At 37.3% G+C, this 272,493-nt stretch overlaps 2 protein-coding genes and 2 pseudogenes across 2 annotated transcripts; 2 read left to right on the forward strand and 2 right to left on the reverse strand.

Moving 5' to 3' along the window:
- Window positions 1-15,405: 15,405 nt before the first annotated feature.
- Pygo1 (pygopus family PHD finger 1) lies at window positions 15,406-52,765 on the reverse strand. The gene is made up of 3 exons (XM_046461732.2): window positions 52,204-52,765; window positions 23,645-23,730; window positions 15,406-22,539 (listed from the first exon to the last, which is right to left on the reverse strand). Exons 1-3 carry the CDS (start codon window positions 52,250-52,252, stop codon window positions 21,415-21,417), a joined length of 1,260 nt encoding a protein of 419 aa, XP_046317688.1. The 5' UTR covers window positions 52,253-52,765; the 3' UTR covers window positions 15,406-21,414.
- Window positions 40,773-41,080, forward strand: LOC124104669 (small nuclear ribonucleoprotein E-like; annotated as a pseudogene).
- Window positions 52,766-58,387: 5,622 nt separating the features above from the next.
- Window positions 58,388-58,970, forward strand: LOC124104806 (protein tyrosine phosphatase type IVA 1-like; annotated as a pseudogene).
- Window positions 58,971-88,474: 29,504 nt separating this feature from the next.
- Prtg (protogenin) lies at window positions 88,475-209,601 on the reverse strand. The gene is made up of 20 exons (XM_046461813.2): window positions 209,472-209,601; window positions 207,006-207,308; window positions 149,307-149,451; window positions 147,774-147,907; window positions 145,544-145,681; window positions 145,124-145,282; window positions 144,331-144,490; window positions 143,312-143,559; window positions 140,810-140,974; window positions 137,465-137,770; window positions 136,027-136,215; window positions 107,753-107,848; window positions 106,983-107,169; window positions 105,993-106,120; window positions 104,609-104,779; window positions 97,321-97,503; window positions 95,917-96,037; window positions 94,076-94,241; window positions 91,962-92,066; window positions 88,475-91,379 (listed from the first exon to the last, which is right to left on the reverse strand). The coding sequence occupies exons 1-20, from the start codon at window positions 209,563-209,565 to the stop codon at window positions 90,975-90,977; spliced, it is 3,603 nt and encodes a 1,200-aa protein (XP_046317769.1). The 5' UTR covers window positions 209,566-209,601; the 3' UTR covers window positions 88,475-90,974.
- Window positions 209,602-272,493: the final 62,892 nt, after the last annotated feature.

Genomic DNA, 272,493 nt, shown 5'->3' on the forward strand with positions numbered 1-272,493 from the left:
AGGATATACAAAAAACTCAAAAAGCTCAACAGAAAAAAAAAAAAAACCCACCCAAATAACCTAATCAATAAATGGGCAAAGGAACTAAACAGAGACTTCTCAAAAGAAGAAATACAAATAGTCAACAAATATATGGAAAAATGTTCAACATCTCTAGCAATTAGAGAAATGCAAATCAAAACTACACTGAGGGGCTGGGGCTGTGGCTCAGTGGTAGAGTGCTTGCCTAGCATGTGTGAGGCACTGAGTTCGATTCTCAACACCACATACAAATAATAAAATAAAGATTCATCAACAACTCATAAAAATTAATTTTAAAAAAACCCACTATACTGAGATTCCACCTCACTCCTGTCAGCATGGCAATTATCAAGAAAACAAGTAGCAATAAATGTTGGTGAGGATGCAGAGAAAAAAGGTACACTCATACATTTCTGGTGGGAATGCAAATTGGTACAACCACTCTGGAAAGTAATATGGAGATTCCTCAGAAAACTTTGAATGGAACCACTATGTAACCCAGTTATCCCATACTTTGGTATATGCCCAAAAGGACTTAAAATCAGCAGATTACAGTGGTGCAGCCACATCAATGTTTATAGCAGTACAATTACTATACTAAGCTATGGAACCAATGTAGATGCCCCCTGACAGATGAATCAATAAAGAAATTGTGGTGTATATATACACAATAGAATATTACTCAGCCAAAAAGAAGAATGACTTTATGACATTCACCAGTAAATGAAAGGGTCTGGAGATTATCACAATAAGTGAAATAAACAAATCCCAAAAAAACAAATGCCAAATGTTCCTTCTGGTGTCTGGATGCCAACCCACAACAAGCGTGGTAGGGGGTGAGGGGAATAGAAATTCACTAGATTAGACAAGTGGGGTAAAGGAAAGGGAGGAGGGATTGGAATAGGAAAGCCAGTAGAATGAATCTGACATAACTTTCCTATATACATATATGAATACACCACTGTGAATCTCAACATCATTTACAATCACAGCACTTGGATCCTAATTAGAATATGATATTCCATGCTTGTATAAATATATCAAAATAGATTCTATTGTCATATATAATGAAAACGAACAAATCAAAAAAGTAACACAATTATAAGGAACTTTTAAGGCGCAAGTACTTTAAGTTTTTTGTTTGTTTGTTTTGCAATAAGCATATGACATAATTGGTGTAAAGAAAAACTTTCTGGTGAGCTATAAAATTTCAGTTGTAGCCAATCCCAAATAACCAAATGCCAAATGTTTTCTTTGATATAAGGAGGCTGATTCATAGTGGGATAGGGAGAGGGAGCATGGGAGGACTAGACGAACTCTAGATAGGGTAGAGGGGTTTGAGGGGAAGAGAGGGTGCCGCAGTCCGGCTGGGCAAATAACCGGGAGGTGACAAGCAACTTGAAGGTTGAAGCGGGAACTACTTTATTGCAAGTGAACTCAGTGGGAACTGAGCGAGAACTCAAAGTAGTGGGAACCCGAGGTAGCAGGAGCCGCTTCTCTGCTGGACAGCAGAGATATATATACTTAACTAATTACACACAGCTTAACTTAATTAACATCATCTAGATACAGCAGTCAGCCAATAAGGAATCCTCATCATCTTAATGGCTCTCTGGCGTTGCTTCACAAACCACTCCTCCTGGCAAAGTGCCAAGTGCCATCTTGACTTGATTTGCATCCCCAACAAGAGGGGGCATGGGGTTAGAAATGATGGTGGAACGTTATGATCATTATTATCCAAAGTACATGTATGAAAACATGAATTGGTGTGAATATACTTTGTATACAACCAGAGATAATAATTTTTTTGCAACTTTGCATCTAGAATAGTGTTTTAGGGGGCTGGGGATGTGGCTCAAGCGGTAGCGCGCTTGCCTGGCATGCGTGTGGCCCAGGTTCGATCCTCAGCACCACATACAAACAAAGATGTTGTGCCTGCCGAAAACTAAAATAAATAAATAAATATTAAAAAAAAAAAAGAATAGTGTTTTAGTCTGCTTTCCATTGTTGTAACAAAATACCTGAGGCCAGATTAGTGTTAAGAGAAGTATGTATTTAGCAGATTCCAGGGTCAGGCTCATTCTTTTATATTCCCATTCTCTTGGTAACTAACTTCTTGGAGAGACAAGCCTTATTCTCTCTTGAGGGCACCACTCCCAATGACCTAATTATTTTTTACTTGGCTCCACTTCTTAAAAGTCTACTACCTTTCAATCCTGCTACACCAATGATCAAGCTTCTGGTACATGAAACTTTGAAGGAAAAACCACATCCAAACCATAGAAGATAGTCTATATCACCTCTATTGAAACTTTAATCAAAGAAACTACTTCTACTTTCCAGAAACTATTGAGAAGAGGCAATTGAAAGCTGTCTTATACAATAAGCATTTTGTAGCCCAGCAAAGCTTATGAGTACACATAACACAAACTTCATAGCCACACACATATCCTTCCACACATTACAGCAGCAGAAATGACTATATCCATTAACAAGATCCTAATATAAAACCACTCTATCACCTATAAAGATAAAACCTAAGGACTGAAGATGGAGCTCAGTGGTAGAGCACTTGTACCTGCCTACCAAGCACAAGGTCCAAGGTTCTATCCCTACCACTGCAAGAAAATAAAATAAAATAAAACCCAAATGTGTATATAAGTCAATTATGCATGGTGACTAACATTAGTTTTGGTATTTTATGTTACTAAGAAATTATCAAAGTAGCCAAAGATTATTTATTTATTAAATCAATATAGTACAAGGTCTTAAAGTTAATATTAAATTGACATATTACAGAGCATAATATATTCTTTTTTTATTTTTAATTTTTTATTGTGGGTTGTTCAAAACATTACAAATTTCTTGACATATCATATTCCACACTTTGATTCAAGTGGGTTATGAACTCCCACCTTCACCCCATACACAGATTGCAGAACATAATATATTCTTGATATTAAGAAGATGGTCAGATTATAAATCATTTTGTTGAAGTGGAATTCTTCATTGTTCCTTATCCAAGATGTTATGTAAGAGTATCAGTTTATCATATTAAATCTATATAAAAAACAGAAGATCTAGATCAAAAATTCTCTTCATGAGAAAAATAATCTAAAATTTTAAGAGTAAAAATGTACATTTGCAGTTTACTCCAAACTAATATAACTAATATAAACTAATATAACTAATATAACGATATTGTGTTTATGAATGTGTGTGTGCATGCTCGCATGCACATAAGTTTTACTGGGGATTGAACCTACACATACCATTGAGCTACATCCCTAGCCTTTTCTATTTTTATTTGGCAACATGGTTTCCCTAAGTTGCTGACACTGGCCTCATACTTATGATCCTCCTGCCTCAGCCTCCTGAGTAGCTGGGATTACAGGTGTACACTACCTTGCCCTACCAGATATATTTTTTAGAAAATGTTTGTATTAGTGCATTATAGCCATACATGTCATACATGCATGGAATATAATTTGTTCCATTTTAGTTCTCGGTGCTTTCTCCTCCTCTCTCCTCCTCCCTCTTCCATACCTTATTCCCCTTTCTCTGCTCAACTGTCCTTTCTTCTATTTTTTTATGATTTTTTTAAATTGGTGCTTTATGAATATATATTTATAATATATATAAATGTATATTTATATATAATTATATATATGTAAATATATATTTAAGTATAAATATATATATAAATGTGGAATTTACTGTGGAATATTCATATATGTACATCACATAACTTCATAAATTCATTTGGCAGTTCCTCACTTATCCCATTCTTCCTCTCTTCCCCTCAATTTCCTTCTTCCACTCTACTCATCTCCCCTCTATTTTTGTGGGATATGCCCGCCATTTTTCTTACTTTGCTCTAGCTTCTGCATGAGAGAAAACAATTGACCCTTGATTTTCTTTATTTCACTTAGCATGATGTTCTCCATTTCCACCCATTTCCTAGCAAATGCCATAATTTTATTCTTCTCTAAGGCTAAGTAAAAATCCATTGGGTCTATATACACATTTTCTATATCCATTCATCTGTTGACAGGCTCCAGGGTTGGTTCCATAACTTGGCTATTGTAAATGGCCCTGCTGTAAACATTGATGTGCCTGTACTGCTATAGCATGCTGATTTGAATTATTTGGATAAATACCAAGGAGTGGTATGGATGGGTCAAATAGTGGTTCTATTCCTAGTCTTCTGGGGAATCTCCATACTGCTTTCCAGAGTGGTTATACAAATTAGCAGTCCCACTAGCAATGTATGACTGTGCTTTCCCACCCCCCACATCCTTGCCAGCATTTTGTTTATTCTTGCCATTCTAACTGGAGTGAGATGAAATCTCAATCTGTCTGATTGCCAGGGATGTTGAACATTTTATTTATTTGTTGACTATTCATATTTCTTATTTTGAGGAATGTCTGTTAATTTCTTTTGCCTATTTACTGGTTCTGTTTTTTATTTTGTTTTGTTTTTTTGAGTTCTTTATATATTCTGGATATTAATTACCTGTTGAAGAGGTAGCTGGCTGAGATTTCTCTCATTCTATAGGCTCTGTCTTTACTTTCTTATTCATTTCCTTTGCTGTGCAAAAGCTTTTTTGTTTGATGTAATTCCACTTATTGATTATTTTAAAAAAATTTTTTAGTTTTCAATGGACATTTATTTTATTTATTTATGTGTGGTGCTGAGAATCAAACCAGTGTTCACATTCTGCCTATCCCAAAACACGGGAGGTCTTTCTATCTTTTAAGGTCTTCTTTAATTTCTGTCTTCAGTGTTCCATAGGTTTCTTTGTGCAGGTCTTTTATCTCCTTGGTTAGATTTATTCCCATGTAATTTTTTTGAGATTATTGTGAGAGGGATTGTTTATTTGATTTCTTTCTCAGCAGATTTACTATTGAAGTATAAAAAAACTGTTGAATGTTGGTTTTGTATCCTGCTACTTTGATAAATTTGTTTATCAGCTCTAGAATTTTTCTAGTGGAGTTTTTTAGGTCTTCCAGACTTAAGATCATGGCATTAGTAATCAGATGACATATTACAGAGCATAATATATTCTTGATATTAAGAAGATGGTCAGACTTCTTATTTGACTTCTTATTTTTATCCCTTTAATTTTCTTCTCTTGCAAGTTTGCTCTGGCTAGAGTTTCAAGAACTATATTGAATGGGAGTGGTGAGAGTGAGCATCCTTGTCTTGTTCTTGATTTTAGAGAAAATGCTTTCAGTTTTTCTCTGTTGAGTTGGTTTGTGGTTTGTCATATAAATTTTATAATGTTAAGGCAATCTCTAGCCCTAGTGTCTCCAGTTGTTAACATGAATGGGCACTGAATTTTGTCAAAGCCCTTTCTGTATCTATCAAAATGATCATATGATTTTTGTTCTTAATTCTATTTATGTGGTGAATTACACTTATTGATTTGCATATATTTATTTGCATCTCTGTAGTAAAACCCCCTTGATTTTGTTGTACTACCTTTTTGAAATGGTTTTGCAGTTTAATAATATTTGATTAAGGAGTTTTGCATCTCTGTTCATAAGGGATATCTGTAGTTTTCTTTCCTTCATGTCTTTGTCTGATTTTGGCATCAGTTATACTGGCCTCATATAATGCATTTGGGGATGTTCCCTCCCTTTATATTTCATAGAAATAATTTGGGGAGGCCTAGCATTAGTTCTTCATTAATGATCTTGTGAACTCAACTGAGAATCCATTTAGTCCTGGACTTTTCTTTTTTAGAAAACTTTTAATTGCAGCTTCAATCTCATGGCTTGATATTGGATGTTAATGTTTTCTTTGTCTTCCAGGCTCAATTTGGGCATGATTCTAGAAATTTGTCAATGTTTTCCAATTTATCAGAGTATAAATTTTCAAAGTAGTTTCTAATGATCCTATGGATTTCAAAAGTGGTTGAGGTAATATCTACTTTTTCATCTCTAATTTTGTTAATTTGGGTCTTTTCTTGGTAAGTTTGGCTAAGAGTTTATTAATCGAATTTATATTTTCAAAGGACCAACTCTTTGTTGCATTGATCCTTTGTATTATTATTTGGTACTGGGGATTGAACTCAGGGGCACTCAACCACGGAGCCACATCCCCCCGCCCTATTTTGTATTTGATTTTGAGACAGGGTCTCACTGAGTTGCTTAGCGCCTTGTTTTTGGTGAAGTTGATTTGAACTCATGATCCTCCTGCCTCAGCCTCCAGAGTCGCAGGGATTACAAGCATGTGCCACCTCGCCCAGTGATCTTTTGTATTTTTATAATTTTCAATTTCATTAACTTCAGCTCTGATCTTAATTATGTTGTTTTCTACTAATATTGGAATTAGTTTCTTCTTCCTTTTATAGGGACTTCAGATGCATTGCTAGATGATTTATTTGGAATCTTCCTGTTTTTTAATATAGCCAGTCAATACTATAAACTTTCCTCTTATAATTGCCTTCATACTGTCCCAGAGATTTTGATATATTATATTTCTATTCTCATTTGTTTCTAAAAATTTCTTGATTTTTTCTCCCATTTTTTTCTATGATCCACACCTCATTTTTTAAAAATATTTATTTATTTATTTTTTAGTTTTTGGCGTACACAACATCTTTTTGTATGTGGTGCTGAGGATTCGAACCAGGGCCGCAGGAATGCCAGGCGATCGCGCTACCGCTTGAGCCACACCCCCAGCCCCTCCACACCTCATTTAAAAGAGTATTTTTTGCACTTGAATCAAATGTATGAAATATGATATGTCAAGAGCTTTGTAAAGTTTTGAACAGCTAATAATAAAATAAATAAATAAATTGAAAAGCAAAAAAAAAAAAGAGTATTTTTCAAAATCTGTGTGTTTTGTGGTTTCTATAATTTTTCTTGCTGTTGCTTTCTAATTTAACTTCATTATGGTCTGATAAGATGCATGAGATTATAACAGGGCTTTTAAAAATTTTTTTCTACAACTTACATTGTGAACTAGACTATGGATTATTTTGGGAAAAGTTCCATAAATTGCCGAGAAAAAAGTAAATTCAGATGCTTGGGGTAAAATATTCTGTAGATGTCTGTTAGGTTCATTTGATTTATAGAATTATTTGGTGGAAGTATTTTTGTTGATTTTATGTCTGGATCTGTTGGTGAAAGGGGTCTTTTGAAATCACCCAGTATTATTGTATTGGGGCCTATTGGGGATTTAATGTCAAGAACTATTTTTTAAATGTATAAAGTGCACCAACATTTGGAGTATAAGCACTTACTACCATTATACATTTTCTTGTTCATATGTTCCTTTTACCAGTGTGCAGTGACATTTTTTTGTCTCTTCTAATTAATTTTTTCTTGAAATCTCTTTTGACAGATATTAGAGTAGAGATCCCTTCTTGTTTTTGGACACTATTTATTTGGAATATTTTTTCCAGCCTTTTACTTTTACCCTGTGGATGTCTTTGCCTATGAGATAAGTCTGTTGCAAACAGAATGTAGTTGAATCTTGCTTTTATTTATTATTATTATTATTTGAATCTTGCTTTTAAATCCTTTCTGCCAATCCATGTCTTTTAATTGGGGAGCTTAAACCATTTACATTCAATATTATTATGGATAGATTCTTGTTATTTCTTGCCATTATGGTCTGTTTGATATATTTAATTTCATCTTAATTTTCATTTAGTTAATTGCTCTTCTAGAGATCTTCATCCATTTGGGAGCTTTGGAGAAAAATTTCAGATTTTTCTGTGTAGTAAATCTTTTGAGTATTTTTTGTAGTGCTGGCTTAGTAGTCATGAACTCTTTTAGTTTATCTTTAGTTTAACTTTCCTTATCATGAAAAGTTTTTATTTTCCCCCTTGATTATAGCTATTTTGGCTAACAATTGTTTTAATTTTTTCCCCCAGAGCTTGGAATTTCTCATTCCTCCATCTTAGGGTCTGATTTGAGAAGTCAGACTTGAAACTTATTGATTTACCTCTAAATGTGACCTGATGTTTTCCTCTTGCAGTTTTTAATATTATTTCCTTTTTTTCTATGTTAGACATTTTGATTATGATGTGTCTTGGAGAGTTTTTTTTTTTTTTTTTTTTTTTTTACCCAGGGATTGAACCCAGGGGTGCTTAACCACTGAGTACATTCCCAGCCCATTTTTAAAATATTTTATTTTGAGACAGGGTCTCCCTATGTTACTTAGGGCCTTGCTAAATTGCTGAGGCTGGCCTTTATCCCTCTGTTTCATGTGATCCTGAGCTGCTGGGATTACAGGCATGTACTACAGAACCTGGTGAGAGCATTACAGCACCTGGTGACAGGTTCTTTTTTAATCTTGTCTATTTGTGTTTCTATATGCCTCCTATACATGGATATCTCATTGCTAAGGTTAGAAACTTTTTTCTATTATTTCACTAAAAAGGGTCTTAATGCCATTAGCCTGTATCTACATAGTCTCTGTTCCCCAATGACTCTAACAAATGGTCTCTTGATGTTATCCCAGAGTTTTTGTATATTTTGGATCAGGGTCTTTTTATTTTTCCCTTTATTTCATACTGTTTTAGTCAGCTCTTTCATTGCTGTGACCAAAGGCCTGACAAGAATAATTAGAGGAGGAAAAGTTTTTTTTTGAGGCTTACTATTTCAGATGTCTCAGTTCATAGAAGCCTGGTTCCATTCCTCAGTTCATAGCCTTCTATGAACTAAGACATCTGAAATAGTTCCATTCCTCAGGGCTCAAGGTGAAGGAACAAATCACAGTTGAACAGTGTGGTAGAGGAAAGCAGCTCAGGACAACACCAGGAAGCAAAGGGAGAGAGACTCTACTCACCAAACACAAAATATTTATCCCAAAGGCATGCCCCCAATGACCACCTCCTTCAGCCACACCCTACTTACTTAGAGTCACCACCAAATTGATACCTATCAGGGGATTAATGCACTGATTAAGTTAAGGCTCTCATAACCTGATCATTTCCCTTCTAAGTATTCTTGCATTGTTTCACACATGAACTTCCAGGGGATATCTCATGTCCAAACCATGACACATACTGAGTAGTGAAATTCATATACCCGTCTTCAAGGCCTGAAGTTCATCTTTGATATCTGAAGTTCTATTTTCTATGTAATCTAATCTGTTGGTGATAGCTGTCAATTGAATTTTTTATTTGATTCATTATATCTTTCATTTCTATCTGGTTCTAACTTTCAGTTCTAACTGGTTTATGTTAATTACCCATTTCTTTATTGAAATGGTCTTTCATCTCCTGTAGTTGTACTTTTCATTCACTCCATAGGTCTTCTTTTTACTTTACTGAATATTTTAACAATCAGTTTTTAAAGTCTTTCTCCAGGATTTCATCCAATTTCATATCTGTGTGTTCCTTTGTTGAGGAATTATATATTTTGGGGGGGCTTGCCTGTTTCTGCATGTTTTTAGAGGGTTGGGCTTGCACATCTGTTTATATGAACTCCTTTTCCTCTTTTATGCATAGTGTCTTTGGTGTGTAGTTACCTTTTCCCCCACCTTGGAACTTCTGTTTTTGTTGTGACTAAAATTTCCAGGTGTGGGACCTGAGGTTCCTCTCTTGCGTTTCCTAACTGGGCCTGGTTTAGGGGTTTTGTCTCTTCTATGTGTTGAAGCTCAAGCAGGACTCTTTCATGCATGGAGTCTTCACTGTCACTTGGCTGAGTTGCTGGTGTAGGTAGGTCAGCAGCAAGATCTCTACCCCATGAACTTGTAGTGTCCAAATCATTTCCCAGATCCTCTTATAAAATATAAAGGAGGATACATAAAAAAACTGAGAGTAATTAAAAAAGAGAGCCAGGAAGTGGGAACAGGAGAATTTGGCTATTAGAGGAGGAAGAAAATGAAGGAGGAGTAATAAGAGCAACAAAAATAAAGGTAAGAAAAAAACAAATAAAATACAAACCAAAACAAACCCACATAAAATTTTGCCTCTCCAAAATTGAACCTATTAGCACCATGAGAAAACACACACACAGAGACACACACACACAAAAAAAAAAGTTTAAAAAAAGGGGTGGGGAATGAAGGATTTGTTTCCGCTGAGTTATTCAAAATTGTTGGCAAGGATAGATGTTTGTTGCTTATACTGATGCACCCTTCTTTGCATTTCTTTTTTGGTTATGTACCTCTTTGATCAAGGAGTGGGGCTTGTTAAATCTGACCTGTTTTCTCATCAAGCAGCTGGCTTTGAATTTACAATCCTCCTCCCTCAGCCTCTTGAGCTTTTGGGACATATTATCCATTATTTTATGTACAAATCTTCTTAATTTGTTTCTTTGGCTATTTTACCATCCAATGTTAAATTTCAGTAAATCCCCTCAGTCACCCACCTCACTGAGAAGCAAAACTTCAGCTGCATGGAGTTTTGGAGTTGAAGAACAACTGGAGAGTGCACCTTTCCTCTAAGCCATCATTTTCCTTCACTCACACACTCCTACTCATACCCACCAGTCTTGTTCTGAACATGAGAGCAAGCTGCAGGATGATGCCCCTAAATATATCACTCCTAATATGTATGTAATTTCCCCAAACTCTTATATAGGTTGACAGTACAATCCTCCAAGTAAGGACATATTAGTACATTATTCTCCAATCCACAGACACCATTTATATTTTACCCATAATGACTCTTTTTCTACTTCAGAACCCATCTGGGAACATTCAGTGTGTTTAGTTATCATGTGTCTTCAGTTTTCTCCAATCTGGAGACTACAGGCCTTACCTTTTGTAAGACAACCCCCGAAGTGGATCTATCTGGTGTTTCCCTACCATGAGAGGCAGATCATGCATTCTTGGCAGGGATATCACAGAAATGAGTTTGTGCCTTCCTAAGTGAATCACTCATTTCAGGGGCGTAAGATGTTGATTGGTCCCATGCATGGTGATGTTAATACTGATCACCACCTAGTCACATTAGTGTCTAGGGTTATACCAATATCCTATTCCTCAAATCTTCCTCCTAGCCTTAGTCTCCACTGACATAAGACTGTTCATAGCATTTTCTACTCTAAGACTATGTTCACATTTTTATTTCTAATATTTTAAATTTGTATAATCTCTTTCCCTATCACCCTTATTGCATGCTTGTTTTTGAGTCTTTTGAAAGACTAATAAAATTATCTTTAGTTTGGCTGATCTTCAATTTTTCTTTTGCTTTTTATTTCACTAATTTCTGCTTTTATATTTGTCTCTATTTTGCTTTCTTTAGAACTCCTCATGTATCTTTCAATTCCTTGAGTTAAATATATATTTAAAAATATGTCCTTATTTTTCATAGGTCCATTTAAGACTATAAATTTACATCTTAAATACTGATGTAGCTGCATTTCAATGAAAAAAATCATTCCTTATTCAGAATAAATAAGCCCTCTTACTTATAGGGAATATGTGAAAGTAAGCTCTGTTTCCTGGCCTCTAATCAATTTTTTTAAAGGTAGATTACTAATGTATAATTTACATGCAGTAAAAATCCACCCTTTTGGGCTCAGTTGTGGAGTACTTGCCTAGCATGCATGAGAACATATTTTAAATAACCAACACTTAAAAAAATCACCCTTTTGAGATATATAATTCTGAGTTTTGAGTCATATAACCTCAACCACAACCACGATGAAGTGAACAGGAGGACATTCCCATTTCACCAAAGAGTCCCCTCCTTCCACTCTTAGTTCCTATTCCTAGCAACCATTGAACTGAACTCTATGCCCATTCTTTTGCCTTCAGAATGTGTATCAGTTCTTTTTCTTATATTACATGAATGTAAAAAGATTTGTCCATTCTACAATTGGTGGATAAAGCCTCACATTATCTGGCCTCCTCTAAAATTTCTGATTCCTTCTCCAGTCAATCCTCCGCCTGTTCACTTCATTCCAACCACATGAACTGAAAAATCTGTAATACGCCAAGCATGATCCCGCCACAGGACCATATTACCTGCTGCAATTATGTTAATTGCAGTTCACTATGATGGTCTTCCTTACTCCTTCCACTCTTCACCTAAATGTTTTTTAAGTTATTAAAAACTATGAATTACTTTGTACTTCCTGCCCTGTGCCAACACGCCCTATTCCATTACCTTTATTTCTTCATAGTACTTATCCTTTCTTTATAGTTTGTTGTCTGCATCACTAAATTAAAAACCTCATGAAATTTTTTTTATTATTTAATTTTTTGTCTCATATACTGCTGTAGTTTTAGCACTAGAACAGAGCTTGACAATAAATGTTGAATAATGTCCAGTTATTTGGATTTCATAATTTCATTTTTATTTTTTTAGTTTACCTTTCACAATTCTAAGTATACTTACCTTAAGTTCTTTCTCAGGCTATTATTTTTATCTTGAGTGGATTGAAATTTCAAAAGGTATTGGTTAGTTGTTTTTTACTATCAGATTTCTTCATGTCAAATTTCTTTGATATTTTTTCTGATAATTTTTTTCCTGTTTACTATTTAAAATTGTATTTCCTGCTTCCCAAAGGAATACATGTTTATTATTAAAATTTATCCAAGTCATGGCACCAATGAGAGAAAAGTTAAATTGACACTTTTTTTTTTCTTGTAGTCTGAGGCCTCTTATCAAGCCTGTTGAGTCTGCTGTTTGTATTTTAATGTTAGCTTCAGTGTGGCTTTGGCCAGGGAGATTGCTGCCTAGGGCTTTACAATGAACTATGCCAATAGAAGAAGGGAGGAGTATTCTAGGTCCCTTGTTTGTCTAGAAGTAGAGTCTCTGGAGGAATCCAGAGTTTTAGTGGCAAGTAGAAACTGGGCAGGGGAGCAAGAGGAACAAAGGGAAGGCTTAGAGTGCAGAAAGGAGAAAGCCTGCACATAAGGGATTTCCTTCCATTTTCCTGAGCACTTGCAAAAGTTATGAAGATCCCATAAAATAATGGAAACAAAGGTGCTGTTGGTGGCCTTCTAGATCCATTGGCCAAGTCATAGAAGGGCATGACTGAGTGGAAAGTTGAATTAGTTGATGGGCCTTCAGATCTGGAGCCACACGGAGAGGGGCTAAGTGGGCAAGGAGGCAGATGAGTCAGGTGAGTCAAATGGGATTTTAGATTGGGAGTTCCCCATGGCAAGTTGAAATAGTGGAGTGGCTAGAGGCAGGCATCCCTGGCTCTAGTCTAAACCAGAGTAGGAGAGAGGACAACAGTGAAGGGGGGTCATCACCACACAATTCACTGGTCCAGGGCTGAAGCCTTTCTGGGACTGAGAAGCGGGTAGTCTCCCGATAATTCCCTAGTCCTGGGTTTTGCCATTCATTAGGTCTTTGTACCTGGCCAGGGCTTTTGTGAGCTCTGCTGAGGAGCCGAGAACCAAGACCCAAGAGTGAACTCGCCAAGGGGAAGGGATGGGAAGGTCAAGAATCTTGGTGTTGGGCCAACATCTAAGTCTCCTCTAAAGAGGAGACTTGTCACTGCCGTAGACTTGTGAGGAGGGGAGGGGAAGGGTGAAGTCACTTACCCAAATGAAGCTGGTGTGGGGATGCAAAAGAAGAGCACTCAGTGAATGGAAGAAGGCGTGTGGTGACTGTCCTGGGCCCTAAGGCAGCTTAAATCCCCCCCCCCGGGGGTGGGGGGCAAAGCTGATGGGAGAACCTGATAGAGTCACTGGCATCAATGAAAGAAAAGTGGCACACACACAGCTGGGATAAGAAGCGAGTTTATTGTTAGGAGCCTGAAAAGGCTGCTGTGCACAAAAAGAGGGACAGTAGCAGCAAGGAGGGAGAGCAGCAACAACTCACTTAGGGATCATGCTAGGGGCAGGTATAGTCTTGACTGACATAATAGTAAGCATCCCCAGATCTTGTGGAAGGCAAGATTGTTTCTTGGGAACAGAGACAGGCAGCTTTCCTATCTCTCAGAGGGGAACAGGAAAACTGGCATGTCCCTTTCTCTTCTCACAGAGAGAACAGGAAAACCAGTGCATCCCCATCTCAGGGTCCAATAAGTTGTCTCCTATCTATCTCTCAATGAGAGAACAGGGAGAGACCAGCACATCTCCAGGCCGGTAGGTTTTATCTATGGCTAGTTTCTATTTCTTGGGAACACTATTCTTAAAGTGGGGGTGGGGAAAAGGAAGATGGCTGCAATTATGCTAACAGATCCCATTCTTATGGGTGTACCTGACGGTAGGATTCACTATGGTGTATTCATATAAGTACATATGAAAATTATTTTGGATTTATCCCACTGTCTTTCCTTTTCCTATCCCACATCCCTTTCCTAATACAATTAGAAAAATCATCTGTTCTTCTGTTACTCAAAGATAACCACAGCATTTTGTCATATGATCATTCCCAACTTTTTAGAAATGAATTATGATCATTCTGTACATAATCCACAGCAAGAAAAATAATGTATATAAGTCCTGGACAAAAATATTGGGTCTCAGTATGAAATTAATTTCCTGGTATGTTGATAACCTTAATCCTACTTGATGTTTTATTGGACATATCCCTCCCAAAGCCGAGATGCTCATACCTATTTGTCCTGATGAAAGATGAAAGTCAAATACTTAAAACAGGTCTTTTTCTCTTTAAAAACTAGCTTTATTTAAAAGAATCTTCAGCATAATAACACTATAGGAAACAAACTTACCATACACATTATTCAAGAAAGCCTGCTATACATCATTTCTACCAATAATAGGTCTATATACTGACATTCTCTGTACAATGCACAAATGACATTAGCATTATCCCTGAAAAGAATGGCCAACAATAACATGGACTGTCTTGACAGTGGAACCTTTATTTGTTTTATTACTTTAGACTAAAAAACTGAAAAGTGGAAGGCAAAGTAAAATCCAGTTTTAAATTCTAGCATGGTGTTTAGGGAAGAAGGGAAAAGGATCAGAAGGGAGAAACTGTAAGAGTTAAACATCTCAAAAATATAAAGTAGAACTGGCTTACTACTATTTAGAGTAATTGTTTAAAAGTATTTAGAACCGAAAATGTAATTAACACTTGGAAGCCTTTAAACTAACTACCCCATGATTTACTATAATCTATCAGTTACCAAGACAATTTTATTTCTTTGAAAATTGTAATATATATAAACCACATAAGGATAATAAGGAATTTGGAGTGATCTAGTAATCTCATACTTAAACTTTGCCACAAAACAGTTCATGATCATTTAATACTAATACTTCTTTAAATCTCTATAATTAAAACAGAAACACCCAGTTCTAAAAGATTGTATGTAAAAGTATTAGACACACACACACACAGAGTACACACACACAATCCCTAACATGTAATATTAAAATTTTTAACACAAAAAATAGACCTATGAAAATATGGGCACTCAAGTAAAATATAATGAGATTATGACACAGTATGTTACCTGGCATTTAAAAAAAATATTAAGACTAAGTCAGATTTATTGCTATATTAATCCTATCAAAAGTTGACAATCAAAAGTACAAAACATACCACAACCACCATGCCAAATATGATGCTGTACAGAAATGTTATTAACATAATATAGGTATACATTTATTTTCTAACATACTCACTGGTGTAGTAAAACATTCATTCAGGACAGTTTAATTGATAAAAGTCTAATATCTTTAACACTTTTAAAAGATATGCAGTTTAAGCACTCAGGAGCAGGGTTTTTTTCTTTCAAGCATGTGATTTCAAATATACAAACGTGCACTGGCCAAGTATCATCTATTACAATTCTTTTGGTTGTTTTTATGACAAAATAAGAATGATTTAAAACTAATTTTCTTAAATAAATGCCTCTAAAATTTAAAAACGTTTTTAATTTGCCTTCAAAATTAAACATTTTTCTTTAAATCTTGATTATGACTTTTATTAACAAGTCTTCCCATCAGATAATACAAAGTAAACTGCATTCAAGTCTTTGTATCAACAGTACAAATTCCAAGTAAAGTAGAGGAGTTTTATGGTATCTTAATCACTTCTTAATAAGTGAAGATTAGTATTACTACTTATTTTGGTCATGGTGGAGAGAATGATACTACTTTTGGTTGGGAGATATCTGCTTAAGTTCAATGTCTATGGTATAATTTTAGTAGTATGGGCTAAAAGAATACTAATAAGCACTGTCAGTTAATTTCTTGGTAAATCATACCTACAGAAGATCAAATTTAAAATTTTATACAAATTTTAGTGTTTTATGAGTATCATAAATTGCTAACACCAATTTTACTCCTCTCTCACATTTCAAAGACATCAGACCATCTACTAATCCATAAATATTGATGTTTCACATACTTCATAGAGTAGCTTAAAACATACCAGCATAAGAAGTAATTAGTATTACATAGTAATTTCCTTTGCCATAGGAATAAATGTTGGACAAAGTCTGGAAACATTTTGTTTTCCAATTTGAATTACAGTAATTTTGTCACAGACCACAGCACTAGTGCATGTATTACTTTAGACATGCTCTAAGAACAAAACAAAAATTACTGCAAAAATACATGTCACCAATGTGGAACACATTCAGATTTGTATAAAAGTACTGAACTAATATCCCAAAAAGAGGTATATGTAAACAGTACATAAGGAAGAAATAGTTTTAATATGAAACAATCATTTAAGTCACATACATCATGATAAGAAGCAGGACTTTCTTTTATAAAAGATAACATTTTAACTAACAAGCAACATCATCTATATTATCTACAGAATAAGAAAGGTACCAATATTTAGAGTAAGTTTTAATATAATTGCAAGTAAATGTATTATTGATAAAATATGACAAAGATGAATCTTATCCATTGGATTTCATTTAAAGTTTTTAATAAGCACAGGCAGTTTGTGATGTGTTAATGCCTGGCACACACATGGCCATTTTCTTCCCTTCATTTCCCTTTAACCACTTGTCTTGGAAGATGTTATTGTTATCCCTAGCCTGCTCACTCCAGAGATGCCTGCAAACCTCTCTCTACCAAGAGCTCGAAAACGCAGTTGTGACTTTTATACTGCTCTACTGGATAAATGAAAAAGAAAGGGAAAGTTTCTCAAATTTGAAAATGAGGAAATCTTTTGAGTTCAGAATTAGAGGACAGCAAGTTGTGAAAAGGCAAAACAACCTAAAGAAATTAGAAATAGTCTTAAGACAAAACCAGTTAATTTGCTAAAAATACTGTTTTCCCTGATGCCTGAAATGTGGTCATACAGTGTAAAATGGTAATATTAAAGATTCATTTTGAAGATTTTTTTAAAAAAATTAAGTCACTTTCTCCATTATCTTCACTCATATGAGCAGAAAAATGCTTTTCTCTTAAATCTAGCCAACAGATAACCACACAAACATAATTTCTGATTAGAGGAAAGATGGGAAAATTTGAGAGACAGAGCATCCAGGAGGGGGAAAGACAAGCTTGTTTGTGCAGCATTACACCAGAGAGTTTAAAACTGTAAAAGAGCCACTGGGAAACAACTCACGGGACAGAACTTAACCTTCCTCAACACAGAAAAAAGTAAAGATCTCTGTTTTTTTTCTCTTACATTGACTGGTTTCCTTAAGAAAACTGAAATCTCAGTATAACAGCAGTTAACTACATTATGGTTTAAATACACCTTTATGAGCTTCCCTAGGAATCTAATCATTTTATATAGAGTTCCAAGCCACTATTTACAAATGAACTTTGGGAGCCTGGATGCTTTTCAACTTTTTTAATTAAAAAAAAAAAAAAGTCTAAAATAGCACAAATGCTCATGCATATGAAAACTCTGTACATTGCAAAAGAAATCCAAATACTGTCTAACTCCCTTTTAAAAAATCATTGCTTATGTTTTCTTACTATTAAATACAATTAGTATGCTGGATAATAAATACTAGCATTCTAATTTGTTCAAGACACAAAAGTTTGAAAGCATGTTAGATGAAAACTCTTGGTACTGATTTTATGTGGATGATTAAAGTCAGCAGATTTCATGGTGACCCATACTCTTAAAGAGTTTTTTTCTGCCACTAAGCAGAACTGGGAGTCTGGGCAGGGGGGGGGGGGGAACCTACCAAAAAACCTGATTTACATTGTGCTTATCTATGAAGACTAAGAACTAGTACAAGAAAATCTTCAGTTTCATGTATATAACCTTCTAATTTGGGTAACAAGAATCATAATAGCAGTACTCTAAAGCATTTTACTCAAAAGGAAATCACTGATCACAAATCTAATTCTAAGCACTCTATCTGAAGAACAATTAATTTTCTATTATAAACTAAGCTGTTTCAGTATTAGCGTGTCCAGTAACATCTAGAAGAAGTTGACCAGGAATCATGAATGAGCAAAGCAAGTCCTAAGAAAGAAACTGATGCTTGAAAACTTTTCATTAGTAACTTGGCATTGGTGAGTGAGCCTAGATGCTAATATTTAGCCATTTTGAACTTTAGTGAAACTTGAGAATGTAGGAGAAATTCTAATCCTACTTGGTTGTGTGTCCTTGTATATGTGTGCACGAGATGAGGCTTTTCAGGGAAGGAAAGGGATAATATCTTGAAAGATACAATTCCACCACCTATATCCATCACTGCATATTTCTGTAGTTGAGAGAAGCTCAACACTTTTCCTAAGAAAATAGTATCAATTTGTTTAATGGACTTTTTGTGACAAATTGGACAAATTTTCTGGCCATTCTCATAATTCATCATTTTTCCTACCCCAAAGCACCTACCATCTATATAATTTTAGAGTGTTGTAGAGACAAATGTAGAATTAGTAAAAAATTAATTCAAACACATGAAAATATTCATCAGGAATGATTATAGTTTGGTTGATTTATGTCAGAATCAATCATAGGTTTTCCTTTAGAACCATTAGATTCTTAGAGTAAGGTGTTTTGAAAACCTAAACACTTGAATAAAAATTTATTTGTTTATATGGTTTTTTAAAAACCACTTAATGAAAGAAATACCTTATAAATATTTTAGATTAGCCTGGGAGAGGTTATTTCATTTTTACAAAAACAGGTAACTACTTAAAGTGTAAGCAACGAAGGTTTTAAGAAACTGCATACTCAATTTTAGCAATGAGGGGCTCAGTGGTAGAGCACTAGCCTAGCACCTAAATAAAGTAAAGGTATTGTGTCCATCTACAACTAAAAAAAATATTTTAAAAAAAATTTAGTAATGAGCACAACTCAAGTACACACTGCCACATCAAGTGTTAAATCCTGAGGGCATTGGAAGGTTCCATTAAAAATATCTATCTAGTTCAACTCAGTCAAAAAAAGTCATGATCTGATGCTAGAAGTGGTGATATAGCATGTACTCTATCATTTCTTAAAAATCATTACTCAAGAAAATTTCAGGAAAAACAAAACTAGGTCCTTCAATGTTTAGAAAATTATCTCTCTTTAACAAAACTACAAAGTAAGCAAAATGGAATCTTCAGGTATGTACTGAACATCATCAAAATGCCAAAGTCAGCCCAAAACAATGCATTTTGACCTGCTTCAATTGGTAAAGTTTTCACACAAAAGAACACCTAGTATTAGAGTTTATCTCATTTCATCTCCTAAAATTGTGAAGATATACAACTCTGAAAATATTTTGAACTCACCTCTAACTAGTTGAGGGTAGAAGGAGAAAACTATTACCTGTACCATATGAAATTGCTGTTTTGTGGGTCAAAATTAAAACACTATTTTTAAAAGTAAGTTTTATTCCATTAAGATATGTATCAGAAGCATTAGCATTAGTTTTCTCCATTTTTATAGAATTCATCATTTTCTTAGGATGTATATATTGTTCAAATACTCTAGTTACTGATTCTCAGTTGGGGAACATGTTGTTTCTTAGAAAAAGCTCCAAATGATGAAAAAGATGGTAATCCATTGAAGGTCCAGGAACTATGATAGATAATGACAAAATTTCACCACCCAAGTCAATTAACTTTGCTTTAGTGACTTGCGACATGTAAAGTCCTGTCATGTAGAAATGAGGGTTTGTTAACCAAAGGATGTTGTTAAATCGAAATTTTCATACATAATTCAGATTTCTTGGCAACATGCTGCTGCTGTCATTGCTTCCCCAGGTTCAAATTGTAGTAATTATCTCCTTCAAGGATCACCATTGTCTTCCAAACTTTTTTGGTTGCAATGATAAAGGTGGTGAATTATTAGAGTTTCATCAACATTCAATCATTGTATAAATTACTATCAATTGTCATACTGTATCTTTTTATTTATTTGGTCACCAGTTATGATCTGCTCTCAACATGTTTTGTTTTGTTTTGTTTTCTATTTGAGTCTGAGTGAGCATACCTTCAACTGTAACTGTTCTTTCTCTCTCTAGAGTGTAATCTCGGTTCCATTTTTACATATCACCCAGTCACAGCAAAAACTCCTTAGCCTTCAGCAAGGCCTCAAATTACTGATTGTTTGTAAGTTAGCTTTCATCTAAGCTCTTAATTGGTCTTTATTTACATGGATTTTGATCTTCCCTGAGGTACATATTGGAAATTCAGATCCCCAGAACAAGAATTTTCAAACTAAGTAGTTAGTTCTTTTGCCAGCAGAGTCCTCTAAAGCCAAACCGGTGTTTCTACCTTCTTCATTTGCAATATGTCCAAGTTTAAAATCATAAAAAAGAAAGTGTTCACAATTCTTCGGAGGACACCATATTATTTATTTCTCTGGACAACAATAACAAAACAACTCAATAACCAAAGAAAATTAAAACCAAAATACTATCATAATTCTAAATAGTAATACTGGAAACATACTTTATGACAACTTTACTAAATGCAGTCAATTTTCAACTGATCTAATATTAGCAATTTCATGTGATACAATCCACAAGTTAATAAACAAATGCTGAGAATCTATATGCTAAAATCTGTCTCTGTCTCATATCTGTATACATATCCTGGAAAGACTAATTTTAAAGTATGAAATTCACTTATTTCAAAGACCCTAGTAGAGGAGGAATCTGGTGTCATACTCTTCTTATTTAAAATAAATCCATTAAAATGTGTGCTTTCCCCCATGTTATACCTCCACATATTATGTTTGGAAATATTTAAATGGATCCTTCAGAAACTTTTTAATTAAATGTTTAATGTGATACAGCCAAAATTCACCACTGAAATACACATTTTAAAAGTTAAAACTTGCCTAGATTTGTTATATTATTTTGAAGCTTCAAGAGGCTTTTATGTTTATGATAAATAACTACTAACATTTATTTGTTTCTAAAGTACCCCACATACATTATCCTCATTTAAGAGAGCAAACAAAGACAATACAAAGTTGCACTAGTAATGAAGTGAAATATTAATAAAAACTAAAAGGTAAATGTTTTCTGTGTGTATTTAAAAAAATAACATAAAACATTAAAATCCTGTGTCACCAAACCTCTGTAATACAGAGGGGAAAACCCCACTTTAGTTAATGCTTGTGATTAAGCATCACTGCCCACTGCAGGTGGACCAAAAGTTTCTCTAGTGCGCATTAGTTGGACATCTTTATCAGCCATACAGGTATCACAGCCCCATACTGCTGATGCTTCTGCTGTTAGTAGGCCATAAGCTGTTTCAGTCATTCCAGTACAGATCCGGTGAAACCATTTCTGACAAGAGGCCTCACATAAGATGGCATCCTGATCATCATTCACTTCATTTGTACAAATTCCACAAGGATACACTGGGTCAGAAGACGAATGGCCATGACGGCTTGGGTGGAGAGATGATTTATTGCTTTTTTCAGTGGTGCAGGCATCTGTTGCACCTCTAGGTTGTCGTGGCTTGTTCTGTGTCCCATTTGCATGGCTGTTGTTTGTAGCTTCAGTGCTACTTGAACGACTGTTCTCTTGATTTACTGCATTGTTTCGATTAACATTTTTTAATTCAATATTGCTCTGATTCACTGTATCCTCCATATTTAAGTGAGGTGGATGAGCAGATGAATTTTGATTAGTGTTTTTAGTTGCTCCTTGACTAAAGTCTTGTTTCGGAGGTGGTGCTTTTGCTTGACCAAAAGTGTTTGGAGGTGGAATAAAAGAATGATTAGATTCTAATGGAGAAGTAAAACTTGAATTATTTCCAGGGACAAAATTAGATGCCAAATCAGGGTTAGATACTTGGCTAGTATTCTGTGGAGGAATCTGATTAAAGTTTTCAGCAGGATTTTGTCTAAAATGTTGATTAGGCATGTTAATGTTCTGATTTAGTACATTATTATAAGATGGATTTCCAAAACTTGAATTATCATGTGGCCCAAAGTTAAAAGCGTGAGGTCGATTAAAACCCATGCCCAAAGGATTCTGAGGAAATGGGTGTGGCTGATTCCTGAGCGAATAAGGTCCACAATATGGGGAAGACATTCTTGGGGGAACGTGAGGTGGCATTCTGAATGTGCTATAGCCTCCAAAGCCAGGATAACCAGGGCCAAGATATGGATTTGATGAAGGTAGTGGTTTATAGGAAATAGTATTATAGTTGTCATCAAATGGATTAGCAGCCACTAGATGGTCAGAGTTTGGATTCGGTGGTGGAGCATACTCAGATAATGGAGGAAAAGAAGGTCCCTGAAAAGAAAATGTAAAGTTCATGTTCTTAACTAAAGAAGTCATTACAATTTTCCTGTTATCTTAATACCTATGAATTTGGTTTTAGTCAAGTTTCTCTTATGGTGTTATAAAAATTTAATTTCTTCACTTGACCTTTCAATTACAAATAATTTTAACATATAATTATGCTTAATGATAAAAATAGTCATGTCTCATTTAGGAAAGGAAATAAGTATGCTTTTCTGAGCTCAAATCCATTGTTATTTCAAATCTCTCAAGTATTTAACCTTCAAAAGAAGTTTCATTATCATAATTTTCATTTAGTATGTTTTCCTGTAACTAAACACTTTAACTTAAAACACTAAAGCCAAACTACCTTTTAGATCCCTCCAACCCAAAATACCTTTTAGATCCTTCAAAAATCATAAAATTAAATAACAATAAATAGGATCTAATTTTTTTCCTCTTAGCTTAACTTCAGGGAGATACAATTAAAGCATTACCAAAACACTAAGCTCTAGACTTCACACTGGAAAAATAAATTGCCAGATTTAAATCACATTGCAAGTTTATCAGATAGTGGCCAAAATGGAAAGGCAAAGTTATTTGTACAAATGTCATACTTATTTATAGCCTTTATTATCAAAAGAGTGCTTCAAACTTAAAGAATAAAGCCATAAAAGCCTGTGTATATAATCATTTATTACAACCACAAGTTTCAATAATGGATGCCTCCATCATAATTGCTTTGTGAAAAATGCACATAACACTGAATTACTATAACAACTTAATATTACTTCAGGTTAAATTTGTTTGTACATATTTTTTAAATATTGTAATAGAACGCAGGCACTTTTGCCATTAAAAAATCTTTAAGTAAGATTTAAGAACAAGTATTTTAATTTGTCTGCCTATACTTACCTTGAACTATTTACTCTAGGCCTACAATCCAAAGTTAGTCATTGATTGAGGAATAAAAAACAAACAAAAAATCACTGAGGAATTCACTATTAGGTTCTGGATAAAGACAGAAAACAATGTCCATTATCAAATTTAAAATTTGCTTTATTAGCCTGATCATACCAACAAGGGAAAACTATTACTAAAGAAAATGTCAATTTACCTGTGTATTCGCCTTTCGTTTTTTCTTATCTGGGCTTCCTAGTTGCACACCTGGTCCTCCTAACCCATCCAGTCCACTATCACCACCTAAAAAAAAAAAAAAAAAAAAAAAAAATTCCCAATAATATTTCCACTTGTAAATGAAATAATTTTATCTCTTATAGCAATACCTATTATATTTAATCTATTAATATGCTTTCTATTTTCATTAGATGAAAGCAATATTCAGCTTTTAGTATCTTTGGTCTTTAGAAAGTCTTTTCCATAGTTTCATACAGAAACAGTCATTCTTCTCTGCTTCCATATTTGTTATTGGGGTTTATATTTTGTTCCTAGCACTTCATTCTGTTTCCTGGCTGTCATGAACTGAGCAGTTTTCCTCTGCCATCTTTTAGCCATGATGTTCTGCCTCACCTCAGGTCCAAAGCAATGGAACTGGCTGACCATGGGATGAACCTGTTAAATAGTAAGCCTTTACAATTTAACATTTCCTCCTCTAAGTTATTCTTGTCTCATACTAGTTACAGTAATGCAAAGCTGACTAAAACATTAGTTTGTTTCCAAAGATAATTGGTATTTAGATCTAGACCAGAAGATGGTTTCTTCTTCCATCAAGGGACACAATATTTCTTGTTGCTTTTCTTTAGCACTTGTTTTAATTTTCTATTGTATAAATTATCACACATTTGGGTACTTAAAACAATGTCCATTTGTGGGTAGATGTGTAGTTCAGTGGTATAATGTATCCTTAGCATGTGAGGCCCTGGGTTCAATACCCAGAATAAAAAAACAAACAAAAAAGCCCATTTAAACAGAAGTGGAGAAAATACTTTCTAACTCATTCATTCATTCATTCTATTAGGCCAGTATTACCTTAATACCAAAGAAAGATAAGAAGAGAGTTTTCAAGATGGTGGATTAGAAACAACCAACACTCAACTGCTTATCTACAACTTGGAATCAAAACAACTAGAAAGCTGCTACTCTTCCAGGTTAGTGACTGTGGGGAAAAGCTTGAGTTCAATAGTGAACAGAGGCTTGGAGAAGCTCAGATACTCTGGATAGTGGAAGAGAGAATGAGAAAGAGTGCCCCAACACTGAGTATATGGCAGCAGGTAGGGAGAGTGGAGAAATAAGGGAGACCCACTACACAGAAGCAAAGAAATTGGCACAATCAGAAGGGCATTGTGAACCCTGAACATAACTGACCTAAGATCTGCCTAACAGGCTGGGGCTGGAGAAGTTCTCTGCACCTGACAACCAAAATGTTGGTTTTCATCTTGGAAGGCTAGCTTGCTATTCTGGGAAACAAAAAAAAAACAAAAATTTTCCTATTTCTTAGAACCTGTGGCAAACATTACTACACTGTCTCAGTAAGCAAGTTTATTTATTTATTTTTTTTGTAGGACGTCTTATTTTTATTAGCATAAGATCTCTGACATCATGTTCAGAGGTGTTAGGGTAGGAAAGAACAAGAGGAACCCTAAAGTCAGGGGGAAAATGAAAAAGAAACAGAGAAATAGGGACAAAGAATAATTCAGTGGTTTTATCTTGGAAGTCAAAGTCAGAGGGAAATCTAAAGTTTTTTTTTCCCCCAGTATTAAAATTCTTTTTTCTTTTTTAAAGAGAGAGAGAGAGAGAGAGAATTTTTAAATATTTATTGTTTAGTTTTTCGGCAGACACAACATCTTTATTTGTATGCGGTGCTGAGGATCGAACCCAGCGCCGCGTGCATGCCAGGCAAGCACACTACCACTTGAGCCACATCCCCAGCCCAAAATTCTTTTTTTTTTAAAGCAAAAGTTTGCTTGCTGGGGCTGGGGATGTGGCTCAAGCGGTAGCGCGATCGCCTGGCATGTGTGCGGCCTGGGTTCGATCCTCAGCACCACATACAGAAACAAAGATGTTGTGTCTGCAGAAAAACTAAAAAATAAATATTAAAAAATTCTCTCTCTCTCTAAAAAAAAAAAAAAAAAAAAGTTATTTGCAAAAAAAAAAGTTTGCTTGCTTGCTTATTTATTTATTTATTCTTTTTAGTTATACATGACAATAGAATATATTTTGACATATTCTTGAGGTTGTACATGATGTGGAGTTACATTGATCATATATTCATGTGAACATAGGAAAGTTATGTCCAATGCAGTCTACTGTCTTTCCCAATCCCATCTCCTCCTCCTTTTCCCCCATTCCCCCCTATCCAATTCAGTGAACCTCCACTCCTCCCTATCCACCAATTATTGTGAGTCAGCATCCGCATATCAGAGAGAACTTTTGGCCTTTGGTGTTTGGGGTTTGTCTTATTTCACATAGAATGATAGCCTCCAGTACCATCCATTTACTGGCAAATGCTGTAATTTCATTCTTCTTTATGGCTGAGTAATACTCCATTGTATATATGTACCACTCAGTAGGCATTTTTTTTTAAGAGAGAGAGAGAGAGAGAGAATTTTTTTTTAATATTTATTTTTTAGTTTTCGGCGGACACAAGATCTTTATTTGTATGTGGTGCTGAGGATCGAACCCGGGTCACACGCATGCCAGGCAAGCGTGCTACCGCTTGAGCCACATCCCCAGCCCTCAGTGGGCATTTAACTTGAGACCCAGTTTGGCCTCAGGGGAATACCACTGAAATAAACCTCTAAAAACCCTATGCAATAGGAAACAGGTCATAGAAACTAGAGCAGAATACACTTCCCACTTAATACTATTAGCTCAGATGGCCAGCTGAGGAAGTTCAGGGGACCAAGCTGTTACGGATGACTATGTAAGTAAGCTGGATCCTGGAAGACCAGAATCATGGGTAGTGGACTACACAGAACCCACCATGCCCCTATGCCCAATGAAGATAGTTACCTTGTCTTCCAAATGGGCTTCACAACGGGTTCTGGAGACCCAGATGTGCTGCCTGATCCTTGCAGTGTGATAAGCTAATCTCATTGGAGAAAATTTCTGCCAGGGCACTCTTCCTTCCATGCTAGCTTATACTGGTGAGCAGGACAGCTAAGAACTATTTCAAATGCTTCAGGTCACAAATCACTCCTGCTGGTTGCCTGGCAAGCAAAGCAAAAGTAAGAAGGAAGGGGTGAATAACCCTCAACCTTTTCTCTTTCCAGGGGCACATGGCCTAAGAATAATCAGAAAAAAGTGCTGATTGGAAATAGGTAGCAAACATCCACTACTTTTGCCTGCATGATCAACAACCTCAGCAAATAATGTTTTTGTTTTTAATTTTAGTACTGGGGATTGAATCCAGGGCCTCATGAAGTGCTCTACCACTGAACTACATCCCAGTCCCTTTTATTTTCTTTTGAAATAAGATCTCATTAAGTTATCAAGGCTGGCCTCAAACTTGTGATCCTCCTGTCTCACCTTCCCAAGTAGCTGGAATTATTGGGGGACTGGGGGGGGTACCACCTTGTCAGGCTAATATTTTCATTTTTTTACTATTTGATTCATGTGTGCGTGTAAATTTTTTTTTTTTCTTCAATTTCTCTCTCCTTCTTCTTGTTAAGTTGCTGAGGCTGGCCTCAAACTTGTAATCTTCCTGCCTCAGCCTCCAAAGTCTCTGGAATTATAGGCATCTGTAACCATGCCTGGCTCAAATTTTTTTCTTCTCTTTTTGGTTTTCTTTATTTTTTTAACTATTGATTTCATTTTATATTTTATCCTAGTTTTATTCTTTTCTTTTTGAATTTTCTATTTTTTTAAATTTTCCTGTCCCCTTTTATCTGTCTTAATTTTCTATCTTTTTTAAACTTTTCAATTTATTGTGTATTATTTTACCTCCATAATTTCTGTTGTTTGCAATGTGTACGTCATAGTCTTTGCTTGGTTTTTACTTTCTGTACCTGCTCTGCTTCTATTTGTTGTTGTTATTGATTTTTTTTTTTTCTTCTTTCTACATGGTGCCAGGGATCAAGTCTGACACTTTGAGCATAGTGGATAGATGCTCTACTGCTAAGAGACACTTCCAGCCCAGCTAAGAGAAATTGCATTTTACTTTACCCAAAACCCAGCTCTACTCAAACATTGCTGGATACTTCAGCTTAAAGAACAAGAGAGACAAAGTCCCCAGCTGAAGACTTGGCCCCAGGTAGGCATGGCTGGGAGAAACTTTAAAACCCGTTCTTGAAATTCACCACCAAAGCAACAGAGAGAAATAACACAAAGATTGTAGAATACTGCACCTATCAAGGACCTTAGCATAGGTTGCTCCCATACCTTTTCAGAACATGTTAAAAACTGGAGAGCTGGGGATATAATCAGTTGGTAGAGTGTTTGCCTTGCACGCACAAGGCCCTGGTTTCAATCCCCAGCATCACCCATCCCCCCACAAAAAAGTAAAAAACTAAAGGAGTGACCACAGAATGCCTACCTAATATATTCCAGAGGGGTCCCATTTTTCTGAGGCCTAAAGAAGAAGTGGAACCCTAAGGCTCTCACACTGCACATGTGTGTCAAATCCCACTAATCACAGCCATACTATAAAATCTGGTTGGAATTAAACTCAACACTTCACAACACTCTGATATCGCAGGACACGTTATCAAGAGAAGGCTGTACTCTAAGAAAGACAATGCAGCATATGAAAGCAATTCAATAAAGAGAAATTCTGGAAAAGAACCAACATAAACTTTGCATATAAAAAACTCAGAAAGTCAAACACAGGGCTGGGGTTGTGGCTCAGTGGTAGAACACTTGCCTAGCATGTGTGAGACACTGGGTTCGAACCTCAGCACCACATAAAAAAGTAAATAAATAAAGGGATTGTGTCCATATACAACTAAAAATATATATATATTTTTAAATCAAACACAAAACTCAGTTGAAAGCTTTACTAATAGATTAGATCAGGTAGAATAAAGAATAGCACAGCTTGAAGACAAGGCTGATGAATTAATCACATTCAGATAGTAATAAAATAAGAAGGATCAGAACATACAATTTTATGAGAATGATATTATGTAGGGCATAGTTGATACATGCCTATAATCACAGTGATTTAGGAGGCTGAGGCAGAAAGATCACAAATTTGAGGCTAGCCTCAACAACTTAGTAACCCTGTCCCACAAGAAAAAATAAAAAGGGCTGGGGCTGTAACTCAAAGATAGAGCGCCCCGAGTTCAACCCTGAGTACAAAACAAACAAAAACACCAAACTTAATAATAATATGAATAGATGAGGGAGATGAGGTTCAGACTAAAGGCATAGTGAAATAATTCACTAAAGGCACAGTGAAATAATAGCAGAAATTTCAATATAGGGAAAGATGGACATTCAAGTACAGGAAGCATTTATAACTCTAAGTACACAAAATCAGAAAACAACCTCTACATGACATATTATAGTTAATCCAGCCAAAGTACAAAGATTATTAAAAACTTTAAGAAGCTCCAAATCATATATGAAGACAAACCCATCAGAATAACAAATTCTTAGAAGAAACTCTAAAGGTCATAAGGGCACAGAATGATGTAATACTAAATGACATACCTAGCAAAATTATCCTTCCTTATTAAGAAATAAAAACCTTCTAAGGTAAGTACGAACTAAAGGAATTCATGACCAATAAACCAGTATTACAAAAGATACTTAAAGGAATTCTACACCCAGAAGGGGAAAAGATAAATAAAATAACAAGAGTACAGGGAAAATAAATTGCTCTAGAAAACTGGATAAGCAAAGGAGAATAGGAAAGAATCAAACATTAACAGAGTAGGCCATCAAGATGAATAAGGAAGAAACAAATATAGGTTACTCAAAACAACCAGAAGAAAAAAGTAACAAAATGACAGTAGTATGTATCTTCCAAAAGCTCAGGAAATAAAAGCAAGAATTGACAAACTGGATTATATCAAATTTAAAAGCTTCTGCACAGGAAAAGATGAACAAGGTGAAGAAACAACCTACACAGAATGGGAGAAAATCTTTGCGAGATATTCATCTTACAAAGGTAATCAAATTAATAAATGGGCAAATGATTTGAACTTAAACTTCTTATAAGAAGAATTACAAATGGCCTGTAAATATATGAAAAAATTCTCAATATCTTTAGCTATGAAGGAAATGCAAATCAAAACTTGACATTCCATTTTACCCTAGTCAGAATAACCACTATCAAAAAACAAAAAATAACAAATGTTGGTAAGGATGCGGAGAAAAAAGAACCCTTATAAGCTAGGCATAGTGGCACACACCTGTAATCCCAGAAGCCCAGGAGGCTGAGGCAGGAGGATCACAAGTTCAAAGCTAGCATTAGCAATGGCCAGGCACTAAGCAACTCAGTGAGACCCTATGTCTAAATAAAACACAAAAAAGGGCTGGAGATGTGGCTCAGTGATTGAGTGCCCCTGAGTTCAATCCCCAGTACCAAAAAAACAAAAAACAAACAACAAAAAAAAACATCCTGATACAACTACAGGTAGAAATGTCAATTATATATATGGTTATATATGGTTTAGTATACATGGTTTAGTTGTAGATGAACACATACCTATTTTTAATATTTTTTAGTTGTCAATGGACCTTTATTTTACTTATTTATATGTGGTGCTGAGAATCGAACCCAGTGCCTCACACATGCTAGGCAAGAACTTTACCACTGAGCTACAACCCCAGCTCCCTTTATTTTATTTATGTGGTGCTGAGGAGCAAACCCAGTGCCTCAACATGTGCTAGGCAAGTGGTCTACCACTAAGCCACAACCTCAGTCCTAGTAAAGCACTTTGAATAACAGTATGAAGCTTCCTCAAAAAAACCATACAATCTAGTCATAACACTCATGAGTATATACCTTAAGGAAATTAAGTAAGCATACAAAGAGATACTTGCCTGCCCATGTGTATTGCAACACTTTCACAACAGCCAAGTTTTGGAACCAACCTAGATGCTGTCAACAGATGGATTAAAAATATATGTACACACACACACACACAGTTTTATTCAACTATAAAGAAGAATGGAATCCTATCATATGCAGGAAAATGGATAGAAGTGAAGCCTATCATGTTAAGTAAAATTAGCCAGACTCAGAAAGATAAGTATCACATGTTTTCTCTCATTTGTGGAAACTAAAATAATAAAATAAAGAAGATGGCCTATAAGGGAAAGGGAAAGAAAAGGACAAGAAAAAGGAAGAGGGAGGCTGTATATGATCAAAGCACAGTATATGTATATATGGAAATGTCACAATTCGATCCAATAATTTGTACAATTAATATGATTTATTTTTTAAACCCAAAGACAAAGAAAAAAAATAACTACAGTCCAACATCTCTTAGAAATACAGATGTAAAAATTCTCAACAAAATACTAACAAACTGAATTCAGCAGCATATCTACAGAACACTATGACACTGAATTTTTCCCAGAAATGCGAAGTTGATTCAACATGAAAAATCAACCATTTATTATTCTATAGTAATAGAATTACAGGGAGAAACCCCCATACTTGATAATCTCACTAGAATCAGAAAACCATTTCACAAAACTCAATATCTCTGCATGACAAAAAAAGAAAATCAATAAACTATGGAGAAGGGAACTTCCTCATGCTAATAAGGGGTATCCATGAAAAAACACAGCTAACATCACACTTGAGAGTAAAATACTGAAAGCTGTCCCCCTAAGGTCAGGAACAAGACAAGATGCCTGGTAGTAATAGAAGTTCTAGCTGGAACAATTAGTCAAGAAAAAGAACAAAGGGCTTCCAGATTGGAAAGAAAGAAACATATTATTCTGTTTGAGATAACATCCTTACATATTTATTTCTATAAACTAGCAATGAATAATTCAAAAATGAAATTAAGAAAATAATTCCATTTATAATATCATCAAAACTAATAAAATTCTTGGGAATAAATTTAACCAAGGTGGTAAAAGATTTCTATACTGCAATATAAAACATTGTTGAAAGAAATTAAAGACACTCTTAACTTCAGAAAAAAAAATCTTCCATGTTCATGATTGACTATGTTAAAATGGCAATACTCTCCAAACTGTTTTACAAAATTTTATCAAAATTCTACTGCCTTTTTTGTAGAAATGGACAAATTAATCCTAAAATTCAGAAGGAAAAGGCAAGATACCCAGAATAATTAAAACAATCTTGAGAAAAATTTAAAAAGGAACAAATATGAAAGACTAATCTTCCTAATTTTAAAATTAGAAAGCTTCAGTAATCAAAACAGCAAGGTACTGTCATAAAGAACAACATAGAGATCAATGTATAAATCTGAGTCCAGAAGTAAACCCACAAAATTATGGACAATTGATTTGAATAAAGGAATCAAAATAATTCCATAGGGTAGAGTATTGTCTCTAAAAAAATGGTGCTGAGACACCTGGATATCTGTCATATGCAGAAATTATTTTCTGGCTAGCTGCAACGATGTGTGCCTACAGTCCCAATACTAGGTATGGTGACTTGAGCCTGCAAGTTTAAGATCAGTTTGGGCAACATGGCAAAATTCTGTCTCAAACAAACAATAAAACCCCAAAACAATTAATTTCAAATGGATCAAAGACCTAAATATAAGAGCTAAAAGTACAAAACACTTAGAAGAAACCAAGTTATAAATCTTCATGTCCTTAAATTAGGCAACAATTTTTAATCATGATTCCCAAAGTATAGAAAACAAAAGAAAAAACAGAACAAATGAACTTTATCAAAGTTAAAAAAATTTTGGTGCCAAGAGCACTATCAATAAAATGAAAAGACAACCCACACAATGGCAGAAAATATTTGCAAATTATATACCGGTTAGGAGTCCAGTATATACATAAAGAATTCTTACAACTCAATAAAATCTAATAACCCAATTAAAATTGGCTAAAGTATAGGCATAGCCATTTCTATAAAGAATATAAATGAATGGCTAATAAGCACACGAAAAGATTCTCAACATCATGGAAATCGAACACACTGTTTGCACTTTTGAGATGCCACTTCAAACCCAATGGGATGGATGGCTGTAATCAAAAAGATACAAGAGTTAGCAGGGATATGAAGAAGTTTATAAAGTTAAATGTAAAGCTACCATATTACCCAGCAATTCCTCTCCTAAATGTATAACCAAGAGAATTGAAAACCTGTTTGAACAAAAACTTGTATAAAAATGTTCACCTTATAACTCATAATAGCCAAGAAAGTGAAAATACTTCTAATGTCTATCAACCAGTGATAAACAAAATGTGGTGCTTCTATACAACAGTTAATCAGTCATAAAAGGGAATGAAAATATTGATTGACACATGCCACAACATAACAAACCTAGAAAATGTTACCCTAAATGAAAGAAAGCAGACACAAAAGACCACAAACCTATGATTCCATTCATATGAAATGCTCAGAATAGGAAAATCTATAGAGACAGAAATAAATTAATGGTTGCCAGGCCTTTGGGAAAAAGGGGAAATTTGGGCTGGGATTGTGGCTCGGCGGTAGAGCGCTTGCCTAGCACGTGCAGGGTCCTGGGTTTGATCCTCAGCACCACATAAAAATAAATAAACAAATAAAGGTATTGTGTCCAACTACAACTTAAAAAAAGAAAGAAAGAAAGAAACCCAGTTTAAAAGGGGGGGGATTAGGAGGTACAGGGTTTCTTTTTGAAGCAATGAAGTATTCTGGAATTAGAAAGTAATGATGGTTGTACAATATCGCAAATACACTAAGAACTACTGAATTGTATACTCTAAAATAGTGGTGAATTTTACATTATGTGAATTTTATCTCAATTAAAATTTAATCAGTAGAGGGAAGGGGTAGGAAGTGGGGAGGAAGCGGGGGAAATGCTGGGGAGTGATATTGATCAAATTATATTGTTGTACATATGTACAAATATGTAACAACAAATCCCATCAATATGTACACTTATAATTCACCAATAAAAAAATGTGAGAATAGGGCTGGGGTTGTGGCTCAGTGGTAGAGAGCTTGCCTAGCATGTGTGAGGCACTGGGTTAGATCTTCAGCACCACATAAAAATAAATTAATAAAATAAAGTTCCATCAACATCTAAAAAAAGGTTTTAAAAAATGTGGGAAAAAAAGAAAAAGTCAAACAACCATTATTATCTCTCAGTCTATAATTCAGAGATCAGAAATTTAGAATGGGTGCTTTTGGTCAGAATATCAAACCAAATCAGGATGTCAGTATCATTGAGTTTCTATCTGGAGGCTCTGGGGGAAATCTGTTCCCAAGCTCATTCTTTCTTATGATCAAATTCAGTTCCTTTTGGTTGTAGGACTAAGATTCTACTCTCCTTGTCTATCAGCTTTTAGTTCCTAGAGGCTACCTACATTTCTTAGCTTATGGCTCTCTCCACTTTTCAGCCAGAAATGGTGTATCAAAACCTTCATGTGTTTCATGAAGTAGTCTCTGAATTCCTCATCTCCAACCAGCTGTAGGTAATTCTCTACTCTTTTTTTTTTTTTAATTTTATTTATTTATATGCAGTGCTAAGGATTGAACCCAGTGCTTCACACATGCCAGGCAAGTGCGCTCCGGCTGAGCCCCAGCCCCAGGCACTAATTCAATACTCTTATTGAGCTCATGTGATTAGGCCATATCTGCCCAGATAACCAATCTACCTTAAGGTCAACTGTGTCATTTGATATAACCTAATCAAAAGATTAAAATCCATGATATTCACAATCCTGGGGCCTCTATATAGTATGCAAACTAGCAGAATAAGACAGTTTAGCAGTCATCTTGACAACCACTGATAATCAAAGTTCAGCTCCACTGATTCATTAGGAATGCAAAATGGTGATATTTGCATTCATTCATTCATTCTTTTGGTACTGGGGATTGAACCCAGGGGCACTCTACCACTGCATTAAACTCAAGTCCTTTTTATTTTGAGACAGGACATCTCTAAGTTGCCTTGGTTGGACTCAAACTTGCAATCCTCCAGCCTCAGTCTTCTAAGCATCTGAGATTATAGCTATGACACCCCTGCACTCAAATGATATTTGCATGTATTTCAAACTTTCATTTCCCTTATGTGTATTTAATTTACTATTTTTCTACTGTTTGATTCTTTCCTTAGTGATTTGTAAAAGTTCTTTATACACTACAAAAGCTCAATCTATGTGAACTATATTTTTATCCAATTATATCTTGATTTGTCATAGTTTTCAATACATTTAAAATTTTTAGAATAATTTTAGATTAACTAGAGTTGTGTAGATACTGTCCATAGACCCCCCCATACCCAGTTTCTCCTGTTACACTATCCAGAATTTTTTAAAAAGAATTTAATATAATAAAATGTATCAATATTTTATTTTTTGAATTCTGTGCTTTGTCTTGTGTTTAGAACTATTATCATTTTGAAAGAAAACATAGTTCCTGTTTTCTCCTATTTTTATTTTTAAAACATACTTTTTTATTTTTAGTTATAGATGGATACAATATCTTTGTTTACTTATTTTTAAAAATTTTTTTTTCAGTTGTAGGTGGACACAATACCTTTATTTTATTTATGTGGTGCTGAGGATTGAATCCAGGGCCTCTCACATGTGAGATGAGTGCTCTACAACTGAGCTCCAGCCCCAGCCCCTTGTTTACTTATTTTTATGTAGTGCTAAGGATCAAACCCAGTGCCTCACAGGTGCAAGGCAAGCACTCTGCCACTGAGCCACAACCCCAGCCCTTCACCTAATGTTTTACAGCTTTGCTTTTTCTTGTTTTAATTAGTTACACATGAATAGAATGCAGTAGAATGTATTTTGACACATCATACATAAATGGAGTATAACTTCTCCATTTATGTATTCTTCTGGTTGTACACAAATAGCTTCACTTTTTAATCTTAATTTTGGGGGTAGGGGTTACTGGGATTGAACTCAGGGGCACTTAATCACTGTGGCACATCCCCAGCCCTATTTTGTATTTTATTTAGAGACAGGGTCTCACAAAGTTGCTTAGTGCCTCACTTTTGCTGAAGCTGGCTTTAAACTCTCAAACCTCCTGCCTTAGCCTCACAAACCATTAATCCATTGGGATTACAGGTGTGTATCACCATGCCCAGCTAATCTTAATTTTTAATTGTGACAAACCACATTACATAAAATTTATTCTCTTAACCGTTTTAAAGTATACAGTTCAATAACATTAGCCATTATTCACATTATTGTGCAGCCAATCTCAAGAAATTTCATCTTGCAAAAGTGAAATTCTATACCCATTAAGCAACAACTCCTGATACATTCTCCTTCACCCACTAGTAACCACAGTTCTACTTCCAATTTTTACAAACTTGACTACTATAGATATCTCAAAACTGAAAAAAACACTGTATTTTTCTTTTGTGACTGGCTTATTTCACCTATTTCATTTAGCAGAAAGTCTTTCATGGACATCTTTGTTGCCTCCACATTTTGGCTATCATGAATAATGCTACTATGAATATGCGTGTACAAACATCTCTTCAAAACTCTCAATTCTTCTGGCTACATACATAGCAGTGGAATTGCTAAGATTATATGGTAATTCTATTTTTAATTTTCCTATTTAATTTTTAATTTTCCACAATATGGCTTCATTTTTGTCATATCTTTGCTCCATGTGGAATTTATTTGGGGGAAATTAGTAAAAACAATATTATTTTGTTCTGGATGGCAAGCTGGACAGAGACTACCTTTCATTTGTTAGAAGTCTTCCTCTGTGTTCCTCAATAAGGTGTTTTAAAGACTTTATACATATATATATATAAATTCAATGACATTTCTCATAGGAAAAAAAAATCCCCAAATTTATATGGAACTACAAAAGACCATGAGTAGTCAAAGCAATCTCGAGAAAGAATAACAAAATGGAGGCATCACATTTGTTGATTTCAAACTATATTACAAAACTAAAGTGATAAAAACAGTATGGTACTAGCACAAAACAGACGTATGGACCAATAAGCAGAATTGAGAGGCCAAAAATAACCCCACACATATACATTCAACTAATATCTCACAAGAGCATCAAGAACACATCATGGGGAAAGAACAGTCTGTTCAACAAATAGTGCTGGAAAAACTGGATATCAACATGCAAAAGAATAAAATCTTATACCACTCATAAAAAATTAATTCAAAATGAATTAAGAAGCCAGGCAGGGTGGCACACACCTGTAATCCCAGCAACTTGGGAAGTTGATGCAAGAGGATTAAGAGTTCAAAGCCAGCCTCAGCAATTTAGTGAGGCCCTTAGCAACCCAGCAAGACCCTATCTCTAAATAAAATACAAAAAAGCTCTGGGGATGTGGCTCAGTGGTTGAGCAACCCTTGGTTCAATCACCCATACCGCCCCCGCCCCCCACCCAAAAACAAAAAACTTAAGGACTTAAACATAAAATCAGAAACTTTAAAACTCCTAGAAGAAAACACAAGGAAAAAATTCCCTGACACTGGTCTTGGAAATAATTTTTTATATATGACACTCAAAGCATAAAGCAACAAAAGCAAAAATAAACAAGTGGGAGTACATCAAACTAAAAAGATTCTGGACAGCAAAGAAAACAAAATGAAAAAGCAACCTATGAAATGGAAGAAAATATTTGCAAATCATATGCCTGATAAGGAGTCATTATCCAAAATATATAAGGTATTCATACAACTCAATAGCAAAAATAATCTGATTTTAAAATGGTACTTAAATAAACATTTTCCTAAAAAATGGGAAATTAAAAATAGAACTATCATAAGATGAAGAAGCCAATTTCTGCATAAATATCTGAAAGAAATGAAATCAGTATCTTGAAGAGGTATTTGCATCCCCATATTTGCTGCAGCATTATTTTTAAAACCCCAGACATGGAAAAAAATCTAAGTGTCGACTGATGGATGAATGGATAAAAAAGTTTATATATATATGAAACAATCATATGTGTGTATATATAATAAAGGTGTGTGTGTAGCAAATATGTCTCATTTATTTTATAGCTGCCCATAGTATATAACCTTATCCATAGCCTTCAATAAATGATGGTTGAATTGAGTCCAAGCTATAAAATTGTTACAAAATTGAAAGAGAGAAAAATTACCATTTAATATTTCTTTAAAATACTTTCTAGTTGTAGATGGATACAATATCTCTATCTATTTTTATGTATTGCTGAGGATCGAACCCAGTGCCTTGCAGTGCAAGGCAAGCGCTCTACCGATGAGCTACAGCCCCAGCCTCACCATTTGATAATATCAACAGTGAATGTTTACTGTGTCAGATATTGTGATAAGCATTTTATATATGCTAGCATTTGATTCCCAAAGAATCTTCGGTTCCATCCATTTTATAGATGAGGAAACAGAGGCTCAAATTTTATTAACTAACTAGATCAAGGTCACATAGTTGCATCTTTCTGACCAAAAAAAAAAAAAACCCTACCCCTGAAATTTTAAACTATGCATCAGTGATTCTCAAATGTTAATGTGCATAAAATCACCAGGATGTTTGTTTAAATATATTCCTGAACTTCATTCCCCACGATTCTGATTCAACAGTTCTGGGATAAAGCCCAGATATCTCTAATTATATATTATATTATAATTATATTATAATCTATATTACCTCAGGTAATATAGATGTTAATTCATCAACCACATATTGAATAACAATGCACAATTCTATCTCTTTTAGATTCCACTACCTTCCTTTTTTTAAACTTTTTTTTTTTTTAGTTGTAGTTGAACACAATATCTTTATTTATTTTTATGTGGTGTGAGGATGGAACTCAGGACCTCACATGTGCTGGGTGAGTGCTCTACCCCTGAGTCACAACCCCAACCCCGCCCCCCACTACCTTCCTCTTTTGAGCTATATGATAAACACTGTGGTAGGTACTCCTTTAAAAATCACTTTTGTTGGAAATCAACATTGCTCATTGTAAAGAAGTATAAGCAATGCATATAAAGAAAAAAAAATCACCCTGTGTCAATTCAAACATACTATTCTATACAATGCTGGATACTTGTTAGGTTGTACCAACAAAGGTTGCTACAAGGAAACAGGAAGGCTGGAGGAGAAAAATGGAATATGCTCTTTCTGTTCTTCTCAATGGCCTGGCTTCATTTCTACTCACCTGCGGTGGTAGTTTGTTCCCAGCACACCAATTTCAATAGTTAAATACTATTTGCAGTATTTCCAACACTTACAGAAACAGCTTTATGTGCTTTTTAAAAGATACCAGCACTAGGTATCTGAGTCCTAAGCCGGCAGGGCCTCTCCTACAAGCCCAAGAATTAAACTCAGAAATCTTAGTTTAAACTCCATGAGCCCACCCACCTTAGTTTTATGTATTTAAATAATTTCAACATCTTTTCCTTTGTCTCATAACCTTAGGGATGGTAACTGTTTCCCACAGTTGCTACGTCCATGAAAACTTTAATATCCTATTTTTGGCACTTCAATATGTGTTAACAATAATTTATATTAAATTCTTTGTTAAAGAAAATGGTGTGGGGTTTGTCTCCTGACCAGATTCTGATTGACATACATCCCACCAGACTTGATTATTACTACTAACACCATTCCAGGCATCTAGCTTGTTATCTACCTATTTTCCCTTTTGTATAGATAGATGGGTATACTATTTTACAAAAATATGATACTACTTTTCTAAATAAAAGCATTAAAACTTTAACTTTATTAGAATTTAATAAAACTAAAAGAAATTAATTAAACTGAAGAATATGCTAAATGTTTCTTCACCCAGAGAAATTTTCTAAAATAATCCTCTAAGGTGAAGAAAAGACATCATGTAAAACATTATGTTGGGCTGGGGTTGTAGCTCAATGGCAGAGCACTTGCCTAGCATGAGTGAGGCACTGGGTTTGATCTTTAACACCACATAAACAAATAAAATAAAGGCATTCTGTACATCTACAACTACAAAAAAAATTCACTCACTGCTTTGAAAGCTAAGGATAATGTAATCTCACATATGATCCTATACGTTGTCCCTATTTAGGAGGGTATTTTTCATTCTAGATTCAATTATTTATTTCAGGTATTCTTTGATTACTATTTTGTTGAGAGCTCTACTTCAGGGGCACCACTTCTCATTATGCTACAAATTTTTAGTTCCATGTCTATTAGCTAGCTATTCTGACTTTACTGTCTTTTTCATCTGCACTTAATATGATTATCTGAATTTTTTCTACCCTGTAACCCTCTCTATTCTGTCTCTTATTTCTAATTTATTTATTTACATATTTTCTTTGGAGAAATGTCTATTAAAATCCTTTGGCCATTTTCTAACTGAAAGATTGTTTATTTGATTTTGTTACTTTCTAAGAATTCTTTATGCATTCTAAATATTAGATTCTGAACAGAGAAATGATTTGCAAAGATGCCTACCATGCATGGGGCCCTGAGTTCAATTCCCAGAAATGCAATAATAATAATAATAATAATAAAGTTTGTGAATATTTTCTCCCATTTTGTGGGTTGCCTTTTTACTTTGATAGTGTTCTTTGACACGTACAATTTTTAAATTTTGATGAAATCCAATTTATCTATTTTTTTCTTTGGCTACTTGAGTAAAACAAGGTTTATCTATTTCTAAGATACTAGCCTGCCTCAAAATCTTAAAGTCTTCCTTTACAAAACACAGAAGACAAAAATGGACACTCATGGTTTAAACTAAAAGAACTTTTATGATTTAATTCTATTTCAATATGGCAATACCATCTAGGTAGATAGTAAATAAAGAACTGACAGTGAAATCCAGTTCATTCCTTCAGGTCATTCATTTATTCAAATCAGATTTAACCAAATGTAATTCAAACATATATATTCAGTAGCCATATAAAATAAATTGATAATTAGAGGCTAATAATTTGTATGCAGTTTTCCATATATGACACACTGAACAGACATATGTGTTGCTCTTTAATGTGAATGCCTATATATTCTGATAGGCATCGTATGGAAAGAGTATTAGCAAGTCTTCAGAGGTCAAAGAATAAAGCAGTTATATAAACAAACGTGCCAAACTTCAAAAAACTATTTTTCTTAACATCTGTCAGGGATATTCCATTTTAATGAGTAGAAAAAGGTAATTCCTAAAGATAAAAACAACTATTAATAAATTAGTCTCAGCTGGTTGGTGTGGTCTTTGTGAGATTCCACCATGGCATACCGTGGCCAAGGCTAGAAGGTCCAGAAGGTGATGGTGCAGCCCATTAACCTCATCTTCAGATACTTACAAAACAGATCCCGGATTCAGGTGTGGCTCTATGAGCTAGAGAATATGCAGATAGAGGGCTGTATTATTGGTTTCGATGAATACATGAACCTTGTATTAGATGATGCAGAAGAGATTCATTCTAAGACAAAGTCAAGAAAACAGCTGGGTTGGATCATGCTAAAAGGAGATAATATTACTCTGCTACAAAGTGTCTCCAATTAGAAATGATCAATGAAGTGAGAAATTACAGAGAAAGCTACAATATTTTTTTAATTTAGGTGTCCTTTGCTGGGAATATAGTTCTAAAACATTTGTTCATATTGTTTTGATGACCCTTATATTATTACCAGATGAAAATAAATGCTGTGGGACTCTTTTTATTAAAAAAATTTGCATTGTTTCTTCCTAATTCAGTGGTAAAGACCTTTTACACAGTGCCATTATTAGCTGTTGGTATTTATTTTAAAGTTTCTAAAGGATTAGCAGTTGCTCAGGGCATTCGCTTTTCTCAGAGCATGAACCTATATATTCTTGAGTAATCGATCTGACAGGCAATGTTCCAATATTCCGTGGCAGAGAAAATGAGGGTTTACAAAAATAAATGAGTAGTGCACTAAAAAAAATTTATAAATAAATAAATAGATAAATAAATTAGTCTCCAGGATATCTGAATTATCATTCACAGTATAACTATAATTTTATAATTAAAATTATAAAGACTAGTGAATAACTATAATTTTATAATTAAAATGCTGTAATTTAATAATGGACAAAAGGTACTTTTGCATGTGTGTGTGGTATGGGATTGAATCCAGGGCCTCATGCATGCGGAGCAAACACTATACCACTGCTACATCCCCAGCCCCCAAAATGCACTCTTAATGGAATTTACCATCTATGCTTACTTTCCAAAAAATCAAAGAAATGCTTGTAAATACTACATGCAAAATTCTGACATTTAAAATCATTTCAGGGGCTAGGGCTGTGGCTCAGCGGTAGCATACTTGCCTAGCATGTGTAAGGCACTGGGTTTGATTCTCAGCTCACATACAAATAAAAATAAATAAAGGTCTATCAACAACTAAAAAATAAAAATTTTAAAAAATAGTTTAAAATCATTTCAATAAACTCATTACTTTCAAGTAACTCATGAATAAAAACACCTAAAATTCTCTTTTGAAACTGGAGTTTTGTCTGGGCACCATGGCGCAGCCTGTAATCCCAGCGACTTGGGAGGCTAAGGCAGGAGGATTGAGAGTTCAAAGCCAGCCTCAGCAAAAGAGAGGCACTAAGCAACTCAGTGAGACCCTATCTTTAAATAAAATACAAAAAATAATGCTGGGGATGTGGCTCAGTGGTCAAGTGCTCCTGAGTTCAATATGTACTTTAGGTCTTTTAGTTCAATATTTACTTTAGGTCTTTTATTTATTTTAAGTATTCATCTTTTAATCTCACTTTTTATACTAATGGTCTGGTTTATCATATTGACTACACAAGCAGAATTTTTTTTCCTCAAAATTCATATGTTGAAGGCTTAACCCCAATGTCATGCTATTTAGAGGTAGGACCTTTTGAGAGGTAATTAGGTTTAGATTTTGCCATGAGGATGGCACAGTAGCCATGAGTATGCCTGATGGAATTAGTAGCCCTATAAGATGAGAGCACTCTCTCTCCATACACACACAGCCTCCCCCCCGACCTCCACACACATACAGAGGAAAGGCTATATGAGAAAGCAGCAGTCTATAATCCAAAAAGAGGTCCTCAGGAACTCAGTCTAATGTCACCTTAATTTCAGACTTCCCAGGTACCAGAACTGTGAAAAATAAATATCTATGGTTTAAGTCACTAGCCTATGGTATTTGCTATAGTAGTCTAAGTTAAGACACTTATAAGTAACAACATTATTTTAGAAATACTTTATAAATATTATTTTCTTTTAAGTAGAATTTCTTCATTATTCCAAATCAGCTTAGCTTAATTATTCATTTTATGTCGATTAAATACACTAACCATGCAAAGTGCCTGGCACACAGTACACTCAAACATTGGTCCTCATTTTGCTTTCCTTGAGACTCAACAATACCAAAACCTCACTCACTGTAGTTGCATAGCATTTAAATCCTACTAAAATATCTAATATCCAGAAATATCAACATACGTGTTGGATACTCAAATATCAGTTTTTCATTATTGCACACAAGTCTGAAATCTGATGTCAGTTTATTCTATCGTTTACTATGGGCACGGACATCTTATCTAACAGCTTTATCTTCATCTGAAACATGTAATTTTCTAATGTTAATCTCAATAATGGAATGTAGGAGCTGGGATTGTGGCTCAGCGGCAGAGCGCTCGCCTAGCACGGGCGGTACCAGGGTTCGATCCTCAGCACCACATAAAAATAAAGGCATTGTGTTGTGTCCATCTACACCTAAAAAATAAATATTTAAAAAAAAATATATATATATATATATAATGGAATGTAAACATTATGAATCAACCTGTGAAAACGATATTATACAAATTTCAGCAAGCATTTGGCAAAATGGCCATATGTAACTAAAATCAAAGTGCCACTAATTTCTTTTAAAATGCATGGTAGTAAAAACAAAACAATAAAACAAAATGCTTGGTAATATCTACTATGTGATACCCAGAATCTAGATCAATCTGGGCATGTAATATTAAATTCAGAAACCCCTAAACATCAGTGAGTAAAGGTTTCAAATACTTATGGTTCCTGTGCTGTTCTCCCCAAAGTAATATTGCTGAGTAAAATGGGGTTTAAGGTTGCTTACACAGGTAAAGTTTAGGAGGATGGGTACTCATGTGTGTTAGTATTCACATGTGAAGCTGACAATGCAATAATACCTTTGATAATAAATTTCTATTAAATAAAACCTCATTTTATTACAAGATTAGCCTACTTCTTAGACAAAAAAAATCTTCATAAATCATGGGAAACAAAGCTGCAGTACTCACACGTATTCAACATTTGTCTTTTTCTGCAAAATTGTGAAATCTTGAGGTTTCTGTTAAATTTTTTTTCACTGTTTTCTTCCTAAAGGGAGGGAAAAACTAATTTCTAGTCTCTTCATGTCCACCCTAATCAAAATAAAAATCTGCTATAGGTCACTTATACTTATTGACTGATTGATTAAATATATCTAAAAAATGAATGTTGGTCACATTACTGAAAGTGTCTTTTAGACCATTATGTGTAATTTTAATGAAACACTGAAAACTTACAATGTACCAGACAATATTCTAATTCTCATTTAATCCTTCAGACAGCTCCACAAAATAAGAACCGTTATTCTCATTTTGTAGCTGAGGAAACTGACACAGAGAAGTTAAGGACCATGGACCACATATCTAAAAAAAAAAAAAAAAAATGCAATAACTTTGGCAGTCAGGCTCAGAGTCAAGATACTGTACTATTCCTCATTACTGCAACTAGACCTGAAATCATTCTTGATCATGCTTTAAGACTAACCTTGATGGTAAAGGTGGTTTAGACCCATGGTTGTCTGGAATAAAAGTGAGTGAATTTTATCATCATCCCAAGAGGTAAGTTATCTCTACCATTGGAAAAAAGCAAACCTTTTTGTTAATGTTCATCAAATTAGATTTCAGAAACATTTGTTGATCTTCTAAATGTATAAAAGAAATCCTCCCTGTAAGGATCTCATAGGATATAATAATTTTCCTTTCTTTTTTTTTTATTATTTTTTTATTGGTTGTTCAAAACATTACAAAGCTCTTGACATATCATATTTCATACATTAGATTCAAGTTGGTTATGAACTCCCAATTTTACCCCAAATACAGATTGCAGAATCACATCGGTTACACATCCACATTTTTACATAATGCCCTATTAGTAACTGTTGTATTCTGCTACCTTTCCTATCCTCTACTATCCCCCCTGCCCTCCCCTCCCATCTTCTCTCTACCCCATCTACTGTAATTCATTTCTCTCCTTGTTTATTTTCCCATTCCCCTCACAACCTCTTATATGTAATTTTGTATAACAATGAGGGTCTCCCTCCATTACCATGCAATTTCCCTTTTCTCTCCTTTTCCCTCCCACCTCATGACTCTGTTTAATGTTAATCTTTTCTTCCTGCTCTTCCTCCCTGAAAACTCTTAACTTTAATATGATAAATATTGTAAGATAAGCATAGGATATTGAGGGAACACAAGGCCTGCCTGCCTGCCTGTCCTCATCTTGAGGAAGAGTTTAGAGAAGACATTCTGGGAGGATTCATCTGAGCTAAAGTTTGAAAATGAATACCTTATCAAAAGTGGGGTAAAAAAAAAGAGGGCACACCTAACAGAAGGAGTGCAAAGATAGTTTTAAAGGCAAGACAGACCATGACAACATCTAGAAAGGAAGTATGAATATTCCGGGAATAAAGCACAGGAGCCAAGGGACAGCATTTCATGGAATGTGAAGAATGAAGAACTAAATAGTAGGCCTGGGCCAAATAAAAAGTGGCCAATATGAGAAAGCTGGAGTTTTATCCTCAAAGTAATGAGGAACCACTGAATAATTTTACAAAAGAGTAAGATGATTGAATTGTGGTTTTAGAGTACTATGGCAATGAAACATAGTAGTTAAGATCTCAGGCCCTGGGATTTGAGTTCTTCACCACTTACTAGCTGGGCAAACTTGAATATGTTACCAAAGCACATGTTATTTAACCTCTCTGATGATCAATTCATTTAATGTAAAGCTAGAATGTTAATAACATCTAATTCATATGATTACTAAGAAAATTAAGGCAGGTGATCCATTTAAACCACTTAGAAAAGTACTTGGTAAGTACTTAGCAGATGATAGTTATTTATCATTAGAAGTGACAATGTGGATGGATTAAGAGGGAAAAAAGAAGAGGCCAGGAAACTAGGAAGAGGGTTACTATAAGAATCAAAAAGAGGGGCTGGGATTGTGGCTCATCTTGCACGTTCAAGGTCCTGGGTTCCATCCTCAGCACCACATAAAAATAAATAAAATAAAGGTATTGTGTTCAACTACCATGAAAAAAAAAAACCAAGATATAAGGAAAAAAAAAACCTAAACTAAAGATTCACTATGGAAAGGTCAAGAAAGCAGTGGGCTTAAAACATTAAGGAGACAGATATTCTAGGACTTTGAGACAGTGTTGAGGAATGAGTTTAGACCACTCGACAAATGATAGTCATGTTCATTGGCAGGGGATACTGGAGAGAGTATACTGGTCATCTCGGAGTTAGATACCTTTTGTTCAACATGTTAAAAGCAAAATTCATTTATGTATCCTTCATAAATCCACTCCTATCTATTCTTCCCTTGTATCTGTGACACTATTTTCTTGTGATTTTGCTCCTACCTCTCAGACAACTCCTTTTACATTGTGCTTTTCAGGGTCTTCATTTCCCTTTTGTTGGATAGATGTTAGTATTTCCAAAGTTCATGGTTTTAATTGTTTTCTCACTTTTCACTGTCTCCTGGGTGAGCTCATGTGCTCCCAAGACATTAATTAGTATTTACCTGTTTACTGACGACTTCCAGATCTCTATTTCTGGCCTCAGTTCCAAACCTCAGTATATCCATTGCGTACACTAGAATATTCCAGAGGGATATCAATTCTAAGTGTTTAAAACAAACTCACTTTCCTGATAATCTGCTTACCCTGTCCATGAACCAACTTTAAAAACAAAAATAAAAACTAAACCTTTCCTTCGACTTTCTCTCACTAGCTCTTCCTCCCTGATTCTGTGACTACATAAATTATGTTCCATCTAAGCTTAATCCAAATCCTCCATAGACTCATCCCATTAAGACAGTCTGTATTTTATAGTAAAGTCTAATTTTAGTACTTTCAGGACATTTCTGTTAAAATCCCATTCTAAACTACATCCTTATCTCTCCTATGTTATTTCTAACTCCAGTTAAAAGCATTCCATATGAGATGAAATGCTCTCAAACTCCTTCTGCATCTCTAAATTTCTGTTTCTCTCTATTCTTTTTCTTTAAGACCAATCCTCCATAAGTATCCTTGATGCTAACCTTACCCTTCTCTAAGCTTCAGAGACCCAGTTTATGAAAATAGGATCCTTGTCAGTCTCATCCCAAACTACTGGAACAGTGAGTGCCTAGCACATGATAGGTATTAGAAAATATGTACTGAATGCTTCACTAATTAATGAGCAATCCTTTCTGCTACCTTTTCAGTTTTTCCCTCTCCTTCCACATTATCTACAAATAGTTTTAAATTTTTTCCCCCAATGGAGAAAAAAAGAAGAAGCCAGGAAACTAGGGAAAAAAAAACACTCCTAGAAACTTTCTTTTGACTCTTTTCAAACTATTTGTTACATCTTCCTACCACACATCTTTTTAGCCACATCTATATCATTTAATTTTTGGCACATTAATCATCAATGCTTTATACTGTGGTTTTCTACCAAAAGTGCCTTCTCGAAATCCCCAGAGACCATTTCTCATTCCTTTTCATCCTTTTTAAAAAACATTTATTTTTTAGTTGTAATTGGACACAATACCTTTATTTATTTATTTTTATGTGGTGCTGAGGATCAAACTCAGTGCCTCACACATGCTAGCAAGTGCTCTACCACTGAGCCACAACCCCAGCCCCATCTTTTTTTTTTTTAATATTTTTAGTTGTTGATGGACATAATACCTTTATTTATTTTTATGTGGTGCTAGAATCCAACCCAGTGTCTCAAACATACTAGGCAAGCACTCTACCTCTGAGCAACCCCTTCCTTCTACATCACTTAATACAAAAGAACACAAACCATATCTAAAACTTTTCTCTAGGAGGTTTTTCTTGACTGCCTTATAGATAGTAATTATATTTTAAGGAAATAAAGGAACATATAACCTAACACTCAAAGTTTCTATTTGTGTCTTTTAACTTTTCTCCATTGGGAAAACAAAAAACAAAACTTAAAACAGTTTGTAAGGGGGCTGGGGCTGTAGCTCAGTGGTAGAGTGCTTGCCTAGCACGTGTGAGGCACTGGCTTCGATCCTCAGCACAACATATAAATAAATAAATAAAGGTATTGTGTTCATGTATGATTAAATAAAATATTTTTAAAAGGACAAAAAAAAAATCACTTGTAGGGCTGGGGCTGGGGCTCAGTAGTAGAGTGCTCACCTAGCACGAGTGAGGCCCTGGGTTCGATCCTTAGCACCACATAAAATAAATAAATAAAATAAAGATGATATTGTGTCCAACTAAAAAAATAAATATTAAAAAAAAAAACTTGTAGATTTACAGAAAAAATCCAATGTAGAAGGAGTAAGGGAAACTGAAAAGGTAACAGAAAGGATAATTCATTCAGTAATGAAGAATTCAGTATGTTTTCTAATGCCTACCATGTGTTAGGCATTTATTCCACAGTGTCAAGTGTCCTGTACTAAGTTGATCATTTCTTGAGGATAGGTGTCAAGTCTTTTTTTTAATTTTGGTACTGGGGATTGAACCCTGGGATGCTTTGCTACTAAGCTATATCCCCAGCCATTTTTAGTTTTTATTTGAAGCAGGGTCTTGATAAGTTGCTAATGCTGGCCTTGAGCATGTGATCCTCCTGCCTCAGCCTCCCGAGTCACTAGGATTACAGGCATATACCACCATACCTGGCTGTGTCATAGTCTTCTTAATGTATTCCCACAATCTGGCACTGTGACTACTTAATAAATACATGCTGAATAAAGAAATGAATAATGCCTACACATCAATATCGAAAAGAGTTCTAAGAATACTACAGAATGGGAATGTTTATTTAAAAATAAGGATTACAGGTGACATTCTAAGGGAAAAGGGCAAGCTTTTGCAGTTTGAGGGGCTGTGGACAATTAGAATGCAACATAAAGATATTACTGAATTAATTAATGTATTTACTCCTCCATTAATTAATCTGACATTTACTACTGCCAAGGCAACTAAAAAGATAATTAAGATATAGTATGTCTTTATGGATTTATCTTGTAATTAAGAGCTCAGAGTTAAAGGGTGGTAAGCACTGGGGGGGAAATATGAATAAGACATTGTGTCACTAAATAGTGATTCAGACTCTAATGTTATAACATCAGGAAAAGTTTGGAAAACCACAAATCAACTTTTTCTGGTCCACTCTCCTTCGAAATTAGGTCCACAAACCACAGTTTTCAAACTTTTGCATATATAAGGATCACCTGGGAATCTCATTAAAGATGCAAGGAAACTTTCCTTGATATCTTGATTCTGTGGATCTAGGATTTTACAGTTACTAAGTACAACAGGTGAATATGATGCTTTTAGTTTAGGGAGCATATTATGATAAAGTCCTCAATCATTAATGTTGTCATAATTGGGTCAAATCTGAGTTCCACCTAAAATATTACTCTTTAAATAATTAATTTAAATTGAAATATGTATATGCATAAGCAAGGAGTTTCAAGGGTTTTTTTGTTTGTTTGTTTTTGGTAATACACATGAAATAAAGAACCATTTAAAAAGATCTGTCTGGGCTGGGGATGTGGCTCAAGCGGTAGCACGCTTGGCTGGCATGCTCGAGGCGCTGGGTTCGATCCTCAGCACCACATAAAAATAAAATAAAGATGTTGTGTCCACTGAAAACTAAAAAATAAATATTAAAAAAAATTCTCTCTCTCTCTCTCTTAAAAAAAAAAAAGATCTGTCTATATACATCAGTGGGTGAGAAGAAGTTTGAGAAGTACTGCTCAAGAGTTTATAATCTAACACAACTTGCATATGCAGTTAATGATGCAAATAACAAAAAGTTCCAGGGCAGTGAAGTTCAACAGAACTATGTTTCAGAATATTCTGGTACATTTTGTGGATTATGAAATAACCTACAAAATATCTCTTAAACTGTTGATTATTAGAAAATGACTTATAAAAACCCTCTTCATGAAACAAAAATTGACTTAAAAAAAAGTGTTTTGTCTTTTATTCTGGTACTTAACTCTCAGAATATTCTTGATCTGACATCTGAGTCAAATCCCAATAGGTAAGGTATGAGACTTAAAAGCAGCAGTTGGTACAAAATGATGATATATCTGTGCTCTTGACCCACAATAAAATACTCATCCATTTTATTTAGAATTAAATTTGATTTAAGACTGATAATTGAATTCAAAGGTATAAACTTCATAGCTCTTTTCCTTAAACTTCAAAGCAATTTATAATAATAGGCAAAATAATACAGCAAAAATCTCAGGAGAAATATTGTAGCTCAGAAATGCCTACTTTTTAAGAGCTTTGGCAACTTATTTATTTATTTATTTTGGTACTGGGGATTGAACTCAGGGCGCTTAACCACCAAGATCCATTCCAGCTGTTTATTTTGAGACAGAGTTCACTAAGTTGCTGAGGCTGGCTTTGAACTTGTGATCCTACTGCCTCGGCCTCCTGTTCTGCTGGAATTATAGGCTTGCAACACTGCATCTGGCTTTGGCAACTCTTAACTACAAACAGAAGGATGAAATATTTCACCAAATGAAAGGCTGTGATATTAAGCCTTTAAAAACAATACTCTAAATTATGGGGTTTTTTTAATATTTATTTTTTAGTTTTCGATGGACACAACATCTTTATTTTATTTTTATTTGGTGCTGAGGATCGAACCCAGCGCCCCAAGCATGCCAGGTGAGCATGCTATGGCTTGAGCCATATCCCCAGCCCCTTGTTTTTGTTTTTTTTTAATGGCTGAGAAAATCAGTTCTACCTCAAGACCCATGACTGGATGTCTTGGAGATCACATTGTCAGTGAGTCCACACCAGTTCTATGTATGTTTAATCTGCAGTTGCATTCTATAAAAAGATCAATGAATGACTGTAGTTCTTGATCTCTGTATTACCTAAGTCAAATTAAATTTACCTTATTACTTACTGATTTATAAAGCAATTTACCCTTTTTTTGGATGAAAGGATTATTTCAATAGCCTCCTAACTAATCTCCCCGATTTAGCACTTGTTCTCTACAGTCTATTTTCTGTAAAACCACTAGAGAAGCCCCATTAAAAATGTCAGATTGCTCTTCTGCACAAAACTGTCCAGTCCCTATCAGAGTAAAAGCCTGTTTTAAATGGTTCACAAGGCCTTCCAATACACAATAATCCCATCCCTTTGCCCATCTCATACAACTCTTCACTTGCTAACTTCACTACAGTTACAACAGCTTCTTTGCTGTTGCTTGAATACTGCCTAGGTATATTTCAGACCCAGAGTCTTTGCATTTGCTGTTCCTTTTGCTGAGAGTGCTTTTTTCACAGTCATCACAAGGATCTACTATACAGTTTCCTTTAGGTCTTGGATCAAACAAATATCACCTTCCCATATAAAGCCTTCTTCCTCACCCATACTATCCTTTTTCTCTGTTTTTTTTTTTTTTTTTTTTTTTTGGTATGTTTGTTGGTTTTGGTTTTGTTTTTACCATTTGACATTCTATCCTTTTTGTTTATCAAGTGTTTAACCCACAAGAGTGTGAACACCTTCTGGGTGAAGATCATCTATTTTTTTTTTATTCAGCACCAAGAACAATGTCTAGTACATAGTAAATGTTCAATAAATATTTGCTTAACGAACAAACATTACTCAGATTTGGAGACTTTCAGTCTGAACCCTATTGAGAGCTGGGCATAAGAGCTGGAAAGTATTCACAAATTTCCAAATGGTATTTGGCGTTTGTGAACTTGCAGCAGCATCTTTTGTCTAATACCTGGTTCTGATTTTTCTTAGTAAGACGGCAGTACAACTCTTAACTAGTTTGCAAGAAAGAGGAAACCCTATCATGCCTGATTAGATGATTGTTCATAAAGAAATAAAGAAAACGCCTTGTGAATTTATATAGTTTCTTCTCTTAATCTTAAGGAAAACAAAAATGAGTGTCTGTTGCATTGGGAGGGGGTCGGGAGGGGTGAAGGGCTGGGAGGGACGCGAAAGCCTGAAGACCTTCAAGAGTCAACTCTCCTGCAATCCAACTTACTTTTATGGGGGGGGGGGGGCATCCTTCGAGGTCTCTGCCAGGGGTGCCTCTTTCTCACCCTCTGAGGTGCCTATTGTGCTGAGTGTTAAGGATGAGGTGAGGCGGGAGAGGGTATGAAGGGATGCTGAGTGCGGCTCCAACTGCCTCCCAACACGAAGTCGCTAGGGGAGGGCTCGGCGCGAGTGTCTATGGGCCAGCGGGCGCCGGGGCCGCGCGTCTCGGACCGCAGCTCGGCCCTGGGGCGCGGGCGGGACGCGGGCTGCGCGGAGTTAGGCCCGGACCGAGCCCCGTGGCCTCCCGGCTGCCGGGCACGCGGCCCCGCGCACCGCACTCACCCCGGCCCCCCCAGTCCTGCGCCCTTCTCGGTTACCTCGAACTCTCTTCAGCGAAATAGGATCCTTCTCCTGTTCTGCTGACATTACAGACCGCCAAGCATGACTCCCCCCCAGGCCGCGGGAATTCGGTCTCTTTGATGCGGCGAAGGCGGCTCCTCCTCCTCGCGGGGCCGCTGCGGCTGTGAGGCGAGCCTCGGCGCCCAGGCGCAGCCGAGGGCGGCGGGGACGCGGGCCGACTTTGCAAAGTTTGGGAGGAGGACGAGGCCTCGGGGCGGCGGGGCAGCGTGCGGGGACTCCCCCGGCTCAGTGGCAGCGGCCGGGAGCGCGGCCTGGGGGCGGCCCCCAGCCCAGGGCCGGCATGTGCGAGGACGAAGCCGCCGCCACCGCCGATGCCACCTCCCACTCCTTCTTCTTCGCCGCCGCTGACAGGGGAGGCAGGAGGCGGGCGGCGCGGCCCTGGCGGCGCACTCACAGCGCCCTCTGAGGAGGAGGTCTGCGCTCTCGCCGCTCCCGAGTCGCAGACACAAAAGCCCCCAGCCTGGAGCCGCCTGCAAAACCCGCTCCGGGGCGGGCGAGGGACGTGGCGCGGCCCCGCGGCTTCCCCGCCCTGCGCTCCCAGCCCCGCGCGGGGACGGGCTTCGGGGGGGGCGGGGGCCGCTGCCTCGTCCCGCGGCGCCTCCCGCCGCCGCCGCCGCCTCGCGCTCCGCCTCGGCCCAGCCCCCACGGCCCGCGCGCGCCTCTCACTCCGCGCCGGGGCTCGCGGGCCCGCGGCCCTGGCAGCCCGGGCGGGCAGCGCGCGCCGAGGGGCCGCCCCGCCCCGCGCCCCGCTCTCCCTCGCCGGCCGCCGGGCCCAAGGACGCCCGGCGCAGTGGCCAGCGCGCCCGACCGAGCTTCGGGGAGGAAGTGGCATCTCCCAACTTCTTCGGAAGCCACAGCAGGCATCTTGGCCTCGCAGCCAGGGATATGAAAGAGGAACGTACGAAGCGAGAAAACTTTGTAAGCGGGAGCTGTAGAGTTCTCGGCGGGCATGTGGAACCCCAGATTCCCCGACTCGGTGTCCGTGGTCTGGACACCTGTTTCTGCAGTGTCCCAACCTGATGTTTTAACGGCTTACCTGCTCCAGAAAGAGCGACGTGGGGTAGAAGCCATGCGCCGGCTGGACCTCACGTAGACGTTAAATATTAGGAGGACTCTCGGTGACATTGTAGGTTAGATTTGACCACAGGTCCACATTAGTCGTTTGGGCTCTGTGACCTGAGACGATTCAGGGAACATCTCTGAATCTCAGTTTTCTGATCTGTAAAAGGCAGTGAGGCTTCATCTCCAAGGTCCCTTTTAGCTGTGACATTCTTGATATACTTTCATGAAACAGGTCCCTGTTTCCTTTGTTTTCTAGTTATCCTACTAAAGAGAATTTGTAGGTGCAGATTCTAATCTCCAATCAGGTAAAACACGGCTTATTTTGATGTCAAAGTAACTGAAAAGGACTCATTAAGCATGTGAGAACCTAAAACTAACAGGACAAGACTCAGAACTTATTCAGTTACCCAGACCATAATGTCAAAGAGAATGGATGTAAACATAGAGCCAGTGTATAGTCCTATAGACTTACCAGCTAGACAACAGACCCGCAGCACAGCATAGGAACCTGCTTTTTAAAGGCAAACACGACTCTGATATCTAATGGAGCCGGTGGGGTTGGAATTCCTAATTAGAAGATTCACTAGGATAGGATGGGGAAAATGTTGATACAGGAGACACAACAGAGGAGAAGGGGTTTCCCCAACTAGAATATAAGCTCTACGAAGGCAGAAATTTTGTCCCGTCTGCTGCTGTGTTGTCTGGTACCTAACCGGCACATAGTAGGTGTTCAAAACATACTTGTTGAATGACTATATGAATAAATAGACTAGAACTGGCCCTGTTACAAATGGGATTCTCATGGTGTGATAAAGTCAAAGCAAATGGCAAATATGATAAAGCAAATTGGATCTAACATCCTACTTCAAAGGATTGTTGAGGGCAGATGTAAAAGCTCTTTGGAAAAGTCAATATAAAAACATACATTTATATCAGTCAATATGAAAACATAAATAAACCTTAGTGCAAAGAGAACAGTTGAGAAAAAAATCATTGCTAAGAGATTTTAAGTTCTTTATTATAACTTCCTAAGGCTAGAGACTAAAAAGTAAGTCAAAAGAAACTGGCCTCTTTTCAATGGTTGATCAAGAATTAAAAGACCATCCTACTTGGACATCATTTTTTAAGATCAATTTAATTTAAAAATCCTGGCTTCTGGCTTGCACATATCAAAATTATCTGGAAAACATTCCTAAACTTAAGATTCCCAAACTCCCCTCCAGATTTACTGAATCAGGATCTCTGGGAATGAGGTCTGGAAATGTCTTTAAATGCTCTCTAAGGTGATTCAAAAGCAATAAACAGATTCGGTGACCTGTTTTTATGAATGGTATGAAATGAAGCATTGTTACTCAAAGATGTAGAAAAGTTATTGAGACAATAATTCTTCTTCTTAAAGAGTTCACAGTGCAAAGGATAAAGTAGAGGTTTAAACTAACATTGACGATGCACACGGCCAAGCACTGCACTCGACTACCATGTCAGCACAGGAGAGAAACCCTCTACCCAGTTATAGAGGCAGAGGGCTGGTGACCTTTAAAAAATGTATATGGACTGGGGTTGTGACTCAGTGGTAGAGTGCTTGCCTCACACGTGTGAGGCCCTGGGTTCAATCCTCAGCACTACATAAAAATAAACAAAATAAAGGTATTGTGTCCACCCACAACTAATAAATAAATATATGTGTGTGTGTGTGTGTGCATATATATATATATATATATATATATATATATATATATATATATATATAAAGAATGTTTATGAATAATTACTAGGAGCTGGGGCAAGGATAGATAATGGGGAATTATTGTTAAATAGGTAAGAAGTTTCAGTTTGGAATGATAAATATTTTCTGGAGATGGATAGTGGTGATGGTTGCACAATAGTGTAATTAATACCACTGAACTGTACTTTTCAAATTGTATGTTCATGTATTTTAACCACAAAAAAGAGGAGGGGGAGAACTTAAAATTAGCTAAACAGATTGGAAGAGCAAATGGAGTCTTATGATTAGTGGGAACCAAATTTCCAAAGGAAAAGAGGGGGTGAAAAAGTATGAATCTTTTAGAGACCTTAAGTTGTTAACAGTGGCTAGAACATAAGGTACCTTTTGAGAAGTGGCAGGAGCTGATTTCCAGAAAGTATACAGGGACCAGATCTCTGAAAGTCATTGCAAGTCATACTAAGAATTTTTTTTTTCACGAAAGCAATAGGGAAACACTGAAAAGTTTAACTAGGTGAGTGACATATTTAGTTCTGTAATTGAGATCATTCTCCCTACAAGGTAAAGGACAGATTGGATCAGCACAAAACATTTCTGTCTACCAGGCATGGTGGTGCACACCACTAGTCCCAGCTATTCAGGACACTAAGGCAGGAGAATCACTTTTTTTTTTTTTTTTTTCAGGAGAATCACTTTAACCCATAAGTTCAAGACCAACCTGGGCAACATAGCAAAATCCCTGTCTCCAAAAACGTGTATATGTGTGCTGCTACAGCATATAACAAAATACCACAAGCTGGTTTATTTATTAAGAAAATTAATTTGGTTTTCTCACAGTTCTGAGAAATAAATTTTCCTGGGTAGGAAGCTCAGCATCTGGTGCCAGCATCTGGCGAGGGCTGCTCGGCTGCTCTCCACTTTGAAGATAGCGTCTTGAATGCTGCATCCAGAGTGCAACAGTGCATTCTCACATGGCAAAAGGTGAAAAGGCAAAAAATGTCTGAACTCCCTCCATCAAGCCCTTTTATAACGACACCTTATCCTGTTAGTGAGGGAGGAGACCTTATGGTTTAATGACCTCTTAAAGGTCCCACTTCCTAATCCGATCACATTAATAGCACCTAAGTTGTGAAGAAGGTACATTCAAACCATAGCAATTAGGAAATAATATATAAAATGAGGCAAGAGATCAGCGAGGGTCTTATACACTAAAGTAGAGTAGTGGAGAGGGATTACAGAGAATGGTGGCAAAAACTGACATCATGGTCAGTTTGGATGTGGAGTATGAGGGACAAATCAAGAATTTGCTCCCAGACTTAATTCAGCTGACAGAGAATACAGGAAGAGAAGATTTGTTAGCAATGGGTGGTGAGGTCAAGATGAGGTCAGTTTTGAACACCTTGAGTCTGAAGTGGGGAAGTCTTGCAGACAGATATACTAATGAATAATTCCCAAAGCCATACATATACCAACACATGAAATTACATTAACAGTTATGAGTTAACTTATATCAGTTTCACTTAAACAGTTATAATAACCTTATGCTGCATAACAAACAACCCCCAAACTTGATGGCTTAAAGAAAAATTTATTTGCTCATGATCCTATGGATAAGCAATTTGTGCTGAGCTAGAGTGGTTTTTCTCAACACCACATAGTGATGGCTGGGTGGACTCAAGAATTGGTGGTCAGCTAGTGGCCTTACTTTCATGTCTGGTGGTTGGCTGGTCGTCAGCAGGAACAATAAAGGAAACCGAACTGTTAGGATCCAGCCAGCTAGTCTGGGCTCTTTCATATGGTAGTGGTTATGGGATTTCCAAATGCACCAAGAGGGCAAATCCTAACTTGTGAGTACTTTTCAAGGCTTTGCTTATGTCTCATTGGCTAAAGCAATTAATTTGGCCAAACCTAAAGTCACTGAGGGACTGGATTACCCAAGGATTTGGATACAAGAGAAGCAGAACAAATTGGGATCATTACTGCATCAATCTATCACATATGTCCTTATTCTTGTGGCTCCTGAGGATAAGGGGGGTGGAAGAGGGAGACAGGAACACATGCTGCTCTTAAACAAATACTTTTACTCCCTCACAACATCTGTCATGTTCTTATACTCTTGTTCAATTTTGGAAATGTCAGTTTCCCATGAAGACCTATCAATATGCCTCACCACTGGTATTGATACCTAATATCCTGGATATAACATGACGTGGCCAGATACCAATCCTTAAGTATCAAAATAAAGCTGAAGTCTCACTGTGTTGAAGTGTGGCTCCAATCCATGCAGAAGTGAGGCAAATTAAGCTCTCTGCCCAGCCTAAATACTCTCCTTATGTCCCCAATATGACAGAATTCCTACTAAAAATATCCTTTCACCTTGCTGTCGTCATATCCATGGGACTTGGTTATGAGTTCCAGACTTGATCTTTATATCTCTTACTAAAAAGATGCAGCTAAGTGTTCTTGTGGGCCCACTCAACGGTTTAGAAACCATACTTGAACACGCGTAAAGCTCAATAGAATATAAAAATGAGGTTAGAGCAAGGATAGGCAAACTTTTGTGAAGGGCCAGATAATGAAGCTCACAGGCTTTTCGGGTGATATGTCCTCTACCACAGCTACTCAGCAATATAAAAGCAACCATAGATAATCTGTAAACAAGTAGGTATAGTTGTGTTCCAATAATTTATTTATCAATGAGATTGTCTCCTATTTGGCCATTCTCCTGTGTGCGCCACTCACTGCATGATAGTCTGGTGCCCTGTTTGCAGCCTTTATCAGCCTCCTCTGCCACACAACAAACCTGACCTGCAGCCACAGTTCCCACTGCCACTGCCTTGGGACCTGCTCTATGATTAGGCCGCAATCATCAATGAGCAAACATATTTCTCAGTTCTGTGGTTATAGATTTATGGAGTTTCTGAAGGACAATGGAGGTTGCTGCCAGACACAATGTGACTTCTATGCAGACAAGTGAACTGTAGAAATTCATTACTATGCCACCAAGAAGCCCCCATAAGGGTAGTTAACTTGGACACAGAAGTGTTGGATTGAAATTCACAGAGCATTTTATAAAAGTTCTGACTTGGATGGGGTAAACCTCAGGGCATTTCTGTTCTATTGTCTCAGTATTACTGGATGGGAGAATTACTGCTGCTTCTTAGCAGGTTCATTTCATTTCCCATTCCTCCCAACTTCATACTCAAAGCATTGATAATATCAAATGGAGTATGTTGACATTGACATCAGTTACTTTGCATCATTTCTGTACTTAATTTTTTAAATTCTTTCAAAACCCTATTGTGTGTTTTTTTGTTTGTTTGTTTGTTTTGTTGTTGTTTTTTAACTAAATTAACATGGCTCAAATAAACTGTCCTGCTCCTGTTGGAAGTCAAGTAGACGAACTAAAGAGTACTTTTTACACACAATCCAACCAATGCAACCTTAAACAAACTTATACAGGAACTTAAGAAATATGGTATTACCATAATAGTAAGAGTAAGTGAAGCAACCTGTGACACTACTCATGTTTTGTTTTTTGGTAGTGTCGAGAATTGAACACAAGGGTGTCATTCTTTCCAGGCAAGCAGTCTACCATTTAGCCACATCTCCAGCCCCATACTCATGTTCTTGATTGGCCTTTTGATGATGGTTCACCACTGTTCAACCAGATTGTTGATAACTGGTTAAGTCTTGTAAAAATTAAGCTTCATGAAGAACCTAGTTGTTGTATCACTGTCCATTGTCTTGCAGACCTTGGAAGAGCTCCAGTGCTTGTTGCCCTAGCATTAATTGAAGGTGGAATGAAATATGAAGGTGCAACATAATTCATAAGACAAAAGCAGCAAGCAACTTTTGTAGCTGGAGAAGTACAGTCAGAAAATGTAGCTGTGCTTTAAAGACTCAAGAGGTAATAGAAACAACTGTTGGGTTCAATAAAACTCAGGCAACTGATGCTTCTGCATTGTAAGTGGAACTTGAGAAGGGACCTTTGACGTGCATATTGGGCCAACATGTTGGTGTGGTGAATAAGTCTAATGGAAGCTTCCATAGCAGTACTGGAAAGCAGTTTCACCAGGCTGCAAGCTGGACAGAATTCAACCTCTATGTTTGGGTTATAATCAACATATTTAAACACTTAGCAAAAGATTCCTTGCTGTTCAGCATTTAAAATGTGGTTATTATTTGTTCAATTGACCTTTCCTGAAATCATGTGGTATTGAGTTAATGAATTTAAATTTCTTTCTATGCCAGAATCTTAATATATAAGACATTTAGAAAAATTAGGTGCCAAAATACCCAGTGCAATAATTTTCAGTATCAAACAAACCAAAAACTCTAGAAACTAAGAACACTCTAGACCTTAGTGATTTATTTTTTCAGTCATTTCAAACATTGCAGGGCCTATGTAGTTATTTGCCTGCTTGCTTTATGTTTACATTACGTTTACATCTCTCACATTTGTACCAGTATGCATGAGGTTTGCTTTTTTTTTTTTTTAACTTTTTATTTGTTCTTCTCAGGTTTGCTTTTAACCACTGTTTTTTTTTTTAAAGCTTTTTATTAAGTCTTATGGTGATTTTTTTAATGTCTTTCTATGAGTCTTATTTTATGCTGTTATGGGAAAACTCCTCTTCGAAAGCCTAAGCTGTTACAGAAGTACATGTCTTTAATATTTCCAGACCAAAATAAAAAAGGCCTTACAGTTAATTTAATGTTTGCACTCAGAGGTGCAACTGAATAGGGAGGGCCTGAAAAACTAATGAGAAGGATTATTAAATATTTTTAGTAAAATGTTGCCTGCATCTCTTGCAGAACCTGTAAAATATGTTCTTTTTCTTTTTTTAAAGAGAGAGATAGAGAGAGAATTTCAATATTTATTTTTCAGTTTTTGGCAGACACAACATCTTTGTATGTGGTGCTAAGGATTGAACCCGGCCGCACGCATGCCAGGTGAGCGCGCTACCGCTTGAGCCACATCCCCAGCCCTAAAATATGTTCTTTAATTTAGTAAATCTTTTTTAAAAGATAGATGCTTTTTTATTGTAGCTAAAACAATTCTTAATAACATTTCTGAAATTCTTGTAAATTTTTTCGTAATTATCAGAAGTTGTTTACCAACTTATTTTTTGTTTGAAGTATGATTTTTTTCCTTTCCTTCTCAGCTTGCAAAAAAAAAAAAGTAGGTTTTTGCTAACGAATCGAGCAGACATCTAATACTTATATTCCTTTTGAACTGTGTAACTTAATATTTGGATTCTTGATAATTTGGTTTTATTATGTAATTGATAAAATGGTGATGTGTATTAATAAACATTAACCATATATTTAAACTTTCTGGGAATATGTGGTTGTACTCTGTGGGAGAAATAATTTGTCCGTGTTCATCAGTTTGTAAATACTTCATGTGAGAACTTAAATATCTAAATAAACAATGAAATGCACTTGTTAAAAACAAACAAGCCTGGGGTTGTGGCTCAGCAGTAGAGCGCTTGCCTCGCACATGTGAGACCCTGGTTTTGATCCTCCAGCACCACATAAAAATAAATGAATAAAATAAAGATACTGTATCCAACTACAACTAAAAATTAAATATTAAAAAAAAAAACAGGTAATGGGCTGGATTTGACCAATAGCCTATATAGTTTGCTTACTCCCAGATTAGAGCTTGGACCACTTAAAAGACCCTGGAGCTCAGGGGACAGACCTAGGCTGTGGATAAATGAAAGACACATTACCTAACAATGGATAAACTCATCCAGGACCAATGAAAAATAAGAGCCAAGAACAGAATATAGGGATTTTAAAGTTTAGACAGAGATAGAAGAGCTTGTAAAAAAAAATTAAGAAAATTTAAAAATCAGAAAACAGAAATAATAAGGCAATCGAGAAAAGGAAGAAATGATCAACAGTATCATATGCAGCAGAATGAAGTACTCATTTCTATCATAAGTCATCCTTGGCCTGGAATCTACTTCTTTATTTTCCTACACCTATTTTGAAGTGTGGATTTTGTAGTATTTGTTTTTAATACTTTAAAGTCAGAAACATTTTAATGTGTGTGTGTGTGGTGCTGAGGATCAAACCTAGGGCTTCACACAGTTAAGTGCTTTATCACTGAGCTACATCCCCAGCCCTGCTTTTAATATTTTACATTTCAGATTTTGTCTGTTTGTACAATGGTAGAGTATTTAAACCTCTAAAGTAAATTGGTTTAGATTAACATGTAGATTTGTTTGGGAGGGGCAGGAAAATATTTCTATCACTTTTATTTTAAAAACACTTGAAATGTGAAAATCATAAATTTATTTAAAATTGAATAGAAAAAAAAAAGTCAAGCCCAATCTAGGCATTCAGAATCGTGAAACTTTAATTTGAAAACTTTCATGATATAATTAAAATTGTGGCCAGTTTAGCAATCTTCATACATGGGTCAATCATACCTAGGATACCTTTTTTTAGCAAATATTATAGGCTATCAGCATCTCAAAGATGAAGGGAATCACAACAGCAAACTTTGGGAGATGATTTGTAAGAGTCAGGATTCAATCAGGGCACAAAGACCATACAGCAATTTAAATAGGGAAAACAATAAAAAAGGATTAACAATAGCAGGAGATCACAGTAAGAGGGAAGATAACTTAAGGAATAAGAACAGGGAAATAGTTACTGTAAAAGGGGAGAGACAGTTGATTAGATAATAAGATGTATAGAGAATGCTAAAGTACATGAGAAAAGCTGATGTAAGGAGCAGCCACTAACCCTGAAAGCTGAGACAGACCATCCAAAGAAGGGGCTCCCTCCTTCCCCAGGCTGAGAGTACAGCAGTGGCTCACTGAATGTGAGAGAGGTTTCTGGGGTGCTAATCTTCAAGGGACATGCCAGAGGAAGATGCCCCTGGTGCTACTGGCATTGCATCATCTGCTACTGGTAAGCTACCAGCACTACAGGAGCTGAATGCTTAAAAAAGTCATGCACCCTGCAGGAGCCCACTCAGAGGAGCAACAGAACAGGAAGGAAAACCCCTTTCTATAGTGTCTCTCCTGACAAAGTTTAGTATCACACCAGCTGGTAAAGGCAAAATATTTAGAGTCCAGCTCCATTTTTACAAAGCAGGCAATGAAAATCAAATTTGGAGTTGAGAGTTAATAAATTGATTATCAACACAATGATAGTGTGTCCTTCAGACTAGCAAAGCTTCCTAAATGACTTCCTATCAATAGCATCTTTGGTTCTAGAATATGCTCTGTCATAAAATGGTGCCTTCCAATTTTTTGCTGTCATATTCCAAAGTGTCTATTTTCTATAATATGAAATATCAGGGAAAATTCGTACTTCAAAATACCCTTAACCTTGTTCTCTTCAAACTCTTAAGTCCCATCCATCACCATATTCCATGAATTTCACCTCCTAAATATTTCTCAGGTGTGTCCATTCTTCTCTGTCCTACTGCCACCACTCAAGTCCAGCTATGATAGTTTATTTCTCTTCTAGGCTTATGCAGTAATCACCCAACAGTTTTCCTCACATTGCCTTAAATATTCATTTTCCACTTGGTAACTAAAGGGCTCTTTTTCAAAACTTTTTTATTTGGGGGGGCTAGGGTTGTGGCTCTGAGGAAGAACACTCACTTAGCATGCACTGAGGCACTGGGTTTGATCCTCAGCACCACATAAAAATAAAATAAAGGTATTATGTCCACGTACAACTTAAAAAAATGTTAAAATTTTTGATATAATTGTAGCTTCACAGAAAGTTTCAAAGAAATGTATAAGGAAGTTCCTTGCATCCTTTCCTTAGGTTTCCCTGATTTTAACATAATATACAACCGTGGAACAATATTAAAATCAAGAAATTGACAAATTGGGCAAGGTGGCACAGACCTGTAATTCCAGCAACTCTTTGTATTTTGAAGATTAAAAACCCCAAAATGTGATTGCTGGGTCATATGGTAAGTCCATTTTTACTTTTGCAAGGAACTGCCAAACTATTATCCAGAATACAGAGTGCTCTTTTTAATAAATCTCATCATTTCATTCCTTTACATAAAATTTCTCAATAGCTTCCCACTGCTTTTATAATAAAGGCTAGGTTATTTAAATACTTGAATTACAAGGCTTATATAACATAAATTTCAATACCACTCCCTTTGCTCTTTATGCTCACAGGCCTTTACATTTTTTCGAAATTCATCATCATTTTCTGCCACAGGGTCTTTGCAAATGCAGTTTTCTCTTTCTGGGATGATTACCTGCTTTTCCTAGTCAAATTAACTCAAATTCTACCTTTTATCCTTATTCTAGTACATCCATCTGGTAGTCTAAGTCAGATTCCATTTTTCATGATTTTTTTCATTACTTCCTTCAGTTTGATACTACACATTAATTTCTCTGAATATCAGATTAAATTCTATCTCTACCTCCAGATTAAAATCAGTATGAGCAAGAATTAAAGCAATTCTTGCTCCTTATTGTCTGGAACATAGTAAGTACTTAATAAATATTTGAATGAACGAATGAATTGTATGTATATTGGCAAAGAATTCAGTGTCAAAGTCTTAACATTCTACAATTTTATTTATCCATTATTCACTTAATATATATTAACTACTAATATGTTAAAAATGGTCTGTAAGCAATACATTATTATGGCCAAATTGCAGATACAGAGTTTACATTAAATACATCCTGAAGTATATATTATTTCAGACAAAAACTTTCTAAATACTTTTAGTATATAAACATTATTGAAAATAAAATATTAGGGCTGGAGATGTAGTTCAGTGGCAGAGCACTTGCCTCACACGTGGGTTCAATTCTCAGCACTACATAAAAAAAAATAAAATAAACAGATAAAAGAAAGGTATGCTGTCCATCTACAATGCCAAAAATTTTTTTTTAAAAAAGAAAATAAATGATTAATAAGGCATTTAAAATTCTTTTAAAAAATTAAAGCAGAGTGCTGTGGCACACACCTGTAATTCCAGCCATTTGGGGGGCTGAGACAGGAGGATTATAAATTCAAGGCCAAACTTAGCAATTTAGCAAGACACTGTCTTTAAAAAAAAAAAAGGCTGGGGGTGTAGCTCAGTGGTTAACACCCCTAAGTTCAATCCCTTGGCCAAAATAAATAAAAAATAAAAATAAAAAATTGAGGAGGTTTACAAGTCAAGGAAGAGATAAATGTCTATGTAGCTTTCTTCTTGATCACTGTTTGTCATAAGACTTGACATAACCTCTTTAATCAATAACCAAAGACTTGAATTTAATATAACCATCACCAGAAGGTCCCTGGTATTTTCCCTGGGCAACATGGTTTAAAACATTCATGAACGTAGCATCATACTTTAAGTGACATAGCTCTAGGCATCTGTCTGATCTTTGATCCCCAAGGCAGAGTGAGTGAGCCACACACTTATGTGACAGCTGATGAAACCAATATAGCGAAGTAGTGTGGGATTTTTGCCTTTTTCTTTTTTTAACAGCAATAGGAAAAGAAGCAATTTTTGTTGTTGTTGTTTGCTTGTTTTCTCGGGATATAAATACTGCCAACATAGGCAGACTGAAACACTGTGGGTGCCTGAGAAATATTTTAAGAACATGTAGGAATGAGGAAGATGTGTACATATTTGTGAATGAAACTACCTGAGAAACATGGCAAATCTTGGTGTTAAAACAACAAACTGAATAAGGAACAATTGACATTTAAAAAATTATCTTTTAAGAGACAGTAAATATGCCAATTTAAGTTTTCTGGGTTTGTATGTGTTTGGAGGGTAAGAGTGGGGACAGGGAGGCAAAATAATGACAACTTTGTACAATAATATCCTTTGAGTACCTCACTGTTTCTACACTCACTTTTTTCATGGAGATGTAATTACATACCATATAAAATTCACCATTCTTGTGGGTACGATTTAGTATTTAGTTCATTCAACTTTTACTTTATTTTAGTACATCTGTGGTATCATTTAACTATCACCACTAACTTAGAACATCTTCACCACACCAAAGAGAAACTCTACAATGGTTAGCAATCACTCCTTCCCTAACCCCTCCCCATTCCACCAACACAAATCTGTTTTCTATTACTATGGATTTGCCTGTTCTGGACATTTTCTTTCACGTAAATTAAATTGTAGGACATATGTCCTTTAATAGTTGGCTTCTTTCACTTAGTGTAATGTTCTCAAGATTCATCCACGTTGTATACATAACATACATCATTCCTTTTATGACTGAACAATATTCCACCATATAAGCTATACCAGTACATTCACTACTCAATTTCTAAAATTTTGAACCATTTTCAAAGTTACAGAAGAGACACAAGAAAAATTAAAATTCTAACATATACTTCACTCAGATAAATAAATGCTTTGCCTCAATTTCTTTTGCGCTTTCCTTCTCTTTCTCTGTCTACACACTCACACATTATTACTATTGCTATTTTCTGTACAATTTTCTGAACCATCTTTCCTCTTTACCCTTAATACTTTAGTGTATATTTATTTTTTTAAAAAAATTTTTAGTTGTCAATGGACCTTTATTTTTTTTTAAAACCTTTTATTGATTATTGTAATTTCCCAATATATAGACTAGTTAATTTATTCTACAACTTAGAAAGAATGATCAATCTCTTTCTAAGAGAGAGAGAATTTTTTTAATATTTATTTTTTAGTTCTGGGTGGACACAACATCTTTGTTTGTATGTGGTGCTGAGGATCGAACCCGGGCCGCACGCATGCCAGGTGAGCGCGCTACCGCTTGAGCCACATCCCCAGCCCATGGACCTTTATTTTATTTATTTATATGCAGTACTGAGAATCAAACCCAGCGCCTCACATGGCAGGCAAGTGCTCTACCAATGAGTCACAATCCCAACCCTTCAATGTATATATCTTAAGAACAACATAGCTTCTTATATAATTACAGAATAGTAATCAAATTAACAATATTTAACACTAGTAAAATAATATTGTCTAACACAGTAATGCATTACTTAACAGTGGGAATATGCTCTGAGAAATACCTCATTAGGAGGTTCCATCATTCTGAGAATCTCATAGAGTTATACTAAGTTGGCTATAATGTCACTAGGTGATATAATCTCATGGGATCACTGTCATATATGTGGTCTGCCATTGAAAAATTATGTGGCACATGACTATATTTAAATTCCACTAATAGTTCCAATAATGTCCTTTATGCCAATTTTGTGAACTTTATGCCTTAATTCCCTGATCAAGGATCCACATTGTATTTAACTTCCATGCTGCTCTTTTTTTTTTTTTTTTTTGAGAGAGAGAGAGAGAAAGAGAGAATCTTTTTTGTAGATGGACACAACACAATGCCTTTATTTTTTTATGTGGTGCTGAGAATCGAATCCGGGTACCACTTGTGCTAAGCGAGCGCTCTACAGCTGAGCCACAATCCTAGGCCTCATGCTGCTCTTTAATCTGGCACAGTCCCCTCAATCTTCCCTTGCCTTTCATGATTCTGATTTATTGATTGATTGATTGATTGTATTTCAACAATATTTATTTAGGAAAACTCACTCTTCATTTTTTCTTTGGGTGAATGTGTATAGACTGTATTATTGAATGACCTCCTAAGAAATTTAACATGCAAAGCTGAAACCTCTCAGCAACTCCCTTAAGTTTCTGCATATGGGCTGGGGATGTGGCTCAAGTGGTAGCGTGCTCGCCCTAGCACCACGTACAAACAAAGATGTTGTGTCTGTGAAAAACTAAAAAATAAATATTAAAAAATTCTCTCTCTCTCTTAAAAAAAAAAAAAAAGAAATAATCTTCCATTCTACTTAAAAAAAAAAAAATTTCTGCATATGACCATGGAGCAGAGTTCTCAAGTCTAGAGAAGGGACTTCAGGCCTTTTCATATCACAGAGAATTTTGTTTTCTTTATTTTTTAAATTTGTTTTTTTTTTTTTTAGATATACATGACAGTAGAATGTATATTGACATATCATACATACATGGAGTATAGCTCATTCTAATTAGGATCCCATTCTGTAGTTGTACATCATGTGGAGTTACATTGGTCATGTATTCATACATGAGCATAGGGAAGTTATGTCCAATTCATTCTGCTGTCTTTTCTATTATCATGCCCTCTCCCTTCTCTTCATTCCCCTTTGTTTAATCCAATGAACTTCTATTCCACCCCTCCCCCAACACACTTATTGTGGTTTAGCGTCCAGATATCAGAAAGAACATTCAGCCTTTAGTTTTTTGGGATTGACTTACTTCATTTAGCGTGATAGTCTCTGGTTCCTTCTGTTTACTGGCAAATGCCAAAATTTCATTCTTTTTTATAACTGAGTAATATTTAATTGTGTATATATACCACATTTTCTTAATCCATCTATTGAAAAGCACCTAGGTTGGTTTCATAGCTTAGCTATTGTGAATTGAATTGCTATAAACATTGATGTGGCTGCATCACTGTAGTATGCTGACTTTAAGTCCTTTGGGTACATACCTAGGAACAGGATAACTGGGTCAAATGGGGGTTTCATTCCATGTTTTCTGAGGAATCTCCATACTACTTTCCAGAGTGATTGCACCAATTTTCAGTCCCACCAGCAATGTATGAGTGCACATTTTTCCCCACGTCCTCACCAACATTTACTGTTACTTGTATTCTTGATAATTGCCATTCTGACTGCAGTGAGGTGGAGTCTCAGTGTAGTTTTAATTTTCAATTCTCTAATTGCTAGAGATATTGAACATTTTTTCATATATTTGGCGACCATTCATATTTCTTCTTTTGTGAAGTGTCTGTTCAGTTCTTTGCCCATTTATTAATTGGATTATTTGTTTTATTGGTGTTAAGTTTTTTTGAGTTTTTTATATATCCTAAGATTAGTGCTCTATCTGAAGTGCAGGTGGCAAAGATTTTCTCCCATTCTGTAGGCTCTCTCTTCATATTCTTGATTGTTTCTTTTTTAAAAAAATATTTATTTTTTAGTTGTAGTTGGACACAATGCTTTATTTTATTTATTTATTTTTAATGTTGTGCTGAGGATCGAACCCAGGGCCTTGCACGTGCTAGGCGAGCACTCTTCCGCTGAGCCACAACCGCAACCCTCTTGATTGTTTCTTTTGCTGTGAAGAAACTTTTTTGTTTGATACCATCCCATTTATTGATTCTTGATTTTACTTTTTGTGCTTTGGGAGTCTTGTTGAGGAAGTCTGTTTCTAAGGTGACATGGAGGAGAGTTGGGCCTACTTTTTCTTCTAGTAAGAGCAGGGTTTCTGGTCTAATTCCTAGGTCCTTGATCCACTTTGAGTTTTGGGCAGGGTGAGAGAGAGGGGTTCAATTTCATTTTGCTACATGTGGATTTCCAGTTTTCCCAGTACCATTTGCTGAAGAGGCCATCTTTTCTCCAGTGTAAGTTTTTGGCACCTTTGTCTAGTATAAGATAACTGTATTTATATGGGTTTGTCTCTATGTCTTCTCTTTTGTACCACTGATCTTCATGTCTGTTTTGGTGCCAATACCATGTCATTTTTGTTACTATAACTCTGTAGTATAATTTAAGGTCTGGTACTATAATGTCTCCTGCTTCAATTTTCTCCCCAAGAATTGCTTTGGCTATCCTGGGCCTCTTATTTTTCCAAATGAATTTCATGACTTTTTTTTCTGTCTCTATTAAAAATGTCATTGGCACATCAAGAAAAGAAAACTTCAGACCGATATCTCTAATGAACATAGATGCAAAAATTCTCAATAAAATTCTGGTAAATTGAATACAAAAACATATTTAAAAGATCATGTACCACGATCAAATGGGATTTATCTCAGGGATGCAAGGTTGGTTCAACATATGGAAATCAATAAATGTAATTCACCACATCAATAGACTAAAAGATAAGAATCATATGATGGGGCTAGGGAAATAGCTCATTTGGTAGAGTGCTTGCCTCGCATGCCCAAGGCCCTGGGTTTGATCCCCAGAACCACCAAAAAAACCCAAAAAAGAATCATATGATCATCTCAATAGATGCAGAAAAAGCATTTGACAAATACAGCACCCCTTTATGTTCAAAACACTAGAAAAATTAGGGATAACAAAAACATATCTCCACATTATAAAAGCTGTCTATGCTAAGCCCCAGGCCAACATCATTCTAAATGGAGAAAAATTTGAAAGCAAATGCTAAAGAAAGAAATTAAAGAAGAACTTAGAAGATGAAAAGCTCTACCTTGTTCTTGGATAGGCAGAATTAAAATAGTCAAAATGACCTTAAACTATACTACAGAACAATAGTAACAAAAGCAGCATGGTATTGGCACCAAAATAGACTGGTAGACCAATGGTACAGAATAGAGGGCACAGAGACTAACCCACATAATTACAGTTATATTATATTAGACAAAGGTGCCAAAAACATATATTGGAGAAAAGATAGCCTCTTCAATAAATGGTGCTGGGAAAACTGGAAATTCATATGCAACAAAATGAAATTAAACCTCTATCTCTTACTATGCACAAAACTCAACTCAAAGTGGATCAAGGACCTAAGAATTAAACCAGAGACCCTTTGTCTAATAGAAGAAAAAGTAGGTCCTAATCATCATCATGTTGGATTAAATCCCAACTTCCTTAATACGACACCTATAGCGCAAGACTTAAAATCAAGAATTAATAAGTGTATTGGATTCAAACTGAAAAAGCTTCTTCTCTGCAAAAGAAACAATCAGTGAGGTGAACAGAGAGCCTACAGAATGGGTACAAATTTTTACTAAACGCACATCAGATAGAGTACTAATCTCTAGAATATATAAAGAACTCAAAAAGTTAAACACCAACAAAACAAATAAGCCAATCAATAAATGGGCCAAGGAACTGAACAGACACTTCTCAGAAGATGATATACAATCAATCAACAAATATATGAAAAAATGTTCAACATCTCTAGCAATTAGAGAAATGCAATTCAAAACTACCCTAATTTTCCACTCTAGTCAGAATGGCAGCTATTATGAAGACAAACAACAAAAAGTGTTGGTGAGGATGTGGGGAAAAAGGCACACTCATACACTGCTGGTGGGACTGCAAATTGGTGCAGCCAATATGGAGAGCAGTATGGAGATTTCTTGGAAAATTGGGAATGGAACTGCCTTTTGACCCAGCTATCCCTCTCCTTGGTCTATACGCAAAGGACTTAAAAAACAGCATACAACTGGGACACAGCCACATCAATGTTTCATAGCAGCTCAATTCACAATAGCTAAATTGTGGAACCAACCTAGATGCCCTTCAATAGATGAATGCACAAAAAAAATGACATATAGACACAATGGAATATTACTCAGTAATAAAAGAGAATAAAATCATGGCATTTGCAGGTAAATGGATGGAGTTAGAGAAGATAATGCTAAGTGAAGTTAGCCAATGCCAAAAAACCAAATGCCAAATGTTTTCTCTGATATAAGGAAGCTGATTCATAGTGAGGTAGGTAGAGGGAGCATGGGAGGAATAGACAAACACTAGATAGGGCAGAGGGGTGGGAATGGAAGGGAGGGGGCATGGGGTTAGAAATGATGGTGGTATGTGATGGACATCATTATCCAAAGTGCATGTATGAAGACACGAATTGGTGTGAATATACTTTGTATAAAACCAGAGATATGAAAAATTGTGCTCTATATGTGTAATAAGAATTGTAATGCATTCTGCTGTCACATATAAATAAAAAAATTTAACTGAAAAAAAGAAAAATGTCATTGGAATTCTATTAGGAATTGCATTAAATCTGTACAGCATTTTTTGTAGTATGGCCATTTTGACAATATTAATTCTGCCTATCCAAGAACATGGGAGATCTTTCCATCTTCTCAGTCTTCTTCGGTTTCTTTCTTTAGTATGTGGTAATTTTCATTGTAGAGGTATTTCACCTCTTTTGTTAGACTGATTCACAAGTTTTTTTTTTTTTAATTGTTTTTGTTTTGAGGCTATTGTGAACTAGAAAATTTTCCTAATTTCTCTTTCACTTGATTCATTATTGGTATGTAGAAACTCAATTGATTCATGGGTATTAGTTAATTTTATATCCTGCTACTTTGCTGAATTTTTTAATGAGTTCTGGAAGTTTTTTTTGTCTTCTAAATATAGAAATCATGTCTTTGGAAAATGGGGACAGTTTGAGCTCTTCTTTTCCAGTTCAGATCCCTTTAATTTCTTTCTTTTGCCTAATTGTTCTGGTTACAGTTTCAAGGACTATATTGAATAGAAGTGGTGAAAGAGGGCATTCTTGTCTTCTAGTTTTTAGAAAGAATGCTTTCAAAAAAAATTTTTTTTTCATTTAGAATGATGTTGTTACCGCTATTTACCGGTGACAAGTCCTTGCTTCCCCGAAAGCTGAAGTATAACACCAGAGAAGCACACAGAGGCAAGTTTAGAGTGGAAATTAGAAGCTTTATTAAAGGACAGCAGAAAAGACTTCTCCCCGAGGAAGAAGGGGACCCAAAAGGCTGAATCCGTGGAAGGGGGAGGTCTTCCCTTTTTTTTTTATAGCTAAGGTCTTCTTTCAGCTTTCCCACATTCTTGTCCTTTGTTTTCTGTTATCTTGCAGTGATAGAATGCAGGTGGGAAGGCACAAAAGGTGGAGCATAGGTGGGCTGAAGCAGTAATCTGGGCAGGAGTGGCTTTTGGATTATTTGCCCAGAGCTGCTTCATTAACATGTCCTTAGGATGGGCTCAGGGCCTTGGGGACATTAACATTTCAATTTCCCCAAGTGCTGCTCTGGTTTCCTGGATTCCATTCTCCACAATGGCCTCCATTTTATTTATCTTACTCTATATTAGACCCGATTTACCTAACTATACTAACTACCTCTCTTTAAATCTGGCTTCAATGTTGGCCTTGCGTTTAACATATATAGCTTTTACAAGGTAAATGTATGTTGAAGTTGTTCGTACTATCCCTAGTTTTTCTAGCATTTTGAACATGAATGGATGCTGAGTGTCAAATCTTTTTCTGCATCTTTTGAGATGATCTGTGATTCATGTCTTTACTTCTATTGATGTGATGAATTACATTTATTGATTTCCAGTTTTTAGAAAGAATGAACCAACCTTGCATCTCTGGGATGAACCCCACTTGATCATGGCACACTATCTTTTTAATATGTTTTTGTATGCAATTTACCAGTATTTTATTAAGAATTTTTGCATCTATGTTCATCAGGGATATTCGTCTGAAGTTTTCTTTCTTTGATGTGTCTTTGTCCCGTTTTTGGTATCAGGGTGATACTAGCTTCAAAGAATGAGTTTGGAAGGATTCTCCCCTTTTCTATTTCATGGAATAATTTGAGGAGGATTGGTGTTAGTTCTTCTCTGATATTTTAAAAAATGCAAGTCTGTACTTATTGCAGAGTGACACTCAGTTTGGATTTGTCTGATGTTTTCTGAGGATTAGATCATAGGTTTTTGGTGAGAATAGTGTGTGAATGAGGCCATGTTCTACATAGCACAGCACATCACGAGGCACGTGATTTCAGTTTATTTTTGGTTCTCTTAACTTTGATCACTTGGCCAATATGGTATTCTCTAACTTTCTCCAATATAAAGTTATCTTTCCTGAGAAAATACTTCATGACTATGTAAATATTCTATTCTTCACTAAACTTTCATCTACTAGTTGTTGCATTTATTTATGATTCTTACCTGTATCAGTAATAACTATAATAACAATGGACCAATCATTTGAACTCTATCCTTCCTTCTACAGTTTTCATTTGGCATTCTACTATATGTTACACTTGTCCTTTGCTTATAATTTCTTCTTTAGTGATATGAATGAATTTAGGTATTCTTGTTATTGCTGTTGACCAGTGACGAGTCCTTGCTTCCCCAATGTTGAAGAATAACACCAGAGAAGCACGCCAAGAGGCAAGGTCAGAGTGGAAAATTAGAAGTTTATTAAAGGACAGCAGAAAAGACTTCTCCTGGAGGAAGAAGGGGACCCAAGAGATGGAATCCGTGGAAGTGCGGTTGTCTCTCCATTTTATAGTTTTCAGTGATGGAATGTAGGTGGGAAGGCCAGAGGGGTGGGACACAGGTGGGCCAAAGAAGTAAGGAGTCAGCTGTTCATTAACATTTCTTTGGGATGGGCTATCTTCAAATCTGTTGGGGGCTGTTTCCTGGACTTCATTAACATTCCGAGAGTTGCTCAACTTTTCCCGGGAATTCATTCTCAACATGGCCTCCATTTTAGATTTCACTAGATATTAGACCCGATTTACCTAACTACACTGAATACCTAATTTTAAATCTGGCTTCATTCTCTTCAATGGGTTGTTCATTATTAATTCTGATACTCAATTTGTTCCAGATTTGGCTAGTAAGTGCCCTTTAGCTCACTCCTGTGATTTTTTGAACATATCCCATAATTCCCTGAGCACTTTCCCTACTTTCTGACACAACAAAATGTACCAGGTTCCAATACTAACTTTTTATGTTCTCAGCCCTGGAACTAGAAAATTAGAAAATTTCCCCAGCATCCCTGGTTCCTTTTATTGGAGAATGATATTTAGAAAATGAATTCTGAATGCCTGGTCAGGGGTGTCATTGATCATAGGTGCTTTCTGGAGAAAATGGCAATTTCATATGGTTCAATCATACACTATTTTTTAATTTGTTCTAATTAGTTATATAAGACAGTGGAATGTATTCATTGTACACAAATGGAGCATAGCCTTTAATCATATATTTTTCACAAATCTATATCAGTACATATAGATACTTCTAATTCCAAACCAATTCCACACAGTTCTTCCTTATTACCCTGCCATGTTTGTATCTTTCTTTTCCCATACTGGCTCTGATTCCCAGAACTCACATTTTTGTTATGACTTCTGTTATAAACAAACTGTGAAAGCACAGTTTTCATTTCCACTTTCAAAATTACATTAACATTACATACAAACCATAAGCACAAATGCTTCTGTATGCATGCACAGATAACTTGAAAGTATGTGGTCATTCAATTGAATAAATTTTAGTCAGACCCTCTTACATAAAAATGTCAACCTCCACTGTTGTGACTTCATGTTTTGGATTATAAAACTGCTTTGGTTTTTTAGAGTTATGTATTAAAATGTAATCACCTTGCTCTGACAGCTTAATAATCAATATCTTGATGGATATAATAGCTCTCGTGAGTGAGGCTCAGCTGGAGGAAACTGAAACTGAAGAAGATTGAGAGAGAAAGAGATGAAGATTGAAGGGAGTTAAGGAGAGCTGAATAACATCAAAGTTTGAATTTTCCTAATTATCAACTTTAAAAAATGTATATATTGAGGGCTGGGGATATAGTTCAACTGGTAGAGTGCTTGCTTTGCATGCATAAGGCCCTGGGTTCAATCCGCAGCACTGTCAAAAAAAAAAGAAATGTATATGTTGAATTGACTATGAATATATGTATAAACATGTGCTATTTTCCTTTTAAATATTTCTTCAAATGTATCTTTTGATAGTTTTTTAAATTTGTTCTGTTAAATTTTGCACATTTTTGAGATATATTAATTGTTGTTTACATGGTAAATTATACCTTATTTTAAAAAACTACATGTTCTAAGTTTTTGTTGCTGGTATACAGAAACTCTGTTGTACTTTGTATACCTGATCTTCTCACAATCTTATTTAATTCTTCTATTTGGAATCATAGTTTGTCCATTGACTTTCTTGGATTTCCAATTATATGCATGTTACTACAGTTTCGTTTTTTTCCTTTGCAGTTTACCTGCATACCACATGATGCTTGTTGAATAGAGGTGGTAAAAGCAAGCATTTTGGACCTGTCCCTTTTTGTGTGTGATGTCTGCTATAGGGTTGTTTTTCACTTACAGTTCACTCAAAACTTTTTCTTTTTTAAAAAATGATGGAAGTAGAATTTTACCAAATTCTCTTCCTCCTTTTAAACACTCAAATTGTTTTTCTTTAATTTATTAATTTTCTAGATTCCATGAATGAACTGACATCAAAACACCCTTTTATTCCTGGGATAAAACCAATACTGGGTAATACTTTATTTCTTTCTGCAAATATTTAAGATTGTTGCATCTGTACTCGTAAGTTTAAACAGTCTATAATTCATCTTTACAGCTCTTTGTCCTGTGTTGGTATTAACTTTGTTCCACCTTAAAATATTTTTTTTTCTTTTTCTATTTATGAAACAGTTAATATAAAGTAGGTTGTTTCAATCAGTTTTTTCATCACAATGACCGAAACAACTGACAAAAACAACTTAAAGGAGTAAAAGTTTATTTGTGGCTCAGTTTCAGAGGTCTCAGTCCATAGACCACAGATTCCATCATTGCTCTGGGCCCAAGTTGAGGCAGCACATCATGGAGGCAGGACTCTGCGGAGGAAAGCAGCTCCCCGGCTGGCAACAAGCAAGCACAGAAAAAGGATGAGAATGGGCTGTGGGGAAGATGCATCCTTCCAGAACATGCCCCCAAGTGACCCATCTCCTCCAGCAATACCCTACCTGCCTACTCTTGAAGCCAGATTTAAAGTTAGGTAGTCAGTGTAGTTAGATAAATCGGGTCTAAGATCGAGTAAGATCTAAAATGGAGGCCATGCTGACAATGATTCCGAGAAACTCAGGACAACTCATGGAATGTTAATGAAGTCCCAGAAAAGCCCCTAGGCCCAAAGTCCATCCCAAAGAAATGTTAATGAAGTCCTTCCTGCCCAGATTACTTGTTTGGCCCACCTGTGTCCCACCCTTCGGGTCTTCCAACCTACATTCCATCACGAAAGAACTATAAAAAGGGGAGACAACCGCACTTCCACGGATTCCACCTCTTGGGTCCCCTTCTTCCTCCGGGAGAAGTCTTTTCTGCTGTCCTTTAATAAACTTCTAATTTCTACTCTGACCTTGCCTCGGTGTGCTTCTCTGGTGTTATTCTTCTTCTTTTTTTTTTTTTAGAGAGAGTGAGAGAGAGGGAGTGAGAGACAGTGAGAGAGAGAAAGAATTTTTAATATTTATTTTTTTTAGTATTTGGCGGACACAACATCTTTGTATGTGGTGCTGAGGATCGAACCCGGGCTGCACGCATGCCAGACGAGCGCGCTACCGCTTGAGCCACATCCCCAGCCCTGGTGTTATTCTTCAACATTGGGGAAGCAAGGACCCGTCACCGGACTCATCACCGGTCAACAGCGGTAACACTCTTACCACCAATCATTCAAACTGGGATGAACTGACTAGGTTACAGCTCTCACAATGAGTCACTTTACCTCTGATCTCATTTAAATTATAACATAGGTATAATCTCTATTTTGGAAAGTTTTATTAGAAGTTGCTTATAAAACCATAAAACCATCATTAAGGATTTTGTGTATACAAATAGGATATGTAAATAGGGGTAATTTTTTTTTTTTGCGCTAATGGGGATTTAACCTAGGTGTGCTCCACCTTTGAGCTACCTCCCTAGCCAATCTGTGTTTGTTTTCACCCTTGAGACAGGGTCTCACTAAATTGCCCAGAATGACCTTAGAACTTCTGATCCTCCTGCTTCAGCCCCCCAAGTAGCTAGAAACAGTTATGAGCCATCATGAATGGCTGTAGGGGTGAACAAACAAAACCAAAAACCAAACAAAAACCCCACAATTTATTTCAAGTTCATAAGCTTAGAGCAGTATTTCTCAATTCTGACTGCACTATTAGGACCCACCCTCATCACTTCCCCACCCTCCAAAATCAATGCCTGCTTTCTTATTTCTCATGTGTTAAAATGAAACTGTCTACAAGTGGTTCCTGGGAATTCATTTTTAAATGTGTTCAGTAATGGACAGCCAGGGTTACTTTATTCTCCCTTAGAAAATTGTCCATTGAATGCATTTTATTTCAGATGTGTGGACATTAAATTGGTTATGGTATTTTATTCACATTTAAGAATATCTACTGTATCTGTGCTTTTAAGTGTGCTCATTTTAATACGTAGTATTAGTTACCTGCATCTTCTCTTTTTCATCCTCTTGCTTAATTTGGCTAGATATTTTAAATTTTTATTAGATTGTTATTCCTCTTTACTCAATGTTGTTAATTTCAGCTGTTTTTCTTTTTATTTGGAGGGTGCATAGTCATCAAAGTGGGATTAAAAATACAAAGAATATTTAGGGTGAATACCTGTGAGAGAAAATGAGAACAAACCAGGGAGGGCTGAGAGCTCCATCAGGCAGCAAACGAGAGGGAAGGAAGGAGCAAGAGTCCTGGTCTGATGTGTGGTCCATGCAGTGATTTGTTGGGTCATTGCTGGGAAAACTCCAGACAAAATGAGCAGAGGAGTTCTGTGTCTCCACTAGCAAACTGCCTGAGTGATCCTGCCCCATTCAGGCATTGCTGGGCTGTAGTCCCTGGGAAACATAACCTCAGCATGAAGGTGGGCAAGGGTTTCAGAGCAGAGAAACAGGCATCCTTGTTCAGTTAAGCTCCATGTATTTAAGACTATATTCCTAGATGCTCTTTTTTGTGTACCACAAGTTATGATATCTGTCTTAATTTTCAGTCTACTTTATTTTCATTCTGATTTAGAAGTGTTTTGAAACTTCAGAATATATGACATTTTTGTTTTCTTCTTTCATTTTGTTGCTTTACAGTTAAAGAACATAGCCTCTAGGATATTCTATGGGATCTGTTCAAATTTTCAGTATAGACAACACTCATAATAAAAAATCTTCTGCTCATTCTTTAAATACGTGTATTATCTTTTTCTGGAGTGCAGAGTTTTTTTAATATATTCATTAATTCAAGTTTGTTAAATATACTGTTCAGATATTCAATATTCTTGGGGATGCATTACCTGTAAATTCAGAAAGTTGAGTTAAAATATCCCACTATCATATGATGTATTTTAATTTTGCTTTATGTATTTGGAAGCTAAAGTTGTTAGGTGCCTTCAAGTGCAAAATTACATTTGATCTTAATGAGTAGTTCTTTATATCATTTACAATGATTCAGCTTTGTTTAGTGTATTTTTTTCCTATATTTTCTGTTCTAATTCTTGATGGTCATATTGTTTTTTCTCCATTGAATATACTTTACACCCTTGGCAAAAATCAATTGACTATACATATATGGGTTTATTTCTGGATTCTCAATTCCATTCTAGTAGTCTATATGCCTATCCTTATGCCAGTATCACATTGTTTTAATTACTTTACCTCTGTTGTAAGTTTTAATCAGGAAGCATGTGTATTTTTTTGTCCTTCTTCAATATTGTTTTCATTCATATGGGTCCTCTTAGAGTTTCATTTGAAGGCAGGACTGGTGGTGCATGCCTACAATCCCAGCAACTCAGGAGACTAAGGCAGGAAGATTGTAAATTTGAAGCCATGCTCAGGGACTTAGAAAAGCCCTGTCTCAAAATAAAAAATAAAAAGTTTTGGGGATACAGCTCAGTGGTAAAATACCACTGCATTCAATCCCCTGTACAAAACAAACAATAACAACAACAAGGAATAAAGAAGAAAAAAAAAAAAAAAGAAAATTCATATTTTAGGATTGGCTTTTCCAGTTCTGTAAAAAGGCTGTTAGAATTTTAATAAGGATTACATCGATTGCTTTGTGTGCTATTGACACATACTATAAAGTCTTTCTACTCATAAAAATGGGATATCTTTATCAAATTAGGTCTTTAATTTCTGTTAGCAATGTTTTATAGTCTTCAGTGTACAAATCTTCAGTGCATAATCTAACCAAGTCAGCTCCTTGATTATATTTATACCTAGGTATTTTATTCTCTTAGATGCTATTGTAAAAGAGATTACTTTCTTAATTTCCTTTCTGGACTGTTCATTGTACTGTTCACAGAAGTGCAACTGAGTTTTGTGTGTTTATCTTATACCCTACAACTTGTCTCAATTTGGGGCTCATTATGTTTTAAGTGTGTCTACACTGTAGGATGTAAATAGATTATACCAAGATCATTTTCTAATCTAATCTCCAAAGTGACAGTTTACTTTTTTATAACTACAGAGATAATTGTACTTTCCCAACCATATTACTTTTTCCTTCGATATCTCTTTGCTTTCCCCTCCTCTTTTCCTGTCTTCTATTAAGCTGATGTGTGTTGGGTGCAGAGCAGGCTGAACTGTGTTGTCTGCAGGGCAGGCTGAACAGATGTTGACTGCAAGATAGCCCACGCACTCAAACCCCCCTCTATCTGGTCCTTTATCACCTGTTTGTGTCAAGTCCCGCTTAAGGCTGAGCACTCAACCCCCCTTGGGCCAACAAGGCAGCTTGCAGACCCAGAGGCCCCATTAGATTTGGGCTATAAAAACTCCCTCCTGCCAGGCCCCCCTCTCTCTCTTGCTCTCTCTCTCTTGCTCTTTATCTTTCTTACGTGCGCTCTCTGTCTCTCTCTTGCTCTTGCTCTCTCCCTGTTCATCTCTTCTCTTTTCTCTCTCTTTCCTTCTTTCCTTTCTCTTTGTTGCACTGCTGCAATAAAGATCTTTTGGTTGCTCCGAGTGTTGTGGTCACTTTCCTTTCAATGTGTTTTTCCTTTACTATCTTAATTAAGAATTATACATTCTATATTATTTACTCTGATTTTTTATTTAATAAGAGAATAGTATAGTATTTTGACTGCTTATTTTCTTTTAATCTTTGTTTATTGGCATCTAATATTTTATTTTAATTCTAGTTTACATTTACTCACGTTTCTCTATTATTTTATTCATCATGGCTTTAACAAAACCTTTATTAGGATGTAATTTACATGCCATACAATATGTTCACTTGAAGTTTACATTTCAATAAGTCTTTAGTATATAGTTACACAGTTGTGCAACCATCACAATTGTAGAACATTTTCATTACCCTAAAAGAAACTCCTACCCACTAATGATCACCTCCCCATTCCTGAAAACACTCCGGTCCTATACAACCACTAATCAATCTACTTTCTGTCTCTATAGATTCACATTTTCTGGATGTTTCTTACAAATGGAATCATACATGTGTGGCATTTTCACTAACTTCTTTCACTTAGCACAGTTTTAAGAAAAGTCAGCTTTTCATCACTGTGACCAACACATCTAACAAGAACAATTTAGAGGAGTCTCTGTCTCATGGTTGGCTGACTCCATTGACATGGCTGGAGGTCAGGCAGAACATCATGGTGGAAGAGTGTGGAAGAGGAAAGTTGCTCAGCTCATGGCAGCTGGGAAGCAGATAGCACCTGAGGAGCCAGGGACGATATAGACCTCCAAATTCATGCTCCCTGTGAACTACTTCCTCAGCCATGTACCACCTGCTTATAGCTACCACCCAGTAATCCATTCAAATTTTTAATCCATCAAATGGATTAATCCACCGATGAGATTATAGCTCTCATACTCTAATCATTTCAAATCTGAACATTCTTTCCAAAATTTTTTATTTGTTCTTTTTAGTTGTAAATGACAGTGGAATGTATTTTTTTTAATATTTATTTTTTAGTTTTCGGCGGACACAACATTTTTGTATGTGGTGCTGAGGATCGAACCCGGGCCGCCCGCATGCATGCCAGGCGAACACGCTACCGCTTGAGCCACATCCCCAGCCCTAGTAGAATGTATTTTGACATATCAAAAATATATGGAGAAGCCTATTCAACAAATGGTCCTGGGAAAATTGGAAATCCACATGTAACAAAATTAAATTGAACCCATATCTCTCATTCTGCACAGACCTCAACTTAAAGTGGCTCAAGGACCTAGGAATTAGACCAGAGACCCTGCATTTAACAGAAAAAAAAAGTAGGCCCAAATCCTCATCATGTTGGCTTAGGACTCGACTTCCTTAACAGGACTCCTAAAGCACAAGAAATAAAATCATAATCAATAAATGGGATGAGTTCAAACTAAAAAGCTTCTTCTCAGCAAAGGATATAATCAATAATATGGAGAGAGAGCCTATAGAATAGAAAAAAAAATCTTTATATCACGCACATCAGATATAGCACTAATCTCCAGGATATATAAAGAACTCAAACAACAACAACAAAAAATCCAAATAGCCTAATCAATAAATGGGCAAAGCAACTGACAGACACTTCACAGAAGACACACAATCGATCAACAAATATATGAAAAAATGTTCAATATATTTAGCAATGAGAGAAATGCCAGTCAAAACTGCTCCAAGACTTCACCTCACTCCAGTCAGAATGGCAATTATCAAGAATACAAGTAACAGTAAGCTATGCACACCTGGCTGTTTTGAAAATATTATTCACAATCTTCTTGCTGCTTTTATTGCCAATGAGAAATTTTCTTTGCACAATCTTTTTGTTTTTCTCTAGCTGTCTTTCAGTTTCTCTTTGTTGTTCTACAATTGCACTAGAATGTGTCTTGGTGTGGATTTAATTTTGTATTTCCAGATTGATGCTTGTATTTCCTGAATCTGAGGGTTTTTTTTGTTTTCTCTTTGACTATTGTTTATCCTTCAACCTCCTTAGCCTTTCATTTTTATAGTAGTTGCCAGATGTATATTAAATGTCTTCATTTACCTGCTTTATATTCTCTAAGTTTATCTCTCTGAGCTACACTGCCTAGTATCCTCATGTATCTCCTTATTTTAGCATATTCTTTCACTGTGTTTGATATATTTAACAAAGTTTCAAAAATCCAATGATTATATCTAGAAATTATATTCATTTTTATTTCTAATTTACTTGTATTTTTTAAACATAGTTTATTGTTCTTATGTTTAATTCCTTCTTTCATGTTCTCCAGTCAGCACAATACCATTTCAAGAAGTTACTGCTGTTTTTTAGTTCCCATTTCATTTCCAAACCTAGAGTTTATTTTATCCCCACATTTTTTGGGGATAAAATAATCATACATACTGATAGGATTTGTTACATATCTGTATGTGCACACAATACACAATATAATTTGGCCAATACCACTCCCCAGCACTTCCCCCTCCTCCCTCCCCATCTCTCACCCTTGGTCCCTTTCCTTTACTTATTCTCCCTTTGGTTTTTGTGAGATCCACCCTCACCCGTTTTTTTCCTTCTTTAGCTTCTACATGAGAGAAAACATGACCTTTAACCTTTGACACTTTGCTTCACATAATGGTCACTGGTTGCATCCATTTTCTTTCAAATGACATAATTTCATTTTTCTTTATGGCTGAGTAAAACTCCACTGTGTGTGTATATATATATATCACATTTTCTTTATCCATTCATGGACACCTACACTGGTTCCTAATTTGGCTGTTGTGAACTGTCTTGCTGTAAACATGGGTATGCATGCATCACTGTAGTAAGATGACTTTAAATCCTCAGGATAAATACCCAGGAGTGGTATAGGTGGGTCATATGGTGGTAACATGCCTAGTCTTTTGAGGAGCTTCCATAGTGATTATCATAGTAGTGGAGTTCGTTTTTTCAAATAAGAATTTATGTCTTTAAAGCTTGTTTTAGTCATTATTTCATATTTTATATTATATCAGTCATTTCTATATATTTTTAGTGGAAGCATTTTAGGATTCTTTTTACTATTTTTATTTTCATTTTGATACTAAAAACAAACAAACAAAAAAAACCCTTTATCCTAAATTAGAACTGTGTCTATCTGTACAAATTCATAGCCTTCCTGAGTGAGCAACCATCTACTGGAATAGGAAAATTCTTCTTCCTTGCTCCTATTTAGGAAATGCCATATGAAAACAATTCTTAAATGCCTCAAGTAGGCTTATTCCTAGTGCTTGGAGTACACTCTACAATCATCCTATCCCAGGATATGAGAGCCACCATTCTTCAAAATGAAGAGTTTCCATTCTCCATTCTCCAAAAGAAAACTGAAGAGTAAAAGAAAACACAGGCTTTTCTTTTTTAACTAAAGGAAAACTTTTATTTAAACTGTGCAATCAATCAGTATTTAGACAGCAGTTTCATAAACATTTTGGCATTTAAACTTTTATTAATTTTTGGCATGACCTGTAAGGGTAGAATATAAACTACCCTGGGGGAGGGAAAAAAATACTAAAAAATATTTACTATGATGCTAGAAAAAAGAAAACAAACCCACATTATTAAACAAAATGTTTTAAGAAGACATTTTAAAAGTACATTCAAAATCAAGGCAAACATTCACTTTCTTCGTGCAATGGAGTTTACAGAGCTGATCCCCTGAGTCAAGTATAAAATTAATATAGCTCAGCTCCACAGTCCATTAGCAAGTCTGCAAATGCTGCCCTTACAAGAAAATGATATATGGAGTGGTAGGATCCAGAACACCCATACTATAAAATAATTTAACTGGCTCCCACACTTTCATTAAATTCACATCTTTGAAGAAAATAGAAAAAAAAAATCCTACACATACAGACATAAAATTCTGTCAACAACAGCAACAAACAGACAAATTTCTTAACACAGTCCTTTACTCTGATAGGCTAAAGCAATGTGTGTGTGTGTGTGTTCAGGTTTTGTAATTTCCTAGAACAGGCTCAAGTTGTTAATCTTAATAATAATTTTCATTTGCAAACAAAATAGATATCCAGAATATAGTAATGATTAGCAGTATAATTTAAGGAAATTTTTCTCAATATGTATGATTTTTAAAGACAGTTCTGTAGAAAATAAATTTCTGTAATAAATTCCAAAATAAAAAGTTTATAAGCCAAGACTTGTTTGTACCTATATACCATAAATTACTTTCGAGATATAAACTTGCATAAATCTGTAAAACTTTTTAGAATATTATGTATTACACTAAGAGTGATACTGGATGGTACAATAAAAAGTTAGGCAAAATATTTCCTTTCTCTGAAAAAAGAATGACAATCATAATTTTTTCCAATGGGCCTTCAATATAGATTTTAATACATCAGATTTAGGTGACAGTACGTATTGCCCTATACAAAATTCATTCATTCTGAATAGTTTGCAAAAATGTCAAAAAGGCTCCTCTTGAAAAAGTAGATGTTAGAGAAGAATTCTAAATTTGCACTTTTCTCCTCAAATTTCCTCTTTAACCCTTTAAAAGCCAAGGTATCAAAATTTGTCTAAATTGGGATGATTTCAAAATTAGTACTCAGAAAAGTACAGCTAATTCCCATCTCCTCTTGTGAATTTACCCACATTACAGATGAATGTTTAAATCCCAGGTTATATGTTTTACTAACTACTTTTTCCCTATCATGTGTGTGTGTGTGCACGCACGCACGCGCGTGTGTATGTGTGCCCACGTACAAGAAATACAAATACATAACTGGAAAGGTTGATCTGTAAAGAAAAAATCCAAAAGATATGTTTCATGGCCTCACAGATACTTTCAGATTATAATTATTTATACTTGAATTTTATTTTAAGTATCATTTCCTTCATTCTGCGTAACAAATTATTCTCATTATATGATAAAGAAGGAAGAGAAATAGATGAAGAGCTTTCCTACCAAACAATTCCTAAAATGGTTGAGATTAGAACTGAAGGGCTAGGGTGTAGCTCAGCAGAACACTAGTCTAGCATGTACCAGGCCCTAGGTTTGATCCCCAATATAGTACAATGACAAAAACAAACAAAAAAACTATAACTAAGGTGCTAAAAACCTTATGCTTAGTCTATGATGCAACTCTCCCTCAATTTTGTTCTCTCCTAAATGAATGTGAATAATTCATTAGCCTGTATTCACATAAAAACTACTTTTGCCTTTAGATCTAACAAAAAAAAATGTCAGCTATGGGGCTATCGAAAATTTCAAAAGGTAAAATCCAATTCTGAAAACCTACTCTAACAAGGAAATGTTTGATTAGAGGACTTCAGAAACTGAGTCTACCTGGTTTCTAAAGAAACTTTAGGGACAAGCATGGGCATAAAGGGAAGGTTTTGAAGAAGAGGGTGGGGGATGACAAGGGGTGCAGTTCCAGCTCAGTACATCCTCAATAACTCCTGTGAATAAATGGACACAACTAAGACTCCTCTTGGTAAGTTGGTTATTACTTTGTGGACAGCTTGTGTTGACATAATCTGGTATTCACAGACACAAAGATCAAAAGTTGTATCTGGTCCCACTGGGGAGGGCACTTTTGAGTGTAGGTAATTAAGTGTTATTTTCTTAGGGGAGACAGTCTATCGCTGTGGAAATCCTATAAACTTTGGAGTTGGCCAACTTGGGTTTATAACTTGGCTAATCCACTTACTGGCTGTGACCTCTGGCAAGGTATCAGGAACCTTAGCTTTATGATCCCTAAAATGGGGATAATACTGTCTTTGCAGTGTTCGGCAGTTCTCAGGGATGAAGCCCGTGCTTGACACACTGCAGATTGCTCAGTGAAAGGCAGAATTCCATCCTAGACAATAGAAGAGGAAGGAGAGGCCATAAAATGACCAGCTTGTTTATCTTTACTCAGAATATGATCCTAGTCTTTACCCCATGATGGAGACAGTTTTATCTCTTTATTTGAAATGCTGAAAATGAGGGTAGAATTAGAAATTGTCCTTCAAAAATAAAAGAGGTGGTAGACTTGAAATGATTCAGAATAAAATAAACTACAGCTTTGGGATCTAAAGCTTTCTAGGGAAAGGACAACTGAAGTCAATAATGACAAACAAGAGGAAATGTTCTAGGAGACAGAGATGCTGTGAGGCAAGCCTCTGTGAGGACTGGGAATGTGGGAGTTGCCAGAACTGAAAACCAAACATTCAGTGGCTGTCCAAGCTGGAGAGAGAAACTGGGCTTCAAGTTAGAAAGGCTGCATGTTGTGAATGCATTTTCAAAAGAAAACAAATAATGAACTTGAGCCTGGTCTTGTTCATCTACTCTTGAGTCCGTATTTTTTTTGAGGCCTTTCCCCAACACTCCTCCATCAACATTATCACTGAAGCGAAAAGTAGAAAAGCTTTCCAAAAATTTTTGATGAAATTCCATAAAGTTAGAGGCAAATATTTAGGAAACGTTCTCTTAAACCACAGACCTCAGGTGTTATTTTGGGAAAAACATATTCAAAAAGTTTAAAGCTGAATTGTTTTTCCAAGTATCTTAGAAAGTTTAAAGCATACTTTTGATAAGCTACAGGGTCACAGTTTTTATGTCTTTGGAATTTTAAACATCTCCAAGGGGCACAAGACCTCAGATCTACAATCTCTTGGATACCACAGACATGTTAAGGGGCCAGAATTCCACAGACATAATTTATCTGTGGGAGGCAATATAATGACCACCTGTGGAAGTTCATGCTCAAATCCCTGGAACCTGTGAATATGATACCATGCATGTCAAAAGTAATTCTGCAAATGTGAATAAACTGAGGGACTTCAGTGGGATAGATGGTCAAGGTGGGCCCAATCTAATCACATGAATCCTTAAAATTGGAGAATCTTTCTCTGTTGGAGTCAGAAAAAGAGATGATAATTAATGGAAGCAGCATCAGAAGAGGTGCTGCATTGCTAGCTTTCAAGACAGACGAAGGAGTTTACAGCCTTTAAAACCTAGAAAAATAATAAATTCTCTGGTAAAAATCAAAGGCTGTCATGTTAATCTTAAACACCTTTCAAGGGCTTAAAAAGGAAAACTGAGAAGCTTGAAGCCTGAAAACACACACATTGTATTAGCCTGTGTGATCTTATGTCCAGAGCACAGTTCAACTTAACAGGTAATTCTATGATTATGTTCTTCTAAACATTAATAAAACAACAATTAGACAACTGGTTGTGGATGGTCGTCTCCAGAACCCACTACTCCGTGCTCACAGATTGCAAAAGTTATTTTGACTATTAAACCAAAACAATTTTATCAGAGATCCATGTGGCAAATTCTCAGAAATGAAGTCTGCAAAACACACATTTAGTCTTAGAAACATTATGACTTTTGGTATAGTTGAAAACTTTTTTTTTTAGCATTCATTATTCAAAACTTACATTCAATGAAAAAAAAAGTATACTAGTGAATCACTATAGCCATTGTTGAAGCAGGATCATATCTAGGTATTCTTACATTTAAAATAAAAATGACACTTTTAATTCTACCTTGTTGTGACACACTGAATTATTTCCAAAGTATCACTGTATGAATGTGAACAATGATCCTGAGTTGTCAACTATGCCCAAGTGTGCAAGTTTCTGGCAGGTGTCCTTAACAAAGCCAAAACAAACATGCAAACCACTGTCATTGTTCCCATTGCTGGAATTGCTCTGTTTGAAGCAAAGGCAAATAAAAGTATAGCATTTCACCAAGGATCTAATTTCCTTGGTATGGCAAATCTGATTTTTTAAAGTCACTTACTGGAAAATTTGTGCCTCTGCTTTGAGGCTAATCATATGAAAGTCCAGATTTCACGTGTGTTATTTTCCTTTGCCTAAGGTTCCCCTGAAGTTTGAAAATCAGGCTCCTTTGATGCAATAAAAACATCTCAATCTAATAAACGAAATTTCAATTCAACAACTTTAAAGCACAGATATATCAACACAACCCACTTAAACAGTGACATGACTTGTTTGCCAATGAGAATATTCCTATTGCTAAGAGGCTGCCTCAAACCATCTGAGTTAATCAGGTGATGGTTTAAGTAGGAAGAGGTTAATTCAGGAGTTACCATAATATTCTGCAATAGAAAGGCTTGCTGATATTTCTTTTGACATCTTATACTCCAGGTGCTTAAGAAAGTATCACACCATTTGGCAAAAACTTCCTGTGGCTGAATCAGCAGAGTCAATGGAAAGACCTTATGTATGCTATTTGTACACAGACTGGGTTCTGGAGACACATGTTTCTTTAACATAAAAACTAGAAACAAGGGTTTAATGTACAACTAAATTTGCCTATATGCAGAGGTAACCTTAAATATCTTTGGTTTTTTCCTTTTAAATTTGCTGGTATAAAATACTTGACTAAAAACACTGATAAATACCAATATAACTGTGTATTGCTTTTAATTATGTAAACTTAGCCCTTTGATATCTTTTGCTACTAAAGCTAAATTCCCTATCCACTTCTAAATAAATTTTCAAATCTGCTCATCTTTATTTACTTACAGGCTAAACTATATATTTTAATGGTCTTTGGTATGAAAATACTGATGAGCAGTATCTTGTAACATTTGGCATAAAAATGGCATGCATGTATCAGTACTTATAGCAAATAAATCTTTGGAAAGAAAATAGTTACCATTTGCATATTAGCCCCTTTGGAGTTGATACACCATGAAGTAATACTATGCAACATTTTAGTTATAATTTCATACTTCAGACTTCAAAAAAGCTTGCTTTGGCCACTTAAGAAGAAGTCTTTGCTGCACACTATATATTTTATTCAATGAGACCAAAATATTTATTTTTGGTAAAAAGATTTTTTTTTCTCTCCAACAAGTAATTTCAACAATTTAAAAATACTTTAATACTGTAGAGTTGAATCACTTGCTGAAGAAAAAAATTATACTTAAAATTCTTTGGAACTATTTGCTGGTAAAGAAAGTATTATAACTTATTTTAAATGCTCTGGTAACAATAAGGTAGTTAACATCACTAATCTATTTTACTACAACAATCCATATAAACCCTATTGTTCTGGGTTAGTAACTACTTGTATATGCTTCATATTTATAGATGTTTCTAGCTAATTCAATTTGGGGGGAATTTAAATCAAAATTTCACTTTCTACTGAAAATTCTTTGGTAATAGGATTATTATGAAAAAGTCTGCATAAGAACAAAATGAAAAGGTAAAAAATGCACTGGTAAATAATTAGCAAATAGTTATACCCTAAAGTTCTATGGTAACTAAGGACCTATTTATCAGTAACCAAACAAACAGAATACTTTCCTCAAAGGCAGCAGTTCCTCCAATTCCTTCAGATCATCTTTTTAAGCAGTTAACAGTCAAATTCATATAGTCTTAGATACACCTTCATAATTATGATGTACATTTCATCTTTAGATTCTGTTTGCCTTTTTAGTTTAAAAGCAACACAATCTCATTGTATTCCTTGATTTTAGATACTGATAAAGTTGGTCCCACATACTTCTACTTATGAACTTAAAAAACACCAACCATACCCTGTCAATTTGCCCATGCTTCCATGAGGCAGCTCAAAAGTAACGAAATGTTCCCTGAGTACAGGAAAAAAAAATAATAATAACACTAGAATAACTTTAAAAGGAGGTAGTATAAAACAGGAGCTATAAAGGCAGGAGCAGCATCTTTCCTTGCCTCAGATTGTTCACCTAAAGCTCTGCATTTCTCGTCTTGCCATGAAGCCCATATTAGATAACTAAAGGGGACTTTGACTTTAGTTCAGAAATGGCTGCTGGCACTTCATGTTGGTCTGCTTCTGAACACATCCACCTTGGCCACAACCATGGATTAAAAAAAAAAAAACAAAAACCCGAAGATGTTTATCATCAGTCATTAGGATGACAACACTGGGACTATTATTCAGCAAAATTCTTTGCTTTTAGACCACAATTTAACATGACCCTGCCCCATTTATAAACAAAAGGTTTCAAGGGGAAACCCATTAAGATTCCTTTTAAAATGAGACTCAGAAGTCATTTCCAGAAAATTTGAAAAAAGTATTTTTAAAAGGCTATGGGCCCCCTCTCTCTATATCATGTTTATTTTTATCCCTTCCCACTGCTCCACATCTAGATAACTGTCTCCTGGCTGAGAGAAGGCCTATTCTATGTGGCTAAGTAAACAATTTGCTGATTTCAAACCAGCAAGAGGATTAACTCACTCCACGAGTTAGCATTCTTGCATTCTTCGTTCACAGAACTGACAATGAAGGAAGATTAAGAGAGTACCAAATTCTCCTAAGAACTAAAGAAAACAACAAATTGGGTGGGTCAAGCTCTGAATATTTATCCCTAAACAAAAACTACATTAAAAAAAAAAAAAAACCTTTGGTAAGATACTGTATGTCAAAATAGTTAACTGATAAAATACAAGAAACTCTTAAGGCAACTTTTTGTACTTCTGTTCTAAACAACTTCATGAATATTAAAAAGGTATAAGGCAAAAAATTTCACAATATATACTGGAAGGCACAGTTACCATGATAACTTAAGTTCATATTGTCCACTGTTAACTTATCTTCATTCTTAATATTTTATGAAATTTCTTCATCCCTTTAAGATAAACTGAGATTTTTGAGGGCAGGGAAAAAAAGACCCATTCTCTTCTGCATGGGATTTTATAGCTAATACTGGAAAAGTTGAGTATGCTTTGCAAACTAGAAAGTGCAGCCTTTGGCCAACTGTCAGGCAAATGGGAAGGTAGAAAAGGCACAGCTAGAGGAGGCTGAGGTGTGGAAGGTAGCTGATAAAGTACTCAGACTCTAATGCCCCAAACGTAACAACAGCCTTTTAAACAATATTAACCCATATATGCTACTGAAACAGTTCTATTCTCAAAAGAGATGCATTTGCTTTGGTTGTTCATTAAATTAAATAGTCCCACATCTTTCTTATTAGTCCTCACAGACAGAGGTGTTAAATTACTCAAAACATGAAGGTGTCATAATTATTAAAAAAATCAGAGCTTCAGATAAACATTCGTACTCATCTACCTGTATGACTCCTTTGATCACATACATTACACATACAGCAATGAAAACAAAATGCTACTAGGAAGTATCATTGGCTATGTAGCTGAGACAAACTATAACAAGGGGGTGACAAAGTTGTCTTCAGAGTTTGCCACTGGGCAAACTGAGGTAGATATTCAGCAAAGGGGCTTTTAAAAGTCTTCCCTTTGCTCCAGTGATATATATTTTATAATCTAGTCAAATATCTTGACTGTCCTCTTTCACATTGCTGACGATAAAACATTCAAAATACATGAGTTAAAAAAAAAAAAGACATTCAAAACAGGCTGAGATACCCAATAAGACATCAAGATTTTCATAAAAGGCTTTGGCTCCCTGTTCATTGTCCTTCGAACAGACTTCTTTTAGATGAGAATACCTGAGCATGGCTGTCTAGATTGGAAACTCATTTTTATCAAAGCATAGTACAGCAGATGGTGGCTGTGGAGCTGAAGAGGAAGTCTGCTCAGCAACCTGTGGCACTGCGGGGTCTTCACACTTCCTCATCGGGGGCCCCCCACCTGAATCACTGCCAGCAAGGCAATCAGAGGTTGGGGGTGTGGTACTTATAACGGAGGACAGGTGTATCTCATCATTGGACTCATGGGAGAACCTTCCGGAATCCCCAGTCTCATGGCTGCCTTCACTATTCGCTGAATGCTCAGTGTCAGCTGCAACACCAAAGGGTCTCGGGAAGTTGGCTGTCTGGCCTGGGGAGCTGGGGGAATCTTCATCACTGATTAACACGGTAGTGCCTGGCTGGTAAAAGCAGACAGCTTGAGTGAATCTTCTTTGAGGCTGGGTAAAAACAGACAAGGTAGCAATGAGATAGCAAACTGTTGATATAAAAGCAAAGGTGAGCATCATGTTTAGATCAGTAGTTTCTGACAGAGGGGTGAGAACATATCAGGATTGCCTGCAGCAAGTGAAATGTTAAAAACTTCAGGGACTTTTTTTTTTGTTGTTGTTATACAGTTGAACCCAGGGTTGCTCAATCACTAAGTTCTTTTATTTTTTATTTTGAGACACAGTGTTGCTAAAATAAATAAGGCTGGCCTTGGAACTAGTGATCCTCCTGCCTCAGCTCTCCGGTCACTGCCACCGCATCAGGCATCTTCTGTGATTTTTTTGATGCCCTTTCCTCCTGACATATCCCTTTTCCCATTGTTCCCACTCCCCAATGGAAACCACAGCTCTGATTACTACTCCAACTGTCCTCTTAGTTATCACTCACCACGGCTCTCCAAAGACATGCCCCGGATGAATATAATCATATCCATAAAAAACCACAGAAATTAAAATATTCATTAATTTCCCTCCCTTTTTAATTATTCTACAGACCATGGGTTGCTCAAGATGTTTTTCACATAGAGAGGTTACCTGCTCAACTTTTATCTTCTTAGAGTTTTGGAAAAAAAGCCATTTTCTCTTAGAGTTGTTTTTAATTATTGGACCATAGCTATTAATTATCAGGTCAGTTCCTCCCTGAAGAAGAAAAAAAAAAAAAAAGGAAATGTAAATATCTTGGCCTTAGAGATTTCAGCTTATCACAAATATTACACAAAAATTTTATGTTTTTTAAAAAAATCACAGATATCACTATTTCTTCAGGCAGAACACAACATATTTGGGGCATCTGTTAGTGATCAAAAAGAACTACAATGGGTTATTCTTAAGATGTACGTATGTTTACATAAAATTACTTTCTGCAAACACCTAACAAAAACTAATATAGACACATACAAGCAGAAGTATTTGGGGTAAAGTATAATGATTCTAAAACTTATTTTCAAATGAACCAGCAAACAAAAATTAGTTCATTTTCCAAACTTGTTTCTCTCCTTCACGTCAGGTCTCCACTGCTCTGCTTCTTTCATTTTTTTTTAAAGATTTTAAAAATACCTTTATTTATTTATATGTGGTGCTGAGAATCAAACCCACTGCCTCCTCACAAATACTAGGCAAGTGCTCTTCCACTGAGCCACAACACCAGTCCCTGCTTCTTTTTTTATTCTTCCTTTTTCCCTCCATATCCTTACCCTTTCTCATATGTACTTCCAAACTCACAACAGAAGCACAGTATGTTTTACCATTATTTAAACTTATTTCAAACTTTTCAATTCTAATGTTTTAGATTAATCTGAAATAAGCTGAAAGACCTGATTTGTATCAGAATGTAAAAGCTAGGGTCTGTGGTTATAAAGTTCAACAGTGGAGAGAATTTCCCTAACATTTGTAAGATTCCAGGTTCCATTCCCAAGACTGCAAAAAAAAAAAAAAAAAGCTAATTTATGGTTGCAAACAAGACAATAGAAGTAGCAAAAATCAATTCAGTATTATTTCTTCATAACATTGTATATGCTAGCACTGTGCTAGATATAAGTGAATCTGTTAAGTATAATTATATAAAATTTAATATAAAAATCGACTGAATTTTTAACATATTTTTTGTTAGTCTCAACTTTAGGAAAGGGTTAGGGAAGAACTTTTCTTCAAAGTCAAACAGTAAATATTTTGGGTTTTTCTCAATCCCCTGCCAAAAAAATGACCCTTTAAAAATATAAAAAAATTCTTGGTTCAGGGCACTGCCACACAAAAACATATTGGCCTGTAGTTATAGCACATTGGTTATGGGAGATATTGTAATAATGTACAATATCTAACGTTGCGATGTGGTGTCCATGATGCTGACCACTGTACCATTATTATATATACTGGCAAAGATACTAAGTCATGTCCTCCAAGGACATTTCTTTACTACATCCAACTAACTTGGGCCACAAAGGGTAGGATCTTTAGATTTCTATTTAGATACTCCATATTTTCAAAAATATTCTTTAGACGTGGGATGTTCTGATAATCAATTCAGTTCAACAATCAACCAGACTAAATGTAAAATGGATTAATAAAAAACTGTCCATCCGGTAAATATACGATAGTCCAAATATAGTAAATAGAAAGACTAATGACCAGGATACCTCTACTTAAGACATCACCATATGATCCCATGTAATTGGATCTGTGCTACCTTTTCACTTCTTTCTCTCATATCTATCTATACACACACACACACACACACACACACACACACACACACACACACATATATATATATATATCTTTTATCTATTCCCATCTTCTTCCAGGCATTTTATGTAAGAAAGGATTTGGGTAAAAAAGATTTTTTGGGGGGGTGGGTACTGGGGATTGAACTCAAGGGCACTCAACCACGGAGCCACATTCCCCAGACCTTTTTTGTATTCTGTTTAGAGACAGGGTCTCACTGAATTGCTTAGCACCTCGCTTTTGCTGAAGGTGAACTTTTTCTTCTATTTCATTAAGAGAAATATATATATATATATATATATATATATATATATATATATATATATATATAAAATACATTCAACATAAAATTTTTGTAAGTTAATTTTACATTTAAAGGAAAGAATCAAGGGCAGCATGATGCAACAAATCCTCCCTCAGCTCAATACCTTTGCATCAATGAAGTTGTTTGGCATAATCATTGGCATTAAGGAGTCTTCATTTTCTATAGCTCTTTCCAGGTTCTTTCCTACTTCATTTCCACTAGCTAAGGAGGCACTGGTACGAGACAACTGTTGAGTTCCATTCTGTGCTGTCTTGGAAGCAGATGATTTCCTGAAATATTGTTAAGAAGATGTAGGCAAACGTACCCAATTTGGCCCATATTCACAACTTTACAAACCATGGAGTTCTTCAATGCCCATTTCTCAGATATCTTCAGAAACCAAAGATTCAATTTTATTATTTCTTTATTGGTACTGAGAATTTAACCCAGGGGCACTTAACCACTGAGCTACATCCCCAGCCTTTTAAATTTTGAGACAGAGCCTCACTAAGCTGCTTAGGATCTCTCTAAATTGCTGAGGCTGGCCTTGAACTTGTGATCCTCCTGGGCCACCGGACTCACAGGTGTGTGCCATGGCGCCTGGCCCAAACATTCGATTTTTACTCCAACAATTGCTGCAAACTTTAATTGAAGAAACCTCTTCACTTCTTGACTTAGCATCTGCTTGTATAAAATTATTTTCTACAAGCAATAAAAACCTTTATATTTATGAAATGCCATTATCAATTATTGTGGTTTATCATTTATGCAGAATAAATTTTATTACCTTATATTTTCCCCTTCAAGTCTATAGACTGTCACACTAACCTAGCAATTTTCTTGCCAATTAATGATGGTAAATTTATAGTAGCACTTCTGCAAAATTTGCACATCCCCAAAACAATGTGCATAAATATTTTACATAAAGTTCTTAAAGCAAAAAAATTGGACAATAAAACTGTAAAGCCAGTTCATTATGCACAAAGATGTTTGAACTTTTTCATTAATATGTTTTGCAGACATCTTTCTACGTAAATAAGTACCAAACTGAAAAATCTATGCCAATTGAGGGAGATTATTGAAAAACAGACTGATTTTGTTTGTTTGTTTGTTTAAGAAAGAACCTTAAATAAAACAAAACAAAGAAAGTATCTTGCTGGGAGTTCTCAGCAGCTTGGGAGGCTGAGGCAGGAGGACTGAGAGTTCAAAGCTAGCCTCAGCAATTTAGCAAGGTTCTGTCTCTAAATAAAATATTAAAAGGGGGCTGAGGATCTTGCTCAGTTGTTAAATGTCCTTGGGTTCCATGCTTGGTACCAAACCAGACAAACAAAAAAACTTCAGAAAATTAATGAAAGCAAATGACAAAATTTTTATAAAAAGTTAAAAATAGTCACATTCACTAAAGGCAAGTTACTAGTGAAAATTTAGTCAGTCAAACCACAGATGGAATTGCCTAACAGAGTTTATAGATTAAACCCCTAATTCTTATTCATTATGCATTTGTCTTAATCCTTGTATAGAGATTCCCAATCATATGTCCTATGCTGTTCTTAGTGACTCAGGCAATTCTTGTATTGCTATTTAAACATGAAATATTCCAGATAATAAAGAAACCTCTCAAGAAGCAGATACACCAGATTAAGGTTCCATTAAATCCAAAACCCAAACCAATCTCAAAGGTTTACTTTGTGCTTCTCAAAATACTAAGGAAATGAGGAAACTGGGTCCTCATTTAATATTTTATTGGCATAGTAATTGTTTTCAATTGGCAAGAAAATAATCACCCCACAAAATGAGCATATGCTAAGTTGTGAGAACCCAGTAACCCTGCATTTATTTTAAAGTGGAAAAATTCCAGTTATTCTACAGGGTACTTCATTTCAATTTGTTTCCTATGGTTAGTACAATTTAAATGTTTTTTTTTTTTTTTTAAACTATCCATCATCTCCAGCAATGGACACATACCTGGCTTTACTTCGGTATATCAAGATGAGCACACAGATGAGGATGCAGGTCAAGGCTATGCCAACACCCACGGCAATGCCTGTCATTGACTTCTGGTCCAGATGGTAATAGCCTGAATAAACTAGAGGGGGAGCACATTTACTCAGATCAATCAGGAAAAAATATTTTATTTATCTTAATTCTCAGGGTAGATATTTGCTTTTCTATAAATTCTCTTCCTCTCATAGGAAAGTATTGATGTTATCCATATCTACACAGAAAAGTCATGAATTAATCTTCTAATTAGGATTTTAGAAATCAGTGTTTTCCAATATAAAGATTCTGTTTTAGATATCATATTATTATATGTAACATGAACATTAATTCATAACTTACAATACTAAAAGGCACAAAACAGATGCTCTTTAATGGACAAAGAATAGCTTTCATGTCATGTTGCCTTAAAAGTGGTTTGTAGGTTGAAGAGTAGTGTTCACCTATGCACATGAGAACAGGGTTTCTGAAACTTTACTGCGCACATGGTTCAGAAAGAGATAGGCTAAAATGAAGATTCTGGTTCACTAAGTCTGGGGTGCAGCCTGTGATTCTGCATGTTAATGCTTAACTGATATCCATGATGCTGGTTCCCAGATCACTCTAAACAGGGTATCTGAGAAGCAAACATGAATCCTGTTTTCCCCTTCCTCTGATTAGATGGTAGCTACAGTGGCTACCTTCTTTCTCTTCCTAAAAAAGACTGCCCTGCCCTTCTCTCTCTCACACACACAGCACTGAAGGACTTTTCTGTGGAGCTAAGGATCCTTAATCCTTTCTTAAGTTTATCAGGCATTTTTTCCTTTTAACGTTGTCCCTACTTCTCCAAAGAAGGGGAGGAAAGGGAGGGGTCTTGAACCACACTTCCTTCAGGTGGAAAGCTGCACTGGAGTGAGGGTGGCTCTTTAAAGATAATTTTTCCAATTGCTTTTCTGGAGAGAAACAACTTTCTTTCCACAAAGGCTGTTTTTCTGTGGTGAAAACTCTTAATGAAAACCATGTTCTTCTGAGACTGAACTCCACAACCACCCTTGTGGTTTACTTCTGTGGAATCTCCCAGGAAGCTTGGTCTCTTCTGTTTATAGGTGGAGCAACTCCTCTACCCTGGTGGTTGCTCAACTGGGAAAAGAAATGATTGGGAGCATAGTGGTCTGAAAACTGCAGTTAATTCTGAGGTGATTTTGCCTCGTAGGAGTACAAAGAAGAGCTATGCAGTCTTATAACATCAGAACCTCGCCAGTAATAATTTTAACAAACTGAGTGTAGGTTTAGGGATATGGCAATTGTATGAGCTGAAAGAAGTATAAGGAAACTGAAACTTCTTTTTTTTTCCTTAAGGAAAAAAATCAGGGACGATGGCAGTATACAGACCTTTGGCATCAGCAGAATCCAAACGCTTGGGCCTCTGATTTGATTCAGAAGTTTCCTTGGGAAGTACTGCCAGCTCTACAGAATTTGAAAAGGGTCCTTCTCCCACCTCATTGGATGCTGATATCTTGACAATGTATACATTTCCTGCCACCAGGTTTTCTAGCAATGCCATAGTTATTGCCCCTGTAAATACATGAATTTAAAATTAAGTACACTTTTACAATCATGCAAACATGGTTCTTTATTTTTATAATATTTATCCAATTATAAAAATGGCATATTTTCATTATAGTACATTTAGAAAATATAAATAAAAACAAAGTTACAATTTCCCATTGTTAACATTATAATGTTTTGTATGTATGCAAAAACATGTATGAACACATATTTACTGCATTCATTTTTATATCTTAGAGTTTTCACTTAACATTGTATTTACCTATTTAAAATAACAGGTTTATATTATTTATATTATGTGTGTGTATACATATGTAAAGTTTTACTTTTTTTAGAAGGCATAAAGAACATTTAATTATGTGACATTTCAAACACATATAAAGAGACAAAGGCACACGTAATAAACCTAGATCAACAATTATAATCTAAAAATCCAATGTTAGGAGTTTTTCTCCTTATCAGAAGTGTTTAAACTACTTATGGTAATAGCTACGATAGATGATCTTGTTCTTTCTTCTTAAATGAGAAACAACACAATTATTTTTGAAAGCATGAAAGTATCTTTCATGCATCTATCATTATCTCAGATTTCTTCAAGGTAAAGAGGAAAGAAAATGCAAAGTTCCTTCGGAACCTCAAAGTGCTGAAGACCCAGATGTCAGATTATCAAAATGACCACAAGCAATCTGGCTAAAGTCTACTTCTCTCCAAAAATAATCATCATTTGAATTTGCATATAATATGTAGTTTCTACAGGTATTTTCTCTTTGGCATAATTGCTAACAAGGATTCCTGTCTGGGCCCTGCCATTTCTTGAGGGGTCTTTCTGTTTTGTTCTGTCACTGCACTGAAGGATATTTCTTACAAGAGACTGCCACCCTAGGAACTACTCCTAATGTTAGGAAATTCAACCACAATTCAACCAGCACTGCCTTTATGGGTGGATGTGCACAGGAAATTCTAGCTTTCCTGGGGGTTTCATCTTTCTCCTAAAGCAAGGCATCCTGACAATAGTTTCAAAGGGCTCAAAATAGCTTGTTGCAGTCACCCCTAAGCCAGAGTTGGCTGCTCCTGCAAGTATGCTGAAGTGAAGTGTGGGGTGATCTCAGAGCCAAGGTCATAACACAGAGGCTACCTCTGAGGTCACATGGTAGTGGGAGGCAGCCGAACCACCAGTGGCAATGCCAGGAGTCTGACACCACTTGTTTTCATGTTCTCTGGTTGCATTGGCCTCAAAAAGAGTGTGAATTATTTGAGTACACAACTGTTAAATAAACAAACTAACCCCTATTTAGAATCAGGAAGAGTTATTATGTTCTTAGGCAGATACATTAAAAAACAAAGATGTATTTGTGACATGTTACAATCAGCTAGAAGGAAAACATTTCACTTTCTTCAAAACTGAGATATAAATAAATAGTTTCCTTTTTATAATAGAATAATTAAATTTTTACAAATGCTTGGCAAAAACCAATTGTACCAGAAATTAAAAGTCTTTTCTTTTAATTCAAATTTTATAAATGGATCAGCAGTCACTTCCCCCAAGAAAAAGTATCTTCATTTAGAAAAAAAGGAAACTATAACATTCTAGTTCCCCTATGACAGACTCAAAGCATTTCCCAAAGGTAAAACTGATCTGACTGTCCCCATATTCTCTCAGCAGACTATTTCTGAGTGTGATGATCTATCCACTGACTTATACACAATTGACAATTCAGCTAGACCAGGAGTTTCACAGATCTTCAGTGTGAGAGGCACAGTGCTGGACCAATGTGGACCCATTCTTGGCATGGTGCCAAGTCATCTGTGACTTACAATGGTACCTTCTTTGTGGGGAAATACTTCCCACCTCATTTGATTATTATAAGAATTAAACTAGGGCTGGGGATGTGGCTCAAGCGGCAGCAAGCTCGCCTGGCATGTGTGCGGCCCGGGTTCGATCCTCAGCACCACATACAAACAAAGATGTTGTGTCTGCCGAAAACTAAATAAATAAATAAATAAATATATATTTTTTTATCATCATCTTTTTTTTTGTATATATATTTTTTAATTTTTTATTGTTGGTTGTTCAAAACATTACAAATTTCTTGACATATCATATTCCACACTTTGATTCAAGTGGGTTATGAACTCCCACCTTCCCCCCATACACAGATTGCAGAATCACATCAGTTACACATCCATTGATTTACATATTGCCATACTAGTGTCTGTTGTGCTCCGCTGCCTTTCCCATCCTCCACCCAATAAATAAATATTAAAAAAAAAAAAAAAAAAGAATTAAACTAACCCTGGCAGGTGTCTGACATGAGTGTATATGTACAAAAAAAAAAAAAAAAAAAAAGCTTGCTTTCTCACTCTGATTTCTCCTCTTCTACTTCTGGTGGATAACAAAAAAAAATGTTTTTCATATCTGAACATTTTAAGTTTGATACCAGAATGCTCTGTACAAGGCAATTTTTAGCTGAACTTACATTAAATGGCAGCTGAACAGTATAAGTTTTTTGTGACCAAAGACTATTAATTTAATTTTTAGTGTTTATTTTTTAGTTTTCGGCGGACACATCTTTGTTTGTATGTGGTGCTGAGGATCGAACCCGGGCCGCACGCATGCCAGGTGAGCGCGCTACCGCTTGAGCCACATCCCCAGCCCCTATTAATTTAAAATATGAAGACAGAGGCTATCCAACCTCTCCACTTGGATATCTAAGAGGCACCTCAAATCAAACATGTTTAAAATCAAACCCTTGATTTCCCCTCACTGATTTGGTTCTCTTTTTCTCACTCCCTTCCCCTGCCCCACCGTCTACCAGCAAGCCTGGTAGGTTTTCTTTCAAAATTTGTTCCAAGAGCTTCTTGTTCACTTCACTATCACTATACCCTGTCCATACCCACATCAACTCTCACAGGTAGACCTGCCTATTAAATGGTCTCCTAACTTTTGCTCTCATCTCTTCATACTCAACTTTTCAGGTAGTTTGCCTAGAACAATCCTTCTAAAATGAAGATCGAATCAGTAGTCTCCAATATCTTCCCTCTTAAAATAAAATCCATGATTCACAAAATCTGGTCTGTAAGATCTGCCCTGGTTACCTCCTTCTCTCATTTCTTACTGCTTGCTTTTCCCCTCACTCTAACTTTCCTGGCCTTGTTTTTCCTCAAGCCCTCTGCCTCAGGGTCTTTGCACTTTCCTCATATACCAATATGGCTATGCTACATGTGGTTTCTTTGTCTGTTTCCCCATTTCATCTTTCTTTATATCATTTATGACACTACCTGAAAATGTAGACATTTGTAAAAATGTTTGTTACCTGGGATACAAGCTCCATTGGGGGGCAGGGATTTTTGTTTGTTTTGTTTTGTTTTCACTGTGGTGGTATAGCAAGTTCCTAGAACAGAGCCTGGCACATGGTAATTACTCAATAAAACTTTGTTTAATAAATGAATATGTTCCTACTATGAGTAGTCAAATTCTTTTGGCGAACACTGAATTAAATGGAATCCTTTATTATAGAATTTCAAATTTCCAATGTGAACCTCTAATAGGAGAACATGGTGATTCTCAAACTTATTTACAATCATGGAAAAAATTTTTCTGAAGGAGGAGCATCTTTATAATCTCAGGAAAAACATAAAGAACAAAGTTAAGGAATTGCTGAGACAGGGCATAATTTTCTTCCAATGTCTTTTAGATTTAAAACTAATTGAGTAGTTTGTGCTGATTTATAACATACCAGGAAGGTAAAGGCTATAATTTCTGATCCACTTTAAATTACATGCAAGTATGACATGGTACCACTTTTTTGCTCCACCATGCTTCCTTGTACCATTTTTAGCCACAAATACCATGTACTCACCAGAAATACTTTTGATTCATGAAAAAGTCTTATTCCATTTGGTATTAAATATGCAAATTAAGTATATAAATATATATAAAGCTAATATATATATTATTATATATGTAGTAGAAAAATACATTCTTCTTTTCCTCCAATGTTTTCTATATTTTTGCCTTTCTAAAAGTTCCAATGTTTAGAAAAGACAATTTTACATTTATTTTTTCTTCAAATATCATGTTGTATTTTTTTCATTAAATATGAATCAATTCCTTTATATTTTTCTCTCAAATAAGTACAACTGTTTTTTACTTATGCTGTTTATTTGTTCTTTATGAATCACTGGCATTAGCTATGAAAAGGGTTTTCTGCATTCAACAAACGATAAAAGCTTTTCACTGAGACTGTTTCTTAAGATTGCATCAAGCAGCATGTGAGATTATTCTTTCTTGTGCCTGATTATAGTTAGAAAAGTTTACATAGCTGTAAAAACCTGCTATTACAATCCATTTTGCTATGGAGACATCAATAAAGTAAAAAATGTTATTTTTTGATTTTTCAAACTTAAAAATGAATGAACTTGAAAAGAGAACAAATATTGTTTCTTTTTTGGCAGGTACAAAGAACTAAAAGGTATTTGTTCATGTGATCAAAATTCCTTTTTTTTTTTTTTTGAGAGAGAGAGAATTTTAATATTTAGTTTTTAGTTTTCGGCCGACACAACATCTTTGTTTGTATGTGATGCTGAGGATCGAACCCAGGCCGCACGCATGCCACGCGAGCGAGCTACCACTTGAGCCACATCCCCAGCCCATGATCAAAATTCTTATTAAAGACTCTTCCTCATTAAGTCAGGTTTGTCATTTGGTTAAGTATTGCATCAATAAGCCATTTTGGAACTGAAAAACTGAAACTGAATTAAACATTTTTGGAAAATGATAGGCTGAGGCATTTTAGTGAATTTGCCCAATGAATCATGCCTCCATCTGCTCATTCCTTTTGGATGCCCCATCCACAAAAACTTTGGGCTTGGCCATGTGAGTTGCTCTGTCCAGTGGGATATCCGTGACTGTGATGCAAGTAGAGGTTCATAAAGGTTTGATCCTGGGGCTTTCTCCCTCTCGTTCTGATTTTGAAACCCTCCCTTACTGTTTTGAGATTCTCACACCCTATCCAAACTGAGATGGCTGCATTCTCTTGAGAGGCCAACAGAACTGCCCAGCTGATTCTAGTCGAAACTGCTGACTGAAGGAATTATTAGAAAATAAATAGTTAAGTTTTAGAGTGGTTTGTGAGGCAGCAATAGTGATGAACAAATGTAAAGTTAATAGCTATCAAATACTTACTACTTTCAAGTCTCTTCAGTAATCAGGAAACCAGGACTTAGTGAGCCTTCTGATATTGAAAACTATGGATATACAATTATCGAAACTCCAGCTAAAGTTAACATTCACTTACTTTACAATTACATGCAAACAAATGTTTTTAAAGTTCACCTTCTTATTTAGGAAAATATTCCCCTTCAATGGTAAACTTTGTGTTGAAATGTCCAACATTGTATTATGTTTACAATATGTGGATGGCCAACAAAATTCCTTTTTTAAATAATATTCTTTTTAGTTATAGTTGAGCATGTTTGATTTGTTTATTTTTATGTGGTGCTGAGGATTGAACCCAGCACCTCACTCGTGCTAGGCAAGCGCTCTACCCCTAAGCTACAACCCCAGCCCTTTTTAAATCCTTCTTAAGCTTTTAAGTGCTTGGCAATTCTTTCCTCAGCACGTCTGAATTAAGGAAGTGCCAAAATAATGAAGTTTTATTGTTTATATAATGATCCATCTAAAAACCTGCATATGGAACTTGTCCAAATGAAAGCTTAAAGATTTTAAAAAGGAGCCAGGGGGCTGTGGCTCAGTGGTAGAGCACTTGCCTAGTATGCTTGAGGCACTGGGTTCAATCCTCAGCACCACATAAAAATTGTGCGGTGGCACATGCCTGTATCCCAGCAGCTTGGGAGGCTGAGGCATTAAGCAGCTCAGTGAGACCTCTGCCCAGCTGATTCTAGTCGAAACTGCTGACTGAAGGAATTATAAGAAAATATAATAGTTAAGTTTTAGAGTGGTTTGTGAGGCAGCAATAGTGATGAACAAATGTAAAGTGAGGCTTAGTGAGGCGTTAAGCAGCTCAGTGAGACCTCATCTCTAAATAAAATACAAAATAGGGCTGGGGATGTGGCTCAGTGACCTTGAGTTCAATCCCCCTTTAAAAAAGAATACAGAGTTTGGGAATTTAATTTTTCTCAAATAAAAATAATGTTTAAAAGTACTAAATACACTGTCATTAAGTCCTAATAATATTTTCCCTCTACTTAAGTGGACCCTAACATTCATTTGGGTCAATTTATTTGCATGTGTACCATTTTTGTAGGAGTACAAATGTCTTTCCCTTAAACCAGGTCTTCTTCCAGGACTGCCTACTCCAGAGCAAGATGCAGCACCACCAGAAACATCCTAATTACCGATAGTAATTCTCCCTCCCTTAGTTCTCTCTTCCTCCCATCCAAGCTATTAAGTCCTGTCCATTTTACCTCCTTAGTTTCTTTCAGCCATCCTTTCTTTTCTACCTCTATCCTCTTGTCCTAGTCCAGGTTTAACATCCCTTTCCCAAACTATAAAAAAAAAAAAAAATAGTCACCTCCCCACTAGGAGTATTTTGCATTCCTCTAACCCCACTCCTCCCCAGCCAAATCTCTTCTATTGTAAAAATGATCATTCTGAAACAAGTCAAAGGCTTCCCAATAAATAAAACCAAAATCTTTTTTTTTTTAATTTTAATATTTATTTTTCAGTTTTTCGGCAGACACAACATCTTTGTTTGTATGTGGTGCTGAGGATCAAACCTGGGCCGCACACATGCCAGGCGAACGCACTACCGCTTGAGCCACATCCCCAGCCCAAACCAAAATCTTTAATAATTTGTTACTTCACACATAAAAATATAAATTCAAAACAAAACTCTGGATCCCTCTTTCCCTTTCTTTCCTTATATCACTAATAACCTTACTTTTCATCCTCCTTAATAATTCATGATTATGAGAAGTTTGAAGCCAGCCTTGGCAACTTAGTGAGACCCTGCCTCAAAATAAAAAGGAAAAAAAGGAATGGGGGATACATCTCAGTAGTAGAGCTCTTGTCTGGCATATATGAGGCCCTGGGTTCAACCCTAGAACTGTAAAATAAAAAAGGAAATAAATAATTTATGACTATATTTACCTTCTCGGTGTAGAACCTGCCACTCTCCTGCAATCCAGGCCTTCCTGGAGGCATACAAGATAGTATAGCGTGTCACAACTGTCTCCGGGCCATCAGGGGGTTTCCAGGAAACCAGGGCAGTGTCATCTTCTATTAATGTCACTTTAACTCCAACTGGTGGGCCTGCTGGTGCTGTGTACACATGTAAAACATATAAGTAGGATAAAATGGTTCATAAACACTCAAATGCCTGGCTGATAGACTGGTAAGCTTGGAAAATAGTTGGAAAAACTAGAAACTATTTTTTTTAAAAATCTAAAAATTATAGTTTCTAAAGATCATTAAAGATAATGGTGATAATGGTAAAGAACTTTCCCCCCCTCCTTTTCCTGAAAGCTAATTTAATTTTTATGTTTAAAGGATAAAAAAGCATAAAAGAGATAATAGCATCCTAGATTGGAACTTATTAAGTCAAAGGGATTATATTTTTAAGACACTTGAAATGTTTTTGCTAAATTGCTAACTAGGAAGGTTTACAGTTCTATCACATAGTAAGTGCCACCCCATCAGTTACTGAACATGAATTGTGGTTCCTACTAACAATATATAGAACCATGACTTAACGGGATCTAGAACTCAGAAGAAAATGCTTCTGAGACCAAAACATTTATTTCCCCAACATGTTGTAAATCCGTGAGTTTAACAGGGTAGACTAAAGTCTAATAATTTATAATGGTGAAAAGTAGTAAGACCTTGGAATCTTAGTTGACTCACTCTTCAATATGAGCTAAACATTTGAAGAGCTGTTTTGGGGTCCACATTTCCTATGGAATAATGCCAAAACCATATCAACAAAGCCCAGTGTTCACTGACATGTTTCTTGCTCTCTTTCAACATACTTAAAATAGAGCAGGAACACTCCTCCTAGATCATCTAGTTCTTCACCCTCATTTGAGAAACGGAAACACAGGTTTAGAGACATGAAATATCTCAGCTAGAGCCATAAATGAGCCTCAGAACTCACGCTCAATCAAATATATTCACTGAGCATAGCATCAAGCTCATAGAAACAAGCTCCAGGGGCTGGGGTTGTGGCTTAGTGGTAGAGCACCTGCCTAGCATGAACAAGGCACCGGGTTCGATCCTCAGCATCACATAAAAATAAATAAATAAAGGTATTGTGTCCAACTACAACTAAAAAAAGAAAAAGAAAAAAAGAAACAGGTTCCACTGTGGGTTCCTAGGAGCATTAGCAAACATCATTATTCACTGACTTCCATTTTCAATTATTTGTGTGTAAGTGGCAACTAGGATAGTATCCTTCTCAAAATAATATACATATTTCTAAAAATTCCTTTAAAAATATTTTTGAAGATAAAACCCAGAATGAAAGTGTTTTCTTTACCTTCTGGAAGTGTGGAATGATAGACTACAGGGCTCCAGGGACTGGAAAGCTGATCCACATGCAATCGAACAGCAAATTCATATTTAGTGTTTGGTTCTAGACCTTGAACCAACATGTGAGTTTCTGATCTATAATAAACAGTAATGAAGTTGTTAATTCCAGAAGCCCACTGTTTCTAAAAGATTGTCAGTTTTTCCTAACCAACAGGTAGAACATACCATCACTAGCTCATTTTCTTTAAAAACATTTTTTCAAACTATAAGAGCAATCTAATGTATTAAAAAATACTACATTTAGTATTATTCTATAGAAATAATCCTACAAGTTGCCTCTCTGAGAAGAAACCAGAAAATTAACTACAGAAATGTCCCAATACAAAGAGACTTCCCCAGAAATACTGGAAGCCCAATTATTCTTTCAAAGCATCATGATGACACTGGGCATGGTGCTGCATGCCCGCAATCCCAGCAACTTGGGAGGCAGAAGCAGGAGGATAGCAAGTTACAGGTCAGTCTCAGCAACTTAGTGAGACCCTGTTTTAAAATAAAAAATAAAAAGGACTGGGGATGTGGCTCAGTGGTAAAAGTATCCCTGGGTTCAACCACCAGGACACCCCCCCATCCCCCAATGATGACCATTTTTGTAACTCTAACCTACAAAACAGAATGACAGCCTTATTTTTTTTGATGCCCATATGCAAATGGTATTTTTTTTTCTCTAAACATGCTGAGTTTAGCTACTTGAAAATAATAATAGCTTCTTGCCTAATCATGTTGCTGAGAAGTTTTTTTTTTTAATCACATGCAAATTAACTTTAAAAAGTGCAGTTTTCAGAACTGAATGTGGTAAAAATTGGGAGGCAAAACTCCCAGCATTTTAGAAGTAAGATAAATGCTCACAGCTGAATCCCAAACTGGGATCAAGACAGTAAAAAGTAAGCATGAATGGGGAGAAAGGCAAAGATAACCACCATTAACAGAAGCTACGTACGTTTGCAGATACAGAACCAAAGAAGCATTCTGTAGGCCAACAGGGTTACAGCGGATGGTGTAGTTAATGATTTGCGCGGTAGTGAACGCTGGCCTCCTCCAGTGCAGGAAGATGGAAGAGGAGGTGTTAGCCTTCGCATAGAGATGGTGTGGTGGTGGTGGAGGAGGGACCATGCGATCTCGAACAGCTATTGAAAAGATAACATTAATTCACTGCATGATACAAGGTTTAATGTAGAAAGCGGTAAAATCAGAATATTCAATTGTGTAAGTTGATCGTAGATCATTTTTCCACCAGAAACTCATGGTCTGGAGTTACCTCTCCCAAACCTAAACAACTCTTAACTTTAAGTTAGGTAAGGAGTCAAATACTGTCAATACTGAATAGACAGGACAACAAAGTTGAGCTACTAGCCAAAGACATTAAGCAAAAACAACATCCTCTTTAGTAGCAATTAAACAGAATAACAGTTGGAGAGAAACCATTAGCTTCAAGCTGAAAGCAGACAAAAGAAAATTCAGTGTGTAGGTTTTCAGTGGTTATTTTTCCCAGTTAATTTCTAACATTTTTTTCCTTGCAAAATTAACATAAGTACATATAATTTTAAAATCTTACTTAAATATTTACTGAGCACCTACTTGGCTCAAGATACTGTGCTACGCAGCATGAAGTATATAAAAGTTAACCACCAAAGATTCCAAGTAGTAATGAGACTAAAATTTCAAGGAGAAGAACAGGGTGGGTGATTAATCACCACACCTCTCACGTACACACGCATCCAGGTGTGCTGACGGTCTGGTCAGCCTGGTAGCCATCTTCTATGTTGTTGTAAGCCAGCAGTCTCACATGGTATTTTCTTCTGGGGTCTACAGAGAAATCAAAATGTAACTGTGAGGACCAGCCCTCTGGATATGAGCAAGTGTTCTGGACAGAGCCTTTCTAGATTTTAGTTTTAAAACCCTCTTAATGCATGGACGGTTTAAGGAAAATGAAATTTTTCTTCTTCTCCCTACATGGCATGACTTAGGGATCCACTTGGTATGGCACTGCTACTGTGATCCAAAACTTCGAACTTTACAGTACTTCACCTAATTTCCAATGATCTCTATCACATCCACTCCTCCCCTACATCCTCCTCCTCAAATGACTAGATTCTTAATTTTATTTTTTTAAAGAGAGAGAGAGAGAGAGAGAGAGAGAGAGAGAGAGAGAGAATTTTAATATTTATTTTTTAGTTTTCGGCGGACACAACATCTTTGTTTGTATGTGGTACTGAGGATCAAACCTGGGCTGCACACATGCCAGGCGAGCACGCTACCGCTTGAGCCACATCCCCAGCCCTAGATTCTTAATTTTAAAAGACCTGAGTTGGGCTGGGGTTGTAGCTCAGTGGAAGAGCGTTTGCCTAGCATGTATGAGGCACTGGGTTTGATTCTTCAGCACCACATTTAAATAACTAAAATAAAGGGTCCATCAATAACTAAAAATATTTTTTAAAAAGACCTGAGTTAAAAGTATTACAGGAGGTCATATTATGAAGACTCCATACTATAACTATGAAGAAGTTTTGTATTTAAGACTCCATACTATGTTATAACTATGAAGAAGTTTTGTATTTTTACAGTTATATACCTAAAACCACGGAAATCAAAGTAAGATTGTTTTCTCCCTCAGTGTTAAGGTAAATTACAAATGACATCTTTTAGTACCTTTGAGAACTTATAGTTAGGTGTCCTTCAAGTTTTAAATTTGTCTTAAGTATAACATTTTAATAAATTACATTTTCAAGTATAAATTCAAGAAAGATGGGTTAGCGCTCCCTCTACTGGTGCCTATTAACTACTGCAACACTAACACTAAAATCTGATCCATATATTTTAAAACCATTTTTTTCAGGGCTTTGGGGAAATAAATGGTTATAATTTTGAACTGATACACTTTTTAAAGTTGTCAGAGGTTAACAATATAAATATGCTTAAAGTTAATTGTAATAACATTTAACTATAAAGTACTTAAGGTAAAATTAAATACTACTCAGAAATAATGTATTTTTCTATTATATGTCTCTTAATGACAAACACAAATTGAATATTTTATTAACAACCTTAATAAATATATGTTCAGTGTAACTTAAATAATAAAAATACTAGAGTAAATTCAAACATTTAAAACTTCAAAAGTAAAATGTAAGTTTTATAAAACTTTCAATTTTGTAAACCTTATAAATGTATTATAATATTTACAATAATGTTCTAAAGTATGACATTCTCATTTCCACTTGTTAGCATCACAAGAAGAAAATTTTCTACAACTTAGAAAGTTTCAGTATTTCCTAGATAGAAAGGTAGGAAAACTAATAACATTTGACTATCTCATAGAATAAATCTTTCGAATACAATGTCTTATTTGACATTTACAAAACTTTAAAGTAAAACTTCAAAGTGTGTGTTATTCCTGTTTTATAAACTATGGTACATGGGTGTCGTGAGCCATCTGTGGGCTGTGTGTGAGCCATGCACATTTCAGGGTATGAGGGGACTGGTCTGGCATTACCCGCTTTTTGGGCTATGCGATGCATGTGGGCCTTTTCTCCTTTTCTCTCGCTATACTTGTGATCCTGCACACTCCCTGAGGTGGGTGTGGCTTTCCAAGATGTCAATCAACTTGCTGACCACAAGACATCACCAAGCAAGACTCCACCTTTCGAAACTCGATCCCTTGCCTTATTTGGGTGGAATAGTCTATGAATGGCTTTTCCCCAGTAAACAGGGGGAATTTCAGGTGTGCTCTCTCTTTTGCCTCTTGCCTCCCTTGCTCCCTTACCTTCCAGTGTGGAAGCTGACACCTGGGGTCTCAGAGCCATCCCTAACCCCAAAAAAGGTATTTCTGTGTTTGTGTGGATTTTTAGTTGCCAACCTGGCCAGCTGGTGACACATGGGTGTTAAGGGGAATGTCATCAAAGGTCATGAAAGCTGAGCCAAGAACTTGTGGGTATTTCTATGACAGAGTACAGGGCTTCTAAGTTTACACAAACACATGTCTATCACAAGTGAGTTTGTCTCCTTATAACAAATTTCAAAACAGATGTTTGAACAGCTTATAATTATCAGCAAACATGTTCACATTTGGATTTCATGACTGAAACTGTTTCTAAGTAAGCACTAAAATTTTAAACTTCAAAAGGTTTTGGTTTAGATTGATAGCTGTATAATTTGGATCTAATTTATTTTTTCTATACTCCTTACATTTTGCTGTACCTTCCAGTCAACTGGATTCTGGGTTCAATATTACATATACTCCCTCTGAATTGGCACAAATAGAATTCAATTAGCTTTTTGCATCATAGTTCTTTATTCATAGTGCAACTTTGAAAAACATTTCTCTACCCTCTCTTTAGGGAAGCACTCTCATGTAAAGTACCTTGCCAGGTATGCATCAGGTACAGCCAAGGAAACAAAAGCAGATTCTCCCTCAAAGCAGCTCACGTTCTCTTTAGAGAGCCAAAGATGGATAGCTGATTGTGATAGAGTGTGAGTATGGGTGGAGAAATCAATCATTTTTCAATGCAACCCCCCTATTTACTGGGGAATCTTAGTCAACACTGCATGAATACTTCTCTGGAATGGTCACGTTTTGTTTTCTTTATTAAATTATTTATTTATTCTAATTTGTTATACATGATGGCAGAATGCTGTTCATTTAATATGACAGATATAGAGTACAAATTTTCAAGTCACTGATTGTACACAAAATATTTTCACACCATTCGTATCTTCATACATGTACTTAGGGTAATGATGTCTAACTCATGAAATGGTTAGTTTTTACTAGTCCTTAAAATCGTGTCTTCAGCTTTCCCTTTATCCTCTTTAAGATATAAACTCCATACACTAAATTTTAAAAAGTAATAAACATTTTTTGTTGATCAGACAGATGCAATTTATGTGTCTGAAAGATGAAAGAACAGAGTTGCTCTTTTAATGCCCTGGGACCTGCCTGCTGCCCACTGAGGGCAGACTCATAAAAGCCCCATGCAAGCAGAGCAGCACTTCTGAGGCCAGTGAAAACCATCCAGGTATCCTGGAGTCTCTAGGGCCAGGCTCTTTCCCATGCTGGTTTACCTAAGGTCAGGAACAGACAAACCACAAAATAGGAAAATCAACTACATTAAAGTACAAGATCCTTTTTGCCCAAACAAAAACAGAATAAGTATAGAAAACAGGACATACCACATAGAAAAAATAAAGGAGAAGGAAAACCCATTCACATTTGTTCATGTGTGAGCTACTCATTATGCCATACAAAGAATCTCATTTAAAAAAAATCAAAATGAGAGGTTAAAGGCAAAACTGAGTTTTGGACCACGTGGATCTGCCAAAGTAGCCACATCGTCCTCTTCAGCTTTAAATAACCTGATTCTAACTACTATATTATTTTAGTTTGTCAATCCAGAGACCTTGCAACAACCTGACTCATTCTTGTTTATCAATGTGTTAGAAATTTGACTTCATATACTATTTGTAAATTTAAGAGAAGAACCAGGGACCACGGTGCTCAAGTTATGATGAGCATTATCAAGTAATGAGAGTTGCCAGCTTAGAAAGAAAATAGAGACGAATTAAAGGAATTAAGAATACCGAGTAAAAACCAAAAACTTTTAGAACCCACATATTATGTGTAAGTAAATGCACAAAGAATGAACCTCAGCATAAGTAGCACAAGACCTAAAATCTTACAGTTCTGCAAAGATTCTCTGCACATAAAAGACAAAGCAGAGACCAGGATCAACACCATGAAATACTGCAGAGAACCAGTTCCGAAGGCCTGCGATAGCCCTTCTTGAGTTAAACACTGCTATGTAGGTGGGGCTTGGTTATGTGAGACTCAGCAGACTTAGGCTATGTGGCTTGGAGAAAAACAGCAGAGTAAGGAAAGCAGCCACAAAGAACAGTGCAGGCTTCCTCAAAACCCAGTGAAGGAAGGGGGAGAAAGACGGGTCGGGCAGGGTAGGTCCCAGAGTTGGTCCTTAAAAATTCAACACATAAAAACCAATTCTTACTGCTTAAACTTGCTTAAAGAAAACACACATTTGATCCTAAATGTTTTGATTCATACCAGTCCAGCTCTGAAGTGTTGGCTTACATAAAAGTGATTGTGGATGCTAGTTTAATGGACTTGTCTCTTCTTTATTAGGGAGTTAACTTTTGGCCTGAAGGTGTCTTTCCCAGCAATTGTCTCTGGCTCTATCCTCCATCTTCTCCACTGGCTCCAGCTTGCCCTACTTTCCTTCCTTCTGATTCCTTCTCACCACCAACCAGCTCTTCCAACTTGAAGCATTAGTCATGGAAAGCAACAGCAGATTCAGGAGTCTGACTGATTGAGAAAGAGTTCACAGGTATCAAATCAACATTGATCAAGTGTCTATTGAAAGTCTTGTATTGCATGGAAGACCCATGGATTAGGACACAACTTCTGCTTTGGATTTCCATCTACTGAAGGAGACAGATTGATAAATGAATATTCCACATGTATTATTCATTATGAGCAAATTCCTTACTCCTCTAAATTTCATTTATTTTTATGTAGAAGGCCAAGATATAATAGGACTTCCCTTATAGAGATTTTCAAGAGAATTACATGAAATCATGCCTATTAAATAGTCTGTGCAGTTCCTGCAAATAGTAAACAGACAAAACTATTATTACATGAGTAAAGTTGCCTGGAAGAACAGAAAAAAAAAAAAAACAGCACCAAAAATATGCACTTAACAAATCTGAGAATCATTTTGCTAAGTCTTGTGGATATTAAAGATATTCATTCACACCAAGTAAGTCTAGAGTCCAGAATATCAGCAAATTAGCAATTAGCAAAGACTGAAGCTGAGTTCTATTCTATCCTCACTAATATTCCACGATGCATACGGCAAGTAAAGGTTCCCAATATGTGTCTAACTTACATAAGCAATTGAAAGGGCTACTATGTTTTGTGTTATGGCCACTAAGAATGTTTGATTCATGTTTTGGCAAACATGTTACATGTGGCAAATCCACCTTCACCCACATCTTCCATATTCATCTAATAATCTTCCATCTGCTAACAAAGAAAAAGCCCTGATGATGACGAATGCTTTGGAAAACAACTTAATGAATTTCTTCCCTAATGGAAGAACAGTAAATTGTTTCATAAAAGTGAAATATGGAAGAGTTTGAGGGCTAGTATTAAAAACAGTAAGCAGATGGACACAAAACTAATCCAATCTGTTAATTATATCCCATTTTTACAACCAGGTGTTTATTGCTCTTAGTAACTATAACTCAGAACAAGAAAAATGAAGGCCAATTAAATGAGATTCTCAGTAAATGCCAAGATTTTTAAAAGCTGTATTAATCAAAATCTGCCTAGTTCCATTCTTACTACGTGAAAATTAACAATAACAGTGCACCAGCTGTATATGTACAGCTTTTTAGTTACTTACTAAAACTACTGGTATAATGTAGCCTTTTTAAAAATATTTATTTTTCAGTTTTCGGTGGACACAACATCTTTATTTTATTTTTATGTGGTGCTGAGGATCGAACCCAGCCCCCCACGCATGCCAGGCGAGCGCATTACCGCTTTAATATAGCCTTTTCATTGCAAAGTATTCTTGAAGACCACACAACAAACCCCATACCTTCTTCCAGTTATTTTATTTGAAAAACTTGCATTTCTCTTCTCTACCACGAGATGGCATCTGTATGTCTAAAGAGAGTGATGGCCACACTATGCTATTACGAAGGGAGATATTCAGATACCAGCTGAAATTGATCAATGATCAAAACAAAACAGGTATGCACGGAATAAAGCTGTTGCTTAGTTTCACCTAATGAAAGGCTTGATGAATTGCAAAGCAGTAAGAAGGAAGAAAGGCTGTCTTGGATCTGTGTCATACATATAACTATTTCATATGAACTTCAAAAAACCATAAGGTGGGCATTGTTTCTGCACCTGTCCTTTCCTAATGACTCAACATTACCTAGAAGCTAAGAGACAGCATACATAGAACAGTGGTGAAGGGCTGAGATGTTAAACCCAGACTTGACTGGATTCCAATTCAAGTATGTTCATAACTGTATAATACAGCAAACTTACTTTCTTTCTGTGCCTTGGTTCTAATAACCTATAAAATGGGCATGTTAACACTGGCATCTACCTCATGAAATGTTGGAAGGAGAACACAATTTACTCATATAAAGTGTTTAATAAATGCGTAGGCATGATAGTATCATCGTCAGCGATAATAATATACTGATAAAATATCAACACAGGTCCAGCATCCTTAAACCCAAATTCCAAAATCTGAAACACTCTGGTCCCAAGCATTTTGGATAAGGGCTGCTCAACATGTAATAACAATGTAAAATACCTACTATCAGGTTCCTAAATACCTAGCCCTGGTGCCTTCTCATGTAACACAGCACAGTAGAATAGGACTATCTGAATTTGAATCATGTTTCCTCATTTGAAAAATAAGAATTAAATGTAAAATATTTAGAAAAACACCTGGTTCATGGTAAGTGCTTATTTAGTGCTAAATAAATAAATGTAGGAAAGAGACCTGGCTTGGGGATTTAGATTTTAATCTTGGATTAACTAGCTGTGTGGCTATAAAAAGTCACTCAGTATCCTGGAACTTAAGTCTCCTTGTCTGTTAGATTAGAAAGTTGACATATTAACAGTTGGTCTGAAATTTTGTTTAGATAAACAGCATATCAGGGAGCCAAGACAAGAGTAAAAATAAGCATAATGCTTCAAGATAGGAATAACTGCTGCAAAGAGATTTGTTAAAACTCTAAAAGTATTCACAAAAAGGAATGATTAATACTAATTTGGAGTGGGAAGGGCTTGAAGAAGTGGCATTCAAGATTTTGACCCTGTAGGAAGCCTGGGGAAGAATATATCTAAGACAAGGAAGAAGACAAGCAATGGCTCAGAGACAGGAACATAGAGAAATGACAGGGAAGAGTTCAGATTTGCTGCTGGGTCCATGAGTGAGGGCCACACGGAAAATCCAAGCTGGGAACAAATCACAGGGAGCTTTGGGGGCCAGGTGAGGTGTTGTGGATTTCATTACATACACACAGGAAACTGACTAAATGAAATTGTTGAGAGAACGGATAATAAAGTAAGAGTAAGAAAGTGCCCAAATTTCAAATCACTATTTATTGCTTTAAATTATTTACTTACAATAATGCAACAGAAAAGCTTTGGTTAAATTAATTGGTGAAGTGTCATTATTAAGGCAGCTTCAAACCACCAAAAATAGTCCAAGTGATACAATGTCTCTATACAGGGATACACCTATGAAGGTAAATAGCAATCTGAAAATCTGCTGATAAAAGATCAGCACATACTGAAGCTGTTCAAATAGGAAATAATCAGAATAGGTTAGGTGACATTCTGCAGGATGAACCACAGCTGAATGCCCATTTTTAATTTAGTCTTTTGTCTTGCAAGGTTTTGTGCAAGCCTTTTCAGGCCCATTGTTCCCTTGCAGTCAGACTAGAGAGCTTCTTGGCCTGGCTAGCCAGGGTGACGGCACTGCCCCCACGCCTGTCCCTTCAACACAATACCCCATATAATTATTCAGAGAAGAGGCCAGCAGTACGGACTGCTGTGACACCTGGGTCATGGCCTCTGACACAGAATCTGGGGCCAGCCCAAGTCTGGTCCAGCAGCAGAGGAGCAGGAAAAATGCTAAGGGGGATGGGTGGGAAAGCAGAGTGAAATGCTATGCTCTAAAATGCTATGTTCAAACACAGTAACAAAAACACAAATCACAGTTAGCAGTGTGATTTGCCTTCAAGTTTTCTAAAGACTACAGCATTTCTCCACTCTTCGACCACACCAAGATGAGGGGAACAGGTCTCTTTTCAGAGGAAACTCAATTCTTGTCTTTTATCATCCAGCTTCATGGAAAAAGTTAATTAGTTAATTCATGATGGTTAAAATGATGTCGTAAATGAATATGCAGCATGCTGAATTAAAGACAGATTTTTTAGCTAAAAGAACATAAATTTTATTTTAAGCCTAGGTTAAAAATTCATTCTTTTTTGTTTACAAATTGAATTTCTGTAAAGATTGTTAAAACATTTTTCACTCCATCTGCATTCTAAATTTACAGGAGATTTGTTTAATGATGACTATGCCAAAGTGTTATCAATCGGTTCTGTGATAATGCAGAATATTTACTTGAGTGTAAAACAAACAGAAGGGCAGATGGAGGGGGCAACTCACCATGCTCCAGCCTTCCCTGTGTGCACTGTACAGAGCTCTCCCGGAAGCTGATGGTATTGTCTGAACCTGTAATGACTCAGTCCCTCTCCACCCTCCTGGAGGGCCTCAAGATAAATAATACCTCAGGCACCAGGCAAAAACATCCCCTCTCCTACTGAGTCTATGATAATTTAGAAGAAGGTTTTTTTGTATGTAACTTTTAAGAATCAGTTTTCTATCAAAATAAGTATATCCTATTAATAGTCTCTCTTTTTAAAACCATCATAAAATGACTGGGATTGTTTTGTGAAATCCAGAGGCATAAGGCTTTCACAATTATATTGTATTCACTGGTATTTTGATATTTATTTTTTGATCTTGTAATCTCACTTTTACACATCTATCGGGCTTTCAAGACTTCTTTTTAAAAATATTTGTTGTTTTTGACAAATGTATTACTTCATGCTGTCTGGTTAAGAAAAATTTAGAGGGACTGGGGTTGTGGCTCAGGGTAAGAGTGCTTGCTTGCCTAGCACATGTGAGGCCCTGGGTTCGATCATCAGCACCACATAAAAATAAATAAATAAAGGTATTGTGTCCAACTGCAACTAAAGAATATTTAAAAAAAGAGAAAAATTTAGAGTCAAAGATTTCTACTTGAACATTGCTATTAAATGAATCTGATTTACATCCACACACTGAAAAACTAATCTGAAAGTGATATTGCAGTCTCCTCCCCAGTCCACAGGGTTTTTTATCTTCTGTGTTCTTCTCTAATGAGAGGCCTTTCCCTTTGTGAATCCTGTAGAAGAAAAGTACTTCATTGGTCCAATTTTTTAAGATGAGTCTCTACCACCGTATCATCAATCTATGGAAATGAGCTAAGGGTTGGTATTTCCTTTGTGTGGAAAAGAGAAAAAGAAAAGCAGTGGTTTAACTGTCCCAAAGTTTATGAGGTATATATGAACCATACTAATAAGAAATGGTTACTTGTCCACATAAGACATTCCTGATTAATTTAAAAATGAATAAAAAGAGTGACTGCTGATCACAAGTAAGAATTTCTAATTAAAAAAAAATGCAGTAAGTAGAATATATAGTCTCCTATGACAATTAGGAGGGTTTCAAATTTTCAAACCAAGTTTATTTGAAATTGTTACATAGAAAATGAGATAAATTCCTTTGATTATGTTGATATTTCTGTCAGAGCAATGCTTACCCTAAAAGTACCCACAGTGGAATAGTCAAGTGGCTCACGCACCATACTTGCCTAGCATTTGTTTAAGTAGCTGCTCTGCCAACATGCACACACAGTCTGTCTCACATACATCAATGCCTTACAAACAATATTTTTACAGACTGACAGAGAGAGCCTATTCATGACAGCCAAATTTCCCCTGAAGCTATGAAATAAATTTCCTTCCAGGACTAACATTTCTCCGTTTCACTGTCATGGGCTCGCCGTGCCATTTTGACCCTTTTGTGAGGCAGCATGAAAACACCATCTATCATCTCCCAAACCACAGCAACTTGGTTAGAGGTGCACAGTTTCATTGCAAAAACATCTGCAGCTGGATAACCATCCCTCCATATCTCAGTCCTCGGCAGTTAAAAGCAGGATGGGAAAGGTGCAGGTAGACAGCTTGAAGAGTAAAATCACTCTTAAATCTCTTCTCAAGTGGGAAATGCAAGCTGGAGAAACAGCTTCATCAATCATAGGGATAAAGTCATGATTGTTTATTTGCACCTCCTTTAAACCCACAAGAAGTACTATACTACTGTACAACTTATTTAAACATTGCTGAATGCATCATTCTGAAATCAATTGTAATTGCTAGCAGATAAGGGCAAGTTCTTTGATATAAGCAGGTGCAGTTCATTAACATGTTAATTGGCTATAAAAAGTCTACTCAAATTCTATACAAACCTTAAATCTTTCAAGTTTTAAAAAACACTTAAGACTTCTGGAGTACTGGAATGTATCCAATATATCCTAAAATGGTTTCAATACACGGTAGAAAATTTCAAAAAATTTGGGCAGATAGCATATTAAACCAAAAGGATGTTCTGATGATATTCCACAGATCTAAGTTTCTTATATTCAATCAGAAATATATTATTATAAACATCAGTTTATAAACATTTCATGGATAAGAGATATTTAGTTAATAATTTCAATTCAGAGTGTTTCTGTCTTATCCACCCAGCTGTTTTTTAGTTCCTCAAAGTGGCCTTTAAGTTGGAAGGACCATGGGACAGTGCGAATGAGAAACCGATTTTCTGTGCCATTGTTTCCTAATAGATAAATTTATATGACAGTAGATACCAATTGACAGAACTTAAAAATATCTCCACGTTCCTATATTGTTATATAAATAGTTACTTTAAAAGTGCTTTTTGTTTTAACCATGTGCATGGTCATTATAAATCCATTCTCTAACTTGGAGGTAAAGATTAAAGATTAAAAACACAATAAAAGGAGTTTTTATTCTTTTAAAATTGCTTTGAGTTGCTTTGTGCACATTTTGATGTGTCCGTTTTGTCTGGTACTCTTGTGCACTGTCTCTTTTGTTGAACCATCACATACTTCACATCCTACCTAAATACTTGGACAAATTTCTTAACCACAGAGATTGCTCCTACACATTATTACAACCAATAAATTTAACAATGACACAATTTTATATATTTGTATCTATACTTCCAAAACTGTCCCAGTTATGTTCTTTATAACTGTCTTTTCCTACTGAGAACTGAACTAAGGATCGATACTCTACATTATGTCTCCTTTATCTAGGACTGTCTTGCTCCTTTTCTGTGTTCCTTGAGGATGGCATTTTTGAAGCCTCCAGTCTGGTTATTTTGCAAAATATCTCACAATCTAGACTTTGCTTCCTCATTATCAAATTCCAGATAAACATTTTGGCAAGGATATTATATAGGTTAAATATGACGTTAGGGTATTTTTATGAAAGGAAATAAACCTTAAATACATGTTTTTTTCTGAATGTGGATTTGTTATAATGCTTGTTGAAGAGGAATACTATGGTTTCAGAAGCTCTCCTAATTCCAGAAGTGCCCAATTTTCTTTGTGGCCAGTTTTACCTACCTGTATAATTTTCTTTGTCTATGTACATGAATGTTTGTGTTGATCACTTGCTTAATACTAAGGACAAGAAGAGAACAACATTAACATGCTTTTAGACTTCTTGTAAGACTCCTAGAAATATACAGAACTTTTTATATCAGATACAAATGCAGATTTCTTTTTCATTGTCTTCCAACAAATCACACAGGAATACAAATTTATAAAATGTACCCAGCATGGGAACAGAGAATCAGGGCCATATAAGTGTGCAACTGAATCAACATAAGGCAGAGAATACTGTGATAAAAACAGTAACAGCAATTTCTCAGAATGGAGATGTGCATGAAAAAAATGATTCTTTTTTAAAGGGTGCCTTCTTCCTTCTGGAAGTTCAGAGGCTTTAAAATGTAGTTTCTGTAGTATTGTGGGATTGGAATTAAGGCCCATCTGCCATGATTTTATTTCTGAGTCAAAAGGTCATTTTCTGAAAAGGCTGGGAATGTAACTACTCGAGAGGGGAAAACACTAAACATCATCACACTTGGCCACGCAGATGGAGAAAGGTGGAAGTTCAAAAAATTATTTTAATTGTTTCCTCCACTAATATCTCTAGGTCATCCAAAACCTTAAAACTTGTTAAATGATCTTAGAAACTATAAGAATCTTCCTTCCTTATTATCTTAAGCCATTATCAAACATAAGTTAAAATGATTTTCAGTACATAGATTTACAAGAAATCTCAACAATTTCAACATACAGAGTTTTCTAGAGGTATTGCATCTCAGAAATTCAACAGTATATTACAACCTCCTTCTAGTCATATAATATCTTGTGTCCCACAGCTAACAGTGTTTGCAGTTCGCTTTGGCTTTATGCAAGTTCATAGCTAAATTTCTAGATCAGTTCTAGTAATTGTACAGATCTTATGGCAAGCAATAAAGAAGGCATAATCTTAGGGGGCTGGGGATATAGCTCAGTTGGTAGAGTGCTTGCTTCACATGCACAAGGCCTTGGGTTCAATCCCCAGCATGCCCCCCCCCCCCCAAAAAAAAAAACAGAAGTCATAATCCTAGTTTTATTAATTTTCCAAACTTTATCTTTACACTCATTTCTTCATCTAGGTAGGTTTATGCAATTAAAAATATTTCAAGGGGCTGGAAGTATAGCTCTATGTAGAGTGCTTGCCTAGCATGCATGAGGCCCTATGTTCAATCCTTAGCACCATCCCCCCAAATTACTGTTTTTTTAAAACTATGATAATTACATACATTATGAAATATTTATAAAATTCAGATAAGCAAAAAGAAATAAAAATAAAATGTCCTCAGGACTAGCAACCAGAGTTAAGCACTGTAAATGTTTTGATGTTTTTAAAATTCCCTTTATTTTTTTTATTTTATTTTTTTTTTAATATTTATTTTTTAGTTCTCAGCGGACACAACATCTTTGTATGTGGTGCTGAGGATCGAACCCGGGCCGCACGCATGCCAAGCGAGCGCGCTACCGCTTGAGCCACATCCCCAGCCCCTTAAAATTCCCTTTATTATCCAAATATACAAATATGCTATTTTAAAAATTTTATAATCTGCTTTTTAAATTTATTCAGCTTATTATGTCTTTCTGAAACATTCCTTTAAATGTCCACACTTTTCCAAATTATATGATGTACCACAGTTTATTTTTTAAAATCTATGCCGCTAAATATTTAAGTTTTCATGATTATAAATGATCCTGTATAGTGCAGTAATTATTATTGTGGTTGAATATTTATGTTTGTTATTATTTTCTTATGAGGTATTTCTATTATGGACTTTGGGTAAAAGAGTATGCATATTGTAAGTCCTCTCTTTTTTTGGTATTGCCCAATCTATCCCTAGAAAAGTTGTCCCTAAAGGGAGGATACACATATACATATATATACACACACACACATATTTTTTGAAGTTGTAGATGGATAGAATGCCTTTATTTTATTTGTTAATTTTTATGTGGTGCTGAGGATCCAACCCAGTACCTACCTTATGCAAAGACTTTGCCACTGAGCTACAGCCCCAGCCCAGTGGGAGTATATTTAATGCTAAATTCCTACCAACACTGGGCCTTATTCATCTGTTTACCTTTTAGTTTGTTGACTTTTGTGTTTTTTATTGAATCATTTTTAATTTTTCTTAGAAGGGAGCAGTGAGATATATAAATCTGAAATAATGACTCCACCTAGATACATTTACACAACCTACCAAGGAAGATGTATAATCTGTGATAATCAAACAAAATGTACTGATTTCCACTTCCACAAGTTTTGCAAGTTACTGCCACTCTGGTGGGCTGAGAAAGCTAAGATGCCATTGAAACATTCAGCTGAGGCAACTTCTCTGGTTTCTATGATAAACCATGAATATATCCCTGGAGTCAGCTATCTTGACTGATTCAAGAGGTCTCCACTTAACAGCAGCCCACCTTTTTTCCAATGTCATGCAAAGTCTTTCAAGATTTTAAACATCTTAAAATGGAATAGAAAAACATACACAATTTCAATAAACTATGTCAGGATAATACTAGAAAACTCTTGGATCATACAAACTTATCCAAACCAACTGATAAATCAGGTTGTTTAGACAATAAGATGGTACCAGTGTTAAGCCTATTTTGATGATTATTCTGACTATGACTTACAGGATACCTTCTTTAATTCTTTCATTATTCCATCAGGGTCTTTCATCCTTCAGATCTCAATTCAATATTACCTTTTCAGGGAAACCTCCCCTGACTTCAACTCTCAAACTATAGTGTCCACTATTACAGTCTCGTTAACTCTCTGCATCTTTTCCATTACAACATTTACTGAAGTTTGTTATTATAAACTATGTAATGATTTAATTAATGTCTATTTCCTTTTCTAGATTGTCAAGCTTCGCAACTGGATAATCATAAATACCTGATTCAATATTTTAGAACAATATTCCCTCAATTTTTTAATCTCACTCTCCATTAATAATTTTTTTTTTTTTTGCTTTTGCCGTGTTGGAGATGGAACCCATGGCCCCACACATGTTAACCAAGTGCTCTATTACTAATCTGTATTCCCAGTACCAACATTTTTTTTTTCAGGAATGCACACTCATTATATATTTATTTGTTTCATCTTTTATAACATATACATGTGTGACTGTCCTAACATAGTGTGTATGCAATAAAATAAATAAAACTACTTTTAAAGGTTAAGATAAAAAAATTCGTTTCCATCATTAATGGCCTGTCTTGTAGCTCCCCTCTGTCATATGAAGTGTGTAATTAGGACAAAGCTTAAAATTTTATTTGTATTACTTTTTTTTTTTTTTAAGGAACAAAGTTTAAACGAAAACAAAACCCAAGAGTAATTACTGCTATACAACAAATGTTTTTTTTTTTCCCTATCCACCCAGAAGTTTCTTTCATGTGCTAATGGTGCCATTTTAAAAACCTCCTCTCATTTAACTTACTTAGATCTTTAAGGACCTCACACATCTAAAGATTCTTTACATTCTCCAGAAACTTCAGAGTGGTCTAAGGGTTGACTCTCAGTATGATTAATGGACAGTATTGATTTAATTTCCTACAAGAGTCTTCCTTCTCTAAGGAGATGTTGTTTGTGATTCATGTCAAGCATTTTACCAGGCTTTACAGACTTAAAACCAGGAGAATGCAAAGTTTACCAAAGGCTTCCCTTCATTCTCCAAAACAATTGAAAGTTCTGGCCTATGAAACAACCAAGAGCACATCGATAACTATAAGCATCTCTCTAAGACCGAGAAAACTGTTATTTGGGTTTTATTAGCATATACAGAAAGGAGGCAGAAAATAAAACAGTAAAATCAATTTAATAAACTTCAAGAACTTCAAGTATTTATATCTTCTTTGTAACAAATGCTGGAATATTCTATAAAAGATATACATAAATATATACAAGTTAAAGAATTAGTATAAAGCTATTAGTTAACTAATTATTAAACAGATGTAAGCATCATTAGATAGTAAGTAATGCAAGTTTCTTCAAATGTCTCCATTTGAAGAGTCACTGTGAACCAAGTATAAAAAAATTTTTTTTGGGGGGGGGACAAATAGCATGTCATGTGTTTTTGTATTTTGTATTTGAAGTAAACCTTATTTTCTCAACATATAAAGAGATAAGCAATTGATGATTCCCACTCTCCCTTATCTTTCACTCATGCCCATTCTCTGAAGTTTTTTGTTGCTTTTTTTCCCTTAAAAACAAAACAACAAAAATCCAGGGCTGAGGGTGTAGAGTACTTTAGCATGGGCAAAGCCCTGGATCTGAATCCCAACTGCAAAAAAACAAAAACAAAAAAGCTATCCAGATATTTCAAATGGGAATTTAGTCTGACAAAGCCAGGAAGAAGGGATGTTTGTTGAGAGAAAGAAAAGACCTATGCTCAGGGTTATCTCTGACTTTATCAGACTCCAAGTTTGACTTGAGACTTCAAAACTGGAAACACATCACAATTGGTATTTCACTTTATAGACTGGTAAAAAACAAAACATAGCCACTTAAAATCGTGGAACTTCCTTATCCTGCTTATTTTCCCCGTCTCCACAGGGGCCTTACTTTATTTAGGGTTCTTTTCAGTCAGGCATGTGAAGTGAGGCTCCATAAGCGCTGTAAATCTTTACCTAGCACCAAAGGTCAAAGGGTTATCTGTGCTATGTAGTTTTAGGGTAGGAACTTCTTTACTCTTTTTCTTTTCTTTTCTTTTTCTTAAGAAGACAAAACATATGGGTATGAATCACAGCAAGCTAATTTAGGTACTAAAAAAGTTCCTCTGTTACAGATAAACTGCTTTCTCAAGAAAACCACTGAATATCAACTTTTCAGTCATTCCACAAAGAGAAACCAGATGCAACTGGGCCCCTTCCCCACCACTATTGTCTGCTAGAAAACTTGCCACACAGCTGCTAAAACAGTGAAACTTCAAACCCACAAAAAGTGATGGCCATTTACACAAACCACATCAATTTTGTTGGGGGGGGGGAGGCACTTTGTTTTACTGTTCAAAAAAAATAGTTTTGTGTCATTTTTGTTCACATATTACACCTCATTTAATAATAAGACAGATGTTTTCCACAGCATTCCATGTTTTACAGCATTTCAAAAGGTGATGACTATTCAAGACTATGGATTTAAAAGCCCAGGAAAAAACATCAGAATTCTTTTTTCAATTTCTTTTTTTTTTTTAAGACAAACCTTATTTTTTTTAAAGTTGGCAGAAACAAAAAGTCTAAGAAATACAGGCATATGTTACTGACTTTTTTCTCTCTGAAAAATGTTTAAGTAGGAAACAAAGTTATGTATAACATCCCACTGTCATTAATACAAATCTGACACAGTTCAACACACAGCACAAAGGTGAAAGGCACCGCTTTTCTCAGGAAACGCTTGTCATTTTCATGTTGTTTGCAATCCTCTGAATTTAAGCCATAGAGATACAAATTATGACATTCGTGCTACTTCATTTAACTAGTTTATTTTAAAAATTACAAAAGGAAAGAATGCAAAAACAACTTCTGTGACTTGCTAGGACAGTCCATTGGAATGCCATCTATGCTTCTCCCATACTAAGGCAAAGGCTGATCCCCTTTGCTTCCTTTTTGGGGTACCAGGGATTGAACTCAGGGGCACTCAACTACTGAGTCACATCGAGCCCTATGTATTTTATTTAGAGATGGGTCTCACTGAGCTGCTTAGTGCCCCCCTTTTGCTAAGGCTGGCTTTGAATTCACCATCCTCCCATCTCATCCTTCCAAGCCCCTGGGATCATAGGCATGCACCACTGCACCAGTCCCCTTTCCTTCCTTCTTATTTGTAATTTCTTCTATCTTTTGTAAGGTAAGAAAGACTGATAAATTTTATGAATTATATCAAATAGAGAACAAATATAAATACAACCTCATCAATATGGAAAGAATCAGTTTCCAGAGATCTGAGAATTAAAAAATAAATAAATAAAAAGGACTCCACTGAAAGTTATAGACCCCCAAAATAACAATGTTGAAAGTTAGGACAACCACCATGTAAGAGATTTCAATGAGATTTGTTGGCTTTGCCCCTCTTTTTCCCAAAATGACTTAACTTTGTTGTATAAGCCTGCTGACTGGTTTCTTTTCTTCAAATCTATGTTAGTTTCTTTCAAGTAGCGAAGGCAAACAGATGCCGGGTCCCTTGCAACATGGTGCAGCCTAAACTTCTAACTGCACAAAAGTCTAAATCCATACAGTATTAAGCTGCTCTAGACATCTCCATCATAACCCAACATAACCCAAACTGAAGTCATCATCTCCCACTTCCCCTAAACCTGGTCTTACTCTTGAAAACCCTATTCCAATTATAGTATCATTCACTCAGACCTCTTGAACATCATTTCAGTCTTTTCCTCTCTCAAACCATCTTTATGAACAGCTAACAGTTACTGAGCACTTACAAGGTACCAATGCACTGTGCTGAGGGTTCTACACTTGAAGAATCCTCAACATAGTAGATGCATGGAGGGACCTGAGATTCATGGAAGTGAAGTAAGTAGACCAAATCATTCTTCTAGGAGATTGGAGAGCTAGGGTTCAAACCCTGACCATTTGATCTCAAAATCCTCAGTCTTCTGATTTAATTTTTAAATTTACCTATATTACAACTTTCTTTTAATTGCACTGTGCTCTTTATACACAGATTTATGTAATTACTACCACAATCAGAATACAGAATAATTCCATCATATACAGGAGCTCCTAGGCAGTCCCTCTGTAGTCAAGTCCTGCACCTAACTCTAAATGATGGCAATCACTATCTGTTGTTTTCCATCTGTAGAGACATGACTTTCTGAGAATGTCATATAAATGGAATCATACAGAATATAACCTTTTGAGACCAGCTTCTTTCACTCAGCATAATGCCATTGAGATTCATCCACAATTTTTTGCAAATAGCAATATAGTTCTTTGCTTTTCATTGCTGAGGAGTTTTCCACTTGTATGGATATGCTGTAGTTTATCCATTCATCCGCTGAGTTTAAGTTTATAAAGTGTTCGGTAATTATCACTAGAGGGGTGTGTGTGTGTGTGTGTGTGTGTGTGTGTACACACACTTACTTGTTTTCTAATACACTTAGGATGATATTGCTGCATCATCTGGTATTGGCATGTTTAACTCCATAAGAAAGCAAGCACTAAACTCTTCTCCAGAGTGGCTGTACCACCTTAAAGAACACATAAAAGTCTCAGATGTTCTGTATCCACGCCAGTACTTGTTACTGGCAGTTTTGGTGTTTTAAAAAATTTTAGTATATTTTAATAGGATGTAGTAGTATCATTACTAAGTCTGCATTTCCCCCAATGACTAATGATGTTGAGCATCTTTCAATAAACAACTCAGTGATAATCCCTAGATCCGAAGGCTCCAGATGTGATCAGTTCAGTCCTATTTATTCATTTGCCTTTGTCCCAATGAGCTACTATCCTAGTTCACACTCTCATCATCTTAGATTATTTCAACAACCAGCTTACTGATTCTTGTCTTCAGTATCCTTTTCCCAGGTCTATTTTAGTATCCTTTCTAAATCTACCCACTGAAATATCTTCAGCAGTTATCTTTCTAAAACAAACATGTCACTGCCTCACTTGAAAATTTCAAATGACTTGGCACTGCTTATACTATAGCAATGAGAACAAATCATTATCAGGATAGAAAGGTCCTTAAGACACAGATCCCATTTTACTCTGGGGTTTCAGACTCAGCAACTTCTACCTATACAATTCATCTTTCTTTTTCTTTTTTTTAAACTAAGTTTAATATTTATTATTTGGTACTGGGATGAAACCTAGGGATGCTTTACCACTTGAGTACATCCCCAGTTCTTTTATTTTTATTTTGAGACAGGTTCTCACTAAGTTGCTGAGGGTCTCGCTAAGTTACTGAGACCTCAAACTAGCAATCCTCCTGCCTCAGCCTCCAGAGTCACAGGGATTACAGGAACGTGCCACCATGCCCAGCTTTTTTCTCTTTTTTTAATTTAAAAAATGTTTATTTTTATATACTGGGGCTCAAAGGTAGAGCCTCGTAGATATTAAGCTGAAACACTGTACCACTGAGCCATATCCCCAGTCCTTAATTCACATTTCAGCCATAGAAAATCAATCAGGCTATATCTTGAATATTTTTGTACAATTTAAGTTCCTCTGACTAAAATGATATTTCCTCCATTTCTTTACCAGTCAAACTAGTCTTCATGATGCAGTGAAATTACTCATTTATCCTCTGTGTTTTTCCAGAAAATACTCAGTCTAACCCTCAATTTTGTCTATCAGGACTTTTTTCTATCAACACCAACAATTTCTTCATACTAAATTTAAATACTTTGGAGGAAGGCATGCCATCTTACATTTGTTCTCTTTGTCAATACAGTATACATTCAATAAACATGCACAAATTTTTTAAATCTAAAAATATTGCAAATAAACAAGTTAAAATCCATCATCAGGATGGATAAACTTTAATAACTTTTTATGAAACAAAATGTGACAATTGGTATAGACAGATTGGTATAGACAGCTATCTTATGCATTAACTTTATATGCGTAAGGTTATTTATACAGATCTAAAGTTCTAAGAAGAACATGTTGTATACACTCTAAAACTATAAATTTTGCTTTTCTAATGGTTTCTATAACTTAGCAATGTCTTCATCAGGAGTTAAGCAAACACCCAGAGAAGTAAAAATTGCACATCAATTTTGAGATTAATTTGTAATGGCAACTGCAGTCCATTATTAGAAATTTCTGAATTCAGTTCATCTTATGATCTGTGAGGCCAAGAAGCTTCTATGTCATAAGCCTTTTAGCAGGGGCCAAACAGAACCCTGAGAGGGCATGGAATCCTCTCTATCCCAGTGCTATTGCGTTCCATAAAACACTGCGCTCACTGTATTCACACAGAGCTGCAGAGGGCTTTGAAGACAGTGTTGTAGCACGAAGAGCACATCGTAAAGCTCGATGATGGCAGCTGAGTGGGCTAAAAAAAATTCACTTTTTTAAAGACTACTAAAGGCTCCTCGCTGCATCCTGTGAATTTAAAATACTATTTATGTTATGGTTTATTTTCTTATTCATTCCATAACACAAAATCTAATTGATTTGACAGTGTCCTTGTTGCCTAAAATGAGTTGTACCAAATCAAGAGTAAGTAAGCTTTCTCAGAAGATGGAATATGCTATTAGACTTGTGATTTGGATGCCTCCTAAGAGCCAACTCAAGCAAAGGGAACGATGAATGAAAGTACTGACACAGTTACAGAACTGGCTTATAAAGAAAGGCATAAACCAAAGGTCCTAATCCCTTACCCTTACATGTTAAAAATCAGAGGTAAAGTTGAGCAATAAAATAAATGTCCAGATTATGCTGCTGATCTTGGGTCTATACTTTTAGAAGTGAGAACATACATAGTCAATATCTGAAATTAACAAATCAGAGTATTATGGCTAGGTGCCTTTGATAGAGAACCCGTTCTTATGCATTTAGGTGGTTGGAAAAATTTTTTTTAAAGAATACTATTTTGTGACATTTCAAAATCATATGAAATTCATATTGCAATGTCCAAAAATAAAGCTGAATTGAAACTACCCCTGCATTTGCATATTTCCTTAGGCTGTTTTTGTACTGCAGTAGTGAACCAAACACTTTTGACAAGAGATGGTATGGCCCATGACATCACTCTGCTCTAGCTGTTCTAACTACCATGGACTGGGTGGTTTAAACAACAGAAACTTCTCTCATAGTTCTAGAATCTAGACATCTATAATCAAGATCTGGCAAAATTCAGTTTCTGGTGAGGGTTCTCTTCTGGCCTGCAGATGGTCACCATTTGGGCTAGGCCCTTGCATGCTAGAGACCCCACTCTAGTGTCTCTTCCTCTTCTTCTAGGGCACCAGCCTTATTGGAGTAGGATCCCACCCTTATGACCTCATTTAATCTTTATCACCTCCCCACAGGCCCTATCTCTACATACTGTCACATTGGGGGTTAGGGCTTCAACACATGAATTTTTGAAAGACACAAACATTCAGTTAATAATACAAACAAAGCCTAAAATATTTACCATCTGGCCCATTATAGGAAAGTTCCCTACCCTTCATCTAGATCCTTGCTTCTCAAAGTGAGCAAAAATTTCAGGTCCCATCTGACCCACTGAATTAGAATGTGTTTTAAGAAGATCTATGGTTAATTTGTATATACATTAAAACTTAAGAAGCACTGGTTTCCAAATCCAGTGATCATGATAAAATCACTGGGAAAAAAATTTTTTTTTAAATACAGAAAGATTTAAAAAAAAAAAAAAAAAAAAAAAAGCAGGCTCCACCCTGGGAGAACAGTTTTAAAACAACTACAACCACTGACATTGTTGAAGGCTGTGTTTCTGCACATTATTTCATTTAATCCTCCTGAAACATTCTAAAATAGATATTATTATTATCCATCTCTTAAAAAATTAGGCAAATAGCCAGGATTTTATATGTTAATAAATTGTGAAATTTGAAAGTCAGACCCAGGAAGCAGAGATGAAACACAATTAACTGGTATTTTTCTCTTAATTCTCAATGCCATGTGATTCTTATAATAGAGTATTGTAGATATACCAGGTGAATAACTGATATCATTTGAACTCACAAGATTCCCAGAAATGTTGAGATTTGAAAGCTGGGCAAGATTTTCCAATTTGAAAGAAGAGATAGAGATATACCCCATATTTCATCTACAGAATACCAAAAAATATTTCAGAATGGCAGGTGACTTTTCATTCAAGATAAAGAATTTAAGGAAAAATAACTAGATGATGCTTTGTAAATTCTGTATAGCCCTTATGATTTCATCCATCTGCAAATATTTTGTCTTTAAATAGAAGTAACTGCAGTTGGCAAATGAAAACACCTTTTTTTTTTAACTGATTTAATAGGGTTTTTTGTTTGTTTTGTTTTGTTTTTTAGTAAAAAAGATTTTTTTTTAGAAGGAAATGTTTCATGTCTTTTGAAATACTGGTTTCTAAATTTTTCAAGTATTAAGTTCTAAAATTTGAGTTGAATTATCAATCATGTGTAGCATTTTCAAATACTGCAGAAAACAGAACATTAATTTTTTTTTCCTCTGTTGGCATTAAAAAAAATGGTTGAGTAATCCCTAAGTTTCAATGTGTTCTGGTTTGATGAGAGAGATAAAATGCAACATTGGAAAGCAAAATTTAAAAGATTTGGGCTGGGGTTGTGGCTCAGCGGTAGAGCGCTCGCCTCACACGTTCGAGACCCTGGCTTTGATCCTCAGCACCACATAAAAATAAATAAGTGAAATAAAGGTATTGTGTCCAACTACAACTAAAAAAATAAATAAATATTTGAAAAAAGATTTAATGATAAGGAAAGTGAAATACAATACTTCAAAATATTCCCTTTACTCTGTCATAATTAATATTCAAACCTGTCAACAAGTTTTTTTACCTATATAGCAGGCAGTTTCCAAGATTATTCCTTTTAAGTCTACTGACTTCAGTTACATGAATTTATTTTATGACCTTTTGAAACGAAAAACTGAAAGAGTGTAGTCAGACACTGTTCAGAGTAACTATTTCTACAAAAAGTGAAAGTCAGCACAGGAATAACTGAAGAGACAACAAAATATGAGGTATGTCCCCAAAGGTCTTGCCTGTGGTAAATAATGTTGATGGAATTTTTAAATTTGTCCTAAGAATGGCCTGTATGGAAATAAAAGTTAAATAATCTGATGGGAACAAGTGCTCCTTTACAAAGTCACAAGTTAATCCGGACAAAATGGTCAATGATGTTTATATTGTTACATGTTCTTTAGAAGAATCCAATTACCTATAATGATATTTTAGCTGATAGTTAACACCAACACACCAGATTATTTACAATGAAGTTACCAGCTAAAATCAGTCTGGGAAAAATGTACTATTCATGATTATGAAGACTTTGTTATAAAATATAGTGCATCTTGATCTCCATTTTTAAGAGCTGCAGACAATCATAAAATAACAATGTTATAAGGATTTTTTCCTATAGAATATTTCCAAAGATTTTCTGAGGCTTCTCTGTGGGACAGGGATGAGGGAACACAGACTGTGAAAGACTTCAGCTTGCCTTAAAATGAAGTTTATATTTGATAAACTGAGTAATTCTAATTCTCTCCAAAAGGAAACTGCTATTATCGTAAGGCTCACAATGTACTTACTCCAAGTGATTTCTTTCACATCACAAGCATCTTGTCCTGCCTCAACTAATGAAGGGTTACAGGTTCCTGTGGGAATACCAGTGGTAGCTTTTGATGATCTCTTTCCTTGAGATATGTAACTGCATAATCAAATCTTATTCTATTATGGCAAAAGACAACATCTAGAAACTGACTTAATTTTAGCATGCTCACTTACAAACTGGCTAAAGGAGGGCTGGTGGTATAGCTCAGTGTGGAATGCTTGCCAAGCATCTCCGGGACCTGGGTTTAAGCCCTAACAATGCAACAGAAAACAATAACAGAGTGCACAGAAACTGGCAAGGGACTCTAAAATTACATTAACAACTCAGGACTATTCCCTTTGATTCCTATTCCCAATAGTAACTGGAAGTTCCAAATTGGATTTATAAATGAACAAATCTTAAGTTTTGAAGGTGTGCAAGTGACCCACACATATTACTGATTTTAAATATTTGAATCTTTATGGGTGCTAATCATCATGCTCACCAACCGAGCTTGCTGTGAAGTTAAATAAAATAGCATGGGTTTTTTGGCAATATGAAAGCTAAAAATGACCTAATATTAGTGTCTTAAGCATCAGTGTCCTAAATGTTAAACAAAAGTACCATCTAATTAATTTTCCCCTTTTCACTGTACTACATAAAGACTAAATGATTCAGAATAGTTTCTGACAGCTTACAAAAACAGTCCCTTTGCAATTAGAAACTAAAATTTGAAGTCAATTTCTGAAATGGACAAAAAAGGAGGAACCAAATTTTTCAACTAGTCTATTAACAGGGAACAGAAGTGTGTTTTTAAAGTGAAAATAATCATTACAAAAATGCAAAATCCTGAAGCAAACCTCAAATCACTACTTACAACAAATCACATAAACATCCTGAATCACAAGCTTAATGTTTTTTCCCCACCCGCAAAAGGGAACCAGTTCTTAAAATCAAACTACATTGTAAAGTTACACTTGAACAACTAGCAATATGAAAATTTTCCATTGCTCTGAAAATATTCATATTGTATCATTAAAGACAAAAGAATCTTTTTAACTACTTTAAAAACTAAAACATTCCATACATCTCAGGGAACTGAGCTTTGAAGGTTTAGAGTAATATGTTCTAAAACACTATCATTACTAATCATGAATGAATTTAATTAATCAAATTTTGGGGAAAATTGGACAAGTCAGTTAATTAAATATCTTTTAGTTTAATCTTAGTTATAAGCAGAGGTTACATTTGTCACATCATTTTATGTCATACTATGATGTCTTAGAAATATATTTTTAAATACTTGTTAAATGAATTGAATGACATAAATTCATTTGCCTTTTTCTTTCAGAAACAAAGAATTATATAGATTTCCAAAAAAAAAAAAAAAAAAATGTCAGATTGACTAGATTCCAGTAACACACTTTTTAACTGAAAACATAATTACCAGAAATGGAAACAAAAAGATGTGTCTAAGGTCATCAGAAAAGGTATTAGTATGAAAATGAAATTTTGAGCCATCAGTTTGTTACTCAAATTGACATTGACTCAGCTAACAAAAACATTTAAATTTCATTTCCAAATCCACTTAGTAAATCTAGTTCCAGTTAGAGCATCTTTAATGTGTAAAAGGCTCAGTGAAAGCAACTATTCACCATGCAAGTCACAGCTAGGATTCCCTTAACCTACTGCCCTCCACACACATCACTCTCTGTTAAACAGGCAGCCACTGCCAGATGCTCCTGTTAAAAATGGTCACAGATGGTCAGCTGTCCAGTTAACAGAACACATTGCCTTCCCAATATCCAAAAGTAAGGAGGAGAGCTCTTAGTACTTGCCTGCTTGGTGGGTTAAACACATTCAACTGCTCTAAGCTTGGCCAGGCCCTAACATTGACTTTCTAGAAAAGGAAGGCTAGACCCTAGGGGTCTCAAGATTAAAAGGCACCTTAATGGTGATCCAGTCAACAGCTGTACAATGCTTGAACCCACACAACTGCATCCCTGCCAGCCAGTCGCCATTCAGGCTGTGACCTGGCAGCTCCAGAGGTGCAGAACCTGCTGCCTAAAAGGAAAGCCTTACAGCTGCACAGAGGCCTCCATTACCTTGAACTGCAAGTAGTCCAACATCTAACTAATTCCACAGTCAGGAACACTGAGCTATTTAAACAGATGTGGCATACTAACTATAACAAAATAATTTCCTAGTTTACACATTAAAAAAGTGATTTTAGGGCTGGGGTTGTGGCTCAGTGGTAGAGCGTTCACCCAGCACACACGAGGCCCTGAGTTTGGTCCTCAGCACCCGTAAAAATAAATAAATAAAATAAAGGTATTGTGCCCAACTATCAAAAAAAAAAAAATGATTTTAAACAGAGGTACCTCAATGAACATAAAAACAACATAAAAACAAGGGCTGAGGATATAGCTCAGTTGGTAGAGTGCTTGCGTTGCAGGTACAAGGCCCTGGGTTTGATCCCCAGAAGCACAAAAATGAATAAACAAATAAATGAATAAGAAATAAAAGCAAAGGCAGCAATATATGCAATTTATTTTTAAAACATAGGAGGAAATAAAGGTTTATAGTTTTGAAAGCTATTATTCAGAGATTATAAAAAAGTTCAACAAAAATCAATGGGTCTCCCTCTCCCCACCATAAGTAATATATGCATGTATCTCTAAGTATACATGCATTTATCTATCTAATGTACTATAGAAAATCTAAAAATTTTAAAGAACTTTTAATTGCCAAAGTTTTAATAAAATTTTTCTCTAAGTTTTTTTGGTAAGAACAGCCCTGTTTTTTTTTCTAACAAATTATTCATCTCTTTAGAATAAGCTACCCATAATGTATGCACAAGAAGAGCACTCTTAAGAGTATTTCTGTATATCTTCAACATATTTATATCTTCCCTATAATGAGGAAAGTGTAAGTACTAAGTTTGATCTATGATTTTTCATCAATAGTTGCCCCAAATCTTTTTTGCTTTGAAAAATTCAGACAAGTACTGAGTAAAATATTTCCAAATCAATAATATGCACATGTAAAAGGACAACACACTGAGAAGCCATGGGCAGAAATAAACACTGCTGATTTTAGGAACAGGAGGCTGGGCTGACATCATCTCAGTATCAATGGATTAAGAAAGGTCAACCCAGAACATATGTAACTTCTCCTCATCGTTCATAAAGCTGTGTGACAGAGATCGATAGTGAAACTTATTTAATTTAATGCAGATTAAATTAAAAACCAACATAATAAGATTATAAGCAAAATACCATCTGGAAACCATGGTGAGGAACTGCAGGATGGAGTTCTGTGTCTTTGCATCTGAAAACAGGTTCCTACCAGTGTGTCTACCCTGAAGAGACTCAAGTCCAGTGCTACTTTGATAGCCTGTGCAATAAGGCCATGGAAAGATATGGTAAAGCCCACCATGGGACAACTGTGCTTCATACCCCTCACCTACAAAGGGCATTCTGAAGGAAAAAGCCAGAGTACTTTGCAAAATTCTGAAAAATTCAGAAGACCCTACAACCACTCAGCAGGCATTTGGGTGGCAATCATAATTGAAGTGACCACTTGGAACTTCAGGGTAAAACTCTCTTAAAGAGCAACAAATAGCTAAGTGTGCATTTACACCCTGCTGAGTAGGTGTCTATATTCATGAATTCATTTTGAGACAAAAGTTCTTTACTTTCTATTAAACATTTTTACATCATGAAATTCTTTATTCCCTGCAAGAGTGGGGGAAAAAAACAGTATCAACATTATTAATGAGCCCAAACACAGAGGTGATTTTTCCCTCCAATGTTCTGGGTTAGAACTACATGCAATAAATGTTTACAGTTACATGTTTTTCCCCCCAAGTACTAGAGATCAAGCTCAGGGCCTCGTGCATGCTAGGCAAGTGCTCTTCCACTAAGCTATGTCCTCAACCCCGTTACTTTTAAAAACTTTCTTCTCTGAGACAGGGTCTTACTAAGTTGCCCAGGCTAGCCTTGAACTTGCGATCTTCTTGTGTCAGCCTCCTGACTGAAAAGGCATTATTTTAGACATGATTTATGCAAATTACTTCATACCTACATAGCACTTTGAGACAAATTCTAAATTAAACTTAATTATTAAGTATTATTTATGTGTTTGGTGAAATAACTATTCTACATGCCCAATAACTGTTCAGGATCTCACTCTACCAGAAGCGAACTCTAGAAAGACAAAAAGATTCTCAGAGTTGGAGAAAAGAGAGAAAGGAAGCCTAGCTACCTGACTTCTGCCAGTCTGATCAGTAAGACATACATAGTGACATACTAAAATCAAATATTTTCTTCTTAGTATCAAATTAATTTTCTAGCCTATAGCTTTTTATCCAGCTGGCTAGAGAGGAAGGATAAAAGGAAAAGCAGAGTACAGACTCACTCACCCAAGCCACTGAGAGTGTACAGAAGATCACTGGTATCTAAGAAAATGGGTCCATTCTCCTGCTGCCCTTCCTCTTTGTAGAACAGCTTGTAGCCCTGAATGGCTGCTGGGTCTTCAGAATCTTGCTGCCACTTCACAGAAATGGTGGTACAGTTCAGAGGCTCCAAATGTAACTCTGGAGACTTAGGGGCTAGAAAAATTCACCAGAAAATTTACGTACAGACAACACAGAGTTCTCAAGAAAATTGCAGATCTCACAACTTCAAGCCAATAGTTATAAAAGGTTCAATTCCAACAACTATACTTAAACTTTCCAAAGTTTTCAATGATATTAAACCTTGAGATAGTTTAATTTAAAAATATATATTACCTTAAAAGACTAAAGTGTACAAGTACTATCTATGAAGTATTTATACATTTTTTCCATAATTTTGCCCATCTAATATTCCTCTGTGATAAAGAGAACAGGCATTATTATCAAATAAGAAAATCAGTCATAGTATATTACACCTAAGTAAAAAGAAAGGCCTAGAATCTTTCAGTCTTTAATATTAATTAGGTCTTTATTAATAAATACTTTTGTAATTGTTTGATTTGGAATGTTCTAACCATGAAGATTTTGCTAAGCAAACTAATACCCTAACCAAAAATTTTACATGGTAATGTGCTCTATACAAAAGGAACTATTAAATACAAAGTCTAATTTTGTTCCAATTAATTCTATGAATGAATACACAACACACACACACACACACATTTATTTTATTTTATTGGTACTGGGAATTGAACCCAAGGGCACATAACCACTGAGCACATCCCCAGCCCCCTTTTTTTGTGTGTGTGTTTTAATAGAGACAAGATCTCTTTGAGTTACTTAGGGCCTCACTAAGTTGCTCAGGCTGGTTTTGAACTTGTGATCCTCCTGCCTCAGTCTCCCAAGCCACTGGGATTACAGGTGAGCAGCACTGTACCCAGCTTAGATTTTTTTTTTTTTTTTTTTTGAGAGAGAGAGAGAGAGAGAGAGAGAGAGAGAGAGAAAGAGAGAATTTTATTTATTTTTTAGTTTTTTGGCGGACACAACATCTTTGTTTGTATGTGGTGCTGAGGATCAAACCCGGGCCGCACGCATGCCAGGCGAGCATGCTACCGCTTGAGCCACATCCCCAGCCCTAGAATATATATATTTTTTAATATTCATTTTTTGTTGTAGTTGGACAAAATATACCTTTATTTTACTTGTTTATTTTTATGTGGTGCTGAGGATCAAACCCAGCACCTTGCTAGGTGAGCACTCTACCGCTGAGCCACAACCCCAGCCCTGGAATATTTTTATTAGTAAAATGAAAATTTTAAAAATGAACATAAACTAAGAGAGAAAAAATTTGATTCAAAGGTAAAAATATTGTATTATTACTCCTCAACAGTCCTGACAAGCCTACCTTTCACACTTGTAGCTTTGGGTGTTCTATGTGAAGTCCACACTGATGACTCTCCTAGCCCCACACGGGTGGCAGCAGTAATCCGGACAAGATAGACACTATCAGGTTTCAGGTCTTCCAAAAGATACTCATGCATGGTCCCAGGGAGCTCTAGAACTTGGATGGAATTCTCAGTACTTAGGCGGAAGGACAAGCGATATAGCACCACTTGGCCCCGACGATATTTGGCTGGGATTGGCAGCCAGGAGACGAGAATGTCAGTGGGACTTCGACTTGTCAAACTAATTTCAGGAGGCCTCAGGGGAACTGAAAATTACATAAGAAAACATTGTTTAAAAATATTTAAAATCAAGTTACTACTTACCACACCAGTATCTATTCAATTTTATTAACAGCAATATATAACATCATAAAAGAGGCATTTTCAGTTATAGCACAGGTATTCAGAGAAGCAGAGTACAAACCAGAAAAAAGGAAGAAAAAATAATGAGAGTGGATAAGTATATGGGATGAAAGAAAGTAAGCTTCTTATCACTGTTGTGACTGTTGTCTTGTGTAGGATGAATATGCAAATACTTGATGCTCACATGAAATTGAGATTACTTTTCAAATAATCCTACCTAGTGCCTTTGACACAGGGAAAATACATTGCACAAGGGTGGGGAAGTGTAGGATTTGTAGGATTATAACCTGGAAAATAATTTTTTCAAGTCTAGAAACCAATGTGAATTTTGTATTCTCAATTATAAAATATGCTATCTTATATGAAAATCATTTTCCCCCAATAATTTAAATAAAATTGGCTTTCCAGGAAAATGAGCCCAATATGGTGGTAGGCAACATCATACTAAGAGTAAAGACTAGCCTCTCGGTGTCTGAATCCTTATTCTACCAGTTACTATGTGGTCTTTGTATGATTGTGACCAATCAACTTCTCTGTGTATAGGTTTCTTCTTCATACACAAAATGAAGACAGGATTGGTTTCTTCTGTGGTCTTCCCCATCTCGGTAAATGGCAATTATTTACCTAACTGTTCACGCCATAAACTGAGCTGTCATCCTCTACTCCTCCACACACTCCACTTTGAGTCCTATGGCTGCATGACCTCCACTGCCACCCCTTGGTCCATGCCACTACCACCTTTGGCCTGTATCATTGCAATAGCCTAACGATTGCCCTGATTCTGCCCTTTTCCTACAATCTATTGTCAACGCACTAGCCTGTTAAAACACAAGTCAGATCACTTCTGCTCAAAACAATTTCATTTCATTCAAAGTAAAAGCCAAAGTTCTCTGGCTTCATACAAAACCCTACCCAACTGCTCGACTGGCTTCCTGGTTTGTTGCTTCATTTTCTACTGTTTCACCCTTTTTTCTCCCACTCTAGCCATTTTATGCAGGCCTTTTGCAATTCCACCTCCTCTCCCTGAATACGCCTGTCCCAGTCACCTGACTAGCGCTCCTTTATTTTCATTTCTTTCAAGTCTTCTTCAAATGTCACCCACTCAGTGAGCCCTTCTCTGGAGATAACTGTCTAAAACCTCAAATTCCGCAGCACATCATGCTCCACTGCCCTACATCTTTTCGCCTTTTCTTCCACACCTCACCACTGTCTAACAGAGTATATAATTTATTCTTTGTTTGTTGTTCCTATGCTCCCTTCCCCTCCAGAAATTTAGCTCCATATTGAATAACACATAGCAAGTGCTCAATAAATATTTGTTGAATGAATGAAAGAGTAAGTGGAAATGAAAAAAACAATTTAAGGATTTCTGAGTTCTTTATGTTTATGAACCATTAATACTTAGAGAAACCCAGTCAAGAAAGTATCATGAAACATTTCTATTTCATAGCTGTGAAAAAAAAGTCCAATGGAGTTAATCACTTGCCCAAGGCCCCACAGCTAGTGAGGGAAGGAGCAGACCTAGACAAAGCAGACAGAGCTTGCATCTTTGTCCTCCATATTCTACTGCCTCTTATATAATACTAGCTCCCCTACCATAGAGTTATGTAGGGATAAAATGGGATGACAGAGGCAGGGTTTCTGGAAGAGCGTGAGTGGTAAGTGCTCCTTCAGTATGAGCTGTAACACAATGTCACACCCTGAAATTGAGACCAACACAAATCAGTATGTGAACGGGGTTTAGAAGGTGGGAGAGGCCAGTGCGAAAAATTTGAAAAGCAGTGTCAAAAAGGTCTGTATGCCATCCACAAAACAAAAAATGTTGCAGAGTAAGGAAATGTTTACTATAACTAAAAAGTCAAGCCTTAACAAGTAGCTTGCTATGCTTAGACTCATTTTCTTCAAGGACATGGAGGAGGAATATAACTAATACATGTACGTGCACATATGTCATGCATTAGCTGAAGATGTCATATATAGTATGGCTCACTCTGAAGTGGAACAGACTCTTAGATGAAAACTAAAATTTGAAATTCAGCATCCAGATAAGTGAAAAATTTTTCATTCAGTCAAACCCTGAATTTATAAACATCTAAACAAGTAGCATTAAAAAGATGTAAGAGATCTGGGGCCAAATGAACAAAAAAAGCAGGTTTGGAAATTATTTATATAGAAATGTTTTGAAAACTAAGAGTAAATTATCCTGAGAACAACGACATGCATGTTAAGGGAGAACAGTGAAAGCAAGCATTAATTCCCTTTCACACTACAGGGTACAAACACTGGGCCCACCAGAACCGTGGAGAGAGAACCTGTCTTTTACAACATGATATGAAGAGCCCAAAGAGGACCATTTCTCCTGGAGCATTTTAATGGAAAGAATTCCCCAACACCATCAGAAAATATAGAGGACTGCCCTCCGTGGAGAGAACTACAGCTCAGTGATCAAGTAACAAATTGAACAAGTAATAAAGCATCTAGTAATAAACTATGTGCTATTTGATTACCTAAGAATTTTTAAACTGATGGGTAAAAAAGTTTCATAAACTACCAGTTTCAGAAGTCCAATGCCTTTGACCAATAGTCACTGTAAACACTCAATATGTAACATTCATTACATCTATTCTGACCAGGAAAAACTCAGGTTTTATTCTATTTTGTAAAACAATTGCAATATATTTACAATTTAAACAGGAAATACAATGAATATGTAAGAATATTATTAAGATCTGTTTTTTGAATTATAAATAAAATTGCTTTAACCTTATCATGTTACTGGCAAAAAGCAAGAGTCCGATTTGAAATGACAAATTAGCCTGCTGTTTAACAATCTTTTTTTTTTTTAACCAAATACAGGATTTTCCCATTTAAAACACATTTCTTGAAAATTACTAAATATATGAATGTTCATACATAAAAGACCTAGAATCATGTTTTCTTACCATCCTCTAGGGTATTCTGGGTCACATGGTCAGACATCTGGCTGGCTCCCATTGGCATATATGCCACAATGTAGAAAGTATAATTGCTGGCAGGCTCCAAGTCATCAATAATATAATGAGTTGTATCATTTCCAAGGACTACCTGATACTCTTCATTATTTAAACCTAGATAAAAGAATCTGTGTTTAAAAACTACAAATGTTCAAATAAAGCTTGTAAGACCATTTCCCCTCACTATCAAACACGGGTCCTTGGGTTTAATCTCTGTTAATTTTCTGTTAATTCTGTTAATTTTTTTTTTTACACAAAACCATTTTGGGAGCAGAAAGTTCTTTATTTTCTAAAAAAATCAAGTAATTTGTCTTGCTACAAATTACTAGTTTAAATTTTTCCTGAATAAATCAAACTGAAAAGAACTAATCTCTAAACTTCTTTTTCTATCTAGTCAAATCCTACAGCAGACACAGTCTACAGCAGTAACAAATGTTTAACATAACAGAATAAAATAACTTACAACAGTGTAAATTTGCTTGCTTAAACTCATGATTTTCTTTCTTTTTATTCCTTGCCCCCCTCCCCTTGTAAACATAAATGGAGAGACAGGGAACGCAATGACTCTATTCTTTATGAAAACAAAACAAACCAAAAGTTGCCCAAAAGATCTCATTTTGCCCCTAGAGATTCTATTAAATTTGACTGACACAAGTTGTTCTTTTTATTTATCCTGAGAGCAAAAGAACTGGGAGGCACAGAATGTACTTCGAAAGTTTTATTCCACAGTGAGGTTTTTTTTTTTTTTTTTTTAAGAAAAAAAAATTCTCAGCAATTCTTAATAAAATATGCATGGCAAGGTATAGAAGAGGATTTGTCTTTGTGGAATTTAATTCCTACAGAGCAGACCTACAAAATGGAACAAGAGCACTGGCAGCTACTGTGCTCTGCTCACAATTCACAGTAAATGCACGTCAACTCAATCAAAACTCTCTTAAGGACAAGTCCCTTCTCCCCACACTGGATTTATAAACAAAACAGAAGGCAAATTCCAGTATTAAGTTTTCCCACATTTCTGAATTAACTTGATAGCATTTTAATTAGACAAGATTACAGGCATTTCACAACAGACTGGCTAATGGCTCGTTAATTAGGAACTGCATAGTACGATTTCTGACCTACCAAACAAGGTCCTTGAGTTCGAATTAAAAAGCCTTGTTCATTCCTGAATAGACCACTGAGCCGCATGCAGAGGCTCTAATGAAACAACCATAATAGCGAACAAGAGTGGACTCCACCAAACCAGCCTTCCTTTTACCTTCCTAAATCACTAAAGAGGGAATTAACATACTCCAACATGCTCAGTTATCAGACTTCCATTCTTCTGGCTTCTATGACCTCTGATTTACATTCAAAATATTCCTTTTCAAAACACTACTTCAAAGTGCAAAAAACAAATGGCAGTAGCAGCAACAAACCACCTGTCTCTATAGACAATTTTAATATCCCACCACTCTTCGGGTGTTTGGATTTGTTTTTAATGTATAGTGCATAAAAGCCAGGCTGTTTGTGGAAAGAACTAAAATTTGTACAACTTTGCCATGGTTTCTATAAAAAGTCAATGGAGAAATCTAGGATTTATAAGTAGTTTTTCTCTTTCCTCTACAATTTTTGCCAAAAGATATAGGGATTTTAAAAAAGATATAAAAAATGGAACCAATAATTCTAAATAAGAATTTTAATATCCACTTGATTGTTACTTTTATACAGTGATATATCAGTAGTGTCTTGTTCGATTTTCAAAATATTCCACATGATTTCAGGAAATGTTCAAAATATACAGAATCAAATACATGGAAAATTTTATCATGTTTACCTTCCACCTTAAAGATAATATGCTATAGTCTCTATAGTTCACTATATTATTTTACCAGTTACACCACTGTTCATACTTATCTCTCTATCTAAAATAGGTCTAAGTCTCAGTTAAGGAATTTATACTTTGGCTGGACTCAAATGCATAGGTATGCCACTTTGTAATTTTTAGCAGGCAGCGATGTCCTGCATTAACTGGTGTTTGTTTATAAACAGAAAAACCTTAAATTATACTAATATGCAAAGTGCACATCAAAAGAAAATTTAGAGAAAAATACATTCATAGGCAAGAGATTATTAAAGAGATAAGAGCCATCTGGGCACAGAGGCATACACCTGTAATCCCAGCTACTCGGGAGGTTGAGACAGAAGAGTCTAAGTTTGGAGCAACTTAGAGAAACCCTGTCTCACAAAAAAAACACAGGACTGAGAGTGTGGCTCAGTGTTTGTCTATGATACACAAGACCCTCGGTTCAATTCCCAATGCCACCAAGAAGAAAAAAAGAAAAAGGAGAAAGATAAATGCCATAAAATTTCAAAAATATTTTGGGGTCTTATGTAAGACAACATTCATTCTAAAAACAAATCCTTGATAGTAAACAGCACTTATAAATAAACACTATTCAAATTGCTTACCTTCTGCTTTCATGTAGTGCACGGAATAAGCAATGACCTTGTCTGAGTTATAAAGTGGCCTCTCCCAAGCTAAAAGGATGGCTGAACTTGACATGGTTTCGGCATGCACATTATAGGGAGCACTGGGTCTATCTTCCGACATTACTACAGTCAGTCTGGCTCTAGATAAAATAGATCCTTGGCTATTCTCAGCCATGCACTGATAAATAGCATCATCTTCAGGAATAATCTGATTAATTACCAATTTACTGAGGAAAGAAAAAAATTATTTATGTCCATGAAAAATTCCAAGAATGATGCAAAAATAAAGTTCAGTTATTGCTAAGTATACTCTCATTTTAAATGACAAAAGTTAACTGAGAACAAAAAAAACTGTATAATCAGCCCTAATTAAAAACATTCTACACTAATTACTTAAAATTAATCTTATATATTTTCTGAGTCTCTATAAGGTGACTTTAAAAAAACTGGCTTTTAATAAGAAAGTACACTCTTTAACAAAAGCACTTTAACTCATACAATATTACAGTGAATGCATAACATTGAGGTCAACAAATTTTTTAAAGTTTTGCTCAGCATAAAGTTATGTTACAAGAATTCATATTTATACTATAAAAATCCACTCTTCAAATTGCTAAGTTTGAACTGTGGAGGAATTCTTAGAGAATAAATTATTTCCTTCTAATTTCCTTATTTGATGTAAGAAGGAACTGACACCCAAAGAGTTAATCTGCTTGCTTATGGTAACTTAGGTAGTGGTCTGCCAGGGATAGAACCTAGATTTGGGAAACTGTCCAATATTCATTTCATTATAATCCAACACTTCTATGATCCATGTACAAAATACAAAAGATCTATGGCATGTTAATATTATAAAACTTAAATTAATTTCTTATTTGTTTTAATTTAGTTTTAATTATCAGGATTATTTAGCTATTTGATATTATTATAATCATGTCACATAAAAATTACTGAAGTCATTATTTCTTATAAAATGGTAGCAAAATTATATAACCCACCTGTTGTACATTTTAATTCTACCATTTGAATGTATCTTCCTTCCATTTTTCAACCATGACATTTTGGGTGAGGGGATTCCTTCTGCCTGACAAACAAATCGAGCAGTGCCAGCTCGAGGTCTCGTTAAACTTTCTGGCCATTCAACAAATGAAGGAGGTGCTGTTTTTAAAGAAAAAAGAAAATATTCCTATGATCCCAACCAGAATGACAGAAACAGTCAAGGAAGTGTACATCAAATGAAACAAGTTGCCTTTCTAAAGATGCCTGACATTCTGAGCCTCCTGCCCAGGTACCTTCTCTCTGCACTGCTCATTAGTGTCCACTTCCTCCATGTTTTTGCTACTGAGACCATTTATATAAACACATCAAAAGTATGCATGCCCATAGTCCTTCTTAACTGAGCCCAACATAAGGCCACTTGTGAATACATACAATCAATAAGTTCAAATTTTAGATTATTGAATGGGTATGGATATGTGGGTAGATGAAAAAGAGAAGAAAGGAGGCTAGCAAGTGGGGTTTGATCCCCAGCACCACAAGAAAAGAAAAAAAGAGGAAGAAAAAGGGAAAGATCAATAAGGAACATGCAAACAGGATAGTGACTTCAGAATGGTTCTGTAGCTATACTTAATAAAGGAATTTAATTTTCCCCTAAAATTTATCGTTGTAAACTGTACTTCTTACCCACCTTCTCATCAATGCTACAAAACTCAAGAGTAAGGTATAAATAAGATAAAATGGCAAATGTTAAGATGTAAGATTCTCCTGATTATGGAATGAAAGAATACATACCTAATACAGTTAAAGTTGCCATGGCAACTGTAAAGTTGCGTGTGCCAGGGGTAGTAGCCCGACAAACATACACTCCAGCATGTTGTAATTTGACATCAGATATCATGAGATTACCATTTCCAAGCACCCGAGTATTAAAGACATCAATGGACTTGTGATCTATTCCAAAGAGAATATTTCAGCTAAAACAATGTAACATATAATCCAAAATTGTACCAAAAGACAACTATCCAAGCAATCAATCATGAAAAGCATAAAAATGATCTACAGTGAAAGTTCTTATCTACATGCTGAAATGCCAAAAGAAGCCACTCAATTTCAAGTGCCAAATGTGTTTTATTTATAAAATGAAAATTTTTACTTTTTTTTTTGAATGAACAAAGTTTAAGGAAAAGACTCACATATCGAGAGAAGACTTACCAAGACGGCTCCAAGAAATGATTGGTTTGGGATTTCCTGTGGCCATACACTCTAAAACAACAGTCTGATGAAGAGACATTGTTATGTTCTGTGGACCTGCTATAATGGTTGGAGTGTAGAAGGATTTAGACTCCTTTGCTTTGGGGAGGAAAAGACAGAATTCAAAAATCAAATATAAGTGAAACACCGTTAAAACACCAATTCTTAGTCACTTTTTCTAAACAGGAAACTTCTTTAATCTTTATTGAGATATAACTCCCATGTCATACAATTCACCTATTTGACATATGTAATTCAATGGTTTTTAGAATTTTCAGAGTTATGCAACTATTACAACAGTTAATTTTAAGACATTTTCAACACTCCAAAAGATATCCATATCTATTAGCAGCCACCCTCCAATCTTCTCTCTATATAGCCTGATACCCATTTATCAAGTTTCTGTTTCTCAGAATTTGCCTATTTCTAGACATTTTATGTGAAAGAAACCTTAATATGATATTTTTGTGACTGACTTATTTTCACTTAACCTAATGTTTTAAGATTCACACATATTGCTGAAACGTGTCAGTACTTCATTCCTTTTTTCTGAATAATAATAAAATAATATTCAGCTATGGATAAAACATTTTATTTTTCCATTTTTCAGTTGGTGGATACTTTAGGTTACATCCCTATCATTCACTTTTTAAAAAAATTTTTTTAGACGTTGATGGACTTTATTTTATTTATTTATTTATATGTGGTGCTAAGAATCGAACCCAGTGCCTCACATATATGCTGGGCAAGTGCTCTGCCACTGAGCCACAACCTAGCCCCCATATCATTGCACTTTTAATTGAGATTGAAGCATTATTTAATACTTCAATGGACCTTGGTAAGAATTTATGTGACAGTGGAAAATTAAGGAAGAATTAGCCGGGCGTGGTGATGCAGATTTTCTTCCTTTATATCCAATTAAATTTAAATTTAATTATTTTAAATTAAAAACTAGCATCTCTATACATAATTCATTTTAATAAGTTATATATTTCTTTCTTTATAGTCATCTCTATAAAATTTCCCTCCTACCTATATCATGTATGGCCAAATATAAAAAATTATATTCACTTAATATTAACAATAACAATTTCTTTTTTTTTTTTTTTTTTTTTTTAAAATATTTATTTATTTATTTATTTTAGTTCTCGGCGGACACATCTTTGTATGTGGTGCTGAGGATCGAACCCGGGCCGCACGCATGCCAGGTGAGCGCGCTACCGCTTGAGCCACATCCCCAGCCCAACAATAACAATTTCTGAGCACTGAGATCAAGGATGGTATTTTTAAACTTTTATGTTTATACTTTTTCCATGGTTTAATATAAAAATTTTATAAATATTACTTTTTACAACAAATATGTATTGTTTGTGCACATACTGATTATTATTTCTCTTAAAACAACAAACAAAAGAATAAGAGACTATAAACAAATATATTGACAGTAGACAACTCTGGTGTAAACAGATGATTGTTATGTTCTTTTTATGTACTTTCTATATTTTATGCTTTTAAAACCAAAAGTGAAATATTTATAAAAGAAACATTCACTCTTTCTTAAATTTGACATAATAGAGCTAGAGGTGTAACTCAGGGATAGAGCACTTGCCTAGCATTTGTGAGGTCCTGGGTTTGATCTTCAGTACTTTAAAAAGAAAAGGAAAGCCAGACATGGTGGCACACATCTATAATCCCAGTGATTCAGGAGGCTGAGGCAGGAAGATCCCAAGTTCAAAGCCACCCTCAGCAACTTAACAAGTCCCTAAGCAACTTATCTCAAAATAAAAATATAAAAAGGGCTGGGGATGTGACTCAGTGATTAAGCATCCCTGGGTTAAATCTAAGGAAGGAAGGAAGGAAGGAAGGAAGGAAGGAAGGAAGGAAGGAAGGAAGGAAGGAAGGAAGGAAGGAGGAAGAAAGAGAGACAGAGAAAGAGAAAGAAAGAAAGAGAGAAAGAGGAAGGAAGGAAGGACAGATGAATGAATGGACACACAAAACAAGATGACACACATAACACAACAGAAGACAAGTAGCCTGGGAAAGCAGAGTTCCTTAATAGATAAAAATGACCATTTTCCAAACAGATTACAATAATCAAGTATAATTAAAATACCACTTTATGGAATACAACTAGAGGAGAAAAAGTAATCGAGGGGTCAATAAGACCTGAAAAGCCATTTCAGTGAGATACCTGGAATCACAGTTAGAGAGGCCTCCACACTTTTGCGCCTGTGAGCTACAGCAGCAGCAACACAACGATAATTCCCAGCATCCTTTAGGCCAACATCATAGATCTGCAATACTCCTGTTGGTAGGGCAGTTATCCTGTTATGAGAAGAATTAAATAGTTGAACATTTTGTAGATTTTTTATTTTACTTAACACATCCTATAACAGGAATCAATACACTCACTTTTTTACAGTGCTATAAGCAATACTTTAAAGACCCTTTAATTTTGTTTCTTATAGTACTGGAGATTGTACCCAGGGGTATTCTACCACTGAGCTATACCTCCAATCCTTTTTATTTTTAGACAGGGTCTTGTTTGGTTGCTGAAGCTGACCTGGAACCTGTGATCCTCTTGTGCCTCCAAGGTGGCTGGGATTACAGGCATGTGCCAGCACACCCAGTGACCCTTTAAAATATTAATTTGGGTTGGGGATGTAGCTCAGTGATACAGCCCTTGCCTACCATTCACAAATCCATAGGTTCAATCCCCAGCACCAAAAAAACAAAACCAAAAGTCGAACATAACCTCAATTCTGTTGTTTTCATTTGGGTCACAACAGATCTCTAAAATATAAATAATTCTGTACAATATAGTTTGTGAGATCTATCAGTCTAATGTTATATAGAAACATTCCAGTTTAGATTTAACTAATGGATGGCCCACAGTTTTGTATGATTTATTTTCAAATACTGATTTTTCATAAATATCTATGTATGAAGGTATACTCAGATGTTAGTTTTTTTAAAAAAAAATGATAAAGTCCTATTTGGAATAACTTTTTCCATTTTAGTGCTCTGCCATTTTAACCAACAATTTTTGCCTATTTAGAAGCAGGAAAGAAAGTCAACTTTTAGGAGTTGCTACCAATTTCTTTTTATTTTTTTAATATATTTATATTTTTAGTTGTAAGTGGACACATTACCTCTTAATTTTATTTATTTTTATGTGGCGCTAAGGATCAAACCCAGTGCCTCACATATTCTAGGCAAGCACTCTACTGGTGAGCCACAATCCCAGCACCTGCTACCAAGTTCTTAATCCTTAAACCCCAAATACTCTCAGAGTACAAGGTATGTGCATGTGTGTGTGTACACGTGTGGATATGTATGCATAGTAGATGGGGACTGGAAATTGGAAGGCAGACACAGCAGTGGGCAGCTACCAGGGCCTATAGGGAGACTGCTCTTCCCAGCACTGAAACTGTAATTTGATTTCCTAAACCCCTGGGTTGTGATTCAAATCCTCACTTAGGTCCACAGTTAGACAAAATGATCAAGGAAAACAGCAGGATAATGTCTGAATTATACCTATGCAAGGAAACTAGCCCCTGTTCTAGAAATTAATGGTGTAATTCTCTAAGTTTGAAATGTTTCAGAGATCAGTTATTGACACACTAAATGAAAATGAGCTGCACAACAGTCCTTTTCCCTCTATAGTCTCATGTGAAGTTGTCATTATTCCTGTGTCACCTCCATAGGAAAAAAATACATTTACCTATCCATAGTTATAGGTAGAGTTGTCCGATTAAATTCCCATGTTATAATTGCAGGAGGATTAGATGAAATTTTACATGCAAATCTAGCAACTCCACCTTCAGGGACCTCGGTGGAAATCGGCTGAACTTCAAATGCAGAAATAGCTATAGGATAAAATTCAACAAATTTAGAATGAGCACATGACAACTATACTCAGATATAACATTTTGCTAAATAGTATTTACCAGATGTGAACTCCTGCTCAGGTATAAGATAAACCGAACTTAACTAGTACAAAGATAATTTAGTAAGTAATTTTGGAAAAAAACACTGAGTAGTTGCCCAACATAGGAAGCCTAGTCTTTCCTGGAATTAAATTCTAAACAAAAGTTCTCAAGAAACCACCCATCTGGAGAGGAAAGATCAACACAACTGAAACACAAATGAAGGTGATTATATATCAAATACTACTGTAAATCAGAGGGAAGAGGAATGAAGACAAGCTAGTCAGGTAAAAATCATTTATACGAATTTTCTGAATTGGTTTTTGAAGAATCCATTGGGTTCATTTGAAAGTACAGAAGCATGATATTCCATGTGAGAGGAATATCATGAAGACAAGTCCCTGGGTAAAAACTGCAGCTTGTGTTCACATGACTGTGAGGAGACAGCTAGGACTATCCACAAAGTATTTCCAATGAAGGGCTCAGGAGAAAGCAGAAGGTGAGTAGAAATAAGATTCGTACCATGGTACAAATTAAAGTATCACTGAATATTTTTTGAGCAAAGGAGTATCACCATAATAGTAATGCCTGGAAAAAAAATTAATCAGGAATGGATTAAATAAAGGAGTCCCAAGTCTAAAGTCCAACTAGCTGCTAAGAACATATCTGGGTTGGTGGCAGTGGGGACGAAGAGATTCTAGATACCTTAAAGAAAACAAAAGACTTGTTTCTTTTTGGACACAGATACATAATATGCTCGGATTCATATGAAGCTGGTATTGATGGGACAAAATGAGAAAGAAGAGAGAAAAATGGTGCATCTGATGAACAAAATTTAGAGAAACTCAGGAGACTATTTTTATACTCACGTATTTCCAAAGTGGACATAAATCTAAGTATTGATATTTTCTTACAAATGGTAATTCTGTAACACTCTAGGTAGGCCCTCAATCCAGGCAACAGCACTTCATTGGAAATACTGTGTGGATAGTCCTAGCTGTCTCCTCACAGTCCTGTGAATTCTCTTCCCTCTGATACAAAGAAAGTGCTCCAAGCATAATCTCATAGTCTTACTCCCTTTCCTCATGCTCTAGTTTGTTTTTTTTTTTTAAATCATTCATACTTTATCAATAAAGCAAGAAAATTAAGAAGAGAAATATAACAAGGGCTAAACTTATGCTTCATTAGACTGGAAAAGGGTAAAAGATGACAGAAGACTAACAGATTCTGACTTGAACATGACTTCATTTTTCTGTAGGTAGATTGCAGGCCTTTAGAGGTAGGGACAGGAAAAGAGCAGTGAAAACACACTTTGGTAGGATCTACTTTCAAAAGGGGTGAAGTGGGATAACAAAATACTTTGTGTATATGACCAAAAAAAAAAAAAAAAAACAGCAGCCCTCACACTACTGTCAGCAATCCTCAAAGTCAAAACCATTTGAAAATAGCCATCTTGGGCCTTTTACATTTTCTTTTCTCAAGTGTATAGTGTTTTCCAGAAGCAACAGAACAGGTGATACTGCAAAAGACTAAATACAGAAGCAGAAGTGTGTGGGAATTCAGCTGTCAGAATATTCTATTAATTAGAGATTTGCACAAATGTAAAGCAATACCACTCCTCTTATTAATTTTTCTTTTAGAAAATGATTATCTTAATGTGAAATATTAATATGTAGTAGATCAATATTTTCATTTTTAAATGGATTTTTAAAGTTCCTAGTCATAAATTTTTAATAGTAAGATCACTAGATAATAAGCTACATAAATAAGTTCCTTGTCCAAAATAAGTTTTAAGAGTATATAGAGAGTGAATGTTTTAGAATCACTATTCAAGAACATCAAACTGTAAAGAGAAAAAGGAACGCATATACTGTTGGTGGGATTATAATTAGTAGAGCACTATGGAAATCAGTGTGGAGTTTACTCAATGACTGGAATGGAACTAGGGAATAAAACTGACCAAACTGTGTTATGTGCACATAAAAATGTCACAACAAATCCCACTCTTATGTATAATTATAATACATCAATTAAAAATTGATTTTTAGAAAGAACTTCAAACTTTAAAAATCAATACAGTTTTTCCTTTTAATTGCCTCTGTAATCACCAGGATGTTAGCCTATGAACATTTTAATTCTGGATTGAATCTATGGACCACCACTGCTGTTCATCTACTAAAGAATTAAGAATACTCACCTTCAAAATATCAGGTTTACATTCACAGAGACCTGGTTTCTCAGAAACAATGTAAGATTGTCTTTTTATGATTAATTAAATTTACATTCAATACATTCATTTTCTCAGGAATTAGGACCTATATTTCCCTAAGCTTAATGCCTGCTTTATAAATATTAGTGCCACATTTACCTTTTCCATACATAAGGGGGTGACCTTTGGTGATATTTATTGGTAATTCAGTTTATATTCAATTTACAGAGTTAAAATGGGAATTTAACCATATTCTTTCCCAGCCTTTCCCTTCTCAAATTGAAATATACAGTTTAGCTTTTCTTTATAGAGCAGAAGCTCTTCCAGGACTATCTATTTGAACAATTCCTTCTTCCTTTGCCCACAATTGAGATCAAATACCCAATTCGATATGCTTTATCTCCTATATCGGACTTCTTTCCATCCCTAATAATCTTTATGCTCAATTATCATATCTAGCTTGTAAATCTGAAAGAAGCTGCTTCAGTAGTATCTCCTCTGCCAGCAAAATCATCCTCCAAAGTGATCATCATAAAACAAAAATGCAATCTGTGTTGCTGATGAATTAACTGTTTTTTTTAAAAAGCATTCTTTTTTTTTTTTTTTTAGAGAGAGAGAGAGAGAATTTCAATATTTATTTTTCAGTTTTTGGCGGACACAACATCTTTGTTTGTATGTGGTGCTGAGGATCGAACCCGGGCCGCACGCATGCCAGACGAGCGTGCTACCGCTTGAGCCACATCCCCAGCCCACTTTTTTTCAGAAATCTATAGTCTTGTACTTAACCTCTTATAATTATGTCTCACTAACACTGAACTGTTTACAGTTCTCTGCATACCTCTGAACTTTATATGATATGTCCTCTTCTCTCAAATCCCCCAGGTCCCTTTGCCAATCTGATGAAACCCATCATGGCTTAAAGCCCAATGACTTTCTCCCATGACTTCTGGGAAGTTGTTCCTGACCCTCTTGTCTGCAACCTTGTACTGCAGACCTTCACTGCTGCTTCATCATACAATTATAGGTTTAATATACCTTATCTGAAATGCTTAGATCAGAAATTAACTTTAGATTTTGGAGTTTTTCAGAGTTTTGGAATAATTATATAGGCGTTACCAGTTAAACATCCCTAATCTTAAAATGCAAAATCACCAACTTTTTGAGAAGTTTTGGATTTGGGAGTATTTTGAACTTCAGATTTTCAGATTAGGGATCTCAACCTGTATAATCACCTATCCACAAGTCTGTTTATAGGGATTCTACACTATGAGTTCATTGAAGGATAGAAATGGGTCATAATTTTTACAGAATCCCTTATGACAAAGAATGGCACAACAGACTTGGCTTAAAAAAAAAAAAGTTTGCTGAGGGATTAGGATTTTGGCTCAGTGGTAAAGCACTTTCGTAGCACTGGGTGAGGCACTGGGTTTAATCCTTACCACCGCATAAAAATAAATAAAATAAAGGTGTCATGTGCATCTACAACTCAAAAAAAAAAAGGTTACTGAACTGAACTGAAAATTTTGGGACTTTCTCCAATTCCACCAGGTTTTCAAGCACAGTATCTAGAATTTTAAGGAGTCTAGTACAGGTAGTGAAGGCAATCTGGATGTGACACGGTCACCCCACTAATCACCACGGTTGATTAGGCTGTTGTGGCTGGTAAGGCGGGTGTCCTCTTCCTCCCTTACTACTCCATGTGCATCCCCCCTGAAGCTGTGCGCTTTGTCAAAGATGATGGCCTTTCCTGATAGAGAAGTACCATACTTGGGTCAAGAGTATATGAGTAGCTGCACTCCCCTGCTAGAACCTTCATACAAGCTCTCAAGGAATGTGGTATAAACAGCAAGGCATGGGATGTTAAGAAAATAATGCTTTTTATTATTTTTTTGTTGCTCAAAAGATGCCAAATATTTTAGCTGCATGATTTTTTTTTTTTTTTTTTTTTTGAGACAAGTTCTAAGTTGCTTAGGCCTAAGTTGCTGGTGCTGGCTTTGAACTTGTGATTCTCCTACTTTAGCCTCCTAAGTAACTGGGATTACAAGTGTGAATAGTGGTGCCCAATAGCTGCATAATTTTTTAAAGACAAAGTTTGTTTCAACTATATCAAAGGAGTTTTATAAAGAGTAAATAAGCCAATATAGTGAGGACCCTTCATTAGTATTATAATGCTTTTTTTCTTCTTTTTTTTGCAGTGTTGGGGATTGAATCCAGGGCCTTATACATGATAGGCAACTACTCTTACCAATGAACTACACTCCTAGCCCATAAGCCTTTCATAAATGCTGTGATTATTAAGAATAAAAATCATTATTCTGTTGTCTTGAGTAATATCCTTCCAACCACTTAGGCAACTGAAGGTTGTGGGTTTTTTACTCTGAATCTCATCTAACCAATCAAACAACATGCCTCAGAACCACTACCTTTTCTTTAAGCAGTCTCCCTTTTTTCTCAGATTGATAAACCTATGAAATCCTTCTTGAGATTTTTGACTATACCAAAACTCAACTGGGACTAGGGGTGTGGCTCAGTGTCAGAGCACCTACGTGTTCAGCATGTACAAGGCCACAAGCTCAATCCCCAGAACTAAAAAAAAAAAAAAAAGAACAAACCAACTTTATATTTTAGGCCAAAGGGCTAGAGCCTAAGAGTCACACAATTCTGTGTCATGATTTGGACAGGAAGCATCTCCCAAAGGTTCTTGTGTTGAGGGCTTGAGCCCAATGCAGCAGTGTTCAGAGGTGCATCTCTTGGGAAGTGATTGGGTCATGAAGGCTCTGACCTCATGAACAGATTAATCCGTTCGTGGATTTATAATCTGATGGTGTTTTTGAGAGGTGGCGGAACTACAGGATGTAGGGCCTAGTTGGAGGGAATGGTGTCCTTAGGGGCATGCCTCCGGGGACTGTATCTTGTCCCCCTAGTCCCTTCTGCTTCCTCTGTTTCCTGGCTGCCATAAGGGTGAGTTGCATTGCTCTGCCACAGCCTCCTGCCATGATGCCCTGCCTCATGGCAGGTACAGAATAAATGCAGCCAGCTGACCATGGACTGAAAACCTCTGAAACCATAAGCCAAAATAACTTTCCTCTTCTAAGTTGTTTTTCAGGTATTTTTGTCCCAGCAATGAAAAGCTAATTGAAACAGAAAGATAAATGGAATTATCTTCTAACCTATGAAGGGTATTCCTATTCTGGTTTTCAGCAAGGTATGAAAGCAGTTTTAAGGTATGTTTTTAATCCTCAAGAACACTTTTATATGCCTTTTTGTAACTTTTGAGAAATTAACCTGCTAGAAAAATAATATTGCCCAGAAAACATCAAGGCAGACAGTGCTTAGGATCCTCATCAGTACCTTGGATACAAAGAAAAGAGGCAAATATGAATCAACAATGAAAGAAATCCCTCTTTCTGTTTATTATTCTTCTGGACACCAACCCATCCTCTTCTCTTACCACTCAGTTCTGGATGTTATCTGTCTTTTCTCCCTCATGCATATTCGAACTCGTCCCCTGGCTCCTTCCCCTCAACATATCAAAGTATTCAAGTCTCTCCCAAACTCCAGAAACAAATTGAAGACGACTCCAAACCTTTTTATATTTCTTCACATATTCATCTAGCAGCTACCTACTCTCTGCACCCCATGAATAGAAACTTCTCTAGTTTATACTAGCTGTCTCCCTTTCCTCTTCTCTGAATGCACACCTCAAACATAGAATCTGCTATTTCCCTTCTTTTATTGAAATAGTGTCTATGACACTATGTACTTCTGGTCTTCCATTTATTTCTCTAACCCTTCCTGTCTCACTTTTCAGGGGCTCACCTCCTCTCTGCCCTTCTTCCCAGAGATTCTCTGTTCTTTTCTCTCTCCACATTTGCCTTTGGTGATCCATCCACTTTCTGTTTCAGTCACATCCAGCTGTTGCTGATGATTCCCCCAACAGATTTCCAGCTCAGATACTCTCTCTGAGATTTATACTCATGATTTATACTCAGAGATTTATACTCATTCATCTCGACACCAAGCCATCCTCTTCCCTTACCACTCATTCCAAATGTCTACTGGTCATCTTCACCTAGTATTTATAAGAGGCACCTCAAACTCACACATTCAAAATGAAATAATCTTCCTTCTTCCAAGCATGTGTCTCTTCTGCCTTAGCTGTGTCACACCACTACCCAGAGTTAACTCACTTGAGCTTGATTGACTCCTTCTACATTTCCTTGGATCACCTGTTTCCAGTGATTTAAAGCCCTAAACATATGTCAAATCCATTCCTTTGTATTCCTGTCCCAACATCTCTCACCAGAAACACCAACAGCCTCTTACCTGGTATCTCTTTCTTTCCCACAATCTCCCCTGCAAAAACATACTCTGGACATACCTAAACCAGTGTTTGACTGACTGCATCTGTTTCACAAGTGGCTTTCATCTATATTTATTCGACACCTCCTATAGGTCAGTCCACTACTTCTAAAACCAAAAGAGGAATAATCTCACAAAACTGTGATTCCAATTTAAATGCTGTCAGTTCTGTGTCTTAGCAACCTTCCTTTTAAATCTTTAAGCTGCTTAGCCTCATTACTTGAAAAAAGGAATGCATATATCCTTGCTACAACAAAAGGAACAAATATCATTCTACATGGCACATATATATTTTTTGACTCTGTAGTCTTAGCATATTTGTTGGCTAGCTTGTGGGGGTGGGGAGTAGGTTGTATTAATTATTTCAAAATCATACTGTTTAGATGGCAAGCATACTATAGTATTTAAACAATCAATCTTATATAAGAACAGTGTATCTGCTACTAAATATATCTGATAAAACTGACACAAAGGATTAATTTCCATTAATCACATATTGCTATTAATCCCACATCTTAATTACACCATGCATCTACTTTGTAGTTAATCCATGCTGAAAGGCTCTGAATCATGCAATTCTTCACAAATAATGGGCCAGACTGTCTCCCCAACCCTAGAAGATTTTGATTACATTATTTTAGGGAAATTTTAGACAAAAGCAATCACTCCCTAAGTGTGTTAATCCGTTCAATAAACACTGAATTTGAGGCCTAGGACATCCTAGGTGCTAAGGATCCAATGATAAACAAAAATAAGAGGCTCTATTTTCAGGGATCTTTGCCTGGAGAAAGGCATTTAACTCAATTATTGTGTGAGTACATAATTTTAAACTGTGATAAATGCTATGAAAGGAAAAGTATAGAGCATTAATTATAACAGGTCATAAGAAACTTAATGACAGAAACAACAATAGCTTAACAGATATTTTATTGCTAGGTACTGCATTAAGTATATATTCTAGTTTATTTTATCCTCAAAGTTATTATTATCCCAATTTTCAGCTAAGGAAACTGAGGCACAAGGAAATTATGCAACTTGTTCAAGGTTTTTCAGCCAGTTGAGTGGTGATGCTGGGATCTGAATCTAAGCAATCAATTTTCAGAGACCCTATGTGAATTCTCTTATGAGTAATAAAATCTGGAGATGCACAGTGTTTGTGGAAGATAAAAATAATCACGTTTTAATTCCAAGTAATCCTGTTCAGTGTAAGCTGAAATATATTGGCTTTCTAGCTGCGTAAGAACATGTGTTAAATTCCTAAATTTCCAAAACAGAATATCTTTAAACTCCTGCTTACTAAGATTTAGAACACTAGGTTTTTATATCTTTTTTTAAACGAAAGTATGTAAACTGAATTAAACTACCTCAGTCTAAAATTTTGGAATCAAAATGTTTTCAAGAAACAAATCTATTTTTGTAAAATAATTTACATAATGAGAATATGAGCTCTTCCTTTACTGTTGTTCTTCTAGTTCTAAACCCACATACACTTTTATCATCAAAGAGCCAGGTACCTAGAGGGTGAGTGCTAAAGGCAGGGAGACCACTAAGAGACTATTTAAAATGGAGGAGAGAGATCTGCATTGGGTTTAAATGATGGCAATGATAACAGGAAAAAAAATGGGGCACGTACAAGAGACACTGTACAAGGAGATGTGTTTTGCTTTTAGGTACTGAGGATTGAACCCAGGGTCTCATGCACACTAAACATCTTCTCTACCAGTGAGCTATATCCTCAGCCCTGAGACACTATACAAAAGAAGAATATGGCCAAGAGACACAGGGAAGGACCCATGTGGCTCCCACCCCTAGACCCTCTACTACCCCAGTGCTGCAGATTGAATCCAGGGCTTTGCACATGCTTGGCCAGCACTCTGCCACTGTGTTACACTCCAGCTTTTCCCATATGGTTCAGAAGTCTCTGGTCCATATAACTAGAAGGTTGGGGGAAGATTACGGTGATGAAAGAGAACAGGACAACAGTCCAGATGGCTGCTGACTAAGCATTACAAACTCTCATCTGATCAAAGTGAGAAGAAATGGGACATATTAAGGAAGAAGGCGAAACTGTAAAATTAGGCCAGGGATAAATAATTTAAATAAACAACTTCAAATATCCATTTATCTTGATTTTTTACTAACAGCCCAGCTGTTAGGCTGCTATTAAGATTTACAGAGATACATCCTTGGGTCTTTATCATATCAGCCTATAAAAAGCGCTCTGTACAACATGTAAAATGAGCAGAAACAAGGATTTCTTACTTTGGAGGTTCTGCAAGAATAAGTTTGGAAACAACAGTGCTTATGCTATTTTTCCAATTTTAGGGTGTGTGTGTTGGAAACTGAACCCAGAGTTTAATATTAGTTAATTATTCTCATTTCTTTTTTTTTAATTTTTATTGTTGGTTGTTCAAAACATTACATAGTTCTTGACATATCATATTTCACACTTTGATTCAAGTGGGTTATGAACTCCCATTTTTACCCCGTATACAGACTGCAGAATCACATCAGTTACACATTCACTGATTTACATATTGCCATACTAGTATCTGCTGTATTCTGCTGCCTTTCCTATCCTCTACTATCCCCCCTCCCCTATTCTCATTTCTTGATGACAGAAATAAAGGTAATAGAAAACTGAGGTAAAGGAGGTTTTTTTGTTTGTGTGTTTTGTTTTTTAAAGTTAAGTAAAATCTTGGCCTCAGCTACTTAATAGAAAATCCAGAACAAAATCCAGAACATGGTACAATTTAGGTGTATGCAGGGAAGCAATACGGTAGCATAGTTTTGCAGGTAGCAATGCAGACATTAAAATCCACAAATCTGGATTAGAATCACAGATTTGCATTCATGAGCTGTATGCACTCAAAAAGCTCCTCAACCTCAAAATGGGTATGATATTAATACTTTCTGGCTGGGAACTATGGTGCACATCTGTAATCCCAGTGACTCAGGAGGCTAAGGCATGAGGATCACCAGTGAGAGGCCAGCTTCAGCAATTTAGCAAGGGCCTAAGGAATTCAGTGAGACTGTCTCAAAATAAAAAATAAAAGGGGCCAAGGATATGGCTAAAGTGATAAAGTGTCCCAGTACAAGTAGACCCCAGTACTACTGTTACTAATAATAATACTTTCTAAGCATATTTAAAGAATAAATTACATATTTTTTGACAGTGCTGGGGATTGAACCCAGGGACTCAAACACGCAAGGCAAGTGCTCTCTCCTTGCGCTTCATCCCCAGTCCTATGTATGACATTTGCTATGTGTATACACACACACACAGTATGAGAGCACTGGCATGTATTTGGATCCTGCTTGGCACTTAATAAACTCTTAGTAGCAGTGCAGGAAGTGGTAATAGTAAGAGCATGCCTCTCTATGAATGCACTAGTTTTATGTTCAGCACAATGACTCAAAGAAAGTCAAAGGATGCCAGTGACCCTTATGCAATAAAAATAAACTTTAAAGCCTGAACAAAGGCAGAGGTATTCTAAGATCTAATGTAGCTTTTACATAACGGTACATAAAATGCAGAGAAACAGAAATGATTTTCCCATTTTGAATATGCATAGATAAATTATTTGAAGAGGATAAAATCCACTACTTCAATGATGCAGTACTAAAAGACAGACTACAAAAAGGCAATTAAGTTTGGACATCTAGAAGTAGGACTATATGTAGTTGTTTTAATTTGTTTTGATTTCCTAGGAAAATGCATGAATAAGAGAAAGCAGTGATATTATATATATATATGTCTCTATGGGGCATGGGTTGAAGGAAGAGTTTGCATAAATTATTTAATGCTACTCTACTTCCTGATAAACTTCCTCATCCTTTCTTTTGTTTTTTAAAAAGAGGGGACTTAGGTACCTTTATTTTATTTGCACGTTGTGCTGAGGATCAAACCCAGTGCCTCACAGGTGCTAGGCAAACGCTCTGCCACTGAGCTATAGTCCAAGCCCCTCATCCTTAGTTTTCATCTGCCTTTTCACTCCTTTTAAGTTCTTAACCTTTTGGGTAGATGTCACCTGTGATCTACAGATTCTTGATGTACTCCCTAAGTAGTACCTTAAAGCTGGAAATTATAAGAAAAAAAATTATAAATAAAAGCATTCTCAATTTTAAAGTATTATGTAAGACTTTATAAGAAAACTTAAGAAACTTTAGAAAATCATAGAAACATGAAATATTTACTCCATACCATGCTATCCTTAAACTTTGTTTTCCAGTAAGTACTTTTCTACTTTTTTGTTTGTTTGTTTTGCTCTGGTTTGGTCTCCCTAGAGCTGGAGAATCAAACACAGAGCCTTGAGCAGGCTAGGCAGGTATTCTATCACTGAGCTATATCCTCAGCCCTGTTCTGATTCATTTTTTTAAGTGAAGCATTAAATTGAATAAATGAATATGTCCTTTAGAATGAATGCTTGAGCCTTCTAAAATTCTACTTTGCAAACTATTTTCAGCATTATCATAATGTTTTGTACTTATTTAAACAAACCACAGTGGCAAGCGTCCTTATGCAAATCTCAGCTTACTTCCTATGTGGACTTTGCTTCTGCCAGTTGGGTATGATTTTACAAGTCCACAGCCTCCTTGTGAAACCTGACCTTTTTTTTCCCTCCACAGTCAGTGCTAACATAAACCAAGAGCTCCACAAGAAGTCATTAAAGCTGTGCTGTTAAGAGGCCAGAGCTCTATAAAATAGGCAAGAAACAAGGTCTCAAGAAACATTGGCTATCCTCAAAAACAACCTTGCAAACACAATAAATGTAAGTGCCTATTTTATTTGTGACTTCCTCCTCTTCACCTGTCTACTTAATCATTTGCTTCTATGATTTACAGTCAGGAAGAAGAAAAAAAAATCCCAAATACAGCAAAGCTGCTCAGATGAAAATGTTCTTCAACTTTTATTTGGTCAGAAAGCAATACATATAGGATTCTACACTGAAAATAACATGACTAAATTAATATATCAACACTGGTTTGCATATTACACTAATTCAATAAGTATTAAATATGTCATTCATGCTTCTAAAATTTTGTGATGAGTACTTAATACATGCTGATTTTAAAACCAATGAAAAATTATGGATACACAATCTGTAATAACCTACCATCCAATAATTTAAAACAAGTTCACTAATTATTTCCTTTTTAAAAATATTTTTAGTTGTAGATGTTCAAAATACCTTAATTTTGTTTACTTATTTTTTTAATGTGATGCTGGGGATCGTACGCAGTGCCTCACAAGTGCTAGGCAAGTGCTCTACCACTGAGCCACAACCCAGCCTTTAGATTATTTCTTTTTTTCCCCATGTCTTCATACATGTATTTTGGATAATAATGTCCGTCACATTCCACCATCATTTCTAACCCCATACCATCTCCCTTCCACTCCCACCCCTCTGCCCTATCTAGAGTTTGTCTATTCCTCCCTTGCTCCCCCTCCCTATCCCACTATGAATCAGCCTCCTTCTGTCAGAGAAAACATTCGGCATTTGGTTTTTTTGGAATTGGCTAACTTCACTTAGCATTATCTTCTCTAACTCTATCCATTTACTTACAAATGCCATGATTTTAATGTCTTTTATTGCTGAGGAATATTCCATTGTGTATATATGCTACATTTTTTTTTATCCATTCATCTACTGACGGGCATCTAGGCTGGTTCCACAGTTCAGCTATTGTGAATTGTGCTCATATAAACATTGAGGTGGCTGTGTCCCTGTAGTATGCTGTTTTTAAGTCCTTTGGGTGTAGACTGAGGAGAGGGATAGCTGGGTCAAATGATCCTAGATTATTTCTTAATTTCTTAAAAAAGAAAACACATTATTTCTGGGCTGGGGCTGTAGCTCAGTGGTTAAGCGCTTGCCTCGCATGTGTGAGGCACTGGGTTCGATCCACAGCACCACATAAGATAGACAGATAGATAGATAGATAGATAGATAGATAGATAGATAGATAGATAGATAGAATAAAGATATTATGTCCATCTACAACTAAAAAAAACATTATTTTTAAATTGTATAAAAATATTCTTTTACGAAACCGAAAATACAGAAGTCAGAATTTTGATGCAGGGTTTAAAGCAGTGGTCTTGTCACTCTGTTCAGCTCAAGGCCTCACAGCTAGTAAAGGACTGCCACTGCCACACCCCCTCCCTGGGGAATACTAAATGGCAGGGGAACATGGCCAGCAGTCACGTTCCAGTGCTTCTGTTCTATTTCCCCCACCTCTTAGTCAGCAGTCAATAGCTTTGGGGAAAGGTTTAAGGAGCTCATCAAGAATACAGAGAGCTGGGCAGGGTGGCACACCGGTAATCCCAGAGACTCAGGAAGCTGAGACAGGAGGACAGCTAGTTAGAGATCAACCTCAAAAACATAACAAGACCTTCAGCAATTTACCAAGACCTTGTCTCAAAATAAAAAATAAAAACGACTGGGGATATAGTTCAGTGGTAAAGTGCCATAGGGTTCATTCCCTAGTATACACACACACACACACACACACACACAAAACCCACAGGAAGATTTCTAACGCTGGTTCTCAAATCGTCCCTAATTTCAGAGTTCATTGTTAAGGTTTACACTTACTAAATTTATTTGTATGGCACTGGTCTTTCCATCAAGCCATGCATTTGTCTACTTCAGACTTTACTTGTCAAAACAGCTGCAACTTCTTGCCTCATCAGATTTGATCTCACTGTAAGTCTTTGAGTTTGAAGACTAACTTGCAACTGAACATTAAGTAAAACTGAGAGATCTGGTCCCATCATTTAATCAAACCATGGGGGTATGGGGTATCAGCAAGTGAAAACCAATCAAATACCAAAATGAAACTAAAACTTCTTATATCCTTAAGACTAGGCAAGAAGCTACTCATACTTTCCTCTTGTTATTTAGAAGAAGAAAATCTCATCTGTTTAATAAAATCACGTAACAAGAAGACAGATGTGACCACTACATCCTGGGTGTCAATTCCTTTGTCCAGCTGTACTAAGTATCCAAAAGCTATTCTATAAGCAGTCTATGAACTAAGTTCTAGTAAATATGTCATTCTGCTTCTTCCATCATGGCAATGCTGACAACCAAGAGCTACGAGATACATGTTTACTTTTCAAAGGAAATGCTTAGGTCAAAATATGTGATCAAATAAATATACATAAAATGAAGGTTAGAAACTTTGTGACAAAGCTGGGAAGCAGGGACTTTCAGAAATGTATCTATATGTAAAGATTTCACACACTAGATTATTTTCCAGGGTATTCTTACTGTATTCAACTTAAAAGGCCCCTTTAATGACACTTAGAATTCTTAGCATCTCTGATATTTCATCAACCTCACTCTGCCAAACGTCAGACTTTGCTCAATTTATTTGGTTGGAAAGAAGAGTGACACAAAGCTCTTCAAAATTCCTTTTGACAGCTGGGCCACTGACTACTGTTCAACAATTCTCTTATTAAGCTCTTATTAATAATTGGTTAAAAATTTCCTAACTTTCAAAATTATTTAGTCCTCAGCCTCCTCCATCCTAGATTGTGAATTCCTTGGGTTCAGAGAACATGTCTCACTTGTCCTTGTTCTAGGAGCCAGAAGAGCACCCTGCATGCAACAGGCATTCAATAAACATTTACGGAATGAACGCAAGGACCCATATCACCACCTTCTTGAGACTAATAATAGAAAATCTTGCCTCTTATCTTCCCTGAAAGGGGTAACAAAGTTTGGATATATCACTTTCTATTGTATAATCCTGAGCAAATATACGTTAAATATATTCTATTCTACAAAGTATGGTTTGGAAAAGGTGACGCCTTTAAAGTACTTAACACAGTGCCTATAACAGTGAAAGCACTCAATACATTTAAGCTTTTTATCATTTTATCAGATACAAATAACCATTACTTTGCTGCTTTGGTGCTGGGAATCAAACTCAGGGCCTCACAACTAGGCAAGAATTTAACTCTGAGCTACACCCCCATGACCTCACCATCAACTTTTTTCCTTATCACCACAATCTCTCCCTCTAACTAGCTTTTCTTCCTTCATTCTTGGTTCTCATGAAGAAGTAAACATTCTACCCTCTCCTGGCATTCTGAGTCCCACCCTGCCTTCCTGCTCTAGGCCCCTGTTCCATGTATTATTTCCATTCTCTTGCATCACTTTTTACTAGTTTTCTTCATCAGTGCCTACGAGTATGTCTTCCCTATCCTAAAAAGTGGCATCTACTTCTCAGGCCTAGTGAACATCCAAACAATCTCTCTCTTGTCACTTTAGTTCTTCTTGAATGACTCTACCCACCTCTTCCTTATTTCTGCTCAGTGAGGCAGGATGGAGACAGGAAGACAGAAGAGCCAAAGGTGTATTGACATGCAGGATTCAGAAACCTCCTGAGAGGGGCTGGGGATGTGGCTCAAGCGGTGGCACGCTCGCCTGGCATGCGCGGGGCACTGGGTTCGATCCTCAGCACCACATACAAATAAAATAAAGATGTTGGGTTCACCAAAAACTAAAAAAAATACATACTAAAAATTAAAAAAAAAAAAAAAGAAACCTCCTGAGAATGAGTTTTTCCTTAAGACAAAGTAGTGTTCAAAAACAACATGCCAATTTGGGTAGGGTATTATGTTAGAAATTATGGCTGCCTGACTCTCAAATCAGGCCAGTCATCAGGCCTCACGAATCACTCAATGTCAAAGAGGAAGAGAAGAGAAGGAATAGTGGGGGAGATGCATCTGGGGTACTGATTAAGGGGGGGTATTGATTAAATTAGCTTTGGAAAGCTATAACAAGACCAGTTCCAGTGGGAGAAACTGGAACAGAGAACACAGGTTTGTCCACCATTTGTGGTTACTAAAGTTCCAGAATGAAACACAGGAAATGCAGTTTTACTCCTCCTCTTCCTACCACTGTGCTGGACTAGTTTAAAAATATACACAAAGTGGCAACGCTCTTCTCAGCAATCATTGCTGTTCCTTCCAGTTTTAAGGGCCCTTCCCAGAGGCACAGTTCAGTTTGCCCTGATCCTCTTCCAACTTGATATCATGGGATATATGGAGTAAATAGAGGTTACTGCTCTAGTTACAGCTATTATAGTCATTTCAAAAATGACCCAACAAAAATAATCTCAATCTTCAATGATATATTCCAAACAATGCATAAGACAATCAAGCTTTCTTTTTTGGGGTACTAGGGATTTAACCCACCGGTGCTTAACCCCTGAGCCACATACACAGGCCTTTTCAATCTTGAGACAGGGTCTCACTAAATTGCTTAGGGCCTCGCTAAATTGCTGAGGCTGGCCCTGAATTTGCACTCCACCTGCCTCAGCCTCCTGAACTGCTGCGATTACAGGTGTGTGCCACCATGCTCAGATAACAGTCAAGCTTCCAAAGGCCTGGGCTTAACTGTTAAACAGAGGACTTCGCTCACCTTTCCACCTCTGGCATCCCTTCTAATGCATATTCAACAAAAGAAAAGTGTCATTAACTTGGCATCTGTCTCCTAAAATGTTCAAAGAGCACAAGAACACGAAATCAACAGTGATTCCAATGGGTCTAAAAGTCACAGTACTTTCAACATAAACTTTCATCATTTAAATTGTACTAAAATGAAATTAACTCACAATCATGATGGCAATGAAATTAGAAGGGAACTAGAAGAGAGAATAAGACTACAAAGAGCAGGAAACCAGAAGACTTAAAGCTAAGAATGACTCAAAATCAGTACAAATCTTCTTAGATTCCTTCCCACGTCATTATTATTTTGTATGTTTAGTTCTAGCACATGAAGCGGCCATGAAACAGTTCTATCCATACATTTGACATATCAGAACCACGATGAAACACTGACACTAGATTAGCCAGCAGACACAAGCCAGTGAAAAGGGATGAGGACAGATATATTTTCACTGGTTTAAAGGACACTGGACAAATACAGAGCGAGGAACCCTTTGTTCAGAAACCAGCATGACTACAGTGCGTATTCAGTAGATGTAAAGAAGGTTATACACAAAAAAAAAAAAAAAGGAAAAAAAAATAGAAAACTGAAGATAGGCAATTTTGCTCAAGCTAAGCCCTGTCTGTGAATGTAGAATGAAAAATCACAAACCTGGTGTGGTGAGTGGTGCACACCTGTAATCACTACTAATCAGGAGACTGAGGCAGGAGGATCACAAAGTGTAAGAACAGTTTGAGCAACTTGCTGAGGCACTGTCTTAAACTAAAAATGTAAGAGAGCTGGGGATGTATCTCTGTGACAGAGCAACTGCCTAGCCTGCACAAGGTCCTAGAGGTTGAATTCTTGGTGCTGAAAAAAAAAAAAAAGCTATTCCCCATTTATAACATTTATACAGAAAGACAAAAGAACTGGAGAATTGGAATTGTCAAAATGAAAACCAGAAAACAAAATTTGGAGTACTCATACTATCTGATTTCAAGACATGATAATTTCAAGAATGACGATAAAACTACAGTAATCTAGGAAGTATTGGCAAAGGGACAGAGATCAATGAAGAAAAAATACAGAAGTAAACCAATACAAATATGTCAATTGATTTTTACAAAGTTTCAAAAACAATTCAAAAGAGAATGGATAGTCTCTTCTTGACTCCTACTTGAACAAATAAACATCTATGTACAAAAAAAATTAATCTTAACTTGAACATTATACCTTATACCAAAATTAACTCAAAACAGGTTAAAGACCCAAATGAAATGTAAAACATTTAGAAGAAACAGGAAAAACCTTTGTGTCCTTGGGGTAAGCAGAAGCAGAGAGTTCTTAAATATGACAGCATAATCCAAGAAAGAAAAATATTGATAAATCAGATTTCATCAAAAATAATAAAGCTGTTATGCTTGAGAAAATCACTGATAAGAGATGAAAAGATGAGCCACCAAGTGAGAGAATTTGCAAGTCACATATCTGACAAAAGATTCAGAATATATCAATATTGCTCCAAACTCAATAATTAGAAAACAACCCAATAAAAATTGGGCAAAGACCTGAATACTTTATCAAAGAAAATGTATGGATGGTAATGAAACACATGAAAACACATTCCTCTTAACCAGTCATAAGTTAATGTAATTTGAAACAATAAATATCATACATCTGGCTAGAACGGCTCAAATCAAAAGCAACACCAAGTGCTGGTGAGGATGTGAGTATGTGGAACTCTCATTCATTGCTAGTGAGGATGGAAACTGGTAGTCACCTTGGAAAATAATTTGGCAGTTTCTTAGAGAGTTCAATACATATATAACATATGATCCTGTATTCAGATGTCCAAGTATTTACTCAAGAGAAATGAAAACTTCCAATCACACAAAAACCTGTATAAGTTTAGAGTAACTTTATTCATAATGTCCCCAAACTGGGAACAACCTAAAGTCCTTCAAGTGGTGAGTGGGACAACTAAGGTAAGGCCACACAATGGAGTGTTACTCAGTAACAAAAAGGAATAAATTATTGATACACACCACATAAATCTCAAACACATCATGCTGAGTAAAGGAGCAAGACCCAGGGGCTGGGGTTGTGGCTCAGTGGTAGAGCGCTCACCTAGCACATGCGAGGCCCCGGGTTCGATCCTCAGTACCACATAAAAATAAATAAATAAAATGAAGGAATTGTGTCAACTACAATTAAAAAATATATATTAAAAAAAGAAGCAGGACCCATAATGCGTACTTTCAATTATATGCCATTCTGAAAATGCAAAATATAGTGGCTGCTAGGTATTAAGGAGAGAGAGAAAGCTGATTACAGAGGCATCATAAGAGAATATTTTGGGGTGATGAAATTCTGTATCCTGACTGTGATAATTGGTACCCAACTATGCATATGTCTAAACTCATAGAACTGCAGCTCACAAAAAGTGAGGTTGTGTGTACAAAGTGCCAGTTTTATTGACAAACTAGTTAAATAAACTTTGAAGTCTGATTTGAAGCAGTGAGACTGTCATATTTCAACTGCCTTGTGGCAGTAACTGAATATTTAATCCTACTGGGCCAGGCTTGCTTGAGGGTCCCCTTACTCCAGAGCCTGGATTGCCTCTGCTCAAGCAATGGTGAAGCTGGACAGCCTGCTTGCAAAAGCCAACAAGAACAAGATATTCTACAAGAACCTGGGTAGCCTTTGTTTTAAATGTCCTTTCTTTCTAGGTGACACCACTAGCATTATTAATAAGTAGGATTGGTTTTGAGGTAGCGATACGGTTTTACAGATACCATTATACACATTATACACATATTCATGGCGTAGCTGGTTGATTCACTTTCGCTCACTGGGTGGGAGTGACAAGGGGGGAAAAAATCAGCAAAATAAGAGCACAGTCTCTGTTCATTTAGAAGTCATCATCCAAGGTAAAAGAATTCTGTGCTGAATTTGACATCACTCCCATCCTCTTATACTTACCTCTCTTCTCAAAGAAGTTAGTTCTCCCTTTCAGCAAAATATTCTCCATTAAGTCAAAGGAATTCTCAACTCTGAAAACCTTTCTAAAGCCAAGTGCCCATATAAGCCTGTCTATGAGAAAGTCAATGCACTGCTTCATCAATATACAATTCATCTCAGTGAGATGAATTCACAGGCAAAAATTGAGTTTTACTGTATGTAAATTAAAAATATATTTTAAAGTGTCTCTTACAAAACAGAAAGGCTTTTTTTCTAACCACTCTTAAGAACAAAGAGTTATAAATTAAGTAAGATGAGAGCACATGCAGATTCTAAAAGCTGACTCTGACACCATCTTTCCCTCTTCTATGAAGTTCACCCAGATTTTCCCAAGTAGAATCAGAGACCTCCCTCATGCTCCCAAGACCTTAGAATACCCATTAGCTTTATTAGCTCCACTTTCTATTCCCACCCACAGGACAGAGCCTGTATCTTTTCAACTTTGTATTTCTGCCACAGCACCACAGATACAAAAGGCACTTAATATGTAATAAACATACAAATGGAATTCATCCTAGGGTACATTTACATTCAGTTCAGTCTCCACCTCCTTCATCAGGAAGACAGATACAATAGCTTATATGTATAATAATAATCTGTAGGACTATAAGACACCAAAACTAAGTATACATAAAATATATCCTGATAACTAAAAATGGATCTATACTCCTGAGGGACAGGAGAAGTTAGAATCCTCCAGCTCTGCTAGTTCTCCACTGTGGAAATGGAGGAAGAATAATCACCATGCAGAGAGGCTAGCAGAGTTGGCAGCCTACAGGCATTACATGCAACTTGCACACACACACACAGACATATGTTCTTACCCTAAAAACTTCCTGAGAAGTCCCCACCTGACCTTCCCTTCTCCATGCAGCAGCACACAGCAGAACTGCAATTTTTTACAGGCTGATGACAGAGTATCTGGAAGACTCATTTCAGTTCCCAGCGCCCTGAGCCCATTCTGAGGAGTCTTATATAATATTCAACCTGACTCAGATGCCAACAGATCAGGCTTGACATTACTTAGAATTTCCTAGAACCAACTAGTTTGGTCCCAGAAATTTCAAGTGAGAAGTGGATTTTCTAGAGTTGGCCATAGGCTTTTGGAATTCATGTCTGACTGAGACTACTGACATTAGAGTGCTCCTTTAGTATTAAACTGTACAACTGGGCTGGGGATGTGATAGAGCACCCCTGGGTTCCATCTCCAGTGCTGCCAAACAAACAAAAAATGGTGCACTGTTTTATACATTCATCTGTCCAACTGATATTTTCACCCTCCTAAAACAGAGGAGAAAAGTGTTCTAATGAATGGTTGTTGACAATGCTGAAGTGACAGCTACTCCTAACACCCTCATCTTCAGCTCTCTGTAGCTACTCCTGGCTTATATTTCTACTGAACTGATAATATTCACTTTGAGGGACCAGCAATAACTACAGAATAAGAAGCAGTTAGTGTGGCTTTTCAGAACCAGATCAAGAACACCCCAGGCAGGCATGGAAATGTGACAGTAGAAGAGGAAGAGTTTGTCTTAGTAGGAATTTAAAGATGATTAAACACAGAAAATCACACAAAGAAGAGCAGGTTGTCAATAAGAAAAATTCAGGGACATAAGATTCCTATAACCATTAAATTGTCATAAAGTTACTACCAACATTCCTTGTCTTCCTTTTTAGAGGTGATAAAATGAAAATGAACCACTGTTCATTTTGCCTTACATCTTTCCCAACTGCTTCTTAATCTTGAGATTTATTAATTTTTTTAAATAATCAGTCTCCATATGGTACTCCCAATATCTAGACAGAATCCAGTTAGTTTGGGAACAAAATCTGATCTCCCTTTGAAAGACATCCCAAGAGGGATTTTCCTCTTTTCAAATTATCTGTCTTCCCAGCGACAGTGTGTGGTCACAGAAATGTATGGGACATGCTAATGCGTTTATCAAGTGATTGTTCTCAGCCCCTCTGCTGGCAAAAACAAGCAGGAAACGGTACAAAAAAAAAAACATGCATAGTAAGCCACATTAACCAGCTTCAAAGCTGTTCAACTTGTGTGGCTCCTATGAATTCAAGAGGAAAAGAAAAAGTGCTGTGGCTTTGTCTTACCAAGACCACTTCCCCCTCATCCATTTGCCAAGTGATTGCCTTATATTGCCTGATCCAAGAGATGCCTTTCTTATGCCTTGTTGTCATTCCATAAAGAATTAGTTCTGCTTAATAGCTCAACTGTGCAGGAAGAACATTCCATGCAATTTTACACTTTGCATCAGTCACAGAAACAGAAGGATCAAGAAAGCATTAAGAAGAGTAAGGTTTTTGTAACAAAATTCGTGTCACTTAGCAACTTTGTCCGTGTAGAAATTTATAATGAGAAAAATCACAAAATCCATCAAAAAAATCTCAGCAGAAATATTATTTCTACTTGGACTACTTTAGCTTTTATAAATGGTCATCTCAAGAACATTTAAGACCAATTCAAGAGCTATAATATATTAATTTAATAATAACCTTTGTAACATTATTCTCCATTGCTATAATAAAATCTCAGATTATATAATATTGCTTTCTCAGATTATAAAAGGTCTCATTTTCCTTTCTCTTCCACATGATAGCCATTCAGTGAATATTTAGGAAATGTCTGTTATGCAATATAATTTATTAAAGATTACACAATGATAATTTATTATATCAAATACTCTAAATATGGCATTCAATTAACAAACTGGGAATCAATCACCATGAAATGTTTAAATATCTCTTTTACCTTCTAATAGCTGTTAAAGACCAAACCAATTCAATTGATAACAGAAATATACACACATATATCAAATGACCTGTTATGTGAAATGACACTGACTTCTAAAGTATGTGTTTATAATATAACAAAGTCTCTTAATACAATTAGAGTTCATTTTATACTAGGCTTGACCACAAATCCCTAAAGGAGGGAATAGGGAAATAACCTACTACATGTCTTATACTCCAACTCATTTCATGATCTCAAAAACATGAACATAAAGTAGACATAAAGATGACCTTCACTTATAGTTAGGGAACACACACCAAGGGCTTAAGCCACTTTCTCTGGTCATAGATTTAAGTAAATACTACATCCAGAAGTAAAAATGATGTGTTTTGTTTTTCTTTTCTTTTCTTCTTCTTTGTTTTTTTAACCCCTAAACTGCAGCCCTCAAGACAGACTATCTGGATAGACAAGGAGTCTTCTTGCCCTTCAGAGCAGCAACGCTAATCTAGCTGTGTCAGTGGCAATGCACCCCTGAGTTCAATCCCCAGCACTAAACAAACAAAAAAACAATGGTTCAGACAAAGGGTAGAGCACCAGCAAAGCCTTGAAACAATGACAGTACATGACACATTCAGAGAACCGTAATTCCATGAGGTGGGAATTTAGGATGTGGACAAAAGTTCAAGGATGAAGAAGGGTGAAGGTGTGGAGAGAAAAGGAAGTAAAGGATTCTATCACAGGGTAGAGAAATAGACACCATGCCTATATCTATTCTAATGCTTTGCTACTGTTAAGTGTGGTCCTTGGACCAGTCTTAGAATTTGTCTGGAGTACAGAATTCACCACAAACTTACCAAATGCCAATCAGCATTTTAAAAACCTTCCTAGATGATGTGTAAGCACTTTGAAATTTGAGAAACACTACTCAAAGCATTTGGGCAATATTTTGAGGGCAATGGGGAGTCGATGAATATTTTAAGCAAAGAACATACATAATCAGATTGAAGAGCAACCTACAATATTGATTAAAAGAAGGTAGGTAAAAATACAAATGTGGTCTTTGTTTTGTTGTTGCTTGCTGAATATTAGGGGGCAGTATTGGGGATTTGACACAGGGGCACTCTTATCACCAAGCTACATCCCCAGCTTTTTATTTTTTATTTTGAGACAGGGTTTCACCATGTTGCCCACACTAGCCTTAAACTTGCCATCCTCCTGCCTGAACCTCTTGGGTAGATGGAATTATAGGTATGAGCCACCATACCCAACCAAATGTGGGATTTTTTTTGTTGTTATTGTTTGTTTGTTGTTATAATGGTCCCTTACTCTTGGATTCTTCTATTTGAGACTGTTTCATAAAAGTGCTTTCTGTCTACACAATAGCTACTAATAATATGAGAAATGTTTAAGGTTATCACACAGATCAAAAATGTACCTTCTACAGCAAAAAAGGATTTCTAAACCATATCCAACTAGTGATTTAAATCAATTTCTGCAATCATGTTCCATAAGTTTTATTATCAACCCAAAGTTGTTGCTTAATGTCTTATTCTTATAACTTCTATGTCTGTTAAAGACCTCTCACTTACTTGGAGGGGAGGCTATGTTGGCTTCTCACAAACTATTTGTTAAATGAGGAAAGCACATACCCTTTTAGAATTTTTTTGCTGAGATTATATGCAACCTTTACCTCAGAAAAATAAAAGTGCAGAATTCTGGACCACAGCCATATAGAAATCCCTCATAATGTGTTCAATAAGCCAAATCAAAACAAAGCATGGTTTATAGGAGTAGAGCAAAAGAAACTCGAGCTCATATTTCATCTGCTGTCTAGTGTCACATTCACTCAAGCAAAGGTTAAATGATAGACTCTGCTTTTTAATGGTGTTACTGGCAGTGGAAAGAGTCAAAAAAACTGACTTTTTCTTTGATGGCTTTTAATGAATGTCATACAAAAGACTTTATACTTAAATATGGCCTGCTAAAAAAGACAATAAAACTGAGTCCTTAAGAACAACATCAAAAATGTAGTTATGCTGTGTTTGGACATGCAATGCATCTTTGATAGTGACCCAGAAACTGTGATACTGCTACCGAAGTCCTGTCCTCACAGGTATCTGACCTAAGATTGATATACCTAAAAAGTTATGATTGTGACATGAATAAAACTACACTCAGGACCAACTATAAAGGTGGATTTCCCAACTTTGTGCTGAGTGCTATTTGTAGCCTTCTACAAATTTTCTTAATAGACACTCTCTGAGTTTCTTTTCTGTTTTTGGTACCAGGAACTGACCACAGGGGTGTTTAATTACTGAGCCACATCCCCAGCCCTTTTTATTTTTTGAGACAGGGTCTTGCTAAATTGCTGAAGCTGGCTTTGAACTTGTGATCCTTCTGCCTCGGCCTGGGAATACAGGCATATACACCTGGCTCCTAAGTTTCTTTTTTTCTTCCTCGTCCCCAACATTTCTTTTCTTTTTAAGAAATTTTTTTAAAGTATTTTTTAGTTGTCAATGGATCTTTATTTTATTTATTTATATGCAGTGCTGAGAATCGAACCCAGTAGGTCACACATGCTAGGCAAGTGCTGTACCACTGAGCCAGAACCCCAGTCCCCTTTTTTAAGAAATTTCAAAATGTTATTGTAATTTTTAAGACCTTTAGTTTATTTATTTTTATGTGGTGCTGAGTATTGAACTCAGGGCCTCATGTGTGCTAGGCAAGTACTCTACCACTGAGCCACACCCCAGCCCCTAAGTTTCTTTTAAGGAAACGATCACAGTGGAATTTGGTAATTTGAAGATTTCTAGAAATGCACTAATTCTCAGAGGCCATTATGGAAGTGTTTTTCAACTCTCCATTCTAGACTGGTACTCCATTAGGAGGCTGGGAGACGTCATTTCCCACTAGCACACACTTGCTGATGTACCCAGTGTGCTTGCTCGTGGAAAGGTGGAGTGAGCTGGTGAAGAAAACAGAGGCAGAAGAATTAGTGAGAAAGGGGAAAGAACAGAATGGAAAAAAATAAAGGGAAACATTACATAAGAAGAAGTGAGACAAGCAAAAAGTAAGGAACAGATCAGGAAGGAATGGTGCAAATAAAGGGAAAACAAACTGACAATGGAACGAATCACAGCTCACTAAGTAACAGCTAACTAATCATAACAGCTAGCTTCTAGTACAGTTTAATCTGGTGACAGAGTACTAAACCTAACAATATTAGTGAACAGAATTACTTCAAAGTGTATTCTGAAAGGGCTATGATACCGTGTGTGTGTGTGTGTGTTTCTTTTTAAATCTTTGGTTATTTGAGAAAATGAGTAATTAAGTACAGATTTTTTAAGCCCCAAGGGACCTTACAGATAGTTCAGTTAAATATCTTTATGGCTGTAATTATGGATGAAAGGATATGAAAAACAGTACCAAAGAAGCTAATAACAAAGAGTGTTGGTTTATTAGCAATCAAAAACCACGACCACGTTACAGAACACTACGTATATAAAGAAAGTATGACCCATTTAATGGGGTTACAATTAGTTTGGAAAACAATTTGGCAGTTTCTTAAAAAGTTAAACACAGACATACTCTACAACTTGGACAATTCATTCTTAGGTACTTACCCGAAAGACAGGGGCTCATAGTTCACACAAAGATTTATGAATATTCATTACATTTTTGTTTGTAACAGTCCTAAACTGTTGGGGAATAAGGTCTGTTAAGTGAATTAATTAGCAAATTGATTTATCTACTCATAAGGAATACTACTCAAAAACAAAATATGTACTACTGATATACACACATGAATGAATCTCAAAATACTTATGCTGAATAACAGAATACACAAATAAGAAAATGCATATTATATAATACTATTTTGTCCCCCCCCCCCGTTTTTTTATTAAGGTGGTGAAAACTGAATCCAGGGCCTCACAAATGCTAGGTGGGTATTCTGCCACTGAGTCACAACCCCATCCCTATGAGACGTTGTTTTCCTAATACTGTGACAGAAAGCAGATAAGTGACTACTTGGGGCAGGGAAGAGGGATGGGTTTATAAAAAACACAGAAGAGGGGCTGCGTTGTGGCTCAGTGATAGAACATTTGCCTTGTATTCATGGGGAACTGGGTTCGATCCTCGGCACCACATAAATAAATAAAACAAAGGTTCTTTTAAATAAAAAAAAAACACAGAAGAAACTTGAAAATGATGAGTATGCTCACTATCATCACCATAGTGATGATACTCACACATGTCAAACCCATCAAATTGCATGCTTTAAATATGTGCAGTTGGGCTGGGGATATGGCTCAAGCAGTAGTGTGCTCGCCTGGCATGTCTGCGGCCCGGGTTCAATCCTCAGCACCACATACAAACAAAGATGTTGTGTCTGCCGAAAACTAAAAAATAAATATTAAAAATTCCCTCTCTCTCTCTTAAAAACAAACAAACAAACAAAACATACCTAATGAATGAGTACCTGAAAAGAGGCTTCATTTAAAAAAAAAAAAAATATATATATATATATGCAGTTTCTTGTGCATTAGTTATAATTCAATAAAGGTTTTTTTTTTTTTTCAGTGCTGGGGATTGAACCCAGAGCACTGTAAATGCTGAGCAAATGCTCTACCACTGAACTATATCCCCAGCCCCAATAAAATCTTTAAAAATTGAAAGGCAGAAAAACAAAGTCTTGTTTGTATAGTTATATACATGTCTGTAATTACACAGAAAATAGCCCAAGACAGAATGTGTGCAGCAATTAACACTGACTACTCCTAGAGGAACTGTGTAATATTTTCTCTAATATTTCACTATTTACAGTAAGCATGTATTACATCTGTAATTTCAAACTAAAAGTTAAAATCGGTTATTATCCTCAATAGCCTTTACAACTTCCAGAAAGCCCTACTCACCATCACAAATAATTTCATCCATTTCTTTATCCTCAGATATAAATAAGCTTTATTATTTTTAATATTGATATACTTAATTACACTGATTATGGCAATGTAATTCTATGTTTTTCACTGTAGAACTTATGCTGAATAACAGAATACACAAATATTCTGTGACTTTATTAGCTACTACATGAATTAAATAGGTTTATGTGCAAACTAATTGTCATCTGTACTACTGTTTTCCCCGTGGAAAAGTATTTTTCTTAACCTCAAACTACTACACTACTCACATTAAGTTTGTGGCTTTATTTTATACTCAAATGCCAGAAAAATGTGGATGTAGGGTTCTTTATTTAAAAGACTCACTTCCTGAAATTTTATGCTGTGGTGACACTGTAATATCCCCCAAATTTACAATATCTTTAATTTGTCCTTTAAACCATTCTTATATTTTAATAGATCTAGAGGCCTTCTCTATAAGCTAAAGTATTACACTTCTTTTAATGCATTCACTTGATTTCTTTTTTATGTGGTAGTGAGGATTGAACCCAGTGCCTCACACATAGAGGCAGGTGCTCTATCACTGAGCTCTAGCCCCAACATTCACTTGATTTCTGATCAATTGAAATTACCAATCAAAACTATACTAACTAAACTCTTGAGTTTTACCTCAGGCAGAGACAAAAGGTAAAGTAAAACCTTGTATCTGCCCTCAAGAGGATTTGCCTCTTTCCTTTTAAATGGCCTTATAGCAGATGCGTTAAAAAGTAAATGAAAGAAAGAGAAAAGATAAAACAAATAAAAGGGAAAGGAAATAAAATTCACATTGGGAACTCAAGAAGAAACAGTGAATTTAGAACTACTAATTATTAGCTGTATGACTTTTAAAGTTTCTTAACGTCTCTTAGTTTCTTCATAAAAGGTTTTATATTCCATATAAAGAATTTAATTCTATCACCCCTTCCCATTCCTATGTATTCACTATCATCTCTGTCTTCCAGCTCCTCCTCATCACCAGATGTCACAGCTTATAATGTATTCTTGTCTTCTGCATCCTAAACAGCTGGCTCTTTGAGCTTGCTTTTGACTCAAGTGGCTGTCCTTTGCCTTTTTCCCACTTCACTCCTCCATAGCTACCTTTCCCACTCACTTCTCAACTTATCATGGCTATCACTGGCCTCTTCTCAATCTACTGCTGATCTGTACTCTCTGTAGCATCCCCTGGAGTGGAATTCCCTCTCCTTGGGATATCCTCCTCTTCTACCCGGGTCACTACTTTCTTTCACTACTTGCTCCACCCACTTTGATGACTTCTCTTCTTCCATCTACTCCTTAAACATAAGGCTGATGAGTCTTCAGCCATTGTACGTTTGTAAACTACACTCTTTCCTTAGAAACCCCATCAACTTTTACACCTAATATATTACTGACTGCTAAGTCTGTACATTTCTAGCTTTAACTTTTATCTTGGAAAATCTCCAGTCCTACTAACAATATCGTTAAATGCCTCCATGTAGATATTCGAAAGATACCTCAGGTTTGGGTTTTTACAGACTCATTCTCTTCTCAGTCATATTTAATCTTTGCTATTTTTCCCCTGACAACCTCTCCACACACTCCTAACACTTCCCTTCTGCCAACTTATTCCCATATTTCTTTCCAATCTGACTTAATAGCATTGACATCCAAAAACATAAACCATAAGCCGGGCACAACAGCACACATCTATAATCCCAGCAGAATGGGAGGATGAGGCAGGAGGATTGTGAGTTCAAAGCCAGCCTCAGCATCTTAGTAAAGCCCTAAGCAACTCAGGGAGATGGTCTCTAAATAAAATATGAAAAAGGGTTGGGGATGTGGCTCAGTGGTTAAGCACCCCTGAGTTCAATCCCTAGGGTGGGGGGAAAGTCGTAAAGCTTCAAGTTATCTATGAGGGTAAAGACCCCCAAATATTCACAAATTCTCTCATACCCTTTCCATCTGTAGTATGCTGACTGCAAATGTGTCTACAATTCTTCAATCTCCCACATTCATGCTCTTTCTAGTATAATTTTGCAGCTCCTCTCACCTCTTGAATCTGGGCTGACTTTGAGACTTGGCTTAGCAGGCAGAATGGGATAGAAGAGCATGCTAATTCTATGCTGGTGACTTGAGAGGCCTTGTGGTTCCATTCACTCTCTTGGAACCTGCTTCAGGCATGTGAACAAACTCAGGACAGCCTGCTGGATGATAAAAGACACAACATGTGGTCCAATCTCAAGATCTTATCAACCCAGACAACAGCTATCTTAGATCCGCCAACAGCCTCCCTCCCAGCAAACCTGCCAGCCAACTGCAGACAGCTAAGGGAGCCCTATTGTGATCTGCCAGTCCTACCTCTTATAAGCAGAAACACACATCTGACCCATGGACTTACACACAATTATATATGCTTACGACTTCAAACTGCTATGTACAGTAGTTCCTTATGCAGTGAGAGCTGATACTTTATTTTCTGTTCTGGTAGTTACAGCCTCAGTTCAAAAAAAATTGCAGATAAATGTGCACACAAATAAGAAAGTAAGTTAAACCGGTAGCGACAACTCTCAGGTGACTACTACACACAATAAAGTCTACAGAAAAAAGAGATCATGGTAAACTGAAAACGTTAAGAAAGAGGCCTCTAATTTTGTATAAATGACTTGAATTAGGTCAAATAAAGTGGAGCAATGAAGGCATTCCCAAGCCCTGAAATAAACTTTTAAATCACACAACTACATCCTAGTTTTTAAATAAAATTAATAAGCTCACATAAAATCTTTTTTTTTAATTTTTTTTTTTTTTAAATAAATGACAGCCAGGCACGGTGGCACACGCCTATAATCCCAGCAGCTCAGGTGGCTGAGACAGGAAGATCGCAAGATCAAAGCCAGCCTCAGCTTTGCAGAGGTGCTAAGAAACGCAGTGAGACCCTGTCTCTAAATAAAATACAAAAATAGGGCTGGGGATGTGGCTCAGTGGCTGAGTGCCCCTGAGTTCAATCCCTGGTACCAAAAAGAAAAACAAAATAAAATAAGTGACAGCAGAATGCATTACAATTCTTATTACACATACAGAGCACAATTTTTCATATCTCTGGTTGTATATAAAGTATGTTCACACCAATTCATGTCTTCATACATGGACTTTGAATAATGTCACATAAAATCATCTTATCCACACCAGTATGTCTTTGATATTAGAAATATGAACTCTCAATCATTAGCAATCCACACTATGGTCAATCATTAGCAATCCACACTATGGTCAAGACAGTAAAATGAAATGTTTGGTCAGAGTTCACTAACCACCCATCAAAGACAGACAAAGACCCTGTCTCAAATAATAGCTTTAGTCTGTGGAGAAAAGCGCTTGTTTTCTGTGCCAGCAAAGGTTGTCCAAAATGCTGCTTTGACTGTTTCAATGAAACCCACAAATCTCAGGTGAATTTGCTTGCTTCAGGGGTATAATAGGTCACTGAAAAAGAGTCCATTCAATCCCTAATTGTTCATTCAATTTGATCAAGACAACCAAAATAATGGTGCATGATCTGGTTATTATAATTGTGCTACTTCCCAAAGTGAATTAACCATATGGTGATCTGATTTATAACTAAAAGGCTAGGCTGAATCAACTTGGAATAATTTGGTATCAAGCACAGATACATACAGCTTTTTCAATATATACCAGGGGAAAAGTTATTTCATATTATTAGCATCTGTTTTTATCATAAACCACATGTAAATTTGAATTATTTTCAAGACTTGGAAGAAAATATTAAGAAAACAGTTAAGGGTTGGGGTTGTGGCTCAAGTGGTAGAGTGCTCACCTAGCACCTGTGAGGGACTGGGTTCGATCCTCAGCACCACATAAAAATAAAATAAACATATTATATTCACCTAAAAAACTAAAAAAATAAGTATTAAAAAAAGAAAACAGTTAAGATAGAATTTTAAAATAAACTGACAAATAACTCAAGCAAACATTTACAGTAACATAAGGAACTTTAATTTCAGAATACTTGAATGACAAAAACCACTCATCTCAAATTTATTCACACTATTTTTGATTACAACAAACACTTATTATAGTCCAACCTATCTTTATCAAGCAATAACACATTGTCATATTTGTTTCAGAATTGTTTTTAGAATGAAAACCATTACAGATGGTTTGAAATCCCCTGTACACCTCTCTCTGATTTCTTCTTCTACCCCCAAAAGCTATCATTATCCTGAATTTAGTGCTTATCATGAATATTTTATACTATTACTAAATATCTACTCATCAACATTCAGAATGTTCTACATACTCTCAATCTATATACAGATGGCATGAAGCTTTATTCTGTAATTTATTTTTATGCTTAACATTTTTTGTCATTTGTCCACATATGTAACTGTAATCACTTTAATTAGTTCATTTAACTCCATATAGGACCCCACAACTCATTAACTGCTTTCTTATTGATGGACCTGTGAAGTATGACCAACTTTGCATTACTACAAAAATACTTCAAGAAGCATCCTTACATGTATCTTCTTACTGTACACAGGATAAGTTTGTCTCTGATCTATTCCTAGAAACGAATGCAGAGGGTCAAAGGACAAATGTATTTTCAATTTTTCTAGATACTGCTAAGTTGTCCTCTAAAATAGTTATACCAACTTAGATTTCAATTAGTTTTCTTTGCCGTCATTTAAAAATAACAAAGGTTTGATTTTTGTCAACCCAGTGGATATAAGATAATATTTTTTTAATTAAAAGAACTTCATGGGCTGGGGATGTGGCTCAAGTGGTAGCGTACCTGCCTGGCATGCGTGAGGCACTGGGTTCGATCCTCAACACCACATAAAAATAAAAACATAAAGATATTGTGTCCACCTAAAACTAAAAAATAAATATTAAAAAAAACTTCATATCCCTAATTAAGTAAACATAGGTTCACATATTTATTAGCTTTTCAGATTTTCTCTTCTGTGAACTGTCTACTATTCATATTGTTCCACTAGGATACTTGCCCCTTTTTATTGATAGGAGCTACTTTATATCTCAGTTACTATCCTTTGTCAATTGCATCTGTCTTCTATTTATGTATATTTTTTAGTTGTAGTTGACACAATACCTTTATTTCATTTATTTATTTATTTATTTATTTTTATGTGGTGCTAAGGATCGAACCCAGGGCCTCGCATGTGCTAGGCGAGCACTCTACCACTGAGCCACAACCCCAGCCCCTGCATGTGTCTTATTTGAATTTGTATTTGTTGTTTCATTCTTGGTTTACACTTTCTTTTTCAATATCAGATGTTTAAATTTTTGTTTAATAACATTTATTTTTTCTTCATGATTTAGGCCTTTTGTAAATTATTTTAAAATCCTTTCCCACCCATATATAAAACTTCAGGCCACTTAACCCTTTGATCCTCATACCATTTCTGTTTCTCTTGTTTTCAAAATAGGCTATGTATTATATTTTTATAGTTTATTTTTCATTGCTATATATTTGGAGCAGAGAGAATATACCAAAGCATGAACTCAGTGCTCCTTGTTGAAAAGTCACTTCTTTTTCAAGCGGAGAAAAGGCTTTGAACAAGATTAAATTTCTAAGTGAAGACTATTTACTGTGGTGAAACACCAGATAAACTCTAAGATATTGTTAATTTTTACAGGTATCATAATGTAGTTCAGAGTGCGACTAGTCAAATTTTTTAACCACTTACACTTAAAAACTAAACATATTGGGCTAGGGCCATAGCTCAGGGGTAGAGAACTTGCCTCCCATGTATGAGGCACTGGGTTCGATCCTCAGCACCACATAAAAATAAATACATCAAAAGATATTGTTTCCAAGCACAACTAAAAAGAATCTTTAAAAAACTAAACATATATAAATAACTAAGGAATTATACACATTATTTTTTCTAACTAAAAATGCTATTCCTAAATCAAAATTGAGTAGCTTCTTAAGGAAACAAACAACATCTTCTGAGGTTGCTAAAGCCAAATTTTGAGTACAATCTTTAAAAAATTTCTGTGGTTAATGAAGTCAAATGGTAATTAAATGAAAATGACTTCTGAGGAAAGTCCACTTAGAGAGTTCTATAATTTGTTAAGAGCAAGGCTTTATTATATACAGATAAGATAATCTAATAATAACACTACATACAATCAGTAAATATAATTTACTTAATCAAATGTTTTCATATTTTCTAAAAAAAATCTAATAAAATATGAGCTGTTTCAATATATTCATAGTATCTTAAAAGGCACTGTTAAGGTAACAGTAATAGATGAGGTATGTATTGTTGAAGGCTACAAAGACAGGCTACACACAGAAGCAAAAGGTCATCCACAGACCTCAGCACCAAAACTTTTTGTTTGTTTCCTACCTAATGAATTAGTTTCCACCATGTATATGAAAAACCCTAAGAAATCAATCAGAATTTTCACGTTAATCAGGATCCTTTCCACTTGACTTCACAGATAGAACATTTACTTTAGATAATCCCAACTATATTTTTAATTTGATTAACTTATTCTATAAACAGAATTATCAGACTATTAGGAATTCTCTTAATGGAGAACTACTAAACTTTATCCCTAAAAAAAGAGCACCAGCATCTTGAGCTCACTTGGGACCTTGAGGGTCTTTAAAGTATTTGTAAAAGTGACCTCAGGGCAACACCAAGCCCAAGAGAAACTTAAGTGTTTGCAAAAGCAGCAGGAAGTTCCTAATCCCCTTTTCCTTAAAAGAGGAGATAAATGTCTTTGATTTGGGATCACAATACCCAGAGTCCATCGAAATTATCATGTCCAAAAAAAACCCCTGGTTATTGAAAGTCCAAACTAGAGGTCTATAAAGAAATCAACAGCACTTCTAACATCCAAAAGGGCTAAACTTTAAGCCATAAAAGCAGTGAAAGAAACTCAGAAAGGAATATATCTACTCTTGGCTTGTCTGCTGATTAACACAAATTTCAAGTAAAAGAAATGTAACAGAGAACTTTAAGACAGAACATTTAGATGGTCAATTTGTTTCCTTCTAAATTGGCACCAGTTGGAGAAGGTAGCACTGTTATTCAACAAGCATGGCTATTAAGATTCCCAATTATCTGTTCACATTAACTCATTTTTTCAGATACCATCCAAAAACTATCTTGCAGACAATCAAGAGTACAGCACTCAGTTTGAAAAATTATCTGCCACCAACTTATAAATTTGGATTGACAATCAACTGATTCTCCAAATAAAATTTTATGTCAATCACAATATCCCAGTTTGTCATTAGCCAAAACTGAGTTTTTGTTCACAATATACACAATCTGTAGGCTGAAGAATAGTGGGGGCAGTTCCTTTGCCAACTCTAGAACCCTTTCCCTCCCTCCCTAATCCATGTGACAGAATCTGAAGTTAGCTTTTAGTTGTATGGGAAGCAAGGAGTTACTGGAAAGGTTAGGGACTATGAAGAAGGTTTCAACAGGATACTACAATATCTCCATAATACAAAAACTATCTTAAAGTCAAATGCTGAGAGGATGCAACCTCAGAGAATACAATAGAATCTAGTTTAATTTTTTTTCTCTAAATGACTATGAGTTGGGGAATCACTTTGCCTTTTTATAATCACATTTAAAGATATAAAGAAATCTTAAGATTATAATTGCTAACTTGAAGTAGAAAAGACAACTTTACAAAAATAGATACATAACAAAAATATTTATTACATATACATGTGTAATGTTAACAGAGTCATACCTATCTTCACAAAATTTGATACTACCTGAGACTCAAGATGCCATTAAGAATTAATAGAGTTATTCTATCTACTAACATCATTATGTGCAAAGGTAGCTATGGTAAAAGTTGTAGCTTTAGCTTAATACCAAAACATTTTGAAAAGTGGAAAACCCAGTCACTGATGCAAAAGCTTTAGTTACATGGTACACGTGAGTATTGGAAACATTCAAATCCTTTACCCTTTACTGTTCCATCCTGATGTCACACTAAGACTTTTATAGGAGAAAAAAAAATTCTATATTTAACATGTTGAAATAGTCTAATTTATTTCAAATAGATTGTTTTAGCTAAAAATACAATATTTAATATAAGATAAGACACAGGAAGGCATTTAACAATGAACCACTTCCTATGAAAATTTTTCAAAATCTGGGTAAAGCATTAATTATCCTGTAGTGGAATCCTGCTAATCAACAATTTTAAGAAGCCTTAAGAGGAAAAGACTCTTCTATGTGGTACATATACACAATGGAATATTGCTCAGCCATAAAGAAAAATGAAATTATGACACTTGCCAGTGAAGGGATGGAACTGGAGACTATCATGCTAAGTGAAATAATTCCAAAAAGCCAAAGGCCAAATGTTCTCTTTGATATGCGGATGCTGACTCACAACAGGGGGGATGTGGAGTGTAGGTTCCCTGAATTGGACAGAAAGGAGTGAGGGAAAGGGAGGAGGCATAGGATAGGGAAAGACAGTAAAATGAATTGAACAACATAACTTTCCTATTTTCATATATGAATACACGAAGGGTGTTAACTCCACATCATGTACAACCACAAGAATGGGAAGTTATACTCCACATATGTATGATATGTCAAAATATATTCTACTGTCACGTATAAGAAATTTTTTTAAAAAGGAAGTAAATAAATAAAATTGATATCACCAATGAGAGTCAGTTAAACATCATGTACCTCCAGATGTGATACCTTAGGGAAAGTATATTATCTATTTAATTTTCTGGCAAAGAATGCATAATCCAAATCTAATCAGGAGAAAGCAAGACAAACAAAACTGAAAATGTTCTATAATAATAAGCAAAGCCAGGGGGTTGGTTGAGGGATATTTTCCAAAAAGAGCAATGTGATGAAAGAAAAACTGTGGAAATTCTAGATTAATAAAAACCAAAGCAACTTAAGAACTACAGATGATACCTGACCCTAGACAAGATCCTATCCTGGAGGGAAAACGATTCTATGAGGGACATTATTATTATATCAGTAATGAAGCAGAAATCAATAATTTCATTTAATCTAGTGGACTATTATGTAGTAGGACACAACATGTTTGAGGAGCCAAATGTCTTTCTATTCCTTAGACTTGCTGCTATTATGTTAGGAAGAAAGTTTTGTTTCCCCTGTTTTATATTTTTTAAAATCATCATAATTTCACTATCATAGATGAAGTCTCCAGAAATTTAAAGTTAACATCAACCCCCTGTTCTTCTTTTTTAAAAGAAACACTTTGTAAAATATTAGGCAAGTTTTCAATACAATAATTTCATTTGACCTCAAATACTATGGCTATATCTTGTTTACAACAATAGGCCTCTTAAGACTCAAACTGGTTTTCATAAAGAATTTCACTAACATATATAATTGGTTTTATAAATATACACACTTTTTGTGGCTCAGTGATAGAGCCCATGCCTAGCGTGTGTGAGACACTGAATTTGATCCTCAGCATCATATAAAAAAATAAAGTTGGGCTGGGGATGTGGCTCAAGGGGTAATGCACTCCCCTGACATGCGTGGGGCACTGGGTTTGATCCTTAGCACCACATAAAAATAAAATAAAGATGTTGTGTCCACCAAAAACTGAAAAATAAATATTAAAAAATTCTCTCTCTTTCTCTCTTTAAAAAAAAGGGAAAAAATAAAGTTATTGTGTCCATCCACAACTAAAAAAAATACTTTAAAATAAAAATGAATAAATATACACACCTTTAAACCATCTTTTGTGTGTGTGTGTTTGTTTTTTGTAGTGCTAGGGAATGAAACTAAGGCCTCATGCATGCTAAGCAGGCATTCTACCAAAGAACTACAAACCAGTCCCTTAAACAGCTACGTTGGTTTAGTTACTTATTAACACGGAATAACTGAATTGTTTAGAAAAAAAGGTAGTTGGGATAGATGCTGACAACCAAAAATAAGTTGAGAAATTGTTTGTTTTCACTGTCTTCTTTTATTTTATTAAAATATTTCAAATATTTACAAGTTAATGAGAAATTGTTATATTTGGCATATCACATAAACATACCTGCAAGGCTAGGGCAGGGGTTGTGGCTCAGTGGCAGAGCGCTTGCCTAGCATGCATGAGGCACCGGGTTCAACTCCTGGCACCATATTAAAAAAATAAAAAAGAAATAAAATAAAGGTATTGTGTCCATCTACAACTAAAAAAAGAAAAGAAAAAAAATACCTGCAAGACTAATATTAGCCAAAGTACAAGAAGAATGAATTTGTTTTAACTCAAGCTTTCTTTCTCCAGAAGATGACCTGATAGGCTAAAATTCTAGAATTTTACATATTGTAGAATTTGTATATTTGAACAACAGTTTAATAGATGACACAAGAAACTTTAATGAATAAATGATAAATGCCTATTAATAGATTCATATACTCAATGAATGTTATTTTTAAAGACAATGTTGCCCAAGGCAGAATTATATATGTTAACAGTTATTTCACATAAAATATAACTGCAATTTAACACTTTATACTACATTAACTAAATTTTCTGATAATTATAATGACACTAATAAAAGTTTCATGAGAACACAAAAAGGTATTATTCTACTGAATCACAGCATAGTAGAGTATGATTTCTAAGTTAAAAATAATAACACTGGGATTTATTAAAACCATGAAAAATTATTCCACTGATAAGGACACCAAATTTTGAAATTTGGTGTCTGTTTTCCTCTAAGGAAACTGCTTTAAGACTCCAGTAACCTGGTTCAAAGGGTATTTTTCACATCTTATCTTTCTGGAACTCTGTTATATCTAATGTTTCATTTACTCTTTGAAACTTCCCCCTTGGCTTCAGTGATTTTTGTACTTTCCTGGTTTTTCATTTACTTTCCTGACAATTGGGGCTGTCCCTTGCGGTGGGTGTGGATTCTCAGCCCTCCCCCCACTACTGCACTGCACGTTCCTCCTGCTTGAGAACACCAGCAACTCAGGTGATACTCAGTTCAGGGTCTTTAGGCCACACCTCTCCTGACTCCAGTTCTTTTCTTGAACTACCTGCTACGTGATGTCAGGCTCTACCTGACATTATACAGACACTTAAAACTAACGTTTTCTATGCAAAATTCATTATCTTGTTCTCTGTATTAGCTCTTTCTCCTGAATCTCTATGTCAGCTGGTAGCAACACTATTCACCATGTCTCCCAAACTAGAAGTATAGGCATTATCCTGAGCTTCTCCTCCCCCACTTTCTTACACGCATCCCCATAAGTACTGCCATTTTCAAATCCTAATTCTAACCCCAAATTTATTCTTTATTCATCCCCTTACCAGTGCTCCAGTCCACATTCCTATTAGCTCTTAGGCACACGGCTGCCCCAGCCTCCAGCCCTGTTCATTTGACTTCTCTCCTCACAGGCTCCAGTGGGATCAACCTAAAACACAAATCTGACCAATCCAACTTGAAACTCCTCATCAAACACAAGTTAAATTCCAGGTTCCTTAACATGGCATATGGTATATAATGAATCTCTCCTTAAGTAGACACTACCTCCATGTTCAACTGTATTCTAGCCACCATTTCCTTAAATTTTACTTCCCAGAAACACCAAACATCGTATTACTCCACACGAACACTTGGTTACTTACTACTATTCCTTACTGGACTACCCTTCATCTAATTAAAATCTAATTTTTCTTTAAAATTTACTTAGGCATCATCTCTACCAGGATCTCTCTTTGTCTCCCCAGACTTGGAGATGCATGGGGAAGTATTTAGCAGGGCAGTGTCATGATGTCTACAACTTACTTTTTTGAAGACAAGGAATAGGATGAAGTCATTGTGGCAAAATATTAATTAAGAGCTGGAAATCTAGGCAAAAAGCATTCAGGTACTTACTATTCCATTCCTTCACTGTTCTGCATATGCGAAAACTTCCGAAATAAAAATTTGGAAGAAATCATCTCACACATAAACAGCTCTACCAAAGGTGCACTCTACTTCAGTACAGCTATACTGGTTTAATAATTATTTATCGGGGCTGGGGATGTGGCTCAAGCGGTAGCGCGCTCGCCTGGCATGCGTGCGGCCCGGGTTCGATCCTCAGCACCACATACAAACAAAGATGTTGTGTCCGCCGAGAACTAAAAAATAAATATTTAAAAAAAAATTATTTATCTTTGAACTTCTTTCTTCCACTAACCTATCACTGAGGGACAATTTTGGTTTTGTTGCTGTTGGGGTTTGGGGATTTTTGTTTATTTCCTTTTTAATCAAGTCATTCTCAAGGACTAGCCAAGTAGACTTTCAATAAATGTTTGCTGGAAAAATGAATGACTATGCTAAATGAAAAATAAACCTAAGCACAGAATTCTCAATCAGTTAGTAAGTATATCAGATCCTACAATTCACCAATTGTTTTCTTGGGTGCTCTGACAATAAAGGTAGTTTCAGCCAAAGGCCCTTAAAAATAGCTCTGACTGGACTTGTACTGAGACAAGGCAACATGAAAAGTAGTTGGGATAGATGCTGACAACTAAAATAAAGCCAGGAATATACAGAGAAGTGAAGCTGGGAAAGTCCTCAGAGTTTAGGCATGTAGATTCCAAGGTAGGAAGAGATTCCTGAAGACTGCACCTTTATTCTAATTCCTGTAAAATGATAGACTGAGTAAACACAGATGCTCTTTCCCACGAAAATCACATTGACATGCCATACAGAGCATATTGAAAACACACTACCATCACCACTAACAAAATTTAAGGACCAGGTCAGAGTAGTATACTTCTGGACTAAAGCCATGGTGGTCCATAAATGGATATAAGAACTGACTGCCTCTTAGCTGAAAAAGTGATTTTGTTCCTTCACAACACAGATAACAGACCTACAGCTGGGATCATGGAAACCCTTGGAGACTACATCCGTAGAAAACCTCAGATCGCCAGCAAAATTATTAGGAGGTTTTATTATAGATGAGAAAAAAAAATGTTTCCCATGACAAAAAACCCCAGGCCTATACCACACACTTGTGTGCATGATAGATTATTACAACCAATTTAGTATTGTCAAAAATTAACCAAAAAGCCACACACACCTATAATCCCAGGGGCTCTGGAGGCTGAGGTAGGAGGACTGCAAGTTCAAAGTCAACCTCAGCAACTTGGCAAGACCCTGTCTCAAAATTTAAAAGAGGGGGTGTGTGGGACAAGGGAAACTAGGGATATGGCTCAGTGGTTAAGCACCCCAGGGTATCAAAAGAAAAAAAATTAATTAGCACAAATATTGATCCATGACTAATGAAACCTTGGAGCACACCAAAATAAACCAAAACTTCCATAATATTAGATATAATAATATTTATTGTTAGGGTCTAAAAACAAGTCAAGATGGAGCATGGCATTTTGCCAGAGGGAGTGGTTTGTAAAGTAACGCCAGCGAGCCATTAAGTGTGGAGATTCCTTATTGGTTGACTGCTGTATCTAGTTTATGTTAATTAAGATAAGCTGTGTGTAATGTATATATACTCCTCCTGTCCTACAATAAACGGCTCCCACTCCTGCTATATCAATGTACACAAGTTGTTTGTCACCCCCCGGTTATTTTGCTGCAGCCGGACTGCAGCAATTTATCAAAAAAGAGCTCATAATAAATAAAACCTACAGATCACATAAACAATCTGCAACAGGAAAAATTACCAGATATATAGAAAAGGAAGGGTGGCACCTCAAGAATTTAAGATAATAGTACAGGTAAAGAATATTTTTAAATGAGAATTTAAAATAAAACATGAAAGAAGGGATGAGGATGTAGCTCAGTAATAGAGCTTGCCTGGCATGTGTGAATCCCTGGGTTCAATCCCCAGCCCCCACAAACGAACAAACAAACAAATGAATATATATGAAAAGAAAAGACAAAAATAGAAGTCTTAAGAGAAAAATGATGCCCCTCCCCATCATTTTCATCTTAAGAACTGATTTTAAGGGACATATGAGGTACAATCAAGCAAACCAATATATACTTTGTGGGAGTTCCAGAAAGAGAAAAGGGAAGAAATATTAGTATATTTAATGGCTATAAATTTTTCATATTTGATGAAAGAAATTCAATGAACTCTAAGTAAATAAACTAAAAGAGACTGACACAGAATTAATTTATAATCAAATCGCTCAAAGACAAAGAAAGACTTTCATAAACAGGAAAAGAGAAGAGCCTGGCCTATACTTATTATCCCTTAATTCCTTTTTTTTTTAATATTTACTTTTTTAGTTGTAGTTGGACACAATACCTTTATTTTATTTATTTATTTTTATGTGGTACTGAGGATCAAACCCAGGGCCTCGCACATGGCTACGCGACCAATCCACCACTGAGCTACAACCCCAGCCCTCCTTAACCCCAGCCCTCCTTAATTCCTTAAGAGTTAAGCTGGTTGTTTAAGCACATCTGTTATCCCAGCAACTAGGAAGCCGAGGCAGGAGTATCACAAGTTTAAGACCAACCTCAGCAACTTAGCAAGATCCTGTCTCAAAAATAAATAAATAAATAAACTAAAGAAGGAGAGGGAGCTGGGGATATAACTCAGCATAGAGTACCCGTGGGTTCAATCTCCAGTATTTCCCCCCAATCTCCCCATATACAAAAAGAAAAAGTTGAACAATGTTATAAACAAACTAAATCAGACAGACATATATGGGCTGGGGTTGTGGTTCAGTGGTAGAGCACTCACTTAGCATGTGTGAGGCACTGGGTTCGAACCTCAGCACCACTTAAAAATAAATAAATAGGGGCTGGGGTTGTGGCTCAGTGGTAGAGTGCTCGCCTAGCATTCATGAGGCACTGGATTCGAACTTCAGAACTACATAAATGTAAAATAAAGATATTGTGTCCACCTAAAACTAAAAAATTAATATTAAAAAGTAAATAAATCAATAAAGGTATTGTGTTCAACTACAACTAAAAAAAAAAAAAGAACACTGGAAATAACTTCTATTTAAAAAAAAGAGAGACAGACATATAAAGACACTCCACCCAACAGGAGAATAAACATTCTTCTCAGATGCACATAGAAAGTTAATTAGAAATGATCATACGTTAAGTCACAAACAAGTCTCAATACATTTTAAATGATTAAGATCATAAAAAAATTTCCCCCAATTACAATAAAGCTAAAAATTTTTTAAAAAAACAGGATAATTGACACATATACAGAAATTAAACAGAACACTCAATCAATGGGTCAAGAAATGAAACACAAAGGAAATTAGAAAATATCTTTGAGATAAATGAAAATGCAATCTACTAAAACATATGGGATGCAGTAGAAGTAGTACTCAGACTCTGTGGCTAAAAATGTCTACATTTGGGGGAAAAAAATAAGCATGATCTCAAATCAAAAGCTAAATTTATATTTATACTCAAGGAAATAAAGAAAAAAGTAAAAACTAAATCCAAAGCTAGCAAAGGAAAGGAAACAACAAAGATTAGAGTGAACAAATGAAATAGAGTAGATAAATGAAATAGAGAACAGAAAAACCAAAGAGAAAACCAACGAAACTAAAAGTTCATTCTTTGAAAAATATGAACAAAAATTGTCAGCACTTTAGGTAGAATGACAAATAAAAAGGAGAAAACATAAATAACTTTAAAATAAAAGTGAAAGTGGGGAGATTACTAGCAACCTTAGAGGATTTTTTTTTAAATGATAATAAGTGAAATGGAAAAATTTCAAGAAAGACACAAAACTACCTGAAATGACTCAAGAAGAAATAGAAAATAAAAGCAAACCTAAAAAAAAAAAAAAGAGAGAGAGAGAGATTAAATCAGTAACCCAAAACCTTCCGACAAAGAAAAGAGCAAGAACAGATGATTTCATAGGGACATTCCAGAAGAATTAAATAAAAATACCTATCCTCTCAAACTTCCAAAACAACAGAGTGGGAGGGGCAATTCTTAACATTCTACCCCACCTACTCTAATACCAAAGCCAGACAAACATCACAAAAAGAAAATTACAGACCAGTATCCTCTATGAATATGGATGCAAAATCTCAACAAACTGCTAGTAAACCAAATCCAAAAACTGTCATATCTTCATCTCTGTGATAAAATATCTGAATAAAACAACTTAAAAGAAGGAAAGATCTATTTTAATCTAGGGTTTCAGAGGTTTCAGTTCACGGTCACTTGACCCATCACTGTGGGCCTGTGACAAGGCCAGACATCATGGTAGGGAGCATGTGTTGAGGCAAAGCCCTTATGGTGGCCACAAAGCAAAGAATAAGAAGAGGATACCCTTCATGGGCACACTCCTAATGATCTGCCTCTTCAAATTACACCCCACCTCCTAAAGCTTCCCCAACTTCCAAGAGCCTATTAGTTAGGAATCCATAAGAGGATTACTCCATTCATGAGGTCAGAGCCCTGATGACCCAAGTCACTTCCCAAAGGCCCCACCTCTTAACACTGCCTTCAACACTGAGCCTCTGGGGCACACTTAAGATGCAAATTATAATATTTTGTCCCTGGCCCCAAAAGCTCATGTCCATCCCACTTTGCGAATTTATTTGGTCCATCACCAAGAAAGAGTTCCCATAGTCTTAATAGTTCCAGCATTGTTCAAAAGAGCTTGAGTTCAATTTCCTCTGAGATTCAGGCAACTTTTAGCTGTGAGCCCCTGTAAAAATCAAAAAACAACTTATATATTTACTAGCTGCAATGGCACAAACATTCCCATTACAAAAGGGAGGAACAGGGAAACAGCAGGAAGATGCAAACCAAAGCAAGACCAGAACCCAACAGAGCAAACATTAAATCCTGTAGCTCCATGTTTGCTACGGAGTCACACAATGGTACTGATATAAGCTTCAAAGGGCTTGGGCAGTCCTGCCCCTATGGCCTTGCTGACTGCAGCCCACATAGCTTCTCTCTTCTTCTTCTCTCTAACATCCTGGGGTCCCTTTTATAGTTTCAGCTTCACTCTCACAGTTCTAACCTCTAAACCATAAAACTAACAAAGTAGAATTTATCCCAGGAATGCAACAGTGATTCAGCTTTTAAAAATTAATCACCAGGAATGGTGGCAAACACCTGTAATCTCACCTACTCAGGAGGCTGAGGCAGGAGGATCACAAGTTTAAGGCCAGCCTCAGCAACTTAGGAGATTCTGTCTCAAAATTAAAAAAAAAAAAAAAAGAAGAAGGTGGGGCTGGGGATGTAGCTCTGTAGTACAGCACCCCTGGGTTCAATTCCCAGAACCAAAATAATAATAATAATCAATAAAATAAAATAATTTATGTATAGAACAAAGCACAGGAGCATATCTTGATACAAAAAAGGCATCTGAAAAAATTTAATATACTTTCATGATAAAAATTCTCAGAAAACTAGGAATAGATTGGAACTTCTTCAACATGATAAAGAACATTTACAGAAAAACAGCTAGAATTACACCCAACAGTAAAAAAGTGAGAGTTTTTCTCCTGATCAAGAACAAGACATAGATACCTATTTTTACCACTGCTGTTCAACAGTGGACTAAAAGTTCTAGCCAAAGCAATTAGACAAGAAAAAAAGAATAAAAGGCATCCAAATGGGAGATAAAGAAATAAAACTGTATCATTCAAGGTGATCTGATCCTTAAAAAAAAACAAAATCCACAAGAAAGCTACTAAAATTAATAAATGAACTCAGGGTATAATACCAAAACACAATAGGCAATTGTATTTATATGTATCAGCAATAAACTATTTGAAAAAGACATTTAAACAATAACAATTCTACTTACAATAACATCTAAAAGAATAAAAAAATGCATAGGAGTAAATTTCACCAAAAGTTTATTCTAAAACTATAAAATACTGTTGCAGCAGTCAGCTTTACATTGCTGTGACCAAAACACGTGACAAGACCAACTTAGAGAAAATAAAGTTTATTTTCGACTCCCAGTTCCAAAGGTTCAGTCCATGATCATCCAACTCTATCATTTTGGGCCCAAGGTGAGGCACAGCACCATGGCAGAGGGCAGCAGTGGAGAAAAGCTACTCAGCCCCTGGCAGCCAGGAAGCAGAGAAAAAGAGGAAGGAGCCAGGGAGATAAGCTATAATCCTCAAGGGCTCATCCCTAGTGATTCTACTTCCTCCAGCCATGCCCTACTTGCCTACAGTTACCATCTACTTAATCCACTCAAATTAGAATGGACCAATTAGGTAACAGCTCTCATAATTTAATCATTTCACCTCTGAATATTCCTGCTCTTACACAATAACTTTTACCACCAACTGGTAAAAGACAAAGTCCTAAACAAATGCAAAGGCATGCCATTCATGAATTGGAAAACTGAATATTGTTAAGATGTCAATATTACCCAAAAGTCATATACAGATTCTATTCACTAAGTACAGTCTAAACAACCTTTTATGCAGAAATATAATCTGCAAGGACCCTTGAATAACTAAAATAGACTTTTTCTTTTTTTTTTTTTTTTTTGTTTTCTTTTTTGGGTACTGGGATTGAATCCAGGGATGCTTTATCAGAGCCACATCTTCAGCCCTTTTTATATTTTATTTTGAGTTAGGGTCTCAGTAAGTTGCTGAGGGCCTCACTAAGTTGCTGAGGCTATTCTCAAACTAGCCTCCTGCTTCAGCTTCCCTCGTTGCTGGGATTACAGGTGTGCTCCACTGCACGAGACAGACAAAACATTTTAAGACAGAAGAACAAAGTTTGAAAACTCACGTTTTCTGATTTATAAACTAACTAAAAAGCTACAATAATCAAAATAGTGTGGTACTGGAAAAACCATATAGACCAATGAGACAGAAATAAAAGTCTAAAAATAAACTTTATATATATATATATATATATATATATATATATATATATAGTTAATTTATATCAACAAAGGTGCCAAGTCCAGTCTGTGGGGAAATAGTGTCAGGTTAACTGGATCTCTCTATATAAAAACATGAAGCTACATCCCCCATCACTGGATTTGGCAATAGATTCCTATATATGACACCAAAGCCACAATCAACAAAAGAATAAATAAACTGGACTTCATCAAAATTGATTTTTTTTTTTTTTTTTGCACCAAAGAACATATCAAGAAAGTAAAAAGACAGGGCTGGGGTTGTGGCTCAACGGTAGAGAGCTTGCCTAGCATGTGCAAGGCCCTGGGTCTGATCCTCAGCACCACATGAAAATAAACAAGTAAAATAAAAAGTATTGTGTCCAGCTACAACTAAAAAATAAGTATAAAAAACTCCTATAACTCAACAAGAAGACCAAAACCCAATTTAAAAATGGGCAAAGGATTTGAATTGACATTTCTCCAAAGAAGACATACTACTGGCCAGTAAGTACACAAACGGAAACCAACATCATTAGTCATTAGGGAAATGCAAAGCCAAAATCACGATGAGGTACCACTTCACACCTACTAGGTTAAAACAAACAAACAAATATATACTACACACACACACACACACACACACACACACACACCCCATATAGTGAGTATTTGTTTAATATGTGTATTTTTTTCTTTTGTACTAGGGATTGAATCTCATGGGACTCTACTACTGAATTACACTTCCAGCCCATTTTTATTTTTGAGACAGTATCTTGTTAAGTTGCCCAGTCTGGCCTTGAACTTGCAATCCTCTTGCCTCAGCCTTCCAAGTCACTGGGATTACACACATGTGCCACCATACCCAGGTATGATTTTTTTAATAAGCAAATAACGAGCATTGATGAGGATATATAAATACTGGCAATTCTCTGGCATTACTGGTGGGAACATAAAATACCACAGGCACTGTGGAAAATGGTTTGGTGACTCCTCAAAAAGTTAAATGCAGAACTGCCACATGACCCAATAATTCTACTCTTAGGTGAATACTTAAAAGAAATGAAAATAGAGACCCAAATAGATACCTGTATGCCAATGTTCATTGCAGATGAAACAATCCAAGTGTCCATCAATAGATGAATAAACAAAATCTCATATATCCATACAATGAAACTTATTTCACCATAAAAATGTGTGAAATACTAATACATGTCACAACATGAATAAACCCTGAAACATGCTAAGGGAAAGAAGACAATCACAAAGATCACATTATCATATGATTTCATTTATATAAAATATCCAGAATAGGCAGATCTATTGAGACAGAAGGGGGAAATAAGAAGTGACAAATAATGGATACCAGGTTTCTTCAGGGGTTGATGAAAATATTCTGAAATTACACATTAGTGACAGATGCACAAAATCCACTGAACTACATACTTTCATTAAAACTTGCAAGCTGAGCATAGGCTGTCACTATGACTTCTTTCCATGCAAAAAATGTCATGTGCTCAGCCATTTATTTAAATCTCAGCCTTCTGACTACAGAAACTACAGAGGTTCTTCAGACAGGCTGAAAACCACTGCTTTAGAGCCAAGGATATATAATTCAGCCGTTAGAACACTTGCCTAGTATGCATGAGGCCCTGGGTTTGATTCCCAGCACTACAGCAAAAATAATAATAATAAATATAAACCACTGAAAAAAATAAAATAAACTGCTGCTTTAGATCAAAGTCCCACTGGGACAGCTATGTCAACAAATGCTAAACCTCTAAAAGGACTGAAGCTTAATCTCCCTGCACTGAGAATATATACAAGAAAATAAATTCTATAAAGCATTATAAGAGAGATAAAAATAAGGACACATCAGTGACTTATTTAACAATTACCTATTTACTACATCAACAACAAATAACCTTATACAAACACAGTAATAAAGGAGTTACATAAAAATGGTCATATTTTTTAAAGATAAATTAAGATGTATCTTTAATATCCATATCAATTTTGTACCATTCTCTTTTCTATATTTTGGATCTGATGATAAAATATTTAAATATGGTAAGACACATTTCCACACAACTTACAGAGGGAAAGCTTTATTTAAGCACTGCAAATTCATGACTAGAATCCAAAAACCTAAGCGCTAGTCTCATATCTAGTAGTACCTGAGAAAGGGCCCTTCCCCTTCCTGTTTTACATTTCTAATGTGCGAAATAGAAATTTCAAAGACTATAAAAGTTGAGATCTTTATTCCGTGTTAAAGAAGAAATGATGATGCAAGTCAAATTAGGCCTCAAGGACTCTCTATGGATTTCAGGGTAAGTTTTAGCTTATTTTCAGGTTCTCTCTTCAAAATGTTCATTGCCATTATCTTAACAAATCTAAATGCTTGGAGATCAGTGGAAATTTTAATGTATTTTCTTTGTCTCTCCTCTCTTCCTTCCCACACTCAATGTCCCCTTCTGCAAGTTGACTGGAAAACACGTCAGCTTTTTTCTATCCTGATTAAAAATGGTAGAGTTAATTCTAGTTTATTAAGAAACCAGTCACATCCCTATTTGACCAACTTGATCCACTTATAATTTCTCATTGTAAAGAGTTTGTTAAGCATTGCAATTTTATCTTTAAATATCAGAGTATCCAAGTCCACATCTTAGTGGACTTAAAATAAAGTTTAAGCCAGATGTACACCTGCAATCCCAGCTCTAGAGGCTGAGGCAGCAGGGTAGCAGGTTCAAGGCCATTCTAGACAACTTAGTGAGAACCTGTCCCAACATTTTTAAAAAGGGGGGAGGATTCTAGAAATGTAGTTCAGGAGTACAGCACCTCTGGGTTTAATCCCCAGTAGCAAAAAAAAAGGAAAATTTAATTTCACAAAGCTGCTTCTGTCTATATCCTTCCTTTCATGTTAATCACAAATTTCTAAAAAATGTGCTAAATCATCTGGGTAAAGATATTTTCAGGCTTTGAGGAAATCATATTCCATCCCTGGGATCACTTTTAATAATCCTTTGAAATCTTGCAGCTTTACCAAAGGTGGTCCCTCAATTAAAATTATGTTAAAGTCATTATAACTTAGAGCATGAATGTGGCTTCTCTTGAACATATAAACATTAATTTTTTTTTATTGAGAAAACAATAAGCACATTTAACTGGCAAAATTACTTAAGAAAAGCTGTGATTTCTTGTTTAAAAAAACGGTAATGCCAACATCAAAGCATTTTTCCTATTTTAAATCTTGAGGTCAATATTTTAATCTTAGTTACTTTAAATCCAATCAGAGGGCCTAATTCAGTTTGAAAGCTCGGGAATATTAAACCATATCATTCTTAATAGGAATTGGTGGGAGTGAGAAGCCAGTATAATCTGTTTCTATTAAAACACAAATACTCCAGGTGCAATGGCGCCTGTAATCCCAGTGGCTTGGGAGGCCAAGGCAGGAGAATTGCGAGTTCAATGCCAGTCTCAGCAAAAGTGAGGTACTAAGCAACTCAGTGAGTCCCTGTCTCTAAATAAAATACAAAAATAGAACTAGGGATGTGGCTCAGTGGTCTAGTGCCCCTGAGTTCAATCCCCAGTACCCCCCCCCACTAGCAAAAAAAAAAAAAATACACAAATACACTTGCATGTCATGCACAAAGCCCTAGGTTCAACCTCCAGAGCTACAAAAAACACTAAAAATAATAATTCTAAAACAAAAACATGAGCAAAACTCTCAAGATGAAGTTACAACTGTATTTTTAAAACTATTAAGTGAAAATAAATACTGAGTCAATAAACATCAGAATACACTATTAATAGTAGAACCAGTGTGTAAACATTCAAAGCAGCATAATCATTCTGAACTGTCCCATCTCAGACAAAGTAACCTATTTTTCTAGGTTCTTAAAAATAGTACTAATCCAAATTATCAGTACTGGTTTTAGACTTTCTCTATATAGAAGTCCTTCAAAGGCAAGTTAAACAGTAGCCAAGTTATTTTCATTCTTTTTTTCTTAGTGATTTAAATGGCTCTCTGGTAATATGACTGGACCAAATCATATTTACTGAATTACAATAACAGAATTCTGAAAATAAGAGTAATGTGTTCTTCAATATCCACTCCCCTTTTCCCTCAGTTATCCACTTTTACCAATATGACAACTAAGCAGAAGAATAGTGATTTGTCAAGCCATGTGAGACACTGGCAGTGGAGAAAGCACTAAAGCTTGGCTACTCTTCCTCTTTGTCACTTTTCCCATTTTTCTATCACAGCTTCCAGCAACTTAAAAAATACAGCAGCACTGTATTTGCTAGAAATTGAAACTTGTCATCTCTCATGAAGGTATTATATCCAGAACATTATAAATCTTCCTTGACACAAATACTATTACTGGTTGCAGAATTTTCCTTAAATACATTCATCTTTTCTATTTTGAACTAACTGATGACTTCTTGTACGCCAAGTATTCTGTGGAATAGAATGAAAATGGTGCTAAATGTCGAGCAAGCCTTGCTCAGTTCTAGAGTCCCTCAGTAGAAAACCATTTCCTCTTCCATCATCTCTACTTGTCTCCTGGACCACCAGTGGTCACTGGCCTCTACAGCAACTAGCAACACATAGCAACAGTCATATAACTTTTCCTAGCGTGAATAGCTAACAGTACACACGAAAAGGGATGTCTTTTTAGAAAGATGCAGACTGAAATCCCTGCCCATCACTAATAGGCAATCTAAAACAATACTTCAAAATAACCACTTGAACTTTTACCTGCAACTTCCTGTGTACTGGTTAGTGTGCTATAATTTCTAACTGTTTTTGCTTTATCCATGCTTGATGCTGTCTCAGTAAGCTACCATTTCTATATCTTTATCTGCAGGAAGTTAAATTGCTTCTGCCCACAACAAGAGTTGAGGGTATTGCTGAATTAGCTATAAAGATTTGTTAACCAGGGGCTGGGGCTGTGGCTCAGTGGTAGAGTGCTCCCCTAGCATGCATGGGGTACTGGGTTCAATCCTCAGCACCACATAAAAATAAAATAAAGATATTGTGTCCACCTAAAACTAAAAAATAAATTTTAAAAAAATATTAAAAAAAAGATTTGTTAACCATTCAGCTCCCCACCACTTACTACAAGCAAAATGCTACACTATAGGCTGTTCAAGTCAGTTTCCTTTTCTCCACAATAAATTCTACTTAACATTTCCCACACACAGAGGTTGCCTCTATCTTTTCAACTATTGACAACCATCACTCACATCAAGAAAATAAAAGGTTCAAAACAAAACAAAAACTTTGGGGGTACATTTCAGTGGTAGGGTGCTTGCTGCTTAGCATGTGCAAAGAGGTCCTGGGGTTTGATCCCCAGCACTGCAAAGAAACAAAAGTGTTGAGTCAACAAGGTTAAATAAAATTTTTATTTACTCTCCGACTAGATATCAGATTTTAAAAATCTAAATATTGAAATAAAAGTGAATGTGACTACAGAAAAATGAAACCCGAACAGTACTGTGTGTGAAAAAAGGGAAAGAGAAGCACTATTATTCTAACTTAGACAATGACTCAAATCTATTTTTTTAAATTAAGCCTCCTTTATAATATTTAAAGAATAGTTCTCTAATCAAAAAACTTGGGGGCTGGGATGTGGCTCAGCACCAAAGCACTTGCCTCGAATTCACCAAGCCCTGGGTTTGATCGCCAGTTCAAAAAGAGAAAAGACAAAAAAGAATCCCACCAAAAATAAATAAGAAAAAAAAATTAGCATTGCTATTAAACAACAAAAAGAGAAAAATAAAAAGGAAGCCTATCACAGATCAGATATCAAAAGTTTGACAAAAACAATAAAAGTACTAACAGCTCTAGCTAGCATCATTCAGTTTCCTAGTACCTTCAGAAATATCAGTGGTTCCCGACCAAAGGTGACTTTGCCTCCCAGCATGGATTTTTTGATGTCCCAAATAGGAGGAGCATCAAATGGACAGAAGCCAGGGATGCTGCTACACATCATACAACATATGGGACCCAAAATGCCAAGGCAGAGGAAACCCTTAGAAATGCGGTCCACAGCCCAAACATTCTTCTGTTTTATTGGTGGTGGGGAAGGTACATATTGGTAAAGTACAAGATAAATCATTGAGTGCTAACTGGTTCTAAGCAGTACTAATAGTTAAAAAAAAAAGAGAGAGAGAGAGAGAAAAGAACAATTTATTTAAAGTCATCTGTATAAAGCAGCATAAAACACAACAATGAAATAAAAAAAGAACATTTACACCATTCTAGATAGACAGGGATTTACTATAGTTTCATAAAGTAAGCTTTAAAAAGAAAATTTCCCTTCAATAAGTCCTAAGGGCTAAACCCACTGACGATATGATCAGAAACCAGAACCCTGAACAATGACTGCATTCCTCAACAGTCTCTTGATTAACCTAGCTACTACAATTGCAAAAGCTATTAAAAATATATCTCTAAATACAAGAGAAGGGCAAACCTTTAAGAAACTGAAAAAAGAAACAAACATTTTTAATTTATGCCTTCTGCTCAGTCTTTATGAATTTGGCTTTTAAAGACTCATCAAATGCAGTTTCTAAGAATCAGAAGCTTTAAAAAAAAAACAAAGAATGCAAAAGTCAGGAAAGAATTTGTCAGATTAGTGTCAGAGACTTTTGTAAGGATGATACCTTCATCCTCTGCACACATATCCCTACAGAAGTTCACTTGGCTTCACAATTACAGCTGCTGAAAGGTAATCTGGTACATTTTTACCTATTTTGTACATCACTATTGCCAACTATTTTCTGCAGGCTCACTCTGTGCAGAGTACCATGTAGAGGCAAATGCAAGTACTACTTCAATGATTACAACTTCCTCTTCCTTTCTTTTGTACCAAAATTTCAGTGATGAGTTTAAAAAGTGCCTTAATAAAGAGTCTGCACAGTGTAAACTCTTAAAAATATTAAAATTGACTTGACTAACACTGAAAATTTAGTTTGGGGGCAGTTTTTAGGATTTCTTTTAGAACAAAGTTATTTCTAAAATTCAAGTAGGATCTTCAACAAAACACTTGACTCAACCTTAGTTTTCATATAATTAGTCGTTATCAGCTGGAAGTAATGAACTAACTAAGCAACCTGTTTATGAGAGATAAAGACCACTTCTAAAATGTGAAGTAAAAAAAAAGAATCATGGTTTTCAAAAAAAGTAACCTCAAATGCATTTGATTTATTAACTGAAATACTCTTTTAATCTAAAGCCCTGCTTAAAAGATTTGTTTTTTGCTATTCTTTTAAATTGCTCTGGACTTCATCAATAGGCCCAGCTGTTAAATGTGGGAGCAAATGACAACAAATCCCTGTGCAAACAACTCCTAAGAGTGAGACCCTTTCTTTAGAATTACCAGAGATAGTGGACAGAAGGGGGCATACCAAGTACCTTTCAAAGTTCCATTAAAAATCAGAATAAAAAAAAATTAAATACTCAAAGAAAAATGTGATTCCATCCCTTACTGGATCCTGCTTTGCACATATGTGTACACACACACACACAGGCACCTATATATATTACATTATATAATATATATTTGTTCAATGTATATTTAGATAGTGTAACAGGTTTCTGAAAATGAGAAATAATCCCCACAAATCAAGAAAAAAGTGGGAAAAACTGGTTCCATTACCCAGAGATAATAAGGCAGACTTTAAAAACAGTGTCATAGTAAGTAAGTTTGTAGAACTATAAATACAACTTGAATTTCTTGATTTCACTTATGCAAGATGGTCGTTTTTAAGTCAAAACATACACTTTTTAAAAATGTCACCTCTCTTTTTTTAAGGTGATTTTTCTTTACCAGAAAGCATCAAAAGGACTTTATATATAGTGTTAGCAGAATGGTCTCTCTGAATATCTGAATTCTGTCTTATTTTTCCAAAAATCAAACAACTTTAGCTTATGTATTAGCACTGCTGAATTAGGTCAGGTAACTGCTAACAGCTTGACTTGGAGAAGCATGTACACAGGTAAAAGACTGTCCTTACAACATCTACAAATGTCAATAAAATAGTGTCATTATAGCAAAATTTTGCTTTTTGGGTCTATAATCATTAATAAAACCCGAGCTATCATCTCATATTTCCTATGATTTCCTTTTCAATACACCATTTACCCTCTTTTTAAAAAACATAATTTTTAAAATGTTTTAATATATTTAACTTCACATTTAAAAACCAACATTGGACTTTTTTTTTCTTTTCGGTGCTGATGATATAACCCAGGGCCTCACACATGACATTCAAGAGCTCTACCACTAAGCTGCACCCACCCTGGACTATAATTTATAAATTACTCTGCAAGACAGAAAACCATACCCACAGGACAGTTGTTCATTAATCCCACAAAACACCTTAAATTTCATCTTAATTTAAACCTACATGATAAACATTTTATTCATGAAAACCAACCTATATCCTAAAGGAAATGACTTTTGCTACTTAAACTTATTGAAATGCACTCTTTAACAACTTTACTGATGCCAGAATTAATCTCAAAATTTTGAATGAAAAAAAATCAGTTACAATGATTTTTATGCTCTTCCAGCTATAAATGCTCACATCAAGTATTATTTTATGCCCAAGTGAACAGTCATGAAAAACCTAGGAAATACAGGCCAACTTTATGTTCCCTTTCCCTCTTCCTAGGACTTCAATTTCCACCTTTTATGGAAAGGAAATAAACAACCAACTTCCTGTTCAATCACTAGCTTACAACCAGTCTTTTACACATCACAGAACACAACCCTCCTCCTCCCTTTACTTCTCTCAAATGTCTCTTATCTTAATTTAAACTTGTTGAAATATGAGACTGTTTTACCACACTAATGCTTTTCTATGGAATTTATCTTATTTCAACATTAAAGAATGGAAGAAACATTAATTCCCTCTTTTTTAATTCCTAAAATATTTAAATTATTTATATAATGAAGACAACACACACAAGTGAAAAGTTGATTTGCTAAATTAAAAAATTCAAATCTATAGGAATGTTTTAATTTTCTGTTCTTACTCTTGTACACAACTAGAAAAAGCGTCTCCCACATTACTCCCTTCTAATTACATAAAAAAACAGCTAAAATGGATATCAATTAAAAAGATTACCTTTTAAAAAAAGCTAAATATTACTTTAACCCTATATTTTCCTTTAAAAATACGATGCCTTGGCAAAACTAAGTTAGATGAATTCTTTTGTGCTTGGATGAACAACAGGAAAGCAAAGCCTCCAGGCCTTTGGGGAAGAACCTTGTCCCTGCAGCCCTGCTCTGATGTGCTTGGGAGATAAGGCTCCATAGAGACACTTAAGGAAAGGCCTGTTCACATTTGAATTTCTGCATTCCTCAAGAACAATTCATGGCAATAACTAACTTTGCAGAAGAGCTACATGAAAGCTTTGGCCAATGAATGAGGGTCATCTGCTCTTTATCACAAGGGTAAACCTCATCCTGGCCAGTTTCTAACCTTTTAACCCTGTGAATTCCTAATTTACACATGAATAATGGAATTCTTGCCTAGAGTGCAACTTTCAGCTTCTAGTTCCTAAGTTTAGAAACCAAGATTGGATTGCCTGTGTGTTAAAAATCTAAAACTTGCACAAATTAAAGCTTTAAATTTCAGGTACTGTACTATTACATTTCTGAACCAAAAGATATGCTGGCTTACAAAATCCCTAAGCAAATAAAAAGCATATACATGTACCCTACTGTTATCAATGACTGGGAGAATCAGCTCCAAAAGTAAAAACAAAAACAGAATGTCCACTTAATGCCTATTCTCCTTCTGTTTACTCCAGATAACATCTTTAGAAATCAAAACTAACTGATAATTCAGGATCTCTAAGAAATTTCATATTTCTAATGAAGAATCTAAATCCACTATACATTTTGTATTTTAAATTCATAATACTGACTGAATTTTCCTAGCAAAACACCTCCTCAAGGTTAAATAAAATATGTGCATCTGAAGAACATGGTCCCTAACTGATTACAGTTGGAAACTGTAATATAGCAAAGCAATGTTATAGTAGTTTCATTGGAAAAGTTTTTGGTCCTTATAATATGAAGTGACCTTTACCATAATACCCTTCAAAATGATTTACCTCTAATTACTTATTATTAGTGATAATTTTATAAAGATACAAAAATCTAAAGATTTTAAAAGCTAGTACTTGTGTGTGTGTGTGTGTGTGTGTGTGTGCGCGCGCGCGCGCTGAGTCTTGAAGTCAGTGTTTCATGTATGCTAAGCACATGCTCTACCACAGAGGTATATCTCCAGCCTCTAGTACTAATGTATATTTGTTACATCCATCATACATCTTTCAGGCTTTGTTTATGAAATCAGACAGCTCTGTGTGCTTTCAAAGGTGTTCCTGGGAGCCCTAGGATTCGGTCAGGCTTCTCATGAGGTCCTACAAAAGTGTGATGGTGACAAATGCTTCATCTTTTCCTGCCATTGCCCACCCCCTCAACTTCCAACCTCTTCCCCCAAAGGTAATACAAGTTACAGTTCCTGAGTATGAAAACCCAAGATTCCACAAACCTGAAAAGGTGGAAAAACCAGAATCCTATAGAATAATTTTACATTAGAGAAAACTTAAATGAACTGATAAAAGCACTATCTTGTGAATAGTACTGCACAGAAAAACCATTAATCAATGAAAACAATGTTTTTCATTATTATTTTAATGGATAATTCCATATATAAAAATAATGGATAATTCCAGTGATTAAAAAAAAAAGACCAGAAAGAAGGTAAGTATATCAGAAATCCTCTCAGGTTTATGTTCTTCTTTGGCAGGAGTGGGGTGGGGCCAGATTTAGAAACTTCTAATTTTCTGCCATTTTTCAACATAAAAATCATTTTTTGTAAAGTATTTTCTACAATCATTGTACAAAATAAATTAATAATTACTAACATGAGGATAGCATAATTATGGCCGAGTTACTAGAATTAAATTTATCTTGGAAAGTCCTGCCACTAGCCTAAGTTCCAATTATAAAGACCTTGAAAAGACTATTGCCAAAAGATTGCACCTTATCTCAAGAATACCCTCTTTACCTGTTGTTCATTTTATAAACAATCAATTTATAGGTACAGTACAAAATCCATCTTTTGTTGATTAACAAAATCACATAACTAGAATACCTGTAATCCTATTTTTAAGATACAATTTTGTTTTCCAATATTGAAATAGTGTTTGATGACCTGAAGAGGTAGCAACCTCAGTGGAAGCAGAGTTCCCTACCTGTCCTGAGCCAATCATTACACTCAAGTTACCAGGTCAACCACTAAGCAATGGATCATTTGGACAAATGGCTGCTCTGATGGGGTTAATACAAAGGAAATCATTAGACAGCAAACTTTATGACAACTGGGGGGAAAAAATAAGCAGATCTGGTTTAAGTCCATTAGGCATAATATGGAAATGGCCTTAATCTCTTTCCCTCCCAGCAGGAAAACAGGCATACTTCAAAGGCTTGAGAGTTACTGACCAATGCCCTGCCTTACAATTAAAAAGCAACATGGGTGATCTAAAAAGCAGTCAGAGAAATAGAAGGTTGAGCTATAAGAAAGATTTAGCACTCAAGGGTCATCTACAAAGCAGGTTTACTTGTGATTGTTTTTATTTAATTGCTAATTTCTAAAAGATGAAATTTTAGAACAAACTTTTATTATGTTGGCCAAACTTACACATCAAATTCTTACAGGGCGAACATTTGAAATTTATATAAAGTCACCTCTATCAGGTTTTATATCACTTGTGTTCTAAACCTAATGACTTCTGTTTTCAAATTTATGTATTTTTTTGCATTTTTGCCTTTATTTCCAATTTCTTCATGTATGAATTTTAGTATTATACTCATAAATCAAGAAATCAAAATGTAGTAACAAAAAATGTCAACAACCAAAATCTTAAACACTTACTTGATAAGGTAAGATGAGCTTTTTGACTAAGAATGGCTCCATATTTGTTCATTGCCAAGCACTGATAAAATCCTTCATCGGACTGCTCTCCTCTCCTGCCTTCCACCTCACTGATGTATAAAGAGCCGTTAGAAAGAACCTGGATCCGTTTATTTTCAGATACTTTTGCTCCATTTTTCAACCATGTGACCTTAATAGGAACTTCTCCATGAGCCTGGCAATCTAAAATGACTGGGTCCTTTCTTGTGACAGTTACATCCTGTGGTTCTTTTATAAAAAACAGTTCGCTAATGCACCACACTCCTATAAGGAAAAAAGGAGAAAGGTATATCCAGAATTATAGGTATAAATTCATTTAACACGCAACTGTAAAACACATATTCAGGGTATAAGACAAAGTTTAACTGACCATATTATTTAACTTACAAGCACTTTAATAAACCAACCTAAGTTTTAGCAAATCTTTCAACAAATCAGAGAAATCACCCTGCAACATTTACACTAAAAGTACAAAAGAAGATTCCAATAACTTCTATGCCTTATAAGAATTCTGTTCTCAAGTTCCTTGCTAGAGTTTCAAAATCATCAGGAAAACTCATGAGCACAAGCTGTTTGCTACTTTTACAAGCTTGTCAAAAAGATCTTGAACAGAGTAAGTCGTAAAAGTCTAATTTTACAAGAAATCATTAGCAAAACTCCAACTCTGTGAACAAGCAAGTTTATTTCCTTGTCCCTTGAAGTGTTTTTGGAACCCTTGGCACCTACTCCTTTGGGAGGAGCGTTTATCTTTTGTGACAAATTACAAGTTTGCATTTTTCTATCTGCCCTTTTACAGCAGGGATTGTCTCCTCTTCTTGAAAGAAATCCATTTACTTAATTTCTGCAGAGCCAGCTAGGTATTTAAAGGACAAACAATAGACTTTGAAAAGTTGGTAACTCTTGCTGCTTGTACTCAGTGGGTGATCGGATTAGGAAACTTTTATTTCACTTTTTTAGAACTACCAACTGTTGGAAAAAATGCGTGACTAATTGGTCCTTACTGTCTAATAGGGATAGGAGATTGCTTAATCAACCAATACACATTTTTATCAGAGCAGAGGAAATGCTTTATCCTAAGCATACACATCGCCCCTGGCCCCAGCTAGGATAAAGCACTGGATGACCACTAATACTTTGTTACCTCCTGCTTTCAGAGCAAAGAGCCAGCCAAAGTCTTGCATATTGATTGGAGATAATAGTGAGTTAGGGGCTGGAGTTGGGGTGTGAGTTCCATCTTTCTCCTTGTCATTTTGAATCCATGATTGCAAAGCCTCAGGAATGATTTCTCTGTTTCTGATCAAGGCAGATCCTCAGAAACCCCATGCTCCGGGCTCCCGACTTCCCCTAAAGTATGCCCAGGGCGGCCAAAGTCACCCTTACAACCTCGCGCTGCGCTGACCACTCCGGAAGGCGCCCATTGTGTTTCTGAGCCACATCTGACTTTGATCCTTTTCTCACGCGAACTGAAATTAATTCCTCTAGAAAAAAACTAAACTCCAGCCTTTGTAAATAAACAAATAAAAATCCATTCCCCTTAAAACCTCTCTCCTACACTCCGCCTTCCTCCCCAGCCACTACACTTTTTACTCTCCCTGAGGAAACCAACAACGAAGCAAAAAAGAAAAAGGAGTTCACCCAAATTTGTGCAAGACTAACCCTGAAGTTGGAGGAACCCTCAAATCCGTACACACCTCGGGTCCTGCCCCAAATATCTAAAGTCAGGAAATAAATTCTATTTAGGCACTTTCCTTCCCAGCTTCGGGTACACTTCTCCCGGTCCCTCGGGGGCCAAGCAACTTTCAACCTTTCTCTTTGCAATTCCGGCCTCCCATCTCCTGGCTTGACTTGGACCCGGAAAACTGGGGGCAATGGAGTGTGGACGTGGGCACTGAGTTCCCTTATTCCCTTCCCCAGCCCTGAAACGCGGGGGAACCCCCACTGCAAACACCAGAAGCCGCGCGGAACCGCGGCGCCCCCTGCGCGGCGAGGCTGCCACTAAGGAAACAATATAAATAAAGCCACGTGCGGCCGCCGCGGCCCCGGCGGGCGGCGCGGAGTCCCGGCTGGCCGCGGAGGCGGGGACACGGCCGGAGCCGGGACAATGGCGCGAGAAGGAAGGGACGAGAGTGGACAGCGGCCGCTATGGCCCTGCAGCCTGTAGCCGAGGGAGCTCGGCAACAGAGGACGTGGGCGGGGAGAGGCTCCCACCGTTATGCCCACGCCCGGCAGAGCCTGCGGTCACCCGAGCCTCTAGCCCGTGGCTCCGGACAGGCCGCAGAAAGGGGACAGGGGCCGGTGGTCAGCGCCACCACGGAGGACTCCGCTACTCTCCCCCAACGCCCCCAGTTACCTCCCTCTCCATCCCACTCGCTCCTGCTCCCTCCCCACAGTCGGGGTGAGGGGAACCGCAGAAGAAAGCGCGCCCACCTGGAAAGGGGCCGAGGAGCAGCAGGAACAGGAGCGCGCGGAACGGCATCCCCGGCGGCCGCGGCCGGGCGAGGGGTCGTACTGAAGGCGCCATTCAGCAGGGCTACACGGGCATGCTCCCCGGCTGCCCCACAGCCGCTGTCCGCCTGTCGCCCCCGCCTCCGGGCGCTCCCAGCGCCGCGGCTGCACGCACACAGCCTGGGTTTCCCGCTCCCGCACCCGCGTGGCGTGGCGCGGCTGGGCGCTGTGGTGGCGACTCTGGCGCGCGGACACTCGCTCGCGCGAGGCAGGGGGCCTGAGAGTCCGGCCTGGGGGCGGAGTGAGGCGGCGGCTGGAGAGGGCGGGGGCGGCGGAGTGGACAGCGCCGCTACTGCCGGCCTGGGGACTACTTTCTACATCTGGCCCCTGGTCGGGGGACCAGGAGGTCGGCGCGGCCGGCGGAGGGAGACGCCGGGACGGGGCCGGGAGCGGCCAGGTCGCGGCCCCAGGGAGAGGGGGCGGGCCCCGCTGGACAATGCACCTGGGGGTCAAGCCCCGGCTGAGGGTCCCGGCCCGTGCCCCCGCCCCCTCTGCCTCTGCGCCACCGTCGACGACAGAGCCACAAAGGCCACAAGCCTCCAGCCCAGCCAGCCCCCAGGGCCCCTCTCCCGCCGGCTAGTTTAGGATTGGGACGGAGGAGGCGGGGGCTGGGGGGGATGGTGTTGAGAGACGTGGAAAGGCCGGAGACTTCTCCCCTGATGGCCCCTGCCCATCCCCCTCCTTCTCTCACCCGCCGAGGCCCTGTGGAGGGAAATCTATTTCCCACTTCGGAGATTTGTCAGCTCAACTGGAGGCATCTCCGGGCGATAAGCCCCCACATTCTAGGGTCGTTCTTATCCTCCCTGACCCTATCAGATGCAGCACTAGCTTAAAAACCTTTCTGAAGAGTGCCTGAAATGAACAATTACCTTTAGGAGAGACGTTTTATGATCTCTTCCTCAAGTTAGTCAAGTTCTTTAATTTGTAAGAACTATGCGCACAAAAGGCCCTGTCCTTAGAGTCGAGGAGAGATCAGGGGATTTCCAGATTCTCCAAGATTGCTGTGGGAGACCGGGCTTTGATAGATTACCTGGTCAGAAGTTAGGCTGACTAGGAAAAACACAAGTGATGTGAATTTGTTCACAGCTCCTAAAATTAATTAAGGATAAAAAGAGGAGTTGAAACATACACTTAAAAGAGTGTAATCAGATTGCTTAATGTGTGTGGATCATAGAGAGCGTTTACATGTGGATTAGCATTTGCTAATCCAAAACTAAATCTGTGGCACATGATGAGGGCACAGGCTAAAAGCTAGCTTTAATGAGAGCTGCTGACAGAAATCTAGCTTTTGTCACTAAGGCATCCACATGCTAACTGCCTTTAGCATGTTCCACAGATCCCCCTGATGAAGAAGGGAGGAAATGAACAGTCTTAAAACATCTGCCAGGATGGCAACACTACCTTCCCTCAAAGTTGTTATAACAAGGATCTGTCTATTTAGCATTTTCAGTTTCAAGATTTGTAAAACAGCAAAACCCTTAGCTGTACTGCTTTCAAACCTCTCTTACAATTTAGATGAGTTTGTACTATTTTTAAGCATTAGAATAAAGGTTCATGGAAGTGGGAAAATGTTTAGAGAAAGAAAATGAAACAATTGCAAAGATGTTTTAAATATATGATCATTCAAATTTACACAAAATGATACCCATAACTATTTGTTGATTTGTTGTTGAAGTAGGTTTGGGTTTTTTTGTTTGTTTGTTTGTTTTTTTAATTGTATGACATTCTCTCTGGGCTCTTCCTTCTCTTAGGTCCCTTTCAATTGACCCTAAGTGCTCATATTTCCTGGATAAGAATTGCTAATAAGATGCTTTTATGCCGTCTTTCTTGAATAAATCAGAAGAGTAAAATATGGGGGAGGGGATAGATACCTTAAGAGGCAGGGGAATACTTTCTTTTTAACTGTCACTTTGCCTTTTAACATTTTAATCATAATTAATCGATTCTTATAAGATGGCTTTAGACCATGAGTTACACTGGGGAAGAATATTTGGATTGCATCAAAATGAAGTGAGCTAATATAATAAGATTAAACAATCGCATGGAACTTTTCTGGTATATATTTACTGTCCCACGATGGGTATCAGTAGACGTACTCTGGTGATAATTACAATATTGTACAAATTCACTGCGTACCCATATTGTACAAATTCACTGCACACCCAAAGCTTTCATTATATACTCATTCATTTGATTGTCACAGTGACCCAGTGAGGTAAGTAGAGATATTGTTATTTAAATCTCCATTTTAAGCTGAAGAAACTGAGACGTACCCAACATTACTCATTAATAAGTGGTACAGGAAAACAGCCTTTAATTTAAACTCTCCCCACCTCACATACTGGGAATTGAAGCCAGGGGGCTCTACCACTGAATTACACCCCCATCCCTTTTTACTCTTTATTTTGAGACAGGGTCTCCCTAAGCTACTGAGGCCAGACTTGAACTTGTGATTCACCTGCTCCAGCCTCTCAAATTATTGGGATTACATTTGTGCAACACCCACGCCTGGCTCTGTATTTTTATTAAACATCTGTTCCTGTTGGCTTCAGAACTTATAATACATATCTTTGAGTAACAGTACTTACCTTCTCAGACACTTAGATTTTTCTCTTACGTATTATACTTGCCTTATATCTAGGTGATATAGCTGTTTAAAAGCTTGTTATCTAGTTCTTGTGAATGCCCCATAATTTCCATTCAGCACAGTTCTTTGCATATAGTAACACTGCAGTAGTTAAAAGCTTGGTTTTTGTTTTCTAGCACACTGGAGTTCAAATTTCAGTGTTGCATAAACACGTTACTCATGCTCTCAAACCTAATCTATTTAATGGAAATAAGTATAAAACCAATAGGCTGCTGTGCTGTAATATGATGCATGGAAAATACCTAGTACATAGCTCTATAAATAATTGCCATTATTATTTAGTAAGTAAATATTCCCACTAGTAACAAATCTTTGTCCTTTCAGGGTTGGCTTTATTTTGAAAAATTCAAGTTTTTAATAGTCAAATCTGACAAATTTGTTTGGTGATTATGCTGATAGTGATTCTAATGACCTCTTTCAAGAGTTCCTAAGCTGGTATGAAAGACATAAAAAGTGCCTGGGTGTCTAACCTCCCAAAACTGCATCCTTGGAAGATAAATTTCACTGAGAAAAAACAACTACCTAAGCCCTATTTTGCTTTCATATTCTAAAAGGGCAATCATTTTCCACCTGGAAAGAGTTGCACCTATATTTTAAAAAGAACTAAAATCTAAGAGAAGGTTGAAAGGGGAAACAAATCAAATTTCTTTAATAAATTCAAGTCCTCTGGCCCAACTTCAGTGAAAATAAATCATATAAATTTACCATTAAATTATGAAGCTGTACTGAGTAGTCTTCAAGCCCTCTGACCTCTAAACATTAACTGGTTCTATGGAATCATGGGACCATTTGGAGAAGATTATGAATCATTGAGTATGGCAAAAAGCAATACAAGTCTGCTTTTTAAAATGAGTATCTACTGAGCTTTTCCTATGTAGGTTGGAAGACCAGACCTAATGAGGTTTCCATGACATGATCATTACAAATCATAAAATTGCTCACTGATCAGCTTAATATTTGTCAGTAGAAACATTATGAAATGAGTTATGTTAAAAGTGGTTGTAATAATTGGGATTGTGAGATGATGCAGCTACTAAGAAAAAAATAGCCTGGCACCATGGCGCAAACCTGTGATATCAGTAACTTGAGAGGCTGAGATGGGAAGATTGCAAGTTAGCAAGACCCTGTCTCAGAAAAAAAAGGACAGAGAGGGAGAGGGGCAAAGAAAAGAGAAGAGAAGGGGAGGGAAGGAGAGGTCTGAGGAGGTAGCTCAATGGTTCAATCTCCAATATAGGGATTGAGAGATTAAGAATTGTGAATTGTAGTGACACACACCTCTAATCCCAGCTATTTGGGAGGTTCAGGCTAGCCTGAGCAATTTAGCGAGATCTTGTCCCCAAAATAAAAAGGTCTGGGGAATATAGATGAGTGGTAGAGCATTTGTCTAGCACATGTGAGGCCCTGGGTTTAATCCCCAGTATTACAAAAAACAACAACAAAAATTAAAAACAGCACTACCATATGATCCAGGAATCCAGGGCAAAAAGTCAATAAAATTGAAAACAGGCTCTTAAAAAGATATTTGCATACCCATGTCCATTTCAACATTATTTACAATAAACAAGAAATTAAAGTAATCTAAATGTTCATCAAGGGATTGATGGACATTAAAGAATATTCTTCAGCCTTAAAGAATAATATAGAATATTAAATGTGAATATATTTTATTTTGGAATGTTATTAAGCTTAAAAATGATAAAAGTAATTTGTAACCCTGGGTGAACTTTGAGGCAAACCCACACCGTAACTGAGACCTTTCCAAATCTTTTTTTTTTTTTTTTTAATTGCTCCTGGTGAACCTAGGGCACTAAACTTCATCACCAGACCTTTAAAAAAATTTTTTTGAGATAAGCCAGTCCTAAGAAATGACAAATACTGCACAATTCTGCTTATATGAGGTATCTAAAGTAATCAAACTCATAAAAACAGAAAATAGAATATTGGTTACCAAGGACTAGAGGGTTGGGGGAAAACTGAAAGTTGTTCAATAGGTATAGAATTTCAGTAAGGCAAGATGAAAAAGCATCTATTGTAAAATCTGTTGTAAAACACTGTGACATAGGTAATAATATTGTAGTGCACACTTAAAAATTATTAAATTTATGCTTGTATGTTACTTATAAATGCATAGGAAAGGCAGTGATAATGAAGAGGCCAAAGCCCATGTTGGCTACAAATATTTAGATCACATAGGTGTAGGGATACAGAAAAACAAACTTACCTTGATTTCAACAAGACATTTGATCACCACATCTCATAATATTCTTGTGCATTAAACAAAGAAATGTTGGTTGGTTATGAAAGGGATTATGCAAGATAATATTTGGTTGAAGCTTCCATTCACTCTCACTCTACAGCTCCCACTGCCAAGTTTTCCTCTGAAATCATTAAAAAAAAAAAAATCTGTTCTTATCTGGTTTCTCTTGCCACTGCCCATGGTCCAACTCTCAGTGCCTCTCATCTGAGCCATTGCATTAAAAAGGATTCCCAAAACCTTCCAATCTTTTTATATTCCAATCTATTTTTATAGTTAGTACCAGGTTAGCTTTTCTACAATCAAGTTTTTCTTCTGATCAAAAACTTTCATTACCATCTCATTGCCTATAAAATGCCGAAGTGCTCATTACGAACCCCTTAATTCTGACAGTCCTTTGATAAGGCCCCAATCTTCCATTAAAACTTAATGGTCAATATATATATATATATATATTTATTTATTTATTTATATATAAATATATTTATATTTATATTCAATGATCAGGCCAGAGTGAATGCTCTTTTTTTTTTCCCCAAAAGCACCTGAATTATCAACTTTGTGCCTTTGAAGAAACTCTTCTCTAAGCCTTGTACTTCTTAACCTTCATACCCATGTTGTAATTGAGACATTTACAGATCTTTTTGTTTGTTTGTACTGGGGATCTGAACCCAGGGGTACTCCACCACTGAGCTCCATTCCAAGTCCTTTTTTTTTTTTTTTAATGTGTTTTGTTTTTTTGAGAGTTTCACTAAGTTCCTTAGGTCCTCACTAAATTGTTGAGACTGGCCTGGAACTTGTGATCCTCCTACCTCAGCCTTTGGAGTTGCTGGGATTAGAGGCCCAAATCTTAACTATCCATTCAGGGACAGTATAGAAATTATTTTGACCAAAATATCACGGTATTTTCATGGCAAGTAACTTGTGCATATTTTATCCCTAGCCAGTAAGCATCTTGAGGGCATAAATCATTATTTTTGTTTACCCTCGTGTTCCACAAAGTGTGCAGGACACTGACTTGCAACTAAGAAAAACTGAATAGATATTTGTTGACTGAAGGAATAATTAAATCCTATCCAAAATACTGACCATACATACATATAGCAATTGGGAGAAAGGTCACTGGAAGATTACAAAGGCCAAAAGCACTAGGCGTCCTCTTGGACATACACCAGCAATAGGAAGAGTCAGAGGAATATGAGGCCACCACATTCACTCATTCAACCAAGTACTAAACATAAAATGTGTTCCAGAGGTTGATAGATGTTGAAGATGGTTTTAAGAAAATTTATGATATTATTAATTTATGAATATTATGAATAAAGTCAGAAATGTGAATAATATGAAAATAGAGTTAAAGAAGCAATTTATACTCCTATGGTAGGATGAAGTGGGAAAGGAGAGAACATGCTAGCAAGAAGTGTGAAGAATCTCAGATTTTATCTTACTTGTAAACTAACAAGTTAGGCTGCCACTGTTTCATGGATACTGGTAGAAGACATGAAACTCCTGTGTCAGAGTTAAAGGACATTTTATTGCTCATAACAATAACAATAGCAAGAGTGTCCACAACTTTGTATCAGTTCCCCAAACCCCAAATCTCCTAGAGCAACACAAAGGGGACCAAATGTCACCTATGTGTGCTGTGGACTGTATTAAAAGAGAGGAACATGAATCTTAGGGAAACAAAATGTTTTATAATAGATAGTGAGCATGCTGGCCTTTTGCTCTGAAAGAAGACAAAGATGCTATCTTTGTCTTCTAAGGCTGTTTGCTCTACAAACATATTTGGTGAGCTTGGAGCAGTGGTGCCTGCTTATAATCCCAGCAATTTAGGAGGCTGAGGCAGGAGGATCACAAGTTCAAGACTAGCCTTAGCAACTTAAAGAGGCCTTAAGCAACTTAGTGAGCCCCTGTCTCAAAATAAAAAAAAAAATAAAAGGGGCTGGAGGTGTAGCTCAGTAGTGAAGCACCTCTGAGTTAATACCAAAGCAGGGGCGGGGGAAGAAAAGTGTGTAGAAATGCAAGAGACCAGTAGTGCGTCCCAAAATGTGCTTCATACAGGAGCTGAAAATTGTGGTGAACCAAGAGGGTGAATTGAAGTTTTCTACCTGTTGGATTAGCTTTCCATAGAGAAGGATATGAATAAAAGCATTGTATTATGAAAGATCAAAGTATATTAGGAAATTACAGGTAGTTCAGTATAGCTAGAGTGCAGGCCACATTGGAGAATGAAGGAAAAAGAGCAGGACCATGTCAGAAGAGATGTCAAGCCAACCTTAGAAATGGCTGCCTGTGGGGCACTCTGTCATGTTCCCTATGCCAGACCTTCAACAACTTTATCTCACTCAGTTCTCACAAGTGGATAAGCAAGATAAGACTATCTTCATTTTCCAGATGAACAGAAGAAGCTCAGAGAAGTTAAATTGCTTAATCTAGATCACACAGCAGGTAAATGACAAAGGCAAGGTTCTTCTCCAAGTCTTCCTGGGTCACAGTCCTTGTCCTTCAAATTCTAAATGTCCTGTGGAGAGTAAGAGATGGAGGCATGAGAGCTGGAAGTAGATATAAATACTGATTGTTTCTTACGCACACAAAAATTTTCCCCTGCAGTATTGGGGATTGAACCCAAGACCCTGCACATGCTGGGCAAGCACTCTCTTCAGTGTACATCTCCGGACATTTGTTTCATTTAATTTCATTTCATAAACAGTTTCTCAGTTTCCCAGGCTGGCCTTGAATTGAAATTCTTTTGCCTCAGCGTCACAAGTACCTGGGAATACAGGCATGTACCACCATGCTCAGCTAACAAGGTAATTTTAATTAGTTGAGAGTTATTTCTCTGTTTCTTATGTTCTAAGAGGACACTTCTTGCTGGCACACTGTCCATTCTCCTATCACAGTCTGAGACTACCACCCTTTTACTGTTTTTCATGGACCAGTGAACAACAGACAACCAGCAGAGCTAAGACGTGTGGTGGGTAAGAAAAAAATAGACATAATTCCTACTTTTTGGTAAATTCAGTTGCACTTGATGGATGGAAGTCAGATTGGGGCATGGGTTAACCTGAGTTTTCTGCAGTTTGAAAGAAAAATGCCTCCAGGTATTGATCACAACTAAGCCAACAATGTGTGTGGTTATTGGTGTAAACCCGTTCATTAGAGGCGCACTCCGAGGAGCAAGATGTTCATAGATGTGTATTATACAAGTCAAGGAAGGTTTAATCTCAGATAAGCTAGTTTAGTCTCACTAAGTCTAGGATCCTTGATTTCCACATTTTAAGAGGCAAGAACAGCCAGGCACAGTGGCACACGCCTGTAATTCCAGTGTCTCTGGAGGCTGAGGCAGGAAGATCATGAGTTCAAAGCCAGCCTCAGGAACTTAGCAAGGCCCTGAGCAACTCAGCAAAAACCCGTCTCTACATAAAATATAAAAAAGAGCTGGATGTGGACTAGGGATATGGCTCCATGGTAGAATACTTGCCTAGCATGCATAAGGCTATAGGTTCAATCCCTAGCACCACTCCCCATAAAAAGGGCTGGATGTGGCTGGATGTGGCTCAGTGGTTAAGCACATCTGTGTTCAATTCCCAGTATCAAAACAATAAATAAATAATTAAATAAAAGGCAAGGAGAGCCTAGAATAAAGGCAGAAAATAACAAGAGGTTAAAATATTTGGAGACAAAATAATACTGACATCAAAAACAGCATAGCAGCAGGGCATGGTAGCATATGTCTAAAATCCCAGTGGCTCGGGAGGTTGAGGCAAGAAGATCAAGAGTTCTAAACCAGCTTCCACAATTTAGTGAGGCCCTGAGCAACTCAGCAAGACCCTGTCTCTAAAAAAGATTTTTAAAAAAGGGCGGGGGATGTGGCTCAGTGGTTAAGCACACCTGGGTTCAATTACCCTTAGCAAAAACAAAACAGCAATAACTAATCCATCCTATGGAGAGGACACAGGTTTGGAGAAGACCAGGGACTTTTCAAGGTCGTAGAACCAGTAAGTGATAAGAAATGATAAGGTGGGTTGGGGCTGGGGCTCAGCAGTAGCACATGTGTGAGGCATGTGTGAGGCACTGGGTTCGATTCTCAGCACTGCATATAAATAAATAAAGGTCTAACAACAATTAAAAAATATATTTTTAAAAAAAGAAGTGATAAGGCAGAATTCAAATAAAGCTTGTCTGATCCATGCTTTATTGGTTCATGTGTATTTATTTCTTTAACCACACCAATAGTGGCTCTGCCATCAGGCCCTTATTTACCTTTGGTAGTGTACATAGGTCTATACAAGTCAGGATTATCAATTAAACTTTTATTTCGGGGTTTCTAGAAATTCACTTAAGAAATTAAATACAAAGCTGAGTGCAGTGTCATGCAACTGTAATCCCAGTGACTTGGGAGGCTGAGGCAGGAAGGTGGCAAGTTTGGGGCCAGCCTCAGCAATTTAGTAAGACCCTCTCTTAAAATAAAGAAGGACTGGGGAAGTAGCTCAGTGGTAAAATACCCCTGGGTTTAATCCTCAGTAACCCCCCCAAAAAGAAATAACATACAAGATATATACATGTGGGCTGGGGATGTGGCTCAAGCAGTAGCGTGCTCGTCTGGCATGCGTGTGGCCCAGGTTCGATCCTCAGCACCACATACAAACAAAGATGTTGTGTCCGCCAAAAAATAAAAAATAAATATAAAAAAAAGATATATACATGTATGAAAATATGGCAATGGGATACCTAAATATAAGTTCTGGGATCTGAAAGTTAATCATTTGCACCTTTGTTGCAATGGTCTTGACTCCCTATAAGAGCTTCACAACAGCAAAATAGTTGTGGGTTTTAGAAAGTCTCCATCTTCCCACGTGTTCTACTGCAGATCTTCTGACCATTGAAGATATTCCTACTTGTTCTCTGTCTGGTGGATGAGAAAACAGTGATGGAGAGAGGAGGGAATACTGTGTACTAAGATATTGGCCCCAACACCTTCATGCTTCATTAGAGGCACTCCAGGGGGCAAAAGGGACTTTAACACTCCATTTCTAGACACACCCATGCTAAGCTTTTATTTAGTACTTTCATAAATCTTTTATGACTGTCTTCAAATAGTGCACCATGCCTCAACACCTTTACCTAGCACCTAAAAAGTGCTTTGCACACAGTGGACCAGGGGGTCCCCAAATTTTCAAGAGGAAGAATAAAGTGCTTTTCACTTTGTTCTTAGTGAGTAGAGTGGTGCCAGTGGTCTGTAGTTGAGGCTTGGTATGTGTGTGCAGTGTGGGTGATGTGAAGGTAGGAAAGGAAAGTTCACAATTGGAAGCCTTTAGCCTGTTTCCACACACACATCCAAACTCCTCTGGCCAGCATTGAAAGCCCCAAGCTTCAAAGAACACCATGCTTTCTCTACTCCCTGCTGCAGGAAAAGTTGATTGTGCGCATAAAGAGACTGTAGCAACTTCAAGCCACAATTTATTGAAGTTTCATGAACCCATCATTTTCCCAATCAACTCCTCAAAGACTCTTACAAATTAGTAAGCATTTAATGTCTCATTGAATATGAATTTTATATCAATGAGAAATATTAAGTTTGCCACAGTATATCGGTTTACCATTACTCTATTTTCCATGAATAATAGCAATAGAGATATTGAGCTGTTGCTCTTTCCTACCTGCTGATGGCTATATCCACACTATTTACCATCTCTATTTAGGAGTTCATAAACTCGTACAACCCTGACACTGAGTACACATACTTCCAGCTAACACACACGTGTATGTGTATAGGTGCATATATATATATATATATATATATATATATATATATATATATATATGTGTGCATATGTATATATGTGAATATGTATCTATTTACATAAAGATAGATGGTAGAAATAATTGGCAAGGGATAGTATATGGAGGAGGCTTGGGGAAATAATTTTGATAATTATAAATAAAGCCAAAAAATTTTATTAAATTTTCAAAGATTTTAGATCACTGCAAAGTATTTTATAGATCTCTTGGATATAAGATTTAGAGAAAAAAGGTAATAAATGCAGGGACATACAGAATCACACAAATAGATTATCATTTCATTGCTTTAGATAGCAATTGTCCTATTTATTTTAAAATGCTGACTACCAATACTCATTTTATATCATGAAGCAACATTCTTATGTAAGCATTTTTCATAATAATGTAAGAACTATGAATAAAGACTAAGTAATTGTATATACTTTAATTTTTCTAAGATGAAAATGTATGATTATATATTTGGAGGGTAGGTATGACTTATTTATCACAGGTGCTGATAAAAATGGGTTCTTGATTATATATGTTTCAAGAATTAGAGATTTTGCGGGGGCTCGGGATGTGGCTCAAGTGGTAGTGCGCTCCCCTAGCATATGTGAGGCATTGGGTTCAATCCTCAGCACCACATAAAAATAAAATAAAGATATTGTGTCCACCTAAAAAAATAAAATAAAATAAATATTTAAAAATAAAACAAAAAAAGAATTAGAGATTTAATTTTAAAGCTTAATTCTTAAAGTTTCCTTTAGATTTGGTGTTAACTAATCACATTCCCATTTCTACCAATCAAATCCCATTTATTACTAAACGGCAGCTAACATGGAATGGTACCCCAGTACTTGTTTTCAGTTTAAAGCCCTGTGTTGATGAAGAAGTCACTTCAAAGTCATCATAGCTGCCTTTTCAGAGCACAAAGAATGGTCTCTAAGTCTCACAGAAGTTGCTCTGCCTTATCACCCTAAATATAGGGGAGGAGGGAGGAGCTGCCTTCTCTTCTTTTTCTTCTGTCCGCCTCTACATGAGGAATCTTACTCATTGTGTCTGGACTAAAGTCTGGCTGTGTGTTTTCTAAGGTTGCCTGTTCTCTGATCGGGTACAGGGAAGCAGAGGAAAATCAGGGACAAATGAAAGTGAGTGAAACTTTCCTTGGTTTCAGATACTTCCCCATTCCACTCCATGACATTCTGTTTCCCTACCCTGTTTTATTTCCTTCCCCAGCCTAGCATCATTGCACCACTTTATCTGGTATGCTGCAAACCCAAGTTTCTGGCACAGAATGAACACTCAATATCTGTTGAATAAATTAATGTATTTTAAAGTTCTGGGCACTCCCCACCTCCTGACCAAAGGCCTCCTTCTGGCTACTGCAGCTTGGGCTAGTTCCCTGTTAGCCTGATATGGCTGCCATCTGGAGACTTCCCTTTCCATTCTCCGGAGTTGGAGCCATGGTTCCTGGATCTCCTATCTTCTGGCTTACTTATTTCTTTATTTTACTAAGGCATATCCTGTAGTAGATCTCTAAGAAAGGGTGCCTGCTATGTACTATTTGAGTCTTTGAATATCTAAAAATGTTTTATTCCTACTCTTATGTTCGATTGATAGTATTACATAATATAGAATTGAAAATACTCATCTTGTATACCTGGAGAGTGCTCTCTTACTAAGCTTTCCACCAGCCCTTCAAATTTTTAGAGAGTAACAATTTCACTGATTTTGTCAATGTTTCCCACAGTTCCTTGAAAGATTGTGTGCTTAGGAATTTAGTAAAATTGGAGGGAAAATTTTTCTCTTCCTTTGTGGTACTGGGGATCAAACCCAGGGCCTCAAACAAGCTAGGCAAACACTCTACCACTGAGTTACACCTTCAATCCTTTTTATTTTTTTATTCTGAGATAGAGTCTTTCTAAATTGCCGAGGTTGGCTTTGAACTCTTGATCCTCCCTCCTTAGTCTCCTGAGCTGCTGTATTACAGGCATGTGCCACCATGCCTGACTATGTTTTTGTATTTTGGTAGTTATTTTCAGTTGTTTACTTAACTTATTCCAATTTTAAATGTTTGCAATATGAAAGAAATTCCAAAAAGTGTTTTTTTCCATGAGATAAAACAAATACCATAAAATAATGCCTTCCATTTAAAATACTTTTTGTAATCTACTATTTTCTCAAACCTAATCTTATATCTTACCAGTTATTTTATTTTACTTTTGAAATCTCATTTAATTTTAATGCCTGACTTGAATTGTCAAAATTCTTTATTCCTTTCACATGGTTCCCAACTGGCAGGACAAAATATAGGGTTGGGTGCAGTGGCGCAGGCCTGTAATCCCAGCAGCTCTGGAGGCTGAGACAGGATGATCGAGAGTTCAAAGCCAGCCTCGGCAAAAAGCGAGGTGCTAAGCAACTCAGTGAGACCTTTTCTCTAAATAAAATACAAAATAGGGCTGGGGTGTGACTCAGTGGTCAAGTGCCCCTGAGTTCAATCCCCAGTACCCCTCCCATCTCAGAAAAAAAGACAAAACACAGAAACCCATAAATGAATATTAAGTCAACATTTTTTATTTCTGAAAAAAAATGGAAGATATATTTTGTCATTCTTTTGTATCAGGAATTAGTTCAGCAGTCTTTCCTCTGGGTAAATGAAAAGAACAGGGAAATGAGAAAAGGCTCTCTATTGAAGGATATGAAAAATGAGATGGGTAAATTGAAGGTAGAAATGGAAAATCTACAGAGAAAGTGGAAAAAAAACACAAAACACAAGAACTGGTGATCTAAGAGATAAACCAAGCTAATGTTTCAGAGGACATAGAAATTAAAATAAAACAAACTGGATATGGCAGTGCATGCCTATAATCCCAGCTACTGGGGGTACGGGGCGCTGATACAGGAGGATCACAAGTTCAAGAACAGCTTGGGGAAAAAAAGGAGACTCTCTTCCAAGATGGGATAGAGTGCCTGCCTAATATGAGGCCTGTGGTTTAATCCTCACCACTGGGGGGGAAAATTAGGAAAACTCCATATCTGAAGTATCTTTTCATCTGTGGTGAATACAATCAATGCACAGGTATCTAATTCCATGTCTACAATGACTAAGAAACTTTGAATCAACCGAATCAAACTTCAAAACCTAATGGAATTACAAACTTACTCATTGAGTTTACCCAGAGGGTAGAAGACCATGCAAGAGGTTTTAATGGACCAGTTCTGGAAGTGTAATACATCACTTATGCCCATTTTGTATTGGCTGGAACTCAAGCACATAACTGAATCTTATTGCCTGGGAGTGGGAGGTATAGTCTAGATGCGTTTCAGTAGTAAAGCAAATGGGTTATAGTGTCTCCATAAGCTAGTTCAGAAAGAAATCTGACAATTACTCTTAGAAGCTGTGAGAGAGTGTGAAGTCAACAGGGTTTCATGGTCTAGTCAGAGAAAGAGTTCTGTTACCTACGGTGGAAATGACACAGGAAGAATGATTTTCGGGAGCAGTGTGCCTACCAGCTGAGTCATATGGCTATATCCCTCAGCCTTTTTGAATCTGAGCTGTGTTTCTTAGTGAAATGGGGATAATAATGGCATCTCTTAGTATTAAATTACACACAGACACACACACAGACACACACACATATAATTGTTTTCTCCCCACACAAACACACCTTTTTTGAGACAGGGGACTCACTATATTGTCCAGGCTGACCTAGAAGAGATTCTCCTGCCTCAGTCTCCTAAGTAGCTCAGGCATACACCATTGCTTCTGGTTTAGTTTAATTTTTTGGTTTATCAGCAGTATGATCCAAGAAAGCAAGACAAAAATGACAATGATCTAACTAAAAAAGTTACACATCATTACTTCTCCCATATTTTATTTGCCATGTAGAACAATCCTGATACACTGACATGGTCCTACACAAAGATAAGAACATAAGGAGCCAAGTATCCCTGAGAGATTGTCTAGGAAGTTGGCAATCCACAGTCTACCTTCTGGTCTTCCATGGTTTATGTCCCTTCCACATGCAAAAGACATTCATCCCTCTGGAGGGCCCCACAGAAGCCCACTTTTTAAGACCAAAAAGTCCTCTGATGCATTGTTTTGAATCCTTATGAGATCCTAACAAAGGATTTTACATTTATATGTAATATATGTGTGTGTATACATATAATGTAAAAATATATATAATGTAAATATATGCTGCAGTCTAGCTGGGCACAAAATAACCGAGCTACCACGAGGCACTTGTAGGTTCAAACAGGAACTCCTTTATTGCCTGAACTCCACCAGCACTCCACGCACACTCCCCGGGAACTCTCTCACCCCTCACCAGGCTCAGTGCAAACTCAACAGGAACTCCCCCCCCCCCAACTCAACGGGAACTCCAAAGTAGCGGGCTCCTGAGGCAGCAGGAGCCGCCCTATTCCCAGAGCCGCCCTATTTTTTTTTAACATATCATATTTCATACATTTGATTCAAGTGGGTTATGAACTCCCATTTTTTCCCGTATACAGATTGCAGAATCACATCGGTTACACATCCACATTTTTTACATACTGCCATACTAGTGTCTGTTGTATTCTGCTGCCTTTCCTATCCTCTATTATCCTCCCTCCCCTCCCCAGAGCCGCCCTATTGCCGGACAGCAGGGTCCATATACAACTCAATACACAGCCTGTTTCAATCCAGCATCATCTAGTCACAGCAATTATAACTTAATTATCATCATCTTAATGGCTTGCTGGCGTCACCTCTCAACCACTCCTTCTGGCAAAATGCCATGCGCCATCCCGACTTGGCTGTGGCTCTCAACAAATACACACACACACACACACACACACACTGTATTCTGGGAGTGCTTTGATTTTTATCTTTTCCCAAAAGCCATTTCTTAATTTTAGCATTATCTGACATCCAAAGAAGCTGAGAATTTTCAAACCAAACAATTCCTGAGACTTTATGTTTAACAGTTCTTTTACTTCTTTTTCTCCTCCTACATTTTACTCTAAGGAGAGAGACTTGAGAAACTGGGTGGCAACTTGAACACTCTACCTGGAAATCTCTTTAGCTAGATCATTTTGTTCCTTAGATGCATTCACTACTTTTCTGTTTCCACAGACAACAGTTTCGCTTATATTTCTGCCATAACTAAACAAGGATCACCTTTCCTCTACTTTCCCATAACATTGTCCTAATTTTTAAAAAGCTCTCCCTGACAGCTGCTTCACAGGCTACCAGTTTTGATAATCAGTCTTTTCAGAGTCCTTTAGGCTTTTTACTAATACTCTTCTTTTAAAGTGTTTCTAGCTTTTTCCCATCATTAATCCAAATTTCTCTTATATTTGAAGTTTTTATTTTGGCAATAGCCCACTTCTAGGCATCAAATTCTGTATTGGTTATCTGCCAATGCCCCCCAGTAGTATCCTAAAAGAATCATAAACATTTTTTATCCTCAAAGCTACTGTGGAGGTATTAGTTTTCTATGGCTGCTGTAACAAACTACCACAAACATAGTGGCTTAAAACAATACAGATTTACCATCCTACAGTTTTATTCTTCCATAGGTCTCACTGGACTCAAATCAAGATGTCAGTAGGACTGCATTCCTTCCTGGAGGCTCTCAGGAGAATTTGTTTTCTTGTCCTTTCCAGCTTTTAGAGGTTGCTGATGTGCTGCCCCTTTCTCCATCTTCAAAGCCAGAAAGTTCTCATATTGCTTTATTCTGTCCCTCCACCCCATGGTGCCAGCCCTGGTCTTGGGGGACTGAACTTAGGGCCTCACATGTGCTAGGTAAGCACTGGGCCATTGATGTACATCCATCTCTAGACCTATTCCCCCACACTCCTTCCCTCTTTTTCTTAAATTTTGAGGCAGGGTCTTACTAAATTGTTCAGGCTGACCTCAAATTTATAATACTGCCAGGCACGGTGGCACACACTGTAATCCCAGTGATTTGGGAGGGTGAGGCAGGAGGTTTGCAAGTTCAAGACCAGCCTCAGCAACTTAGTGAGGACCTAAGCAACTTAGTGAGACCCTCTCAAAAAGTAAAAAGGGGTGGGGCCATGGCTCAGTAAAGTCACTCTGCGTTCAATCCCCAGTGTGTGTGGAGGGAAGTGTTGGGTCAGGACAATTTGTAATACTCCTGCTCAGCCTCCAAGTATCATTTTGCTTTATTCTAACATCCTCTTCTGCCTCCATTCAGGAGCATCTTGACTCATGGTTTCTCATGAGGCTGCAATGAAGATTCAGCCATCAGTATGTCATCTGAGGAATTGATTAGCCTGGAGGATGCACTTTCCAGGTGACTCTTCCAGTTGTCGTTGGTGGTAGGTTCAGTTCCTTCCCATATGGAGCTCTCTTCTGCTGCTTGCATGTCTACAGGAGATGGCTATAGGCTTCCCTTAGCACAAGTGATCCAAGAGAGCAAAGCGGAAGCCAGCAGTGTCTTTTCTGATCTAGCCTCAGAAGTCACGCACCATTTCCACTGTATTGTACAGGTCACAAAGCCTAACTATATGACACAATGCTGGGGGGATAGTCCAGATGTGAATTCCAAGAGGTGGGCTAACTGGGGCTGTATTGGAAGCAAGCCCCACTGACATGCCTTCAAACAAGATCTTTCCTAGCCATTTCCCTGACCCTGCCACACTCCGGTATGCTTTCTCTCTGTCCTCTTCTGACTCACACCGCTGCCCTTCATTCCACTCATTCATTGACAGGTCAGTTTCCCTTTCCCTCACTCTGAGTTCATTGCAGTTAGGGGTTATGCTTTATTTAGTTCTGATTTCCTATAATCCAGCACAGTGTGGTTGAGCTGAGTCGAATTAAGGAAAGAAGCCTGAGGATCAGCACTTGGAAGCAAACCCTACTCTTAAAAGGATGGTTCTTTATTTGAATTTGAAGACCAGCTGAGAGAGTCTTGATCTGTTAAATCCCTTGAGAAATAAGATACCGTCACAGTATCCATAAGGAATCTGAGGGCTGGGGACTACATATAATACTTCTTTTGATTGCTTTCTTGCTTTGGATAAAATTGAAACTTTGATATCATGAGCACCTGCTGCCTTTTTGATTGTCTGTTTGTCCCTTGAGATCCTCAACAAGGCACTCTTGATCTTCTAATATTTGACTGCATGGTGACAAATGATCAGTGAGGACAAGTATTTGCCTTATTTAGTTCCTCTCCTTTTTCTCTTTGAGCATCTTTCCATACCCTAGAGAGACTTTGACAATTTCTCCAAAGACAGAATTTATTTGGATCCCTTAAATTTAAGTTTTTAGCTCTTTCCTCTCTGGTTAGCAGCATGAAAGATTCAAGACACATATATGTATTGGATCTGAATGTTCATATGAAATGTACTCAGTTTCTTAAACTGCATAGTTACATAGACTCTCTGGAAAAGTTTACACTAGTAAAAATTATTGCAGCCAGACGTGGTGGAGCATGTCTGTAACCCCAGTAGCTTGGGAGGCTGAGGTAGGAGGATCACAAGTTCCAGGTTAGCCTTATCAACTTAATGAGAGCTTGTCTCAACATAAAAAATAAAAAGGGCTGAGGATGTAGCTCAGTGGTACAGCACCCCTGGATTCAATCCCCAGTACTGCCAAAAAAAAAAAAAAAAAAGATCAATTGCAGCACTTTGTGTTAGTGAAAATGGTTTCAAATTAGACAGTTCAAATTTATTAATAGAAACCAAAAAGACTTTTGGGTAATATGTGAATTGAAAAGAATCTGCCAGTTTCTGGCCCAAAGGTGACCCTTTTAAAGACATATTTGTTAGTTGTGAGTGACAGAGGTTACAGAGCCAGCCAGGACCATTTCTAAAGTGTTAAGCTGACCTTAGGTAACAAGGTCATGAGGTCAGTAGGGGTCAGGATTGGTGGAGGAGAACTCTTTGCCTTTTGTGGAGAGTTTTTAAAAGGCTTCAACTTTCAGACCCTCCCTCTCTTCTTTCTGGTCTTACCCTGCCTGGCTGTTTTCAAAACCCACCATGATTTGAAATCTGACTCATGGGCTGACCTTCCCAGCCTAAGGGCACATGGACTACCAGATGCTGTGGTTTGAACTGCTTCCCGTTTGGCAGGATGGCAGGATGGAGTCAGGAAGACGGGAGATGAGGAATCTCCTTATCCTTCTTGCAATCTGTAAGAATTGTTTAATGAAGATGTGACCTTCTGGTCTCGATATTGTTTCTTTCCCTTTGGCTTCTCTGTGTTTATGAATGTTGGAGTCAGTATCTTTGATGACTTTAGGCAAGTCATTCAAACTTTTGGGGACTAATTTTTTTTCTCATCATCAAAATGAGAAATTTGAATTGCATGATATATTAGTGCTTCTTGTAGATTGGATAGCTAAAATACCTATGCTTTTATTGTGCTGTTCCTGACTAGTAAAAATTATAAACAACCAAAGTTTTGTTTTCTATGATATCTGTCTCCCTCCAGGAATAAAGACTCTATATTACTCTTGTTCTCTATATGTAATTATTGGCATTGTACAAAGTAGAATAATATATTTGAGGCACCTAGTCCAAGCATTGACCCTTTATTTTTAGTCTCAAACTACTTGAGAAATAGTAAATGCCTCTAAGCCCTTGCTCAGGGTGCCTGAGCCCAGCATATGGTTGTATTTGGTTTCTCTGGCATGTAACTTGGATATTACTTATGTTAGCTTCACCACTTTACAACAGTGCTTTGCACAATGATTTCTTATTAAAGATTTTTTTCTTCTCCCCTTCTGAACATTTAAACTAACACATTTAGACTGACATCTTTTAAATACAGAAATTCAGGGACTTGCTCAGATGTGCCTTAATTGACTCAGGAACATTTCCTCCTTATTAACCTCTCTCCATCAATTTGAAAAGGAAATCAGCAAGACCTCACCATGAATCCTTTCTACTTCTGTATTTCCTCTCTTTAGAAAATGTGCTAGAATCTTGGTCTTGACTAGAATGTTTTCCAGGCTTCCAGCTGCAGTGAACTTGGCTCCCTGAAACCAGAGCTGTCTGCAGCTCCAGGGTGCCCCACAGGAGGCTTCCAGTGGCTGGTGGTCCACAGCCTCCTCCGGCCCCTTGACACACTCTCTATGGTGTGGTCTGTTGAGGCCTCTGTAGTAGATGGGTAGTTCTGGCTGCCAGATGCTCATCTAGTTCCTTCCTCTCTGATTTAGGATAAAATAACCAAGGAAAAAAGAGGAAATGATTGTGTTAATGTTCATGACCCCACAAAAATCTAGTATATATTCTGGAGGAACAGAATGTATGAAGGGAGGACCCTGAGCACCTGATTGAGTAATGATTTGTCTCCTTCTGACTCAATCCATCAAATATTTCTCATATGTAAAATTCTGTCATGTGAGGAATAGAGATGCATAAGACACAAGAGGTATGAGAGGTGGGTCCAGGATTCAGTGGGAGAGGAAGGAGGGAAAGAAAAATATATACAGAACTTAAAATGAGGGTGGAATGTGATGGACATTATTATCCAAAGTACATGTATAAATACATGTACTTGGGCTGGGGATGTGGCTCAGCGGTAGCGCGCTTGCCTCGCATGCGTGCGGCCCAGGTTCGATCCTCAGCACCACATACAAACAAAGATGTTGTGTCTGCTGATAACTAAAAAATAAATATTAAAATTCTCTCTTTAAAAAAAAAAAGCTGAAAACATCCTGGCCTTTGGCAAGGAGTGTTTCCTAAAAAAAAAACAAAAAAAAAAAAACATGTACTTTGGTGTGAATATACTCTGTATATAACCAGAGGTATGAAAAATTGTGCTCTATATGTAGAATAAGAATTGTAATGGTAGCAGAATACAACAGTTACTAATATGGCATTATGTAAAAATGTGGATGTGTAACCGATGTGATTCTGCAATCTGTATTTGGGGTAAAAATGGGAGTTCATAACCCACTTGAATCTAATGTATGAAATATGATATGTCAAGAGCTTTGTAATGTTTTGAACAACCAATAAAAAAAAGAATTGTAATGCATTCCACTCTCATATATAAATTTTAAAAATTATTAAAAATTAAAAAAAACTTAATCCCAGTCTTATGAAGGATATAAATTGTAGGAGGAGGAAGGGAGTTGTTCTGATGGGGAGACTCTCAGCAGGTTTCCCATAGGAGGTAGCATTTTAGCTCAGTCTTAAAGAATGGGTATGATTTAGTGAACAGATCTTGCCAAGGGACAGAGGTGGGGGTCGGGCAGGACGGGCCATCTACCAGAAAGAGAGAAAACAGCTTGAATAAAATCCTAAAGAAGGCTGCAAATGTTAAGAAGAAGATAGGTAGGAAGGAGTGAGTTCATGTACAATTTTAGTTTAAAAATCATATTGAGCAAGAAATGTAAAATAATATCTGTCTGGAGAGCAGGAAAAAACATTAAAGGCAAGATCATTTTGAAGGCTTAGTTTAAAATGATTATTGTTAAGAAAATAAGAAAACATGGCAATAAGGCACTTTGGATGATACACAAAATCTTGAAAATCTTGTGTATATGTTTGCCCTGTTGTTTTGTCACTTCTAACTTTAAATGTATATCTCATTCCTTTATTCAGTGCATATTCACTATCTACCAAGCACCAAGCACTGTGCTAGGTGCGAGCAGGGGATAGATTTAGTCTCTGCTCTCAGATTCTTCACAGGTCAGTGGTCACTGGCATAACGTGGGTATGTACCCACGTTACTGAGGATTAAACCCAGGGACACTGCACCACTGAGGTACATACCCAGCCTTTTATCTTTTTAATTATTTATTATTATTTTTTGGGTACCAGGGATTAAACTCAGGGGCACTTGATCACTGAGCAACATCCCCAGCCCTATTTGTATTTTATTTAGAGACAAGGTCTCACTGAGTTGCTTAATGCCTTGCTGTTGCTGAGGCTGGCTGCCAACGTGCAATCCTCCTGCCTCAGCCTCCTGAGCTACTGGTATTACAGGCATGTGCCTGGCTTATTTTTTATTTTGAGACAGGCTTTCACTCACTAAATTGCTGAGGCTGGAATCAATCTTGCGATCCTCCTGCCTCAACCTCCCAAATTACTAGGATTATAGGCATGCACCACCATGGGCAGGTTGAACAATCAATAATTATTTAGGCACTGTCAGGATTAGATAAAGGTTGGAAAAGAAAAGAAAACTCTCATTATAGGTAATCATTCTTACATTTAGGATTATTATAAAGATAAAGAAGATAATTTTGGTGAAAAGCTTAATACTATGGCAGCTCCTTAAATGGTAGTTGCTATTATTATTTCTTTTCATTTTTAAATGCTATGTATTGCTATTTTATAATTATAAGAAATCTAGATCCATAAAAGCAAGAGTTGAAAAATATTTCCCTATGAGAAGGGGATGTGGGAACCATCTAAACATGACCCTGAAGATTTGGAGAATGGATGTGACAGAACCTAGAGGGAGGCTGGGCTATGGGACACTGACCTTACAGCGTTGCATTTTAAGCTCAGCCAACTTGCTCAATAGCCAGAAAGTACTTCTGTTTCCCTTGCAATTTCCTACCCATCTCTAGGCCAAATGCCATCCACTTCCTAAAGGTTTTTCCCTCCTATAATCAGTGTGCTCAAGTGTTTCCTATGTGCACTCAGAAAGTGTAGTTTGTACTCTATTCACGTATTTGTATGTCTGTCTCCCCACTGGACACACAAACTGGAAACCTTGTGCTTAGCGGGTGCTCAAGAAATATTTATTGGGAAGAAGTGTGGCACAGGCTAAGTTTAAAGTTTACTACACCTAAAATTTTTTATATAAATGTTGAGGGTAGCCCCAAGCCGCAGATATATAAAAAATAAATTTACTTTTTTTTTTTCTTTTGGTACCAGGGATTGAACCCAGGGGAGCTTAACCATTGAGCCACATCCCCAGCTCTTTTTATTTTTTATTTTGAGGCCAGAACTCACCAAGTTGCTGAGGTTAACCTTGAACTTGTGAACCTTCTTCTTCAGCCTCTTGAGCAGCTGGGATTCTAGGCATGCAGAAGCATTCCCAACTATAAATTTACTTTTCTATAAGTTCTATACTCTTGGGATGAAAGAAAATTAATAGTAGTTATTTAAGGGTCTCTCTTGCTTTCCCCTATGTGTATACAGAAGTTCTAGAGGGTCCACGTAGTCTTCAGTCTGCACAGCTGAAGCCTGAGCTGTTCCTTGCTCTTTGATACTTCCCTGGGCCTCTCAGTTCAAGGGAACTCTTCCTACTGCCCTGGTGCTGGTGGGCCCTGCTGCTTAGACACTAACACAGCCACGCTTGCTCTGGGCCCTGCTGCCTCTGGGGTGTCCCAGTGGGCACACATGTCTTCTGCTCTCAGTTCCCCAGACCCATCTGTTGTTTCTGTTGTCATTTCCTACCCACATCCCAAGACCATGTCAGACAAGACAGACCTCACAGGCCTCCTTTCTCAGCAAGTTATCTGATAATGATTTTAATCACTGTGTTTGTGCCCAGCTTGGATTTTCCTTCCTTTTCCAAAGCAGAAAACCTTCATCTTGGTCCAAAAATGAGAAACTTGTTCTGATTCATGCATTGAGATGTATGTTTGTTTGTTTGTTGTGTGTGTATGTGTTTCCTGTAATCTGGAGTTCCTTCCAAAGCTTGGACTTACTTTAAAAGCCAAGTAAGAGTGGAGAGGGAAGAAGAAATACTGGGCTGGAGGAATCTTTAGTATTTCAGCTACATGGGCATTTGGTGATGTGAGGTTCATGGAAGAGAAAAGAGAACTAGAAAAGAAGACTTGAGAATCAAAAACATGTCGACAACCAAAGCTGAGAGTGAATCCAGTTTCTCCATGCATGTTAAAGGGAAGAAATAAATCAATCAACTGATTTTTTTTTTTTAATTAAGCTTGACATTTTGTTATAAGAACCTTGAGCATTCTGCCACAGGCTCCCTCTGTAGCCTCTTTTCCCACCACTGCCTTCCTTCACTACACCTCTCTGCTCTATGCCTTTGCCAGGCTGCCTCCTGAGGCCACTTGGGTATGATACCCCCCTTCTCTTGGCAAACCAACAAACTCACCCTCAAAGAAGATCAGATGTCATCTCTTGAACGTTTTCCTGATGCTTGCAGCCTGTGGTAGCTCTTTCTTCAGGCCCATGTTATGCCAGTGACCACTGACCTGTGAAGAATCTGAGAGCAGAGACTAAATCCATCCCCTGCTTGCAGCTAGCACAATGCTTGGTACTTGGTAGATAGTGAATGTGCACTGAATAAAGGAATGAGATATACATTTAAAGTTAGAAGTGACAAAACAACAATGGTATCGGAGCAGCCAGCAATAGGAATGATGAACATCTGTTGGATGTTCCAGGAGCTATTCCAAGAGCTTTGCCTTCATTTTCTTATTTAATCCTGGCCACAATGCTATGAAATAAACACATTTTTAACTTCCATTTACAGATGAAGACTCAGGCTGGAGATTGAGTTACTTGCTTGGGGCTACTTGCCTATGTTAGTGACAATTAAAGAACAGTTGCTTGGCCTTGCACAGCTTTCTTAGTTCCTTCAGGCTCTATTTTCCTCATTTCTGAAGTGAAGGGCATGGACTCTCTGATCCAATATCACTTTCACTTTGGAGAATCTCTGACTCAGTAGGGATGTGGCCAACATGCAACATATGCAAACGGTGACACAGGGGCAAGAGGACAGGGTTTGGAGGGTGGAGAAAGGTATATGTTGAAAGCAGGTGCTGAAGAAAAAGGCTTAACTGAGGCCCATGTCCTTTCACAGAGTCAGCCCACGCCATTCCCTTCTCACAGAGCAAGAGGCCACGCTGCCCACTTCTTCCCTTCTACATGTGTTTTAGTCAGTTTTTTCACTGCTGTGACCAAAAGACCTGACAAGAACAATTTTAAAGGAGAAAAAGGTTATTTGGGGCTCACAGTTTCAGAGGTTTTGGTCCACAGATGGCCAACTCCATTGCTCTGTGCCCTAGATGAGGCAGAACACCTTGTTGGAAGAGTGTAAAAGGGAAAAAGCAACTCAGGAGATGGTAATCTGCAAGCAGAGAGAGCAGTCTACTCCCCAGGGACAAAATGTAAACTCCAAAGGCCAAACCCCTTGACCTACCTCCTCCAGCCATACCCTACCTGCCTACAGTTACCACCCTCGTAATCCATTTCAGTGGATTAATACACTGAGTAGGTTAAGGCTCTTATAACCCAATCATTTCACCTCTGAAAATTCTTGCATTGTCTCATACATGAGCTTTTTGGGGGACTTCTCATATCTAATCCATAAAACATGATTCCAGAAAGTTACTAAGTCATTTCTTTCTTTTTAAGGCTGTGCAGTATACTTGATGCTCATGTGTACAACCTCTCCTTGTAGAATGGTGCTGGGGAGGCATGTAGCATAGTGTCATCTGCCCAGAATGCTTCCCCTAAGATGACGTGGGGACCCACATCTTCTTGGTCCCAGGCCGTCCAGTCACAGAGACTCAGAAGTGTGGGTGTCAGGATGGAGAAGGGTCACTCGGAGATATAGCAAAGGGCAGCAGATGACCAGGCCTAAGCAGGAGGTAAGGGCAAAGAAGAGACCCACTGGAGGTACCATACCATCTGCCTTCCTTTGTCTTCCTGTTTCCACATGTCTAGGTAATGAACATACACCACCCTCCTACCTCTTAGAGAGCTTGTGCTCCCCTCCCCTCTTTACCATGGCCCCTCTCTAGTTCGAGTTTTTAGTAATTCTTTGGTTTGTTGCACTTACTTTCCTTACAGTCTTTCTTCTTTCCACTTCATTTTATACAAGCAGCCAGATTGATTTTAATACCATCTCGGATTCCATGATGCCAAGGCCACAGCTTTCTCTTCCCCATTCTCTCTCTTTCTTTCTCCTTTCCTTCCTTCTTTCTTTCTTTCCTTTTTTTTTTTTTTGGTGATACTGAGGATTGAACCCAGGGTGTTCTACTGCTGAACTATATTCCCAGCCCTTCCCATATTTTATTTTGTGACAGGGTCTCACTAAATTGCCCTGGCTGGTCTCAAACTTGCAATATTCCTGCCTCAGCTTTCTGAGTACCCTTCCTACTCTTTATCTGTTATTGTTTGAATGTGAGGTATCCCCCAAAAGCTTCATGTATAAGATAATGCAAGAAGGTTTAGAGGACAGATTATTGGGTTATGAGAGCCTCAACCCAATCAGTGACTTAATCCCCTGCTGGGATTAATTGAGGGGTAACTGAGGGCCTGTAGGATGTGGCTGGAGGAGGTGAGCATTGGGGGTGTGCTTTTGGGGTATATGTTTTGTATCTGTGAGTGGAGTGTCTCTCTCTCTCTCTCTCTGCATCCTGATCATCATATGAGCTGCTTCTCTCCACCACACTTTTCCACCATGATGTTCTGCCTCACCTGGAGCCCTGAGGAATGAAGCCGGCTGTCTATGGACTGAGACCTCTGAAACTGTGAGCCCTCAAATAAACTTTTGCTCCTCTACAATTGTTCTGCTTGGGTCTTTTAGTTGCATCAGCAAAAAAAAAAGCTAATTAAACCATCATCCTTCATGTTCTGGTCTCCAGTTCTTTGTACAAGGAAGTGAATGACTGGCAGCTCTACCATCAGGTTATTTCCTTCCACTCTTGGGCTCATGCTTGTGTTTCCTGGCAGAGCATGAACTTCTTCCATTCCCATCTCTATCTGCTAAAGTCCTCTTAGACACAATTCAAATATCATGATTTTATAAAGTTTTCCTAAACTTAACTTCCCACAGCAGAAGACCACAATCAAACTTGTATTTAGAGTTATTTTTATAAATCTGCTCCTATTAGGTTACAAGCCTCAGGAAAGTAGGAATCCTCTTTTCATATTTCTGAGAGGCCAGCATAAAACTTTCCATTTAGTAAGCATGCAGTAGTTACTGAACATATGAGAGAATGTATAATGAACAGGCTGTGTTTGTTAGGATTGAACAAAATGCCAATCTACTTTGTTGGAACTTGGGTATGATGTACTGGGTAAAAGGAATACGTGATTGGTTCTTGTGGAATTTTCTTCTCCTGGGCTACTGTTATGGGGAATTGTTCTTCTCTGTATCCTCCTGTTTATCTCTTCAATTGGGGTGGGGGCAGCAGTTTACCCTGGGGCCTCATTTCTCTGATGGCTCTAACAAGAGTTATTGATTTTCAGTTTGTTCAGCATTTTTTTTTCCTTGTGTGGGTGGGAGAAAGGACTTCCAATTCAGAAGGCAGAAATATATATTTTGGAATAAGAACGAACCAGATGACCTAGATTCAGAAAGGGAAGGACCAGAGGAGTTCTGGATCCCTGTACAGTGAGAGTGGCCTTCTCTCTGGAGTCCCTCCCTGGATGTGACAGTAAAGACATGGCCCAACCTCCCCTTCTCTCTACTCCATACCTCACACTCTCTGGAGGGGCCTGAGGGTGATTATCCACCCTTCGATCAATCAGTGATGGTCAAGGTCACAGGGTCACATAGTCTGGAGGTGGGCTTTGGGGCCAACCCTCTGGGGTTGGAGAAAGAATGGTTATGAGGTGTACTGAGCTAACAGTATCTACCTCCCACCAGTTACTCCTGTTTGCAAAATTTGGTAGCAGAAGAGAGAAGAGGGCAGGGAGAAGAATAAACTTCTATGAAAGGCTGTCTAATCTCAATAAGATGGAGAATGAAATAAAAAATCAAAACAGAAATCCTTTAAGTTAGGGCTGGGATTGTGGCTCAGCAGTAGAGCGCTCGCCTAGCACGGGCTGGACCTGGGTTCCATCCTCAGCACCATATAAAAAAAATAAAGGCATTGTGTTGAGTCCATCTACACCTAAAAAAAAAAAAAAATTAAATGTTAAAAAAAAAAAAAGAAATCCTTTAAATTGTAGTGCTGGGATTGAATTCAGAGCCTGATACATGCCAGGCAACCACCACTCTTCCACTGAACTAAACCCCCAGCCCCTTAATGTTTTAAAGACTAGAGAGGTAGCAGTTGGAGGAGACAATAGCTATATAACAAAAAAATCATCTTAAGTTCATTGCTGAGAATCATATATTAATGGATAGAGGAGACAGGGTGAAGGATAGAGGAGTTCCAGGGATTGCCCTCTGTTCAGGATGACAGAGACCTGGTGATTGAGGTTGAGTCAGCCCAGAGTCGGTGGGAGGAGAGGCAGAGCATGTGCCCCGTCAGGCTTGAGCCATGGCTCTGGCACCCAAGTTACCTGCAGAAAGCAGACCTGGATGCTGGCAGAATTCTGAGGAGTAAAGAAGGGATCATGGCTGGGCACGGTGGTACATGCCCATAGACATGGGAGGCTGAAGCAGGAGAATTGCAAGTTCAAGGCCAGCATCAGCAATTTAGCAACTTAGTGAGATCCTGTCTCAATAAATAAGAAAGAAAGAAAGAAAGAAAGAAAGAAAGAAAGAAAGAAAGAAAGAAAGAAAAGCAAACAAACCAAAACCCAAAAGGGCTAGGGAAGTAGCCCCTAGGTTCAATCCCCAGTATGAGTTAGGAGTCAGGAAAAGAAGGAGCTTGCAGCAAGGAGGGGAGAAGATAAGGGCCAACACTTAGGGTTTTGTTCCTACATTAGTTTCATAGTAACAGAGTGCCCCAGGCTGGGTGGTTTAAACAACAGAAATTCATCACCTTGGTTCTACAGGCTGGAAGTCTTAGAACAAAGTGTCACCTGGGTTGTCCTTTCTGAGGGCTGTGAGGGAGAATCTGCTCCGTGCCTCTCTCTGGCTTCTGGGTCCTGACAAGCCTCAACATCCTTGGCCTGGGAATGCCAGTCCCTCCAGTCTCTGCCCTTGTTTTCACATGGTGGTCTGCTTTTCTTCTCATGGTTTCCTTACACAGACAATAGTGTTGCTTTAGGATCCCACTCTTCTCTAGTAGTCACTCAGCTAATTATACCTGTGACCCATTTCCAAATAAGACCACATTCTGAGTTACTGGATTTTAGGACTTCAATACATGTTTGTTTTTTTTTTTTGGGAGGGGACACAAATCCATAAATGACTGTCCCCATTTTACAAATGAGCAGGCTGAGGCTTGAGAGAGGTTTAATGAATTGTCAAAAGTCATCCAGCTAATGAGGACACACTCCAGGATTTGAAACTAAGTCTCTCTAACTCTGAGACTGAAATGCTCTTATCTTGGTGAACTAAAGGTTGGTGAAGAACAAATGGAAAGTTCAAGAGAGAGAAGGTTATCAGCAATGTGGGCATTGAGCTTGAGAAGTAGGAGGAGGATTCTTTGGCAAGGGGCCAGGGCTCAAAGTTTTTGTCAGGTCTTCTCAATTATAACATTGATACATTTTCATTTTCATGAGAACTTAAAATATTTCTGCTCCTCAGGATGGGAATGGCACTGTTGGGATTTGGGGAGTCATGCTCCAAATATTGTGAAAAGCTGCTGAGTACTATTTTTAGAGCCGAGGTTCAGAAAATAAGATTAATGGTGAGTGGGTGGAGTGGTCTCTTGTCCCATTGACGAAATGGAGCTACTGGGAGGAGTTGGTGTAGGGTCTCTGTTCAGACAGGTTCCACCGTGACCAAGGTTTCATTTAAGATCATGCTGACATTGGACCTCCACTTACCAAACAAGGCTCTCAGTGTTCCTGAAAGTACACCTTTCATAGCAGTCTCAAAGTTTGCAACAGAAAAATTTAAATTTCCTGCAGCAACAAGTACATATAGACTGTTGGAAATGTTCTTCTAAAGCAGAGCTGTGAATTATTCCTACAGATCATGTGTGCTGTATTCCTACAGATCATGTCTGCTACTTGGAACACATGATTACCTCTAAGAATAAATACTGGGATTTTTGGTTGTAAAGAAATTAAATGAATAATGGTGATAGCAATAGCTGATGATTTTACAGCACTGTATAGTTTCTATAGGATGCTCACATCTGATATGTAAGCTGAGAGTCCTGTGAACTCTGTGTAGGTGTACTGCCATCCTTAACTTATTGTCCAGGAAAGTGCGGCTCAGAAAAGTCAAGGACTTACCTAGGTCCTTCCAGCTGGGTTAGGGAGGGATGGCCAGAGTTTTAATTCTATTCTTTTCCCTCTGAACCCCGCTTATGTGTCTTCATCTCAGAGATGATAGTTGAAGCAGCAAAAGTAAGAGACATCACTACAAGAAAGTATAACATAAAGGAAGAAGGAGGGTAAAGCCTGGTCCTCAGAGGCCATGTTTTGAAGAGTCACAGAGACAACTAAAGGAACAGGGCAAGATCACAGAACAGAGAGAGATTGAGACAGTGACAGGCAGCATCAAATGATTAGGGGGAGGGTCAAGAGAATAAAGATGGAAAAAATGTCACTGGATTTGGGAAAGAGTAGCTCACTGGTGACCTCTTCAAGGTTCCAGGAGAGCAGGGGGAGGAAACAAGAGCAGGGGGTGGGGTTGAGGAAATGGGATGATGAGTGGCTCCATTTTTCATTCAGAAAGTTTGGCAGGGAAAAGGAAGAGAGAACAGGAACGTAGCTGGAGGGCACAGCAGGATCCAGCAAAGGTTTTTCCAAGGGGGAGGCAGGGGACCCGTGCACGTCTGGAATACATCTGATTTCAAGGCCAGCCTCTCTTCCAGATGTGCAGTAGTCAGTGATGAATACAATAACATCTCCATCTGTCAGCCAAGCGGGAGTCCTTCTCTCACAAAGACTTCCATGTTTACTACATGTGCTATTAATTCTGTTTGCGTTGTCGTGGACAGTGTATTGCCTAATACTTGTCAGAGAGGTCCATGCACTAGATTTATACCCACATTACCAGACACCAACGTTTACTGCTCAGGGTTTGAAGTCAGAAAGACCTGGTGTGAATATCAGCTCTAACAGCCAGTGTAGCCTTGGGACCAGTTAATATCCCTACCCTCAGTTTCCTCATCTGGAAATCCAGGGTCTTCTCTATCACAGAGTATTGTCAGTAGGATTAAATGAGCTAAACCCTGTCCAGTGCTTAACTCAATGCCTGGAATATACTGAACACTCAGTATGCAGCAACTATTTGTAGTCATCGTCTTGGTGACACAGCGAAAGCAATGACACTACTGTCTTATTCTTTAAAACCAAAGTGGGGCATTGTTCTTATTTTTTATGCCCCCATACTATACAGTGAGAGTTAAGTCTCCTTTATACAGAATTTTCTTTAGAGCAGAGACTAAGGGTAACTGCATTGGTTACTCTGCCGCACATCAGAGAAGACCCCTCCCCCACTCATTCCTCTCCTATCAGGTCAGTCTGTGTGTGGGAAAAAAGATCTGAGCCCTTTTAAAACAGATCTGGACTGGGGGCTGGGGAGGAAGAGCAGGGAAGGACGACACCAAATGAAACTCTTTGATCTAAAATAAATGCTCCCCTCAACACACACACACACACACACACACACACACATATTTGGTTTTTCTCTATCCAGTCTGTATCCATGATGCTTCTTTTTAGAGGCCTCAGAGACAAAGATAAGAACATTGTTGAAGAGTTTCTACCTTCATAAATATTAAAAATTGCAAAATCTGATTGAATCATCCCAGTTTTTCCACAGTCCACAAAATCATTCATGGATTAGGTCCTTGGAAGTCCTACAAAATTACAAGAAAAAATTGTTTAGGAGATGCTATCCACTTGTGGGGGAATAGATGGGCAGTGGGGAGGCGGGGTGAAGAAAGGGCAGAGCTGCCGAATTGCTCTCGGCCAGACTACCCCAGAAACCCAGACAAATATAAACAAATATCCATGCCCACTGAGATTTTCTTTCAAGTTTTCTCAGCTCTTCACAAATACCACTTCTCCTTTGATCAGAGTTTCTTCTGAAGACCGAGGGGGAAAGATGGAACAGGCTTCCTGCTGCTCTCACCCCATTTTATCTCACTGAGACCCACTGCTGATTAGGAGAAGGCCACTTGGCTGAGGAGCCCACATATCTCTGCTCCTGGAATGTGCTACAGTACTCTGCTGTCACAGGAAGAGCGATGGCCTCTCTGGAGTGTGAAGATAAACAGATTTCTCAGTCTGCAAAGCTTGTTCCCAGCACCACCCACCCACCCCTGCGCTGGAAGGACCCTTCTGGCCAACCCATGCTTTTAAAACAACTCCTAAAATGACAGCCCTGCACCCAGACTCTTTCTACAGTTAGATCCAGGTGATTGTCACCTCAGGACCCCTGGGGAGCAGAATGGTCAGCACCACTCAGCTCTTCAGAGGTAATGCCAAGGCAGACTGAGCAAACAGGGAACCCAGAGAGAGGAGCTTTAATTAACACACTCCAATTCTCTGATGTTAGAATTGCCACAGTTGTCTGGGGACTTCTATGGATCTTGCTAGAGTCTCCCTGGGAACACCTGTTTCCATCCTCTTGCAACTGGCCGCCCACCTCCTCCTCCCCCCACCAGCAGGGGGGCATCTCGGGAGCATCAGAGGATTTTCTTGGTTTACTTGTTCTCTGTGACAGTGGTAGGCTCAGGTGGGCGTGGAGAGCGATTACCTGGAAGGAGTTTGGATTGTCAGGCAACTACGTTGTTGTAATCGTCCAGTGAAAATAGTTCATGTCTATTTCCATCAGTGAGCAATTGTGGGAGGGGGAGCGGGCCCAGCAGTTTGGTTATAAGAAACCATGCTCGTGCTCTCAAAATTCTTCCTTTTCAGGGCAAAAGCAATCGGCTTTGTTGTTAGGACAATGACAGTTTCCTACTGGTGTGATCTGAAGCTGGATTTAGCTTTTCAAAGGGAAGGACCCACATAAATCGAAGGAATAAACACAGTCTCCTAATGGAGTCATACATGCGAATCTCACGTCTGCTGTAGGGCTGATGCACAGAAAAGCACAGCCCCCGGCCAGGTAGGAATTTTAACCCGATAACCTTCTCAAAATAGCCAATTGGGTCAATAATCCTCCACAGCAGGTAACAAAAGGCTGCTTGATGCCTTGCAGACAGGGCTGCCTGCCAGGGCCCCTAATGCTCACAGTGCATTCCCTGGTGTCTTGGTGCTTTTGTCCTGGAAAAACCTCTCCAGGCTCTGTGGGTTCCCTTCTGGCGCCAGCTCCCCAGGCAGGTGAGGGGAGGAAGGAGGGAGGGTAAGGCAGCAGCAAAGCCCCATGCAGGGAGGAGGGAGGAGAGGCAGGGGAAGGTGGGCCCCTGCCTGTTTCTCCAGGCTGGGAGCAAACTCGTGACCCAAAGAAGGCAGAGAATTGTGAGCGTCCTCGGCTCACCATCCTCACCATCGAAGGCAGGACAGCAGGCCTGGGGTGCTTGGGACTCCACCTCCTCAGGCCCCCTAGGAAAGGGAGCTGTTTTCTATCAGATCAGGCAAGAGAGGAGGAGAGGTGCAGCTCTCATCCCCAGGCTAAAACTGGAGGTGTGAAAGTGGGAGTGGCACCCATTTTTGAGTCTCCTCTCCTTCCTTCCTGCTCATGACACACCCAGCATCCCTGTTTGTGCTTATGCTCTCTAGGTCTCGGCTTGAATTCACCTCCTCTCTGAGGCACTCCACTCCATACTCTCCATTGCCTTCTCTGGTTCCTTGTCTCCTCTGAAATCTCAACCCCGTTTGTGATTTGTTTGTATACTTGTCTCCCTCTAGACCTTAGAGCCCTTGAGGTCGAGATCTCTCCGGCTGGCCTGGGTGATACATGGCGGTGTCTCTCTCAGTGAATGCTGAATTAATGCAGACATGAAGAAATGGATCACTCCCTGGATGACTCTCCAAAGTTGCTGCATTGTTCTAACATGCTTCATCCTTTTCAGTGGACACTGGAAGGGTCTTTCAATTCTCCAGCATTCTAGAGGAAGACAGGAGAATGAGGGCTGACACATAGAGTGCACCCTGTGTCCCAGGCATCGCTTTGAGCACCTTATATTTCTTTACCTTGATCTCACAACTCTGTGTTGTTGTTGTTTATTTTCTTAGTGTAGAGGATTGAACCCAGGAACACTCAACCACTGAGCCTCACATTTTATTTAGAGACAGCGTCTTGCTAAGTTACTTAATGCCTTTCTAAGTTGCTGAGGCTGGCTTTGAACTAGCAATCCTCCTGCCTCCACCTCTTGAGTTGCTGGGATTACAGATTTGTACCACTGCACCCAGCTGTGCATTATTCTTATAATTCCCATTTTATAGATAAGGAAATGGGGTTTATGCTGCTTGCCTGAGATCACTGCTAGAAAGCAGTGGGGCTGCACCCCAGTTATCTGACTACAGATAACTGATATATGACTACAGCAGTGAGTATATAAAAGGTTGTGTTCTGAGGCTATAGAGAGTCTCCAGTGGAAGCCTTGCAAGACCATCAAGGAAATTTTAGGTAAGAATGAGTATGTTCATTTGCTTGGAAGGGCTGGTTCCCACCTCTGACTAGTAGGCTGTCATAAGTCAGAATGGCCAAGAGCTTGCATAGCTCCCTTAAAAAAACTTTTTTTCTCCAACTTTAATATTGAGAGAAAAACAAAGTTTGTGATGACTCATATTAAGGTATAATAGGCTAGTAGCTTAATTTAACTCTCTAACTTTTGGAAAGGAGCTTGTTGATGCAAAATTACCTCAGAAGAAATCCAGCAGGTTGTGGGATCTCTTGATGGGATCAGAAGCAGCTGCCTGGGGCTGCAGCAAGGAGACCTGGAGACTGTGACCTCAGTCATGGGAGAACGGGAGGATGGGGTGGGGCTGACTATCACAAAGGGACCCAGTCCCTCAGATTTCCCCCTTCCAAGTGGGATTCTGTAGCAGGATCTGACCTCTTATACTTTCTTCAAAGTGTTCACCTTTATTATTCTGTGCGATCCTAAACAACAACACTAAAATTGGACAAATATACATATGTATATAAAAAAGATAAAAGCATGTTTACCTTTTGGGAAATCGACCCAACAGATGGAGGACTGTAGGTATGATTTACGCTCGCCTTGGGATGCCGATGGGGGTGGTCCTTACATTGCTGGGCAGCAGTGAGAAGGAAGGCCAGATACAGAGGTGGCTATTTTATGGGGGGTCTCAACAGTCAGAGAAGTTTAAGTGATCTGTCGAAACTTAGGCAATCTTCAAAAGTTTCAAACTAAGGAATGTTCATTCGTTTATCCATTCCATTTAACAACAGTGCAGCCTAAGGTGTTACCATGGTGAATAAGCCCATTCAGGCCCCAGTGGTCTCTTAGGCTAGTAGAAGAGATGGGTATCTAAGCAAGTACCCACCACCAGCTGGACAGTGCAATAATAGAGCAATGTCCCACCGGCTGCACAAGCACAGGACAGAGGGCTCCCTGGGAGAGGAGCACAGAACTCCAGGAAGCACAAGCCCTCAGAGATGAGCAGGTGTTCATTAGGTGTGACTGAGTTAAACATGTGAGAGAGGAAGGTGGAGGGTGTTATAAACAGTGCTTGGCTTAGACAAAGGTAGCCCCCACACCCACTTCCTCAGTTTTTAGAGTCTAAAATATTCTGAGAGCTTTTTGGCCTGGAGCATGCTATTTTATTGTAGATGATAAAAGCACTTTTATAAAATTCAACACACACACTGAGCCACATCTCCAGCCCTTTTTGTTTTTGTGTTTGCTCTATAAATCCCCTAACCTGAGCTGAAACTTGTAATCTTCTTGCCTCAGCCTCCCAAGTGACTGGGATTGCAGGCATGCTCCACCAGACCTGATTTCAACCAATGTTGAATGCAGAATTAGCCAGTTTTTCTGAGAAACAGAATATGATGGTGGTGGTAGGGTGTTGATTTTAAGGAATTGGCTCATATGATTGTGGGGGCTGGAAAGTTTGAACTTTATAGGGCCGATCAGCAGGCTGGAGATTCTGGCAGGTGTTAATAATGCAGTCTTGAGTCAGAAGGCAGAATGCTTTCCTCTTTTGGAGACCTTAGGTTTTCTCTTAAGTAGAGAGTAGCTCCCTTCAACATTATAGACAATAATCTTATTTATTCAAAGTCTACTATTTCAAATGTTAATCTCATTTAAAATTGACCACACCTTCATAAAAATATCTAGCTTGGTGTTTGGTTAAGTAACTGTTCACCATAGCCCAGTGATGGTGTCATAAAAAATTAACCATCACAAATGCTCATGAGGCACCAACATACTCTGGACACTATATGAATAAGCAGTGAACTAAATGGGCGAAGTCCTTGCCCCTAGGGGGCGGATGTTCTTACAGGTGACTCTGAATGCCTAGCATGAGTTTGGGGTGAGGCAGGCAGGCAGAGGGGGCACAGGGGAAGCTGGAATCTAGGATGCCAAGAAGAGGCTCCCGTGTAAGCATGAAGAGCACTAAGTGGTGATGTCCAGTTCAGAGAGAGCAGTGAGTCTGGGTGGAGGGGCTGATTTTGAGGAAGAATTGCTCATAATTAACACCATACCACTCTTCATTTTAGAAGAAAACTCAGGTTTTGAGAGGTGATATGACCAGTTCAAGCTCTCATGACATGTAGTGACATCCTTGATATGAGGCACATCTCAGTACGTTTGCACTGACATCCCGGGAAGACCTAAATCACAACTGTGGGCTATATTTTAAAGGATGTGAATTTTTTTTTTAACATGTACAGTTCCTGATGTGCTTCTCGAGATGATTCCACTCAATTATTTTTAACTTCACAATGGTGCAAAAGCTATAGCACTCAATAGAAACCATTTTTCAGAGTTTGAAATTTTCATCTTTTCCCAGGCTAGTGGTAACGCTGCTCCATTCTCTTTCACAATGCACGGCAGATCCGTCAACTACCAGATCATCCGGGTAAACAATGGTACTTTATAGTCCACTGTGTTGCTAAGCTCTGGTGTTCAGCAGGTTAGGTCTGGCACATGCAATGGGCTTGTCAGGTGTAATCCCATCATAAGTGGGGTGGCATCTGTATGACCAAGGATGCTCTGTGTCTTGGTCCATTTTGCTGCTATCACAACATACCACAGACTGAGTCATTTATAAAGAACAGAAGTTTATTTAAGCACAGTTCTGGATTCTGGGAAGTCCAAGATTCACATCTGGTGCCGGTAAGGGCCTGTTCCTGACTTCTGAGATGTCACTTTCTTGCTGTGTCCTCACTTGACTGAGGTAGAATGGCAAAAGAGGTAAGTGTCATGCCCTCACATGGCAGACGAGATGAGAGGGGAAAGAACTCAGTCCTTCAAACCCATCTCTAAGGATCCTAATCCCATCTAGGAGCACTCCACCTTTATGACTTATCGTCTCCTAAAGACTCCACCTTTAATACATACATTGACGTGAAGCTCCGACACGTGAATTTGGGGGATACATTCAGATCACAGCACCCTATTTGGCTAGAACCGAGCCTACCTTATCATAAACAATCAGACCAACACGTGGGCTGAAGGGGCCAAGTGGTGGAATGTTGAAGGGAAGAGCTCCCTTGAAAATGATGGGATTGAGCTGGGGTTGTGGCTCAGCGGTAGAGTGCTCACCTAGCACAGGAGAGGCCCTGGGTTTGATCCTCAGCACCACATAATAAATAAACAAATAAGATCAAGGTATTAAAAAAATAAAATAAAAAAGAAAACAGTGGGATAAAAATCAGGTCGCCTAGTGATGGGATGTGTGAGAACTTTGCCTCAGACAGACTGGAGTAGACCCCAAACAAATCAGATGACAAATGACTATGGCGATCCTGGTTTGCTTCTCTGATCACGGGGCCCACCGCAGGAAGCAGAGGGAGTGAGTCTGAGGGGAAGAGCGGCATGGACAGAGCCAACAGCAGCAACGGGTGTTTCAAATCAGCCCGAGCAGCAGGAGGTGGCAGGTGTGCAGGGCACCGCGCCTCCTCCTGAGCCCAGCTGCGGGATCACACTGCTCGGGAGGCTTTCACTTAATTACATTTGGCATTTGTTCTGATTACATTTTGGAAATATTTTTCTGTGGCAAAGCAGCACCATGACATTTAGACATTTAGAAAATACCAGAAAGTGGACGGAATTCGTCTTACTCCAGGACTGCAGCTGCCAAATCAGACAGACCATGTGTCCATGGGCCACTGGCCAGCCAGACGCTGCTGGGTGACCCTCGTTCTCCCTCTCAAAGCCTGCTGTGGGGTCAGACTGCCACTGTGGCTGTTGGGTGCACGTCCAGGCCAAGTTGGGTCTGGAGTTTGAGTTTATTTAGAAAGGAGCCCCAGCATCCGTTCGGTCTGGGCCAGCTGGGACCTGGCCCTCTTCCTGATCTCCCCCAGGCAACGCTGAGGAGCCCATCCTCCCTCCTACCCTCATACAGGCTCCCGTTCCTCGGGCCAACCACACGCCCCATCAAGCTGAGAGGCAATAAAATCATACAGCAGCTTGTGATTTGGCATCTGCCGCAGGTCCAGAGAAAAGCTGCCTGACTGTAGGGAAGGCCGAGTGACTGTGCAGTAGGTCAGGGAGGCCTCCCCAAATAGGTGAAAAATAAACTGGTGAGAACACAGCCTCTGGATGCTCGGAATAACCATGATGTGGCTCATGCAGTGCGCTGTGCCTAGCACTGTGCTCAGCAGTTGGTGCAGGCCTGGTCCTTCATGTCTCACAAGGAAGTTAACGCAGCTGTATCCCTAACATCCAGAACAGGCGGCTCTTACACACAGATGCTCAATAGTTATTGCTATCATAGCTCAGAGATAGGCTTGATAATTTCTCTTTCATAGTGCTGGAATTTAGGTTTGGAGGGACCTGGCATAGCCAGATGTATAGCAGGGACTCAAGCCCAGGTCTTTCTGAGGTGAGTTCTCATTATTAATCTGCCTACTACACTGGAACTATCTGACTTTAAAAAAGGCAGTGTTCTATACCTGCAGTCTGCAGTCTGGGATTAATGCTGTCAGATTAAACCGAATAATCAAAAGTTCAGCATAATTCTTATCTCCTTCTTGAAGCCATCTTCATCAATACAACCTCAGGGATTTTCCTCTTAGCCTCTCTCTGTCCTAGAACACACAACTAGCAATGGTTGTTATTTAATAAATATTATTTGAGCTTTTTTTTTTTTGTGTGTGTGTGTGTGTGTGTGTGGTGCTGGGGATTGACTCCAGGGCCTGTGCATGTAAGGCAAGCACTGTATCGACTGAGCTATATCCCCAGCCCCAATAAATGTCATTTGAACAGGTATTTTTCCTTACCAGTTGTTCCTGATATATCTCATGCATTTTCTGAATTTTTTTTCTTGTACTTTGAATTACTATTTAACCTGTTTTGTTTTTTTTTGCATGTGTATCTGGTTATCCCAATTAGAATGTAAGTGAATTATCTGCTCTCAAGGTTATTTGCTATTCTTCCTCCCTCCTAGATCCAGGCCAGGGCTAGCACATTGCTGGACTTGACTAAGCCTACCATGAGTGAAAGAGCCTGTTCTAAGACTCTCCATGGGCAGGTCCTCACAGTTTCCCTTCTTTCCATTATCAGTTCTTATGGTTGGTTCATTTGTATGGCCCTATGCTAGAGGCTGAGCTAGGATGAGAGAAAAGTCTGCTTCCTGTCCTCAGAGGGCATACACATGGTGGTGACATAGACAAGGTTATAAATAACCATAACTTAGGAAGAAATGATTCCATTAGAGAATCAGAGATAAGGCTTAGTAAACATGTTAAAGGAAGAAGGGATTGCGTCCAGCTGTTGCAATCAGGGAAGGTGCCACCTGGGCTGTTCATTGTCTTATGCCACTTACCCTCCAACCCCTATCAAGGACAGGTGACCCCCCAAAGACTTCAAAGGATACTGTGAACTAAGCAACTGGAGAACCTAGGCTTGCCTGTGGTCCCTGGGGTACTTTTACATCTCCAACGCAAAGTGTGACCCTGCTGTAAAGAACTACATTGACTAGCTGGAGCTCTAGAAGAGGGTGGAGAGGCAGCCTATCCTGGAAGAACATCAGTTGGGAGAGTATAATGAGGAAGTGGAGATGTTGATTCACTTATTCAGCAAATGTTTAGGTACCACCTGTAGGCCAGGCACGAGGCTAGACCTTGGGGATTCAGAGATACAAAACAGACATGGTCCCTGCTGTTTGGAAATAGTAGCCTCTGTGGAGGTGCCATGAGGGGAGAGAACCAGGAGAGCTGCTCCACAACCAGGCTGAGGGAATGTTTTTTGTTGTTTTTTTAATACAAGATAATGGAGTCCAGACCATGTTTTCAGGCAGGAGTTTGGAAAGGGCAGAGGCAGCAAGACAACTAAGAAGGTAGACTCCTAGGGGAGAAATGTGTAGAATGCTACATGGTGCCGGCATTGTGCTAAGCACTTCTTGTAAACCATCTCATTCCATCCTTACAAAAGCCCTGAAAGGCAGTTATGATTAGAGATGAGGAAACCAAGGTGCAAAGTCACCTAGCAAGTTGGTGGAAACAGGTATGAGGCCCGTCCAACTGCAAAAGCAAAAGCCATGCTCTTGAGAACTCCACTGCATGGTGGAGCCGTGGCCAAGAAGGCGGTCAGCTGAGGGAAGAGCTTGCACCAGTGGGGCAACAACAGTCTTCTTGATTAATGTTTATCTGAACTTTTAACAAAGTTTTCAGCAGTGCTGGATGGGGGATGGGGACTCATCTCCCCCCACATCTGGCTACTCCGAGTCCATCCCTGGTACCAAAGCTGCCCAAGCCCTCCTCACCACAGACCCCATGTGGAATCATCCTTAAGTGCTACTGTTGCCTCTTCCCAATCACTTCCTCTAGGCACCACCCCAGATCAGGCCTTCCCGACTTAACACAGTGCCTATTTCAAACACCGCAGCAAGGATTCAGGGAGACAGCTGAAGTCACAAGTTCAATGTCTGTTTCGTAGTATGTTTCCTGTAAATGCTGATTTCTTCCCCACTCAGATGCATTTCAGTAAAGAACTATCCATCATGGAAGCCTGTGGGTCTGGCTCCTGATCCTTATCCAACTCTGTGAGGAAGGCTCAAAGAAGTCAACAGGACCGAAAGACCTCCCAATGTCCCAGAAATCCAACCAGGTTGGATAGAAATCTCTACCTTTCCAAGGCTGCCTCAAAGGACGTTTGCATACCAGAAGGGTGACTTTAAAAGGAGTAAGAAAAGGAACTGCCTTGGGGGAGGACTGGGCAGGGCATGGACTGAATATGTGAAAGGCAATGGCAGAGCTCCTAATAGAGTCATTTGTTGATGGCCTCACAAGATGCCTGGCTGACTTTAGAGCAGGAGTCATCCATTAGACCAGGAGAGAGCCCACCCTGACAGGAAAGTCCTTTCCCCATCAGCAAAAAAGATCAAACCAAGATTATGCTCTTACTTAACAAGCTGCCCACTCCTGTTCTGCAGACAGGGTGGGGGCAAGGGCAGAGGGAATGTTCTGGGCTGGGGAAATCTTGCCTTCCCTTCCCAGTGAGAAGGCAACCTCCAGTGAACCTGCAGAATCAGCACTTTGACCTTGCCCTGGTCCACCTCTGGGACCCTGAGAGGTTACAAAGAGTGGGTTTTTACATGTGAATTTCAAAGCCAGTAAAAAGCACTTGGTTAGTTGGTAAATGATGAAAAATGACTTTACTTAATGAGATCTATACCACCATGGACAACACTTGATGGTGTGAGATGTGATTTCTCTAGCAATCAGGTTAGCTCTGATGGAAGGCACCAGAGAGGAAACTCCTCTTCCCTGCTCTGCTTCCTTCACCATAAACAAGGACTCATTTGGACCATTAAAAAAAACAAATCTCATAGGAGGTCTGAAAGTAATTTTTTCCTCTCCAAAATGGATACATCTTGAACATCCTGCTGAGACTGGTACCAGAGAAGAAAGTTTTGACAATCTAGCTTTCAAAGGGTCAAAATCAGTACAAAGGATAATTTAATTTAGCATCTTAACTTTCCAGTCTGACAACCAATAAATATTTAGTGATTACATTTGTAAAGGAGTGAGTGCAAGCTAGATGCAAAGACCAAATAATATATTCATATTTTCTACTTAAATCTTAAGGTTATTCACTTTTTAGGAGAGAAAAGGCAGAATAATGTCTTTGAATATTTCAGAAAAGTAACCTATTTTTCTCCCTCTCCCTTTCCTCTTCCTTCTTTTTCCTTTTCTCCCTCCCATCCTCTCTTCCGTTTTATCTTCTTCTCTTCCTCTTTTCTTCTCTCACCTCCTATCTTCCCTCCCTCTTCTGTTTCTTTAACTCTTGAGAAAAGTCAAAGAGTAGGACGGAGGAAATTTTCATTTTGAATTCACTTTACATATCCAGGACTGGCTGTGGGGAACAATTTGGCCCCATAAAGCCTTCAGCCCTTTGCCTACCCTACTCACTCCACAATACCGATCCTGCTCACAGTAACCAGAGAGGACTAGAAAACCACATTTTCTGGGCCTCTCTAGCCTAGCTGCTGCCAGAGATCTGAGGCTGCAAAACTGTATCTGTGATCCCTATGTGGCAATTAGGCAATTGCCAGTCTAAGTGGCCATTTGTGCCTTTTGAATAGCATGCAAATGGCTGATTGCGGCTGCAATTCAACAGCACATGCTCTTTGGTATCTGCAGTTTTGCTTCTGAGCTAGGGGAGAGAACATTGGGGGGAAGTTGCCTGCCCCCACCTCCACATTTTTCTCTATGTCTCTTCCCAGAATACTGATGACTGTCCAAAGGAAGACAATTTTGATGTGCTTGGAACAAGCAAAAAGAATGGAAAATCCAGTCGCACTCAGAAAACATCAGCGTCATGATTTTTAAAGTATTTCAGTGGCAGCTGTGAAGCAGGCGAGTTTTCAAAGCAGAGGGGAGATTAACAAATGGTCTGCCCACAGCTCTGCAGGAAAAATGAATCAGTGGCGCCACCTCCTGGCAGAGACGACTCCGGGAGAGGCATGGCAGACATTTTGTTTGGGGCTGCAGAAGGTTCAGAGCTGGGAGAAATCACAGGACTTGTTTTCACTTCAAAGCTGAAGAAACTGAGTCCTGGAAAAAGTGATGCAACAAAATCAGTGGTAGGTCTGTGACCGAGGAGCTAAATGAACCAACATCAGTTGAATCCTTACTAAGCACTGAACACTGTAAAACGACACTACAAGCTCACAACAACTATGAGGAAGACATATTTCTCCCATTTTCCAGATGATGGGGTCATAGAGGTGACTTAAGAGGTGACAGAGCTTCCATTCGCTTTCTGGACTTAACCAGCAGCCTTTCATACACACGCAAGTCACATGCAGCAGATGTCAAACCTAGGCTCCAGCATGTGTATGGGGGGAAGGCTGCCATGTTGTTCGGCTCCCTGCTCCAGATGCCTGAAGGGAAGCAGGCCCAACTCTGTGCAGAGTGGAAGTGGGGAGGAATCTCCAGGGAGCAGTGGAATGCCTTCCCAAGAAGGCTAGTGGTTCCTGAGAAGCCAATTAGTAAATAACCTGCATCAGACACCTTGTTCTCTCCATTCGCTTTTTCACGTGTGTCAGATCAGTACCTTATTTGGAAAATATAGGCTCTATTATGTGGAACACAGGAGAAACTCAACAGACACTTGGTAGGTAGGTTGCTGCAAAAGGGAATTTGAAGATCATCTCCTTATTAGTTAGCAAAACCCTGTCCCCTACCCCCCACTATTTCTTTTCAATTCTTTATCCAGTTTGAATATCTACAAGATTTCAGAGAGGGCCCATTTGAAGCATGTGCCTATGATTACAATTCTTGCTGTGGGGCTGGGGTGCTGGTTCAGTGCTTAGCACATGTGAGGCACTGGGTTCAATCCTCAGCACCACATTAAATAAATAAACAAACAAACAAACACACAAATAAATAATTGTATATATAAAAAATTCTTGCTGAATTCTCTCAGTTTTTCATCTAACAATTGTACTCTCTGGGGGCTAGAGTTGTGGCTCAGTGGTAGTGCCTTGGCCTAACATGCATGAAGTACTGGATTGATTCTCAGCACCACATACAAATAAATAAAATAAAGGCCCATCAACAACTAAAAAATAGTTAAGGAAAAAAAAAAAACACAATTGTACTCCCTGGTCCTCATGGTCATGGTCACTTCTTGGACATTGATCTGGTTGTCTTCTCTATAGCAGTGGTCAAGTTTCTACTGTGCTCCTCTCCTTTAAGTTAAACTTCCTTGATTTCTCTGCTAGGTCCTCCAGGAGATTTCCCTTCCCACCATGCAGCCCTTATCTCTGGCCACAGTGTGGCCCCAGAACCTGCTATTGTGCGGACTGCTTTACTAACACCAGGTCCAGGAATTGAGAAATTTTGTATTAATGGTCCTCAACTTCAGGATCTCATCTGTAAAAGGAGGGATCTGGACCTGATTACCTCTGTGGTCCTTCCACGTCTCTGATGTAAGCCCTCTTGGCATCACTGATGCTGTCCTGAGCGCCTACACTGACTCTCTTAAAACAACAACAACAACAAAAAAACTGGCAGTGGCATTTTTCTTCAATGATTTACAGTCACAACTGAGCTTAATTTGCATTTTAATGTTTTCCTTCCTGGAAATTATTTTCCTAATTGCTACAGGTTATTTTCGAGAAGAGAGAGGGAGGGATTTTTGCAGAATCTATTTGGCTGATTTGGAGAATCCTTAATATTCTGAATCCTCTCACCTGCCCCTCCCTCGCCCCCATCAGCCATTCCTCAGGCCAGTCAGTGCAGGAGCAAGAAGAGCCCCAGAGATCAGCTTCCAACACTCAGCTGGGTGGCGGGCTCTCCTTCACTGCCCACCAAGCCTGGGGAGGGGCTGCACCAAGTGTGTTGTCTGATGGGCAGATACAGCCTGGGTTAGTAACTAGTGTCAGGACTTCTCCAACCCTCTGTGTGGTCATCTGTATCATGGTGCTGATGGCACCTGCCTGGCCTGCCTTGTGAGACTGCTCTGATGAGCTCACCAGGATTTTTGAATACAGGAAAGTGGCTATACATATCAGAATTAATTTCAAGATTATGATAGCTATTCTTCCCATATGATGATATTTTTATGACCAAGATTATATCATTATTAATATTTGCTCTAATTCAGAGCTTGTCTATGTGGAACACTGTCTGAATGTTCCATGCATATGATTAGGACATACATTTATTTGTGCAAGCACTATGTTTGTCACCTTAGAGGATGCACAGAATTTAGAGCATATACTTATTCTGGCACAAGAAGCATTTACTATCTTTCTAAAGGACCCACTACTTCTGCCTTTTACTTCCAAGTCTGAAAAACAAGGGAAGGAATTCTAGACCAGCTTCGGGGCTTGGGGCTGCCGCTGAGAGCCCTGGTTCCCCTGTGGGTGATGGAAGGCAGCAAGTGCTCCGGTGGCCCGCATGGGAGTAATCATCAAAAGAGAAAAGAGACAGAAATATTTTAATTGCCTTGTAACCGCTCCTTAGCTGTGAAACAAGGTGGCCTTCACAACTGCCCCCAGAGAGACCAAACACTGGCCAGGACTGTTTTGAATAGAAAGCCATAAAATGCAAGCATTTTAAAGGAGTGCTACTCTGTAATCACCACTGCTATTTATAGAGCTCACCGGCTCCATGGGCTCAGGGCTGCCCAGAGAACACTTCCCAGCTCCCGCCTCAGAGTGTCAGAATGCCACCCAGATCCCAGTGGGAATTTCAGTTGGAGGAAATGTGGGCCCTGCGATACTGTGGTCACTTGCACAGGTGTCCCAGAAGGGGACCAGGGTGGGAGTCCAGGCCAGAGCCTCCCCCATCAGGCAGGGCAGAGAGGGAGGTGGGCAGAACCACTGACCTACCACCTCTCACCTCTTTCTCCCCTGCTCTCAGAAACCAGGATATCTGTTCCCTTGCAAAAATAAAATAAAATACTTTAAACATTTTTTAAAAAATGAAGTTCTGTCCTAACAAAATTGAGCAGTTCTAGAACTGTCTGGATTCTAGTATTTAGGGACTACCTGGGGTATAGCTGGGTTCCTGCTCAATCACCTGCTGGCTGACATCTCCCCATTATGTATCTCCCCCCCCCCCCCCCCGCTTTTTTTTGTAATGCCAGGGTTTGAACCCTGGACCTCACACATTTGAGGCAAGTGTTGTACTTCTGAGCTATACCTCCAGCCCAGCTCTTTTTAAAATTTGTATTTCAGTTTCAGAGGCTAGCCTTGAACTTGTAATTCTTCTGCCTTGGGCTTCTGAATAGTTGAGATTATAGGTATGCACTACTGTGCCTGGTTAAATCCCTCGTTCTTTAATGTGAACAGAAATGCAAGCAACACCACACTGTTGGCCAAAATGAATGAAAGAGTCAAACAAATAGAAAAATTGATTCTGGAGGAAACAAAGGTAGTTCAAGGAATAGAAGAGAACTTAAAAAACAAAAACACTGGGCTAGGGTTGTGGCTCAGCTGTAGAGCATTCACCTAGCACGTTCGAGGCCCTGGGTTCAATCCTTAGCACCACATAAAAATAAATAAATAAATAGATAAATAAAATAAATAAGTAAAGGAATTGTGTCCAACTACAACTAAAAAACAAATATCAAAAAACCCCACCAATCTGTAAATGATGAAAAATGACTTGCATGCACAAAAGAAAAAAACAAGAGAAATCTCCCATAAAGTAAAATGAAATGAAAGAATAGAGAAGACTACTCCAGAAGATTCAAATTTAGTCTCCTGAGTTTCAGAAAGTGAGAACCTCAAACATGGAGAAGAGAAAATTATGAAGGAAAGAGTGTAATGACATTATAATGAAAATGATTCACTTGGGCTGAAGGTGTTGCCTGGTGGTACATTACTTGCCTAGAATGTGCGAAGCCCTCGTCAGTCCCCAATACCACACACACATCCACATCTACTGTGTGCCTAGCACAATAAATTGAGAAAATAGATTCAAACTTACACACAGCATGAAAGTTCACAATACTGAAAATGAAGAATATTAAATGCTTCAAGGGAGAACAAAATTATTGTCTACATAGAGACAAGAATTAGAATGGCTATATAGCAAACATAAAAGAAAGTAGTGGGACAAAGACCTCAAAGTTCTGAGTGTAAAAGATTATCAACTAGAAATCTATACCCAACAAAACTATCATCTGAACATGGGTGTAAAGCCAAGATACTTTCAGTCCTACAAGAACGCAAACTGTTTCAAGCAAACTCTTTTTAAGGAAATTACCTAAGAAATTCCAAGAAAACCTGAAAGCTTCACAAAAAGTGGAACTTTAAAAAACTTTAATTATGAGGCTGGGGCTGTAGCTCAGTGGTAGAGCACTTGCCTTACACATGTGAGGTACTGGGTTCAATCCTCGGCACATTAAAAATAAATAAATAAATAAAATAAAGGTATTGTGTCCATCTATAACTAAAAAAAAACACTTTAATTATAATCCACACACTATTTGAATCAGTAGTAAATAATATTTATCTGGTCATAATAACATAAGTGTTGTTTACTGATTTTTTACTTACTTAAATAACTAGTACATAGAAAACTAAAACCAAAATGTAATCCTTATGAATCTTCAAAACACAGAAGTAAAAGATGAAAGAGTTAGGGGAAGGAAGGGAGCTAGAAAAGAAAAGAAAAGTGCTGATAGAAAAATCAAGAAATATCATCCCAGTCAGGCACAGGGGTGCACACCTGTAATTCCAGCAGCTCAGGAGGCTAACACAGGAGGATTGCAAGTTCAAAGTCAACCTCAGCAAAAGTAAGGTGCTAAGCAACTCTGTGAGACCCTGTCTCTAAATAAAATACAAAATAGGGTTAGGGATGTGGCTCAGTGGTTGAGTGCCCCTGAATTCAATCCCTGGTAGCCCCCTCCCACCAAAAAGAAAGAAGTATCATCCCAGCAGATTGGAGAAGAAATAAAGGTATTGTTTTTAAAGTGCTAAAAATGACCAACAGAGAAATTGAAAATTAGAATATAATGGTAAAGGTAGAATAAATAGGCTACTCTATTATAGCAGGAAATAAATCATGCATAAAATTGACAAATTAAGGAGTACAGTGAGAAACATTGTTTATAAATAAGGAGAAGGGAAATAACAAAAACTGGGGGTAGAACTGGGATCTAATAGGTTCATTGATATGATTTTAATCTACATGATTTCCTTTATATTTTGAAATAATTTTAGATTTAAAGAAATTTTGCAAAAATAATGCAAAGACTTCCCATGTACTGCTCATCCAGATTTCCTTAACACTATCATTGTATGTAGCTCAACGACTGAAATCAGGACATTAACATCAATGTACTACTATTAACTCTATCTGAATTACACCATGTTTTCTTTTTCTTTTTTTTTTTCCTGTTGTAGGATCCAATCCAAGATCCCATAATGTGACAATTGGTCAGTTTTTCCTGGTCTTCCATAACTGACACTTTTTTTTTTTTTGCAGCGGGGGGTGGTGTGTGGTACTGGGGATTCAACCTAAGGGCACTGTACCACTGAACCACACTCCCAGCCCTTTTTTATTTTATTTTGAGACAGGGTCTTGCTAAGTTGCTGGAGCTGGTCCTGACCTTATGGTCCTCATACCTCATCCTCCTGAGTTGCTGGGAATACAGGAAGGCATCACCATGCCCAGGTGACTTTGACACTTTTTGAAGAGTTTGGTCAGTTACTTTGTAGACTGAATCTCATTTTGGGTTTGTCTGATGTTTTCTCATTATTAGATTGAAGTTATGTGTTTTGGGCAAGAAGGGTGTGCCATACCTCAGTGCTTCCTATGGAGTTTTATGGGCTGGGGTTGTGGCTCGGTGGTAGAGCACTTGCCTAGCACATGTGAGGCACTGGGTTTGATCCTCAGCATCACATAAAAATAAAATAAAGGTACTGTATCTACCTACAACTAAAATAAATAAATAAATAAAATAAAGGTATTGTGTCCATCTACAACTAATTTTTTTTAAAGAGAGAGAGAGAGAATTTTTTAATATTTATTTTTTTAGTTTTCGGCGGATACAACATCTTTGTTTGTATGTGGTGCTGAGGATCGAACCCAGGCCGCATACATGCCAGGCCAGCGCGCTACCGCTTGAGCCACATCCCCAGCCCCTACAACTAAAAATTTTTTTAAAAATATTTTTTAGTTGTTGATAGGCCTTTATTTTATTCATTTATTTATATGTAGTTCTGAGAATTGAACCCAGTGCCTCACATATGCGAAGCAAGTGCTCTACCACTGAGCCACAACCCCAGCCCTAAAAAAAAATTTTTAAAAATATTTTATTACTGGTGAAGTTAGCCTTGACCACATGGTTCAGGTGGTATCTTCAAGGTTTCTCTAGTTACTATTTTTCCCTTGATAATTAATTTCTTGGGGAAGATACTCTGAGAATAGGTTAATATTCTATTTCTTTTCCAACTTTTGCTGACTTCAGCTTCGAGATTCTTATCTGCATGACGGTTACTGTGGTTTTGGCCTAATCACAATCATCACATTCTCTCATTCCTCTCCATTTACTAGCTGTAATTCTTCCAAAAGGAAGAGTGATCCTTTTCCCCATGTACACATGGTCCCCAATTTATGATGGTTTGACTTGTGATATTTTGATTGCCATGGTATGAAAGCAATATGCATTTAGTAGAGCTGTACTTCTTTTGATTTTAACCTTTTTCTAGGCTATTGGTTTGTGGTCAGATATTCTCTTGTTTCTGGCCAGCTCCATCAGTCCTGTGATGGAGGGAAACAACTGACATTCTACAGTGTACTGTGCTATTGAGCTGTGGGTTTCAGTTTGTTAGGTGTATTAAATGCATTATCAATTCACATTGGGTTTTTCAGCACATAACCTTATCACAACTTGAGGAACATCTGTACTTATTCAGTTATTTATGTCATGAATTTATGGATATCTGTTTCATATTCATGGACCCATGAGTACTTATTTTATCCCATGGGTAATAATTCAGTTTGTAAGGCTGTAATCCCAGTGGTTTGGGAGGCTAAGGCAGAAGGACTGAAAATTCGAGGGTGGCCTTGGCAATTTAGCAAGACCCTAAACAACTTAGTGAGAACCTGCCTTAAAATAAAAAATAAAAAGCACTGGAGAGAGAGCTAAATTCAGTTTGTTCCAACTTTCATTTTCAGGAGCTTTTTCAGTTTGGTGCCGATGCTCTTTTGTTAAATTTTTACCATTTTTGAGCTTTCATAACTATACAATATTACAGTATCATATTTTATTTTCTCTGCCCCAGTTCTGGATTTGACCATTTTCCCAAGAAAATCTGGTTCATTTTATTGAAGATTGGTGAATCTATATATCCATAATTTATTTATAAATATTTGGTACATATTACAAACCATGAGTTCATCAAATTCCCTCAAGTCTAATCCAACAGAGTAATTTCCTTCTCCAACCTTGAAAAATCTGGCTTTCATTGTCTACAATATATTTACTTACTCATTCAGTCCTGGTATACACCCGTAGAACATTGCTCACCCATACCACTGCAAGAAACAAGTTTATTAACTATAATACAGTGTTTATCTTCCATTTTGTCTTTGGCTTAATATTATTTTACCAAACTACGTTTTACAAGTTACTTGGGTTATTTCACTTTTCAAAATTTTTAAAAATTTGTTTTAATTAGTTATACATGACAGTAAATGCACTTTGATATATCATATATCATGGAGTATTTCATTCATCTGGTTGTGCATGATGTAGAATAGGCAATTTCTTTTTTTCCTCACTAACTTCCATGAAGTTACATTATTTATTTACAATTCAATTAGATTAATTTTTTATTGTTTTGTGTCACTATGTGTTCTTCCCATACCCAGATTGATTTTTAATGTATTTTTGGTCCGGGGTATATGAAACATTAGTATTGTTCTAAGTCAGAGATTTACAAAAAGGTGTGTTTGAGTATTGCTCCCTTGTCATCCATATTAATCCACTCCTTCCTCCCTTTTTGACTCCTTTCCCACCCACTTCCTATAGATAACTATTTCTTCCTGTTGTCATAGCAAAGTGCCACAAACTGGGTGGTTTAAAATGACATAAATTAGAGCTGGGGATGTAGCTCAGTGATAAGAGCATTTGCCTAGCATGTGTAGACCCCATGTTTGATCCTGAGCAGTGAGCACGCACGCACACACACACATTCACAGATATTTATCATCCAGGGTTCTATTGGATTAGGAGTCCACTCCTCTCTAATATGACCTCATCTTAACTGATTACATCAGCAATAACCCCATTTCCAAATAAGATCACACTTGGAAGTACTGGGAATTAAGACTTCAACATAGGTTCTTGGGAGGGACCCAATTCAACTGAAAACAGTAACCTATGTCTTTTGTTTCTGTTTATTATTTTATTTCTTTTGTACAAAGGAATACATGTATGTTTTTCTTGTATCCCTTCCTTCTTACATGTAGGATCCACACTATAGGTGCTTGAAGTTAGTTTTTTCACTTAACAGTATATCCTGGGCTGGCTTTCCTGGTTCACACCTGTAATCCCAGTGGCTTGGGAGGCTGAGGCAGAAGGATCACAAGTTCAAAGCCAGCCTCAGCAACTTAGCAAGAGCCAGTCTCAAAATAAAAAAGGAATGGGGTTGTGGTTCAGTGGTAAAGTGCCTCTGGGTTTAATCCCTGGTACCAAAAGAAAAAAAAAACCCAGTATATCTTGGAAATCACTTCATATCAGTTTTACAGGGATTGTCCTTATTCTTTTTATGATGCTGCTTACTACTCATTTTGTGGAAGAGATGTGGCTTATTCAACCTATCTCCCATGATCAATCATTAGATGTATAATTATCAGAAAAGTGGTAATGAATAACCTTGTGCTTATGTATTTTTCACATTGTTAGAAGTATACCTTTCAAGACAGATCAATCCCTCAAGATGGTAGTGCTGGGACAAATTGCTTATGTACTTTCATTAGGTATTGTCAAATTCTATTTGCAGTTTGCATTCCCACCAGCCATCTGTGAGAATATCTGTTTTCCTCACAGACCATAAAATATGTCATGCTTTTCTTTTGGCAAATGTGGGAGAAATAATTCTTCAGTATTTTCTGCATTTTTAAAATATGAATGAACCTGAACATCTTTTTGCATATATAAAAATATCTTCCCTATTTTTCTATTGGGTGTTTGGTAATTGGCTCCTAACTTATTTTAAAAATATTTTTAGACTGAAAGGATAGGTGTGGTGCTGTACCCCTGTAATCCCAGCTACTTGGGAGGCTGAAAAAGGAGGATTGCAGGTATGAGGCTAGCTTGGGTAATCCCTGTCTCAAAGTTAAAAAAAAACAAAAGATACAGAAAGCAGATCAGTGGTACAGTGACCCTGGGTTCAACCTCCAGTACTGCCAAAACAACAACAACAACAACAAAGCTCTTTAGACTGAGATATAATCATACAACATAAAATCCCTCCCTTTTAAGTGTACAATTCAATGGTTTTAGTATGTGCAGAGAATTCTGCAACCATCAAACACAATCTGAGTTTAGAACGATTATATTGGCCCCCAAAGAAATTCTGTGTCCACTCTCTCTTCCCCCAACCCCACAGCTGTGGGTATTTGCCAATCACCTTTCTGTCTCATGGATTTGCGTATTCTAGACATTTCATATAAATGAAGTCATATGGTAAGTGGTCTTTTATGACTGGTTTCTTTCACTTAGCATAGTGTAAGTTTCACCTATGTTGCAGGATGTATTATCATGTCATTCTTTTTATTGTTCAATAATAGTCCATTGTATAAATATACCACATTTTGCTTATTCATTTTTAGGTGATGGACATTGGGGTAGTTTCCACTGTTTTGCCTATTGTCAATGACACCATTTTTTTTTTGTTTTTGCTTTTTCTTTTACAGTATTGTGGATTAAATCTAGGGCCTTGCACATGCTAAGCATCCCTGAGCTATACCCCCATCCCAGCAGCACCACTTCTTAAAAGGTCCATCTTTGCTATATGATTTGAGATGCCAGCCTTAGCATCTATTAGGTTTTCTTCATGTACTCAGGTCTATTTCTGAGCTTTCCGTTCTTTTTACCATTTGGTCTATTTGTGTTGTACCACCACACTCTTCATTTTAGAGAATTTGTAGCGTATCTTAATGTCTGATAGGGCTAGTTTTCTCTCAGAGCTTTAATCTAGTGTGTTCCTGGCTATCTATTTCTATTTTTCTTTATTTTATTATACTTATTTATTTAATTGTTTTGGTGCTGGAGATTGAATCCAGGAGCACTTAACCATTGAGCTACATCTGCAGCCTTTTTAATTTTTTATTTTGAGAGAGGAGGATTCTGTTTCAGCCTCCCAAGTTGCTAGGTTTATGGGCATGAGCATGGGACCTGCCCATGTGAACTTTAATATCAACTTGTCTTAAAAAGCTTGCACAAGGTCCTGGGTTCGATCCCCAGCACGGGGCGCGCGCATGCGCGCGCGCACACACATAAATAAATAAATAAATAAATAAATAAATAAATAAATGGCTGGGGATATGGCTCATTGGTTAAATGCCCCTGGGTTTAATCCCCAGTACCAAAAAAAAAAAAAAAAAAAAAAAAAAGCTTGGGTAGCACATTAGATTTTAAAATTAAGTTAGGGAGAATAACATCTCTGTAACATTGCATCACCCGTGCAGGAATAGGAGGTGTCTTTCCATTTGTTCAAGGATGAGGCAGGAGGATCACGAGTTCAAGGCAAACTTATCGAGGCCCTAAACAACTTATCCAGACCCTGTCTCAAAATGAAAAATAAAGGGCTGGGGTTGTGGCTCAGTGGTAGAGCGTTTGCCTAGCCTGTGTGAGGTGTTCAGCACCGCATATAATAAAATAAAGGTTCATTGACAACTAGGAAATAGTTTAAAAAAATAATTAAAAGATAAAAAGGGTTGGAGATGTGGCTCAGTGGCTCAGCGCTCCTGGGTTCAATCCCTAGTACCAAAAAAAAAAAAAAAAAAAAAAAAAAGAGAGAGAGAGAGAGAGAAAGATTGCTTTTGTGCTTTTCAAGAATGTCAGATTTCATTTTAAAAAATAAACTTGTTTTTCAACTAACTTAGAGGCTGTGTTGAGCTTTTCAGATGGTGACATATAACAACATGGTCACAATGTATGTCACATTCTATACAGGAAAAAAAAATCAATGTCTTAAATGCAAATTTGTCTCACCCTCTTGTCCAGCAAGTGGATATGTTTTGAGAGCCTGTAGTGGGGCTGACCAGTGCCTGTGATGAACTTTTTATCAATGTCAGCTGTAGAGGGATGTTTTGGGCAGCCAGGAAATGCCAGGGATACAGGATTATTTTCTTTTTTGGATCTGCCTCTCAGTGCTCTGCAGGAAGCCAGCTCTTTCCCACCTAAACCATAAAATTTCTTGAGAAAGATAAACAGCTTCTCTTTTCTTAAAGAGAGGGAAAGGGAGGCTGATACAGCCAATGGAGTCAATGATCTGAGACAAAATCCTTTCAGAATAGAGTGGAGAAGAAAAAGAAAGTGAGCATGTAGCTAGGACAGAAAAGTTCTTGTAATGCAATAGTCAGGCCTTGGTGACATGACAGATGTACACCCTTCCTACCCTCAAACATATACACACAGAGGATAGAAAATGACAGAAAAAAATTGATCAGGACTCAGAGAACAAAGAACTGCAAGGCACAGAAAAAAGTCCCTGGGCCAGCTACCCTCTCTAGAGAATCTTTACCAAGCCCTCTCCAGAAGTCTAATCTGATGGCCTTAGACCAAACGCCGTGATACATTGGATTTCAAGTTAGTTATAGTGTTTATTCAGAAAATGTAAACCATTGCTGACATTTAAGTCCTAGTTTTAGAACCTAATAAAGTGCTATAACAATGCACATCTGGTTAGGTTCTGCTGTCCACTGTCCCTGCCTCAGGGATGGACAGCCTGCATTTAGTTTATTTACATCCTTTCCATCTGGAAGAGCAGAAGGGACACTGACCTGACCACATGCCTGATATCCCAAATAAAGAGGTTGCTCCAAACCTCACCTGCAGGTCAGGCATAGTGAGATGCAGCTGAGCACCTAGTTTTCTTTGTTCTTTTTTCCTCTCTCTCCTTTCTCTTTCTTTTTTCTTTTTGTACTAGGAATGGAACCCAGGGACATTCTACCACTGACCTATACACTAAAAACCTTTTCATTTTTTGAAACCGGGTCTAAGTTGCTGAGCCGGTCTCAAACTTGCAATCCTCCTGCCTCAGCCTCCCGAATAGCTGGTAACATAGGTGTCTGCCATTGTGCCTGGCTTCAGGTGAGAACTCAGGCTGGACAAATATGAAGCTGTTAAAAGCCTGGGTCAGGAGACCACCTACAGAGGCTGACCCCACTTCTAGATTGCTTCTCATTTACTGTGTATGTGGGGCTAACCCATCTTGTGTCTTATTTTATCTTTCTGAGCTATCAGATGAGAACAGTGGTATGTACCCTTACTACTTTACTGGCATTTAATAAAACGAGACAGTGTATGAAAAAATAGAGTAAAGAGAAATAAAAAATGCTATCTAAATATAAAAGTGGTTCAGTGAATTCTGTGTTCTAGCATTCTTGAATGTCCTAATTAGGAAGAAGGGGAACAATTAACTTTCAAGCATATTTGTCATGGATTTAAAAAATCTCCACTCACTTAGGGCTGAGTCACTTTTCTAACCACGTTTCTCTGTGTGTTAGATCATTTTAAAAGGGCTGGGAAACCTGTGTTCCACCAGCTGAAAAGACTTCCAAGCCCCCATATCTTGGCAAACAGGCTTCGGAATGAGGCCATCCCCACATTGTTGGCAGGGTAGCCTGAGGTTGAGTCAAAGGAAAAAAGTTATTGTCACTCTGGAAAAGATTCTGTAGGCTCAGAGAAACAGTGTCTGTTATATTTAACTAGGGAACCAATATAATTCTAAAAAACCCTCACATTTATGTCTGTCCATTTTGTTGTAAGCATATTTGTTCTCTGTGTTCATGCCCATGAATAGTAAGCATCTTTTGAGTAATTCAATATGTGGAAGTATTTTGTGGCACAGATTTGTGAAATACTTCTCCTACACAAAAGCCCCAAGTGAAATCTCATGCAGATGAAATAATTCAGTGGCCTGTACAGCAACAAAGAACACCACGGGCCACACTGGAACCCCTGTCCTGGTTGTTTCTCTCATTCTGAGATTGGCTCCAGGTAAACAGAGCCCAGGATGAAATGGCAAGGCTGGAAGACTGGTCTTCTGAGCCTGCAGGGCTTTTCCAACCTAGGGGAAGGGTCCCTTTTCCTAAACCCCACCAATACTGGAACAGGTTTTACCTTTTACTATAAGTATCTTTGGGACAAGGAATCTTTTGGCTTGGGTTATAATTTTAGTATTTTCAGTATGGAAGTGAAAGGCTTTATTTGTTAGTAAGATCGGGCATCAGCAAACAGGTGGGAGTATATTCCATTGCTCTTGAAACTCACTATTCCTGCGAGGGATGCCAGTCCTAAGAGTAAACTACTTTTAGTTGGTTAGGGTGTTTCAGAGGCATTTAGTCATTTGGGGTGTGGGGGCAAAGAGGAGAGGCTTTCTTCCCTCCCTCCAGGGTTTGCTATCTAACCTTCTTCTCTCTTCTGGAGCTGCCAGAGACTTATTCCTGGTAGGTGCTGGGAGACCTCAAGGCCTCTGGTCCTGTCTCTGTGGAGCAGCCTGCTCCTCTGTCCCTTTGTGCTTGCCCAGGCTCCCTGATTCATCTCCAGTCTTTACTTCCTCCCCAAAGATCTCAGAGCCCGTTCTCATTGTACGCCTCTCCCCCAGGGCCACCTGGCCTGCTGCAGTTTCTCCACCCACCCAAGCTTCCTAATGGAGGTAATAGGGCTGTTTCCCAGCAGTGAAGTTATCCACAGGTGCAGGGGCCAGAGTGGCCACAGCTTTCAGCCTTCTAGCACCTCGATGCTAATCAAAGAGCAGCAAAGAGCTCACTTCACAGCGGGGCACAGGTGGCCTCTGGGATGGGGCCAGCACAGAGCAATCTGGCCAGGCACAGGGGGTATCAGGAACAGGAGCCCAGGCCATGAATGGGTACCAGGTAACGGGTATTCACACACGTGTGTGGGGTGGGGGGTTGAGGGGAGGAAGGTAGACCTGAGTGAACAGGGCTCCAGAGAGAAGTCTTGACAATAGTTACAGATGGCGGAATACAAAATGAAGAAGAGGAAAACACTAAAAGCTTGGTTTTGGATATAATTGTTTTTTCTAGCCCAGCTAATGACATCGCTTATAGTCTTTCCCCAGTCACCAGTTATTTTATTAAATAAAATTAAACATAAGGGCTGGGGTTGTGGCTCCGTGGTGGAGCACTTACCTCAAAGGTATGAGGCACTGGGTTTGATCCTCAGCACCCCATAAAAGTAAATAAATAAAAAAATAAAGGTATTAAAAGATTAAATATAATATTACTTAGAAGTGATGTGACATTTGGTAATTTGACCAAGTTAGTTTGCTGTATACCTACTGTGGTCTCCTCAATAGCTCACAATTGTTTGCTGATAACCCCAGAATCTCAACCTACCTCTGGATCCACCACCACTCCCTGCCAGGAGCCTCCCTTCCAATGCCAACACGTTCAAGGCAGACAGTCCTCTTTCTGTTCCAGTGGCAGCACCAGCACTCTGCTGTTTCACCCATTAGGAGTGACTCATGATTATCTCTGAGGAGGCCCCTGTCGGAAACTGAGGTGTCAGCCTGCACTCCTGTCTGTCCTTCTTGCCCCGCCTTTCTGACAACAAGGTCCAATTCAACCATCCCACTTCTCCCTCTGTCTGCTTCTCAACCCTGACACTACCACGTCATGGGAATGCTCTCTAAACTAGTACCTGTGCTCAGCCTTTCTGCCCCTAAATTTGTAGAGAGAGCTTTCTAACGTGCAAATGAACCAACCACACCACCGTTTGGCTTCCCCATTTTGAATAGTTTTCCTATTGTCAACAGGATACAGATCAGATTCCTTTCACCATTTATTTCTATTTCTCCAGCCCCATATAATCTCTGCTATTTCACCCATCAGGAGTAACTCAGAATTATCTCTGAGGCGTCCCTTGTTTTATTTCACTCAAACTCACTTTTTCACAGGCCACACGCACTGCTGAAAATTAGAGGGCTGGTTCCAGTTCAAAGCCTTTAGCTGGACTTCCCAGCCAGAAGTCCTCCATCTGCAGTCTATTAGCTCTCCCGATCGCATTTTGTTATTCTCCTTGCACTAGAAAAAACAAACAGATGCCTCTCCCACAGTCTTTGCCTTCCCCTCAGTGTCAGAGGTTTGCTCCCAGGTGACCCCCTGCAACCCCGTGGAGCTCCTTTCTCGCCTGTGGCCTCCCCTCCCAGCTGTCCTGTCTTATCACCACCCTCAGTTTCTGGCTGTTTCTTTCTGATGAACCACTCCAGTCCCCGTCTACCTCCTGGCTGTTCTGGCGATGGTCTTCGGAAGTCTTAGGTTTAATGCTTTGAACACTGGATACTGGTTTCCAGTGATTCCTGCATGCTTGCTTCTACCCACAGCTTCCATGACTAATTAGTAGGGGACACCTTCAGTATTACTGTTGGGGACAACCTCAGCACTAGGGAGCAGTTTCAGGCAATATTTCTGCTCCTTTCCTGCAGCCACTGTGGCAGACTCAGGGTGTGAATTGGGGATTTAACATACTTCCTCATAATCTGCCTCAGCCTCTCACCCTAACTGCCCCTGGCCCTAGTGGACATAAGCTAAGTGAAAACAGTGTGTTCCTAGTATATAAACACAGCTCTCCTTTCAACCTGCCATCTTTGAACTTCTAGGTGTAAACTATGGAATTGCCAATAATATACTGACCACCTAGATTAAAATGTTGCCTGGTTTTCAATATTTGGCACTCCTGGGGGAATTTCTTCCAAATCTCCAAGGCTGCAAGCTAATTTAGCACACCACCAGGTGAATGGCTTCTAGCTGCTTCTCTCTTCCCTTCTATAGTTTCAAAGCTTGGCCTTATGCCTACTGATTTCAGTGCTGGCCGATACGGTAGCACCAACCACATGTGGCTGTTTGAAAAGTGGCCAGGCTGAACTGAAATGTGCTGCAAGCCTAAGATACACACTGCATTTCAAAGACTTAGTAACAAAAGGTGAAAAACAGCTCATATTTTATAAGTTTATATTGATTACATGTTAGAAATGAAATGTTGCATACTTTGGGTTAAATAAGATGTATTACAATTAGCTTCATTTATTTTTTACTTTTTCAAATGTGGCTACTTGAAAATTTTAAATTATGCATGTTGCCTGCATTACGTATTGTCAGATAGTGCTGAACTAGACTGACTTGGAATGAGGTCTCAAACATGTATTGATACCCCTTCAACAACCTTTCAGTGTGTGCCATTCATTTTTCCCTTTACCTCCCTCCCCACTGTTGGCAATTACTAAATTAGTAATTAGAGGTCTTGACAATACATCCCAAATTCCTTTCACATTGTCCCCAGATGGTAATGGAGAAAGTACGTAAATTGAGCCCTTAGGGCAATGGCAGATATTCCAGAGTTCTAGGAGTGACGGAATTAATAGGACTTTCTTTTCTCACATTTTTTCTGAAGAGGTAATCAAGGATAAAACATCACTGAATTCCTCCTAGCTTAAAACCACACACTGGGCTGGGGTTGTGGCTGGGTGGTAAAGTACTTGCCTAGCATGTGTGAGGCCCTGGGTTCAAGCCTCAGCACCACATAAAAATAAATAAATAAAATTAAGGTATTGTGTCCAACTACAATTAAAAAATTAAAAAAAAAAAAAGAATGCAAGCTTTAAAAAAAAATAAATTAATTAAAAAAAAACCCCACACACCATCGACACCGATTCACAAGCATTGCACCATTACAACAAACAGCAATACTAAAAAAGCAAACCCAGTTGGCGGCTCGCCATTCATCACTGAGAACTTGGTTATCCCCTTGGAAGCTAAACATAAGATATTTCACTGTCATCAAGTCTGGAAGAGTATTTATGCTGTGCTTGGACTAATGCCCAGTGACTGAGTATCAACAAAGTCATTAATCTGGATCATGTTTTCAAGTCTAGCATCAGTGAAAATCCTGTTTGTTTAAACAGAGATGATCTCTAGTTCACCGTGCTCATTACCTCTTATTCATTTGAGAGAATATACTCTTTCATTTACAAAATCTACCGCTTCAAGGAAAACTACCCTCAGGAAAGCATGGGATTTGTCTTGATAATAATTGATTACTTTTCACAAGAGAACTTAAATCAGGACATGAATAATGGATTGAATGTTACCCATGAACTTACAGTTATGGATTTCATTTCTGTTTAGCTTCACAAGGAGAAAATTCTGTTCTTGAGGCATGTGATTGCAGAAGAATTTCCAGTTACTCAGGCGTTGGAGCCCTCCCTGCCCTTCTCTCTGGAGATTTAAAGCAGGTGTAAACACATCTACAATAAATGATGAGCAGCTCTGGGCTATGAACTGCTTTCTTCCCTTCTTGGCTGTAATTTTACCTGCCTCATAATTCTGAACATGATTTCACTGGAAAGAACACTAACCTTTAAACAAAAAGAGCAACTATAATCTTTTATTTTCCTACATAGTAAGGAAACTCATAAAGATGAGTTAAGTCTAATTTCAGGTCAATTCAATCTCCATGCTGTTGAGAAAAATGTAAGCAGGGTCCTGCTTGGGGGCAGTAGCTCATGAATTTACAGCTGCTCCAGCTGAATCCACCTAATGCTGTGAGCTAATGTCCATCTATCTGTCCTATTTTTGTTGACAAAGAACAGAAAACTATACTGCACATATAATCAGATGTTTAAGTGGTTTTCAAGAAGAATCTTCAGAATCTGACTTTCTTAGCCTTTACCTTGACTTTGTATGAGAGGCAGCATTTTCTAGAAACTATCTAGGTAAGATCTATGCCACCTAATCCCTGCAGTTTGCCAGTGTGATTAGATCTTACTCCCATGGTTGTGTTCTGCAGATGGGAGAGCTGACCTGCAAAAAGATAGATTACCCAGGTGACCACACCTCAGCACCTAATCTTGCAAAGCAGAGAACTTTCTCCACCTGGTGGCAGAAGGGAAAATGAGAGAGATTTGAAGCATGAGAAGCATTGTTGGCTTGAAAGATGGTCAGGGACAAATGATAAAGAACTGCCCCAACAGCCATTCAGCCAGAAAACAAGAACTTCACACCTGCACCCACGAGAAACTAGGCTGCCAACCTGAAGGGTCTTGAGAGAAGAGCCCAGCTGACTGACACCCTGATTTCAGTCTTTTGAGACCCTCAGAAAACCCAGCTGGGACTATGTGAACTTTGAACTATAGCACTATGAGATAATGAATGGATAGTATTTTTAGCTGCTAAGTTTGTGGCTTTTGTTGTTGCATCAAAAGAAAACTTATACATCCAGGTAATTTGTTCAATTCCATAGCATTTTTTTTTGTTGTGGCTCATAATTCACTTATTTTACAGGCTCTGTGGTCTCAGGTGAATTCCTTGTCCTTGAGTCTATAAAACCTGCCTCACTGAGTTTTTACGAAGATTAAATGAGATCCACAGTGTTTACTGCACAATCTGACGTTCAACAGGCATTCAGCCAAGCTCCCTCTCTGCATGTGTATTTACATAGCCCCCAGTCACCGTCTAAATACAGACCTTCCAGCATATTATTGCACAATTCTTGGTACGAATTCTTGGTAGGTGCTCAACACTTGTGCACTGAATTGACTGTATACACACAGTATTCATCAGATCAAATTCGCGTTTATCAAATATTTGTGTTGGGAAATGAACAGATGAAAAAGATATATACAAAGTAGTCACTGTCCTCTACCTGCTCAGAAGTTTGCAGGGGGAAATTAAGTAAACAAAGAATTGTAATACAATGTCATTCGTGTGAACCAAAATGCTGAGGCTTCAGCATCTTTCCTCTGGGTCCAAAAGAAGTGATTTATTAAATAGAAATGAGAAGTGGAAGCATTCCAGGCAGTATGGGTATAGCAGAGTTTGTGGTATCAGGGGCTGGAGGGAGCCTGATTTGGGTGGAATAGAGGGGATCCGAGTGAGGACTGATTGAAGGGGGAACTGATTCTTCAGGCTGACGATGGACTGCATTCATGCTAACAGGTTTGGACTTCATGCTTCCAGCTCTGGAGAGCTCTCACAGAGGTTGTTTTGTAGTACAGCAACCTGATCACACTTGCAATTAGAAAGAAAACACTGGATGGAGGGACTGCATGGAATGGATTGCAGGGGAAGGAAAAAAACATAAAAACCTGCCGAGACTCTGTTAATAGCAAGGTCCTGAGATTCTAACACTTTAGGGTTATAAAAGAATGTACGCTATGATGGATAGTAGAGCAGGGACTTCCTGTACAGGTGAAGCATAGTGTGGGCTAGTGATCCTCCAGCCAGGTTAGAATGGGAAGGATGGAAGCAGAGGGCAGTGGCCTGGGTCCCCAGAATTAAAAACTATGGTCTGAATTGTGGTAGAACTATGAGACCAGAATAGCACCTTCTCAGGACCAGGTTGACTGGAGGTAGAAGTGAATTCCCTTAAAAAAAAAAATTTAGTTGTGGATGGACACAACACCTTTATTTTATTTATTTTTATGTGGTACTGAAGATCAAACTCAGTGCCTCACACATGCTAGGTGAACAGTCTACCACTGAGCCCCAGCCCTAGCCCCATGAATTCCCTTCTTATTGAGAACCTTCTTGGTGCCTAAGTGAAAGGAGGAAATGATGCTTACTTCATAATAAACAGCCAGAACTCCTTTTCTCCTAGAAACAATGTTATAAATAGTGACTTAACATTGCTACAAAGAGGTTAAAGCTAGCTTCTTCCATGTGCAGCAGTGTTTCTGACATCCAGGCTATTTGGAACTTTTTTTCTATTGAATATTTCATTATCAACCAGATGTTTGGAACATGACCTTTATGTAAAGTGGAGATTGACTATCTCTGATTAAATTTATAATCATCTTAGTTCATCAGCTGTAAATTCAAGATTGGAGAATTAGAAGTCATTACCCCTGGCTTGATAACATTTCTGTTTAAAAATGAGTCACAGGGCTGGAACTGTAGCTCAGCAGTAGCACACTTGCCTGGCATGTGTGAGGCACTGGGTTTTCTGCCACGCCACCAGCAGGCGAACTTCATAATAGAGGTTCGAAGCATAAAAATTAACTAGTGAGTTTTAAAATTAAAGAGACATAATTCTCGTTACCTTTAATGCCCAGCTCCAGAGCCGGCTCCTCCTAGCTCCTGCCTCCAGCCACCTAATGCGGTGGCGAGGTTAACACAAGAGCCCAGCGAGAAAAAGAGAACACGCCAGGGAGTGAGCTTTTATTGGGGAACAAAAAATTCATGGGAAAATTCCATTCAATGAAGGCCGAGGGGGGCAGCATTCCAAGGTCAGGGTCAATGATTGGTCTTCGGGTCA

The sequence above is a fragment of the Marmota monax genome, unplaced genomic scaffold (assembly GCF_021218885.2).
Source record: "Marmota monax isolate L192 unplaced genomic scaffold, Marmota_monax_Labrador192_F-V1.1 WCK01_AAM20220418_F8-fsc00001, whole genome shotgun sequence".
Classification (NCBI taxonomy): Eukaryota; Metazoa; Chordata; class Mammalia; order Rodentia; family Sciuridae; genus Marmota; species Marmota monax.

What these genes read in the sequence shown, in the direction of transcription:
- Prtg (XM_046461813.2), bottom strand. Translation starts at nt 209,565, where the DNA reads ATGGCGCCTTCAGTACGACCCCTCGCCCGGCCGCGGCCGCCGGGGATG. An exon ending in CTACCTATAACTATGGATAG is followed by an intron (nt 147,908 to 149,306) that starts GTAAATGTATTT and finishes TTCTCATAACAG; the next exon opens with GATAACTGCCCTACCAACAG. An exon ending in AGAAGATAAAAGTTGAGCAG is followed by an intron (nt 91,380 to 91,961) that starts GTAACCTCTCTA and finishes GTTTTTACCCAG; the next exon opens with CCTCAAAGAAGATTCACTCA.
- Pygo1 (XM_046461732.2), bottom strand. Translation starts at nt 52,252, where the DNA reads ATGTCAGCAGAACAGGAGAAGGATCCTATTTCGCTGAAGAGAGTTCGA. An exon ending in TTCGCTGAAGAGAGTTCGAG is followed by an intron (nt 23,731 to 52,203) that starts GTAACCGAGAAG and finishes TTTTTTTTTTAG; the next exon opens with GTGGTGATAGTGGACTGGAT. An exon ending in AACGAAAGGCGAATACACAG is followed by an intron (nt 22,540 to 23,644) that starts GTAAATTGACAT and finishes TTTTCTTTTCAG; the next exon opens with GGACCTTCTTTTCCTCCATT.